This window comes from Leuresthes tenuis, unplaced genomic scaffold (assembly GCF_036924035.1).
Source record: "Leuresthes tenuis unplaced genomic scaffold, fLeuTen1.0.hap1 SCAF_14, whole genome shotgun sequence".
NCBI lineage: Eukaryota > Metazoa > Chordata > Actinopteri > Atheriniformes > Atherinopsidae > Leuresthes > Leuresthes tenuis.
This window is the reverse complement of record NW_027325368.1, coordinates 33,372,457-33,660,814: the sequence shown is the minus strand read 5'-3', so window position 1 is coordinate 33,660,814 and position 288,358 is coordinate 33,372,457. Positions and strand designations below refer to the sequence as shown.

Below are 288,358 nucleotides of genomic sequence, written 5' to 3'. Positions count from 1 at the left end.
AAGTCTTAGTGTCTTAGTGCTTTATCCAATTAGCCTTAACTTTTCAAGAAAACCACACTTCTTGCATCACAGTAGTGGTGATGCTGCATAGCTCAGAGTGCAGTATTTGCATCACATGAGACAATGCCAAGTAAGATGGACCACACTAGTGATTACATCACACAGGGTGCTCAGAGGTTGATCGGTTTGCCAATACATATAGGGACAAGCTATGCAGGTTTTTACTACATGTATAGAACACAAAATCAAAACATATCAATGTAATTTTGTGTGGTTGTCAAAACTGAGTTATTACATTCTGCATTAAAAGATCAGGATGTTAAAAAGCAGCTGTTTTTTTTAAACCAGTAGCAGAAACATCAGGAACATCAGGAGCAGAGGTAACAACGTGTCTTTGTCTCAAAAAGTGATTCAAGACCATTTGGCTTTCAAAACAAACCAAAAAGCACTAACTTGTGCCAAATGATAACATGTGGGTATAAAGACTTCTTACTGACATTTGTCAAAAAAAAGAAATGCATAAAAGACATGGTCTTTTCATTACAAAAGAAAACCATGCTCATCATAATTATTTTTACAGTTAGATCATTCATTTTCACTATTTTTTCTAGACATCATGTTAGTTGTGGCCACAAATGTTCCAGGACTTTTGCTTATGATTCATTTGTACACGAATACTGTATGCTGAAATGCACAGGACACATCAAGATTTCACAAGCAAGTCACACTTGAATAGACGATACATTCAGATTTTATTTCATTTCTATGCATAAAAGTAAATGAGTTGTTGTGTCCCAATTTTTGACTGGTTCTGTACATTTTAGAATAAATGAGTTATAACTGAGACATAACTTAATGTTTTAAATACAACTTTAATAATATTTCCAAAAACATGTGTTTTTAAATTTTGTGAAGTTAATGTTTCCATAATATTGTTGATTATTCCTTTCTGTCAACAAATAGAAAATAATCTGACCTGACTAAATGACTGAAATATATTAGAGACTAGTTCAAATCAGAAGGCAGTGGTTGCAGGCCGCAATACAAACACTGGATTTTGAATATTTAGCAGTGCCATGAGATTTAGCTTTAAATGGTGACATGAAGCATCACTTTATCACTGCTGCACTGTGGCGTTCAGCTCTGCAGCTGCAGAAAACTCATCTGCCATTGGTAAAGCAACTGCTGCTACCACACTGCCCTCTATCAGCTCAGCTCTATTAGTTCAGCTTCACCACCTCCCAGTGGTCCCAAGGTTGTGACAAAGTGGCAGTTAATGTCTGTGTGTGTGTTTTTATTTGTGTGTGTGTAGTATTTGCTGCATGTGTTTTTATTCTTTCACTGGACAGATTAAGCGGGTATAATACCATGCATATGAAAGACCATACAGGGCAGGAAAGTAATTAAGAAAGTTGAGGCAGGAATTGGCTTTGGTTCATAGGCCACTGGCAATAAAATCTGGGGACATTGGAGTCATGGAAGAAAAAGAAGAACAGAAAACTGAGATGCTTGGCCCAAAGCATTTTAAACTAATTTGCAAGACATTAATAAGGAAAGGGGCTGCACGGCGGTGTGGTGGTTAACACCATCACCTCACAGCAAGAGGGTTCCAGATTCAACTCCTGGCTGGAGCCTTTCTGTGTGGAGCTTGCATGTTCTCCCCATGTATGCATGGGTTCTCTCCAGATACCCTGGCTTCCTCCCACTGTCCAAAAATGTGCATGTTAGGTTAATTGGTGACTCTAAAATTGTCCTGGTGTGGTGTGAGTGTGTGTGGTTATTTGTCTCTGTGTGGCCCTGTGATGGACTGGCAACCTGTCCAGGGTGCACCCTGCTTCATGACCACTGGGATAGGCTCCAGCCCCCCAACAACCCAACCAACAGATGAAGTGGGTATAGAAAATCAATGAATGGTGGATAATAAGTTAAGAAAGCTTTTTTTGTGGACTTATCTCTGAATGGTTGACCTCTGCTTTACTGCACTCTGGTAGAGAAGTAATACTGTCACGTATGACGTGATAAAAAGTGGGAAAAACCCTGTTGCAACAATACAATGACAGGGTTCCGAAGAATTTAAAATGGTAGATGTACTGTCCAGTGCCTTCTGAACTACAGTATATTTTTACTCGTCAGATAGGGTGTTGTTTTTATTAGGTACAAATGAGAGTTTTTTAAGCAGATGTAACAGTTTCATTCTATTTTTGTAATTCATTAGCCTACATAGACATAAGGTTTTGTAACTCATTAGGCATAGTATGCTGTGTGTATATATATATGTATATAATAGATATATCTAAGCGGGTTTGATATCATGCTTTATGGAAAAGGGCTCTTAAAATGTGGCTTTTTACAGCTCTTTTTTTTTTTTACTGTAAAACAAAGTTTATATTCCGCATTTCATAGTAACAAGGCTAAAGATAGCAAGGCAGTCAGGCAGCTATGGAGATGAGAGCAGAAAAGAGCACATCAAAAGACCACAAGAAAACTGTTTTAGTAACCCAGTCTCCTCTTTTTCATCCCCTGGGAACAACATCTAATCAAATAATGTTCCTGAAGCTGTGTCTGGCTAGCTTCTTATATAAGATACACATGTAAACAGGTGCAAAACCATGACTTAGAGAAAAGTAGAGATGAAAATATTATATAGAATATGTTTCTTAATTGTGTGTTGCAGGAGAAAAAAAAGACAGGGAGCAATTATCTCTGCGCTTTATACATATGCTCTCTCTAATGCATACCCTTTAATTTCTCAAATCACAAAAAAGCACCAGTGTGACTAATAGAATAAATGATGTCCTCATTTAATCTGATTAGAAAGGTCATTTTCAGCTTTTCTTGTTTGCTCTTTCGTGTGTACACTGAAATGTAATGCAGCCACCATTAATCTTCTTAGTTACATCTGGGCTTGATCTGCTGTTATACATATATATGAAAGAATCATACAAATCAAGAACCATTGAGAAATGTGATTATCTCTAAACTGGCAGTTCTAATGTATCAAAGACATTCTTTTTCTCCAAAATAGTTAACACAGAATTCACTAAGTGAATGTTTCCTCGTGTTTTTTTACTATAGTGTGCAACACACAAAGGTGGTTATTTAAAAAAAAAAAAGAAAGAAGAAAATTCAATAAAGCAACACTGGAGAGTTTGTGAACCTTTTTTGAACCTTTTTGAAATACACTGACCTTTGTTATAGACATGCTCAGACCTGAAACTGCTCAGAGGCTGAGATACCACACTTCAGAACTCTGGTTTCCAGTCCACACTAAACTGTTTTCCTTTAGAGTCGCTTGACCCTTTTGATGGCATCTTTGTGGCTTTTTCAAGATAACAACAAAGTCTTATGTATGGTTTGTGCATGGGTCACACGGAGATTTGACATAGGTGTTTCATCCCACAATTGCAGAGGAAGCCAAAGAGCACAAGAATTTGCCACATTTTCTCCTGTTACTTTAAAGTCCTGAAGCACACTTTTGTCAAAACATAATTGGCATACAGTTCAAAAGCTCTACTAAATAATACCTTTACACCTCTGTTCATAACTGAGATGGAGTAAGCCACTCGACACCACACCACCCTATTCCTCAAATTATATCTCTTTTGACATGGGTTGTACACAAAATTTGGACACAAATTATACTAAATAAACCTTGTAGCTGTAAGGGTCTGGATGTGGCCTCCTTTCCATTTTGTGTCTTATCCCCTTCCCCTATTTGTCTCCTGTTTGTTTTCCCCTTGTTTGTCTCTATTTTGGTCATATGCATAGCCATCCACTGAGCAATGATTGCTCATTACTTCTCAAATGTTTATCAGTCTTGGTCTGTACCTAAATCTCCTCCAGTTCGTCAGTTTGCCTTAACGGTGGTCAGCAGGTATTATCTCTGTCTGATGATCCTGCAATTATACTTATCAGTGAGTTTATGACACATGCTTGTTCAGTGCTTCAGTCTCCACACCTTGAGAGAGCAGAAAAGCCTGTGTGCTCCTCGGCTCTGGTAAGTCACATTCTCCTTTCCCTTCTCAAACATCTGGAATAATTCTGAACACTCAGAATACTTAATACTTACCCATTAAATGAGATGTAAACCAAACGGTCTTCCACGAACACTGTTGCCACAGTGGACTTTTATTCTTGCCTTCTTGATAGTCTAGAAGTTACTTACATGTGTTTGGTTGACAATAAATCCTCTAACTTACCACTCGTGAATTTTCCTATGTTCCTATGTTTCCTAGTTGGTCTTTAGTTCCTTCTCATTTTATTTTGTAGAGTTTTCCATCTGTTTATTATGTTGAATTTTACTTCCTTTCCTGAGTCGCACCTGGTTTTCATTACTGATTAGCATTCACCTGTCTTTGATTCCCTCATCATTCCCTTGGTATGTTTACCCCTTGGTTTCAGTTATTTCTTCTCAGGTCATTGTTTCATGTCACTCCTTTTCATGTTGCATGAGTTATTTTACCTGTAGATTCTTTGTTTGCTCCTTGTTAATTCCCTGTTTGTTTTAATAAATCTACAAAGATCATCTGACCATCAAAGACCACAGGCTCTTTACCATTGTCTGCACTTGGATCTGCTTCCTCCATCAATCCATCACAGAATGATCCGACCATGACAGGACTCAGCAAACAAATTTAGTTACAGTCATCAGGCATTTCCAGAGTTTGAGCTTGAGGCTAAAGGGGGAGCGATTATTTCTCTTTTGAGTTCTTCCACCAGATGGTAGAAAGGACAAAGCAGGACCAGCTCCAAAAATCTCAGCAAGAGTTGACCCCAGCTCAGCAGACAAGGAGACGTCCCAGAGGTTATGAGGCTCCAGGCGGCCTTCTCTCATTTCCCCGCTGCCAGTCTTGCCTGTCTCCTCCCTGCCTATCTCTCTAGTCTCCTTGGCTCTCCTGCCTTATTGTGTTCCAGTGTGGCTGCTACCGTGGAGGTCCAGTTTGATGCCCCTCATTCAGCCTTCAAGGGGGTCAATAGTGACACTCTTCCCAAGTTGCCACCAGGGATAAGATGCTCCAGAAGGCAGCGAGGCGCCCTTGTCTTGCCTCCTCCGTCATGCCTGAGCTAGGTGCTTCTCATGTTCTAGCCCCAGGTCCACCATTGGTTCCCTAGCCTCCATTCCTGTCCCCAATGCTGGCTGATCTGACCAGCATGGACCCTGTGGTTTCGCTCACCCCAAAAGAGTTTCAGGTTGCTCATAAGACTATCAAAAGCTATATGTGACACTGTGACTGGGCCTTCGGGACCATGGGAGAAGCTGAGAGTGTCAGTTGAACTCTTTGGGCTTTTACATGCAAGACCATAGCTCCTCTCATCTCCAGGTTTGGCAGACCTGAATGGTGAGGCTAAGGCAGTGCACAGCACAGCTTTAGTGGAGCTATTTAACTTACAGTCTTGTCCTTCTCCTGAGCCACAGACTTCTCCTGTTTTTGGTCCAGCTCCTGTTTTGCCAGTTTCTGAGTCTTCTCCAGAACCTTTGCCTCCACTGCTGCTTCAGCCTGTTCCCGAGCATTTGCTGCTGGCATTGCCACTCCTGGGCCTTTGCCTGGGTCTTAACCTGAGTCTGCTTCAGAGTTTGGATCTTCGCCTGAGTCTGCATCAGACCCTGTGTCTGCATCTACATCAGACCTTTGGCCTTCAGAGCTCTAGTCTCCAGCGCCCTGGCTATCTGAGCTTCAGTCCCCTGCCCCAGTTCATGCTGCCTGCTAGGATAGAATAGAATAGAATAGAAAAATACTTTATTCATCCCCCAGTGGGGGAAATTCACATTAGTCAAGTAGCTCAAAAAGTATATTTACAATGATTGTATATTAGAACAACATCAATAATAATTGATTATAATAAATGACTAAATAAATAAATGTGAGAAGAACATGTCAGCAGTCACTGTTAAAAAGTCTTATGGCTGTGGGAACAAAGGACCTCCTGAACTTCTCAGTCCTGCAGCAGTGAGAGATGAGCCTCTCTTGCAGCTGCTCCTCTGACCTGCCAGGATGCTGTGGAGAGGATGTTTATTATTCTTCATAACAGAATATAATTTCCTCCTCATCTGTTGCTCCACCACAACACTGAGAGGGTCTAGCCTTCTGCCTACAGAACTGGCCTTTTTCACCAGTTTGTCCAGGCGTCAACAGTTTTTGTCTATAGTGCAACTCCCCCAGCAGACAACAGCATAGAACAGTGCCCTCTCAGTGATAGTGTGATAAAACTTGCATATCATATCACTGCAGACATTGAAGGACTTGAGCCGTCTCAGGAAGAAGAGACGGTTCTGGCCCCTCCTGTACGCTGCTTCTATGTTGGCAGACCACTCCAGTTTATTATCCAGCACCACCCCCAGGTATTTGCAGGTCTGAACAGTCTCAATCTCCCCTCCATCAATGCAGACTAACTGGTATGGAGTTTTAGATCTTCTGAAGTCCAGGAGTCCATCAGCTCTTTGGTTTTGGTAGTGTTCAGGAGCAAAAAGTTATTTTTGGTCCAGCCATAGAAGGACTCCACAAGGTCCCTGTACTCCTTCTCCTGTCCACCGTGCACACATGTCACAACAGCCGTATCATCAGAATACTTCTGTATGTGGCAGGACTCTGAGTTGTACCTGAAGTCTGATGTGTACCTGGTGAAAGAAAAGGAGCCAAAACGGTACCATGCGGAGCCCCAGTACTGCATTCCAGTGTTCCAGAAACACATCACCCCATCCTGACATACTGTGGTCTGGCAGTCAAATAGTCTATAATCCACGATGTCAGGGAGGGGGCCACACTCCAGTTACCTAGCAGCTTGTCTTTCAGTATGGGAGGCCGTATGGTGTTGAAGGCACTGGAGAAGTCAAAGAACATGATTCTCACATATGAACCAGGCACATCCAGATAAGCATATGCCCGATGCAGCTTGTACAAAATCACGTCTTCCACTCCCATGTGTTTCTGGTAGGCACATTGGAGGGGGTCAAGATCCTCAGCAACCTGCAATCTCATGCGACGAATAAGGAGTCTCTCCAAAGTCTTCATGATAGGAGATATCAAAGTCACCGGTCTGTAGTCATTCAGCTCTTCCGGTTGCCCTAATTTGGGCACCAATATGAGACAAGAAGTTTTCCACAGCACAGAGATTGAGTCGGTAGTCACCTCAGACACCTATGCTTTTTTGTGTGATATATTACCCTCTAAGTTTGAAAAGCAAATCAAGGCAGAGACTGTTAATGAGGACTTCCTTGACTCAAAGTCTGACAGTTTATGATAGAAACATGTCTGATACCTTTACAATTGGGGCTAACAAAAATGGACAGGTCAGTCACTGGCCTGACTTCTTTCTGCATGCTTACATGTTTACTAGTTGCAAAGTGTAACTCACACACGACACACTCATTGCTGCAAGAGGAATATGCTTTCATAGAGAAACACAATCATTTACTACAAATTGGTTTCCTGGTCCTGTAAGCCTACACACATGCAATACAATTTGCAAAAAGACACATTAAAACATGAAGCCTTTACACATACTGTATGTACAGCAAATATAGTATCTTTAGTCATAACACTTTTGGAAAAAAGAGCACTGAGAGCTATTTCCAATACATGCAAATTGGCACCCACCAGTCCAAACACACTGCTGGATAAGGTGTGTGAAAAAGAAAGAGAAGGAAGGAGCCAGTGTGTTTTCTGTAAATGTGTCCATATGTGCAAAAGCAGTGCTGACACTCAGCAAAGGCACTAATCTCCCCTGCTGCTGTTCCTACTCATTGAGATTAGAAATAAAGATTGACGGAAAGAGACACAAAGCCTCTGACTCGATTTTACATACAGACTTTGGCACTTTTTTAATTGGCAAAAAAAGCATGCCATCAAAATCAGTGCCCATCAATGAGGCCCTATAATGCTATGCTTTTGTCATCTCATTTTGGCACTGAGGCAGTCAGGACAGGCCTAAGGCTGAGGCCTAGAAATGTCCTCTGATCAGATTTCTTCTCTTGAGACAAGGAGATAAGGAATCATTTGAGGTGATTGAGCTTTTCACAGTAATGAGATGTGAGAGACTGATTGCCTCAGCAGGAGATGATTGTGACTGAGATGTAAACCTAAATGACTGGACTTTACACAATAACTGTGGAATTCAAAAGAAACACTCTTAAGTTGGCATAACTAACCAGTTCTTCCAAGAGGATCAACTGTGATAGGTGAGTTTTAATGGCAGATGGTGGAAAACGGAGTGGTGTATTGTTCAATAACAGATATATGTTGCTCTCTACTGGATAAGATGAGACACTGCATCTTTGCCACGCGATGTAATGCTCTCTCCTGCAAGAATTCTGCAATGTTAATCTGTGTGCACTGGATTTTGGTTGTATTTGGTTATACTGTTTATTTATACTATACACAATTTATATTATTGGGATTTAATTCAATATCATAATTTAAAAAATGCAACTTTTTGTGACTTGTCCAGGGTGTACCCAGTCTCTCGCCAAAAAAACGCTAGGATTGACAATTGATTCCATGACCAGGGAAATTAATAGATTTGGCCAGTTGCTACATTATCAGTGTATTATTCTAAGTATCTGCAGTCAAAAGCCCATCCATCCATTTTCTTTACTCGCTTAATCCGTTGGTCGGGTCTCGGGGGGCTGGAGCCTATCCCAGTGGTCATTGGGCGAGAGGTGGAGTACTGCCTGGACAGGTCACCAGTCCATCACAGGGCCACACAAATACAAACGAGACAAACAACCACACACACTTACTCCTAAGGACAATTTCAGAGACACCAATTGACCTAACATGCATGTTTTTGGATGGTGGGAGGAAGTCGGAGAACCCAGAGAGAACCCATGCATACACAGGGAGAACATGCAAACTCCACACAGAAAGGCCCCAGCTGGGAGTTGAACCTGTAACTCTCTCACTGTTAGGTGATGGTGCTAACCACCACACCTTCCCAGCCTTCCAAACAAAACTATTTCATTTAAATTTTCATCTTTGTGCTTTGTCTGATAACACAGCAAGTAAAATCAATAACACAAAGACTAATTGCATGTACAATACAACCCATCCTTCCCCAATTAAAACAAATTAACCGATCAGTCAATGTAGACTGATTTAATTTGCTATTAGGAGTCCTTTAGTAAGGCTCCGTTACAGTGTGTAAGATAATCAGCACTACATTTAATTATCTGCTGAGAGAATTATCCACTCCTCTGTTTGAGGAGATGCTGGGTTAGAGAGATTATTTCTGTTATCATGAAGCTGAACAGTTTGGCCAATAGACTCAATCTGATTTTGCTCCATCAGAGAGAGCACAGTGTTGTAAATTGCACTCACATTGTCACTTTGCTCATATGTGGGTCATATAGCTTATGTGTGTGAATTAGCTTGAATTAGCTTAAACCCATTCGCAATTTCATGGTGAATTTCTTCATACGCTGAGTTTAAAGTTAACTAACCTGATCAGCAGTCCCATTGTAGATATAACTGATGACAGACTTGCTTTCTGTAGTGTAGAGAAGTTGGATTTGAATATGCAGCATCCTGTGAAAATTAGTTTGTGGTTTAAGTACTTAGATATGCTGCTCAGTTTAACAATAATATGTAACGTAAAGGACATATTTGTCCATGTGTTTTGTTTAGTAGTGTGCACAGTAATAGTGTCACAATGAAGGCACAGAAATTGAGAGATACTAATGTTTTTCATTCTGTTTTCTTTGGATAGGCAACTGTTTAGCTGACATGGTGCCAATCTATAACAATATATTTATAAATAACACCTAACCTTGTGTTTGTTATTTCTAATCCTTGTAATGTTTTATTTGTATGTAAATCTAACCATGTATTTTCTATACTAACCCTAACCAAACATGACTGACAGCAATGTCCAAAAGTAAAAAGACAATATTGGCTCAATGGGACTCTAACTTGATTCTCTGCATAACAACAGTGTTTTCGAACTTTCTGTAGTTGGGCAATATCACATTTGTGAGTTTCACAAAATGCTAAACACAGCATGTTGTAATTTGTAAAGGAAAACATCATGTAATGTTTTTGGTGCCTTGCAAATGTTGCAGTAATTTTATCATTTTTTAGCAAGCCTAAAAGTTTCGCGTCAGACAATATGTGGCGTATTCTCATTTGAAAGGTAAAAGTTGGCACATCAGAATACTTTTGTATAGAAAGTTGAATTTCACAAATTTTTAGCCTATATAGTGAAACTGCGACATTATGCACTACCTGTAGGCACTGTAGCCTACCGGCTACCACTAGGCAAGGGTGTACCATCAAGGGTACCCTAATCCATCACAGGGCCACACAAAGACAAACCAGACGAACAACCATGCACACTAAAGTAAATGTCTAGAGTATACAAATATGGTTAATTAGTTTTATATAAAAACCACAACCACAACTTTGAATTACAACTTTCCCAAAGCCGATGGAAAAATTATAATGATTATATTCTTTTCAGGATTATAAGAGACAAGCAAAGTGAACATGATACAACACAAGTTATCAGTTATTACCTACCAAGCAAAAATGCTTTATCTGCTTCCGTCTTTTTCTTATCTGAACTCTTCAGCAGTAAAATCCAATCTGATGTTTATTCTTGTTCTGTGTCTCACTCATGTTTTCTTTCTCCAATTACATTGTCTTGGGCCTCTTCATTGCATCGGTTTGTTTTGTTTTGTTTTTTTACCATATTTGTGATACCAAAATTATCTCTTTTTAATCTTTTTTATGATGGCAAAAGTCTATTGTTATCAAGTAGCTGGTGCTTTACATGGTAAAGCAAAACTGTGTTGTACCGGGCTGAATGCCGAAGTTGTGAATGCCATGATCTCAGCCCAAAGCAGTTTCAGGTTCGAGAATGTGCATAACAATGGTCAGTGTACTTCAAAATGAGAAAGAAGAACACAGTTTTAGTTTCATTGTTACTTCCTTTGATTCCTGCTTGCCCATTTGATATTGCCTAATGCAAAGAAACTGGGTGAAGAAAATAAAAATTATCCTAAAGAATATGGTTTGTCATATTGTGACCTTGTATTGATCGAATAGCTGAGAAAAAAAACAAATAGATATGACTTTGTAATCATCAAAAGTTTATTACAGTGCACTCTGAGGGTTTCTAATAAGTGGAGCCCTTTTCAACAATCATGCAGATTAATTCATTTTATTAACCTGTAATAAACAATAATTCAGTTCTACTCTCTGACTATACAGCATGCATACATTCACAGTTTGATTTTCTCTTTTGCACTGAAATAGGATGGAGATAACAATTTACTCAACATTATCGAGGATCAATAATTATTTTTGTTCAGTGTCAGATAGATAGCTGGAAATAAGAAAAAATTATCTGACTTGACTTCTCAAAGGTTAAGTAACTGGCAAAGATCCCTCACAACTTCACAAAGATTAAAGTTGTGAAAAAGTTATCTTGTTTCCAGTAGCTATTCAAGTGGAGAGCTACATTTAGCAAAACTGAATCAGTTCTTTCATGCTGCATCCCTTCTCACAGCAAATGTCAGATATTTTTCCAGAAGCTCGTCTGATCCGAAAGGACTGGGGATACCAATGAGGAGCCAAAAAGAAGACATTCTTCGTTTCACCAGACTGTAAAGGGATGCGTATCTCTGAAGCCAATTTTTTCTCAGTCAAGGCATCCTGGTCCCCTGTGCAGAGATAAATCATCATCGATTTAGAAAGAACATTTGAAACATCTTGTTGAATTTGACAGAGAAGACACTGACTATTTTTTTATCACTAACCCTAAAAAATATTTAGTTAAAATCTTTTACACCCACAATTAAGAATCAAGAAACAAATTGAAAGAACTTACATAACGTAGTCTGTACATGCTGACCCTGATCTATATCCGGGATGCTTCTTCTGAGTCGAGAGTTACCACAGGATGAGACAGCCAGACGGATCAGATCTCTCCCACACATCTTAATCCTGTCCTGTGTATGAACCTCATGCACTACAGCCACTAGCACCACCATAAGAGACACTAGCAACTTAGCAGCAGCCATCTGTTTTAAATGTGAATGATCCTCAGCGGTCAATAGAGGCAGAAAACGGGTGGAGGCTGTGACAGGTGAGGTTGGCAGGGTGGTGACTTAAAAGATGAATTTGAGAGGGTTTATATAGTCAGTGTCTGTTACCCATAGCCTCCATTTAAAAAATACTAAGGCCACAGATTATTTGAAAGATGTATTTAGCCTTGGTAAGGGAAAAGGATGTCCTGATCTAGAGATCAGTGTAAAAGTGATTTGATGACTCAAGGCTAAAACTGTCAGATAAAAACCTGCTTTGATGCTCATCTATAGCAACATCAAGGGAATCATTTTGTGTTTTTGGTCCCTGATACTCACAAGAGCATCGTCTACTTGTTGCAAATTACACAGAGCAAAAATGTTGTGATCTTTTTTTTTTAATTCAATGTGTTGTCTATAAATGTTTACTTCCTATCAATGTTTAATTTGCTCACTGCATTTATATTTATCAAACAAAAACAGTATCAAAGCAAATTTTTTTCCTTGAATAAGAGTTGCATTTACACCTTATCTCTACACATCTTGAAGAATGGGAGCTAAATGGAGGAGAGAGTGGCTGGAAGAAATGATGTCAAGGATACTGACACAACTCATCTCGTTTATGATAACCCCAGGGTGAACTTTAACAGCATAATCATGCCAACAATGATTGCTTTATATGACCAACACTGGTGAAAAACATGAACGGTGACGTATCTCATTTCTAAACTGTACAGCACCTCTGGCAATGATTAGCGTTTGAACTTCTGCTAAAACACCAGTCTTACTTGTTTATTGTTTTCACCTTCAGCTTCAAACTATGTATTTCATGTAAGAAGTGTCCAAGTTGAAGCTATTTATCCATATTTAATTTGACTAATTATCCAAGTGATATTTATGCTTCATTTTTGGACCAACATGCATTTTTCTCATAGTGTTATAAATATAAACAGATAGTTTAAAGCCATACTAACTGATATTACATCAACATACAATGAATGAATGATACAATGTGTAACTTGAGCTGGGTTTTCTATACTGATGAACACATTTGACTCTGAGTTAATCTCATAAAAAAACTGTGTCATTGGTCTCCTTTGAGTTAACAGTCCATGACATTCAATTTCAGGTTTAGTCTGCACTGTTCCCATTCAGCTTGTTTGTAGCAACAGCCAGCAGCTGTTTTCAGTTCAAGTCAACAGACAGGCACTGTTCCAAACCTCTGGAATTGTTATTATAAAAATGATCATTATTATTGTTGCTACTGTTATTTACTATAAGAACAGTATTAACAAAGACAGAACACATTTTCTACTAATAAAAGTACCTTTGTTCTTACAGAAAATTCAAAGAGGAGGAAATATGAGTAATGTTAAATTAATGTTTAATTCCTGAACACACTTAACATACAAAACTGTCTCTAATGTTATATATGGGTGAAGTTAAAGTTTGTTGCACATTGTTTTCCATGACCAAGTGGAAAAAATTTCATCAGTACAGTTGGAAATGGCAAGTAAATCAGTGAAATCAGTCATGACGATTTAAAGAACATTTTACAGAACATTTTATTCCCTTAAATGTGTCTCTTTAAAACTATTGCAGCAAACACAGCAGTGGAGAACAGACCTTCTGAAAAAAAAGCAAAAAAATTGAAGAAAAGACAAACCAATTGTGTTTCTAAAGCCCTGTGGTCAGTGGGGCATGTTTGGACAGAGATCATTTGTCTAATTTCTATGGAGGATCTGTGCAGACAACATTTGGTTTACCTATTTAGACATCAGGTTCCCTCTGACAGGCACGGGTCTATGTTATAATTGGCTTGAATGGATGAATGAGTCTAGGCCAGCAGTTAAACACAGCTAGAAGCACAGTACAAGAACAGCTTACTACACAGCTGAGGGTTGGTTGATCCTGACGTCAAGATCAAAAAGGTCAGTTTTATCATTCAAATACTGACCTATTGGATGACCATGGTGCCCATATATAAGTACAACTGAAAATTATTTCTATTTGAGGGATGTAGTTCATCAAAAGCAAACCATTGTCAACTTCAATAGCTAGTAAGTCTCCAAAGAGGACATGATTGAGAGCACTTGATCTGATTTACTGTGCAACCAAAATAGCACAGTACATGACTAACTTTTACCCAAGCAGGAGGAGCAAGCTCAAATCCCGGTAATCCTTGCAGACAAATTTAAGCTGTAGTTCCTGACTGCTACTGACAAACTCCATACTTCCACTTCCCTTACTTTGGTGGACTCATTGTGAATATCTTGACCATAAAAAGAAGTACATTTCACAATGATGGGGTTTTGCTGGCACACAATGCCGAGCAGTTGGAAGGGCATTGCGTCAGTCATTTGGAACAACAGAACATTCATTGCTCTTTACATTTGTATTTTCTTGACAGAAAGATGGAATACAACAACTACAAGCCAACACAATGTGTCACAGGACACATGAAGAATATGAAGAATGAAAAGTAAACAGTAAGATACCGTGTACTGTAGTTGTCCAAAACACTTCTAATGAGAGTAGTTCTTCACAAGAATCACATTCCCTCTAAAGCAATTTAAGAGAAACACTGCTTCACTGATGATGTTGTAACTCAACCTCCTTATGTCAAAGATCTAATTTGATTTAGTCAGCATTAGTTGCAGACGGGTGCTATTCTTGAATGCATATAACAGACTCTCCAGCAAGCGAATCATGACCCTAGCATGCAAACAGCAACTACTGTAAAGCTGATGATTAACGCTTATCTTAACTTTCCCCTGGTTCCCCATCCCGCCTTAGATTATTCATCTCAACTCACATAGGTTCAGAGTTGGAGGCAGATTGAGTTTTAAACTTTCCCAAGGGTGATAAGGCCATTTAAGGTTAGTGAGGTCACTACCAGACAGCTTCTCTCAGTCTTCAGTCTCATGGTTAGTTTGTCTTCCACTGGGTCGATAGTGTATGTCATCATCTGAGTCTTCTGGCTGAGGTTCAAAGCAGTTGTCAAACTTGCGCCTCAGGCGTTTCCTGAGCTGGAAGGTACGCTCAGTATTTGAACATGTGTATTCCTGTTCTTTCAATTTGGCATAGTAATCAGAGAACTTGTTGAACAGAATTGAGATGGGCATTCCATTGAGGATTATGCCAAAAGAGATACAGCCAAATGCAACACAGCGACCAAGATAGGAGATTGGGACAACATCTCCATAACCAACAGTGGAGATGCTAACCTATGGGAAGAAAAAAATAGCATTATGCTTACAAAACTTTTTAACTTTAACTTTCCTAATTTTTTTCCATTTTCAGTTTCATCTTCGTGCCTGCGTCTCTTTTACCGTCCCAAAAGGTCTATGGTCTAAAGAGAGTCCACATTTTTTATTCATTTTTATTTATTAAAAAAAAAAGCCTTTTTGATCAGTCCAGTTGCTGTTTTAGAAGTTTAAAATGAAGAGGACAAAATAAACTTCCAGGAATGTAATGCTACATCTATTGAATGCAATCGCTTTGTCAGGCTACAAATGAGATGCAATTCACTGTATTAGAGGGGATTAAACATATAAGTTAACAGCTGCCACTAGATAAAGAAGACCAATCCCCTTAAATGAGATGCAGGGAAACACAGAACCAGGCTGATGACATGCTAAGGCCTTATGTTAGTACTTCAAAAAACAAGGAGATCTTATTTAAGAAATATATCATTTTTATACATTTTCCTAAATGCAACAAAAACTTACATTTGTAATTTCTTAACTTGTTTGAACATTTAGTTAATATATAAAAGTGATTTTCATGGTCCTCGATGATAAACTATCAACATGTTCCGCCAACACATTAAAAAGAAATTGAAAGAGGCATGTTTACTACTGTATTAAATCAGCCTTCCTTTTAATAATTTGCGAGAGGAATCTGTGTCCATTCTTGCTGAAAACAAGACTTCAGCTGGACTGGATAGTGTAGTGGTATGATTTCCACCTTTCGTGTGGGAGACCAGGGTTCATAATCCCTTGTATGAAATGTACTACCTTAAGCAAGACTCTCTTACCCTATCTGCCTACCTGTAAGTTGCTTTGGATGATAATGGCTGCCAAAAACATAAACATTTGAACAGCATTGACAATGCTTTCACACATATACCAGTCATCCATGCTTGCATTTGTACCATTTATAATAAGTCTGTATGGTCATGTATAACATGTAGCACCCACACTGGTTGTTTCCCAACAGCAGCTAAAACGTGGAATTGTCCACTATCTTTTGGTTTATCTGAAATGAGCTCAAGCCCAAAGAACCCCACTGTATTTTTGCACAAGGTTGAGGTATGGCTTCTACATATGCTCCTTTTATACACAATCCTGACACCCTCACCTGTCACCAATCTGCTGAATGTATAATCTTCAACAATGTTACTTTTAAGTATTCTGTCTTTTCCCCTCTCCCAACTTTTCTGAATGTGTCACTGATATCAAATTCTATATTTGTTCATTTATTTCTAAATGCAATGATAAACTTCATACAAAAAAATATAGAAAAGCAATGACTTCAAGTTGTGTTTTTCCACAGTGCTCCAACTGTTTCTCAGCTAATAATAACAGGGTGCAGTGGGACCATCTGGAACATTCATGGTGCTCCAATAAGTACCAAAATTTATCACAAATGCTATTTATTTGATTAAATGTTTGTTATTGTGCAGAGGATGCATAATTCATACAACTGAGCGTATGGAATGGGACCACAAAAATTCACTGGATCATAGTCATAACAACTTTACTTTTCTTTTAGTCAAAATAAGATTTTCATTATTTTACTCAATAAGCCAGACATCAGTTGTTGCTTAATCATTTGACAGTTAAGTGGTACAGTGGTTCAGCCAGTACTGCATTCATTCACTACTGTGAATTAACTCAATTCTTAACTAATACCATGAAGGGATCACACAAGTAGGTAAGACTGACTGGTTAATACATCTACAGTTGAAAGATCTTTAAAGTCGATATAAGCCAACTATTCTTTCACTGAACAGGACTGCATGTAAACATCTGATCACAGTTCACAGCTTCATGGAGCCACAACCGCACAGCTTTGCACTTGTACACCTTTGTCTTAGTATGACAAGGCAGGCTGCACAAATAATCTGTGATATCCATAAAACACTACACTTAATGCACTGCACTTTCTGAAGACTCACTTTTATCATCTGGCCTTCTCTTAATTTTTGTTTTAATTTGTTGTATGATTACGTTGTTGAAATGGACGTTTTTTAATTGTTTTATCGCTGTTGTTCAGCACTTTGTGACTGTTTTTTGAAAAGTGCTCTATAAATAAAGTTATTATTATTATTATTATTATTTCTATCATTATTTATCATTGTTATAATCATCATTATCATATCGTTTTTTTTATTATCATCATGTCACTAGTGATTATACTATGCATATTTATGGAAAGAACAAGATGTTACTTGGAGTCATAAACATTATTTGACTGGAGGTTGATGTTTGTCTCTTACTCACCGCTGCCCACCACCAGGCATCTGGTATGCTGCTAAATGGTGTCCCAGGCTGATCCACCTCCACAGAATGCATCAGGGCAGAGAAGGTGAAAATGCCCATGGCGATGAACAGAAACAGGCAGCAGACCTACAATGTTACAGAAGAGTTTATGTTTACAGCAGTGCTTGCTGATATATGTATCTTAAATACACATATCAGCATGTATATATTTTTTACATTCAGGTTGCAAATAGATTTAAGAGCTGTGTGTAATTATAACAGACTATGAACTCTTAAAGTTATGATTTTATCTAAACAATTTTCTTCTCTATTCTCTTTACTTCTTCTTCTCTTGCTTCTTTTCACTTTCTTCACACAATACCTGAAAGATGGCCAGAAATCTTTCCTTGCTTTGGGATTTTGCATACAAATTTCTTCAGACTCCTCTTTTGTATCTTAAGGACCTCCAGGTAAATATTTATATGATACAAAGTTTTTTATAGCTTATGTCATGTAGGTCAAAGGTCCAGTGTATCAGATGAACTGACATCTAGTGGCAAGTTTAGTTAATTGCAACGAGCTGTATACACCATGCCTTCAAACTGAGTTGGTCGTTGTAAATGACAAAACTTGAAAGGCCTACTCTGAAGCTAAAGTTTGGTTTGACCCTTCAATGCTACTGTAGTAACATGATAGTGAGAGGTGGAAAGGGAATGAGAGGAACCTGCAACAGCTTTGAATACAAACTGGTGGAGCTACGGTAATAAAAAGAATTTAAAAACTATTTTTGTGATATTCTGCACGTGTAGTGAAAAGTATTCCTTCCAATATACTGTCATAAATGTGACACACTCAAACTCAGCAGATATTGACAAGATGCAGTATTGTGTTCCTTTGATATTCCTCCATACCTGCTCAGAACACTGTCGGATGGTAAAACCAAATGCCCTCATGCCCGTGGAGTGACGGGCAAGCTTCAAGATACGAAAGATGCGCATCAACTTGACCACTTTGAGCACTTTACTGACTTTACTGACTCTTGACATGGCCTTCAGATCTTCCTGTGCACTCATGTCTTCTGAATCTATAACAAACGTCTCAAACATGATCTGGATGAAGTAGGGCATAACAGCCACCAAATCAACAAAATTTAGAGCACTCTTGACAAAATGTTTGATGTTGGATGTGGTGAGTAACCTCATAAAATATTCAAAAGTGAAGAAAAGGATGGAAGCAACCTCTACCCACTCCATATAGGTTTTGCCTGCAAGTTTATACTTCCTAAGTTCTTTGACTGTATTTAGTGTCATGGCGACAATAGAGATAAGAACAAAGAGACTGGAAAACACTGCAAAGGCTTTGGCTACGAGAGATGAGTAAGGATTCTCCATCAAGTCCCAAAGGGATTTACGAAGGTCTCCAAGAAACATGGACTTGTAAATGTTATCATCATGGTGAGGTTTAATCTCTTCAAGCAGCTCCTGGTTAACCTTCAGTTGGTCTTTGATTTCATCCAATTTCTCCTCAAACAGAATGCGGCAGCACCTATGATGGATAAAATCATTTAATAAGAGCTTTTCAGAACCATGTTTGAAACACAGAAAAAGCAACACATGATGGCCCAATACAGACAGTGAGTATTAGGTATCAACAGCTTACCTTGGTGTGTCTTTCAATTTAAGCCCCCAGAATGACATCTCTTCCTCAAAGTTGACAGGGCAGAGACTGTCCATCACCCAGAGGACATTGCTGCAGTAGAAATGAAATATGTAATGGAAAAACAAAGGGTCCCTGTCAAAAAAGAACTCGTTGCTCTTAACATTGTAATCGTCACAGAGCGATAGACGCTTAGTTGGATCTTCACACAGAGCAAGGACTCCAATTCGGGTTTTTGGGTATCGGAGGACCAAATGTTTGGGAATGTGAAACACCTTTCCACCAATATTCAGGTTGACAATGTTCAATTTCATTGGGTTTGGTGCATCTTTGATTTGATCTTTTATCTCTTCAGAACTGTCAAGGTTGTCCATTGAAGTCCAGGGTTTTACTGAGCTGTCCTGTGAAAAAGGGAATTCATAATCTTCTTCCTCAGTGCTTTGTGTAAAGCTCATATCCCGCTTTATGCTTGCAAAAAGACTGGAGCGACGCTTTTTCAGCACTTTCAAACTGGGCTTTATAGTCGTCATTGTGTCAGCCTCTTAGCAGACCTACCAGTATAAAAATGTAGTGCCAGGTTTATATAAAGTCAGTAAAAAACAATAAGAACAAGAATATTCCACAAGAATTCCATTTGCAAAAATATGTTCCTCTGAAAAGATCCTGAAATAAAGATGAAGAAAGTGATACCAAGCTTTTCAGTCAGAGTGCAAGAAGATAAACTGCATGAGTTAGAGATTCAGTCTCTTCTCTGATTCTCTAATCCTATTGCTGTTCTTCTGTCCCAGTGGAAGTTAAAAATACTGTTCACAAGGATTAGTGCTGTGATTTAAGGCTTTGAGTTCTCAGAGAGCAAGTAAAGGCAGAGAGAGTAAAGTGATGACAGTATTACACTGCAATGGAGACTACAGAGAACTTTCAAACAAGATCAGATGTTTTTTTTATGATTGCTGCAGGTGGATTACACAAGATTTTCCCAGCTGTTGTCCATTTCAACTTTTGATTAACTATTAAAAGAAAAGAAATGAAATTTTTTTTTTAAACATACTTTTTGTTTCTTTGTAACAAAGGGCAACATCGTTTCTGTAATGGGCTGAAAGTTTTAAGAAAATGTTGTCCTCTTTTTATGATTAAATCCCTGGACCTCTTTAAAATAACCCCAAAATATGAGTTCAGTTTGAAATTAAGTCAAGCTTGGTCAAAATAAAATTGCAATTGTTACAACTTTGAAGAAGGGTATAAAAGTGAATTTAATAAAATAGGGAAAACTAGGTTAAACATTTGATATTTACACAAGTTTAGTGCAACAATAAACAAGACAATACAATTTTAAATGTATATAGTGATGTGTATGTAGGAAAGTTTGGTGAGCATATAGTAAACTGAACAAATTGGCACGGACTACAAGGATGGGGGAGGGAGTTACTGGATGGCTTATAAAATGAGTAAACACTGTTAGCTCACTTTAGTGCTCCACAGTTCGCGTGTACACACTGAAGGTGATAAACAGAAACTACTAACTCTGCAAACAAAACTTGATGAGATCTATCTCAAAAAAGCAGAAGGGGTTTACATAAGATCTAGAGCTAAACAGACAAGATGGTGAGAGAAGCATTGCTTATTTTGTAGATTAGACATAAGACGGCAAGAGAGAAACTCAATTAAACCCTTTTTGATTTAAAATCAACTACGTACAGATTCAACCTTGATTACTAAGGGAATAACTTCCTTTTATAATAAATTATACTCGTCTACCTTTTCTGTAACTGATATAGATGTTTTCAGGCATATTAAACATCTTATCCCCTGTATATAAGGGTCTCACAAGACCCTCATGACGAAAAAGGGCACAGGCCCGGCCACCAGGTCACAGCCCGAAAACATGACGTGGGCCCCCCCTTGCGATTTGATCCTCGGCTACTGAAGCTGGCTCTTTGGACGTGGAACATCACCTTTCTGTTGTGGAAGGAGCCTGAGCTGGTTTGCGAGGCTGAGCGGTTCTGGCTAGACATAGTCAAACTCACATCGACACACGGCTTGGACTCCAGTCTCCTTGAGAGGGGTTGGACTCTCTTTCACTCTGGAGTTGCCCGTGTTGAGAGGTGCAGAGCAAGTGTAGGCATACTCATTGCCCCCCAACTGTGTTCCTGCACATTGGAGGTTACCCCGATGGACGAGAGGGTAGCCTCCCTCTGCCTTCGGGTGGCACCAAACAGCAGTTCAGAGTACCCACCTTTTTGGAGTCCCTGGAAGAGGCACTGAAGGGTGCTCCTGTGGGAGACTCCCTCGTTCTGCTGGGGGACTTCAATGTTCACGTGGGCAATAACAGTGAGACCTGGAAGGGTGTCATGGACTGTCCATAACAAACACAATGTTCAGGCATAAGGGTGTCCATGTGTGCACTTGGCACCAGAACATCCTCGGCCGCAGTTCGATGATCGACCTTGTAGTTGTATCGTCGGACTTGCAGTCGTATGTCCTGGACACTCGGGTGAAGAGAAGGGCAGAGTTGTCAACTGATCTCCACCTGGTGGTGAGTTGGCTCCGCTGGCGGGGGAGGATACCGATCACACCTGGCAGGCCCAAACCTATTATGAGGGTCTGCTGGGAACGTCTGGCGGAATCCCCTGTCAGAAGGAGCTTTAACTCCCACCCCCAGCAGAGCTTTAACCATGTCACGGGTGAGGTGGGGACATTGAGTCCGAATGGGCCATGTTCCATTCCAGTAAATATTAACTTTAATTTTATTAGACTATTGGATTTTCTCAAAGTGTTCACAGACCTACTCACTGCCTTAATCATACCCTTGACCTTGTGCTGACTTATGGCATTGAGAGTGAACAGTTAACAGTGTTCCCTCAAAATCCTGTCTTGGCTGACCATTTTTTGATAATTTTTTAATTTACATTGCTTGACTATACGGCTTTTGAGAAGAATTTTACATATAGAAGGTGTCTATCAGAGAATGCTGTAACCAGATTTAAAGAGTTGATTTCATCATCATTTTCTTGATGACAGAGGACAGCAACCTAAACTTTACTCCAGTAGAACTTGACTCTCTTGTTGACAGCACTATAGCTTCAATGCGTACAACACTGGACAATGTTGCCCCTCTGAAAAGGAAGGCAATCAGTCAGAAGAGGTTGGCTCCTTGATACAATTCACAGCTGCTTTAAAACAGACTGCAAGAAAGCTGGAGAGACAGTGGCGTTCCTCTAATTTAGAAGAGTTTCAATTAGTCTGGAAAGATAGTTTAATGACATATAAGAAAGCCCTTTGTAAAGCTAGAACTGCTTATTATTTATCATTGATAGAAGAGAATAAGAATAATCCCAGGTTTCTCTTGTCTGTGCTCTTGTCTGTGCTCTGTTCAGCCATGTATTCCTTTAACTCTCAGCAGTGATGATTTCATGAGATTCTTTATCAATAAAATTGTTTCTATCAGAGAGAAGATTGATGGAATCCTTCCCACTATTATCACTGATGAATCCTCAAGTGCAGCAGTTTTAGAAGTATCTTTAGAACCTGATTTGTATTTAGACAGCTTCTGCCAAGTTGATCTTTCTGAGCTAACAACAGCAGTAGTCTCTTCTGAACCATCAACTTGTATTTTAGACCCAATCCCAACCAGACTGTTCAAGGAGGTTTTCCCCTTTACACAGCCAGCCAAACTCCTTTTCATGAGCCAGGAAATTGAGCGTGCTTGCTCCTTTATTCACTTCTCAGACGACAACATTGAATTGGAGTGAAACTAAAAAAGAAAATACAAAAAATAGACTTAATAAACTACTATATCACCAACAGGTAAGTATGAATGACTTTGAGGACAATAATAGAACAAACAACCAGGTGAGTAGCATGTAACTGTATGATGGTATTGCTATCTTATAAGCAGTAACACGTCACACTAATATATTCACACAAACTTAGAAAATGTCCACAATAATCATAAATATCAAACATGTAAAGACTTCATAAAACTCACAGCCATTGCTTTCTGAAGGATACACGTGATGAATTGGCTTGGATTAGATGTGACAACCTTCAGATGAAACCATGCTTGTCTTCTGTTTACAGAGCTTTCTACTTCCTATTTCCTGTTTTTTCTCCACAGTGACAGTGTCAAAATAAAAGCCTAACAATTATTTGTGTATAAAACTCATTTTAACAGTCAACTTGGATTCTCTTTAACATAACATATTCAGGGCAGAACACTCCCCGTCTGGCATTTACTGATGCCACTTAAAACTTAACTGTCCTTACTTAACCTCTGACCTTCTTTTGGCAGGAGCAAGACAACCTCAGAAACAGGCCTTAAGTATGTCTTAACTTTGTCTTGCGACATCGTCTTGACCTCGATTTTCCGGACCTTCCCATCACTGCTTGGAACTGAGGAAGTGACAAGAACCATTGACCACTCATTCCGGGGTGCGTGGCTCTGTTTGAGTAACACAATGTCTCCAACTTGAAGGTTTCGACATGATGTGTGCCATTTGCGTCTTGGTTGAAGTGTGTGGAGGTATTCACTCCTCCATCGGGACCAAAACTCGTTTGCTCGTGCCTGCACTTGCTTCCACTGAGACTTAAAGAGATCCTTCTCGTTGAAACTGCCAGCTGGAGCAAGTACTCCTGGTTTTTTAGTCAAAAGCATAGCAGGTGTCAACAGCAGTGGTGAGGCGGGATCTGAGGAGATGGGGACTAATGGTCTCGCATTGATGATGGCAGACACCTCCGCCATCAAAGTACAGAGCACTTCGTGAGTCAGGTGAGTAAGTTTGGTGTGCAGCAGCATAGAGTCAAGTATCCTTCGGGTTACTCCAATCATGCGCTCCACACCTCCCATGTGAGATGCATGTGGGGGGTTGAATTCCCATGTACAATCATTCTCCTGAAGGTACTTTAGAGTGTTGGTTTGGTCAGGATCTCCTCGTATCATCCCCAGTTCAGAACTGGCTCCAATGAAGTTTGTACCTTGATCTGATCTCAGCTGCTTCGCTGGTCCTCTTAAAGCGAAAAACCTTCTCAGGGCATTGATACATCCAGCTGAGTCCATGGGCTGAGTGACTTCTATATGCACAGCCCTGGTACTCATGCATGTAAAGAGTATAGCCCATCGCTTGCTCTGAGCTGCACCACCTCTAGTACGTCGTGTAACCACATTCCAAGGACCAAAAATGTCTAATCCCACATATGTGAATAGTGGGGACAAGCTTGGACGTTCAGGTGGGAGGTCAGCCATCTTTTGGATTTCAAGCTTTCCTCTCAGCTTACAGCAGATGACACAGTGATGGAGGACTGACCCTATTAGCCTCTTACCCACAACGATCCACAGGCCAGCCGCCCTGACTGCCCCCTCTGTGAAAAGTCGCCCTTGGTGTTCCACTTTTACATGGTAATGACTCACCAGTAGTTTTGTGACATGACTTTGTTTTGGGAGAATAATTGGATTTCTCACTGCACGATCCATAGATGCATGTCTCAGACGTCCACCAGTCCGTAAGAGACCATCACACATGAAAGGATCAAGATTCAGGATTGCACTTGATCTTGAGATCGCTCTGTTCTCTTGTAGTGCAGCATACTCATCTGGATAAGCGTCTCCTTGGACAGACTTCAGTATGGCTAGTTTTGCTGCTGCCAGTTACTCTGGGGTACGCAGCTTGTCACACTGATGCCATCCTTTGCACGTATGCAATAAGTCCGATCTGTATGAACGAGCCTGGTGGATCAAGAAGGAAACTGATCTTCTCAAAGACTGCCAGGTGGAGAACCGCTGAAACCGTTCCGGGGTGAGTTTACCTTCACGTATGTGAGTCGCAAGGGTAATCAGTTCCGGTCTCACTTCTACGTCTGTTTCAGGGTCCACCAGCTCAAAAGACTTATGTGTTTCTGACTGAAGTGGTTTGTGAAGGAACTCAGGACCTGTAAACCACATGGTGTCAGTCAGCCTCGTGGCTAAGTCAGCTGGGTTCTGATCCGTTGGAACATAGTGCCACTGTTGCGGAGAAGCTGTCCGGCGTATACGGTGGACGCGATTGTGCACATATACATGGAATCGCTTAGACTCATTATGTATATAGCCTAGAACGACTTTACTGTCACAGTAAAACTTCACAGTGTCTAGCTTGTGGTCAAGCTCATCTAAGATCAGTTCAGCCATTTCAACGGCCAAGACAGCTCCACAAAGTTCGAGGCGGGGAATAGTGGGCTCTGGTTGACGAGCCAGCTTTGCCTTTCCCAGCACAAAGCCAACTTTACACTGACCATCTGTTCTAATAACCCTCAAGTACGCCACTGCTCCTATGGCCCAGTTGGAAGCATTCAAGAAGACACACAACTCAGAGTATGAGGCGTTGGAGAGGGACTGTTGTATGTATGACCGAGGGAGATGGAGGAGACTCAAATCCTGCAATAATTGTTTCCATGTTTCCCACTTATTTAACCTGTCTGCAGGAAGTTCGGTGTCCCAATCCTGAACATTGTCAGAAAGCTCTCTGAGCAGCGCTCGTCCCCAGATAGTCACTGGAGCAACCAAGCCCAATGGGTCAAAGAGACTATTGACTGTCGATAGCACCCCACGGCGGGTGAATGGCTTGTCGCCAACTGCCACTCTGAATGTAAAGGTGTCGAGGTCTATGTTCCAGCACAGACCCAGGCTTCTTTGCACAGGTAGAGCCTCTTCATTCAGGCCCAAGTCTTTCAGGCCTGTGGCCAGGTCTCCAGGTGTGAAAGCTTTCATCACTTCAATGCTGTTTGAGACAATCTTATGTAGTTTTAGATTTGATTCTGCCAGTGATGCTTGAGTGCGTTTGAGCAGATCGATGGCCTCTGCTTCAGTCGGGAAAGAGATGAGTCCGTCATCCACATAAAAGTGCCTCTGGATGTAGTGGCATGAGTCTGAGCCATACTTCTGTTCACCTTCTTGGGCAGCTCTGCGAAGCCCATATATAGCCACTGCAGGCGAAGGGCTATTTCCAAACACATGTACATGCATTCGGTACTCTGCTACCTCCTTAGTCAGGTCATTACCTTTGTGCCAGAGGAACCGTAAGTAGTTTCTATGGTCTTCTCTCACCATAAAGCCATAGAACATTTGTTGGATGTCGGCTGTTAGTGCAATAGGCTCCTTCCTGAACCGAAGCAGTACTCCAAGGAGGGAGTTATTCAAGTCAGGGCCTGAGAGTAGGATGCTGTTCAGAGAGATGCCACCTTCTTGTGCACTTGAGTCAAACACAACTCTTATTTGATCCGGTTTTCGGGGGTGATATACTCCAAAAATGGGTAAATACCAGCATTCCTCATTTTCGCGGAGAGGGGGTGCTTCCTCTGCATGTCTGTTCTCAAACAGCTTCTCCACGAAGGCAACAAACTGTTCTTTAATTTCTGGATTTTTGTTAAGTGTGCATTGCAAGGAGTGTAGACGGGAGAGACCTTGAGCACGGTTATTTGGAAGACGTGGTCTGGGTGACCTGAATGGCAGGGGAGCCATCCTGCTCATCTTGATGGAATTCTTCCTGCATAGTGTTCAGAAATGTCTCATCCTCAAAAGACAAAGCAGGTTTGTCATCGTTTTCTGTTCTTACGAACACACCTTGTCCGAGTTTATCTTCAACAGACACACTGACCGCAGAATGACTTGCCAAATAAGTGGAGGTGCCATGCTTGTACTCCCCGCCGTAGCTTACCTTTTCTTTAACAAAGATGTGACTCTGACATGGCGTCATAAGAGACGGACGTCCATTTTGCAGGACATTAGTCTTGAAGACAGCTACAGTGGGCTTATGGGCACTGTCAATGCAAACTTCTCCCACTATCACCCACCCTAAATCTAAACGCTGGGCAAATGGTGCATTGTGGGGCCCGTTAATTTGTTTCCTCACCTTGTGAACGCGTATGAGGTCTCTCCCCAGTAGGATGAGGATCTGCGCTTCAGGATCAAGCTTGAATGTAAGGTGCTACAGGTCTCATGTGAACATGGGAAAGAGCAACCTCTGCAGAGGGGATTTCAGATCTATTGCTCATGATCTCGTTACATTCAATAAGTGGAGGTAAGTCCAGACACACTTCACCATCCAATGCCTCTATCTGAAACCCAACTGCCTTCCTTCCGATCATTTCGGTGGCGCCAGCACAAGTCCTCATCAGGTAAAGCGAAAGGCAACCATTGATGCCAAAGAGATGGAAAAACTCTTTTTGCCAGCGAGCGATTGCTCTGGTCGTCAAGGATAGCGTACATCCTGATTGACCGTTCTCGTTGTCCTTGTGGGAAAACTCGCACCAAGCATATCTTTTCACAAGATCGCGCAGGCAAACCCTCTCCGCAGACCTCAGTGCACCTTGAAGTCACCTCTGGAGGAGAGTTGTTTTGTTGCTCTGTGTCTGGTTCTGTCACAGGAGACACTGCTGGTGAGAGGGTGCTGTCTGGGTGCATAGCTGTGCAGTGCCGCTCACTATCACACTCATTGCATTTTAGCTCCACTGAACAATCTCTAGCCAGATGAGAGGCAGAGCAACACCTGAAACAGCGTCTGTGTTCTTTTAACAAGTTCTTGCGTTCTGTGAGTGGCTTCATTTTAAAGGCTCTGCATTTTCCAAGAGGGTGAGATTTATTATGCAGTGGACAGTACTTAGCTGGCTCACTACTACATTTCTTGTCTGTTTCTGCTTGATGTTTCGAGCTTGAATCTGCTGTTGCAAACACATCCGTCTTATTGACAGCGACAGCGGTCCTCACACCATCATGCTTTGCTAAGGGTCTTTCGTTGCGGTAATAAGTGCGACTGCTGTTTGTCAATACAAAGCTAGGGTCGTTTCTGGCTTTTGCTTCACTGTTAACAAAGCTGGCGAAGAAAGCGAATGGTGGGAAGCAAACCCTGTGCTGCTCTTTATATCTTGAACCAGCAGAAATCCATTTCTCTTGTAGGTTTGGTGGCAGCTTTTCGACAATGGAGTTGATGCCCCGAGCTGTGTCAAGGTAACTAAGGCCAGGTAGATACATCCTCTTTAGCTGAGAGTAGCTCCATGAGCAGGTCACTAAGTTCTCTTAGTTTAACGTTTTCCTTTGACATGAGACGGGGAAAGCTGTCCAACCGCTTAAATAGAGCATTCTCTATCACTTCAGGGGTGGCATAGCACTCTTGTATTCTCATCCAAGACAATTGAAGCGCAGCTTGAGGGTTGGTGACATGGACAGCTCGAATTCTTTTGACTTGATCAGATGATTCTTTTCCCAACCACTTCACCAGTCGATCCAACTCTTCAGAGGCTATGAGGACTTCCATGCTCGGAAGCTCTCAGGTTGATCATCAAACTTAGTAAGCCCTGTGGTTACTAACTCCCTGCGGGCCAGATACTTAGCAAAGTCCATCATGTTAGCAGTAGGAGTGATAGGAGAGCCCTGTGTGATGTTCCTAGGAAGATGGTCTGGATAGTTTGCATGACTTAATGAAGAAGAGCCCTGTCCCTGATTGGTCTGGTTGGAGTAGTGAGGCTGTGAGCTGGGGTGGTGAGGCTGATGTGTCTGGTGTTTTGATACTGGGGAGTACTCACTCTGCCATGTGGGCTTTGGTGTTGTGGCGCTATGATGGCACGTAGGGCTTAACTCAGGGGCTTCCTGTTTTGTTACTGGGGGTGACCGTTCGATGTAGCGAGGGAGTGCAATAGGGTCTGTGCTGGCCTGAACCTGATGTTCCACATACGCCTCTGTTCGCAGTCTAATTGCCTGTGGTGAGACTCCACTCCTGGCACTGCACATATCCTCACATTCTAGTTCTGCTGCAGCTTCTAAAACTTCGGCCTCTGCATTGACAGCAGCAGCTTCCCTTTGAAATCCTAATGCTTCTAGATCTGCTTCTAGCGTGGCTTTTTCCAAATCTAATTTGGCTTTCTGTCTTTTCAGTTCTAGCTCCTTTTGTGCGAATGTGACTCTGGTGCGTGCGGCTTCAGCTGTGGCTCTGGCTCTGGCAGCGGCACTGGCTACTGAGCGCTTGGAGGCGGATGTGTGCTTAGAGCTAGACACTGAATGTTTGTAGGAAGATGCGTATTTGGAGCTGGACTCTGATAACAATTTTTCACCTTTTTCTGTTGTCTGGGCTTCCATAATTGCTGCAGATGAATCCTTCTGATATTGCTGGCGTTTCACTGTACTGTTCTCTCTTTATGTTGTACTTCCAAAGCGTTAATATAGATAAACAGCCAGCCAAACTCCTTTTCATGAGCCAGGAAAGTGAGCGTGCTTGCTCCTTTATTCACTTCTCAGACGACAACATTGAATTGGAGTGAAACTAAAAGAAAATACAAAAAATACACTTAATAAACTACTATATCACCAACAGGTAAGTATGAATGACTTTGAGGACAATAATAGAACAAACAACCAGGTGAGTAGCATGTAACTGTATGATGGTATTGCTATCTTATAAGCAGTAACACATCACACTAATATATTCACACAAACTTAGAAAATGTCCACAATAATCATAAATATCAAACATGTAAAGATTGCATAAAACCCACAGCCATTGCTTTCTGAGGGATACACGTGATGAATTGGCTTGGATTAGATGTGACAACCTTCAAATGAAACCATGCTTGTCTTCGGTTTACAGAGCTTTCTACTTCCTATTTCCTGTGTCAAAATAAAAGCCTAACAATTATTTGTGTATAAAACTCATTTTAACAGTCAACTTGGATTATCTTTAACATAACATACTCAGGGCAGAACACCCTTAATTGACACTTCCATATTGGATTTGATCAATCGGTCTTTGTTGACAGGATATGTACCTCAGACTTTTAAGGTTGCTGTAATTAAACCTTTACTTAAAAAACCTACTCTTGATTCAGAAGTGTTGGCTAATTATCGACCAATCTACCTTTTTTGTCTAAAGTTCTTGAAAAAATAGTCGCAGCTCAACTTTGTGATCATTTACATAGAAATAATCTGTTTGAAGAGTTTCAGTCAGGATTCAGAGTGCATCATAGCACAGAAACAGCACTCTTGAAAGTTACCAATGGTCTCCTCTTAGCCTCTGATAGCAGACTTGTGTCTGTGCTTGTCCTGTTGGATCTCAGTGCTGCATTTGATACGATCGATCGCAGCATTCTGTTACAGAGACTTGAACATGTTATTGGGATTAAAGGAAATACATTAGGCTGGTTTAAGTCATATTTATCTGATAAATTCCAGTTTGTTCTTGTGAATGAATTTTCCTCACACACCGGAGTAAGTCGTGGAGTACCTCATGGTTCTGTGCTTGGACCGATTCTTTTTACTTTATACATGCTTCCATTAGGTAACATTATTAGACAGCGTGGCCTAAATTTCCATTGCTATGCTGATGATACTAAGCTGTACTTATCTATGAAACCAGATGAAACCAATAGGTTGGTCAGACTACAAGCGTGTCTTAAAGACATAAAGACCTGGATGACTCAGAACTGTCTGCTGCTAAATTCAGACAAAACTGAAGTTGTTCTCTTTGGACCTGAGCGCTTCAGGGAGAAATTGTCTAGTTATATAGTTACTCTAGATGGTATTTCCTTGGCTTCTAGTTCTACAGTGAGGAACCTTGGAGTTATTTTTGACCAGAATTTATCATTTGATGCTCATATAAAACTGGTTTCTAGGACTGTCTTCTTTCACCTTCGTAATATTGCCAAAATCAGGAACATCCTGTCTCAGGGTGATGCAGAGAAGCTAGTCCATGCATTTGTTACTTCAAGATTGGACTACTGTAATTCCTTATTATTGGGCTGTCCCACATATTCTTTGAAAAGCCTCCAGCTGATCCAAAATGCTGCAGCCAGAGTTCTGATGAGAACTAACAGGAGAGATCATGTTTCTCTAGTTTTAGCTTCTCTTCATTGGCTCCCTGTTAAATTCAGAAAGAATTTAAGATTCTTCTTCTCACATATAAAGCTCTTAATGACCGAGCTCCATCATATCTTAAAGATTTCATTGTAAGATATTTTCCTAACAGAGCACTTCGCTCCCAAACTGCAGGTTTACTTGTTGTTCCCAGAGTTTCTAAAAGTAGAATGGGAGGTAGAACCTTCAGTTATCAGGCCCCTCTCTTATGGAATAAGCTGCCAGTGTCAGAGCTATGGTGCAAGAAGGGAGGACCCAGATGCAGACTTAAAAAATTAACAAAGGTTTATTTACAAAAAAACACAAAAGCATGAACCAAGGGTGTTCATGAACCAAGGATCTCTAAAATACTTGACTGTGAAAAATAAAGCAAGACTGTGAATAATAAATAAACAAGACTATGGAAAACAAGACTATGGCTATGAGTTCACAGGACTAAGGCACTGTGACTATGAGGTAACACCAGACATAGCTTTCGTGGCGTGAGCGTGGAAGTCAAATTTAAGATTCTGCAATGAGTGAGACTGAACCTAGAAACTAAATGCTGTGGGGAAGTGATTGGTGATGATGTGCAGCTGTGGAACAGAAAACAGATGACTTGAGTGAAGCTAAGTGACAGAGGAAAAAACATGACTAGAAACATAACAAAGGATCTGAAAACATGAAGCTCAAACATAAAACGTGACAATTCAATTCAATTCAATTTTATTTATATAGCGCCAGATTACAACAATTGTCATCTCAAGGCACTTAAGTAATATAGTCCAATTCAAGCCAATTGGAATTCAATTCATTGTAATCATAATCCAATTAATTCATATAGAGCTAATTCAAAAAATTAATATCCTAGCTAAGGAAACCAACAGATTGCACCGAAATGTGTCTTCAGTCCAATCTCCCGTCCTGAGCGTGCCTGTGGCAACTGTGGAAAGGAACGACTCCCTTTTAACAGGAAGAAACCTCTGGCAGAACCAGACTCAGGAAGGGTGGCCATCCGCCTCGACCAGCTGGGGTTTGAGAAGACAGAAAAGAGGGAAAAGAGGGGGGAAAAACACCATAACGCCATTCAAAGGATATCTGTTGGAACAGGAAAACATAGGTTAATAACCACAATAATGTCACATGTACATAAAATCAATTTTGAAATTAAACAGGGGGAAAAAGAGAGCAAAGTGAGGAAAGGTGTGACAGATGAGGTCCCCCAGCAGTCTAAGCCTATAGCAGCTTAACTATGGGATGTTTCAGGATTACCTGAGCCATCCCTAACTGTAAGCTTTATCGAAAAGAAAAGTTTTAAGCCTAATCTTAAAAGTGGAAAGGGTGTCTGCTTCCCGGACATTTACTGGCAGCTTATTCCACAAGAGAGGGGCCTGATAACTGAAGGCTCTACCTCCCATTCTACTTTTAGAAACTCTGGGAACAACAAGTAAACCTGCAGTTTGGGAGCGAAGTGCTCTGTTAGGAAAATATCTTACAATTAAATCTTTAAGATATGATGGAGCTCGGTCATTAAGAACTTTATATGTCAGAAGAAGAATCTTAAATTCTATTCTGAATTTAACAGGGAGCCAATGAAGAGAAGCTAAAACTGGAGAAACATGATCTCTCCTGTTAGTTCTCATCAGAACTCTGGCTGCAGCATTTTGGATCAGCTGGAGGCTTTTCAGAGAATATGTGGGACAGCCCAATAATAAGGAATTACAGTAGTCCAATCTTGAAGTAACAAATGCATGAACTAGTTTCTCTGCATCACCCTGAGACAGGATGTTCCTGATTTTAGCAATATTACGAAGGTGAAAGAAGGCAGTCCTAGAAACCAGTTTTATATGTGCGTCAAATGATAAATTCTGGTCAAAAATAACTCCAAGGTTCCTCACTGTAGAACTAGAAGCCAAGGAAATACCATCTAGAGTAACTATATAACTAGACAATTTCTCCCTGAAGCGCTCAGGTCCAAAGAGAACAACTTCAGTTTTGTCTGAATTTAAAAGCAGACAGTTCTGAGTCATCCAGGTCTTTATGTCTTTAAGACAGGCTTGTAGCCTGACCAACCTGTAGGTTTCATCTGGTTTCATAGATAAGTACAGCTGAGTATCATCAGCATAACAATGGAAATTTATGCCATGCTGTCTGATAATGTTACCTAATGGAAGCATGTATAAAGTAAAAAGAATCGGTCCAAGCACAGAACCCTGAGGAACTCCATGACTTACTCCAACGTGTGAGGAAGATTCCTCATTTACAAGAACAAACTGGAATCTATCAGATAAATATGACTTAAACCAGCCTAATGCAGTTCCTTTAATCCCAATAACATGTTCAAGTCTCTGTAACAGAATGCTGTGATCGATCGTATCAAATGCAGCACTGAGATCCAACAGGACAAGCACAGAAACAAGTCCGCTATCAGAGGCTAACAGGAGATCATTGGTAACTTTCACCAGTGCTGTTTCTGTGCTATGATGCACTCTGAATCCTGACTGAAACTCTTCAAACAGATTATTTCTATGTAAATGATCACAAAGTTGAACTGCAACTATTTTTTCAAGAACTTTGGACAAAAAAGGGAGATTGGATATAGGTCGATAATTAGCCAACACTTCTGAATCAAGAGTAGGTTTTTTAAGTAAAGGTTTAATTACAGCAACCTTAAAAGTCTGAGGTACATATCCTGTCAACAAAGACCGATTGATCAAATCCAATATGGAAGTGTCAATTAAGGGGAAAACCTCCTTGAACAGTCTGGTTGGGATTGGGTCTAACATACAAGTTGATGGTTTAGAAGAGACTATTGCTGTTGTTAGCTCAGAAAGATCAACTGGACAGAAGCTGTCTAAATACAATTCAGGTTCGAAAGATACTTCTAAAGCTGCTCTACTTGATGATACATCAGTGATAATAATGGGAAGGATTCCATTAATCTTCTCTCTGATAGAAACAATTTTATTGATGAAGAATCTCATGAAATCATCACTGCTGAGAGTTAAAGGAATACATGGCTCAACAGAGCTCGGACTCTTTGTCAGCCTGGCAACAGTGCTGAAAAGAAACCTGGGATTATTCTTATTCTCTTCTATCAATAATGAATAATACGCAGTTCTAGCTTTACGAAGTGCTTTCTTATACGTTATTAAACTATCTTTCCAGACTAATTGAGACTCTTCTAAATTAGAGGAACGCCACTGTCTCTCCAGCTTTCTTGCAGTCTGCTTTAACGCACGCAGCTGTGAATTATACCAAGGAGCCAACCTCTTCTGACTGATTACCTTCCTTTTCAGAGGGGCAACATTGTCCAGTGTTGTACGCATTGAAGCTGTAGTGCTGTCAACAAGAGAGTCAAGTTCTACTGGAGTAAAATTTAGGTAGCCATCCTGTGTCATATCAGCACATGGCAGTGAAGAAAAGGATGATGAAATCAACTCTTTAAATCTGGTTACAGCATTCTCTGACAGACACCTTCTATATGTAGAATTCTTCTCAGAAACCGTGTAGTCAAGTAATGTAAATTCAAAAGTTATTAAAAAATGGTCAGACAAGACAGGGTTATGAGGGAACACTGTTAACTGTTCACTCTCAATGCCATAAGTCAGCACAAGGTCAAGGGTATGATTAAGGCAGTGAGTAGGTCTGTGAACACTTTGAGAAAATCCAATAGAGTCTAATATAGAATTAAAGTTAATATTTAGGCTGTCATTTTCAACATCTACATGAATATTAAAGTCACCCACTACAATGACTTTATCTGTACTCACCACTAACTGGGATAAAAACTCTGAGAATTCAGACAGAAACTCAGAACCTGAAACATAACAATAATCAAAACATAAACTGTGACAGACAGTAAATGTCCGGGAAGCAAACACAGGCATGCTCAGGACAGGAGATTGGACTGAAGACAAGTTTCGGTGCAATCTGTTGGTTTCCTTAGCTAGGATATTGTTTTTGAATTGGCTCTACATGAATGAATTGGATTATTTTTAAATTAATTAATTGGATTTCATTGGATTATGATTACAATGAATTGAATTCCAATTGGCTTGAACTGGACTATATTAATTAAGTGCCTTGAGATGACAATTGTTGTAATTTGGCGCTATATAAATAAAACTGAATTGAATTGAATTGAGTTCCTTGCCTCCCTTGTTGAGGCGGCTGCCTGGAGCTGTGGCCATAAAGTGGTCGGTGCCCGCTGGTGGTCACCAGTGGTGAGGGAAGCCGTCAAGCTGAAGAAGGAGTCCTCTCGGGCGTTTTTGACCAGTGGGACTCAGCCAGCAACTGATGGGTACTGACAGGCCAAGTGGAACACAGCCTCTGCATTTGCCGAGGCAAAAACTCAGGCTTGGGAGGAGTTTGGTGAGGCCATGGAGAACGACTTCCAGATTGCCTCGAAGAGATTCTGGTCCACCGGTGTGAGTCGTGGGGGGGATAATTTGAGGACCTCCTCAATCCTACCGAAATGCCTTCCGATGAGGTCCGTCCGGAGTTCCTCAAAGCTCTGGATGTTGTAGGGCTGTCTTGGCTGACATGCCTCTGCAACATCGCGTGGACATTGGGGACAGTGCCTCTGGACTGCCAAATCGGGGTGGTGGTCCCCCTCTTTAAAAAGGGGGACCAGAGGGTGTGTTCTAACTACAGGGGATCACTCTCCTCAGCCTCCCCGGTAAGGTCTATTTGGTGGTACTGGAGAGGATCCGCTGGATAGTTGAATCTCGGATTCAGGTGGTGCATGGGAGTTCACCCAACTGGTCTACATGTGTGGAGAGGGCGTTCAACCATGTCCCTCGGGGAGTCCTGTGGGGGGTGCTCTGGGAGTATGGAGTACCGGACCTCTTGATAGGGGCTGTTCGGTATCTGTATGATCGTGTCAGAGTTTAGTCCGCATTGCCAGCAGTAAGTCGGACGTGTTTCTGGTGTGGGTTGGACTCCGTCAGGACTGCCGTTTGTCACTGATTCTGTTTATAATTTTTATGGACAGAATTTCTAGGTGCACCCAGGGTGTTGAGGGGGTATGGTTTGGCGACCTCAGAATTGGGTCTCTGCTTTTTGCGGATGATGTGGATCTGTTAGCGTCGTCATGCCGTGACCTTCAGCTCTCACTGGAATGGTTCGCAACCGAGTGTGAAGCGGCTGAATGAGTGTGAACCTCCAAATCCGAGACCATTGTCCTCAGCTGGAAAATGGTGGAATGCCCTCTCCGGGTTGGGAATGAGATCCTTCCCCAAGTGGAGGAGTTCAAGTATCTCAGGGTCTTGTTCACAAGTGTGGGAGTGTGGTGAAGAAGGAGCTGAGCCAGAAGGCGCAGCTCTCGGTTTACCGGTCAATCTACGTTCCTACCCTCATCTATGGTCATGAGCTGTGGCTAGTGACCGAAAGAACGAGATTGCGGATACAGGCGGCCGAAATGAGCTTCCTCTGCAGGGTGGCTCTCCATTAGGGATAGGGTGAGAAGCTCTGTCATCCGGGGGGAGCTCGGAGTAGAGCAGCTGCTCCTCCGCATCGAGAGGAGTCAGAATAGGTGGCTCAGGCATCTGGTGAGGATGCCTCTTGGACTCCTCCCTGGTGAGGTGTCCTGGGCATATCCCACTGGGTGAAGACCAGGACACATTGGAGAGACTATGTCTATCGGTTGGCCTGGGAATGCCTCGGGGTCCCCCCGGAAGAGATGGAGGAAGTGGCTGGGGACAGGGACGTCTGGGTCTCTCTACTCAAGCTGCTGCCCCCACGACCCGATCCTCAGAGAAGCGACAGATGATAGATGGATGGATGGATGGATCCCCTGTATAAATGAGGAGTTTGCAAGGCTATGCGAAGCTGACATTTCCATTTTTGAACTAGAGAAAGCTGTAGACAGTTTGTCTTTGAATAAATCTCCTGGCTGTGATGGCCTAACATCTAATTTCCACCATCACTTTTGGGAACTATTTAAAAAATCCTTTTCCTCTCACATTGAAGGAAGCAACTGATAATCTATAATTTCCTCCCACTTTGAAACAAGGTATAATTACTTTAATCCCCAAGCCGGGTAAAGACCTATCATGTTATTGAACACTTATTATGAGATTGTAAACCTTGTCTATGCCAATAGATTAAAAAGTAATAGATCGATTCACAACAAGGCTGTCCTATTTCTTCATTTCTCTTTATAATTGCCACAGAAATGCTTTCTACTTTTATTAAATATTCAAACATTGCTCCTTTAAACTTTACTGGGTTACCTGTTGTCATTAGCCAGCTTGCAGACGATATGACCATTTTTATGAAACACCTAACCAAGGTCCCCAAAACAATACAGACGATTAACACATTTTCCAATGCCTCGGGGCTTAAACTTAATTTGAAGTTAATTTGTGAGTTAATGCCATATTCATCATAGTGATTTAACAGAAGCATACAACAGTTCTGTAAAATCAGTTGTTAAATACTTAGGAATACATATACCTAAAAACCTAACTGAAAGAGAAAATATGAATGTGTGGAGTGTAATAACCGAATGTCAAACTAAACTTAACTCTTGGTTATTGAGAGACATCAGACATCCTCCACCACACCTGATTCAAATGAATGGCTGCTTATCAGGTCGCTTGATGACGAGCTGATCATTTTAATCAGGTGTGGTGGAGGAGGGAAACATCGAAAACATGCAGGGCAGTGGGTCATGAGGACCGGAATTGAGAAACACTGCAACACGCCCATAAGGAACAATAGATACATTACAAAGAAAAGGACTGGATGGATAAAGCTATTTGGTCTTTAATTAATTTAGTTGACGGTGAAGGGTGTATGATGACATATGAAATTTTTGCCTCAAATATAATCTGATTATCAATTGTAATTCCTTTGCATCCATGATGAAAGCCATCCCTAAACCTACTTTACATTTAATTCAAGGGATTGTTTCCAACTTGACTCACATCACTCCTAATTTTTCACTTCTTCTTATTGTAAATTGTGATTTTGAAGGTATTACAATTCCTAATAAAACAATTAGAAAAATGTTTGATGACATCACGCACCCTTTATTGTCATTTTGTAACTCCATTAAATACATTTTCTCCAAAGAAGACATATATTCGTTTCGTTCTGAATATTTAAAATTCCCCATTAATCCAAAAGTATTCTGGTGAATAACATATTACTATTTGGTACATTTTTGATACATTAATATAAATATATAAATGTAAAACCCCGATTTTTCCTTTTTTTTTATCATTCCATAAAGACTTTCTTTCCTTTACCATCCATCCATTTTCTATACCCGCTTAATCCGTCGATCGGATCTCAGAGGTCATCGGGCGAGAGAACAGGTTGCCAGTACATCACAGGGCCACCTGGAGAGAAACGAGACAAACAACCACACACACGCTCACACTCAGTCCTAAGGATGGTGGGAGGAACCTGGAACCCTCTCACTGGGAAGCGACGGTGCTAACCACCACAGCACCGTGCAGCCCTCTTTCCTTTACCAACCCCCCTAATATAACAGAAAGTAAAAATGCTGAGAAACGCTTCAGTTTGCTTGAAAAATACGATTCGCGGCAAAAGCCCTAGCAACCTTTATTTTGTTTTATTTGTTTTATGAAGATTTTATTGTCACGTTTTCTTTTCTGCACTCTTCATATGCACTTGCTCCTTTAAATGTATAGAGGATGATGTAAGCCATGTATTTTGCACATGATTTCGTATAATAAATCTTTTTTTTTTTTTAAGTTCGCAGTATGAATTGGTTTGATCGAAGTTTTCACGATGATACGATCTCGCTGAATGGTATTTCCCAAGTCATCGGAAAAGGAAGTTGAATGTAAGATAAATTATCAGTGTTTTTCTAAATATTTGTGCTTTATGTGATTATTTATATTCATTTTTATATTGTTGTGCTCGCATTTTAATTTGATTTTAAGAAACTGGATCAAATTGTGTTAATCATTGACATATATATGTGTCTATAATGTTGCAATATTTCCGGTCGGTGCACCACGTGACTTCCTTTCTGTTCTAACCCGACAACATGGACGCCAGCCGCGTGCAGCCGATCAAGCTTGCAAGAGTAAGAAAACATATAAGCTTGTCAAAATAATCATTATTTTCTTAAAATACTGTTAGGTTATTGAACATGTTTCTTAATGGTAACATTTTTTTAAAGCTAAATTAACGTATTTGTACGTTCATGGAAGACATCTCTTCTGTTCTCGCGCCTCCATCATGGAGGCCCGGCTATGCTACAGTTTTTACTAGCTGCTAAGTGGTAGTTTGTGTATTTTTGCACTGTTTTTAGCTGTGTGTGGAATCAACAGATATTAAGCTGTAATATTCACGTGACCATTGTTTTCTCTTCAGGTCACTAAGGTGCTCGGAAGAACTGGTTCCCAGGGACAATGTACACAGGTATGGTAACATGGTTAATGTCGAAGCTTTTAGTAAGCATGGGTCCATTTATCTGTAATAGTTGATGCAAGCTAACCGATCCAATGTAGCCTCCAGATTCCTTCCGACTATGACATCAGTGTCGGCTGTAAATACCCGAGTAGCAACTAGTTTTGTGGATCGGTGGAACTTCATTCAGGTGCATCGGACTCAAATCAATTCAGTTTTATATAGCGCCAAATAACAAGAACATCTCTTGGCACTTGAGAGTATATGTTCTGTTGTGAAGACAAACCCTGTGATCCTTTGGTTAGTACCTTTCCAAATAAGGTAGATTATCTCTAAATGCTCAATTCCAGAAATAAATGTATTATCCAATGTGTGAATAAAATTTGACGGATTGCTACTTTGGCATCATACAGCATAGTATAAACATTTTACTTGTATTAAACTGAAGAAAATTAATGTTAAATTGTCCTTACTATTATGACTTGTAGACCTATTGTACAGATGCATAACATGAACTATTTGTCCTTGAATAGATCCCTTGTCATGATCTCTTCTCACATGCTTAAAAAAATTGTAGGAAGCTTAATGCTTGTTACAGTTTGACATATCTTAAAGCAACTGGTTATACATTTCTAAGCCCATCTGTTTATTATATTTCTAATGTACGTTAAGTTTTATTCTCAATCTCTGCTAAGCTAACATTTACAGAACTTTCATCTTGTGACCTGACGTTTGGTCGATGCTAATAGTTTACTGTACTCATTCTTTAATTGGGCTCTTGAGTATTTTGGTTTGATATTGACATTTGACGTTTGCATGGTTTTCATTGGAGAACTGCCTCCCATCTGCTTGGTAGTCTGTTTTAAATGGAGTTTTTATATTTGCCACAAAGTTGCAGTTGAGTTGTAGGTGCTTTCCTGCACCAATTTCTTTTTTCTTTTTTTACATTGCTTTTAATAAAAGAGCATTTGTCAGGTAAATTCTAGCTCTTCCTCATATATCATGTCACTAGAGCTGAACCCATCAGTTTTGTCGTAAGTGTTAGTGGACTTTCAGGTCTGCAGAAAATTCAAACGTTGGTTCTCTTGCTTTCCTGACCTCCAGGTCCGTGTTGAGTTCATGGACGACAGCAATCGTTCCATCATCAGGAATGTCAAGGGCCCAGTCAGAGAAGGAGATGTGCTGACACTTCTGGAGTCTGAAAGAGAAGCCAGGAGGCTGCGATAGGTGAGATTTAATAGTCTCGTCGCCATACTATAGCGAATACCTTATTACAGCCAAAAATGTTGAATCTGGTGATCAAAAGAGAAACTTGCGTTGAAAATGATATTAAAACTAAATTTGGATGGTAAGGTAGGACCCTGGCATTGGAATGCAACGTATCAAAAATGGAGTTTCCATAAGTTTCCCTCCAAATAAATGTAAATGGTGAGGGCTATTATAGAATGAATGAATGCCCTTTATTGTCCTTATACAATGTACAACGAGATATAATAGAATATATTAGAGAAAGTTTTAATACATTGCAGTACAAAACAAAAACTAATAAAATCTCTGAAAGACCGAACATTTTCCAGGTCTAATGTATTCTCTATCAGCAAGTTTCACATTAGTCTTTATCGTTTAGTGAATCTTCATCCCAGTCCTAATTAGAGCGCTGGTGGTCAGCAGGTTGAAATGTAAAAGGTGTACATCGCCACAATCTCCGATACTTTTACTTTTTCTGGTCCCTGATTAAACCAGACCATATTTTTACAACTTATGAATAGCAGAACACCTCTGATATTGGAGGATTTCTGACAAATGCTGATTTATTTAATCATTATGTCGCGTTTTTAGTTAGTTTTTTTAAGCATCAGGTGACTGACATTGGGACCGGGCTAATTTATGCTCCCTTTTCATGCGTAAATCGGCACATTCGCTTCAACCTGCAAGCATCACTGCCCCACACACTCCCATGCATGCTTTATGGTGGCATGGTTGTTGGTAATGCATCCACCAGAGGGCAGGTCTGAGTTCCGACATCAGTTTCAGAGAATAGAAAGCGTGGAGGAGATGATGATAATGCAGTCAGCCTCTCTCCAAAAGGTTCCAGCATTTCGTTTTCTGTCTTGTTTTTTTCCTTTCGCTGGTTACACGTGAGGAATAGATCAAGTAGAAAATACTTGATTCATCCCCCGGTAGGGGAATTGAAAAGTATAAATATATCAATAATGATAAATGTATAACAAATTAAATATAAATATACTGTGCAACACTGCGATTTCTGGTGGTCCTTCTCTGTTTGCCGCATCCCAAATGTACCAAAATAATGAATGCAGAGGATGGACAGCCGTCTCTGCTCATATGCGTATTTAACCTTAAGCATGAATTAGCCTTTTGTGGGGTGTAGTCCTTTTTGAGGTGGTGTGTGACTGAGCTCTTGTCTTCACAGTGCCTGTTGAAGCTGAGGTGCCAATCCAGTGCTATGGAGCTGTGGATGGTGTCCATTTAACTCGCAGTGGATTACATCTCTGAAATGTTTTGAAATAAATTTGGGTATCAGCTTGAGCAGCAGTCTTGTGTTTATTATTTCATCTAATGGGCTTGCTTGTTCCCTCAAATCACTATTAAATTAAATGTATGGCACTAGTAAAAGTGAAGTGACTTGTATGATGCAAGTATCCGACTCAGTTTCTCTTGTAGTTGGTACTAGCATTTATGACACTCGGGCAACATACTAGTTTCAATAAAGTTGGGACAATGTGTAAATAAAAACAGAATTCAATGATTTGCAAATAACCTTAGGTTGTATTCAACTGAATACATTACAAAGACATTTCATGTTCAAACTCAAACTTTGTTTTATTTAGCATGCTCTCATTTTTTTAATTTGATGCCTGCAACAATTTCCAAAAAAGTTTGGGCCAGTTAACCTGAATGTTTGGAACATTCCAAGCAAACAGGTGAATGGCATGATTGGGTATAAAAGGAGCTTCCCTGAAAGTCTTTCATTCACAAGAAAGGATGAGGTGAGGTTCACCACTACGTGAGCAAATATTCTAAGAATAATGTCCTTGACGTACAATTGCCAGGAATTTAGGGATGTCATCATCTAGTCCATAATATCAGAAGATGCAGACAATCTGGAGAAATTTCTGCATGAAGCAGAACTTAAAAGTTCTGCTGGGATTATTGTAAAGACTGGCTACGTTTATAAAATGAAATGTGCAATGCAATATGTTCCATGAGCTTCCCTTGCTAAACCCGATATCACTGCTACAGCAAAGCAACTGCTGATGAAATATAAATACCAGTTACTTTATACATAAATAGAAAAAAAGTTGGGCTTTCAACACTTTTTTTTTTCAATTACACACTTAAAACATTGATAAACATTTTTAGGTAGAGAATACTCAAAACCGAAGTCAAATTGTAAAATGTTCTCGTCAAAAAACAACATTGAAAGCATGTGACCTTTGTGACCTTCCTCGGGCGGCGCTGCATTAAAAACCAACATTCTGTAAAAGATATTGCCACGTGAACGGGAAAGTGTGATGTGGTTTGTTTTTGGAAATAATGGACATTGTGTCCTCCATGGTAAAGAGGAAAAGAACCATCCAGATTGTTAGTGTAAACTTCAAAAGTCCGCATCTGTGATGCTATGGGGTTGTATTGGTGCCTGTGGCCTGGGTAACTTGCACATCTGTGAAAGCGCCATTAATGCTGAAAGGTATATCCTGGTTTTGAAGCGACATTTGCTGCCATCCAAGCAACAAAAGTATTTTTTTTAGGGATGTTCCTGCTTATTTCAAGTCACATTCTGCACGCGTTACAATAGTGTGGCTTTATCGTAAGAAACTGGCCAGCTTGCAGTCCAGACCTCCCTCTGAAAATGTGTGACACATGAAGTGCAAAATACAACCATGGAGCCATACAGCCCCACAGCATGATGGAACCGTCACCGATTTTTACTGTAGGCAGTAAGTGGTTTTCATGGAATGCTGTGCTCTTTTGCCGCCAACCATAATGGTGCTGGTTATGCCCTTATACTCAATCTTTGCTCAATCAGTCCACAACACCTTATTCCAAATTGAAGGTGGCTTGTCCAAATGTGCTTTTGCATACTCAGAAACGGCTTCTTCTGCATCACTCTCTCATACAGCTTTTCCTTACGCAAAGCACGCTGGATTGTTGAAGGATGCACAGTGACACCATCTGCTGTAAGATGATCTTGTAGGTCTGTGGGTTGTTTTTGACCATTCTCACCATCTTTCACCTTTGCCTCTCTAGGCCTGCCACTTCTGGCCTTAACAAGAACCGTGCCTGTCGCCTTCCATTTCCTCACTCGGTTCCTCACAGTAGAAACTGACAGCTGAAATCTCTGAGATAGCTTTTTGTAGCCTTCCCCTAAACCATAATGTTGTTTTCAGGTCATTTGAGAGTTGTTTTGAGGTTCTTCAAAGAGAAGAACAACTTGAAATTGGCCACCTTAGATACCGTCTCTCATGATTGGATGCACCTGTCATGAGGTTTAGTGCTTACTGAGCTCACCAAACCAATTTTGTGATCCAGTTAATCAGTGTTAAGTAGTTACAGGTCTTCAACTCAATAACATGAGAGTGGTGCCCAAATTTTTGTATGGCATATTTTTAAAATTTGATTTAATTTCACACAACTTGCTTGTAAGGAGCCACATCTGTTTATTTGTCTGTCTTTCATAGGTTATGTCAGGTCTCCACAAGTGGCTGTATAGTGTTTTCTTTATAAGTACGGGCAGTGCTGCAAAAAGTGGGTATGCACTATATGCTGAGCACTAGAGGGGGCACCCAAAACGATGGGGGAAAAATAATTTAGAGTAGGCATTTTCTTTATTTAACAGCTTTTGTGCATGTGTAAATATTATGATCAATAACAGAGGCACGTTATTGATTAGCTGGCCAACAATGACGTCACAAATTTTCGACTTCCTTTGCGACCCCGCAGAAAGAAGGTAGTTGCGCCCCTGAGCATTGGTGCAGTTAATCCGGGCATCATGGGGTGGAAGGTCATGCTTTTTTTACCGCTCACTCACCAGGCTTCCTTTGTTTTTCCACCGGCATCACAAAGTCACATATCAGTTATTTTTGCATCAATATAATAAGGTTTACACTGTAACTTTTATTTTGGATCATTAAACGGGAACATTGCCCAAATGTGGAAAATACATATGGACATTGGTTTGTAAAGAGCGCATCAAAAACAGTTTCCTGCATCCATGCACGAGTGACTAACAGGAGGACAGGATAGTCGCTATATTGCTATTGCTACACTAAATGTCTTTGTCTGGAAAACACCTCAGTATTATGTATATTATTAGAAAATGAATGACATGCCACTGTAATAATTTTCTGTGAAGACAGAGTCAATAATAATGCAGCTTAAGAAGGGTCCCCAAACTTTTTCATACGACTGTAAAAGCATTGCCTTGTAAAAAGTAAGCAAGAATTGGTCAGTGATTCAACAGTTGTGTTGCACTGCTGTGTGTAAGTTACCAAATACTGGTGATTCATTTTCAACATTTCAACTTCTCTTTCATCAGCTTTAAGCGACAAAACAATACTTCTTGCAGTTAATATTTTTCCACTAGAGGGCAGCATCACTGCATAAGCCCTTTGTCTAATGTGACCTCATGGAGCCCCAGCTTTACACAACAATATCAGACTAACATGCTGTCAGTCCGTTCAAACTTCAGTGTCATCCTGAGCATTTTTCAGATTTCTCTGACCAGTGTGTAGTTAAAAACCCTTTCTATTCATATTTAGTGACATAAACAGTTGATAATATTGAAGGAAATCTATGATTGCAAAAAGTGCTGCATTTCTTAACATCTGAAATGTTCTGCTGTTCTGAACTGCTCTTTTCCACTGCCTTAAGTTATTTCAGGGTCTTAATCATAAACTACTAAAGACTTTATGAAACCGATTCACTATAAGTTTACAATATTTTGTTTTCATTTACAGATTATTCTTCATATTTAATGTATAGTGCGCTGAGTGACATTGCTACAATTTGTTATTTGGTTACCTCAGTCTGCTTTTGGTTCCTGCAGTACATGAAGTTCAGTTTGCTCATAAATGCTTGTGATCTTGGCTTAGCATGGCTTTATTTAAATTCTGAATATCAAAGACTTTTCAGTCCATTTCCTTTTGCACGAATGACCTCAGTGGATATAAGTATTGGAAGAATTATCCAGAGAATTACTTGAGTCTGTAAATCAGGCCAGTTGGGAAATCATAAAGTGATTTCTCCCTTTCTGTAAATTTTCATGTGACAGTTAACAGAAGTCTTACAATCCTTACAGTATCTTGCTTGGTCAGCTAAATGTCTGTAGATGATGATAAACCAAAGTTTACACCATTTTACAGTTCATTGGGTACATAATGTACCACACAAACAGCTTTTGCAGTTAGCAGTCACCAACAAAGTATTGTAGAGATAAATGAAATATGATGAAATGTTCTTCAAAAAAGGGAAAAAAAATCACTTTTATTTTTTTTTATTGTCATAGTTAATACCTCGGAATATCACAGTCCCCATCGGCCTCTCATTTTAATGTCTTATAAAGTGTAGCACTGCACACCGCGTTGCAGCAACAGTTTTACGGGGTGTAAACTTTGAAGGATTCCTGTGGCTTCAACTTACACACAACCAAGAAGAATGTGAAACCAGAGAGGAAAACTGACACCAAGCTACAAATGAATTCCTGGAAGCTATTCAGTGTTTAAGTTCAAGAGGATGAGCAAGCCAGCACTTGCCAGTTGAACTCTAAGAGGGAACAAGAGGCAGATGAAATAGTAGAAGACTTAAGAAAGAATGAAAAAAATAAAAAGTAATCTTTTCGTAATCTTAGAAGCAAATCTCTGTATGCATCTGGATGAACTATTTATCCAACTGTGTTTCAGTTCAGGATAAATTAGCAGTCAGTGGTTATCAGTACTGGAATAATGCTTTGTTCTTTGACTGCACTTTGACCCAAATACAGAAAATATCAAAAGTGTTCTTCAGTTCACTAATGTTTTTCTGCTGACTTCACAGTCAACAGCACCTCTGCACATAAAAGCAAATCAGTGTCACCAAGGTCCCCTCCTGTCTAGACATTCCATTTCTCTCCCATCGCCCTGCATAACCCACCCATCCAGATCCGTGGCTGGCATGTGTTTACGCCCCCCCCCCCCCCCCCCCCCCCCCCCCCCCCCCCCCCCGAATCTCTGAAGCAAAAATACACCAGGTTAGAACAAGATACATCCCAGGCTATGTTTGTCTGCATGCCACCAAGGTGCACCGTGTGCATGCTCACTCACACGGTGCCTGCAACACTGTTCCAGATGTTGCAGAATATACACAACACAGGTTGAACTATGAACTAATGAGGAGTGAGTGGAACGTTTGGATAGACATACTGCATAGACTGACACATAGGAAGGCAACAGGTGACCAGACTGTCCACTATAAGTGTTTGTTTATTAGGTATTCCATTACTGGACTATTAATACATATGTGCAGACAGTATTTCACCTGCAAGCTAGACAAGGCTTTTGTTTGTTGTTTTTATAGATATAGATATATATAGCTATATATGAAATGTTGCACAGTAGAGGTATAACACACACACTGAAAGGTTTCTGTGTATAACACACCCACCAGAGCAGATGGATTTATTTTAATCTACTACATGTCAGAAGGGCAAGCAAGAATTGGCCAGTGATTCAACAGTTATGTTGCACTGCTGTGTGTAAGTTACCAAATGCTGGTGATTAAATTTCAACAATTCAACTTGTCTTTCATCAGCTCAAACAGGATGTGCAGCAGGGTAGGTCAGAAAATCTCTAGGGAGAGTAAGCCTCTGATTTACACACTCTGAGCCTGAAGGCTTGGGTCACAGCCCAAAAATTTTACGGATGGGGCCCATTGGACATGAAAGAAGAGAGTTAACAAGAGGGCATTCCCTGCCCCTCTCTTACTCTCCCTCTGCTGGTTCCTGTCCGCTCTCTCTTGGTCAGTACATTTTTTTTTCCCTTTCTATTCCTTTCTTCAATTTCTTCAAGTTCGATTGAACTTTAGTACACTGTCTTTCAACAGATTATCCTTGTGTCCTTTCACTAACTGCAGAGGGTAACATTACTGTAATTATGCCATAAGATAAAAGCCAAATTTTCACCTGTTGGAAAAATACTGAAACTAAAGATTAAAAACTTTCAAACATGCACAGCACTTTCCTCAGTCAAATATCTGCTTATCAAAGCACTGCAATATTCACCAACAGTTTTGAATGTAGACAAAAACAATATATTGCAGAAAATATACACCAATATAACACAGGGTAACATGGGGATAAAAAGCCAAACACAGTTTGGTCTTACTTGATTCTCTTTAATGTAAGTTAAAGTGCAAAAGGGTTAGGCTACATTGTGTGAAGGTCGGAAAAACAAGCTATTCGTTTATTTTTCAAGGCAATATCTCCTGCAATGCATATGACTTGTAAAATATCTCCTCCCACAATGCACTGCACAACAGCAGGTGCACAGTCTGGCAATGTGACTTGCTAAGGAATCACAGTATGAGACTCTGGGCAGACAGCTGATAATAATAAAGGGTGTTGCGGACAGATGATGAAAAAGCTGGGTGTGAAAATTCTGTTGCACACAAAACGTTAAATAAACACTGAAATGAATGAAAAATTAATATGGGCACTGTGCATTTACTGCACAGCCAGGTATTCTTCCAGAGGTATCAATGTTTATGTGGTGCTGTCTGGTAATCTGATGGGATCAGGAATGTTTTAAGACTTTGATAGATGAGGCTAGGAATTTAAAGGTAGCTTCAGGTTAAACTTAATTTGATATCAAGGTCACCAACTTTGTTGCAGTTTACAGTATAACAGTTAGCTATCACTACTGAGTAAGAAAGGCTGTTTGCAGTGTGATCAGTTTCCTTTTATTGTGCACACTATCTTGGGAAAATCAATTTCTCTCCATATCTTTCCATCAGATATGAAGGAAGCTTAACTGATAACACTTAATTACTAATCAATGTCACAGTCTGCCGATCAGTTTATGTTATGTCACAGTTTGTTTAACCATCTTATGTTCTAGCCATGTTTTTCCCCCGTCACGTTCAGTTCACTCAAGTCACCTGGTTAATTGGTCACAGCTGCACCTCATGTCACTGATCACTCCCTTCACAGTATTTAGCTTCCTGGTTTACTTTCAGTCACTACAGAATCCTCACTATCCCTTCACGCCACGCCACAGAAAGATAAGTTTGGTTCCTGCCTTGTTAATATAGCCATAGTATTTATTCATAGTGTTGTTTTTCCATAGCCTTGTTTTGTTAATGTTAAGTATTTTTGAATCCGGCTCTGCCACTCCCTCTGTTTTGCCTTGCTCCCTATTTTTGAATAAACCTTCTTTTTGAATCGAAAGAAGCTGCATCTGGGTCCTATCTCACCACCAGTCTCTGACAATCAAGGTAATAAAGTATAGATAAGTGACTTTGTGTAGCTGTGGTTTTAATTCATATTTATGAGACTAACATTAATCTTTTCATGTGCTAAAACATTGGAACATTCCCCCCAATACTGAGTTAGACCTTTAATGATTCTCAGTGAATAGTAAAACAAGAGTCAAAATGGCCACTCATGACATTATGTGAAATTACTGCATAAATGCTTTTGTCATTACTGGGGAAAATAATGAACAGAAGATTTTAGCCAATGTGCTTGAATTTAACAACATGTTCCTTTTAAAAAGGATATCCATGTAATAGATTGTTACTGTTCTGTTTTTCTGCTGACTCCTCAGGTTTGCTATCTAGGGACAGAACTGACGGCAGGGTTAAGTTTCCGTGGTCTCCAACTTTGTTTCTTAGTACAGCTTGGAATCAGAAAAAAATGGAATGGTGAAGTTAATACAATCAAAAAAGGGATTCTTACATTTATTTTGTCCATTATTCTATTACAGATAGAATTAACTCAAGTTATTTCATGTTTCATCCACTCACAACTGTAATTTAAATGAAGGGAACACTAAAATAACACTTCCTAGCTCTCAATGAATGAAATATTCCAGTTGAAAATTTTTATTCATTACATAGTGGAATGTGTTGAGAACAAAATAACATAAAAATGATCTATGTAAATCAAAATTATTATCCCATGGAGGTCTGGATTTGGAATCATACTCAAAATAACAGTGGAAAATCACATTACAGGCTGATCCAACTCGAGTGGAAATTCCTCAAGACAAGTCAAAATCAGGCTCATGTAATGGGTAGGAAAATGCTATATTTAATAGATTTAGTTTTTTATGTAATCTGGCACACCTTTTATTTTTTGTAAGTAACTGAATTATTCATACATGTATTTGCAATTGACATTCAATACACTACACATCAACGAAGTAGTATATAGTTACGCCATAGGTGGTGCTCGAGTGCTGCTGTGGATTTCACAAGGGAGAATAGCTACTTGGCTCCACTCATGCGCAGCTCAGAAATAAACGAGCATGAGCAACGCTAACTCTCGTCCTCTCCTTGTTAATTCACAGAGTTAGTACACGTATACCTTGGCTACGCAGTGCTCTCTAGCCTGTGTAACCCTTGCTGCTGGTCCAGATTTCCCCTAGGTCTGGTACCGGTAACAATTGGGGGCTCGCCCGGGATTGTTTAGCGCCACCACCTGGTGAAGTGAGTGCTGAGACGATGTGAATCTGTGCCCAAAGCTTTAGGGAAGGCTGCAACCCAGTGAGTCATCCAGAGAGCAGAAGCCATGAGTGTAACGTCATAATGGCCACTGTCACCCCACGGCGGATGCTGATCTTCAAGATCCAGAAGAGTCTTTCGTATTTGAGTGTCAACCAGCTACAGGAAGTTATGAGCTGGATTGATGATGGATGCACCACTCCAATGTTGATGACGTCAGTGAACCAGAACTATATGACTTGATTGTTGACTACCTCCGAAGCAAGAAATTGAGCACCATGGAGGATGAAGGTATGAGCCAACGCCTCCTCCTAAACGACCTGCTGTCCACAGACATCGGAGGAAGTGGAGATATCCAGACCACGCCTAAAGCAGCAGAGGCAACAGCCCATGAAGAGCGATGCTCCACTCCGCCTCACCCTGACCACAACCATCCAGACATTCCCACACCACCATCGCAGATGAACGGAGAAACTCATTTGCCACCACCACAATCATCGGACAGAGATGCACACATCAACCCACCTTCAGCACCTCTAGGAAGAGACAGTCTGCCACCAAGGAACCTTGCCACTTCGACATCAGCAGGTGGCATCCTCCATGGTAGAGTGAGTACGTCCTCCAGTTCAGGAGATCAGGTACTGAGGGGTTAATGATTTTGCAGCTCTGCTCCCACACAGAGTTTAAGCTACATGGTGGACAAATCTCTGATGTTGGGTCTGACATGTCTTACAGAAACCTTTGTAAACAAATAGATGAAGGGAAAAAGCAATGTTTTACTGACTCAGAGAATTCGCACTGTGATTAAAGTCATAAAACCTGGTACCTTCAGAGAAATGTTAACAAACAAAAGTGACTTAAATGTTGATGAACTCGAGCGATTTCTCCGTGCACACATCAGAGACAAAAGCAGCACTGAGCTTTTTCAAGAGCTAAGTAATGCCAGACAGCAAGATAAAGAGAGCCCACAACAATTTTTGTACAAAACAATGGGTTTAAAGCAGCGTGTTTCGTTTGAGTCACAACAGCCGGGTGCAGTTTAGTTACGACAAAAAACTCGTTCAAGGCACCTTTCTCCACTCACTTTACCAAGGGTTAAATGAGAAAAGCAGTCATGTTCGACGAGATCTTAAACCTCTTCTCACAGACTTACAGGTTACCGATGACCATCTCTTAGCTCAAATAACCAAGTCTACTAGTGAGGAGACAGAAAGACTGAAACGCCTTGGCACAGTAGCTAAGAACCGACCAGTGACTGTAAATGCTGCTCAGCCTGACAGTAGTGACTCCACTAAGCAAACCCAAGTTGACACTGAATTACAGGCTAATCGTGCTGCTATTAGAGAACCGACTGCACAAGTTTCCTCCCTGACCAAACACTTGGCCCAAATGGTGAAGCCTACTCAACTGCAGCCCGTCCTCAGCCACCAACATCTGAAGCCCGAGGCAGATGCAGCAACTGTGTCCAGCAGAGTAAGGTGAGCTGCCCCCACTGCTTTGTATGTGGCCAAGCTGGACAACGGCTGTCTTCAAAGAAGGATGTCGGGAAACGGGCCAAGATCACTGGAGAGGGGCAGCCAGTGATCGTGACAGTTAAGGGGGCCCCAGCATGAGCCAGCTGCTCTAAAACAGCCAGTTCTGTAAAAGCAAACATACAATGTCAATCACTAACGAGAAATCACTTGGCACAGCTCATAGGAAAGCGATGTATGGTTTCATGTGCTATTAATGGAGTCCCTCTTAAAATGCTGCTTGACTCAGGGGCTCAAGTGACGATGGTGGGGAGAACATGGATGGAAGAAGCAGTCCCCAATGTCCAATTCCAACCACTTGGTACTCTCCTCCTCAGTGAATCTCTGGAGATTTCTGCAGCCAATGGCACAGATGTCCCCTTTGATGGATGGGCAGATGTTGAACTGCCGGTTGGTAGCAAGAACTGTGGACATGTCACCATCCAAGTGCCAATGTTAATCAGCAAGAACTGCCTTAGTTCTCCTCTTCTGGGCAGTAAGGTGATAGCTGAGATAATCAAAGAACAGAGAGAGGGTGCTGATATTTCTGTGTTGCTCAAAGAAGCCTTAAGTATCAGTGACAGTGCAGTGGAAGCCCTAGTTTCTGCCCTCCAGGTTTTGACCCCAGATGACGCAGAGGAGTACAGTGTGAGGACAGGGAAGAGAGGTGTAACTATCTGTGCAGGGCAAATCTGCGAGGTGAGGTGTAGTATCAGGGAATGGCCAGAGGGCGGGGCTATGCTTTTTCAACCCAACTTAGTGAGTAATTGTCCTGAGGGTTTGGAATTGTTTTAGCGATCGTAGATGTTCCAAGTGGGTTCACCAAAATTGTCAAAATTCCTGTACAGAACGCCACTAAACATGACATCTATCTCACAAAGAGAACAGTTTTAGGAACACTGGAGGAAGTTATTGAAATAAAACCAGTTAACTGTTTTCCAGGTAGCTCAGAGCCAATGTCCCGTTCCACCGTGAACACATCCTCAGCTCAGGTAGCACCGACAAACAGAAAAATGAATGACAAAAGACACAACAACACAGCAATGGCACCCACCTGTTTATGTATCACACCTGCAGGAGCATGAACAAAAGGTAGTCGGAGACATGTTATATGAGGAGTCGGATGTCTTTGCTAAAAACGATTCTGACATTGGGTGCATCCCAAGCTTGCAGCTAAAAATTCATCTAAAGGATGACACCCCAGTCCAAACATCCTACAACTCAGTTCCCAAGGCCTTATACAAAGAGGTAAAGGAATATGTCCAAAATCTGCTTGATCATGACTGGATCAAAAAGTCCACCTCATCCTACTCGTCCCCAGTGGTTTGTGTCAGAAAAAAAGACAAGAGTCTGTGTGTTGACTTTCGGGGCTTGAACAGAAAAACCATCCCTGACTGCCACCCTCTTCCACGCATCCAAGATCTGTTGGATAGTCTGGGGGGTTACTCCTGGTTCTCAATACTCGACCAAGGCAGTGCATACCACCAAGGTTTTGTAGAGGAGAGTTCCCAACATTTGACTGCCTTTAGCACACCTTGGGGACTTTACGAGTGGATACGCCTCCCATTTGGCCTTACAAATGCCCTTGCCGCGTTCCAGAGGTGCATGGAGGGAGTCCTTGAAGGTCTAAGGGATGAATGCTGTTCTCTATACTTGGATGATGTACTCTGCTTTTCTAAGACCTTTCACGACCATGTTGAGGACTTGAGGAGGGTGCTCTGCCGCCTGCGAGAGCATGGTATTAAGCTACGTCCAAAAAAATGCGAACTGTTCAAAAGTCAGGTATTTAGGGCGCCTAGTGACTCGTGAAGATGGACCCTAAAGATCTTGAGGCAGTTCAGGTTTTGAAAGATAGAGAACCAAAGAATGTAGGTGAGGTCAGGGCTCTCCTAGGTTTTCTAGGTTATTACAGAACATTCATACAGGACTTTTCTAGGATAGCCAGGCCACTGTTTAAGTTAATAGAGAATCCTAGTGAGTCCAGCCAGAGAGCCACCCCAGTGAGACCTAACAAGACTCAGTTAAAGAGCCCAAAGAAAGGTCCGCTTTCATCCAAAACAGCTGTCCAGTGGACACAAGAACACAGTGCCTCGTTGACATGCTAACCAGTCCACCCATTTTGGCCTATCCAGACTATAACTTGCCCTTTGTCCTTCACACTGATGCCTCAAATGAAGGTTTGGGAGCAGTACTCTATCAACAACAGGGAAACAAACTCTGTGTTATTGCTTATGGCTCCAGGACACTTACGCCTGCTGAGAAAAACTACCATCTCCATTCGGGCAAACTGGAGTTCCTGGCGTTGAAGTGGGCAATCTGTGATAAATTTAGAGATTACCTCTATTATGTCCGCACCTTCACTGTATACACGGATAACAATCCCTTTACCTATGTTTTGAGTACGGTTAAATGCAGTTGGACATCGTTGGGTGGGTGAATTAGCTGATTTTCATTTCACCATTAGGTGAAATTTCCCAGTTAGGAAATCAGATTAGAGATTAAAGCTGATCGAGGTCCTCCTTACATACAGTTATTGGAGTTTTAATGGTTTGTCTCAACTTGAAAGGCAATAAATGTGCAAAAACATGCACACATACTCTTTGTCTGCCTGTTCTAGTCTCATGCAGGGCAGTCACAAGTGAACAAATTACAAGATTGTCTATGTGGATCAACATTTAAAGACTAATTTGACATTGAGAGAACCCTTTAACGTTAGAACAGTCTCTGTAATGCAGAGACTTTTTGACACTGTCTTCTTTCGGCTGCCAAATGGTTTCCAGACATACCGAGAGCATTTTATCCTTTTTACAAAAGGAGCAAAAGATGTTAAGGTATTGTTTCTGCAGAAATGTCAGTGAGAGCACAGCTGCTTTGTTACTGTTTTAGGTCAGGACCCCAACTGTTCTGGAGGAACACTTTTACAAAGTGTTCCTCCAGAATTGTTCTGTTTGCTGTTCCCTGTAGGGATTCTGGAACGCCTTTTTTCCTCTTACCTCTCCAAACCACCAGCTGCGCAGCGTTTAGCAGAGATTGTCTGCCAATACCCACATCTTTCCCAGAACAGGCCTCATTCCCAGTTAGATCCCTCTTCCGTTCTCCTCAGTGTCTCCTCCATCTGAACAGCATCCACTTTCACTTGCATTAATTAAAATGAATGGCTCAATGAATTGTGATGGGTAACCCACAACCAGTGACCTGAATTGCTTCTTACATTCTGGTAAACTCAGTATTCGTGCTTGGATGTTTGACATTTGGCCAATTAGTTCATGGGAATCAGGTTTAACAACTGGGAAGCACACCAAGGGGCTCATACTGTAGACAAAAAAAGAACAAAGCTGCATCCTCTGATGCTGTTGGGATACGTGAAGTTCTAGCTTCCCAAGTTGAATAGCTAGATTTAGGTCTCAGAGGTGGGTTCTGGGGAACAAATTTGGCACTCACAGCTGCCTCATTTGCGCTGAATCCCACGATGATATAAGTATATGTTTGATTTATTTACAGCTGCTACACTCAGGGATTCAGTATTGACCTTTACAACATGTTTGGTCTCAAGTGGCCTTGTGTTTGTCTTTGTTCATAGTGTTTCACAACAGGGCTTCTGTGGTCTTCATATATACACTGTTAAAGGAATTTACATTTTTTAAAATATTTTGAAAGAAATACTTCAGTCTTACTCTAATCCACAACTCAACTGAGCTATAGCTCTATTCTACAGCATCATCAGACAGAATAAATTTTTCATTAATATTTCAACTTCTCACACTGTAAAGATAGAATCTAACTAAAGAGATTGTAACAATTCCCAATCACTTGTTTTGGGTAGACTTTGTTTTCATTAAATTCCACCTCAATATATCAGTTAAAACAATAAAAGAAATTGGTTTAATCCTGCCTCATATTTCTCACCCCAGTACGTACCTAATTTCTTTTTTTTAAAAATGGATAAACTTTCACTTCTAATAGCAAGGCCATAGAATCCAGTGAGGTTTGGAACATTTTCCATCAAATGCCCAGTTACAGTTGTACTGTAATTATTGATATTTGGGTGAACATTGCATTACCACTTAAAAGAAATCAGGGAAACTGTTTCTACATAAATATGCACACAATCTCATTGGATACACTTTTCAGGGGATACCCATCAGTTCAGCTGTCTGATGATGTCACAGTTTCAGAGATCTGACATACAGGTAAACAACCTGCAGCAACCCAGTAAAAAAAGAAAAAAGAGATTTTATTATATATAAATATTCTAACCATCATCCATAAACTTTGGCACAAAAAAAACCCCTGGAACTTCAGGACACTGATATGTAGCCACTGCTGTCAGTGATAATTTATTAAAATAACTGATTAGATATTATTCATTCTTGGAAATGAAACCTAAATTAATTGATATTTTTGGGTGACATTTATGAGATTGCAGCTGTTTATGAAAAAAAATTGCATTTAATATTTACATTTTCACTTGCCAACTAATCTATTTAAGCCATAGATTAAGCCATGGTGATTTTTGTTAAAATTCGGTGTAGTGTTATTTTTCCTAATATGTTGTTGCTGAATTTAGTCTGAGGATCTAGTTCAATACCAGTGTGCAGTTTTAAAGGTACACTGTTTGCTGGTTCAGAATAGAAGGACAATGTCTACCTCAAGCATTCTGTAAATCACTTTAAATTCCCTGCAACATAAAGAAGTGATAGCATAGACAGCTGCTGAGGTGACCCACAGTCAATACATATCTCAATTTTCCAATCCGGAAACTGCACGTTCTGTACTTTTGTTTCCTGCCAGCTGCGACCCACATTTAGTCAATGAGCAGTAAAAGAATGTATGTGTCCATGTATAAGACACATCCATCTATCAGTGGGACTTTGTTCTTGACCAGAATTAGAGGTTTAAGTATTGCATAGTAGTCCGCCAAGCAGAGGCAATGATGAGAAAAAAATTTTTTTGTCATGCAGCACATGTCTGTGCAAGTGGAAGCTGAGCAGTTCATGTAAGGTATGTAAAGAGACAACTGTGTTGTCAGAATGCATCTACGTCTCAGAATGCAAGAAAAAGACTGACCTGCAATAATTGATTTTGTGTACATTTACTTTTTTGCAGCTGCACAAACAAGGCACTGGACCACATAGATAGTAATTATGCATTATTTTCTGTTATGTAACTAGTATTATGTCACAAGTTTTTTTTTTTCCTATGTGAACAGATATTCCGAGTTCAGTAGCTCAGAAATTCCTTAAAACCATGCTGATGCTAGCTCAGACAGCTTGGTTTTAACCATGTTGATGCAAAAATATTCAAATAAAATCTAATTTCCCTTCAACCTGCTCTCCCTAACTGGCTGTTTGCAGTGAACTAAGCTGACGATTAAACAAGTCACAGCTCATCTCACAGCCCAACTGGAGGCTAAAAGAAATGCAGACTTTCATTTGGTGTGGTTGCTATGTTGGGTTCAGTATGTAGGTCCTGAGGCAGCGATAGTAAATCAGGTACCTATAGGGCCCCCATGGATAAATGAGCACAGGTCAAGCCTGAACTAATAGAAGTGCTGTGCCCTTGCTGAGAACCGCTGGGAGGCAGTAGTGTGTCTTCCTGGCTGGCTGCTGTCTTGGTATGGAATGGGAATTGGGAATTGGGAAGTTCAGGACAATTGTTCTTTTCATGCAAGGGTGTGTATGAATCAAAGCAAGTGTAACTATCATGAACTGTTTGCTTGATTAAGTTGTAACCGTCTACGTAATATGGTGAGTGTGGTGGAAGTCATTTGGTAGAAACCTGCATGACATTTGGGAAGCAGATGTGTGACTAATGATTTTATCAATTATGTTTAAACCCCAAGGTATTTAGGGCCCCTGGTATTGTGTATTCTGGCATCCATTCATGGTTTACCACACCTTCTAGACTTACCCCTCTTGTCGAACTCTGACTTTATGGCTGTTCTGTTTTGGTTCAAAGTGATTCAATCACAGGTGGATAGTGCTAAGTAAGAGTGCCCACACGTGGCACTACCATGCATCCTTACATGGATACTCAGGGAAGACTTGTGATTGGATCTCAGTTACCTGCTCTGTATGCTAATAAACACTTAGCCCTCTCAGATCTATCAGCTGAGCAACAAACACAACACCAGCAGGTCTGTTTCTGTAAAATCCCAAATACACTTGCACTACATCATAGAATCTTTTCACTTTACTACAGTGTCAAAGACTCATGCATTTCAATCAGTTGCTGTGGAGTCAGTTCAAAAGGCCAGAGATTGTCTGCTCATCATGAATATCTTATACCAGAAATGAGGAAAGCAGGTGGTGTAAATTGGGTGTATAATTTTTACTTTCATTTTCAAAATATATATTCAGAAATCTATTTCTGGCAAACACAAATGGGGAAAATCTTTGACTAAACCCATCCAAAACCTCATGAAACTGTCAAAAAAGAAAAAAATGCAAAAGATCATAGATCACAATCTATCCATGGGAACCAGAGGCTTACTGCTATAGAATCCTCCAGCACCTGTTTTTTCCCCCTCTTTCTTTCCATCCCCTCATACATGACTAAGTCTGTGGGCTGCACTGGGATTTACAGATGTTCTGTGTTTGGAATCTGGGCAAAAGGTCACCATGCTGGCTAGAGATGGGAGCAGCCATGTTAGGAAATCGAAAAAGCAGCTGTGCCGAGGTGTGGATCCGGTGATGATCACTAACATACGTCTGTGTGGCTTGAGAATCTGATTCAGAAGATGCAGAAGAGACAAATTCCCATATGCCTCGGATATTATCACAGATATTAAATAGATTGAAGTGATGTTTATTCAGTCGACTTGTGCAATATGTTCTGAAGTGTGTATAATTTGACTGCTGATAATTCTGTCATTTGTTTTTTGTTTTATAACCCTTCTTTGGATTAAATCCATGTTGAAATGTGACAAAGTCCATTTACATGAAAACTGCTACTAGTACTATTTGACACACTTTTATTTACCTTATTGTTTAACTCCACTACAGTTTGAAAGAAAATACGGCCTCAAACTATTTTGGCAATTCTGTTTACTTTGCAGATTACATGTTAAATACAAGACAATTAAAAAGAATGTGATACAATAGTAGAAACTTAATAAACAACAGCATGTTATTAATGGTAAAGATGAATCATCACATATTGTTTATGCATCTGTTAGAATCACTAAATGAAATAAAGATAAATAACAAAGAGGCTCCTCTGAATGAGTATTTGACAACACTACAAGCACATTGTGCTACTTCAACAAAACACTGCAGTTCTTCAATCAATGATGAAATATGAGAATCTCAAAAATTAATAATTTCTTCTACAATTTCCAGACTTGCCAACTGCAGCACCGCACTACAACATTTTCCCAATATTTTGTACATCGACCTCCTTACCAACTTGTTCTATAATTGACTTGAACTACAGCATTCTACTGCCTTGTTTTCCACATCAGAAGCCTTCCTTCAAAAGAAAAATAATAAATCCTTTTAGAAATGAGTATGTTATTAAAAGTCCACCTTTCTTCACTTACTCTCTTACTGTACATGCTCATATCTGTCAAGTTCTGTTTCTAAAGGAAGGTGCTTATTTTCAGATGTACCATCCTTAATAACCACTTAACAGTCATATAATATTACTACACAGTTTCTGAAGAAGGTACAATGATCCTGCTTCACACATATACCTCTAATTCACTTGGCCTTTCATTTCCCTGTAACTAAAACTTAAAAATGAGAATTAGATATTACTTACAACTGAATAAGCTTTTATAAAATGTTAAGTGTAAACTCCCCTCCAAATAAGGCTTTGGGGAAAGTCATGCATGTTTGTTGCATTCTACACCTGAGTTTCCCATCTCAACGCAGTCATCCATCCCCCAGTTACCTTTCACCTACTTAGCCCTGGCTGCAGACAGGAAAGGGTTAACCCAGCTCTTTCTTTGTGGTCTTGCCCCAGATCACACAGACTATGGACTGCAAGCTGCCAGACAGAGGCTGTTAGAAAACCCTACTGCTGTATTATGGGCATTCTCTGCCATGTGAACTTTCCCCTAATTCTCACAGTTGTCCAGCCTGCCAGTAGCAGATCATTGCAGAAAAGCACCTCAGGCCAAATCAGATGCACAACCCTCTCCTAACATTCATTCCTCACATTATCCAAGGAGAGATGATTAGGAAATCCTCACATACAGGCTGTACAATCACTCTTTCTCTACATTTGAAGGAACCTGTTTAAATTATGATATCTGTACTACAACATCCAGTTGATGTTTCAGCTTTATAAATGTGATGAAATATTGATATTCAGTTTAATATGATTGGAAGATGTATGTCTCTAAGTCAACCTTAAGATTTGTTTGTCAGAAAAAAATACATTTCAAGACTTAAAGAAAATTCTATGTGTTTACTGTTTTCTGAGCGTCACACATCCCATTTTATCTTCAGAATTCAGCTAAGTGAACCCATTTGTTCACAAAAATCCTAGTTTACAGTCACTTTGTTTAATTTTGTATTTGTAAAATTTTTATTTTCCACACAAAGGAAATTAAAATACCATTGTGAGAAACTGTGGTTCCATTTCTTTTATCTTATGTATTTTGGACTTACTGAGAGGATTGAATGACTCACTTTGTGTGTACTGTAGAACAGTACAAGTTTTCATCTGGCTGATATAATTATCTACCAATTTCAGGGTGTTCCTGTACTCATGAATGGATTAAGTTGCCTGTTTACAAATATTACACATATTCCTCTCGGGATTGTTTCAACAGCACCTCTAAATAAAGGATGTAATTTGTTTCAGAGCAAGAAATATCAGCTGGTTAGATTCCATCAGCAGATGATGTGGTGATATGAGATTAAAAAGTATTATTTTTGTTATATCATATTCCTCCACAGCCTCTAACATAAATAGTTAACAGAGAAATGGAGGAGGAACAGAAACCTGAGAGTAACAGCACCCCTCCCTCTACTTGGCTGGCCAATGGCAGGCAGCTTACAGCTTAGACTTGAGGGCTGTGAAACTATATAATGGTAGAGCTGTGCCTGTTCATCCAGTAGCCTGAGCTTTCAGATCCAACTCAGGAAGACTGGACAGGATACTGCATACTTTTGCAACAAGAAAACGCATAAACAAGATTTTAGCAGGTTAGGAAAAACAGCAGCAATGAGAACATCGCTAGCAACTCTGACCCTGTGCTTTATGGTGCTGATGGCCACAGGTTTCCCTTTTGAGAAGAAAGGGGCCTCACCCTCTGCTGGTGCTGCCAAGGAGACGCGTGTCCTGTATGCAGCATGGGATGACGTTAATGTCATTGCCCATGGCCTGCTGCAACTGGGCCAGGGGCTCAAGGAGCATGTGGACAAAACCAAAGTCCAGATGCGGGACATTTTTAGCAAGCTGAAAGTCTTCAACCGTACTGTGACTGAGCTGGGAAGGGAAAGTCAGAGGCTGCGAGTGGAGGGAGAGGCCCTGAAGGCTCAGGCCCAAGGACTGGAGGACAGAGAGGGGCATCTGCTGAATGTCACTGCTGAGCTGAGGGAGAAAACAGAAGAAATGCAGCAGGACAAAGGGACAATGAGTGAGAGAATGAGCAGGCTGGAGGAGAAGGTGGACAGCATGCTACAGGGAGACACTGCGCTGCCTGATATGAATGCAGGTGCCAAGAACAACAGTGATGCAAGCAACATCCAGGTGAGCATGAAACCTTTTTCTGTGGGTTTACAATCAGGAAAGCAAAGGCATGTCAAGTTAACAGAGTGAATTACCACTGTTTTTAGTACATTATATCTATATTTAGTACATTATATCTTTATATCTAATAAAGCTTTGAGAAGGTACGAAGTGTTGCACTTGTCAAAGGTACTCTTAAGTGGAGATACAGTTTGAATGGACACTAGCTTTTTATGTTGATTCTTTTCTGTGGACACTAAATCAACAAGCACAGTGGGTGAGCAGTGGGAGGAGTAGTGGGTGTCAACAGCTTGTATGAAAAGAGGGCGTGCAGTACGTGCAAGGACGCCCTAAAGGCAGCCAGACAAAGGGATCTGCAAGTATCAGTTGCAAGAGTGCGTGAATAATATTTCATAGCTGTGACATTTTACAATGGGAAGGAAAGCCATATGACAGTTGAAAGGGCCTATGAAAGCTGTACCTAAGCAGGTCTCCCTTTATGAAACAGTTTGTGTGCAAGAATTCATAGTGGGATTGAAACTCCTGCGCTGTAAGGGAGATACATAACTATGTCACGGTTGGTTGGAAATGGAAAATGCTTGTCAATGTAGAATGAAAATGTGTTTGCACTCTGTATCTCACTTCTTTAAAAAAAAAAAAAACCTACGGGTAGCGTATTATCAACGTATGTCGTTTTTTGTGTCAATGGTTCATGTTATGTTAAAAAAAGTTAGTCCTAATAATGTGGACAAAAATCCTAACAATGTGCTACCTGTGTGTTCTTTTTCTGTCAGCTCATGCTCGAGGCTCAGAGCAGACGCATTGATGATCTTATGGAGCGCATCAGACTTCAACAGGAGAAGCTTGACAAACAAAATGTGCGCATAAGGACACTCCAGAATCAAGTAAGAGTTGCATTTACATACAGTTTGCAAGCATTCCTTACCAGAGCAATTTTAATGTAATGAATGCTTATATTGTTATATTTTCTGCCATCTCATCGCTGACTTGCATTCTTTTCAGATCCAGCATTCAAGGAAGATGTCCACACCGCAGAGCAGCAGCACAGAGGGCCCCGTGCAGAGCGGCGTCGCCGAGCAACGCGACTCACCAGGCGGTAAGTAAAGCCGAACAGCGTCAAAAAATCCTCTCCTGACACTGACTTAAGTCGACTGGACAAAACCTGACGGCAAATGTAATGAACCATCTGTTAGGTGAGGGCATAAAGAAGCTTAACTCAATAACAATTAAAGTCAAGGAATCTAATCATAAGAAACTCTCTGCGTGGTGCCAGAAATAGCATCAAGTGGAAGATGTGAAGGGCCTTTTAGTTTAATGATTGAATATTCATCATTTAAGAGGCTAAAAGATAGCACGAACAAAGCATGACATGAATAACCTAAATATTCTCCTAAAACATCAAGATTTTCATAACTAGAGGCCAGAAAGCGTTATCTACCATAAATCAGTGTTAAGAACTAATTTCATATTTTGACCACGGTGCAAAAAATGTTCTGGGGATGAGCGAGCAGTTAACATTGTTAAGAGTATGATTCAGCTTAGTCAGCGGTCCCAACAGTCATGGCATGCTGCTGCTGCTGCTGCTGCCATCTGACCAGACTGAACCAGTGTGAACGAGTGCTTTCATCCAGATTACACTGGACTGGATACAAACCAACTGAGGAAGACATAAGACTTTTTTGTAACCTTTCCTATCTCATTTTGGCCTTATTTTGTGTAGTTTAGTCTTGAAAGGTTTTTAATATGACACTAATAACAAAAGTGCATTAAGTCAGTTCTAGAAATAAATAAACAGAATTATATGAATAATGTATTTATTACAGGCAAAAACTGGGTTTAATCAGCCAGTAGAAAGCACAATAATACCACAAGGCTCTGATATTAACATCTTAAGAAATGAGAGGGAAAATAACACATTTTCTCCAGGTTTCAATAGGGAGAAAGTTCATTGTTCTCAGGGAGAATGTTCAGTCAGGGTCATAACAGCTTAACTGGATTACTCATTCTGATAAATTCTGTGTGGAAGGAGGAGAACCTGGGAAAGGCAGGGAGAGGTTTTACACATCTTTTATGCAGTGATTTCACAGACAACCCTTGTGCCTGAGCCAAGAAGAGGGAAACTTGGAAAAGACCATAGAAATTTATCTGTGAACTCTGTACAGATATCGTCCACATTTTAAAAACACTTGCCTCCTCCCCCTTTTTACGACATCTCCCTTTTTTGTGTAAAACAAAGATTTGAACATCACTGATGAATGAGTAACCTTTCCCCTAGATCAGTCAGTCAGACATCCTCCTCCTCTTTATTGAACATCTTCTCCTCCCCCATCCCAAAACACAAACCTCTCCTCTGTCTTTGCCTTTGTAATGATTAAGAAGTGTGCCAAAGTTCAGGAGAACCCCTGACCACAAGGCACACTGCAACCATGACTAGTCATTAAGAGGTCACTCCTCTGGCATAAAGGTCCTTACTCACAAAGAAACCATTGTTGCTCTGTGATCAGCTGGTAAGCTTTCACTGGCACAGTAAGAAGGTGAATATCCAGCTAAAAAGAAAGATAATCATTAACAACCCATTTTTTAAAGGTTTGTCTAGATATTAAATTGCACAACATTATGTCATCCTTCTTACAAGTAATAAAGGAGAGGTGCCATTGGGCTCGTGCTCCATTTCACAAATGACAGCTCCAACTGGCTCCAGAGTCCCCTGGTATGTGTCACTGAGCACCCTTTACAACAGCACAACCCATCCCCCCCACACTACCATGTGATCACAGCCTATGCATGCGGCAGCCATGCACATATACGTCACTAATTTGCTGCTGTGCACGTGAGGGAGGTGTGACAACCTTAATGGGAAGGGGATCAGAGACTTGGAGGAGTTGAGGAATGTAAAGGGTGGTGGAGTGTAACTCAATAGCTCAGTAGGCCAGGCAGCCGTAAAGAGGGAGTTCTGCTTGGGAACTGGGAGAAAGGTCATATTTATAAAAAAAAAAAATTGTTACCCACTCTGTCTTTTCAAAGCTTGGTAAAAGGCTTTATCGTGTGCACATTTATATCTCCTGACTTAATGTGAAAAGCTTTGCTTTGCTCCAACAGAACAATACTCTTACTTGCAAACACTTCGCTCTGGCAAAGCAGAGTGTTCTGTTTCAGAGAGGTTCCTACATTCTGAATGACCTACTTATGAAAGCTTGGTGGAGTAAACAAGATCAGATTCAGAAATACCACTTTAAAACAAGGCATCACAATACAGTATTTGCCATTACCTTAAAACAGGAAACAAACTATTACATTCCTAATTTTTGCAAAACAGGAGCACTTCATCTTTGGCATTGACTCAAGAAACTTCCAGCTTTTCAGATTTTCTGCAACCATAAATGTGTCAAGCCTGAATAGCATTCCAGGGAAAATTCAATGTTCAACCTGCTATCTACTGTACTGTACTAATAGTGTCAGTTTTCTTCCTCTGTTCTTCTTCCAGAGATGGCAGCGGACTGTCATGAACTGTTTCTGCGAGGCGAGACCACCAGTGGGGTCTACATCATTCAGCCAGTTAACTCAGAGCCCTTTAATGTCTTCTGTGAAATTAGTTCTGGTAAGTGGAGAAAACTTCTGATTTCCTTAGCTGCTGTTTTGCCTGATTGCAACACTTTCTGATCAAACTCTCTGTTTCTCTCAATCCAGAAGGAGGATGGACAGTCATCCAAAGGCGCCAAGATGGCTCAGTGGACTTTGACCAGCTGTGGGAGGCTTATGAGAAAGGCTTTGGCAACCTCAGTGGTAAATACTCTTCGTGGTTTTATCTCCTCATTATCTGGTGCTAGCTGGGTCAGATACATTCCGACAGCATTGTCTTTTACTTTCACTGCACCAAAGTCTATTGTAAAAAAAAAAAAGGAAAGAAACATTTATCACTGATAAGCATAAAATGAATCAAAGACAAGCTGAGGTCAAGAGAGCAACAAAAGTCAGAACTCTGAACACTGCATTGTTTTCTTATATTTTTTTTCTCCTTTCTCCTTTTCTTTTTGTCCAGGAGAGTTCTGGTTGGGTCTCGAAAACATCCACACTATTGCTAAAGATGGCGATTACATCCTCAACATCAAGCTCTGTGACTGGGGGGATGACTCGGCTTCTGTCCGTTTTCTCTTCCAACTGGGTGGAAAAGACACTAAGTATTCGCTCTTTATTCAGGAGAGTGGGACTTTCAGTACTTTGGAGAGCTCCTTGGGGACTGACGCCATTCCAGGACTGCCTTTTTCCACCCGTGACCAAGACAATGACCAGAAAGTTGACATCAACTGTGCCAAACACCTCTCTGGTAAATATCGAGAATTAATTATCTCTAGACACAAATTTGTTATAGTGTCCATTTACAGTCTGATAATATTTCAGCAATGAACCTAATTTTGTCATTATCTTTTCAGGTGGTTGGTGGTTCAGTAACTGTGGTCGCTCCAACCTAAATGGTAGATATTACCAGAGCCCTCCACCTAAGCAGCGACACCAGAGGAAGCAAGGCATTTTCTGGAAGACCTGGAGGGGCCGCTATTACCCTCTGAAGTCCAGCATGATGATGATTGCCCCTGCCGCAATCATCCAGTCATAAAGCGTATACAGAGACTAAGAGAGAGAAGAGAAAAAAGAGATGGAAGTAAGAAACAGATTCTGGACTGTTTTCTTTTCTCAATGCTTGTTTTGAGGTAGAATTTAATTTCCTTGATGGCCTCTCTATGAAGAAAAAGTTCATACCAGCGCCTTGGGCCCTCATAAAGAAAAAAAGAAGTCAGATTAACTGAGTAGATTTCTTCCCTGTATCTACAGCCACACATAGAAATTCAGACAAAAACAAAGTGTGCAGTGGAAATGTTGTTTTTTAAAGCAAGAGGCCATTCTCACAAAGCAAGTCTCAGCCTGTGTGCTTTTCTCAGAACCATTAAGCATTTTCCAACAAGCTCAGACTTCTCATCAGGCATGAGGTGTTAATGCATGTGACACTGTCGTGAGTAAACAGCACTGTCAGCTCTAAAAAAGCTGAAAACTTGTTCTTGGAGAAAATGCAGGCAGGCCAATTAATCTTTCTAAACCCAGAGCTGGGGACCAAATGATGACTTAATCAAAGCAAAGATTAATTTTCCTTATGATCGCCATGAGAATAGTGTTTAAGAACTTTAGGTAAAGTTACGCATCGTTTTAAACTATGTTCAGATGCAGACACTGCGTTAACACTGATAGAGACCATTCCAACCTTTATTTTACTGTATTTTATAAAAGTAAATTTGAATCAAACTATAGCTATTCTTCACCGATTTTAATTTATTACTGTGGAGATTTTGAAGATATTAAGTCACATTGACTATTTCTAAGTTGAAAGATATAGTTTTGTACATAGTTTTTGAAAGAATATTGTCTGTATTCAGAGATATAACTGTTACTGATTTGTTGTTCTCTGACTTGAGTTTGTTGTTGTAGGTGTTCACTTATTTAAGTATCAATATATATATTTCTGCTGCTTTCTTTTTGTAATTTATATTGTTTTGTTTTTTTAAGAAGAAAAATGACCATATTTGGCCATAATGAGCCAATAAAACCAATTTAAACTAACATGTGTCTATATTTGTCTGTTTTTTTTTACCATTTAGAAAGTATCCACAAGTTTTCAGCCATAATTAACAAGACATTAAAATGATGTAATCACCCGAAAACAGAGCAAAAGAAAATAAATCACAAAATGAAAATGTATAATAATACTAAAAATATGACTGCCTCCGTCACTTCGACACATTGAATAGAAGCTACAAAAGGGAAAATGTTGTCTGATTGGTTTGCTCTTAGTTACAGGGAATTCAACTGAATACATCACATTTGCAAACCAACCCCAAATCAGCACATGGCAGAACACCATTTTCCAGATACATTTGCATATGCTGTCATATTGTTACTGTTACAAGGGAAAGCATTGCTTATCATTGCAAATTGTGCACATATTACATCTGCATGTCGCCGGTGTAAAAGAGTCCAGGTGCTGAAGTGACCTGCCCTCAGCCCAGACACATCAGCCATTGAAAATATTTGATGCACTATGAAATGAAAACTACAGCAAAAAAAAGGTTCCACTGTTGTTTATTGTATTTCTTTCAACTAAATCATGGCGTTAAAATCATTCTTAGCAAATAGCTTTTATTAACATTGAATTTATTGATACATTACACGGCATAAAATCTTTTTGGGAAACATGCTTGCAAACCATTTAGCCACACAAAGCACATCTCTTGCATGTTGAGTCCTTCAGCTGCTTAGTAATATTACCTGGAAGGAGACCTTAGTGGCTTTAAGGTGACAACTTTAATTTCAGTGCACCACTTTGTAGTTCCTTGTCCAGCTTATGGCTAATGTGCTTCATCCATAGTGATCCTCCAAGTACTAACTACAGGTAGAAGATCAACCTACGTGACAGCAGATCTGGTGAGTACGCACTCAACTAACCCCAGGTAGCCAGAGACAGCATCACACAGCCATTGATTTATAAATAAAATAGCTACTGTACTACCTAAAGAGGAATATGCTGCAGAAACTCTTGCTTTGTGATAGGACAGTCGTCATTAACATCAGTACCCATGTTTCACAATTCAGGAGACTAGTCTGGCATTTAATTTGATAGCCTGCGCTCACTGACTTTTTAAAATTTAGTCATTAGTTACTTGAGAAGACTGGTAGGGATGTGTTAAAAGATAATTAAGTTTGATATATCGTCCTATTATAAGTATTCAAATAACAAATGAACACTTATTTTTCCTTAAATCTCACATAAACAATTATATATGCATTATGAACAACTGGGCAGTTTTAACGTGTTTCAGCAGTTTATCACACAATTGTTGAATTACAAATTTATATGCATTTAGAAATGCATAAAGAAAACATGTAACATAACATTTTACATAGAAATATTATTTCTAAAAACTAGGGTATTAAAAGGGACAACTGCTTGTTTTACAAGGGGTAAAGCTGTGGACTATTTAAGGAATGGATGATAAGTAAAACGGTGTGCCTCTGGGCACAGGCTTGCATAATGCCCTTACACCTTCTTATGTAGAGGCAAGACGACCAGATTTACAGAGATAAGAGCTCACACTTAGAGACATGTGAAGTCTCCGACTGTTCCTGTCCTGTTACCAGGCTTTGTTCTGCTGTGACATTAAAAGTATTTTTATCAATTTTGTCTATTATATTGATTTTGCATTTCTATTTCTTTCTTGGTCTGTGCTCAGACTCTTTTTGTAGTGGCACTAAATGAAATTATAGCCTCCTAGAGTCACAATAAGTCTCTATATGGTTGTTGTAAGTGATTTGTCATCAGGGGTTGCGCCTCTCTGTGGTGGCTGCATGACTAATACAAAATGGTAACTTATTCAAGTCAGAAACTCTGGATCATGAACCATGTTATATCTTTAACCTTGGGACAGTGCCTAGAATGCCCATCCACAGATCCTTCTATGGTTTCAGGTGCATAAGACAAGAACCAGCAGACTCCAGAAAACACCTGCCCTGCTCCCCGTCTATAATCAGTCCAGGGTGCAGGCAGTAAAACCTCAAATTATTGCTGGATTCTTTCATTTTTCCTCATAGAGATGTGCTAATTTCAAGCTCTAGTCTCTAATATAAAAATGTTTCTTCTCTAAGTCAGCAAATAAAGACTACAGTGACAAATGGATCAGCAAGCATCTTATACTTCCCTTTTTTGGAGAGCTTGAAAATACGGAGGGAAATCCACCTAAGTCCATTTGTTTTTGTTAACAAAACAGAGCACATTTTGCAGATACCAAACAGAATCTGTAAAAGGTTAAATAAGAACAGTCTAGGAGAAGGATGTGACTGATTCATACATTTATTCATTATCATGTACAAATTGTATTTCGGTGGTACAAAGCTGTTGTAAGACTCCAGTGCTCACCCTCCTGTTGTCTATATTGCAGTAAAAAAAGGAAATACCAGCATGATCAAGAGTCAAGAGGTACTTTGGCAAATATAAATTATATATTAAGAAGGCAAGCAGACATCTCGAGCAATGTAATGCGAGGGGAGAAAATGGCGCAATAATATCAATGAGCACCTTCCATTAGCACTCATTAAAAAAAAGAATAAAAATCCATAAAAATATTTTTATTCTAAACAACACACACTTAAAATAAGTGGGCACAGGAAGAGCCTTGATTCTCTTCCTTTCTGCATTTTTTCCACAAACTGCATGGTACAGACTCACAATAAGTGTGGATTTTGCAATACTGAGCAAGTATAATTGTATGTGTTCATGTGAAAGGTAAACCGTATATTACATGTGTACATGTAGTGTCAAAACACATGTCTGCAAACGTATGTATAGACTTCATATCAATGAACTGTAATCTTGTTCCTACCATGGACTAAAGTCAATAAAACATGTGGAAGGGGGGAAAACAACATTTGGCAAAAAACATCATGGAGATGAAGATGTGGGTGAGTCATGTCCTCGTCTTTGTTCTGCTTTTTCGGGGTGAGACACCAAATCTCTGTGCTTATAAAGCATACTCCAACTGGTATACAGGGGAGTCCACAGCAGAGACAGGAGGAGTAACAGAACAAGTCAAAGATAGTGAAAAAGGAAAATATAGTGGTATGGTGGATTCATGTTCATGAAAGTATAGCGGCTTCATATTCATTGGAAAGTGTAGCATGTGGCTTTTGGACGTCTGAATGAAGTGTCAAGAACAAACATGGACATAAGGTTGGAAGGGCAAGGGAGGACAGAGGGGAACTAGATTTCACATCTCCTCTATAGTCTCATTTCAAAGGTACTGTTGTAAAAAGTGCAGCAGCATTATCTCATAGTGCTCTCCAGACTCAGGGCAGCGAATACTGTGACGCTCATTGGGATAGACCTGAAACATTTAAACAGAGTAACCAATCAATTTCAATGATTTTCTCCTTTACTATTAGGTACCATTCATTTTATGATAGGTTAATCCAATATAATGAATACATTTTCTCTGTAGAAAACAAAAAATGAAGACATTAACCAGTATAGCCATCAGAACTGAGCAGTTTCTTTTTGGAAATAGATGTAACAAACATGTCTGGGACACTAACCTGAAGCTGGTAGGGCTTTCCAGCACGGATTATCTGTGACACCAGGAAATTGGTGTGGAAAAAGTGCACATTCTCATCTAGAAATCCATGCAGAATGAGCAAACGGTTGGGCCTGCAAAACAATGGTTAACATGGTGAAAATTCTATCCATTAAAGGAAAAACCGATTAGTGTCACAACTAAATAAATTTTTAAAAATAACACAAAAATTATGCTGCCCAGCTCGTCCAAACAATGTATAAAATAGTTGAAATGCTTTACTTTGACCTGAGCATTTGAGGACATTGCATGTCGTTTCTCTTTTAATAACAGAGTAAATTTGAAAATGTGCCAGCAAAAAACTGCAGAAAACTTGGCCAAACACTCAAGTTCAAGAGCAGAAAAGTATAATTAAGAATACATGAAATACAAAAAAGTTTAAATGCTCGAGTCATGACCAAGCATGACGTGAACTCAAAGATTAGATTTCATTACACAGATTCTTTGTAATGGTCATGACAAGAGGACATGTGCATAGTCATGATCCAAGATTGCACAATATCTATGTACTCAGTACATGCAGTATGGAAACAAATCCTTCACAGACAGGCTTAACAGTTCATAAAGACATACATGCGTGTACTTACTCGCTAGGCAGCTTGTCCACATGGAGTGCCACAGATCCTTCCTCATAGCCCTGCTGGTTGTTCTCAGGCACATCCATGTAACGCTCTGTGTAGCCTGTGTCATAGGCCATCCACACAGTCACAGGGGCGCCTGCAATAGCCAACTGGCAATAAAGCATAAAAGAACACAGCATCTCAGAGCTGGGAAGTGTCTTTTTGGTCAGAGAGCAGCTCAAAAACATGCCAAAAGCAGGAGCAAATTGTTTAAATTTGCTGCATGCTTTACTAGAAAATGCTGAATTAGTCTGAATAATTCAGAAAGATGTTCAAAGTATATTTTGATTTATGACTCAGCTAGATTTTGACTAAACTAAAGAAAATCTCTCAAGTCTCATAGATGCCCCTACAATGATACATGCTAAATACAGTCTGATAGCCAATACATCATACAACACAGACACCGGGTGTTTATAAGTGGCAACTGCATGACAAATTCAGTTTGGAGAATGAGCACTTCTGATTTTGGTTTCAGTTCAAAAAATATATTTCATTACACAGATTGTTCATAGTGCCTTGAGATGACATGTGTTGTGAGTTGGTGCTATATAAATAAAAATGTATTCAATTCAATACCAACAACTGACTCTGACTCGCTGACAGTGTATGATTTAATGATACAAGGAAAGCTGTAGGAAGAAAAAGGTCTGCTAACCTTGAATATGTTGGGTCGCTGGATGAGCCCCATGAGCGAGAGGAAACCACCATAGGACCAGCCATGGATGGCAACGCGGCTCAGGTCCACAAAGCTGAACTTCTCAGCCACATACTGCAGCCCCTCCACCTGGTCTTCAATCTCCACCTGACCCTGGAGAGTTAAAGAGGGGTGACGCAGAGTGATGCAACATCAGTTTTTAGATCATCTATAACTCTTTTTATTTTTTCACTTGATTTTTCTAGAATTGGACTCTACCATTTTGTTTTTCAGTGCTCCTTCGAATTCAAGGCCCCTCTGACAGGAACCCCTCCCATCAATGACAACCACAGCATAGCCAAGAGAAGCAAGCGTGTTAAGACGGAGGTACTTCATCCCCTTAAAGGAGTTGTTAACCAGCTGCACCTGAAATTATATTGATGTAAAATGTTTCTCAAAATGCTACATCTCAAAAGTACATCTAAATGAGACAAAGAGAAGACCGGCTCCTGTGACATGAATCACAATAAATACCGAAGCAGCTACAAACCTGAGGGCCTCCATACACAAAGAGAACAGTTGGGTGTTTCCTGCCAGGTTGCAGGTTGTGAGGCTTGTATACCATCCCATACAGCTGGAAGCCTGACTTCCCTGGAAAGTCAAAAATCTCTGGTGGGTTGTAATCTCCAGGGCAACCTGGAAGACATATGGTCGCTGGTTAAGCATATGTTGAAAATGACAGAGGCTGCTGGTAACATTTAGGACAACTGGACCAAGACCTCAAGTCTGAAAATCCTATGGTCACACCACACACAGAGGTGTAAATTATACAGCAAGTACAGTTAAATCCATCCATTTTCTATACACGCTTAATCCAATTTAGGGTCACGGGGGTGGGGCTGGAGCTTATCCCAGCTGTCATTGGGTGAGAGGTACATCCTGGACAAGTTGCCAGCCCATCACAGGGCCACGCAGAGACAAAGAAACCACCCACGCTCACTCCCAGGGTCCATTTAGAGAGACCAATTAACCTGACATGCTTTATTTTTGGGTCGTAGGGGGAAGCTGAATAAAGCATAGAGAGCTCATGCATACATGGGCAGAACATGCAAACTCCACACAGAAAGGCCTCAGCTGGGAGTTGAACCTGGAACCCTCTTGATGTGAGGTGACGGTGTTAACCACCACACTACCATGCAGCCCTGTTCAAGTTCGTTAAAGTTAAAGAGAAGAATAAAAATGCTTTATGAAAAGTTACTGATATTCTGGAGCTAATACTGCCAATATCACAGATACAAGTTTATTTGTCCTTCACTTTTTAATTTGAAAACCTTTCCGCTTTTTCACTCTCTGAGCCCGATTTTCTTTTTTTTTTTTTAACTGTGCCATCCATGCAGTTCCAAAACACAGTGTTTAATCTAACATAACCAGTAGTGTCTACAATTCCAAGGCAGTGATTTTCAAAAGTAGCAAGTAAGAAAGTAAGTAAAATTCATCTATGTAGCATCTCTCTGTGACTGCTGTCTGAGCATCTCTTTTTCAGACAGCAGTCACAAAGTGCTTCATAGGAAGGGACTCAGTGAGTACAAAATAGACATTTAAAAATGCATTACAGCATCATGCAGTCAATCTCAGTCCTAGGAGCCTGTGGGCTAGAATACTTGTTTAAAAAAAGAATGTCTTAACTCATTTTTTAAAAACATCGACAGAGTCAAGTGATCGCAAGATAAGTGGTAATTCATTCCCCATTCTTGGTCCAACAGCTTGGAAAGATCTGTCTCCTCGGGTCCGAAAGCGAGTGCGAGGGACCATCAATAGATGTAGATCAGAGGATCTCAAGCTACGAGCTGAAGTGTAAGGCTGGATCAGATGTAGGGAGGAGCCTGTCCATGCAACGCTCTGAATGTCAAAACCAAAATTTTACAGTTTATGCAGTAAAATACAGGGAGCCAGTGAAGAGATGTTAAGACGGGGGTGATGTGGGCTCTTCTGTCAATGCGCGTCAGGATCCTCGCAGCAGAGTTTTGTACAAGCTGTAAACGAGTCAAATCTTTATTGCTTAGACAGGTCAACAGGCTGTTACAGAAGTCTAGACGTGATTAAATAAAAGCATGTATCAATCATGTATCAAGACGATAGCTCTTAGTTTGGTGATGTTACGCAGCTGGAAAAAAACAAGTCTTTAGTAATGGCTTTGTCAAAAATGACTCCTAAATTTCTCAGGCTAGTTTTGGATGTCTGGCTGAGGCTACTTAAGTGCTGTTTGATGCCAGGAATACCACTGTCTGGGGCAATGATGAGGATCTCAGTTTTGTTTGAGTTTAACTGTAGACCGTTATCACTCAACCAGTTTTATTTTTGATAAACAGTTGGTCAGGGAGATAAATGTATGGGTCTCAGATGTCTTAAAAGAACAAGATTATTGGATGTCGTCCGCAAACTGTTGTATAATCCTCCCTAAGGGGAGCATGTACAGCAGAAATAGAGTTGGTCCCAGGACACAACCTTGGCGTAACCCATATAGGAGACCTGCAGGGTCGGATGTTAAGTTGAGACACTAAAGCTCCTGCCGGTCAAATGGGAGGAGAACCACTTTAATACTAAAGCAGTCATCCCAACCACATCCGTCAGTCTGTTTATCAGGATGAGGTGATCAACTGTATCAAAGGCCGACGAGAGGTCCAATAGGACTACCACAGTACATCTCCCTGCGTCAGCTGACATCAAAATGTTACTGGTCACTTTCCGGAAGCCTGACAGGAAAGTGTCAGAAATATTATGGGCCTCCAAGAATGATGTAAGTTGGTTGGAAACCACCTTTTCTAATATCTTGGCGAGGAATGGAAGCTTGGATATAGGCCTAAAGTTCTGTAAGTCTGATGGATCAAGGGAAGTTTTTCTTTAGTTTTAGTTCTACAATAGCATGTTTAAAAGAGTTGGGGAATACGCCAGATGACAGGTTCAACATTTTGGTAACCCAAGGTCCAACGATTTCAAAGACATTCTGGAAAAGCTTGGTAGGGAGGACATCAGATGTGTTAGAGGATGGTTTCATTTTAGCCTACAAAGTGCTTAATGGAACGGCTCCATCTACTTGAATGCTCTTGCAAAGGCTTCTGTCCCAACTGGGTCCCTCCGTTGGTCCCAGGATTGTCGTCTAGCAGCTCCTACACCACGCCTAAGACAATCCAAACTCTGTTCATGTGTCGTCCCACGATGGTGGAATGACCTACCGAGCGCTACCAGAACAGGGGCGTCCCTGTCTATCTTCAAGAAGCTCCTGAAAACCCAGCTCTTCAGAGAGCATCTCCTATCCCAGCACTTACCTTGTACTTCCCTACCCCCTCTATCTCTGCACTTTATCTTTCTGCACTTCCTTCTATGCCTGCACCCTATCTCTACTCTGTCCCCTCTGACAGAGTCGGACTCCTGGGTTCCTTCTATGTAGCTTATTGTTAGCTTTTTATATAGCTGTTATATCTTCATTTGTAAGTCGCTTTGGATAAAAGTGTCTGATAAATACAGAAACAGAAACATTTTGGACATCAAAGCTGAGATACACTCTAGTGGTACAGGTTTGAATGAAGACCAGGTGTGGGAGGGAGGCTCAACATGGACTAAGTTGCAGCAAGAAGATTGGGGAATTCTGTCCTTTATATCCCTGATCTTTTCAATAAAAAAAAGTGTAAAAAACCATTGCATTCAGCTTTGCAAGTCACAGGGGCAGCCAGGATTTTTCTTATCAGTTGCTATCAACTAGCAAAAATAATCAGACCTGGCAACTTTTATCTTCTCACTAAGAGAAGACATCAACTTCCTCAGATATAGTCTGTGAACCTCGAGGTTGGTAAATTTCCATAGGCGCTCAGTTTTGCAACATGAGCTTCCTGAGATTCAAAATGCTCTCAGCAGCATTCTCAGTAATAACACCTTTGTGGCCTCATGTTCAGGGGAAGGGGCTCAATATGGACGATGAGCTCAAAAAGCACACGTAACGGTCACTCATGTGAACATCCTCAATACGGACATTAGTAACGTGCAGGCCAAGTGAAAATACAAGGTCCAAAGTGTGGCTCTGTTTGTAAGCAGGGCCAGTTACATGCTGCTTAAAGCTGAAAGCTTCAGCAATTGATAAAAAATTCCACTGCTGTGCTAGATAAATTGTCATCAATGTGAAGGTTAAAATCCCCAAGGATTAAGACTTTTTCCAATTTAATTAAGGAAGACAAAAAGTCAGGCCAGGGGGGCAATAGATCAACTTTGATAATTTGTGATTCAAAAGGAGGAGTTCATCACTCTACACGTGTGCCTATCCCAGTCCATGGAGGCGAGGCCTCCACCACGGCGATAGGGGCAGGGCAACCCCACAGCATAGCAGCCAGTAGGGCAGAGTTCATTTAAACTAATAAACTTGCCGTCTCTCTGCCATGTTTCTGTAAGGAACAAAAAGTCTAAATTCTCCCTGGAAAAATTTAAGTTGAAAGACACTAAACTGGTTGTAGTGGGATTTTCCTCAGGCACGGCACACTTGACACAAGGACACTTGACTTCCAGCTATGCCGGCGGTAGGACAGATGTTGGTCTAGTGATGTGGATAACGGCCAAGGCGACATAGGTGGCTCTGGGTCAGCTGCTCGGATGACCCGAGGAGGCAGCGTAGGGGGAAGTGTCTCCACAGGCATCCCGCTGGAGGGGAACCAGCTTCAGCCACCTGTAGCATGTTCTGTCCGAGCGGGAGATCGCAGTGTTCCGAGCTGCTCTTCTGGTCTTGACCTGGACGCCAGCCCTGGAGCCTCTCCTCTTCGCCCTCTTTGGATTACAAAGGTCTCGCTACAGCAGCACGTAAGCAGGTGAAGCAAGCAGACACATAAACGGTGGAGGAAACATTTGTTTGTTGCTATCCCAGTCATTGAAGCGGTGCTCCATTGACTTTTTGATATAAAGAAGAGAAGCGAGATCATAGACTGCTGTGAGGACAGTATGGAGGACATCACTGTAGATCAAACAGACTGTCCTTGACTACACTATCGATTTTTTTCTGAAAATAAAACTGCAGAAGAGTAGACAACCTTTACATATCTTTTGTGTGTCGTTTGAAACATGTAATGAATTGTTTTCAATCCGTTGTTGTTGTTTAACCGATGAGCTCAGTTGTGCACAATAACCAGGAACATTGTGTTGATGTATATTCTCAGTCATTCAGGTCATGGTAATCCTGAGCTTGAATAAGGGCAACTGGACTTCTTCTCAGTTCAGAACTGAAGAAGCCTTTTGGACAAAAGGTGAAACTTATTTCACCTTATTCAAGCTTATTCAAGCTCTTAGGATAAGCAGGAACATTGAATTGATTAAGCAAAGGGGTGTTCACAATAATCATGATGTTTAGAAATGTAAATATTGTCTGAACATTGTATTGATGGCACACAGGTAAGGTCAGTTTATTTTACTGCCTTCACACTATTAATCTAGAGTAATTGTTAAATCTATTGGAACATTGGTTTCTTCCTGCATAAATTTTAATAGATATCATAAAGAACACGTACCCTTTTATCACAAAATGACCAATTTCTCGAGGTCTTCCTGAAATGCCCTACATGTTTTGGACTGTATACAGTAAAACAGCTCCTTGTCCACCATTAATCTATTTTATGGCTTGGAGTGACCCACTTATTCCGCTCTGCCCCTTCTGAGCAATACTCAATAAGACTCCAGGCAAATTATTTCCGTGCGACTGAGCCTGTAGTAGATAGCCTGAGAGCTAACACTAGCATACACAGCAAACACAGCTCAGCTTACATCACAGCAAATTTCATTTTCAAATACTTCCATTTCCTCCAACTATAGTTCAGCTACAGATCAGTTGGCCCTGTTCCCTCTTTTAGTTTAATACTTGTTGCATGCATTGTTAAAACACAAAACAGAATGCAACGTTTATACTTCATTTGAAAGAAATGAAAAAAAAAAAAGAAAAATCACATTTAAGCTCCATAAACCCCAGACTTTCCTATCATTAAGGCTAATATTAAGAACTGATGCTTATATGACAAACTTTACACCAAACTTAACACATTCAATTTAGCAATATTAGAAAGCTAATTATTGTGCATTCAATGACAAATGAGAAATATAATTTTCCCACTCTCCACTGGGAAAAAAACCAACAAACACCAATTAGAAGTGAAACGTCACACTTTTGAGGTATGATGAATGCAGTATGATTTCAACTTGAAGCTGGGGGGATATGTAAAATGAGGAGGTGTTATATAGAAATATCCTAAAAAACTGACCTGCTCACTAAATTCTATTTTATTTATTTATCTTTTTTAAAAAACAAGGGGGCCCCAAACAAAGAGACAGTTTTTGTGTGGACAGTAACTTGAGACACCCAGATATCTGCTCGGAAGCACAGAAAAATGATGGTTTTTTGTTTATGATACATCCCCTTTAATATTTTTTTGTGATACTGTTCTCCTCAATAATTTGGTGGTGGAGATCTGACATTATGAAAGCACTATCACAGAAGTTTATGAAATGAGTTAGAGAATAGCGCCAAAGCTAAAAGCAGAAGCATAAATGTGATGATGTCCACTGGGTACCAATATTCTCACTTCAAACTGCCTTATAAGAACTTGGCAAATTAATTGAGTTAAAGCTGTTCATTTAAGGTGTCAGTTCTAACAATGAGTTTGTAATTCATTATGAACAGCAACAAGATTAAAATCATGTACAAAACGTTGATTAAGATCTACTGGCATTACTTTATGATCTACTGCAATACCTTACGAATTAATTTACAGATTAATCAATCTGTTGTTTCGAGGTTCTTTAATCTGCTGACTGTTGACTGCACAGGTAATACCATATTTGAGTCCTTTCTGTACCTTTACATATTTATCAGGAGTATTTTGGTGAATGTGGTTGTTTGAATTAGATTTTGTTACTTACCTGGTGACTCCATCATGCTGGCCCAGAACTCTGGAACCACGTGTAGTGGGTCATCTTCTGAGTTGGTGAGTTTGTACAAGTGAACACAAGGAGGCGTGCTCACGTTACTGTAGTGGCTGACAAAAAAGTCAAAGTTCTGGAGAGTGAGAGGAAAAAAAGATAAATTACAATAATAAGGATTATGAAGATAATAAACAAGTAAAAACTAAAGGGGAAAAAATTAGCATCCAGGGATTCAGCATGACGTCTCACAGTGAGTGTTCAGATCCACTGTACTTTAATGCTCTACAGGCTCTTGTCCAATGTTCCTGTTTCTTATAAAATTCCAGATTTCCATACATAACATTTAATGGTGCATTGCAAACCTTTTCATGCATTTGTTGTGAGACATGTCAGTGTTTACCTTGCAAGCAAATACCCCACTTTTACCGCTGGATCATGGTCAGGGTATGCAGGGGTGAGACAGCAGATACAGGGCATAGTACCAGCACAGAACCACCACCTTAAGTCTGACGTTGACACAAAGTCTTCCTTTGATTCTTTGTAGGATTGACTTTGGTCAACCACAATACAACTGCAGCCATCAACTTATTACATTTTAATCTATCCAGGGGTCCGTGTACTAACGTAATTACAAGTTAAACATTAAAATTGGGTTGGTTAGGGGTTTCTACCCCTACTTGACACTGGTCATATAGCCAGTCTGCATTCACATTCTTAGCCAGATTAAGAGGCTTCTGTTTATTCAAAACTATTTTCCTTCTTCGATTTGCAGTATTGACACTAAACCAGAATCTGTAAACAGTTGTTGTTTTCCCTGACAGAAACATCCAATTTAATTCATTTCTATTTTCAAGTAAGTGATAAACCCCTGGCCACCCTGCTGGAACACCCTGCAGCCCTAAGTGTAATTTGAGATAAGAATATGGAGCAGATGAGATGCTGGACTGATAACATGTGCACAAAGGTAAGGAGGTACACAAATAAATGCATATACCTGACTAATAGAGCAGCTATGAGAGAATCCTGGCTTTGTTAGTCTGACCACATCTCCTGGTGACTTATAGCTGACCACATACAGGTGTTGCTCCAGGGGAGTGTCCCTTGTGCCCTGGAAATACACCAACTTTGTTGAATCATTCACCCAGATCTAGTAAGGGAAAGAGGAGAGAGAAATTAGAGGACAATAAAAAGACAAGCTAGGAAGAGACTCATAGCATCAGGAACCACAAAAAGGAATAAACTACGCTGTGTGCACAATTATTATGCAAGGGAGTATGACCAGATCATAATTTTATGCATATTTTACAACTTCAACCTGTATAAACTTGAATGCTTAATGGATTCAACCATAGCAGGTGATGTGTATCTATGTAATGAGGGAGGGTGTGGCCTAAGGAGGTCAACACCCTATATCAAGGTGTGCATAATTATTAGGCAGCTTAATTTCCTAAGGCAAAATGGGCCAAACAAAGATTTAACTGAGTCTGAAAAATCAAAAATAACAAAAAGTCTCTCAGAGGGATGCAGAATTCCTGCCACTGCTAAGATATTGGGGCGTGATCACAGAACCATCAAACGTTTTGTTGCAAATAATCGATAGGTTCGCAAGAAACTTATTGCGAAAAAAAAAAAAGAAGATGCAAATGAACTGCCAAGGATTTGAAAGAATCAAGCGTGAAGCTATCAAGAACCTATTACCTTCCAGTGCTGTCATATTCCGTAACTGCAACCTACCTGGAGTACCCAAGAAGTACAAGATGTTCAGTGCTCAGAGACATGGCCAAGGTAAGGACGGCTGAAACCGCCACTGAACAAGACATGAAGCGTCAAGACTGGATCAAGAAATATCTGAAGACGCATTTTTCAAAGGTTTTATGGACTGATGAAATGAGAGGGACTCTTGACAGACCAGATCGATGGGCCTGTGGCTGGATCAGTAACGGACACAGAGCTCTACTTCGAGTCAGGCAAGGTGTAGGTGGGGTACCGGTATGGGCTGGTACTACTAAAGATGAGCTGGTTGGACCTTTTTGGGTTGAAGATGGACTCAAGATCAAATCCCAAACCTACCGCCAGTTTTTAGAAGAGACATTCTTCAAGTAGTGATAAATGAAGCAGTCTGCATATTTAAAAAATAATTATTTTTATGCAGGACAATGCGTCATCACATGCATCCAAGTAATCCACAGGATGGCTATTGAGTAAAGGCCTTAAATGTGAAAAAAGTATGACATGGCCCCCTTCCTCACCTGACCTGAACCCAATTGAGAACTAGTGGGCAGTTCTTAAACAGGAGATTTACAGTGAGGGAAAACCGTACACCTCTCTGAACAGTATCTGGCTGCTGCTGCACAAAAAGTTGATCGTCAACAGATCAAGAAACTGACCGACTCCATGAATGGAAGGCTTATCACCGTTATTAAAACGAAGGGTGGCTTTATTGTTTGGGTTTTTTTGTTGTTTTTAAAATGTCAAATGTTTATTTGAACATTTTGAGTTGTTTGTTTATAATTCTCACTTAAACAGATGAAAATAAGAAAGTGAGACGGGAAAATGTGTGTTTTTAATCTAGTTGTGTAATAATTCTGCACACTAATAGTTGCCCAATAATTGTGCATATATAGATATTCTCCTAAGAAAGCCAAAACCTCACTTTTACTTCCTTGAATATTCATATTTGAGGTTTAATAACATTTTGGAATTTATTCATTAATACAATAATCCTCAAGCAATTGACTTGCCTAATAATTGTGCACACAGTGTACATGCGTCCTCGAGTCTAGAAATGGAAAAAAAAACAGATACTCTTCGAAGTAGTTAATGCTGAAAATATGTAGCAATGCCATTTTAATGACTGGTATAGATACACTGGTTTCCATTTAGTTTACATTGGTAAAAACAACTAAACTTTTGCATCTCTCAGCTTGAAATGCAATTTAAGCGTGTTCATACAAACACTGGTTGAGCTATGTTGGATCTCTAAAGACCTTATTGTAGATAATCCACCAATTTTCTGTACGAATACAGAAAAAGAGTGTTCTAGAGTGAAGACTAAAATGCCCTCAAAGAAAAACCATAAGGTTGGCGGTATTACAAGCAAAAGAGAACATCTCCCAGAAAAATACCAAACATCTGCTGATGTCAATTTGTTGTGGACGGCCAGCATTACAGCACAAGTCTTACTTCCCAATTCTAAGACTGAAGATTCAATGTAAACACAAGAAACTTGTGCTGAAGAAAAAATATACCAGACTCAGTGAATAATTCGCTATAATCCCTATAAAGACCATTGAGCAGCGCTGGCCAGCATGTCATTGGGATCATCAGATGGGAACCTCCTTTCATCAGTGTTTCATCTAGTTGGGCCCACAACACCTCCAGGAGGCTAGACAGTGATCACTGGCGTTCGAGAGTCCCTCCCCTTATCCCAGCCATCACTGCTCCTCACACCACAGCAACCATCTTTTTTCCACAACCACAAGCTACCCCAGCCTCTCACCAACTGCACACCAGTCAAAGCAGGGAGGGGATACAAAGCCTAGTTCGGGTAGGGAGTGATGACAGTATAGATGGTGCCAGAGGTAAAGGCAGTACAAGACACACTAGCAGATTCAGCAGACAAACTCACCTAAACACTCCTACAAATCACTAAAAATGCCAGCAAAAATAAGGCCATACAGGCCAAGAGACCTAAAATGGTCGCCTGGTTTTATGAGGCTCACATGGGCCACACCCTCCATTTAAACACATCTTGGATTTCTTCCTTCCTTCTTCCAAGAGTCTGTTTACCCCAAGTGCTCCCCCTGCTGGGCCCGCAGTTAATATTGCTTCTTCTAATCCAAATCCACTGACTGACTTTACTGCCTCATCTGACACTTCCTTCACTATTTTCCTCACACTCTGTCACTTATATCCAACTCCCACAACAATGAGACAACAGACTTTGCATCAAGTCCTCTATATCCTACTTCCACTGGACAGATCCTAACTTTCCATCCTCGCTGCTCTGCTTCTGCCCCCAACTCCACATACCTAAGCTTTTTCCTTTCATATGCTTCTACTATTAATTCCTCCCAAGCAACAGTCAGCTCTATGAAATAGATTCTCATTCTACTCCTAGACCACAAGACTACATCAGGCCTTAGACTTGTAGAGGCTATTTCCTGGAGAACAACAAGTTTATATCATAAATCTACCTGCATCTTCCAATTACAAGCACCCTCTAAGCTGTCTTGCCTCCTTAAATTTATACTCTTCCAGAATGTTGACGATGTCGACGCGATGTCGTCATTGAGCATTGAAGTTCTGCGTCAAGGGAACACGTTGCTCTGCAATTCACCATGCCGGTAGGGAGGTGTGGCTGTTTGTTTGTGTGGTTTCAGGGGTTATAGCTGAATCCTTGCTTTTTCTTCCGGACACAGTTAACAGTAAACAATGGAAACCGAGGTGGAGCAGCTGTATCTGCAGTTGGAGCTCATCAAGACTGAAGAACAAATGCTTAAATTGTAAATGTTGAAGCGCAGGCAACAGAGAAGACATTTGCGGGGGTGGTCTGCACAACCGGCCGAGGCTGGGAACGGGTGAATTTACAACCTGGATGAACAAATGCACTCTCGATAATTTCGAATGTCAACGAGCTTCTTCGCCGTATACAGTCATTAAGACCGGAAAAGGCAACTGCCGGAAATTACGTTCTGAGCGGACCAATCACAAAAATCTAATCTTTCTAATCAGCTCTTTCCAACTAAGCTTTTTCTTCTCTACACCTTCCCAATTCAACCACTGTCTCTGCTTAGCCTAAGCCACTGCCTTTGTACCCCTTAACATTTCCTCTTGTCTATGAACCTGCTCAACAACTAGCTTTCTCCTCTCCTTGGGACCTTTTCTACTCTTCACCGGTTTGCCTGGGTCAAGACCCAAGCCTCCCCAGCCTATTTGAACATTACCCACAATCTCTGTATGTCTAAGAGTTGCTTCTGCCTCCTGATCTGCTCTTTCTTGGATTCCATTTGCTCCCCTTGGTTGGGTTTGGAACCACCTTACTAACCTCCACATCTTTATTCCCAGCTAACAGGAGCTCTATCCTAACTTTAGTACATTTAAACTCCTCTACCAGACTAGATACTGGGACCTGAAGTATGCCTTTCCCATACAGCGCGACAGTACTTAAACATCTAGGAACACCAGCCACTTCCTAATGTAAAAGCTAACTAATATTTCCATTTTTTCTGCAACAGATAATGGAATCTCATACACAGACAGTGGCAACATCAACCGAGGAAACAATCCAAACTGCAGACACCACAGCTTCAACTTTCCTGGAAGCCCTGATTTATCTTTATGTTTATGCATTTAGCAGAAGCTTTTATCCAAAGCGACTTACAGGTAGGCAGATAGGGGGTCTTGTCTAAGGACCCCTACTGGAGCTAGTACCTTTCATGCAGGGGAGTTGGCAATCATACCACTATTCTATCCAGTCCCTCAGCAACATCTTTCCAAAACTGCACTGCCTACTCTCCATCATTCATGTCTGCCTGGTACCACCTACTTAAACTCTTTAATGCCTTTTCCCTAATTATTGGAATTCTTTCTTCATCTATTACAAACTTTCTATCATTTAATTCCCCTCTACTTATTGAGATACTTCTAGACTTAGTAAGTCTCTCAAGTATTCTCTTCATACATGTCACTGTTGAAGTCAACAACGTCATATCATCCATGTAAGGCGCATGCCATCCTGACTCTCTCCACCTACAACCCACTTGGAAGCTCTAAAAATGATCTTCATCACCATTGTAAATGCTAAATGAGAAATCATACATCCTACCATAATGCCTATTTCTACCCTCTGCCAACCTGTTGTGAAACCTGCTGTACTTAGGCACAGTCTAACATCCTGGAAATATGCTCTTACTAAGTTAACAACTACTACAGGCACTAAAATAATCAAACGCTTTCCAAAAAAGTCTTTTTTCTCAATCTTGGCTGTCAATTTGATGTCAAATCATGCTAGTGTGCTCTAAACACCCTGTGAAACCTGGTATTCCTGCCTTCTGCACAGTAGTATCTATTAAGCTATTCCTTTCTTTGCTTTGGAATAAGAACGCCTCCTGCCCTACGCCTTGCTCTAGGAAAAATTTCTCCCAAACTATTCTTAATTGCCTCCACAAGAACTTTAGGATAACAGGAACACTTTTATAAACCCGGTAGGGGACTCCATTTGGCCCTGGGGCCGGCGAAGCCTTTGCACGCCTGACTACCTCCTCAACCTCTTTCCAGCTAGATGGTCTAACAGCCATCTTATGAGCTATCTCTCCTAATGGAGGCATATCAGGTGGAAGGCCTGCTACTCTACACTGCTCAAGATCTGAATATGTATTTCTTAAAAACTCTTCCGCCTCTGACTTTGTTGCTTTAAGCTGCCCTCCCTTTTCCTGGTTAAACAACCCTTTAACAAACTTGAACAGGTCCCTGTAAAACGCAGTCCTTACATATTCTTGCTTCTTTCTTTTTTCCTAAGATATTCAGCCCTTCTGAATATTGCTAGCCTCCTTCTCAATTCTTTTTGCAAAACAATAATTCCCTCCATCTCTTCCTCTATAGCTCTTTTCCACTGCTTTCTTAAATTTCTTCTTTCCTTAACCAATTTCCCCATCTCTCTTTGCCATCTAGACTTGACTAAATGTACTCCCTCTACTCCCAACCCTCTATCTTGCACCCCAAATCTTTGTACACCATAGGAGTAAATTATATCTCATATCTTCTTTAGCCTATCCCTTGCATTTCCTCCAAGCCTACTTAATATTACAGACAAATCTTTATTGACTGTCTCCCATTCTTTGTTGCTATTTGCTCTTGGCCATTTAACTTTAGCTTGCTGCTCCATATTTCTCTCTCTAACTGGCCTATTCACCTCAGTATCAGCTGCATCCCTTCTTAGAACCTCCACCTCTGTGGTTGTGTTATTGATATCCTTCAGACTGTGGTTTTCTACCTGCCGCTGGACTTCATCCGACTAACTCGACTGACTTAAAAAGTAGGGATCGATGTGGCCACACTGCCCTTCCTTTACCACACATCTCTTTCTTCCCTGGTGCATTTTAAGGCCTCTAACTGACGTTACTTTCTGCCACCCACAAGGACAAACCTGAGGTTTATTTCCCTCTCATCTAACACTTTCATTTTCCCCAGCTACACTCTCTTTGCTCTGAGAACTATTCTGCCCAGTTCTAGCCCTAGAGAATAGGCCCGTGCCCCTGTCCTTCACTGAGTCACATCTGAGAATTAAGACTTCAAACTCATAATCATTGATTCGTTTAAAAACTACAGTGCTAAAGTCAACACTTCGATTGTATCAAAATGCCTCCTCACTGCACTCCAACCATCTGTATTATCTTTTATAGGTGTGTGTTCTTAAGCAGAGACCGTCTCCATTTTACCTTAGAGCCATGTCTTGCCAACACTTCCCATTCTCCACTGGTTAATGTAACTTCCTCTTTGATTGCACATTTGAAGTTTCCTACAAAAAATATATATACATGACAGACAAAAATAGATGGCAGAATCAAGATACTCCTTAAAATACTGATGTAAACCTTAACAGTTGACAGATAAAATTACATTAGATTGAAAAACACACATTTTAAAACCTTTTAGTTTTATCTATCTGATTTCAAATAAATGCAAAGTGATCGCCTTTCTCTTACCCTCCATGTGATGGTAGTCCTCTGTCCAATCATTGCAGCCTGGTTGTAACAGGGATGTGATTTTATACAGGTGGCTGAAACCTGTTTTAGACTCATTTACCCAAATGAAAGTGAACTCATCTTCGTTTGTTGTTTGAATAAAGGGATAAAATATATCATGAACCTGCATAAAGAGAAAAACACACAATTATGGAGTAGTAACAGACGGAAATTAACCCAATTAAATTTAGTTTTTAAGGTAACAAAAAAAGCATGACATGTAAAAGATTTTACATTTATCCAGACATCAGTGGTCTCCTCATAGATTATGTATGGCTGTGTATTACTGGGAACAGCTTCCAGACTCTCCTGCCTCAGAGCTGGATCTTCTGTGACAGGAATGAAGAGGGCTGGAGGCAGCAGAACGAGCTGTAGGTTCCTCTGACTGCGATCCAACAGCACTGCCCAGCCACTGGGAGAACACAAGGCAGACAAGACTAAAAAAAAGAAAAAGAATCGCTTTATGCTGCTAGATTAGCTGATTATAGAAGAAACTGAAAAGAGAAAAATCCCAAGCTAAAAAAAAATAATAAAAAAACGTATCCATCCAAAGTTAGTCCTTCAGACAAGCTTTGCTTTCCTGGTTTATTTTCAGAATGAAAGTTTCATCTTATCAACATAACCAAATTTCTTTTTGTAGCATCACTCACTATTTTCCGTCACTTGTCCATCCTACTCTGGCAATATATTCTGTTCCAGGAAAGAAGGAGGTAAAGGGGACCGCCAATTCTTTATCTTGTGTGCTCACAATCTACAAGTACACAAACAAAACAAGTTAGCTAAATCAAATTATTGGGTTTAAGAATTATCAGTTAGACTGGATAAGGATAAGACTTACTCTTCCTTGATGGTCTGTCTTAATCTCTGCTAGTTTAAGGGTAGCCTGAGGGTTTTTGCTACCTGCACAATAAAAAATAAAATTTAAAAATAGGATTATGGTTAAAGAAAGGAGTCACTACTCAAAAATGGCATTTCACAAGGCTGCACTGACCTGTGCGTGGATATCTGTATGCGTCTGCTTTCCGCTCCTCCAGTGCCGGAGATGGAACATGAATAATTTCTACTTCTGTCTCATCCACTTCTTCATACAGAAGGTACACCGTTTTACCTCCATCAAGGTCTGAAGAGCGAAAAATTATTTGTTTGAAAATACTGAGAGCAGCACACCAAGATAACTTTTAGCAATGGCTTTTTCTTGGGAACAACTTTTGACCTTCTACTGCAGAGGGATTCCACCAGTAACCAGTGAAACGATCAAACTCTTCCTGGATGACGAATGTTGCGACACCTGCAGACTTGGGGTCTTCCTTAACATTGTCTAAACCTGGAAGAAATGTATTTAATACAAGCTTAGAGGGATCCATGTACCACTGCAGTTCTAAGTCTTTAACAAAAACTTTGGTTATACTTAGTAATAACATTTTCAAAGATGCAACAGAACGCGGCACCTCGGCATTTTGTTTTTATGCTGTGAGGTGGAATAAGAGGACTACATAAAAAACAAAAAACAGGGAATCCTGAAATTACTCTCTATCAAACCAATCAATTTTTTTTTTCCAAGTCAAACAAAGAGCCTTCAAACCTTTATGGCAGTATGTGAGTCTCCTCTCCTCGCCTGTCTTAATGTTGGCTATCCACAGGTCATTGTTGTTGATGAAGGCTATAAAATCAGGATGTCCAGGGCAAATCTTTGGGTCCATACGAGTGCCTGAGCACTGGGTCTTGATCTCCACAGGCTTTACAGGAGAAGACTGCTAAAACCAACAAAACACAATCTTAGTCAAAGGCAAAATGAAGAATTTAAGTGAAGTAAATCATTTTAAGACACAAACAAGAATATTCAATGTAAAAATGCCAAACACCTTTTTTTATGTTATTGTTTATTCTATTCTATTTATTTTTATCTTGGAGACCTTTACCTTGCTCCAATCTAATTTGCCCTGAGAATCTAATACTTCCAAAATCATGAAAAAAACAGTAGTGTACTCACAATGAAGCCATTGTTACCCCCGTCTTGACAGTAAAAGAGACTGTTACTGGCTTGAAAGAGGAACAGGCCAGTCTTAGAATGGTAGTCATAGGATGTGATACCAAATGCACCCAAACGTTTACGCTCTCTCAGCAGTTCCTCCTCTCGAGAGTACGCCCCCTGGTGTGGTGTAGCCTTAGAGAAACATATTAAACCTACATTATCACTGATCAAAGGGATGTTGAAAAGTTTGATCTGTGAATATGTTTTAGAGTACAAATGCAAAGACAAAAGAAGTTTCACACTTATATTTTGTTGAACCACCTTTAGCTTTGATTAAAGCACAAATTCACCATGGCATAATTTAGACAAACTTATACAATGTCCCAAAATATTTATCTACATTTTTCACCAAGATCTTGTATTGATGACAGCAGAGTTGGAAGACTGTGCAAAGTCTTCTCCAGTACATCAAAGCTTTTCAAAGGAGAAAAGGTCTGGGATCTGTGCTGGTCAACACATGTATGAAAATTACGTCTCATGCTCCCTGAACCCCTCTTACACAGTAGCCGCATTCGGACAGAGACGTTCTAAGAACACAGTCACAAGAACTGTCCACCTTGAATTTAGTTATAAGAACTGCCCTTCCCAGGGGAACTGTTTCATTTTGCATAAGAATCAAAGACCTTGACAGGGACTGATGTGACGCAACCGTCTGCGACAGACGTGTTACTTTAGCTCCACACACAACAACAAAACAAAACCCGGGAAACGTAAGGAGAGAAGAAAACAACAGCACCAAGAAGCTAACATGGAGAGCGAGGAGGCCACCGTGTTCATGGTCTGCATGACGGTGATATTAATCATGGACGATCACATCAGGCGTCTAAGATGGAGGCTGGAAGAGCGCACAGCGAGAGTCAGGAGACGGAGAATCATGCAGCGGGCGATACTTCTTCGTTTCATGGAGGAAAGAAGGAGAGCAGAGCGCCGCAGACAAAGGAGACGAAGTTTAACTTATTAAACAGGCGCCGGTTGGGTCCGTGTCGTATGAGTAAACGTTTCAGACAAGGGGCGGAGCTACAGACCACCAAACACCTACGTCATGTTCCTGTGGAACCCAGAAAAGATCCTGCCTCGGAGAAGGAGCTAAAATGGTTACAGGAGCTGAGGGCCGTGGTCCCTAGTTCCTGTATGTCCGAATGCACCAAAAAACGGCTCCGCTCCTGAAAAGGTTATAGGAACTGCAAAAGGTTCCTACAGTGGGAATGTGCCTAATATGAGGCTAATAAATTCTGGGACTCTCATCTTGGAATGTGCCTGTGCCATCAGGTAAAGAAAAATTACATTGATGACTCTGGTATTGCAGTATATTGATGTAGTCAGGTGACCTTATTTTTTCTGGCACATACACACGTGGACAAAATTGTTGGTACCCCTCAGTTAAAGAAGGAAAAACCCACAATTCTTACTGAAATCACTTGAAACCTACAAAAGTAACAATAAATAAAAATTCATTGAAAATTAAATAATCAAAATCAGCCATTACTTTTGAATTGTTGATTAACATAATTATTAAAAAAAACAACTAATGAAATAGGGCTGGACAAAAATGATGGTACCCATAACTTAATATTTTGTTGCACAACCTTTTGAGGTAATCACTGCAATTAAACGGTTTCTGTATTTGTCAGTGAGCGTTCTGCAGCTGTCAGCAGGTATTTTGGCCCACTCCTCATGAGCAAACTGCTCCAGTTGTCTCAGGTTTGATGGGTGTCTTCTCCAAATGGCATGTTTCAGCTCCTTCCACAGATGTTCAATGGGATTCAGATCTGGGCTCATGGAAGGCCACTTTAGAATAGTCCAACGCTTTTCTCTCAGCCATTCTTGGGTGTTTTTGGCTGTGTGTTTTGGATCGTTGTCCTATTGGAAGACCCATGACCTGCGACTGAGACCAAGCTTTCTGACACTAGGCAGCACATTTCTCTCCAGAATGCCTTGATAGTCGTCAGATTTCATTTTACCTTGCACACATTCAAGACACCCTGTGCCAGATGCAGCAAAGCAGCCCCAAAACATTGCTGAGCCTCCTCCATGTTTCACCGTACGGACAGTGTTCTTTTCTTCGTATGCTTGGTTTTTCAGTCTATGAACATAAGAGTCGATGTGCCTTACCAAAAAGCTCCAGTTTGGTCTCATCTGTCCAAAGGACATTCTCCCAGAAGCTTTGTGGCTTGTCAACATGCATTTTTGCAAATTCCAGTCTCGCTTTTTTATGATTTTTTTTCAGCAGTGGTGTCCTCCTTGGTCGTCTCCCATGAAGTCCACTTTGGCTCAAACAACGACGAATGGTGTGATCTGACACTGATGTTCCTTGGCCTTGGAGTTCACCTTTCATTTCTTTGGAGGTTGTCCTGGGCTCTTCGGATACTCTTGCGGCCACGTCCAGGGAGGTTGGCTACTGTCCCGTGGGTCTTGAACTTCTGAATAATATGAGCCACTGTTGTCACAGGAACTTCAAGCTGTTTAGAGATGGTCTTATAGCCTGCACCTTTAAGATGTTTGTCTATAATTTTTTTTCGGATGTCCTGGGACAATTCTCTCCTCCGCTTTCTGTTGTCCATGTTCAGTGTGGTACACACCTTTTCACCAAACAGCAGAGTGACTACTTGTCTCCCTTTAAATAGGCAGACTGACTGATTATGAGTTTGGAAACACCTGTGATGTCAATTAAAGGACACACCTGAGTTAATCATGTCACTCTGGTCAAATAGTTTTCAATCTTTTATAGAGGTACCATCATTTTTGTCCAGCCCTATTTCATTAGTTTTTTTTTTTAATAATTATGTCAAAAGTAATGGCTGATTTTGATTATTTCATTTTCAATGAATTTCTATTTATTGTTACTTCTGTAGGTTTCAAGTGCTTTCAGTGAGAATTGTGGGTTTTTCCTTCTTTAACTGAGGGGTACCAACAATTTTGTCCACGTGTGTAACAGTGCTTCACCTTGACATGACCAACTGAAGCAACCCCAATTAATGTGTTAGAATAAATCTAGGTTACTTGGTTCTAAATCTAGTGACTAGGTTCTGCTTAATCTAGGATACCTTACTTAAATAAATTGTGCATGTGACTACCTGGATATGAATTCTGTCAAAGGAACTGAAAAGTCAATCCACAATTCACAGTAACTGTAAGTAGTGAAAATGTCAAAAACTAAAATACTCACAAAGGGAACATGAGATTCACACTTACTTAGGTTTCAGCATTCATAGAGAAACTGACAGTGTTCTGCTAAGCATTCATAAACTGCACATTTTTAATGCGCAGTTCTAATCAACCCCACAAATTACAACCAAGGCAACCGTACCAACAATGACAACATAGTGAAACTTGAACATACTAACCAGAAAAATAGTAAAAAAAACACAGATGACTTACAGTGTCTCTGACACCATGCAATAATTCATTCCAGGGATTAAAGTCAATGCCCACATGATACCGGAAACAGGGCTCACCTAACTAACTTACATAACAAGCTCAAACAGCAACTACCTACATTTACAGTGGACACTAAAGAGGATTTTTTTCAGTGTGTTGGTCTGTCATGCTGTTTATTTTGTTTATACAGTAAGCTACAACACCAAATTGTGCATTGCATCCTGTGAACCTTGTCCTAATTGAGTCTCTCCATTAACATTTTCTTTGTTCATGTGTAGTAACAAAGTCTGGAGATCACTTATGAAAATATGCAAGGATGCAATTGGAGTGATTCCTCTGAAAATGACATCCTATGTAAAACTAAGATCCCTCAACCCTCGAGGGGAATTCACCTGGAAGTGGTCCAGCATCTGTTTCCAGGACAACACTAAGAGGGCCTCTTTTCGAATCTTCTTGGGGATTTCTGAGTAGAGTAATGAGTTCTCTCTGCTTCCATAAGGCATTCCTGTTAAGTACATACAAGAAAAGCCTCAAAAACAGCAAACATAAAGCATGGACTGGGTGGAAAAGATTATCTTTGACACAGTGTTATTATTTTCTTGTCAAGAGGCAATCATGCTCTGCTACCTAAAGTAGAAAAACACCACAGGAATTTCATGGTAGCCAAATTATAGAAAACGCTAATTAAAACTTGATACGTTGTAGTTTGAACATCGCCATCCGGGTTCAGTCAACTTACCGAGGTAGTACAACCGGTGGGAGTGGGGTCCATTCTCATCAGTTTTCTGCACAAACTGGAAGTCATGGGGAGCCTTGTTGGCAATCATACCCGAGTACTTCCTGCTACAGTGGATAATATCACGGAGTCCCTCCCAAGAGTGTTTCCCCACAAAGAACTGAGATGGGACATCTTCCATCTCCACTACCTCTGTGCTGTCCGAAAGGCCGTCCACAGCCATCATGCTCATTGTCACACAACTGGATGTACACATTACAAAGAACTGATGAGTGGCACAGCTGCACAAGAGCATTCCTGTAGTGCAATTTTTTTAAAATTCAAGTTGCCAAACCAATTGAGCATCAAAGCAGCTAAATGTTATGTAACACGAGTACTCTACCTTTTCCAGATACCCTCTTTTTTGTCACAAAGTTTGACCTTCTTGACTCTATGCATTCACCGGTCAGCACACCTGACTCCAATTATGTAACCTACAGACAAAGCACAGCAAAGAGACCAGATCAATTTAATTTAAAAAGTTAGTTGCATACAACACATTTCCACTTTTTCATGTCAGTCCTTGGACTAGAATACAAGAAATCAAATTGTGCTTCAGAGAGAGAGAAGATATTTTATGGTGACCTACACACATTTCGAAGGTACTGACTTAAGTGACAAGAGACCATAATTCTGGTTAAACCTGCAGACAAATGTACAACGAGGCTTTGGGGAGTACCCCATATTCTTTCCAGTCTAATATTATGTGACCAGGAATTAGTGTGACGCAAACAGTTGGAGCCATTCTAGGAGCCATTCTTACGTCACGGTTTAGGTAATTATTGTTGACTGGACTGAATCTGCGGTGAAGCACCGTAAAGATATGCTTCAGAAACACTGGGCTCGCAACAGATACACCAGCCAACACAATCATGAGCTTATGTCACCAGTAGTCTAAAGAGTCGATTAAATATCTGCACCGTACCTGGGGTAAATATTAGCAGAAATTAACGTCATATTCCCGAATAGAGATTAGCCATGTAGATTAACTTTTCATCTGTCTTTGCAAGAGGAAGTGCATCTTCAACGTTACTGCTGGTTGTATTTAGCTATAGATCCGCTCCTAATCATGGACATTTCACTTAACGTGCCTAGCTATATATGATCAGAGGTTATTTGGTTCCATTGCATTCTTAATAGATTCCAGTAAGCTAATGTTGAGGGTTGAGGAAAAGTCGGGTTAAAATGTAATATGCCACTGATGTTAACAGTCACACGTTAGCTAACCTACAATGGATCTTTGTTCTCCGGTTGCAACTCTTCAGTGACACCGGCATATTCATTTAGATAATCGCTTTCAAAGGAACCACTGTTACTTACAGTTGACAATGACTTGCGAAAGCCCATACTGTAAGAAACTGGTAGTTATTATACAATTTACCTTTATATAATCTTGCTTCACTATATTTTGACAGGACAGCCCTCCTCTGTCATTTTCGCTCTATAGCTAAATAGCTAGCTTCCAAAGCTATATAGCCGCTAAGTAGCGGTAGCGGTAGCTGGCTTTCTTAAAAAAACAAACAAAAAAAAAAACTCAGGTTAGGGAGATCAAGGTATAAGCTATAAATCAAATACAGAACTTACCTATCAGGCCACTCTGTTTTTAATCAAATTACAGATGTTATTACCTTGGTGTCAAACGGATTTTGCGATTGCTAAAGGTTGAATCCATGGCCCAGAACGGCCACACAAGATGCAACTGGCGTTCGGATAGGGAAGAGGCGGAACCATTGTCCTGATGGAGTACACACCGGTACGTTTTACCCTAACGCACTGCTAAAATAGTGAAAGGCGGAGTGCCTGCACGCGTGCTGCCAGCTAGTTTTCAGAACTCCCGAATATTTGCATAGAATTTGTAAGCATGTTAGACATGTTATATCTAATACTGTTGAGTGTCAAAAGGACTTCTCGGTGAACATATTTTAAAACTGGTTTAAATAAACTTTTCCTTATTTAGAACCCCCCCCCCAAAAAAAATAGTTTATTCATGGTCATTATGAAATATAACCTATTATTGTCTTCTTCAGTCATTTAGGGGGTATGCACACCATTGTAAAAAAAAAAAAAAAAAGTTAAATAATAAGTTTGCTTTGAAATATTGTACCCAAAAGGTAAACTGAATTTTTCTATTTCTCAAAAAGAAAAAAGCAAGTCAGACAGCTTGTTTGGGAAAAACCCAGTTCATTTTTTATTTTCGTTTATACAAAGAATACAGCCATTCTACTTCAGTGGGATGAAACGGGAAGAGTGTGTGGCTCCAATACCAGGGCGACCGTGCTTGACTGGCTTGTAGGTGATGGAGAACTCTCCCAAGTAGTGACCACACATCTCAGGCTGTGGAGAGCAAATAATTTGGTTAGTAATGAAACTGGACACAGGAGTAGATGTGATGAGGAGAAGAAAATAATAATAATAAAAATAATTTAAAAAAAAAAAAAAAAAAAAAAAAAATCGCCAACGAGTGTCTATCCAATATAAAAACTCTAAACTCCAAGTCCAGAAAACAATTCATTTTACACCTATGAGTAACAACACCATGATGCAATCTGCTACCCACAACAAACGTCAAGCCTTTAATAGACAGTTGTAAAGTTAAGGGACGCTGAAAACTATGTGCTACAAGGTTTCATTAACTTGGAAGGCTTTAATAGTTTAACTTTCATAGTGGGCACAAAAACTGAAATTAGGTATTTTACAAGATTTGCAATTGCAATATTTAGATAATACAAAAATGATGAGCATCTCAAGCTAAAAGTAAGAGGGAGTTTAGACCAAGTGTGTTACAGAAGCTGCCATAACAAGCTTTATTTCAGCATAGGCTTCTGTAGATGACATTTATGATTAGACATTTTGCTGCATCATTAATTTACAGTAATACTAGTGTCACTGGTCTATTTTTTTAGCTTCTTAGGCTGCACATCATGCAATTCCTGAATTTGCTACACTTTAAAGGGTTTAATTGCTGTGTGAACTAATATTTGTGTATACACACAGCCATATCTTTATGATAGAACTATTGTAATAATAAACTGTCTCAGATCATGTAAAAAGTTCAAAAGAGTCATAAAAACACTTAGTAGTTACAGTATCTATTGTAGCTTTTTGCTACTGTCAAATGAGGCAACAGTCAGACCCATCTGAGCACAAGTTTACCAAAATGATTTTAAAAAATCATTTATTTGTAGTAAAATAAGTGGAAGTTCATTTCATATCCACCTTTATTACATTTTTCCATCATGATACAATTCCAGAAATCTAAACAGCAGCCCACAAAACCTCGAGTTTCAAAACAAATAATCCTCCTTCCCAACAGCTCCTCACCTTGATTTCAACCTGGTTGAAAGTCTTGCCATTGTACACTCCAACCATTGAGCCAACCATCTCAGGCAGGATGACCATGTCCCTCAGGTGGGTCTTCACCACCTCTGGTTTCTCCATGGGAGGAGCCTCCTTCTTTGCCTTGCGCAGGCGCTTCAGGAGGGTCTGCTGCTTGCGGCGAAGGCCACGATTGAGCCTCCTCCTCTGGCGGGCGCAGTACAGCTGCATCAGCTGCTCACTGCAGAGGGGAGATGAGAGGAAAGTGATGCGACAGAAACTCCTGATCATTGGTCAGATAAAGAAAGTAATGCAATAAAAATGCTGTAACTGCAAATATCTTGTCAACACTGACCACAACAGCAATAAGACAAAATTGACAAAGCAATTCCTACACGTTTGCAAGAGCTGCAGCCCGACATCAGTGGCCAGCAACTCAATGACAGAGGGCAGTTACACGAAGTAACAGTACAGCAGTGGTTAGAGTAGGTCGTCCAATAACCGTACGGTTGGCAGTTCAATTCTTGCCACTCTAAAAGATTGGTGAAACTGACAGCTGGAGGGGTGTTAGTCCACCTCCTTGTCACGGCTGAGGTGCCCTCGAGCAACGCACCGTACCCCATGCTCCCCGGGTGCTGTGAATGGTTGCCACTGCTCCAGTGTCCATGAGTGTGTGACCCTGTGCATGTCAACAGGTGCCAACCTGGATGGCTTAAAGGTGGAGGACACATTTTGTGTGTATGCATGACAATAAATCTGATCTTAACAGAAAAAGATCTGGTCACAAACTGTTAAACCACACTTACCAATGCATGAGTGCACCTGTAGTGCCAGATTTCAATTTACAGAAATATGGCAAGCCCCAACTCTTAAGGCATTAGTATGCTTGACAAAAATAGATATGTAGTGAATGTAAAACTACCCATTTTGTAATATTTTAAAGATTTTTGTTAATCAACAGCTAAAATGTCAATTCCAGACGACAAATCCGTTTTACTGCGGCTCCCAGGGCAAACAACGGTGAGAGTCACTCACTAAGACATGTCCAGAAGCTGGTCCAGGTCCACACCTCTGTAGGTGAACTTCCTGAAGGTACGCTTCTTCTTGATCTCGGTATCTGCCTGGATGAAACAAGCAGCACTCCCGGTCAGCATACAATTACGGTGGTTAATATTCACTTTGAGCTGCTATAGTTCAACCAACACCAAATAGGCGGTCACCTTTAAAGTTAACCTCTACATATCTTTTAATTCAGGCGTGAGATTTATTGTACAGCAACGGCTACACTTTGCTGATGACCGCTTTAGCTTAGCCACAGATGGCCTTTACTCTGGCTAATACAGAGCAAATAAACAACATAATTTGTTACTCTGAGCAACGATTTCCTACTAAACGGTCAGCGAACAGTTTTAGCTGCCGGATGATAAAATTAGGTGTCTCAGGCAGAAAAATATAGCCTCAGATGCCTGAGGATTATAGTTTGAAAAGCATTGAGCTCGGAAAAACACCTACCATCTTCGCTGATGATCCGGCGGAAAAGAACGGTCAGAAGTCTCGTGAGATCTGATATCGCGAGACAAGCAATTACGGAGCCTTCCGGTATTAGTCCATTCTATGAACAGCAGGTGGCGCAGCTGAACCATAAAATCAACAAGTCCCTCTCCAGGGTACACCCCCCATTGATTCCATATTCTCATTTATTTTTCATTACCTTGATTGTGGCCACTCAAGCAGTGAAGAAAACCTAGTGCCGGAGAGCGATTATGCAGTCACCATCAATATATAATTTCCCTTTGGAATAAATAAAGTATTCTTTAATTCAATTACATTAATTTAATTTCTTCTGATGTGTGACAAGGGTTTGACCTATATTACAAACAAATGCCTTTGTCTTACTAGCACTGATCATGAGGAAGTTCTTGGGGCCTAAAGTTTTTTTTTTTTTTTACCAGAGTGACCTGTTTTCTTATATATTAAAGAGGACAAGTACAGTGAAAAACTCTGAAGATACACACAGTAATGGCAGGCACTGCAAAAATAGTTGAAAGCAGCGATCAAAGTATGATCTTAAGTTGACTTTTTCTATTCTTACAATGCTTATATACTAATTCACTTGATTTTCATTGCAGACCATTTGAACCCAAGATATCTAATGTTTTACCTAATGAACTTAATCATTGAGTTAATGTACATTCATTTTTGCATCTCTGGCCTGCAATCATTTCCAATCAAACCTTGGTAAGCATGTACGGGCTATGTAGGAAGTATAAAAAAATTTAATTTCAAACAGGATGTCAGCAATTTATTGTGGTCATGATTTGGCAGAATCAAGGCAGAATCTGAGAGTAAAGATGAGAAGAGGATCTCCAGTTTGTCAACAAATGAGTGAGACATTCATGGTACTGTTTTAGAATAATGTTTCTCGCCTGGCAGAAGAATTGGAAGGGATTTGAATAATATCATCAAATCATTCAAGCAATCTGTAAGAATTTCAGCAAATGAAGAACAAACTAAGTTGATCACATGTTTTCTTTTATTCCTCAGACGACACTGCATCAAGATCCTTCCTTCGTCAAATAACTGATATAACCACATGCGCAAGTCATTACAGTGGGAAACTTTTGTCAAGTACTTTGATATGGACTTACATTCACTTCTATCGCTTGAAACTTTAGCAATGTGCCAAAAATGAAACTTAAGTTAACCTTACAGTTACTCCTCTGGGTTCAGAGACATCTGGGATAAACTTTCTTTAGAAGAGATCAACAGTATGAGCTCCAGCCAGGCTGTTTTTAACAAATCCAAAAGCTTTGCTATTGTGGAACATAAGCACGATTCATTTTTCCAAGCAGACAGGGGGAAAGTTGTAGCTTTGGCACATTTCATACAATACTAAAAAGGATAGGACCTAAAGAAAGAAGAAAGAAAAGAAGGTGCCACATCCTGTGTATATAGAAATAAAGCACCTACAAGCCGTGAGGTTTCCTTATGAAACATGCCACCTTTACACAAACTCCCTTTCCTTTACACCGTTCCCTATAGCCTCTTAGTAATCTGCCACTACTTGGATTTTATTGATCAATCTGCACACAGCTTTGCTACAGAGGAAATGTGCCATAAACGGAGGGAGATCCTCTGATTTGTTATCTGCGCTTAGTTCAAAGGTCTGCATCTCTGATGGTATGGGGGTGCATTGGTGCCTATGGAACTGGCAACTTGCACATCTTGAAAGGTATATACAGGTTTTAGAGTGACATATGAGCCTATCCATACATCTTGGATATTTTAGCAAGACAGCATCCATCACAACAGCATGACTTCAGAATACAAGTGTCCAGGTGCTTTACTGGCCTGTCTGCAGTCCAGACCTTTCACCATTTGAAAACATCCAGTGCATCATTAAACACAAAATGTAGAGAGAAATGTGTACAACTATCCACGACTGTTGGGCAGCTGGAATCTGAAATCAGACAAGAACATTCCTCTCCCAAAGGTCCAGCAGCTGATCTCCCCAGACATTAACAGATAGTTGCTAAAAGAAGCAATGCTACACAGTAGAGAACATGACCCCATCTCATGGATTATGAGATTTGTTGCTATTATCAAATTCAAGGGAACCTTGTTATTTGTAAAATGTTATATAGTTCTATGGTAAAATGTCTCTATGTTCTGTTATAAACAAAATAGGGGTTTATGAGATTTGCAAATCATTCTATTTTGGGGAATTGGGATAATACAATAAAATATCTAGTCAACTAATTTACAATATCATTTATCAATATGGCTTTATGTACATCAATAACATTCATTACTGCCATGCAGATTACTGGATATAATAGACTACTTTATGCTCATAATTGGGCCTGGCCAAAATAGAATGAAAGGGCCCTTTTAATTTTCTGCTTTGGCATGCTCATCTAGTAACATCCAGTCGTCTTCAACTCAGCCTCCAATAACCAATAACCCAGTACAAACAAACAAAGACGATAATGCTTACATCTTTATTACATTGTTGTCACGTTTAATTCAATAATAACTGAAAAAAAAAGAAGAAGAAAGGCAAAGTCCAATATCAAATGCTTCTCAGAGTCTCGGTACAAAACCCTCTTCAGATCACAAATATGTATAAATAACATCAAAATGATCAAATATAACAGTAGAATTGGTTCACATATCAACCAATATTTAAGATTGATTACTTAAACACTATTCACTGACCAAGGGAAAAAAATCCAGTATTCTTGCTTGGAATGTTGAAAACGTATTTGATTATTATTTGATCCACTTCTCTCCTATACTCAGTCCAAAGAAAACAAGCCTCTCCCGTTGAACTGATTATGCAAACAAAGAAACTATTTCCTCCATTAGAAAGAGGAAAGAAAATTAAATGAAAAATGAATTTTTTTTAAAGAATAAAAATATTTTGTTCGATCCACACTGTTCCCTCATCTGTCTGAAAATTGTTACAATAAATCATTGATCGATACTCAAGGAATGAAGAAGATACTGACATAGTAACTAAGAAATGTACATTTTCATTCACAGGAACCAGTTTAAAATACAGCTATTGTGGAACATAAGCATGATTCATTTTTCCAAGGAAAATGTATTACAGAATCCATGTGTGTGTGTGTGTGTGTGTGGGGGGGGGGGTTCACTTTTAGTTTCATGTTATCTTCAGAAAAGCTTCTAGGCATCTCCCTTTGTGCAATTAATGAGTCACCAAAAACCACCACGGAAGTACAGGGGGAAAGTTGTAGCTTTGGCACATTTCATACAATACTAAAAAGGATAGGACCTAAAGAAAGAAGAAAGAAAAGAAGGTGCCACATCCTGTGTATATAAAAATAAAGCACCTACAAGGCGAGAGGTTTCCTTATGAAACATGCCACCTTTACACAAACTCCCTTTCCTTTACACCGTTCCCTATGGCCTCTTAGTAATCTGTCCCGTCATCTTGGTACACGTGTTCCTCCTCCTGGTAACCTTGGTAACCCTCATCTTGGTAGTCGGGGATGTAGTCACGACCACTGCCTGCCCCATTTTGATCACCTGCAACCTCTCCAGCTTGAGGACAGTATTTGGCATCATAGATCTGCCTTCCCAGCCCAAAGTTCTGCCCACTCTGGTTGGCTCCCTGGCTATAACCCATCTGTAGAGACATGGTGCTGTTGTCACACTTGTCTGTGCCCAGTTTCTGGTCATAAATAGCCCTCCTTGTCCCGGGAGCAGTCATTCCAGCCTGTAACAAAGAGACCACCAGATTTGCGTAATGTTTCTCCTTTAAGTTATAAAACCATTAAACCTCATCAAAACTCATTTTACCAAACCCAGAGGATTTATTGTCAGCTTTGTGTTGTAGACAAGTCACAAGTTTCAATCTTTGTACAAGACTAAACATGATGCCAGTTTACAGCTGCAGTAGAGCTGGATACGAGTGATGCCAAGCGGCCTGGGGCTTCTTTCCACTGTAGTAAAACTGATTTTATGAGCCCTGTTCAAATACCTGACTTGCTCCCTTGTTGGTTCCCATTTGCAGACTGATAGTTGTGTTGTCCATGGGGGGCTGGATTTGAACTTTGGGGTCATATAAATGCCTCCTGGTGCCATACGCATTCATCCCTGCCTGACTGGCACATTTGTTGGTCCCCATCTACAGACAGAAACATCCAAAGACAATTCATATGCAAAAATTAATTGTTATTCAAGACTTACAGAACAGGATAGTGCATTAGATCTACGTTGTTGCATGGCATTAGTGCATTCAACAAGAACAAGGTTAATGTCCATATCAACAACGGCACAAGGCAAACAGATGATGCTGTCTGCCATGGCTGCACTAGACTTAGATTACACTGCAAACATCAAGCTATATTGTTAGATTTGCCCAGTGTTCAAGTAGCCCTAGCATCACCTTATCAGCTTTCTTTCTTGGCAACAGGACAACGAAACCAACAAAACAGAGGCTAAGAGGCAGTAAGAACCGTGAGCAGCATTTGTGGCTTCCCAATAGTTTTACCACACAAAGAATATAAATCAGTTAAAACCCAGTCAAGATTATCTTGCTGCGCAATAACCAATATTTTTGGAACATTAAAAAAAAAAAAATATTCCCCTTTTCTTGACAAGCTCAAGAAATTATTTCTGCTCGTTTAATCTTTTTGTCCACCAAAGCCTCAGCAACATCTACACCTACATAAAAAAAAAAATCTGTCACATACTTCCAACTGAGGCCGACTCATGGCGGTGGAATAAAAAAAAAAAAAAAAAACCGACCTGTAGGCCAATGACACACTGTCCAGCCTTCATCTTCTCCTCATTAAACATCCTCTCCTGCTTGTCAGCATATTTCACTCCGATGTCAACTCGCGACTGGCAGCCCTTGGTCTTCGCCTGGCAGAAAATACAGGGTTGAAGTTTTCTCCCCCCCTCCTTTTTAAGAAAGGTGACATACTAAAATCCAAATCCAACCACACATATAACCAATAAACCTCACTCACAGAACAAATTCAAGATGGTTCAAGACTCACCATGCTAGCGAGGGCGAGAAGCGTGGTCTGGACCTGCGTCATGTTGCCATTCTCAAACAGGTCATTGGCTTCGAAGATATCATGAGGCTTCAAACCATATGCTGTGATGGCTTTGATGAAGTTCGTCAGGTTCTCCAACTTAAAACGCCAATTCAATAGACATGGTTCATGCAAGAATTTTCTTGACAAGTGCAATCATTTTTCTATTAGCAAATACAAAACAAAAAAAGAATGAGAGCACAACTTCAATCCAGTTTGTGAGGAGTTAAGCCTCAGTTACAGAAGACAAAAAGGAAGGAGATGTTTCAACACTGCCAACAGCAAAGTATAGCCATGACTTAGCATGGTTCCGTGCAATATGAAGCAGTCTTTGTTTTAAAGTATGTGCAAACTACACGTAACAGTGGCCCTCCTCAATCTCAATGAGCCGCACCCTCAGTTGGTTGAAAAGGAGTTGCAGTAAGCTCACCTGATGCCAGTTCAGCGCAGACTTGTTGATCTTTTTCACAGAGCCTGGCTGGAGTTTATTAATAAGTCTGTGGAAACAAACAAAAAAAGGTGTTGAGGCTTCCAAATCAATGTGTACACTAAAAACAGATGATCAAGGGCCTTGCAATTCAGTGTGGAGGCCATTTGATGCGTCCTCTGCTTACTCGCACAAAGTAACTCCATTTTTCAGGCCTTTCTGGAAGTCAGGGCCGATGGAAGAGCCAGTGATGTCCTCGATCCAGATCCTGAGCTCCTCCTCCTTCTGAGGGTCATACTTTTGTGCAATCTGGTTGGGGAAAAAAATAAATAATAAAAGGGTTAGAGGTCACGTGTGTTCTATAAAGAGCCATTACGTAGCTTTTAATTCACAGTAATTCAAGCTTTTGTTTTTGTTAGCAGTTGTAAGGAAATCTGTCTGCAGTTAACTGACTTAAACACTGTTGCATTAGAGATTTAGTAAAGATGTCGATACCTAAGCAACAAAATTACTGATAATCATACATAGCACTACTTGTGTTGATTAGATGTTAATGTTGTGCTTTAAAGTTCATTATGTGTTTCATGTGTTTCGTGGTCATGAGTGAGTTTCACTTTGCCTCAGAGTCGCAGGCTTCATCTACAAAGGGTTTTTTTGTCTTATATAATCCTTGTAAATAAAAAGAAAAGGTGACATTGACATGATCACGCACACACACACGGATTTCCTGTTTGGAAACTGCTAAATTCTCTCCAGAGGCACAGGAAGCAAGTTGGTGAAAAGAGGAGGGAGGGTGAGTTTTAAGGGCTTCGACGTGACACAAAGACGGACTGTCTAATGAAGCCGTCTCTGTTGGAGTTGCTCTGATTTTAAGATGTTCTTCTAATTAAAGAGGCGAGCATGAGAAGCATGCTTTATTGATTCTGAAAGAGGCCATGTAAGAGCATCGTGGTCACGTTAAGAGCAGTTAAATCTGAAAGGAGAAAAAGACGTGATCAAAGTAAGACATTTCTTCTCCTCCAGTGAAGGATAAAGTGTGGAATGAACTCTTATGGGCCTGTCCCAAGAGCAATGATAAACTAAACCACAGAGTAACCGACTGTATACTTAGAAGCTGGCTCCACACAGCTCACAGCGGGTTAACTCTTTAGGAATCTCAACCTTCTAATTAAATTTCCTTTTGTCGTCCACTACTAAGAGCAGCACTGGCAATTCCAATTGCCCACAAAGAATCAAACAGAAGTAATTCACAACGACAAGCTGAACGCCAGGAATTTACCCCACAGTGCTCGGATAAAAGAGCCAAATTAAACAAAGGAGCAGGATTGTGTGTGATCCACGGAAATGTTCCTGCAGCTGGTCAACACTGAGCTCAGGGTCAGCCAGCAGAGTTTTTCCTAAATTCTGATCAGTTTACAGCTAATAGAAAAAAAGGAGAATATGTGGAGTGTCCTTGCCTTCACATTTCAGAGTGGGCTATGTCACATATGGCAGGAAATGCCACTCAACTGAGCATCTCTTTTGCCCCCACATCCTAGCGCACACGAGTCTTGACCTTTTCTCTCCCATTCAAGGGAGATCCAAAGAAGGCAGATAAAAGCAAAACATCCAAAGTGGACTTAAATGGGCTCCGGACCACATTAAACTACAACTAAAGGTCTTATTAGACAGATCAGCTAAACCTTTTCACACTTCAGTGCCGATAGAGAGAAAAAAACGTTTTCTTAAAAAAGGAAAAGAAACTCTGGTATTTTAAGTGGACCGAGAGGTGCCGAAGGCTCTGAAGACAGGCCCAGATAAATAAGGCAGCCAGAGGCACACATCGACAAAGAGTGGGCTCTCTTTGGGAAGCCACTCAGAGATTTTAACAGAGAGTGCTGGGCAAATTAGTTCTTGCACCGATGGCCATTAAATGCTAACACTTAGCACAACACATCGCTGAGGGGAAGTGGGGAATTATTTTAGCTATGCGGAGACAGACGCAAGTTCAGGGCAAAAGCCACAATGGCTGGCATTCGATCCAGGAACTACTAAACGAATTATATTAACTGCTAATGCGGGTCACAATGTTGGGCACCAAGATCCACGACGAACAGACATAGTTGGGAAGGGGAATAACGGTTTTGCCACAATGACAGACTTCTTTGCCAAGAGGGGCAACGCCCATAGGTTTTAAAGTTAAAGCTAGTCTCGTGCACGAGAAATACTGAAAGAAACGTAGCTTCATCACGGAGAACTCGACAACGTTAGAATCGATAAGTTTCATTACTTGAAAACAAAGAAAATATCACTTTTACATCTCGCTTCTATAAGATCCACCTCAACTTTTTTTTTTTTTTAACTTGGGCACACTTTATCAAAATGGAGGCCAGGTGACTCTGACACTCGCGATCCGAAAATAAGAAGCGTGTGTGTGCGTGTGCGTGTGCGTGTTGGGGGGGGGTGCACATGAGTAAGTGATGGGAGCTAAAGTTAATCACTTTAAATTATATATATACATATATGATGCATTCCTACCTTGTTTTTTACTTCCGCTGATAAGCCATAAGCTGGACCTTTGTTGAATGAAGACATTGTCAAAGTCTCTTCCTTTTTTCTGCTCTTTGGGTAAAAACGACACTCCAACTTCAGAAAAGAGAACTGCGCTTAATTGTCTTCGACTTTCTCTTCCAATGAAACCTCGAAAAGAACTACATACTTCCTTTCTGTTTTACGGGCGCCAATTAGAGCGCTCCCACGGTTTCTACCAAAGAGCGTCGATTCCAATGTCAAGATAGTTCCCTGCCGCCGACCTCTTCTAGTTCATGGAGGCGACACATGCGTGAAAGTACAGATCCATCTGATTGGAAGGAAAAATGGAGGGAAGGGGGGTGGGGGAGGGTTTCAGAATCCTTTATGAATATTCAAAACATTAACACGTCATATGGACTTGATTACACAGTTCAACAAGATTGTTCAAAATGTACTTCAAATTCCAAGTATGTAACCAAAGATTATATCACAGCATTCCAGGTGTCATCTCATATGGGAGTCGGAAAAACGTACATACCGAAACTAAATCAATCAGTCAGAATGGTGTACAGCATGAATTCAGTTGTTACACATCATGAAGAAAGAAAACGTTCTGACGTCTGATGTTACAGCAGCTGATACATGCCAGACAACATCAGGGTTAACAGGCCTGTGTGTGTGTGTGTGTGTGTGTGTCCTTTGGGCTCTGTGCTGGTACACTTGATCCTCAGAGAACCACTTTATGATGTTTCATATGAAGTTTTAACCCATTTCTCTGAGGGAAGCCATTCTGAAGTTGTGGTATTTCAGTTTTCAACCATGTGACTCACAGAAGATTTCTTTCATTGAATTGATTTGTTTTTTGGTGTTATTTTGCTTATTCGGTGTGACCTTAAAACACATGTAGGGTGGCCTTCTGCAGTTTGACGAATTACAGGGTATTTTAGACATGAAAACTGAGCTAAACTGAAAAATACTTCCATTATAATTTCATCAATGGCTCACAGATGAGTTTGGAGCTGTTTAAAGATTCATGTTGTGACAGAAAGTCAGAAGAGATTCTTATAGCAAAACATGAAATAGGCATGTAACAGAAAACTGTATTCATGATGATTAAGATGAAATTGGGAACTTTTTTTTTTCTTAATGCCATCAAGCATTTTAATAAGACATCTGGACCTTGTGTCAAGCACAGTTTGTGAGCTTGGCAGAAGCAGTGGGAAGTGGCAGTCAGGAACCAGCTATACACATTTTAATAGGATATTTCATAATAGGGTATGTTTTAATGCAAGGTAACTTGACCATCTCATTTCAAAATACCAAACCTTAACCATTCAATCTCTAATACCAGACCCTAAACCAAACAGTTTGTACTGTGTGAAACAGCAATGAAACAGCGAGAGAATGAACATTTTGATGCAACAGTCAAAAGTGCGACTACTTAACAAAGAGCTTGTATGACTATTTTGAGTTATTTTAGGAGAATATCATGTAAAACAAAACAAAACTGCAAAAATGGTTTCTTACAAATATTCCTCTAAAGTTCCAAGATCATTTTTTGCCAGTCTGTGCCTCTGGGAGTAGGTAAGATAAAAAAAAAACCTTTGTTTTTTCAAGACTGGGCCAGATGCTGATTGGTCCCACATAGATCAAATCCATACTCAAGAACATCTCATTCAAATACAATACTGATCTAAATAGCATCCTTTTGATGAACATGTTTGTATATCAAGGCACTGCAGAACAAGTGTGCTTGTTTATGTTGTGCGCTTTTCGAATTATTTCTGCCAGTGTAACGAAATTCAAGCTTTCTGAATCTGTTGGTTCCATGGCCAATTTGCTATAAATAGATACCAGAACTGTCTCTTCAAGCTGAACTGGGATTTTACAGCATGTAAGTATGGGTACCTTGAAAATGGATTCATAAATAAGTTAGAATCAGCACAAGTTTATTGTAAGTTTAATTTGTGTAGTCTTTTCAGGTTGATCATTAAATGATGGTGGATCTGAAAACAAAGAATCAGTGAATAAAGCCAGTGACAGAAAATGACACTGCTTGTTGGGCAAAATACTGTGAGTATATCATGTGTGGGCCTAAGGCCAGGCAGCCAAAAAGGAAGGCATGACAAATCCAATCAAATGTTTGGTAAAACCATCAGAAACACAGACTGGACTCCTCTTACTTTCCTTACTCTTTGTTTGACACCATGTTGATGATCCCAGGCTCCACCTCCGCCTGCTCTTCCTCTTGGTCGCGATTTATATAGAAAAACTCCTTATATGGAAGGAAACTTCCCAAATTCCTGAATTGTGGGAGTAATCCACCGGGCCCATCCTTCATACCAGAGGTGCAGCGGACGGGACAAATTGTCGCACTTCTCTGACTCAACCGAAAAAGTGTTGAAGAACTGAAGCACAGCGAGCTACTGGGGTGATGTCATGTCTGTGGTAAAGACATTCCATTCCATTCAAAGGGATCTGGCATGCCTCAATTTGTAAGAGTTACGAATGCTCGTCCGGGGAATTTCTTCTCGGGTCAGAGGGTCACGTTCTGCCTTTTCAGTTTTTATTTGATCAACTACATAAAGCAATCCACCCTACCTTCGTTTATCTGGGAGCAAAAAGCAGTAACACAAAGCGACATTTGATGAGCGCAACTAGGTAACACATAACTGATACTTCTTCCTGACATGAAGACTTATAAAAAATAGGAAGCTCGTTACTCTTAGACTCAGCTTTACGTAAATGTATTGCTAAGTGTTCGCTTGGCCTTGGATTTTCAACCCTTATTTTATCATCTGTGTTTTTGAATGAACTGAACCATTAAAGCAGTCCATTTCAATTAATTTAACACCTTCAACTTTGAAAGTTCTTGGGTTAATTTTAAACCCTTCAACAATAAAACGCTGTTGAAGCCAACCCATAGGTTCTTACCGGGACCCTTTTTATGATGTCTGGGTCGTAATCTGACAAGCTGAGGAATAACGATCCTGGAGAGAGCAGGTAATCAGTGACCGAGCCACAGGTGCCGCCGCCTCAGCGGCTGATTACATGTCTGCTCATGAATACAGCCGTTCCCGAGGGGCTGGGGCAAAACATACGTCATCCAGGTGCAAACACACCCAAGGGGAGGAGGGTTACTCATCCTGACGTGTGGTAAACAAGCGTCCAGGAGTGACGTAGCTCGGACGTCACTGAGCATATACCACATATCATCACCCATATGCGTCAGTAAATGCAAACAAAAATGGCACCTTTGTACAAAAAAGGCCATTTAACTGGCTGTGTTTAAACTTTTAGGCTAATAGATGTTCCATGGTCAACCTGATTTAAATCAATTCAATTTGTTTATCTTAAGTGGCTTGAGATGACGTTTGTAGTGATTTGGCACACAATTAAGAGGTCTTTTACATCACCTAAAGCACACAGCTGCACAATGTGCACCCCCCGATGGATAAACTGTGTGAGTACAACACATTACAGCAGAACCATAACAGTGAATTTATTAGTAGAAAGAGAGAAAAATAAAGAGCTCAGGCTGACCACTCAGTTCACCGTGACCCCACCCACTTAGATGGTGAAAATCATTTGATCAAAGGACACCGCAAAGGACCCTCAAGTCAGTTGACCAAACTGAAGATTGACATTTTAGGTTTCAAAAATCGAGGGAAGTTAAATGATGAACAAATAAAGATGCCCCAGTCAAAACTATAAAAAAAAAAACAGGGTAAGCAGTTGTAGCATTTATCCTTTATTGCCAGCTGTGTCGTTGTGCAGTTTCTTTATCTGCAGCCTCACCTTCCCTAGATCAAAATGTACAAAATTGTAACAGAAAACGGTGTATATACCAGCATCATAATGATCATGGGATTTGTATTTCTCGCACATAAACCGAGCTCCAGGCGGGCATATTTAATGCGGAAGCAAATCCAGATTTACCATTTACCAAGGCACATTGGTAGGGATGAATAAAATAATGAATGAACAGAGAAGCTACAAAGTGGCCGAGCTCGATTTAAATCGTATGTCCGTTGCATATAAATGAAAATCAGATTTTAACATCAATAGCTCATGACATGGAACATTACAAGAAAATGGGATTCTCACAGCTTCTCTCTCCCTTTTATGTTTACTAAATTTAAGAATAAAAGCAAAAGAAAAGCTACTTCCAAAATGGTAAATATGTCTGAAACTCTGAATAAACTGGGCACACAACTTGGCTAACTTGCGGGAGCATCAGTTGCTGTTAAAGCTTGAATTGTGTCAGTGATGAAATGACAGACAGGTTGTCAACTAATTTACAAGTGCATAAAAGAGGTCATAATGCTGCACATTGACTAAGGCTGTAAAACTCAGAAAATACTGTCAATGAACTTCAGAAGGCAAACAATATGAAAGGGACCAGAAAAAGGGACTTCCAGCATTCAGAAATATCCTTGCTTCAGTTTCTCAAACGCAATAAATGATCAAAATCACCTGATTTTCCACTAATATTTGGGAGAGAATTAGTAGACAGTTTCTATTTAAAAAAAAAAGTAAATCACACCATTTTAATGGGACTATTTGAAACCCAAGTCATTTTAAGAATTATTTTTAGCTTTTGATAGCATGGAGCTCTCTGATGAGACAAAGAGTGAAACAGGTGAGGGGTGGACTTTGGAATGTTCAGAACCAAAATATTAGGCAACTACCAAAGAAGGACCATGCTAACATTCGTATGACCCCTCTAGTGTTGAAGATGAAGCCGACAACATTATAATCCAAGCAGAAAAAACAAAAACATAGTCTAGAATTTTTTGAATAGTTGTTTTGATGAAAATCTGTAAATTAACTGTTCAAAAATAAATATATGTATACATGACAAGAAATTTATAATTTACTTTTAATGTAATTTACTCTTACATAAAGCCTCTTGTAAATGCTAAACATGTTCCAGCATTTCATATTCTGGACACGTTCAGCTCTAACTGTACTAATGACCTCTTTAACATCTTTCTGGACACCAACATGGTAGCCTGGACAAGGACAGCTAAACCCCAGCCTCCCCTCAAAACGTAACCCTAGGTTGCAACTCCCCAATCGAAACAAGAAGGTAAATGAAAACAGTATCACCTCAGTGTGCCTGAAATAATGGTACAATTAAAAAAATTTCACATTCCAACGATGTTTCAGAAATAAGTTGTTGTTTTTTTGCCTACACTGTTAGCAGCAGATGTCTGCAACATGGGCATCATCATTCCTGTGGCTTTCAGTTTGAAAAATAGAACAGAAACAGCCCTTGGTATTACAAACTCAACTATTCTTTTAATCGTTATACTTTTAATACCAAAATCTTAACAGATTACCACAGAAAGAGGCGGAGGGGAGTTTGGCAGATCTGGTTCTTGCCAAACTCACAGTGAACAAACAAAAATCACAAAGTATCTCGTCTCTGTGAGGAGACAAAAAAAAGGAGTGGAAAAGAAACTGCAACCTTCCCAAACCCTTCAGTCAAGGCAAACATATGGCAGGATATTCAATTTGCTTTCATCCCCATGAGGGTCCAGTGATATGCACTCTGTCCAATCATACCAGGTACCCATGGTATCGTAACAACCATTCACTCCCGGCCAGTGCTGGGTGTGTATCCTGTCCAAATCCTCATCTGTCACCTCTCGGCGCAAACCCGGTAAATCCCCTATAGAGCTGTCTGTCTGCAAAACATGCGTTTTCCTTGATTCCTTGATCTCCTGTTCTTCCCTTTTCAAATATTCTGACATGAAAAAGTGTGCAGTAGGGGCTTGGACCCCTGAGGAGTTGAGCACATTGCTCTGAAGGTTCAAGTAGGACTGGATTATTTCATTTCTAGACAGCTCCTTCCAATTTGTCTGGAGGAAAGGGTTGGGACTGGGACCTGGGGTTGGGGTTGGGGCTGGGGTTGGGGTTGGGGCTGGGATTGTGACAGCAGGTTGTTGTACAGTGCTTTCAGTTCTCTGCCTTAACTCTGCAGGATGAGGACTGGGCGACTCCTCTGTTTGAGAAGATTCTTTATGCACTAGAGGTTTAATCTGACCAGTGACTGGATCAAATGTTAGTCTGCGTTCTTTTAACCGTACAGGCTTAGTTGTGTCCTCTATTCTCTGGCCATCTAAGTTGACAGAGTAGTCTCTCGATCTATACTTCCTCCTTTTATGGTCGGCGTTAGGTACCATTGTCCCATCTGTGTCATCAGACATAGTCATTACTCCCTCAAATTTCGATCTTTGTAATTCTGAGTTCTGTTGAGAGGTGGGGGGGGGAGGGGGAGACTGATGGGGATTCCAGTGTTGCAAATATGTCTTGGGGTGGGCAATGAGAGGAGACTTCTGACGAACTGGCCGAGTGCATCGAGGTCCTCTGAGAAGACTGTGCCAGCTTCTCAATACAAGATGCCTGGCTTGGGGAGGACAAAGACACAGGAGAGTCTCTGGAAGAGGGGCTTGGGACTGTCGTTCCTTTTGCTGCATATGCGGAAGAGCGCTTGGTTACCGTGTCTTGCTTCAGGCTTCTTGGACTAGAAGAGACGCTACGGGGACTTCTGGCTTGATAACCCCCTCCTCCTTCATCCAATCTAGCCTGTTGCTGCATCACAGCAACTTTGATCAAAGAGGAAGTGCTAGGTAGTTTGGCCACCCCAGGAGAACTGGGGCGAGGTTTGACAGCATTAACTGGAATTCTGTTAACTTTGTCATTATCAATGTGGTCTATACGAGATCTATCAGGAGAAGGAACGACCTCCTGGTCGGCAACAGCATCTGGACTGCCGGCAATCCCGTTGGTAGGTGGTTGTGAAACAGAATTATCGTATGAAGCCATCTTAGAAATTTTCTCTGGTAAGTGGACTCCACTGTCTCTATTCTCAGCCCGGCGCTTGCGGCTGCTTGATTTTTCAGCTTTAGGTGAATATGTGTTGTGAACGTCATTTCTGATTTTGACTTCAGGGACTCCTTTCCCTGATACAGAAATGTCAGGAGGAGATGAATCTGCTCTGCAGGGATGAGAACTGCCATTGGTAGACCCAGGAACACTAGCAGACACAGCTGGCCCAGGTTCGATAAGTTTTTGCCAGTTTCTCAACAGTTTCTTTGCACGCTTTGCAAGGTCTTCATCCTTGGTCTTCTTCCTAACATCATTGATCAATTTTCCAAGTCGAGTTTCCTGCAATAATATTGCATGCAAAGTAGAAATGCAAATGGTTAAAGCATCTTAATTTTTATATGAAGTACTTGTACATTAATCATGAATTCTCTTACCTCAAGTGCTTCTTTGGTGATAGGATACTTCTCCAGACAGCCAATTACTTCCATTACAACCACCATATTGCATATCTGCAATGAGGACAAACAGTTTGTATAATCTAACCTCGAAAGAAAGGAAAACCTTGAAGATAACCTGAAGTCACTATTAACATGGGAAATAAAAGGTGTTGTCACTGAAGGATCATTTTAATAAAACGTTTGTTATATTAGAGAAAACAGTGTCTATAACGAATATACCCATTATTAAACGAGGCTCCCTTACTAGCAATGATGATCTAAAAGATGTTTAGGCAAATTCAAAGCTCAGTGAATCTTGTTTGCAACGTGTGTAAGATGACGATTTAGCCTGGAACCATTAGCTTGTCTGTGTGCTTTATAGACAGAATGTCGTTGCAAAGTAAAGATGGCAAAGTGACAACTCAAATTACCTCCGTCTTTTTAAACACCTTAAAGATGCAACATGAAAAATAATTGGGGGAAAAATGTATAAACTGAAACTAATTTCGTTTCTTGTTGATAAAGTCAGTCAACGCTTGAATGTCGGTGGAGCTACCTGTAATTGCTAATTTAGCTACAGCTAGCATTTAACTCAGAAGGATCCGACTATTTCCTAAAATCTTTAGCTCTTTAAGCTAGGAGTAAGTTTCGATCTCTTATACTTTGGAATATGAATGTAAAACAATCTACAACAAAACCCTAATCACATAGTAAGACTTACAAAACACTTAGAGATAAAAAGCATTTATTGGGACAATGAGTAGATTATGTTCTTTCATACCGTTGTATTTACTGAACCTGCTTTGGTGTTAAGGCTAAATTAGCAGTTAGCATGCTAAGTAACGGCAGATTTCGGTCTAATGAAAGCAACGCTGATGCCGAATTAGCATGCAAGCTAGCTGTCAACTCAAGAGCCCTGCACATTTGTGTCTCCGAGACATTCGACACACTGGTGGCAACTAAATAGTTGCGTATTCTCCATTAATAAACAGCAAAACATTTAACTGACAGCGGGCGAACAAACTGCCATGTCAAGTTTGTAAGTAAATAAGCTAAGGATAGCTAGGTAGCCTGTTAGCTTTAACATAACTCACATTGCTCTGACTGTCAATGGCCTGCAGCAGCCGGTCCCTCATCTGCCGCGGGGTTGCTGAGACCGTTGTCATTGCCTGTTCGATGCGATCCGGAGGATTGAGGGATGAATCCTCCAAAGTGAAAACCGAGTGACAATGATGACTCAAAAGCCGCTTCGGGAACACGTCGGGCGCCCGAACAGCATATTTTCTGTAGCATGTAAGGTAGATGGGTCAGTTTATCTCACATGGAGAAAGAAATGTGTGGGCTATGTTGACCGTTGGCTGCTGCCTACTCGGCGCTCTTGCAACTCACTACCAGCTGCTGGATCTCTCAACGGCCTCCTGCTGCATGCTGGGATACAATGTCTGCGCCATCACGTCTCGACGTAGCCGAGTAAACATTCCTGCGTGTACCCATGTACGCTACATATATTATATACTTATTGTATGTGCAAGTGAAGCTAAAACAGCCCCTGAAATTAGATGAGAGGGGAATCTAAGTAAATCACTGATTGTTGATTGACAAGCAATTTATCAGTCTAAATTGAAAAAAAAAAAAAAAAGAAAAAAGAAGAGGATTGGCTTGTACACCCTGGACAGGTCGCCTGTCCATCACAGGGGTAAAAGTATGTCAAATGAAAAAACATCAACCAGTTTACAACTCGCTCCAGCCAGAAGGACTAAAATCCCTGTCAGTTGATGGAATAGTCCTACTTGTTGGTCTTCTAAATAATGTTTTTGTATAATTTTATTCAACTGCTTCACCTGTACCAAGCATTCGTTGCAGCAGAAAATCAAATAAATGTTACGAAATGTAATATTAGTAAATGTTAAATGTTACAACAGAGTAAGTTATTAACAATGATTACTTTTAATGATAGCAATTCACCAGTAGATGGAGTCCTACAGTTTCTAAAGTAAAGTCTTTGTTAAAACCATTGGATTTCAGATATGCCTGATCCTTTTGAAGATGATTAATTCTTAGTTGAAGTGTTTAGTTTAAGTTGTGTATTTGAAATAATTGTCCAGCACAGGGGCTGCACAGTGGTGTGGTGGTTAGCACCGTCGCCTCACAGCAAGAGGGTTCCTTTCCACATTGCATATCTGCAATGTGTGGAGTTTCTTCCCTTGTATGCATGGGTTTTCTCCGGGTACTCCGGGTTCCTCACTGTCCAAAAACAGAATATTAGGTTAATTGGTGTCTCTAAAATTGTCCTTAGGAGTGAGCATGTGTGTGGTTGTTTGTCTCATTTGTCTCTGTGTGGCCCTGTGATGGACTGACAACCTGTCCAGGGTGTACCCCGCCTCTCACCCGATGACCGCTGGAATAGGCTCAGGCCTCCTGCGACCCAACCAACGGATTATGCGGGTATAGAAAATGGATGGATGGATGTGCAGCACAGTAATTTGATCATCTTACTGAAAATACGAATTTAAATGTACATTGATTTTTTTTAATTGCAAACTGCATGAACTCAAGATTTCACGTTTTGTCACATCTTAATTTGATGCACTTATATACATCCACTTCTGCATTTCTGGTCTGCAACAAATTCCAAAATAAAGTTTGGACAGCAAAGCTTTTATCACTTAAAAGGCATTCTGGCATTAAAAGGGAACTTCTGTATTTTTAAACCTAGACCTTTACGATGCAGCCTCTAAGTAAGGCATTATTTGACATTATTTTGACATGCCTTATTTAGAAGCTGCATCGTTTTTGCCCCTTTCACTCCGTTATATGGATGGCGAGTTATCTAAATAGCTTCTGAAGTACGCCGACTTTCGCCAAACTGTTTTCAGTGAGTAGATAAACATATTTCATACCAGAAATAAGGTCTAGGTTTAAAAATACCGGAGTTCCCCTTTAAGGATACCAATTAGTGAGTCGTTCAGGTGTTATTTTTATTCAGTTTGTCCTGCTAACATGTCTAATGGTCAAGTCAAATCACCTTTATTTATACAGTGCATTTAAAAACACCTGAGGTGCTTCACAGAATAAGAATACAACCATAAAAAACAGCAATGATTAATACATAAAAATTACAGTAAAAAAAAAATCCATCTGGATGCTAAATTTCAAAAGGAAAGAGCTATATAGATAAGCTATATAGAAAGTTAAACTGTTCCACAATTTAGGGGCAGTGACTGAAAAGCTTAATGTTTTTAGCCTGGTAGTGCATCAAAAAGCAGTTGGTTGCCTGACCACTGGTCTCTAGCCAGAGACTCCCGTTCCCATGCGAAATATTCCTAGGATACTTTTGACCAAATACCTGTTGATGGCCACCCAGGGACTGGCCTCAAGGGCAGAAGTCTTGCTGAGCTAAATGACCAGTAATATCTTGAGAATTGTGTACATGTAACAGATCAAGTAATTAAGTTGGAGCCTGTCCATTAAAGCATTTAAAAGTGAACAAAATCTTAAAATCAATCTTCTGGCGAATAGGGAGCCAGTGGAGGGAATGCAATAAAGGTGTAATATAGTCTTAGTAATATACTTTTTTTATTTCCTGTCAGTAGACGAGCAGCAGCATTCTCAACTGTTGCATTCAATTTTCAATTCAATTCAGGTTTTTTTATATTGTGCCAAATTTCAACAGATGTCATCTCAAAGCACTTCAGAGAAACAATCCAATTCAAGAAATTAGAATCCAGTTTTTCATAATACAATCATAATACAATCAAATAAATTACAAATTAGTCCAATTCATGCAGAGCCAATGAAAAATAAATAAAAAAATTGCCAAAGAAACCAACAGAATGCTTTCAAACTTCTCTTTGATTCTATCTGCCATCCTGAGCATGCATTAGGTGACGATGTAACAAAAAAACTGCCTTTTTAACAGGAAGATACCTCTGACAGAACCAGAGCCGTCTGTCTTGACTGGACGGGGGTTTAAGAGGACAGGAAAGAGGGGACAACATGCACGATTACACTAGGCCAGGGATGCCTGCTGAGAAAGAGAAACACAAGTTTATGACAACAATAATGTCATATGTACATGGAGAGTAAAGACAGCAGAATGAGGAAAGGTATCATGGGAGATCCCCCAGCAGACTAAAGCGTAGTTTATACTTCTACGTCCTTTCGAAGACGAAGCTACGACGTCGACCCCTACGCCGTAGCCTTACGTGCACCTCCAAAAAAATTCTAACTGAGCTCCAACTACAAATACAGCTGCTCCACCTCGGTTTCCATTGTTTACTGTTGTTAACTGTGACTGGAAGAAAAAGCAAGGATTCAGCTATAACCCCTGAAACCACACAAACACACAGCGACACACCCCTCGCGGCATGGTGAATTGCTGAGCAACGTGTTCCCTTGACGCAGAACTTCTAAAGGTCAATGATGACGTCACGTCAACATTATAGAGAAGTATACACTAAGCATAAGCCTATAGCAGCATGACTATGTAATGTTTCAGGGTCACCTGAGCCATCCCTAACTTTAACCTTTATCAAAAAGAAAGGTTTTAAGCCTAATCTTAAAGGTAGAGAGGGTGTCTGCTTCCTGAACCCAAACTGGCAGCTGGTTCCACAGAGAGGGGCCTGATAACTGAAGGCTCTGCCTCCCATTCTACTTTTAGAAACTCTGGGAACCACAAATAAATCTGCAGTCTGAGAGTGAAGTGCTCTGTTAGGAAAATATCTAATGCCATCTAGAGTAACTATATAGCTCGACAGTGTCCTCCTGAAGTGCTCAAGTCCAAAGACAATCATTTCAGTTTTGTCTGAATTAATAAGCAGAAAATTCAGAGTCATCCAGGTCTTCATGTCACAGACACAAAGAAGTCTCAACGACTTAAAGACTTGAATGTCTATGTTTATCTTGGATGTTTATCTGTTGTAACTAACTGAAAAAGGAAGTTGGTTCTGTGCTGGGAACTGCTCTGGGGCCCGTGGAGTTCATTATGCTAAAAAGAATGTTGCAAAATCTGCTCAATATATTTTGCCTGGTGCATAATTTGTTTGACAATTCTCAATATATTCTATAATGTGGACAACTCAGGACTGTATTCTGACCACCATTACCCAGACTCTCTTCTTCCATAGCCATGCATCTGTTGTGTGCGCAAAATGTGGTTTTGCATCAACTTGTTAAAAGTGCATGGATGTTCCTGGGAAATAAATCATGTTGAAGGCATCATATGTTGTTTTAAATCTCAATGTACTTTTCTGCCTTATTGCTGCTATCACATAAGTGTAAATGAGCTTTGCCAAGGGCACAGATACAACCCCATACCATCACAGAGCCTGGCTTTTGCACCTTGATGATAACAGTCAGATGATCTTTTAAATTAAATCTTATAGCATCCATTTATTCCAAAAACAAACAAAATAAAGGAATAATAGAGAGAAGAAATGGAGTAATGATAATAAATTTTATTTGGAGGCACCTTTCAAGTCACCCAAGGTCACCTTACAATAAATACAGGATAAAATCATTAAAGAGAAACAACATTAAAACAAGTGAAGTGCACAGGGTCCAGTTATAGAGTGTATACCAGTTTGAACAGGTGAGTTTTGAGTTGAGACTTGAATGATGTGATGGAGTCTGATTGTCTTATGTGTGGGGGGAGGAAGTTCCAGAGTCTGGGTGCTGAGCAGCTGAAGGTTCGGGCTCCCATGGTACTGAGGCGTGACGTGGGGATGGTTAGCAGTCCAGAAGAGGATGAGCGGAGGGTGCGGGAGGGCTTGTGTTCATGAAGGAGGTCGCAGAGGTAAGTGGGGGCAAGATTGTGGAGAGCTTTACAGGTGAGGAGAAGGTTTTTGTAGTCGATGTGGTATTGTACAGGGAGCCAGTGAAGTTGGATGAGTACAGGGGTGATGTGTTCCGATTATTTGGTACAGGTGATGATCCAGACAGCCGAGTTCTGAATGATTTGCAGTCTGTTGAGTTTGGTGGGTAGGACAGTGCAGTAGTTGATGCGGGATGTGACAAATGAATGGACCAGGATTTAAGTGCTGGGCGGAGTCTGGAGATGTTGCGGAGGTGGAAGAATGTAGTCTGGGTGATCTTTTGAATATGGGGAGGAAATGAAAGGGGGTTGTCCAGAATGACGCTGAGGCTCTTGACTTGGGGGAGAAGGGTACAGGGAATCTGTCAATGATGATGGGTGGATCTGGGATGTGTTGGTATCTGGTGATGAAGGATTTGCGGCCGATGAGCAGGGCCTCGGTTTCATTGTCGTTTAGCTTTAGGAAGTTCCTGCTCATCTAGCCCTGGATGTCATCAAGGCAGGTGATGAGGGAGGTAGGACGGATGGCAGCGGTCGGTTTAGAGGAGCTGTAGACCTGTGTGTCGTCAGCGTAGCAATGAAAATGAAACCCATGGTGACGAAGGAGGTAAATGGTGAAAAGGAGGAGACCCAAAACTGACCCCTTGGGGCACACCCAGACTTGTGGTTCCTTAGTTGCAAGAATTGTTGGCGGTCAGCGAGGTATGATGTGAACCAGAAGAGTGCAGCACCTGCGATTCCAATGCCAGAGTACTGACAAGTCTGACCAAAATACAGATTTTTTTTTTTTTTGTGAATCCAACTCTGTATTATGTTTGACAAGGGTCTCCCACAGTGATCCCTTGATTACGTGGCCATACCGGCTATTGTAGAATGACAGTTCTTAATGCAATGCTGTCTGTGGGATTGGCGATCATGAGTGTCAACCTTTGACTTGACCCTTTTCTTTGACGCACTGAAATTCTTAAATGATCCTTGAACTATTTAATGAGCTTCACTGCAGAGAGAGAAATATACACACCCCTTCCAGCATTTCTACGAGTAACATTATTTTCCAAATAGTTGTGGTTTTCTCATGTATTTGACAAATTGGAGGTCCTCTATCCATATTCGCACCTAAAAGAATAAGCCTTTTGTGGATACTGCAGTAGTAAATTATTAATACTTTTATTATTTTGCATAATATGCATAAATATATAATAGCCCCATCCCAACACTTTAAAATGTTCTAGTCCTTTAATACATAAATGGATGGAAGTAAAAAACAAAAAACCTGCAGTTTACCACCCCAACTTTTTCAAACTTGAGGTTTTGAACTGTTAGATTTGTCAGGGCCTCGAGTACACAGGACACAAATGCAGGGTCTTTTCAAGGCAAAAGTGTTTATTGTAAAGAAACAGCAGGTTGAGGATCTCCAGACAGAGCAAATAAAGAGGCTGTGAAACTCCTAACGCACTCCCCTCAGTAACTAAAGTAACTGAGTTTAGTGTTAACAGTAACACTAAACTCGCTCCACGCCAGGAGGTAAACAAAACAGGCTATGAACGAATGCAAAATAAACTCACGCTCTCCTAATGAGGTGGACTTAAAAGATGCTCTCTTGAAAACAGAGGCACTATGAAACTTTATAAGAAAACAAAATTCTCCTTCTAATGGAGGCTTCTATGAAACATTAACAATAATTTTATTAAAAAGCCTGTTTTGTTCACTCACAGAAGAACAAGACAGGCTATGAAACTTACCGTGGGAATAAACTATGGCAAAACTTACAACAAAGATGGCTCTGAAGGAGGATCGCTCAACTTCAGGCTCATGGACTCTATGGCTGTGGATTTCTGTGGACAAGGACGTGAGAGTGAGGCACGAGACATGTGGCAACACACTGGCAGACTATTTGCAGACTATTTGAGCACAAGAAGAACCAAGGGGAACAGGTGGAAACACTTTGGGAATCAGGGAAGACAATCAGACACTTGACACAGGAGGAAGAGCAAGGTACCTGAAACGAGAGGGAAGTTAGTATTTCAAAATAAAACAGGAAATGGCAAGACATGAATCAAAGCATAAATCGTATGTCAGAATAAAATTAAAGACTGAGAGTTAAACTTCTTAAGATAATCATAGCATATTTTGAGTCTAAAATATTAGTTATTGGGGCATAAGTTATAATCCCACTATTTCAATACTTCCTTCTTCTCTCATGCAGATGGTTAAATCTTACATCTGATGTGATTTTTATGACAAAAAGTATGTGTTTGTTTATTCAGATATATTTTTATTCATATTAAATTTACAAATAATGAAGCAAAGATGCAAAGACAGAAGCCATAACACAAGAAAAACATCAGGTACAGCTCAAACAGAAGTGTACTTCATTTTCAGTACAGCACAAATTTACAGTCAATCTTAATTATTTTGGTCCAATTTAACAGTTAGAATAGAAAACCCGCAATTTGAGAAGCAAAGTTTGTTATTTTTAAAAGGGTTTGCTAAAACAAACAAACAAACAAACAAAAAACATGCCAAGCTGTGCTGCAGAATGCAAAATTTTGCATATTGGATGAGCATAATGTTTCCTGTTGCTGTAAATACACCATCAGAGCACAGTGCACCTCTTCACGGCAATACCGTGAATTTTTAGTGTTTGGAAAAGTATCACTGTGCTCAGAAAGAAAATACATATGTAATAATTTAGCTGCCATTGTATGAGGCTTGATCCAGCACTGGGCTGCCCCATGAATGCACATAAAGGATTCCTAACTGTGGGTAATCCACTGATTGACCATACTGAACCAACTTTATCTTTCTGATTTTGCTTGTCTTTTTATATGCCCCGTCACAAGGTCAATTCGCATGTATTAAAATATATCCTGACAGCAAAGTATTTTTTCCTGATAGTGCCACTTGTAGTGATTCCAACTGTCATTTTTATTTATTTATTAATTTTTTTATAAGACATATAAATATTACATTTAAGTTAATTTCACAACAAGGTAGTGTTTCATGGAAAATTCTCAAAACATAGGGAAACAAAATGCTTAATTCAAACTAAAATACAATATGTGTCTATATTTTAAAATCATTATCATGCATAAAGGACAGTTCCCATGTCCTGCACGAAATGACTATTTCAGTCATCTCTTTAAGTTATTCTGAAAAAATGTATGCTCCCCGTAAGCAATGTATCACAAAGTTTATAGCAAACATGAAATAATTTGTCATGTCGTATTTGTATTTTACGACATAAGAGGAAAAACAAGTTTTCCAAAAATTTGAAGGATGAAATTCTCAGCATTATCTGGTTTATGGCTATTCTGAACTTTGATTTAACTGTTAATTTACCACCAAATAAAGAAGAAAAAGATAGATTTATTGTGAAGCAAAATCCTATAAAAATCCTAAAAAGTTATTCTTATCTTGATAGATAACTTTCTGGTGTTTTTAAATTAAAACCTCTTGAAACAAAATGTTTTCTTTAAAGTGAACTTGTCCTCCCTTTGAAATTATGTTACTGATACACAATTATATCTAAACAGCAAAATTATTTTGCTTATCTACTGTGCAGCTGTCTGAGATTCCAGTTAGTGTAAAACTTAGCTGAAACATTTGAAGTAGAGAAAAAAAGAGAACATTGCTCTGTTGTAAACTCTTGTCTCTGTAAACACTGGTATTATACCAATGGATACCTGAACACTCATCCATAAAAAGGAGACAGTAACAAGGTGACTTATCAGTCAAAGGTTTCTACACGTGTAGAAAAAAAAAAAACAGGAAAATAAACACATACAAATGTCAGACTCTGGAGTCTGGAGATCCAGAGAATATAGAGCCTCAAAGACGTATTGCAGCAGCCTGCAGCCAGTGCATTATCTCACTTTGACATCATATCACATTAAGCACGAAAAACATTGTTCCTACCATACAGAAATATACAAAGCTAGTCTATAGAGTTACCTTGACATAATTAAACTCTGTGGGTGTTGCAGAGAAAATAAGCACAAAAGCGTATATTGCAGTGTAAACATAGTACCAAGCAACAGCTTCAACATGTGCATAAAAAGCTGATCACCATATGTTTTTAGGCTTTACTCATTTACAAACACATCACGCAAGTTTAAACAAGACAAATAACAATTTTAGTGAACAAGAAAAACTTAAACAAACAAAACTTATCCCATGTTTCAAGTTAAATAGACACAACCGTAAAGGGAAAATCAATTCATGCAGTCACAAAATCAGTATAACAAGAATCCCCGCCACACACATATTTTTGTTTTACACTCTGTGAGAATAAAGGTGAAATATGCTGGTTCAGGAGGTCTTTAACAACATATGAAATCATTTTGCAGCTACAGAAGAGACATTTTCATTGCCAGAAATTGTGATGCAAAGTAATGTCCTTGAAAAGTACTTATTTTATTCAATGATAAACATTTCACCAGTGCTGAATGTCAATTTGAATAGAGTAAAGTTTTACAGGGATTCACTGATCTCATGTGCAACAAAATCATAACAATATTTCCTACAAAAGTCAAATGCACTTATCTAAAAACTCATTTTAATATTATTGACCATTTTAAAGTAACAGTAGAGAATTTCACAAATGTTTTGCTCTTTGGCTCCCCCTACAGTTGTGGAATGTAATACCACTGTTATAAAAACAAATCTTTGTGAGTCCTGCAAATGCACACACATGAAATTTGGGTAATGTTGAAGAGGCAAAAAGGCTTCATTAAAAGACCTGAAAAATGTCTAGCAACCATAAAACAAAATGGTGTGGTGCAGGGCTGGAAACCAAAATAGTATCACAGCTCCATAGGTGTTCTAGGGCAGTTTCAGGCCTGGGAATGTGCACAATAAAAGTCAGTGTACTTAAAAATGAATAAGAAACACAGAGTAGGTTTAAACTTCCTGTCTGTTAGTTCTGTTACTCAAACCCACTGTCTATAGCATGTAGAGCTGCTGTAACATGATGTGATTGTGGACAAAATGTCATCAGAAAGATAAAACACTCACTGGTTAGTTAAAATTCAGTTCTTATAAAAAAAACAATCTGAATAAATTTTATTTTTCAAAAATAACCATGATTTAGCTTTTTCGTGTGTTTTTTCTTCTTTTCTTTTCAAGACATGTTTTACCAAAGACAGGGCAAACAGGTCCAGATAATCTTAACAGTCAAGATGGTGGCGGTGGTAGTAGTGTGTGTGTGTGTGTTTGTGTGTGTGTGTGTGTGTGTGGAGGGGGGGTAGTACTTTAAATTTTCCTAAATTAGTGTTTTGAATAAAAGCATAAAGTGCAATGATGAGAAATTTTACCTATTCACTGTAACACTCAGCGTACAAATGCAAAGTCAAGACACAGAAAAATCAATAAAGAACACATGATGAGGAAAAGGGGATATTCAGTGTCCCTGTAATCCTCAGGAAACAAAGTTATATATAAAACGTAAAAGAGAATCTGCTTTGCAGGGATAGAATTAGCAAGCGAAAGATTTTTGGTCCCACTGGGCATAAAGGCCAGAAATGAGTGACAGTGAGAATGACAAGATGGCAACAACACAACTGTACAGATGTGACCTAAATACATTCTCATTGCATCGACAATGCTTTTCTAGAACAGAGGCATTTCAGTTGTCTGGAAAAATATATATATTTCAACTACTCTGACATCACATCTTTGGGGCGAATCCAGGGAAAAGTTTCTACACTATGCCACATGCAATTTTGAGTCTATTTCTATCTAGTACAACTTAGCATGAAAGAAAAATATATATACATATGTATATATATATATACATATATATATATATACACAAGATAACATGGCACCATCACTGCTCATTCTATAAGAATCTCCTGCACGTTGCCTTTATAAATAAAATTAAAATGTATATATATATACATATATATATATATATATATATATATATATATGTATATATATGTATATATATAGATATATAAAACGTGTCTCACATTTTACAGTCTTTTTAATCACTGTAGTTTTGCATAGATATCATTACGCAAAATCTGACCACATTCTGTACATGTAATATTCTTTACAAAACAAGCCTGTAAACATCTACATCATCACAAAAAATTTGATGAATGAATATGAAAACAGATGTGGTAATGAAAATACAACACTGAATCATATAGGCCAAACAACCTGCAGGTATGTAAAAATTTGTTGTTAAGTCCTGTTTATTTTTCCTCATTTACATTTTCATCTTTGCATGAAAACCTAAATGTTAAGCTATTAAGGCAAAACAAGTATCCACAGTGATTTATGATTTCATGCATAAATGATGATATCTCATGAAATTCAGCATTTCCTAAAAATAAATTAGGTTGCAAAATAATGACCCACTGCCTCACTGGGGCAAACTTTACAAGCCATCCAGATATTGCCACAAAATTACGATCTAATTTTGTGGTATTAACAGCACACAGGGAGGTTAAATTTGACCAGTGTTTGCTCTAAGTGATCAAACTACTCTTAAGTTAAAAGGTGTGCACGTTGTAATCACTTAAGTTTTTTTTTCTCCAAATTATAGTTATTTATTGACAATAAAACACTGGATTGTCTTTGCCCTCATCAAGCTAAATCACATGACAACTAAGCATCTAAGTGAGACAATATTAAATGCATAATTTTCAAATTAGTGTCAGAACCATTAACATGATTAATTCCATACCGTTTGATGGCATGTAAAAGGGAAGTTGGCGACAGAGTTCAAAAACATGTCAATGCCTTTTCCTCCTATGGCATCTTTTAAAATTCTCTATGGGGTATCATTCATATAAAACTGATGCTCTGCCCACTCCAGATATCTTCTCCTCTTTAGTAACCAAAGGCAGCAACATTTACACACCTGTGCATGAGCATGTAGAGTGCTGTTTACAGCCGGTCAAGGCGAAATGCTTCCTCTGTGGCTGGGTCTGTGAGGACCATGTCCGGGTCATTCAGCATGTGCAAACCATCGAGTGTCAGTGGGTCAATTTTCAAATCGTCCAGCGGGAACTGCGAGTCGACATCGAAGCTGACGTCTGTGGACAGTGAGCTAGTCAGTTCCTTCGGCAGGCTGGGTGGAGATTCGCCACTCACTGAAACAAGGCAGCATATTTTAAGAGAGAAAAATTCATATTAATTCTTATTAGGTTTCTATAGCAGAGAGGAAATGTTCCTTGCTTAAATTAGAGAACTGTATACCAAGAAGGGGATACCGAATACAGGTGAATCTCATTTGATCAAAACGACTTGGAATCTTGATTGCAAATTTCAGTAAAAAGTCATTAAACAGACTCTTAATCTTCAGAAATATGTAAATGGGAAAACTAAGGGAGCATTAAAGATTGTGGTAAACATCATGTACATGTGTAATCAGCCTTTACCCCTTTCACTCAAGTGGAAAGTACCTCCCTAGTGCTTTTTAGAAACATTTTTAAATGGCAGTCTCACAAGGTCAGACCTAGCAACAATATCCATCACTTTCAACATGGCCCAAGCGTGAATTACTGCAGTCAAGTTAATGAACGGACACACACACCAGCAGTGAGTCCATTCAGCTTCTGATCAATAGTCAGAAGCTCAACAGGTCACAATATTAAATACTTATAACAGCACTGTTCAAACTTTCCTCATCCACAGTTTTACCTTATAATAATTAGCTGCAGAGTCATTTTTTTTCAAAGCATCTGAGCCTAATGAATGAGAAATGAAAGAAAAGTACTGAAAAGTACTCTGACAAAACTTTTGTATTTTCAACAGCTCCTTTCCACCACCGGTTTATTTTAACCCAGCAAGACATGTTGTCTTGTTAGAGTCTGGAGACTACTATATCATATTGCAGTTTTAGTCTCACACGAATGGGAATTATCTTGTTCACTGTGGCTCTTTCCATCTCTGTCAAAGTCACGTCTGAATGAAGAAACATTGCCAAAAGTGACCAGTTTCTGAATGACTGAATAACATGGCTTTAATAGATTGACAACACAATTAATGTTCCATATCTAATGTTTTACAGTCTCTCAAGCAGCATTTTTAGCAATGACAGGGGCAATTACTTGAGCGATCAGCTGTTCCTGCCTCCAGACAACAAATCTGGCCAATATTAACAATCCAACAACAATCCCAGTTTAAAAGATATACCCCCTATGTAACCCTCCTCATTTTTCCCTTGCATTTGGCCAAGATGATGATTTTGTTTGTGTCGTCTTCCTCCAAGTTTTATCTCTGGTTAGCAACTGCTTCTCTATTTATTACAGATGTGTAACTTAACTAACTTATATCACATCTGCTGACAGTATATGTAGCCTCATTTTTTTAAATCTCGAAATCAGGAAGTAGAATAGTAGAATCGAACCTTATGCATATTCTCTATGAAGGGATTTTTCAAAGGTTTGCTTCAAATTTGTTGTGCCACTGAAACAGAAAGATTGTCTGCCTGTCTGTCAGTCAGCCTTCGGTCAAGACTGGAGTGGTATAATTCTATTATAATTTTTTACCTGACATTACTGGTGCTTAGTAGATCAATTGTACTAGATTGAATTAAACTGGTACTGTGATGGACTGGCGACCTGTCCAGGGTGTACCCCGCCTCTCGCCCGATGACCACTGGCATAGGCTCCAGCCCCCCCACGACACGACTGATGGATTAGGCGGGTATTGAAAATGGATGGATGGATGGATGGATGAATTAAATTGACCTTTCCGTGACTAGTGTACCAGCAGCTTTAATCTATTTTATGAAATGTTGCCAAAAGTCATACAAACAGGTACGAAGTACAAGCTTTATTCAGGCCTGGCATCCGACAGTTCTGCACAGTCTAGGTGCCTACCTCAACAAGCCACTTGCAGTCTAACCAAGAAGCCATGACATGTTGAAACAGCACCTGTAAGAATGATGTTGGGAATGTTGCCATGGCTACTGTAGTTCAGCTGTTGTGAGTCCTGTATGTTGTAATGGTCAGTCAAACCCATCATAAGTGCCTGGGAGTAGTTGAGGGTGGAGGTCTGGTTATACAGGCTGTCTGAACTGATGGGGCTCTCAATCATGTTGAATTGTTCCAACTGGTAATCACAGGAGAAAGAAATGTTGCAACACTCATTCTTTATTCCAACTGTTCCTGTCATCTCCATGAAACAGGAGCAAGGTAAAGCAAGAATTAAATAAAAACATTTATGTTTTTTATGACACACACCTGTTGTGAGAGAGCACTGGCCTGAATGGACGGCAGCTGCTGGTCATAGAAGTCTGCAAACACACTGCCCAGTATGGAGTTATGCTGCAAAAACAAACAAGCCAGACTAGGTTAATTAAGTAAACTCTAATTGAGGACCACAAATATAAATGGTGCAGAAGTTCCACATTCAACATAAAATATGGCATATGAACACGGGACAGCATCAAAGCAGCAATAACACTGATGAAACAACAGCAATAGTCTCTTCTAAACCATCAACTTGTATGTTAGACCCAATCCCAACCAGACTGTTCAAGGAGGTTTTCTTTCTTAATCAATACTTCCATATTGGATTTGATCAATCTGTCTTTGTTGACAGGATATGTAACTCAGACTTTTAAGGTTGCTGTAATTACACCTTTACTTAAAAAACCTACTCTTGATTCAGAAGTGTTGGCTAATTATCGACCTATATCCAATCTCCCTTTTTTGTCTAAAGTTCTTGAAAAAATAGTTGCAGTTCAACTTTGTGATCATTTACATAGAAATAATCTGTTTGAAGAGTTTCAGTCAGGATTCAGAGTGCATCATAGCACAGAAACAGCACTCCTGAAAGTTACCAATGGTCTCCTCTTAGCCTCTGATAGCGGACTTGTTTCTGTGCTTGTCCTGTTGGATCTCAGTGCTGCATTTGATACGATCGATCACAGCATTCTGTTACAGAGACTTGAACATGTTATTGGGATTATAGGAACTGCATTAGGCTGGTTTAAGTCATATTTATCTGATAGATTCCAGTTTGTTCTTGTAAATGAAGAATCTTCCTTACACACCAGAGTAAGTCATGGAGTTCCTCAGGGTTATGTGCTTGGACCGATTCTTTTTACTTTATACATGCTTCCATTAGGTAACATTATTAGACAGCATGGCATAAATTTCCATTGCTATGCTGATGATACTCAGCTGTACTTATCTATGAAACCAGATGAAACCTACAGGTTGGTCAGGCTACAAGCCTGTCTTAAAGACATAAAGACCTGGATGACTCAGAACTGTCTGCTTTTAAATTCAGACAAAACTGAAGTTGTTCTCTTTTGATCTGAGCGCTTCAGGGAGAAATTGTCTAGTTATATAGTTACTCTAGATGGTATTTCCTTGGCTTCTAGTTCTACAGTGAGGAACCTTGGAGTTATTTTTGACCAGAATTTATCATTTGACGCACATATAAAACTGGTTTCCAGGACTACCTTTTTTCACCTTCGTAATATTACTAAAATCAGGAACATCCTTTCTCAGGGTGATGCAGAGAAACTAGTCCATGCATTTGTTACTTCAAGACTGGACTATTGTAATACTTCATTATTGGGCTGTCCCACATATTCTCTGAAAAGCCTCCAGCTGATCCAAAATGCTGCAGCCAGAGTTCTGATGAGAACTAACAGGAGAGATCATGTTTCTCCAGTTTTAGCTTCTCTTCATTGGTTCCCTGTTAAATTCAGAATAGAATTTAAGATTCTTCTTCTCACATATAAAGTTCTTAATGACCGAGCTCCATCATATCATAAAGATCTAATTCTAAGGTATTTTCCTAACAGAGCACTTCACTCCCAAACTGCAGGTTTAGTTGTTGTTCCCAGAGTTTCTAAAAGTAGAATGGGAGGCAGAGCCTTCAGTTATCAGGCCCCTCTCTTGTGGAATAAGCTGCCAGTAAATGTCCGGGAAGCAGACACCCTTTCCACTTTCATGATTAGGCTTAAAACTTTCCTTTTTGATAAAGCTTATAGTTAGGGATGGCTCAGGTGATCCTGAAACATCCCATAGTTAAGCTGCTATAGGCTTAGACTGCTGGGGGGCCTCTTCTGTCACATCTGCCACCCTTCCTGAGTCTGGTTCTGGCAGAGGTTTCTTCCTGTTAAAAGGGAGTCGTTCCTTTCCACAGTCCCTCAGGCTCAGGACAGGAGATTGGACTGAAGACAAGTTTCGGTGCAATCTGTTGGTTTCCTTAGCTAGGATATTGTTTTTGAATTGGCTCTACATTAATGAATTTGATTATTTTGAAATCAATTAATTGGATTTCATTAGATTATGATTACAATGAATTGAATTCCAATTGGCTTGAATTGAACTGTATTATTTAAGTGCCTTGAGATGACAATTGTTGTAATTTGGCGCTATATAAATACAACTGAATTTAATTTAATTGAATTGAACTGAAACTAAGTGCATCATAGTGATGCATAGTATCACCTCATGACAGCTGTAAATTTTTCAGGAACAGTTTTTTCCAGGTGTATCATACAATATAAATACAATTTTTGTGATACACAAACATGCATACATTTTGGCACCCAATGTCAAAATTTCGGTTAGTGTGAATAGTTCTGTGAGAAGAAAATTAAGAGAAAATTGGTAGTAAGATTAAAATATCAATAGCCTTGGTAGAGTTATGGTTGCACACAGTCATCATTTTAAAAAGCTTGATTATGCAGATTTCCAAGTTTATTAAATACTCTTGACACTTTCAACCGTGTTTCAAGGTTTGAGAGATCTACCTGCAAAAATCTGTCCTTAAAATGAAGACTCATCATTATCAAACACTTTTTCGTGTCCTCATCACAAAAATTCAGCATCAGAGATTTGCAAGTCAACTTCTAAACAACTATGACACGTTTTCTAAACAAGTCTGCTGAGTAATAATGATGAAACAGGAAATTTTTGCATTCATAACAAATGGTATATTGTTGTGGGAAATGGCAACAGAACACTTGTAAAACTGTTGCTCCAGCTTAGGGCAATCATACTTTGGGCTTGTGTTGCAGCTAGTGGAACAGGGAACATTTCATTGGTAGAGTGAAGCTCGGATTCACTTAAAAAGCAGAAAATTCTGGAAGTAAGCATTTCATGGTCAGAGAAATAAACTGGGGATGAAAAGACGACAGCTTCTAAAACAACATTAGGATTTTATACACACAGGCGGCTGTAGCACAGGAGGAACAGCAGTAGTAAACCAAATGGAAGGTCAGTGGATCGATTTCCGATTTCCCAGACCACAGTTCACACATTCGGACAGAGACGTTCTAAGAACGCAGTTCTAAGAACTGTCCAACTCGAGTTTAGTTATAAGAACTGCCCTTCCCCAGGGGAACTGTTTCATTTTGCATAAGAATCAAAGACCTTGACAGGGACTGATGTGACGCAACCGTCTGCGACAGACGTGTTACTTTAGCTCCACACACAACAACAAAACAAAACCCGGGAAACGTAAGGAGAGAAGAAAACAACAGCACCAAGAAGCTAACATGGAGAGCGAGGAGGCCACCGTGTTCATGGTCTGCATGGCGGTGATATTAATCATGGACGATCACATCAGGCGTCTAAGATGGAGGCTGGAAGAGCGCACAGCGAGAGTCAGGAGACGGAGAATCATGCAGCGGGCGATACTTCTTCCTTTCATGGAGGAAAGAAGGAGAGCAGAGCGCCGCAGACAAAGGAGACGAAGTTTATCTTATTAAACATGCGGCGGTTGTGTCCGTGTCGTATGAGTAAACGTTTCAGACAAGGGGCGGAGCTACCAGCCACCAAACACCTACGTCATGTTCCTGTGGAACCCAGAAAAGATCCTGCCTCGGAGAAGGAGCTAAAATGGTTACAGGAGCTGAGGGCCGTGGTCCCTAGTTCCTGTATGTCCGAATGCACCAAAAAACGGCTCCGCTCCTGAAAAGGATACAGGAACTGCAAAAGGTTCCTACAGTGGGAATGTGCCTAGTGAAATAATGAAAAGAACACTGTGTAGCCTAAAAAAGTTGCTATATAAATACAGTCCATTTACACCTCAAAACTCAAGAACAGAGCAGAAGCTTTTGCCAAGACCTTCACAATCCTCCAACCTAAACATTATCAAACAGAAGACCAGTGTATGCAAGACAATTCAAGAATCTCACAGAACTGGAAGCCTTTTGGAACAAAAAGAACAAAATCTCATTAAGCAGGACCTGAAATACTCTTATCTGGCTATAAAAAAGAGTGATGTTACTAAATACTGACCATCACAAATATCAGTTAGGTTATTTTAGTTATATTGTAACTGAAAAAGATGAAAACAAAAAAAAGTAGCCTGTTATACCTGAAATGTGTTACCTTTAGCTATTTGTCTTTGGGAAATCAGATCACACTTTACTCACTTAACTATATGCAACAACAAGGGTGTCCAAATTTTTTGAAGGATACTGTTGACTATGTATGAAGAATTCTGTTAGAATATTAACAAAGCTTGACTGTACAGTAAGAGTATGAGGGACCCACAAAAGATTCAGAAACAAAATGTTCTTTCTCAGTGGATGTTAAAGTAAAGCACAACATGCTTGTCAACTGAGATTACAGAAGCTTCTTTAGTAGCAGATTCCATGATGACAATATTTCAAAACTGCACTGTAACTATAAAAAATCGACAGGAATTATTTTTTGCTATGTGTCATTTTCCTTAATAAATTAATGACTATATAAATAAATGAACAGAAGATAAAAAACATGCTTAAATCAATGACATAGATAAAAATCATTCAATACGAGGAGTCATATTATCTTTGTGTACATGTAATTTTGTTTTATGGAAACCAGCCTTATGCCAAAAATCAGTTAGCCAAAAGACATGGAAAAGGAAGCTTTATTTCAAAAGCGACCTTTTTTCTACAATCTGTTCCTCTGCTGCCGTTTGGCCTTGATGTTTTAATTAACAAAAAACAATGGAATGTAATACACATGAAATAAGGGGAATGATTGAAAAAATAATCCCCTTTGCGACTTTATTCTCCCTCCAATGAGTCATCGAGTACAAGCTAATTCTCTTGAAGTTTCTCATTTGAATGTCCTCATTGAATTAGCAACAGAAATTCTCCAGTTTCATTGTGGCCTTATAACGCATAAGTAATTGGATCATATTCTCAGCCTGTGCTTCTCCTGTTTCAAACCAAATGGTCAGAGTGTGCTGTAGATGTTCCCACAGGACAAAGCAGGATAACAGAGCACACGGCTTATCAATTGTGGCTAACCTTTGAAAAACCTCAAGACTATGCGTTAGCTGCAGCAGCATGAGACAAAACAGAGCTGGACAAGCAAATAGCAGGACAAACCTGTAGAAACTCACTCACAGCATGAAACCTCATTGTCTTTCACAACATGTCTCTTTCTTTGCATCTAAAACACAAAGGCCAACTTCCAATGCAGCAAATAAAATAAATGTTTTTTAAATACTTTTGTCTGATTCTTTGGGTTAGTGAAGACATCATGTTTTCAGCTAAATCTGATAGAGTACATTTTAATGTCTAATTTTAAAAAACAATGACCATCACTTTAAAATACCAGTTTGACAAATGAACAATCCCAAACCATATTTACCTTTGGTGTGTTTAGTTTATCTTAAAACAACATCCAATGTTCTGTTTGCTGAGATTTAACCATGGGACTTATCAGCCTCTTCTTCTCAAAATTCCTTTGAAGGGGCTTAATATCTCCCTTAATGCTCACTCAATCCCCATGCTGGTGCAAAAGAACAATAAACACAAAGATCTGACAAACATGAGAAAAGGTCCAGTTCATAGGAAACAGCAGAGATGCAATGGAAATATCACAAAAGCAGAAAAGAAGCAAGGTCAGTAACACAGCTACATCACAACACATCAAAGACACCGAGTACTTAAAGAGACTGGGGGCCAGATCTGGGCAAAATCGTTTTTTTTTTTTTTAATTACTATTATATTTTTTATGTGATTTAACATCAAAGAAGACTAAGACTCTTTCCATCCTTTTGTTCTGTTAGTGCACAAAAACATGGCGTTGCTAAATAAAATAAATTGTTATATTGTACACGTTGGGACTGTTGACTGTAATAGGTAAATTTATTTTGTGCTACTATACATTTAAGAGAAAACTGAATTTGTCCAGTGGTATATATGGATTACATTATCTTCTAACTCATTTTATCATGCTTTGTGGTAGATATGTAAATAAATACATATCTAACTTTAAATTAGGTTCTTTTACTCGTCTGTGATTAAAAAAATTAAAATTGCCCAGATCTGCTAATATTCACAAAAGGAAGACGCTATGGGGGGGTGGGTGGGCTGCAGCCACAGAGCCCTGATCGCCAACAGTAATCAAAGAATTATTATGCAAGGGACGGTGATGTTTATGCAAAAGGAGCCAGAACCTCACTAGTTCACACGCCCTTACTTGAGGCGAGCCTCCAGGTGAGAAGCCTTGATTGGAGACGGGAGAGGTTGGAGACTGATTGGCAGAAGATCCAACCCTACTGCGATATTGTTGCAGAGAGGAGGCCTTATAAGAAAGGATACATCTGAATTATTTACACTGGAGTTATCTTCTGGAGCCTCTGTGTTTCATATATGTCTTTTCTTTCATATTTTCTCCAATGTTTGTAACTCAGCAAATGTACAAACTGAATAATTACTGTATGTGAAGGAGAGTAAGCACGCATGTCACATCAGTGCATAAACAATGCTAAAAAAAGATGCGAGAGACAGTGAAAACTAAAGAGAATTAATTAGAAGAGGAAAATTGTTGCTGCCAGTTAAACCAAGGCAAGTGAATATTGTGAAACTCAAGTCTAGAAAGAACTGACTGCTGACTTTAGCTCAGTTGCATCATATCAGCTCTTTCTTTTTTCTTGTCCAATCAATCCATTCCAAACAAGTCAATATACCACTTCTATTGTAGGGAGCACTCAATACCAAAGGTGCTATCAAACTATCAAAGCAAATAACTGATACATTCTCAAGTCCTTCAAATTTAGAGATTTTAGAGAGTATAAAATCAGACTTATAATGTCTTATCAAGAAAGACAAAAGGAGTTCAAACGTAGCAAACCTTAATATATATTGATGGATTTGTTGTTACAATATAGCACTAGTAGTATGAGATAGGATGTGCTAAAGCAGTTAAAGGTCTGTGGACACAAGTGCAATCTTGTGACATGCCTATTTCTGTCGAAAAAACCTACTTGAGCTCTGATAAAACTGAGACAAGGCTGTTTTCCATTTTCTCTCTGTAGCTGGATTTGTTGCACTGTTAGAATTTACATGATAGAAATTAAGGAAAACATCTGAAGAAAAGCAACACATAAAATAAAATAGATGAGAGTTTCTTATTTGTGAGTTATGAACTTAAGCTCTGGGCACACTGAACACATGAAATGTTTCTGCTTGACCCCCCACTGCACAAGTCATAAACTCAGATGAACAGAATGTAGGCCACTTCATTACTGCAGTAATCCAAACACATTCCCACTGCAACAGAAGTACTGCAGCGCGAGCAAAGATCTGAAGGACGAGCAGTGCCTCACATGACATTAAGATTTTGATGTTTTGAACATTGTCTTGTACTTCTGCTTCGTGTATTGATTACTTTCAGTGCAAAACACAGAAATCCAAATAATAAAACTTATAACTGGTTAATTAATACTTAAATTCTTAGACTGCAAATAACATTTTATGCTTTAAACACAGAGTACATTTCCACTGTTATATACCTAAAACGCGGTAAGTTTGTTTTCTTTTCTTGAGCAAGACTCAAGACATGAGCACAGCGGCTTGGAAACAACGAAATGTACTCAAATATGTCATGTGGATACAACTTTTCAGGGAAAACAGGAGCAGTTATTACTGTGTTGCAATCACAACACAACATAGAATGTGTGGATTTTGCAGTGCTCACCGTGTTCATATCTATGGTCATGTTGGATTGTGAGGATGTCTGGTTGTCTGATGTGGAGCAGGAGTTCACAGAGGATGGCAGCTGGACCAGACCTGTCTGGAGGAAAATGAGCAGTGTTTATAACTTGATACAACCATCTGTTAATCTCTTAATGAGGCATCTCATCACTGAGGACATTTTTAAAAAGATGACTGAGTAAGTAAGACGTCAACAATGATAAAATTGTTGACTAAGGTGAAATGAGAACTAAACAGGATGCCTCATCTGTAAATCTTATGCCCCAAAGATATAAATAAAGAGATTAAATGCCTTATGGCACTTTATAAACAGATTCAGGATAAAAAAAGATTTTACTTCATGGATACACAATCTCTGTAAATAACTCTTAAAATAGACATATTTAAATGTTGAAATGGGGGATTTCGCTGCACTACACCCCAGCAGAGTCGAGGGAGGGAGGACGTGTGGATGTATGGGACGTGAAAGTGTGTGTGGTAATGATTGGGCCTGGATCTGGGACTTGCTGTCGCCTGGCCTGCCTGTGCTTCTCCCGATGGGGGGGGCGGCGGCGTTGCCTCTCCCCGCTGCTCGCGACTTCACCCACCTGTGGGCACGTCTTGACTCCCAGGGCACTTGGCCAGGGGCGCTGGGGCAGGCGCTGACCCACTGTGTGGCTGTCTGGGGCGCTTGGCCCTCCTGGGTATTGGGTGGGGCCTCTGCGGGGGGGTTTGGGGGCGCTCGGGCTCCTGGGGCCCGGGTCCAGTGCACGGCCCATGTCTGGGCGGCTGGGGCCTGGCGGGGTCGGTGGGCTGTTGCCCCTGGCTCCCGGGGGGCCTCTGCCCTATGCTTATGGGGGCTCTGTCCGGGGGCTTCCTCTGCAGTCTTCTGGGTGGATGCGTGGTTGTCCCTGTGGTGGGCTTCCTGGGTTCTGTGCTCCGTGGGGGCTGCTGGTGGCCTGGGTCTTGTGGTCCTCTCTGCCTGCTTCTGATTGCTTGGGGGGGGGGGCTGTGGATTGTGGCCCTGTACACTTATACACTCATAACTAAGCACGGTTATCATGTAGGTCCTGTGCCATGGGTGTTGCATGTTCTCACACACACACACACACACACAGACACACACACACATTAGCCCAGTAGCATGGTCGCTAAGCAGTTGATGTATTATCATGTCGTCTCAGGTCATCTATCCACAGCTGTGTTGTATGCGATTGCCGCTTCTTGTGCTTGTTTTTGTTTGTTTGTGTGTTTGTTTTTTCTCTGCTTGTCTGCTTTCAGGTGCTCCTGGTGGCGCTAAGGCTGGATTCCCCTCAGAGGCCATGGATTGTTGTCTGTTTTGTTTTTTACAGGTGTAGCAGCTGGTTGTCTGGTTTTTGTTTCTATTTTTGTTCTGTTTCCTCTTCTTTCCTCTTCTTCTTTCCTTGTCCCCCGGTCCGGTTCAGTTCTATTACATGTCATATATTGTAAACAAAAATAAATAAATGGGCATCAAGGGGAGCTTTACATTTATAAAACTTCCCTTGGCAAAGCAAATCTGTTTGGCATCAAAGGTATTCAGACTACAATTCTGCTGCCATAAAGCTGAACAGGACAAGGGGAAAAGGAAAAAAAAAAAAAAAAAAAAAAAAAGAAATGGGGGATTTCTGTCCTTTTCTTGTACATATATTTAGGCATTAAGGTGCACACTTCAGGCTCAACAGTCCCCACAATTTTCCCAGGTGTTTGTCCCACAAAGACTTGTCTATTAAAGAACATTGCAAGGCGTGAACCCTCATAGACTTATATGTTACAGTGACAAATAGATTGTGATCATGTGTGCCTAACCCTAACCCTTTTATAAGTAGTAAAAACTATCAAAGGGGGGACATGAGATCTTAATTAACATCTGTACGACCATATCTTTATGCCATAATTTCAGTGGGAAAGACACTTTGACTGCAAAATGTAAGAATCTAATGAAATAAAAAGTAAACTAAAAAAATTCACAACAGTAATTATTTATTTTCTAATTCCAGCTTAATCCAACTCAGGGTTATGAGGGAGCCAGAGCCTATCCCAGCTGCCATTGGGTGAGAGGTGTGGTACCCACTGGATGGGTCCATCAAAGGACCACAAGGAGACAAATGAGACAAACAACCAAGGGTCCATTTAGAGTCAGCAATTAACCTCACATGTATGTTTTTGGGTGGTAGGAGGAAGAACCCATGCATACACAGGCAGAACGTGCAAACTCCACATTTGGGATTTGAACCAGGAACCCTCTTGCTGTGAGGCAATGGTGCTAACCACCACACCACCGTGCAGACCCCCAAAAGTAATCATTTATACTAATTATTTTTAGCAGATAAAACTCAATTTGCCATCATACCCATTAAAAAATTGAAGAGACACCTCTGATGTTGGTGCGTTTTGGTTGTTCAACATTCATGCAGCAGTAGCAAACTGTAGTTAGCAACAGCTCAACTTCCGCTAGAAAGCCTGGACACAGTTATTTGTTTATCAACAAATGGCAAGCTTCTCAGTGAGAACCACGTGCTTGGAATAGGAAAGAGGAGTCAGACAGAAGAATCTGTTGGACACAGTGAAGCTGATGGAGTCTGAGGAACAGCTGCATTGGAAAGAAGAGCGTGATGAAGATGAAGAAAAAACAAAACTGAACAAGATGAGGCGGAAGTGTGTGTACTATGGCTTCCTCCAAGCATCCAAAAACATGCATGATAGGTTGATTGGTATCACTAAATTGTCCTTAGGAGTGAGTGTGAGTGTGTGTGGTTGTTTGTCTCGTCTGTCTCTGTGTGGCCCTCAGATGGACTGGCGACCTGTCCAGGGTGTACCCCACCTATCGGGTATAGGCTGGAGCCTATCGCCCAATGACAGTTGGGATAGGCTCCAGCCCACCCACGACCCTAAATTGGATTAAGAAAATATAGAAAATGGATGGATGGAAGTGTGTGTGAGAGTGTGTGTGAGAGAGAGAGTAAGCCAGAGAGACGGCTAGTCTGTCATAGGATTGAATGAGAGACAGGCAGCCTGTGTAAATGAGTGAGACAGTGCTATGTCATGAGGGCTCAAGGTCTGCTCAAGACTAAGTTTTAATAACATTATGTATATGTTCTAAGTCTAAGGAAATTGTATTTGTTTAAAGAGGAAAGTGGGATCATAGTTTAATATGTTAATACCCACTTAAACATTGGTATGTGAATTTTTTTTTTACTAACTGTAAATAACTGTCTGTAATTCCACATTTCATTGTGATCTATTCTCACCTAGCTAAAATCAGTCCACAACATAATAAATACACAAGGGCTGGTAAGCATTTGTATAACAGTTGGCTTTGCACAGAAACTCACTTGCTGGTTCTGGTGTGTCTGGGATGACTGCTGCTGGCTGAAAAAGGCATACTGGGACAGCTGTTGCTCAAGGTTCATGGCATCAATGGCCTGAGGAGAGGAAAGCAACTGATAAGACACAGAACTCCAACAATTAATTGGAACTTAGGTTATTCTAATAGTTTCGACTTTATTTCAATATTTTAAAGTCTGACTTGATATGGCTCATAAATCAATGATTAAAAACCTATTATATTGATATCGATTGAACACTTTCCCCCTTATTTCAACCAGGAAAATGTTCAGATTTAAAAGGTCTTCTGAAAGAGTGTCCTGGCAATGACAGGTAGCAGCTCAAAAAGCAAAGGTTACATACCAACAAAGAAGTCATACAGTATACCCAAGAATAAACGCAAATTAAATATAAACATGCACATAAAATAAAGAACTACGGAAACACTAGAACAAAACATCGAAGCTAAAGCAGCATAAATCATAAAAAAGTTTTGTCATCACAGTCAAAACAAGTAAATCAGGCACAGTGATGGTCAATTATAATGAAAATGAATGTCCAAACTAAATTTTTTTTAAAAATACAATGTGCTAACATACTTTGAGGGGGAAACTGAGTTCAGGGCAGAGAGGCCAGCAGTACCTGAGAGAGAGGGTCTGGTGGAGGCGTTGGGGATAGTTGCAGGTTCTGTTGCTGGTGTGAGTCTCCTGCATTCAGGATCAGAGGAACAATGCTATCCTGTCCAGGCTGTATTTCCATTTTTATTGTGGGTTGAGAGTTGCTCACTCCTACCCAGTACACAACAACACAATGGGGAAAGAGTTCTCTTTAAAGAACCCTCAAAAAAGGCACCAAATAGGTTCAAAATGATTAAATCAAAATCTGCACATATCCTGCACAAAGGAGTAAGAACAGCTTGAATTATCTATGTAAAATCAATCCAGACCTGCTTCTGAAGAATACCTTGCGTATTAGCTGGACCCTGTACGCTGCTGGAGGAGCCGAACGAGGCGGCAGCTGCATCATCTGAGTCGAGCGGGGTAGGCAGTGGAGGAGGGAACTGGATGTTGGTCAGATCAGGAAGAGAACCACCACTATTGTGGGCTGCTGGTTTCAGCGAAGTGCTAAACTGCTGGTCAGGAGTTGAGAATATGCTGTAGAAAACAGATGGGTGCTGTGAACTCTCCAGAAGTTAGCTGAATATTCTAAATGATGAACAGAACAAAATCCCAAACACTGAAAAGCTTATGCAAATTACCTGGCATTGTTCCAATACAACAGCAAGACATTTGGACTTTGATTCATTTAGATTTACGTAATTTTGACAAATGTTTTGGCTTCAGAATTTCATTACCTTAACAGGTGAGTGATTCCATGGATGTGTGTAAATAGATATGTAATAGAGGCCATTTTATAACAGTGAATCCTGAGCCAAAACATACCAAGGGAATATACTTTTTTGTGTTAATCAGACTACAGAGGAAGAATCCTAACACATGCTATAAGATAAGAACCATTAAATACTTACTGGATCCCAGGAACTTCACAGCGCTTGGATTGAGACATGTTCTACAAGGGAAAAATTTGCAGCTAAAGCATCATGCAGGCATAAGAAAAATCAGAAGGAAAAACACCAATCTTTAGGCTCTACCTTTTTGCCGTCCCAGCCCTGTTTTTGCCTATCTTCAGTGATCTCTTGTTTAATTGCTTCAGACCCCGGTACAGACAGTAAGAGAACTGGAGAGATGGAGAAGACAAAATCTCCTCAGGCTCTGTTTTGTGAATATCTAGCATGCTTGAGCTTATAATAATTGGAGCCTCTATATATTCATATAAGGTGGTCAAGAGATATTCAAATTAAAAGAAAGAACAATGTGGATGTGTGACATTATGAAAGTAAAAAAAACTAAAATAAAATAAATTCAACCAAAGTACTTCTGAATTCACAATGATCTACCTCACGTGGTCATTAGAAGGAAAATTAATTTGATGCTTGAAAGCATCCCATCTTCTCAGCAATCAGTTTTCCTCTTCTGCCTTCAAAGCCACATTCATAACCTTTCATCATATACTGTACTGGAGGGCACTTGACTGAACCATCAAGAGAAGGCAACAAAATATCACAAAGATAAACAGGACGACTCTAAAATACCCCCACCACCTACTGTGGATTACACAAAACACCTAATTAAAACGCTTACTGACCCATGTCCTCTGTACCTCGTTTTGTCTGGAGCTCCTGTGATCCTCCAGCGAAGGAGGACTGAGCAGGGCTTAGTGTTAGTGTGCTCTGATGCAGTGCCGAGTCTGAATTTGTCCTGTAATACACAGAAAAAAACACACTCCAATTTATAGAAAGATGAAAAAAAAGAAGTTATTTTGTTGAAAAGCACGGAATATAGTTAGAACTTAATCATAACGTTGCGCAGCACTTACTACCCAAATCAGAAGTAGGTGGTCCTGTAAGAAAAATGCATTAAAATATGCAGTACTTACATTTATTTTAATTCTTATTTAATTGCAGAGTATATATCTAATGTTGTGTGTCATCAACTTAATTGAACTTGTTACTAAATATACAATTTTGTTGTTGCATAACACTTTCTAAATCTTGACATTCCTTCTCACTAAACTTAAAAAGCAATGAAGAATTTCCTGTGCTAACTTGTCCCATTATTCCTGCAAACAACTCTTCAGGTGTGCAACAGTATGGGGTTGTCACTGTTATTTTTGTTAGTATTCGTTTATTTATTTTTATGCAGATATAAAATCAGGATTTTATTCAAGCAGAGCGACAGTTTAAAAATGCTTTAAGACTGCGCATTCACACATAGTCCCACTGAGATCACAAAGGAAACAAATTAAACATGTAAACGTGAGCAGCTTTTTTGGGGATCCTGCATTTCCTGTATACACTTGTGCTTTACTATTTTTACAAAAGATGCAAAAAGATGGAACTTTGGAACACGCCCATAAATCATTGTGAAGACAGTTCCCCGTGCCATCCACAAATGGAAGTTCTATGATGCATGCTCTATGATGAAAAGCCATCTGTTAAGATAAAGAGACTTTAATTGTCGCGTAGATACATGTAAATACACGAAATAACTCCTCCGCATTTAACCCTTCCAGGTTGGCACCTGTTGAACACACACATGCACAGGGTCTCACACTCATGGAGACAGATGCCATATACACTGGAGCGGTGGGCAGCCATTCACAGCACCTGGCGAGGAGGTGGACTGCCACCCCTCCAGCTGTCAGTGAACCAATTTTTTTTGAGCGGTGAGAGTGGGAATCAAACTGCTCCGGTTACTGGACGACCCACTCTAACCACTGAGCCACGGCTGCCCTGTGAAGACAATCCAGAAACACTTCCATCTTCTCTGAGCTAAAGCTAATTTAAAATGGAATGAGGTAAAGTGGAAAACTGTTCTGTGGTCAGATTAATTGAAATTCTAATTTTTTTTTTTAAATCACAGACATAGTGCCCCCTGGACTAAAGAGGAGAGGGAGAATCCAGCTTGTTCTAAGAGCTCTGTGCAAAAGCCTGAATCAGGCAACTTGCATATCTGGAAATGCACCATTAATGCTGGCAAAAGTATAAATAGGTTTTAGAGCAATTATGTTCCCATACAGATAGCTTGTTTTTCAACTCATTTTGCATATTTCAGCAAGACAGCGTGAACTGCATACATTATCTATTACACATTGGCTTTGAAGTGGAAGAATCTGGGTGCTAAACCAGCTGGTCTCCTCAGTTCCCAAATATTTATGGTCTGTTGTTAAAAGAAGAAGTGATGCTACACAGTGGTAAACATGGTCCGGTTCCAACTTTATTTTAGATATGTTGCTGCCATCAAATTCAAGATGAGCTAATGAAACAGTAAAATGTCTCACTTTCAACATTTGGCAAGTTTTCTATGTTCTAATAAAACATTGGTTTATGGGATTTGCAAATAACTGCATCCTGTTTTAAATAACAGTTTACACAACATTCAAATATGTTTGGAACTGGTATGTATTTGCCTTTTCCAGATCAGCCTATTTTTTTCTAATATGGGGTTATAAAACAGTTATATTCTCTACTAATTTGGTTAGAAATTGACCACAATTATCAACCTATTTTCTCCTTGATTTTTGAGACCAATGAGTTGGCAATACTCTAAAAAAACTCTTCTCCTTTATTACTTTCATATATTATTTAGTGTACAATGTCTTATTGTCAAAGGAAGCTAAACACGTCTTGCAGTAGTGGCAAAAATTCTTACTTTTAACTCAAACATATCAATTTGGCGTATCAAGTTGTCCCATTTTTGTGGTTGCTTAGATATACATCTTGCAGTTCTAGAGCATTTCTTTAATTCAACCTTTTTGGGGTAAATCACAAGTCATTATAAATAGAGTACACATGAACTGTCATACTGAGACAGTGTTTATGATTACAAACTGTCTTACCTTCTCCAGCTGGTATCAGGTGGTGGTGACAGATATACTGAGCCATATGGACAGCTGTCAATGTGAGATATCACGTTAAGAAAATGCATCAGCAGTGAAGTATTTAGCGGATTCATTGCAGTCTCTCAACTGAATTCTTTAAACAGAAAAAGATGTCATTAAAAAAGCAAAGAGCTGTTTGTGTATCAACCAAACTGGCATGTTATTTAAGTGATGATTGGAGCATATCCCAGCTTTCGTGACTTGAGAGGAAAACTACACCTTGGATAAGTCAGCAGTCCCTCACAGGACTAACAGAGAGACAAATATATGTCATAAGCATCAAATCATTTCAAAGGATATCTGGCGTCCATGTTTGTCAATAATCATGGATTTTCGATTGGGCGACACGATGCGGTTTCGGTCACGGTAGACTCTGTCCACCAAACCATGGTGACGTGTTGATCTGTTGGAGTCAAGCCCTGAATTCTGGCAAAGGAAGACAAGAAAAATTTGCACTGAAGTGCTCACAATGTGTAAGTTACCATCCCCTCCCAAATTATTATGTTTGTGAGTGACGGTCTCTAATCACTGCTCTCCAAGCAGTAATAGATAGTACTGAAAATCCAAAGAAGATAAGGCTTTCTTAAACATTTAAGTAATTGATTTACAAAAAACATTGCCTCAGTCTAGGCAGGCTGTACTTGGACCCAGCTGTACAGACCTTGGCCAGCAAACAATGAACAGAATCCTCTGAGCAGCACTGGATACAGAACACAGATGAAAGTTAATTTGACTCAGAGCAAAATGAGAACATAAGATTGAAACGTAAGGGTGAAATATGAAATTAAATCTATCACAATCAAACTCTTAAAGCATAAAATAAAGCAACATTCTCACAAAGCTAATTATGTCACTAAAATGCAAAATGCATCTATTAAATTTCCCTTTTCATTTTTTCATGGTTGTATATCATGGTCTGATATTTTACACATGCCTAATGTTTTCAATGGCAATGCAAGAAAGTACCCAAAGTAGAGATCTAACAGACAAAAGCTTTTTATCCAACATGTATGAGACATTCTATTTTGAAGTAAAAGCTTCAACACTTTTGGGTGCCGAATGAAAGAAAGAAACACAGAGCAGCAGTTCCCTCTCACATAAACAGACCGTTACATTCAGCAAGATTGTGTTTACAACCTACCCCGACCCCATCTGCCATAAACTCAACAGCTTTTCTTTATTTAACTCATTACAACCATCAATTCAGAAAAGCTGTCTAAAAACTCTATAAACTGGCCACTGAAACCTTTTATTTGTGATCCTGTGAATAAAGTGGAAAAAATGTAATAATTTAAAAGGTTAAACCTTCATCTGTGAAGCATTAAATTTGCATTTACTGACATTTGTAGGTGTGTCTTGAAAACACTCATGTCACATCAGACTTGAAAGGGAAAAGCAAATGCAAAAACTAAAACTAATTTCAGGCAGAAATGTTGTGGTTTTGTTGACTTCCCTGGCGTGTGCGTTCATTTGCGTTCGAAGTACCCCAAAGCTATGGCTTCTTCATTAGAAAACTACTTCTGATGTATAACGGCATACCATCACACACTTGGTTAATATGCTGTGTCAGCAATACATGAAATTCATGATGAAATCTATTTTCCAAGATGGTGGACAGTTGTTTCTGTACTGGCTAAGAGTTTGACACTGATGAACAGCCCCATGTAGGTTATTACAGAGCACAACACTATAGCAAACAGAGTTGACTGTGGCTTGGTATAGTTACTTTGCCTTTGTTTTATTCTAAACAAAACACTCTCTTTTCTTGAATGCTGATTACATAAGTGGCATATACACAGGAAGTCACTTCCAGTGCATCTGAATATCAAGTCCAGGAAATACAAACTTTGAGGTGTACAAAAAGAGGTCATAGATCAACGTTGTAAAATATTGTCATAAGCAGATGAAAAAGCTGCAAATGACTGCAAATGACTTCCATAAAAATAATGCAACTAAAAATTGGTGCAACTCTTTTAGTCCAGCTATAAAATATTTCAATAGTTATTTGAAAGTGAAGACCATATCAGAAATGCCTCACCTGAAAAGGCACATCGACAGTGCTGTTTCCAACCTGATTGACGTTTGGCAGAGAACCTCCATAGTACTGCCCACGGTTCTGTCCCAGCTGCAAATACTTAGTTTTCTGCAACTGTAACTACAAGCAGGATAACATCCGGTAAGTCAAGGGGAAATTGTGGACTTTACTAGAGACATAAACACACAAGTGTCTCAGTCATAAAAAAAATAATATGTGATGGTAATACAACAAGACTGGAAAACATCAAGATCAACAATAATGTTAGCACACTGATTCTTGAGAGTCGGGACAAAACATGTCCCACATAGAGAAATCTTATTTATATAAAAAAATAAATAAATCAATAATGATTGACATACTCACAAAGTTAGATCTAAAGGAATGGTGAATACTGATGTTAAGTTTTAGCATAGAGAATTACGTTTTGGGGGATATTTGTTTAAATGTATCAGGTCACAATAGTCACCAGCCCCAAAAAACTTTAAAACAACTATCATTGTGAAAACATGTATATCATATCAAAGATAAGGGTTATAAATGAATAAAATAAAACCACACATGCCATGAACATCTAAAAATATTTTCCATAGAAATGTGCCTATCAAAGTTGTGTCGTCTGTTTCCGTCAACTCCGTCAGATTTTTTCATTTACCTCATTCAAATCAGACAATAGCATGGTCTGCTATATCCCTGAAGACATCCTCTTATTCTCCTGGCTGTGGTGAATGCATCGATACCACACATAGGCTGGCATGTTTGACATTTTTTGATATTTTAGATGAACAATATCAATTTTCCTATGGTCACAGCTGGAGCATGTCAACACCATCTCTCCATTATGATACTTTTTATTAAACCATTGTGGATTCAATTAAAGTATTTTATTAAGATTATGGAGACAGCTATCAATAGCCAAAAAACGAGCTAGGTAGCTGCAGTGTTTTTTTCTGCAGAGGGCAAAAACATGCCATTTCGTCAACTCTGTCAGGTTTGGACTCCGACAGTTGACATGTAAACTGATGGAGTTGACAAATCCACCAATAACAGCTTAACGTGCTAATATTATACTATTTTTGAACATAGTACAGGTAATGGTTGTGTCTTATCTCCCACTACTTCCACTGGACATTGATTTTGTCTGCACAAGCCAGTGTGTAGAGGTTTTCAACATGTGTTGGAACACACACTGCACCTTTAAGATTTTACATCAATCAATCAATCATGTTAAGTAAATGGACATCTGATTCCATAGTAATATTCAAATACATTTTTCATGACTATGTATTAAAGGAAAGCCTAGCAGCTGACTTAGAACTGGAGAAGACCAGGGGAATCCGACTGTTTATCTATCGGCCGGATCCGGAGATGCTCGGGCGTATAGCACATTGGACCTTTTCTGGGGTGCAACCCTGGCCTATCAATGGTCTTGGTTCTTTCCTTGGGTCCAAATCAAAGTTGGTACCCAGGGCCCCCGTCTTGCTCTCCTTCGGGACTTCCGTTCGGGGTCTCCTGAGGCGTCACACCTTAGTCCAGGGTGTTTAAGAGAGTGGATGGGGCCGTGCTGTGCTGATCTTGCTGTGATCAGCTGGGGTGGTGCGGTTCATGGGACCCCAACTCTGGAAGCTACCGAAGGCGTAATATGATAATAATATCGCCAAGGTACGAAGGAGGGGAGCGATTGTAGTTGTCTGTAGTGGCCTCTGCCCGCTCTCCCTCTTACTAAATCAAATATCACTGCGGCCTATGTGCCTTGCACTTGCTCTTCTTTTGCGTCTGAGCTGTCAGTTCTGGTCCCCTCCTGCGGCTTGGTGGGGGGCCTTGGCCCTTGGGATCTTGGGCTGTTCGCCATTCGTTAAGCATATCAATATTTACTGGATGATGAAGTGGGTAAAAAGATGGTGGCCCACAGACAACAAGAGTCTTTAAAAACCTCGGAACCAGAGCCAGCCGGATACCCACTTGGGTGTCTCTGTCCTCTGAGGGGGCCGTATCGGCAGGTTGGTCTTCCAGTCAGGGGTCATCCAGGGTGGGGTTCGTGGTCCGCCTCTGCCTCGGCCCAGCTGATTGTGTCCTTGGAGCACAGGTTGCTAAAGGATATATTTCGCCCAGGCTCTGAATGTCAAAGCTAAGATATTCACTGAAACGCCGGTAAATGGCGGGAGTAACATGGCTCGCTTAAAATAGCAATAGTTAATGTTGGAAACGGTGAAATTTGTTATAGTTTGAAAATGGTGTATTTACAGTTTGTTCATTACAGTTAAATTAAAAATATGTTCAGTATAAAACAAGGAGTTTTAAGTCTTTTAATATATTGTCACTTCCATCTAAAAAAGCATTTGTTCATTAATCAGAAATGCAAATACAATTTTGTCAACTCAGACAGTCAGATCTTCATCAGCACCGTCAGATGTATGTTTTTGTCATTTTTTGGGGGAAAAAACTCATTCTTTCTTTTATCTAAATCCTCTTGTGTCTTATTCACTTAAGGATTTGTTTTATTTAGTGGCAAAATAAAAGATTTTTTTAGAAATTCATAACAGGGTGAAATTAAGCCTTCGGTTTATATATTATATCTTATTGCATATCAGAGTAACTAAACACTATTACAACATACATCAGAACTTAAGATTCTTGTTGGGCTATTATAATTATATGATTATATACTTTTAGTGTGTCTGACAGAGTTGACACAAATCAAGTTTTTAAGATAACATGTGAATTTGTTAAAAATGTTTTTAACCTCCAGCCTGCACCTTTACATGGTTAAATAGTAAAGATCTTTAGCTACATGAATATGTAGCTAAAGATCTCAAGAATCGGAGTTCAGTGACAAAAACAGTTGCTGAATATCTTGTGAAAAATATTGAATGAGGACATTTCTACGTCTCTCTTATAATTGTATGGATTATAAATGCAAAACCTAAAAAAATCAATATTTGCTGACTGTTGCATATGTGACTGTCCGATAGCAAAATTCCAGCTAAGTATATGGCAAATGTGACCTTATTAAGGAATTATCGTGTTTCAAGTCAAATTAGTATTATTATCCTTCTCGTCCTTAAGAGCGTCTTATGTTAGTTTTTTCGTATCCTTTTGTTGTTTTGTTTTTGGAAAACAAATATTTTTATTAGATTATCTCGTCTATTGAGTTGTGCTATTGAATCCATCTGGACTGTCTAAGGTCGTGACACGTTTACAAACATACAATAATTCACAACTTTTTAATCTAAGCTGTTATTAGTAAAAATGTTCAGTTGTAATTTCCCTACTATTCTTGAGAAAAAGATTTAAAAAAAAAAGATTTAATGGAACATGAGCAAGAATTGCTACAATGAACAAGTGGAGGCGGCATATCAAAGGGGGCATAGTGAATAGATTATCCTATGTCTTGACAATTACAATGTCGTACATGGTGAATAATTAAGATCAGTGTATATTTCGAAGACCCTGCCTCCACTCAGCAATAGTGAAAGCTCTGCTGAAGTCCTGCCTCCCCGTTTAGGATTTGTTTTGGAGGCTTGTGCTGTATAGCTTAATTCCACGTAATCTGATGTCTTTCATTTTTGGCGTAAATGTCTCTTATATACAGAAAGGCCTGAAGACCTGTCAAGTTCTCAAAGCCGCGGTGCACAGAAACACACGCCTCTCCATATCTCACTACCATCTATCACGAATGACTCAATACAAAAATATATTTACTTGTATTTCATTGGATTTAATAATTATGTCAAATCGCCTTTGAATTGATTACGATATTAAAATAAAACCTTGCACGTTGGGCGCGCTGTCAAACAGGTATGCACGCCCCTTTGCTTCCCATTGGCGTGGGGCAAAAATGTAATTATAATAACTTTTTGAGGACGAGGGTGCCTGCAATCCACATGAACACTGAAGGACTGGTGTCCCCTGCCAGCGTCGCGCACTGTCACTGGTCATAAAGGAGGGCTCCAGCTGGCACGGAGCGCTTGTTATTGTTTACCAGCTATGCCCTGATGCGTGCTGCCGCCGCGCCGCCGCGCCGCCGCCGCGCTGCCGCCGCGCCGCCGCGCTGCAAACACATATTTGACAGCTCGCTCATAACAAACGCTGAAAAGGAAGCAGAAACAGCAAGAAGAGGTGTCGTTACCCTCGCTGCCCGAGTAATACTGAGGTCTTTCATCACTTCTTCAAATGCCGCTGTCTCCTCTGCTTGCTTCTGATTATGTAAAGCGATTTTCTCGCTGAATTTCCGCGGATTGTTCGAAGTCGCCATGTTTCGCTCTTCTGCTCCCTTTTCCTTCAACGGTCTGAGTCAAGTTCTACTGTATACGGATATGCAACTTCCGGTTAGAGATTCCCAGCGTAACCAAGAGTAAACTAATTTTATCCGTCGGTGGACTAAAAGATCCATATAATCACTGCTCTGGTATACCAGCAGGTTACATGATTGGATAGCATGCTCGCAAACATCTACCTACTTACACCATGGAATAAATCTAGTGTTGTACTGTACAAACATCTCTGAAGTGCAACACGTTCAGATGTGTGTTGCAAGCCAGTTGTTACTTTTCTTAGAGGGCAAATACATACCATTTCTCTATATCTGACTTCCTAGTTGTAGCTTTACTGAGTTTCAGGGTTGAGGCACTAATTCCATACTGATTACTCCCTGACGTGGATCAGCAAGAGTTATGGGACAATTAGCAAATAGCATTGGGCCATGTTTACGTTATTGATTTTTAAAACAAGGTGTTAATCCTTTGAGAGGAAGGCTGTTTAAAAAGACCAAAAATAGGGTCCAAATGAAGAGTATATCGACTGCTCAGTGCACCATACACCACAGAATACAGCCATTGTGTTAGTGGAGGGCCACGAGAATGCCCTCCTTTAGCTCCAGCACACCTCCTCATGATGTCACAATAATGTTTACGTGCTTCTGAGGAATTGCTGTCTATTCCTCGGTCAACTCTCCAGACATGGTGTCACATTTTATGCCTTTGCCACACTCACCTGTTCAGTAATTCGAGCCATTATACAGACATACAGTTGTGAAAAGATTAATCAGGTTTGTCAATTCACTCAAGGAGCGAGCACAGTCGAGTTTGGGGCACAATATTTTTTTCTGTCTCTCGGTTGAGCGAGGAGGGGAGTGCCTTTATTTCAACGCTTATAGTCACAAGTTTCCGGTACTTTTTGGGTTGTCTCTGGCTGACTTGACAAATCTCCTTTGGTGAGGCGTGCTCACGTTGCTGCGCGGGCGTGTTGTGGAGGCGCAATGCACATCTGGACTGCGGAACTACTTGAGACCTGGATTTGTATGTGAAATAGCCTACACACACGCGCGCAAATAAATATATACATATATATACATACATACATATATATACATATAACTGACTAGCGTCCAATGATAGCTGGGATAGGCTCCAGCCCCCCGCGACCCTGAGTTAGATTAATGCGGGTTTAGAAAATGCGGGTTTAGAAAATGTGCCTATATATTTATAAATATATATTATATATTTAAGCGTGCATGGTTGTTGGTCTCGTTTGTCTCTATGTGGCCCTGTGATGGACTGGCGACCTGTCCAGGGTGTACCCCGCCTTTTGCCCAATGACCGCTGGGATAGGCTCCAGCCCACCCGCTACCCGATTAACGGACTGTCGGTATAGAAAATGGATGGATGGATGGATTATATATTTACTCATAAAGCACAACCCACTCCTTTCTGTAAACATGTGAATGGAAGCGGCGGTATTTCAGTCATATGTTTATGTACAACTCTAGTCAATTCAAGCCTTACGCATTAAAGCACACAACAAAATAACGCCCCCCATGTTAAAGAGCATTTTACTGTTTTAGTTGCTGCAGCAACAACAAACTGCCAGCAACAAAACAGTTAAGTTCAGCTGTAAAAAAGATTTAAAAGAAAAAGAAAACTTAGTTGCCAATTTGGATTTATAGCAAAGATTAAAAGGTCGCTTTACGTCCTGGCCACATACCACAGAATAATTGTATATTCAGACACTGAAAGCTCAGTGGAGCTGTTTCACCTACCAATAAGGAGGGTGTTATTGAGTTGTAAAGTTACCATGGCAACAGCGTAAAGGAAGCGACTCCAGGGCAGGTGGAAAGACGGACTGTGTGCACAGGATTATTGCGTTATTACTGAACAAGCTTCCAGGGGCAAAACGCTTGAAGTTAAGGCTGTTTGCAAAGGCCTTTTAAAATTGAGAAGAACCATCTTTTGAGGGACATCTGTGGATCCAGCTGTCAGTCGGATAATGTTTATATTTATCTAAAGCAAACCTGCGTCTGTAACAAGAAAAGAATAGCCAGCAGCAATCTCTCACTCAGTACAATAAAAATGGAAAGTTTTACTTCCTTTTATCAGTTAAACCTGAAAGTTGATGTGCAGAAGTTGATAAAACTGTAAAGCATTCAAGTATTGAGTGACTGCTCATTGTTGTAATTTCCTTCTTTAAGTCTGTGACATTTGGCTTTTTTCAAATATTAGTAAGAGAATAGAACACTTCCATTGTAAATCATTTGACAAAAGCTTTTTGTGCTTTTACATGCTTCTATCCTTTGTGTGATAGTTTTGTGCTGACAACACCAGCTCTGACCTGAAGCATAATGTTTATCTACTTGAGTTTAGTCATATGTTCACTGATGAGATCCTCTAAAGAAATAAAATTTGCACAATTTTAATGAACCGTGTTGTTTCTGTTTCTGTTTCTGTATTTATCAGACGCTTTTATCCAAAGCGACTTCCAAATGAAGATATAACAGCTTTATAAAAAGCTAACAATAAGCTCCATAGAAGGAACCCAGGAGTCCGACTCTGTCAGAGGGGACAGAGTAGAGATAGGGTGCAGGCATAGAAGGAAGTGCAGAAAGATAAAGTGCAGAGATAGAGGGGGGAGGGAAGTACAAGGTAAGTGCTGGGATAGGAGATGCTCTCTGAAGAGCTGGGTTTTCAGGAGCTTCTTGAAGATAGACAGGGACGCCCCTGTTCTGGTAGCGCTCGGTAGGTCATTCCACCATCGTGGGACGACACATGAACAGAGTTTGGATTGTCTTAGGCGTGGTGTAGGAGCTGCTAGACGACAATCCTGGGACCAACGGAGGGACCCAGTTGGGACAGAAGCCTTTGCAAGAGCATTCAAGTAGATGGAGCCGTTCCATTAAGCACTTTGTAGCTAACATCAGGGACTTGAATCTGATGCGGGTAGCCAGTGGAGTTCAAGGTATTTAACTTTGCCACAAACATTTGTCTTGACAATTCTACTAAAAATTAAAATGCATAAAAAAATTTGATATGAAATGTGCCTGAACTGGAATGTTAATTATACCATGTTATCATGTGTTCGGCCTGTGGATACAAAGCCTGACTGCAGGGGGAGGCAAAGGTCATCATAAACTAACTGGCAAGTTTAGTTCTGCCCTTGCTGGGTTAGACCTCCTGTGTCTGTAACTGTGTATGAAGGTAGTGACAGTAAAACTTCTTGTTTGTCCTTATATTGGGAATTTGGGATTTTCAGGTTTGGTCATCAACTATGAAACATAACACTGAATATGACTCAATGACTCAATGTCTGTTGCCCTAACATCCCACATTATGGAGGTGTTGGGCTGTTATTGACTTACCTCCACAAGAAAGTAAGCATATTTCAAGACCCATTGCAGTTAGTTTATCATCCTGTAATTGTAGCAGAAGACAACAATTCAGCAGGCCCACTTTCATCTCGAAAAAGCAGGCATCACTGAACATGCTCTTTGATTTCTCCAGTGCATTTAGCAATTTAGCACTGCCATGTGAGAAACTCCAGAGAACAGGTGGACATTACTTCCTGGATTGTTGATTACTTGACAGATAGGTCACAATTTGTTTTACTGAAGGGTTGTGTGCCTGAGAAAGTGGTTAGAAGCGCAAGAGCACTGTAACAGACTGTACTTTTTTACATTACATACACTATTTCAGTCCTAAGTGAGACGGTGGAGGACAACAAATACAAATTCACCTGGACAACAGACTGAACTGAAAAGGCATTACTGAGGCTCTTTACGAGAAGGGATAGAGCAGACTCTACCTAGGTCAGTATCTTCTTGCAGTAGCTTCAGAGCCAAAGACAGAGACTGACCAAAAAAAAAAAAAAACTGATATGCAAATACCAGTGAAATATTAACAGAAGCAGTAAGAACAGCAAAAGTCAAATATAAGGAAAAATATATAATGGACAGAAATATCAACTAATTTAGTGAAAGCTCCTCCAAAGGGAAATGTTTTAGTCTTCTAAGCCAAAATGGTATCTCAATACTATATTGAAACTGGGAAGTGTTTCCACAGGATAGGAGCCTAAAAATAAAAGCTCTTCCTTCCATTCTGGTCTTGGAAATTCTGGAAATAGAAGACAGGTTCTCTAAGAGCAAAGAATTCTTGTGGGGTGACATGAAATGACAAGACCTTTAAGGGCATATAGAGCTTGGCCAAGCACCGTCGCCTCACAGCAAGAGGGTTCCAGGTTTGATCCCCACCCGGAGCCTTTCTGTGTGGAGTCTGCATGTTCTCCCCCTGTATGCGTGGGTTCTCTTCGGGTTCTCCGGCATCCTCCCACCATCCAAAAACATGCATGTCAGGTTAATTGGTGACTCTAAAATTGTCCTTAGGAGTGAGTGTGAGTGTGTGTGTGGTTGTTTGTCTCTGTGTGGCCCTGCAATGGACTGGCGACCTGTCCATGGTGTACCCCGCCTCTTGCCCGATGGCTGCTGGGATAGGCTCCAGGAGCCATCGGGCTAATCTCTCCTTGCGACCAGGCCGACGGATTAGGCGGGTATAGAAAATGGATGCATGGATAGAGCTTGGCCATTGAGGGCTTTGTAAGAAGAATCTTAAATTGTTCTATTTTTAATTAAATCTATCTATTTCAAATTTAACAGTGAGCCAATATAGAGGCTAAGACAGCAGAAATGAGATCTGTCTTGGTGGGAAAATATGTGAAAACATTTTACTTCTTTTGGGCACCAAATGGAAACTCAGATATCAACAAATCTTTCAAATGCATCATCTGGGTACCATGAGTACGTTTTGGTTAGAGTTGTTTTTCTTGCAAACGCAGTGGTGCAGCCCAATAAACTGGACAGGATCTCTTAAAACGTAAGAGAGTCAAAGAAACTGAAAGTATTGGTGTGAAGTACTCTCTCTCACATACACTGACACTTTTATTTATGTGAATGTGGTGACAAATCTTTGGGTGTTTCAAATCAGCTTAAGCATAATTCTAAGAACAAACAGTTTAGAGTTTTTAAGTAATTCTCCTGACATACCTAAGATGTAGGATTGGAATGGAGCAGAGGAATGCAGCATACAGCACAAGTATATTCTGTATGTCGGGACTTGCCAAAGAGAGTGACAAAGGTATTTTTAAACTAATCAAACAAGCGCTCCTGCTAGTGTTTGTGTGAGTTATTTTGGGCGAACTAAAGGTGGTCTTATCCGTCAATATTTGTGTGGTGTGAAAGCTGGAAGACCATGAAATTTGTGGGGTCCAATGGGGACCAAATATGTACACAGCTAAAAACCTTGAGATGTGAGTATAGATAGCATTGCATGGATTAAAAAAGTGTGATGTGATTCAAAAGAAATGAATCAAAGCCAACATAATCAAAATTTCCTACTGCTCAGAATAATTTCAGTCAAGCTAAAGTTGTTTCACAGTTCATGTTGGGTTTTGTTGTTTGTGTCACAGAGTTTGCTTCTACACAAATTCACAACTTGTCAGCAACTATCTATTTTCATCTTGAGCTTTTTACAGGAAATATTCTGGTTTCAGCTCTATTGCCCAGTTCCATTATTTCAGTAAAAGGGAACTTCTCTGTTGCAAGTATGAGGTTTAACAGAAAAAGCTACATGTCCTCACTTTCTACACAGACTTTGACCAATAACGCTCGAAGCCTTGCCTGGTAAGATCAAAGTTCTTGTTGACCTAAACTCTGCCAGAAATGTGTTTGACTTAGCTTAGATACTATCTTCATTATCTGAATTTCTTAGAAAAAAGTGTTTACTCTTTTTAGATTTTTGATGGATTAAATCAACTGATAAAGTGTATGCTATTTTCTGTTTGTGTGGAGGTCTTATAAATAAGTATAACCACATGACTGAAACCACTTTATACATTTTGCACATCTAAGCTTACAACAAATGTCAGTACAACATTGTTGTTTGACTTAAAATTTTGTGTGCAGGGTCATCCCACAATTCCTTCGAATAATTCTGTATCTTTCATAATTACAGATCATGGCTGTAGATAGCACTTGTGTCCAGGGAAATGGTACCGACTCTTGTTTGCCGTCCAGCTCCCCGGCTGGTCTTGCTGTGGGGCTTACACTCTTCTTTGTGTTCCTTGTGGTCATAACTGGTGTGGTTATTTACAAATTCTGGAGTAAAATCAGGATTTTGGTGCACTTTAGACAAAGTCAAAGCCAAGATAAGGAGGACTGTACTGGGACTCCTCAGCCTGACAGGCAGAGTACCATTATAAGAGAGCAGTCAATGGTACAGACTCCCATCTACGAAAACCTGACAGTTCAAACTGCTGCTTACAAAAGGCCAGCTGAAAACCAGAGCAGGTAAGATGGACCAATTATTTAATTCTTCTTGTGGCCACAGTCTAAATGCAGGTCAAAATGGAGGTAAATGAGGAAACATTTTGTCAGTGACTGTGCGTGTGCTTGAGAGAGAGCGAGAGAAACCTACAACGTGGTGTTTAAGTTTCCCCATTTTGCACAATCCTGCTGTCATATATATACCCCTAACTTTTTGATATCTAAAAATGATCTGCTCTTCTGTTTTTTTTTAAACAATTCAAATTTTACTGATCAAATGTGGCAGCTCATGACTCAGTGCTGGAATTTTTCTCTGAGCAAGAATAGAAACAAGTTGAAGCAAATTTGCCCAGTTTGCACAATGTTTGTCTTGTGATATAATGTTGTTTGAGCAGCGTGGAGCTGTCTCATGGAAACGTCATCTGCTACCTTTACTGTTTCTCCAAAGGTTACCTGCTCAGCCTGAAGAGGATTTGTACTTGCAGTGCGACCCAATAGATGATGCAATATACAGCAATGATGCAGCATTTAATTCCAATATGCAAGATTTCCAAGAAGAAGATGTGTATGTTGTGCCAGATTCATCGTAGGACACATCTTTGTTGATGTTTTAATATTTTACTCAATTTACTGGAAACCTTATGACCATTATTGACTGTTTTGAGGTATAGATGTATTTAATGACATAACAGAGTAATGCTGCTGCTCTCTGATTGCATACCAACTATAAACAGAAAATGTTAAAACAAGTAAGGAGTATTGGCTGTTGCTCATGTTCTGCTACAGATAATAATGGAGCTTTTTTTCTTCAAGCATTTCTGCTGTAAATATTACAGATACATCTAGGAATTAATGTAGTCCAAGGGAATCAGTTTGCTAATTAGATTGGATTGTTTTATGATACTCTCTTGATTATGCATGAATAATGTTTGTTTTGACCTTAAGAGAACTGTAGCCAGTGTATGAAGTCACACTTGTACTGTATTTTTCTGTCCTTTTCCTAATATTGGCAAGTTTTCATTTTGTCCTTAATTTGGCATACCATTCAGTAGCACAGACAGTTGTTTGAATATTGTTGTCTTTGCATAGTGTTTAAAACAAATATGCAACTAAAATGACTTTTTAATACACTGAAAAGTCACAAAGAGGTATATGAATATGAAGATCACATTTATAAACAAACTCAATTTGGGGAATGCACACCCTTACAGTATATGAATGGATAAGTGCAAGATTAATTCTATTGTGTGGAACATTAGTCTTCTTAAAGTGACTATCTATAGATCAATGTGATCAGTCAATCATCCATAAAATGCAGTCTGTATTGAGAATCTTTTACTGATGTAACAGTAGGTTGAAATTATTTCATCACTTTAGCTTGAATGCTAAAAATGTTTAATCACAACTCAAATTAGGAACCACTTAAGAGTTTTGTATTACTCTGGTTCAGGGTTAGGGGTTAGGGTTTTATGTAAATGAGACATAACAACACACATTCGAGCAAGAAAAAGACAAGAACTGAACTCACATTCTTCTAAAATCATCAAATAACTGAGAAAAAAAGTGAAGGAGAAAAATGTGATTTTAAAAATCACACTTTTTCAGGAGAATCACCCAGGATGGATGTTAAATACTTCTTATATTTGGAATGACTAAACCAAGATTAACTGCCTTCAACTGAGCAGATCTAAACAAATAACAGAACAATAAAAGCTACTGAAAGATGAGTGAGCTCTGTGCTTCTATCAGAGGGTTATGACTGAAGACGGACTTGGATCATATGAGACAATGAGGCGCTGGTTTTTCTTGCTTTTGTTTTCATTTACTTTTACTTTTGCCTTGGAGTAAATGTCAGTGGTAGGTTTCCTTCTAAGCTGTGTTAGGATCATAACTGGACAAGTACCTAAGGTACATTAGTGCTTTGTATCTTAGACTAAAAACAGAAGTCTTAACAGAAACCTCACATATACTGGCCAGACCCTTGAATTGACCATATTTCCACATGGTAAATTCATATTATCATATTAATAATATTAAGCATATTAATAACAGTTAGTATATGTGTCTTTAGTTCTGAATAAACAGCTATTCATGTATCTGTTTATTTGTTATTTTGTATGAGAACCCAAAGTATACCCCACCCTTTAATGCAGAATATTAATTGCACAACATTATGTTCCTGTTTCAGTGACCTTTACCCATTCAAAGGGTCTAATCTGTGTCCGTACTTTATAGAGCTTTGTAAATTCTTAGTAACCTTGAGCTGTGTCTTCTTTGAGTCGCTTTGGAATATGAACTTTTTTCTCATCAGTCACACTTAATAATTTCTCACATTCCAATAAGTTATTTCAGAACCACTGACAAGCAAATATACAGGTAAGCTTGGATAATCTGTCACTGATAACACAAACTAGAGTTCATAAAGACGTTTTTATAAGTTTATAAACAGTTAACAGGTGTTTACTTCATTACTACTCATTTCCCCTTTTACTAAATGACTCTTAAATTGCTGGTCAAGGTAAAAGTGATCTCAACTTCAAGGCCATCACATTGAACAAGACTTTATCATATCATTACATACCGGTATCTTTGCCACACCTTGACTTTACTAACCTAAAAAGGATTATTGTTTTCCTGCCAATGAATGTCAAAGATTAGATAATCACACTTTATTATGGGTCTTTATTATAAAACATACATGTTGATACATTAAAAAAAGTTTTATTGAATTATTTTGGCTTTCAATTTAAGAAATTCGTTAGACAACATGCAAAATATCAAATATCTTAGAAAACAATACAATCCACTGCAGTTAAAGTAAAATGATGCACATTAATTTAGCACAACAACAAAGTAACACAAGTAGGAAAATAAATAGTTAAAGATAAATTGAATAAATAACTATTTTTATGTTATTTTTCTTTTTTAGTCTAAACAGTAGAAGTAACATTTTTGTCACTATCAAAGTTAACTGAGCAACAACTAAATACTTGCCATTTTAATTTAGTCAAGAAACTAAATTCTCCCTTAAGGTTTGTTTTGGTTTTGTTTTTTTCCCACCATGTAACATACAGTACTGTGATTGAGGTTAGATTTTACCCTGCTACCCTGAACATAGAAAAGGTGGGTCACAGCATGGCTGGATCAGGTTTTAGCAAACACGTTCTCTTCTCAGGCACAGTGACATTTACTGACAATGAAGTCACTGAACGTTGTCAGTCTTAACTTACCCCTGCTGTCATAGTGCATCAGCACCATGGGTTCGTAGGCTGCTGGCACACAGCAGGGGCGCGGTGTCCCTCCTTTGGTAATCAGATGCAGCCGAGACTTGACCTGTGTATGCATGCTTGCTGGTTTGTAGTTGTGGGGGCAGGTGCCGTCACAAAAATGCATTGTGTATTCGGCTGGAGCCACCACCCAGTCAGTCCAACCAATATCTTTGAAAGACACAGCAACTGACTTTCGACAGCACCATCCTCGTTCGTCGCAATTGTCTTCCTTGCTGGAGCGACGCAGCCTCGTTTTCTCGGCTGGGTAGAACTGCATTAGGCCCAATTCTAGAGTTATGATTGCATTTAGCTTGAGTACATCTTCTTTTCCCTGAACTACCCCAACATCTACAACCAGTGACTGACCATCAGTCCTTATCCATCCTTTCACCTCAAAGCTGATGTCCATTATTACATCTTGAGTGCCTGAAATATTGGTTTTGGTGAATGTCCATGGAACAGAAATCATGGGTTTCCTCCCATTGATCTTAACTTTAATATCTTGTCTCACCTTAATCTTAAATGAATATGACATATGCCAGGAAATCTTTAGTTCTGCTCGTGCTAGGATCATTTCAGTCTGGATGTTTGGATTCTTCTGGAAAACAGCTCTGTACCACTGCATGCGCTGACCTGACTTTTGGTGACTCCCCCTCCGCAGCACTTCCAGTGGCTTCACTAAAAAACAGAACACAAGCTCATCAATATGTTATTTCTTGTCTTTATTATTATTTTTCTTTACAAATCAGCGTGTCATTGGTTAGCTCATAGTCAGTGACATAGATGAACACATTAAGGTGTAACATAGTGTCTGTTCTAGGTGTGCCTTTCATGCTCATGATTTCTTCAAGCTTGTAGGAATGTGTTTTTTTTCTTGATTGTTTGGTGGCTACAGATTATTTTTTCTAGTAATTTACAGAACTGCACAGATTAGTAATTTTTTTTACCTGCAACAGGTTTTTTATGACAGGACTATTCCTTAGAATTAATTACTATAACTATAACAGCAGATTATCCAAATAAGATCGTCTAAATTTATTCAAATTGCAATGTTTTATGGGCATCCAGTGGTCTTTCTTACACAACTTAAGTTGCTCACTTTCTATTCGAGTCTTTTAAGTGGGAAGATGACTATATTTCATAGTATTTCCCTGTTTAACAAGTGTCTCACACATACCTGGAAAGAGCACAGTGGACATAGTAGACTCCCAGTTCTCTCTCACAGGCTGGCTTGAATTTCTTCTCATCTCACTCAGTTTTTCCTTGTAGAGCTGATGCATCTTCATGCGCTCCCTGTGTGAGGCCTTTTGAGCTGGCCTGGGCTCTCCGTCCATACCCAAAGAACTGAGGATACCCTTCTTCACTGCATCAAAAAGCAGAACCCGCTGCTCGTCCATTCTGTCCATGTCAGGTGTGCCTTTGTGTGCCATGTGAGGCTGGCTTTCCCCGGATGTGGAGATAAGGAGCAGCAGTGTGCAGGTGATTAGTCGAAGAAGTGTATGTGATGAGAACATGATGAGCCTGCCAGGTAGGTTTTCTCTGTGATTCCTGCAGCTCAGTGGCCAACGTTTGTCTATGCTGTGAGCAGAATTCTTGACATGGTTTTATTTATAGAGTTTCTGTGTTGCCACACCCCTGATGGGCTCAGCTTGGACCATATGTAAGTATGAGGCAATATTTTGTAGTATTGTGTCATGTTTTAAAAGTGGAAATTTGCTAAAATAATTTAAATCATCTAAAATATTTTTCAGTTTTATCAGAACACAGTGGGAGACTGTAGAGATGAGGGAGAGACAATATAATTACAGTAAAATGATAGACGTTTTAGATTTGGTGGTGTCATCTGTCTATGATCACAGTGACAATAATGATGCAATATTGCATAGATTCCTTCGTAAAACTGCATTATCTCCTTGCTTTACATTTGATAGTATGATAGAATTTGTGTAATTCTGCTTGCCTGCAAATCTGCCCAGTATGATTAAAGAACAGATTTACAAAGGCACCTAAGAGTTAATCAGCTGACATAGTTCTCAAACCTGATAGGTCAACTTCATGTCGAAGAACAGGTGACGTGGGTACATTTTAAATTGACAGCATACAATAAACAAAGACAGAAGAAGGTGGGGAGAGTGTATTATCTGTATGTCAACCCTCTTCCCTTGAAACAGTCTGAGGAGGAAATCCATTAAGTTAAAAAAAACACAGACATAAACAAGAAGATAAGACAAAGACAGCATGAATCTTGCCTATTATATTAATCATTTCTATAAATTAAAAATCAATCAAACTGAATCTGAAATCTGAAATTGAATTCTATCTTTATGATGATTAAAATCGACCAAAAAAAAACCTGACCTCAGCCTCTCCTGTTCTGGAGCCAAGAACAGCATTCCTGTGTTATCAGTGATAGATGGGAAACACTATGAGCGAAACACAATTTTATACCAAGACTTCAGCTATACAGTTGAGTGCTGCCAAGTAGTTATCAGTGTATAATGTGAAACTCTTCACTCCTGACAGTAAATGGGCTCTACGTGCTACTTAATTACTAGTAGCCTCACCACTCTTTTATATGGCTGTCTGTGTCATTAACCCTATTCTTACCTGTTGACAGATAAGGAACTTCTTTTCATCTATGTTTGAAAATTGTCAATAAAAATGCTTTAACTTTCTGCCTTTCGTCAACCAGATAACAAAACTCTTAAGCCATTAGAAAGTTCTATAAAAAGTACATCAATCAAATGCAAAAAAAACTTAGCCTTAACTTATTTTATAGCTTGTCTGAACATTTCACTTGACTGAGCAGTGATTAATGTCTTTAATGACCAGTTTAACAGTATTTAAAAAATTTAAACACATCTAGAATGTGATGCTAGCAACATGTTCAAAAGATTGGGAAGAGAGGCCTGTCTACCATTATCTTAAACCACTCTGCTTTTCAGTTAAATTCTTATATTGTTTGGGAACTGGGGATATTAATTATTGCTGTTTTTCAAGAGGAATCTCTCATCATTTTTGCAGAGTGCAATATTTCAGCTGCTCAACATCCCCTTGTCGTCATCACCTGAGCCTCCTTGTCATGATAAATAATGCATTTTCAACAAGAGACAGATCTGGACAGAAAGCAGGCCGGTCAAGCAAACACACTCAACACAGTTGTTAGCCATGCAGACTGAAGTCTGAATTTGTCCTGCTGAGATAACCACAGGCCTCCCATAAAAAAAATCTTACCTTGATGGTTGCATGTCTCTCCATCAAGTGGTATCTGTACAAATGTTCAAGCCATCCACTGTCTCTGTCTAAGCTATAAACACATTGTAGACACAAGTGTACAATGGTCAAGTCATAGGTGAAAATGTATTTCAAGGTGTAAAGAAGATTCTGATATGCATCTGCTTCAAACCACTGTATGTAACAATTGTGGCCTTTGAGTCACTGAGGTGATGAAACAATCTTGTACTTTGACAGATTAGCTTGTCAGGTTTGGTGTGTTAAAGGTGTAACATGACTCATGTAAACTGGATACTGCTGCCTAAGGTGTCATGTACGACTCCCACCTTCCTCTCTGTTTGTTCTTTTCTCTTCATCTCTTGTTGTGAAAAAAGTCTGGATTTGCTTTGATGTCGTAAGAGACAGACATTTCTGAGTACTAGGTATGAATTTCATCCTTGGGTTTGGTTTGAATAAGTCTTAAAGAATATCCTAATCAAATAGTCTATTACGGTGATGTTTCACTTAATAGCCCCTGGACTGTTTTACTATTATTTTCTCCATCTCCCAGTGTCTGTAAAATCTCACTCCAACCCCCTTACCCTTTAGTGCATTTATCATAGTGTCTTAAAGGGGAACTCCGGTATTTTTAAACCTAGACCTTACTTCTGGCATGAAATACGTTCATCTGCTCACCGAGAACAGTTTGGCAAAAGTCAGCGTCCATCGGAAGATATTTAGATAACTCGCGATCGGCGTATATCCATATAATTCATTAATTTGCCTTAAAGTATTGGTGAAATAAAGACAGATAATGCCTTATTTAGAGGCTGCATCGTCTAAGCCCCGTTCACTCCGTTATATGGATCGCGAGTTATCTAAATATCTTCCGAAGGACGCCGACTTTCACCAAACTGTTCTCTGTGAGTAGATGAACGTATTTCATGCCAGAAGTAAGGTCTGGGTTTAAAAATACCGGAGTTCCCCTTTAAGAGATACAGCACTGGGGAGTCTTGCATAAGATTCTTTTCTCTTAAGAAAACAGAAATGGAGCACATGCAGAGACAGGTTGTTGTAATTTGGCATTTAACTCAATGGCGCCCCCTTGTGACCCTAAAACTACTTTCATTCTGGACTCTGAATATTTTGGTGCTGCTATGTAAATGTTCCTGTAAAACTCTCTCATTGATTTAATTGATTCAAAACAAACGACCTGGTCTGAAATTTGACCCTTCAACTTAGAAACTTTGCCACATAGAATCACTTTTAAGATAAGCTTTTGTGTCTTTGTGATATTTTTCACCTAACTCTGCTTTATCAATGTTTTCCTCTTTGACATATGATATATATTTTATTATATTATGAGTAAATGGGGAGGGGGGGGGGGGGGGGCACTCTTGAGTAATGTGACAAAACATAGACCTCTTTCCTTTTCCCTTGCAGTGTTTAAAAACTGGTGGGTAAGGTCATACAGAGCGAAAGAAAACAGAAATTACTTTAAAAAGGGTCCAGCTCTTGGCTGGAAACCAACCACATGCAAACATTAACAGTGTTCTTCAGTAGCAAAACGGATCAACATGTATTTGTTTGAGTAAAAAATAAAACAGGAAACACGCATAAAAACACTTGGACCTCACACCAAACTGTCTGATCGACACAGAAAGAGAATAAGATGTCTGTGCTACGTTTAAAGCCTTTTTGTAACTTTTTTTTCTGCGAATACCATCAGTCTGAATTGATTTGAGACACTCAGAGTTTTCACTTTTAGCTCTTTCAAAATAAACATTGAACATCACAAGAGAACAAGGAAGGGCTCACATCCCCTTGGCTTATATGAATGGACATGTGACATCACAGGACAAGAGAGGAGCCATTGTTGCATATGGTAAAACGTCGTGGTACTTCTGGGTGGCAGGCACAGATCACTCACAACTACTCAGCTCGACTTCAAAGCTCAATTGTTCCGCATCTTGTCTCTGATGTTCCTACAGACACGCAGTTACTTGACATGACGGGTCAATTTGACCGGTTAACATGCATTGAAACAACACTGCGAGACAAGCAGCCTCCACATTCCACATCATGAGGAAATAAGGGTGACGCGTTCTACGGTGAATAGAGCAATATCATGGTGACCACCATACAACTCAAGTAATGACACTGCGAGGTTATCAGTATGGTTAAAAAATCCCTGAGCGTTTGGGGGGACATGTGAGGGAAGTCACATCATTTACTATTTAAGTATCAGATTAACTCTAAAAAAGCCCATTAGACTTAACACAGCAAACTCAACGATGCGCGTCTGACGATTATTCATAAAACATCAATAAGAAGAAGCCTTCTCACTTCCTTCATTGGACTAGGTTAACTGCACTCCTGGCCCCAGGTCAGGTGATCACCTCGAAGTGACCGTGTTTCCGTCCCTTGTGTCGCGCAGTTCGCCCCGGGGAGGAGGAGGAAGCTTGGTGGTGGAGCTGTTGGTGGCGGTGCAGCGGAACTGTGACTGTATTCATCCTCGCAGCGAAAGGAAGGGCGACGTTATGGGCTGACTGACTGGGGATCAGCTTTGCGCTTATCCTAATCTTCAACAATGGATGAGCCGAACATCCTGAGACGCCGCGGTCTACAGGTAAAACGGAAGATGTCGTGGGAGCCCTCGCTTGTGGCTGTTTCCAGGCAGATGGGATGATATAGTCATGATGAGCTATTGGCCACGATACGAGGCGTTCCACGGGGCTTTGGTCTAGGTGCACGGTTAATATGTTTACGATGGTCCATTAAATAGAGCCATAGCGCATGTATTGTTTATTAATTGCTTGCTTGTTTATTAGGCCTGTGTCTTCGGTCTGAAATACTATGTGGCTTGGTCATCATCAACGTGACGGATAGTATTCATCAGAGTCCATGAATGAGATCATAGCAATGCAAAAAAACAAAAATGACGAATGTATGGTCTGTGAATCAGATCTGATTAAAATTCTGTGTTGTTTATTTATTTTGGAGCTCTTGCTTGATGCTTTGGTCAGCCTGGTTGCCTTGGTGATGGGAGTACAAAAGCCCAAGCATCCTGGAAGACTGGCAGAAAAATCTCTTTTATATTCTTCTGGGTGCCATGTTTATTAGTCAGGATTTGTATCTAAAAGGGAATATATATTTTTTAATTCATTCATGTGTGTATTTGTGTAAATTATAAGCCAAAAGCTGCAGCTATCAGTGTTCTGTTATGAGGAGGAGATACTGAATTTGAAATGAAATGCTCACTGGTCCATACTGGGTGTTCCTTTCTCAGCTTAGATTAGGTGCAGCTCTGCCATCATGCCAATTTTTTTGTCACTTTTGAGATGGATTTGGAGGTAAGAACAGGATGAGATAAGAGTAAGTGTTAGTCTAAAACTGATTTTGTGCTCAGCATATTTCAAAATGCCACCTTAAATCTGTACTGGCAAGTATAGTTTTACAGTTGTCTGAGCTTAACTGCAGTAGCCAATGAGGTATTAGGAATTCACACTCCTGCTATTATATGGCTACAAGGTCCACTTGTTCTTCAAGAAACTAGGCCATGCTGTAGAAAATTATATTTACACTGCACTGAAAGGAAAACAAGTGGGAGTGACAAAAAGCAGCTGTCTGAAAAACTGCTGTAATCTTTGCTTTTAACAGTTTACGTATTTAAGACAATGTGAGAGCAATGAACTACACGTTCCTACACATAAACTATTTTCACAACCATAGAGACAAAAATATTAAAAAGGAGAAGTGCCATCTCATGAGAAACATGTTTTGCTGTGCGAAGTGACCTTTTACCGAAGCATTAAACATCCCCCTGTGCTAAAACATAGAAAGTAGCTGATAACTTCATTTCAAAGCTTCAAGCATGGAAGATGATTTTTGACATATAACATTAATACATCATTTCTCATTTCTTTTATTCTAGAAAGAATTGAGTCTTCCTCGCAGGGGTAATGTGTAAGTATTATTGTTTGTTTTGTGCACTGCCCGTCAGCATCTGTCCCCTTTTGCCCTCTTTCTCCTCCTCAAACCAGATCGGTCAGATCTCTGGTACTTGTCAGGTTTCATGTGCATGCTGACAAAAGCGTTCATTTATCCGATGCTCTCCTACCAGACAGGAATTTCTGAATTTGCCTGACAGAGCAGTCTCACTGCTCAGACAGGTTTTCATGTTAGATGATAGATAAAAAGACAAAGTTTGTACTACCTGTGATCGCAGAACATTGAAATAAATGGTTTCTTCTTTATTGCTAAAAGAATCCATAGTTTCTGACTGAGTCAGTTCTCATCATTTTGCTACAGCAGAATTATTTGAACTGAGCAAGCAAAGGTGAGAAATCCTCTTCAGGTAATGTGTGTTTTCAAGTCTTTACCTGTTCAAAATTAAGAGGTCGCTTGCTTATCATTTCAGCTTACACAAATTTTAATATCAGAGCAGAGACAAACGTGAACTGCACAAAAGAAGTTGCTTGTGAATTTGATGCTCAGTTAGGAACCAAAGCCAAGATAACATCAATCTCTGTGCAGAATACCTGGTACGGGACTTTTCCTGTCTTCTGAGAGAAGATTAAGGCAAGGCTGCTGCAAAATATCTGTGATAAAGAGAAAATATTTGAATCACAAAAGATAGTAGCAGTTTATACCAGCTGATTTCTGAATGTAAAAAAGTTCTATACGTTTGGGCAGCAGTATGGTCGTGAGCTAAAGCTGTTTGTGGCTCTTGGCCTGGAGTGTGTCTCTAAAAGTTCAAAGGTTTTAGGGCTTGATTAAGATCTTGTATTTCTGAGTTTATGATTACTTATAGGCTTGGTTAACTTACTATGAGAGCAAAAGAGCAAGTGGGCCTCTGCTCTCTGTTGGTTAGGTAAACAAAATCATGACATACTTTGTAAATCTTGACATGGACAAAAAATAAATAAAAAATCCAAAGAAATTTTCAAGTAAGCCTAAGTAAGTCTAATTAACTGGTTATTGGTCTGTCACATTTCGACTTTTCTGTTATTGTAACTAGTGATCCTTGAATTATTCTGTTATTTAGATATAGCATTTGTGTAAATGTTTTTTTGAAAATGTAAATTGCAAGATTATAAATAATATAGTGTTGTTTTTTAGATTGTTTGTTTCAGTTTTAATATAACTGATGCTGAAGTTTACCATCCAAGGACACAATTTGAATTTATGGGACTATGATCTGTCCGGTTCCATAAAACACATCAACGTAGTAAATGAGTAAATGCAAACAAATGACAACGTTCAAGACCTTTTGTCATTCCAAGAAAACACAGCCTTAACCTGGATATTATTGCTATACATGTCATATCTTTTTTTGTTTTGTTTTCTATCGGTCCTGATGTGTGCGTATGAAACCATTATTTGTGGCTTCCAAGGGCTACATACAATATTTACACAGCGCTGGGTCTGTCGTTTGTGTAATATTCCATCCACTATTTCCAACAGCTCCTGAAAGCATCATTAGTCCCTCCTCCCTGTGGCGCGCGGCTGCGCGGTGGAATGACCAGTGCTGTTGCTGGAAAGTTTGTATCACTCTATAATTTTAACGAATGCACTGTTCGGTGATACTGCTTCTCGCGGAAGGCAAGCTGTTTCGGTAATTCTTCTGATAATAGGAATACTGAGCAGCATGGATATAGCCGTGACAGCCGAACGTTACCACAGAGCTACCCTAACGGGAGTTCAGGGTCAGTTTGTCCTGCAGCTGAATGGAGTTTCCGCTGTTGGATTCGGTTTATTGGCCTAACCACCGCAAATAACAAGACGATCACAAGGACACCAATAAACACGATGCTCCCGCTTTAATAAGGAGATACTGAATCTCACATATCGTTTGGCTTTATCGGTCATCACCAACATGTCTGACCCAAATTACTACTGGACGGTGCTACCGAGCTACAAAACGAGTTTTGTGACTGGGGCCATGATGAAAAGATCGAAAGGGTAAAGAATTCAAACCTGTTTCTGGTAAAAAAAAAAAAAAGAAGAAAAAAAGCAAACATTGTAAATATACAGACAAATGTGACCTAATCTTTACTAAACTAGCAATAAACTCCTGGCCCTACTGCAGTCATTAGCTGTACCTCTACAAGCAGTTTGTTGAAAGGTTTATGCTGAGCGATTTGATTCACAGCACCTAAACGCAGCATCTACAGTGTTTGTTCATATCAGCATACTGTTCAAAGGGTATTGTCGTGTTTAAGAGCCTACAGTGCGTTACTGTATGTGTCAGTTACATCCGCCCTAGTTTTCGTTTCCGACGCAGAAACGTGGCCATTATAGCCTTGTGTGCGTGTGCGTGTGTAGAGGCGTGTTTGTAGCATAGACAGGCTGCATTGTTGGTTGCCAGCTGTCGCATAAAGCGACAGAAAGACCCTGTGCTGATCGATGCACTGATACGGTTAGGAGCACTGTAGTGTTGTAGATGTGCTATTAACTGTGATATAAATGTATTCAACCCTTACGATGTAACCTTCAATGTCCTAGGACGTAGCTCGTCTTTGTCACTGAGCTCACTCATTGCAGTCTTATCATAGATTATGGCATCTTTGTCTCCCTCAGTCCCAATATGGCTACGGCAACTTGCTTTTTTGTTCTTGTTCTTGTTCTTGTTTATTATAATCGACGTATTCACCATGAATGTGTTACCATTGCCCCCAATTGCTGAAAACTACTAGATTTGATGTTAAGGAGGGAAGTTGTGGAAGAAAAACTGTGCATTCTCTTTTGAATTTGCATCTAGTGTTGTTTTCCTAATTACATTTGCTAATGACTATTTGTGAGATATCAGTCAACAGATTCGGCATGGTATGATTTCTTTTTTCTTCACATCCTACTTCAGCTACCTAGTGCAGCCATTCATTATCAGCAGGCATGAGACACAAGCCTGTATGACCTGTGGTCATCATGTAAAAGGACTGCCTGGAAGGTTTTTCTAATAGAAGTCTTATCACTCCTAACTGCTGCTGGCTGTTGTGATACAGTGTTCCTTTCATTGAATTTTTTTGTCCAGACTTCATTGTTAGTGTTTGTTTATAAGAAGACAATGGCATACTCTCACAGCAGTTCTGTGATTGGACCTAAAGTGAAGTACCTATTAGTTCTCCCATTCATCTGTTGCTGTGCATCTCTGCCTAATTAAAGCCTTTTTTGGTTGGTTGGGGCCACATAGTCTGGGTCTGCCTCATCATAGACCCAGAAACGTCAGGCTCTGTTGTCGTCTCATCCCCCCAGGTATTTTAGGTCACTCCCAGAGAGAAAGCGACATGACTTTGGCATGACCAGGTTGAAAGTAGAATGGGATTACATCCGGCTTTTTGGTTAAGTCACAGACACAAACGACTGAAACAGAGGCAGATTGTAGTTTATATGACGACCTCTGTAAAAATTGAGTCCTTACTCAATGTTTTCCAGAAATGCTCAAATGCCTACATGCTGGTATGCAGAAATAGATTAAATATTATTGGGCCTTATGCTAATTTATATTTAACAAGGGTTTATTATGAGAAATAATTTATGTAAAGAGAAATGTCACTTGTATTTGCCAGTTTTTCATTACCATACTGCATTGTCCATAACTCAAATATTTATTGGATGCTAATCGTTAACATAAGTTGACAAAAAAGGGTTTATTTAGGGCTTGCGCATCAGCAAAACGTAATACATGAGAGAGATCAAGTCCATGTTATGTAAGTATATGTATGTAAATATTTTACTACCAGTAAAAGTTGCCTTATCACATGAACCCATTCAAGTTCATAGAGTGACTGTTTTATTTACTGCAGCTCTTCACTGCATTGCTAACAGACTGGAAAATGCTTCCTTGTGATCATCTTTGTAACCCCATCACATGACCAAATGTTTTTCTCCTCTGTCTGTTCCCCTTCTCTCACAGTTCTCGTAACAACAAGAAAAGGGTTGGAATCCCATCGCCCACGCTGTCACGGCCGCTTTCACCTCTTCCACTCGCCACAGGTAGTTGTTTTCAGGGCTGTGTCTACTGGGCCCTGTGTGTGTTATTGTTTGCAGTTTGAATCGAAGTGCGCAAGGAACGCTGTACCGTCATGGAAAAAAGAAAGTACAATCTATTTCTGTTCTCAGTTTTCATGTATCAATACATAAAAAAACTGAATCTGGTCCATACCAGGTTTTAAGATTGAATAAAATGAACCTAAAGAGATGAATAACAACTCTTGACTTATTACAATGCTATCATTATTATTGATTTTAATAGCGCTAAGCCAAATGCAGAAATAGTTTGAATTCCTGTACACCCTCACTGCTTGCATAGGAATTAAGAGTGTAAGTAGCTGTCAGGTGCTGCTAATCAAATGCACTTGATTAATTGATCATCATCAAGTGTAAGCACCTCCAAAAATTTGGCAGGTCGCTGCTGTGGAGCATTCAGATGTGTTAACACAAACCTAAGGGATGACATCAGCAATAATCTTAGAAAAGCAGTTGTTTTTGCCCATCAGTTTTGTTGATAGGGCCATTTCTAACTACTTGGAGTCCATCGTTCTGTAGTAAGAAAGATTATTCACAAATGGAAAACATTCAAGACAGTCTCCACTCTTACCAGAGTTGGACATCCCAGCAAGTTTACATTGGGTTAGTATGTGCAAGATAGACTGATAGAGAGATAGAGGGATGCATCTATACATAGATAGACAGATAAAGCCAAGAGCTACATTCAGGCTTTTGAGGCTTCAGTTATTTAGTTATTTTTTTATGTTTGTTACAGTGCAAAAGACTGAACAAGTGTGTCTTGTTTTAGATGATTCCAGAGAGAAAGCCTCTTCTCTCTAAAAAGAACATCTTAGGTTTGCAAAGATGCATCTGAACAAACCACAAGACTTCTGGAACAATGCCCTTTGTCCAGATTAGAGCAAAATGTAGATTTCTGAACATAATGCACAGGGCCACATTCGGTAAAAACCCAGTACAACCTATCAGCACAAACACTTCACATGGTGTTTTTCAAGTTTTTTTAGTTTCAAGAACTATTAGATGAGTGTACACAGAATAAAATAGAAAAAGTTAATGCTCAAACTTCCCCATTTGTAACTGTGAAAAAGTGGTTTCTAGTGCAGTGTCTAGTGCAAAAAAAATGCTGCTCCAAAACAATCACAAATAGCAAAATGGCATGCATCTAAAACAAATGAGTAAAAACCCACTTTTGTTTTGGTATCTGTTGAGCTGTCTGCTGTTGAGTGTTTCTGCGTAGTTCTACAAATGTCTATACACATACTTTTAGTTGTCTTTATGCAGTTTTATTTGTGGTTTATATGGTGTTTATGCCTGTGACTGGAACAGAAATTAATGTTAGGTCTGTAGCTTCCACCATAAAGCGAGGTATGTGCAGGCACTATTTAGCATGACAAGTTCACTGCTGATGAAAACATCATTTAATGCTGCCAGAGAGAGCTTTCCATACTTCGTGTTTGTCTATTTAAAAACAGCCTCTTTCTGTTCAGAATTCACAGAAAATATCAATTCTGTTCATTTCAATGTGGTCATGCACAACTCCGGTCATGCCAAATGTCCAGCACTGTGATGGACCACCTTTGCGACAGCTAAAGCTTGGCCAGAATTGTGTCTTGTAACAGGACAATGATCCCAAGGACAAGAGCAAATCAGGTGTTGCAATGGCTCCGTAAAAATGTTCAGTTCATTCGTTAACGAAGTAACACGTATGCAATCTGCAATGAGCGGCCGGGAGGGACTGTGTAAGGCTTACTTTTTAAAAAAAAATCAAATTTATTGCCAATTTCTCGCACCGTACTTGGTTGAGGGATCTCACATACCATCTATGCTATCACTGCTGTCGCTTTTATTGCCATGATCTTAAGATCAACAAAATGCTAACCTCTTCTATTGATGCCATGTTCACTGTTTATCAGAGTGCTCCTGTTTACATCCTATAATTCTGGCAGCAGCTTCTGGTCTAGTATGGTTGTTACCTGAAGGATTCTGCAAGGAGGCACACTCAGATCGGAAGCTGCTGCCAGATTTACAGAATGTAAGCCGAAACTCTCTGATATTCGGTAAACATGAGGTTAAACGTGAAAAGAAGAGGTTCAAGTTTGTTGATCTTGAGATCACAGCAGAAAAAATGACAGCGGTGGTATCGTAGATAGTATGTGTTGCCCCTAAACCAAGCACACCATGAGAAATAAAAAGTAAGCTTACAGCTCCCCTATCAGTCACTTACCTATTGCAGCACCCGTATGCGCAGGGATCATTTCTGAGGACAGGCACAATCAATGCACCAAACAGAGGCAGGGTATGCAAGGATAAACATGCGTACACGTAGTTAACAGCAACTGTATAGAAGTTTTAGCTGAGAACGTAGATTTCTGTACAACAACATGAGAAACTGATAATGTCATAAATAGAATAAGTAGAATTACCTCAAGTTATTATTGTTAAAGCTGGTTCCACAAGCTGTTAAATCATATCATGTTCTTAGTTTTTCAAGCCCTTTTTCTGCAATTTGGCTGAGTTTTGTTGAACAGATAATAAAACAGTGTAATATATCATGTGCTGTTTATCTGAGGTGTGGTTACCTAATTCTAAGACTTTGTAAGGACCAGAAGATTTTTATTGTTATTGTATTGTTATCGTTGTTATTTATTATGGTGTAATAAGCAAAGATTTCGATTGAATTGATGGACTACTTTTTTTCTTTTTGAAATGACTGGTTATGAATGGTTAGTATTTTTCTTATGCTCGTGATCATGGTTTTTGTGTCGCTTCCTAAACTGTGGTTGACTACACTTCATGAAAAATGATAATTAATGATAGTATTTCAATTATATTTTTGTAAAAAAAAATGTTAACAACTGTATCAGACTTAACAGAATTGTTCTACTTAAAAACGTATTTATCATAACTAATTTAGACATTTATTGAATCATATAGATAGTAAATACACACTGCTAACACACACCCACATGCTAGTCTTTATCCATTCTGAGTTTCTAACAGATTTCTTTCTCTTCATTTTTTTCCTTCGGTGCATCTTCAGCTGGCAGCAGTCCTTCAGAAAGCCCCAGAAATGTCTCTGCCAGCACTTCTGCCAACTTCCAGTTTGCCCGCAGGTAAATCCAATGCTTTTAATATTGATTTGGGCCAAGGTGGCCAAGCTCAGCTGCATTACTATGCAAATATGTTTTCACGATTCTCAAAGTGGGTTTTTAGAAAGACAGATGATGCAGTAAATATTAGCCCTGCATTAGCACTGCAATAAATACGCTTGATAAAATGAGAGAAGTTTGTTTCTTCTTCATACAAAGAAGAAAAATAAGCAGGTCGTACTCTAAACCAACTTGCATTAGTTTTAACACGACATCAGACGTAGCCCTCAGAAAAATCACCTATTTAAAACTTTTGTAGGAAACATGGATGAATAATGAGCATGCCCTGCTTTTTTTCCTTTGACTCTGGAAATGCAGCAATAGAGATCTAACTGAAATAACTGAGAGGCCCCCGGGCCACTTGTTGGTCTTGAGTCTTGGCTTTTGTCTGGTGCTCCAACTCTTTGCTGAGGGCTGCTGTGTTTATGGGTAATAGTGCACCATAAGCTTGGAGAAGGAAAGGGGAAGTCTCATAGGATTGCCATGTACGACTCATCTAAATTTTAGTCTTCCTAAGCTGCTGGTGTGGACAGTTGCTATGACAGTACTTTTTGCAGCTCCTTTGAGTTTATTTGTCATTCGCACAAGTTATTCAACCCTGTTATTTATGTTTTAATCGTGTCATGCTAACATAGAATGGCCAGCCACACAATGGCTGGCATTTAAGGAAGGTATAAAGGAATCTTTTTCTTTTTATTCATTTATATGCAAAGGAAGGGATAACACGATGAGGAGCCTTATCAAGGACAGCAGTAAAGATGTGTTGTTTTAAATGAAGTATGTGAGCACTGCCAACATTTTCTAACATTTATTTTAAGTCTTGGCTTTAATTCTTTGCCTCCACCCCTTCCCTCAAGCCTCAAAGAACCATAACAATACGTCTGTGTATGCAGTAAGGAGTTTATAAAGACATAGCAAGTGGCATACATATGAGATCCAAACTAAAAGAGAAAACACAAATGTCTAATGCACCTATTCAGCTCCGAGTAGTACCATCCATTTTCCTTGTGTCACCTCTAATGTAGACATATTTCTCATAGAGTAGTTTCAGCCAGAAAACATTTGACCATCTCTGTCACCTCACATTAAATCAGTGAAGGAATCTGGGCCATTTGTCGAAGCGCTGTACTGGATGAAAAAATAGGGAGCCAGGGGAGTCCATCCAGTTTGAACATTTCTGTTTGTGGCAGTGTGTTGTGTGTGAGTTTCTAGTGAGGGCACATTGTTCACGTGAGCTTAGACATGAGCGGAGTGTCTGCGGGTCTCAGTGCTGCAGTATGATAACTTCTTGGCAGGTGTTCAGAAGCAGCAAACGCAGAAAGCCACTGGCTGCAAGCTGTGACAGACTAACAGCACTGTGACTCTGACAGCCAGACTTACTCTCTCACCATCATTAGGTAGTGTTTAATTTCTTTCTCACTTTGTGTCTCCTCTTGCCCTTCTTCCTCTCTTTATCTCTGTACTTCATTTGCATCTTCCTCTTTTTGCATCTGTGTAGCCAACTGGCTCGCACTGAAAGGTAAGAAAAATATTACCCATATTCAAGCACCAAATGTTGTCTGCTAGCAGGAAAAAATGCATGGCAAGAGCTTTGGTTGAAATAAGATTGTAACATCAGAATGTGAAGCTTTGAAGTTTGGAGTGTGTCAACAGGATGTATAGGTTTCACACGAGCTGCTACTAAGTGTTCTGTTTCTGTTCTCTTTCAGCAGAGCGGATGGGCGAAGGTGGTCTATTCCCTCATCTGGATACTGCACCAATGCACCCAGTTCATCTGTATCTGTAAGCTGAGCCTTAATCATCAGAGAAGTCTCTGTTTTTCTGTCATTTTCAACTTCTTGACAAAGCACTGCCCGAGGAATATTTATTTTACGTTACTCACGCTCATTGTATCAATCATTTTGCAGGGCTGTGGTGTCCTGTAAGCCTCTGGGGAGATTTACAGTTCAGCCAATCAGTGCTAGATTACACACTATCGAAAATAAATCTGCTGGTGTCTGTTAGATTTAGGAAAAAAAGTTCCTTTATTTTAACTTTATTTTAAAAATGCTCTGCACATCAAGCATAAAAGCTCTCAGAGAGTGACTGCTGTCATACTTACAATCAAGGCGGACAGAAAAGTTTTTCATCTTCACCTGTGTAACTGATTTTTCTGTGAATATAGTCTGGCATGCACAGTAGAGCCTGTAGCCTAAAGACTAAAGCCTAGAGATCTGATGCGTTAATAATTGGCTTCGTCACTTAATCAGTTGCATTTAGAATGAAAACTGACCATTTAATGTTTAAGAATTATTTGTTTTACTACTACAGGAAAGACTGCATGCCTTTCTGTCTTAATACCTCAGTCCTCCACAACACTGTTGCAAGGCAGTTTGTTCACCGATTCAAGTTGGTTGTAGACTGTTGTGGGTGTCCTTTGATGACAGCCATAACAGGATATAATGCATTCAGTGATGATCCCACTCTTGTCAGCCATGTGTGACAATCTCAAATATCTGAAATGAAGTGGCACTAAATCCTCAAATGCCTTTTTTCTGACTTTTGCTGTTATGTAAACTGTTTACTGTCGACGTGTTAAAAGGTAAAAATGTTAGTACTGGCATGACAAATAAAATACACAGAAGTCAATCTACATATTCATAGTTAAAGAATGGCTTAAGAATTACTATGGAAACAAAGACACACGTGGTTGAGTTAGTAATATACTGTGTTACTGTTCATACAAAAACCATTTTAGCTGAACTCTGCTTTTCATATTTTGACCAAAGGAAGGTACAGTGTTGATCACTCAAACAGCACAGGTCTTGTTGATATTCCCAGTTTCTCCTTCCTGCATAACATCACCAATGAGCAGAGACTGTACAACATTTCCCATTTCCCCACTCAGTTTTTCCTTTCAGGAAGAGTCCCAATGGAAGCAGCACAATGTGCTGCTCAGCTATATCCATTAGCTGTTGGATGGTTTCTTGAAGGTTATCTTGAGATTTTGCCTTGGAAGCCACTCCAGAAACTGTAGTTTATTATAAGAAAACAATACCTGGCTCTTATGTCACAGCTTTAATCTTGAATGGCCTACCTTGTAGCTCAGAGACGGTGAGGTCAGTCTTCCCCACACAATGCTCCTTTCAGGCTTGCTGTCAGAGAGGTCTTTATGCAGCTCTTGCTTGGTTTTGACATGTCTCTGGTTTCCTGGGGTGGGGTGTCCTGCCTCTCTCCTCTTTCTACCACATATTTTCTTTGCTTTATTGCTCTCTCATTTTCTAACTGTATTTTTCTTAAACCTTTTCTTTCTGTTTGGCTGCTGTCTTTATGTTATGTTCTGTTTCTGTATTTATCAGACGCTTTTATCCAAAGCGACTTACAAATGAAGATATAACAGCTGTATAAAAAGCTAACAATAAGCTACATAGAAGGAACCCAGGAGTCTGACTCTGTCAGAGGGGACAGAGTAGAGATAGGGTGCAGGCATAGAAGGAAGTGCAGAAAGATAAAGTGCAGAGATAGAGGGGGGAGGGAAGTACAAGGTAAGTGCTGGGATAGGAGATGCTCTCTGAAGAGCTGGGTTTTCAGGAGCTTCTTGAAGATAGACAGGGACGCCCCTGTTCTGGTAGCGCTCGGTAGGTCATTCCACCATCGTGGGACGACACATGAACAGAGTTTGGATTGTCTTAGGCGTGGTGTAGGAGCTGCTAGACGACAATCCTGGGACCAACGGAGGGACCCAGTTGGGACAGAAGCCTTTGCAAGAGCATTCAAGTAGATGGGAGCCGTTCCATTAAGCTCTTTGTAGCTAACATCAGGGACTTGAATTTGATGTGGGCGGCTAAGGGCAGCCAGAGGAGTTCAATGAACAGTGGGGGGACGTGTTCTTTTAGGCTGATCGAAGACCAGACGCACCGCCGCGTTCTGGACCATCTGCAGAGGTTTCACAGCACAGGCTGGAGACCAGTTAGGAGACCAGTTAGGAGAGCGTTGCAGTAGTCAAGGTGGGAGATGACCATGGCCTGCACCAGGAGCTGGGTGGTGTGTTGGGTTAGGTATGGTCTGATCTTTCTTATTTTTAGCAATGCGAAGCGGCACGAACGAGCAACCGAGGTAACGTGATCTTTGAAGGTTAGTTTGTCATCAATCATGACACCCAAGTTTCTAGCAACCTTTGATGGAGCAAGAGATAGGGATTCAGTTTGGATGCAGATGCTGTGGTGTATGGTTGGTTTGGCTGGGAAGACCAGCAGTTCAGTTTTTGGAGGTTAAGTTGTAGGTGATGGGCTTTCATCCATGTTGATATGTCAGAGAGAGTCTGAGATTTGTGCTGTGTGGTCGAGAGCTGGGTATCATCAGCATAACATTGGTATGAGAAGCCATGTGATCGGATGATCTGTCCCAGTAAGTTGGTGTATATGGCAAAGAGAAGAGGTCCCAGTACTGAACCTTGGGGGACCCCTGTGGCGAGGTGGTGCATTGCAGAAGTGTGACCAAGCCAGGATACTTTGAAAGACCGACCAGTGAGGTACGATTCAAACCAGGAGTGTGCTCTCCCTGTGATGCCCATGCTAGAGAGTATGGACAAAAGGATGCTGTGGCTGACAGTGTCAAATGCAGCTGATACGTCGAGCAGGATAAGTACAAAGGACTTAGCTGTCGCTTTGGCTTCTTTTAAGGCTTCTGTCACAGCCAACAGAGCCGTTTCGGTCAGCCCTTCTTTTTACACAATCGAAACATAAGATCCCAGGCAGATGGAAGTTCTTATAGATTCAAGGCTTTGTGTCCCACATTTTGCCTTTTTTCTCACTGTTTTTTTCTGCACAGCCCACTCTGTTTTTACCCTCTGCTCCCCCAGTCTTCTTCATCCCACGAGTTGTTGCACCAGTTGCCCTCTCAGCCCACTCAAGATGATCTTCATTTCCTCTTCAAACATTTCCGGAGCACAGAAAGTGTGGCGGATGAAGAAGGAGCCCACCACACTCCCCCTGTTAGGCTCCGTTCACGCAGTCTCAGGTACAGAGGATTTCAAAAATATAAAAATATGAAAATATGTAGAATTATAGACTTGTATTGTTACACAAACATTTAAGTAACAAAAATGTCATCAGTTTGATCAGAATGGGTGAAACCCAGCTGGAGAATGTGTATGATTGTATGTTGGAACAGGCGTGCTCTCTTGTGAGGAATACTTGCTTGTTATCTGCACTTAGCACCAATTTTTCCTAGCTGGCTTTGGCTTAGTTTGGTTGAAAATACTGTTAAAATGACCAATTGTGGTGTCAAAAGGAAGCAATAGAAATGCGAAATTGAAGAGAAAACTATACTGAGAGAAACTGGATGCCACTGAACCAGAGATACGACACCGACCCATGCTCAGTACTAGATTACTAAACCTGATGGAATTTCCTGCACATTTCAAGCTACATTTTTGGGCAAATTCAAGGAAGCTCATGAACAAATCTTTTTGAGTTCAATAGCTTCTAAATAGAAAAACCTATGTTCTGCTAAAGTCTGATTCCTTGCAGAAAATGGCTGTTTTCGTTTTTGATTTATTTGTTCTTTTTTTTAATTTTGTTTTATTTTTTCACATGTTTACCAAAATCTAAAAAATCTGAAAACATTCAGCAATGTATTCATTTAATTTAGGGTGTCCCCTTCTGCCTGTTGTATTTAACATGTGCAATGGCACATTTCTAATCTGATATTGTTTTATTTTATTTATTTATTTTTTGTTGAGTAAAATGTAAACGGAATGCAATCATTTGCAAAGTATTTCAAACTACTTTTTTTTTTATTAAAGTTTTTAAATCCACCTTTAATTGGCAGTGGTAGCTTCTCTTGAATGACACTCAATCCTGTGAATGCATTCATGGGTTTGAGTTTAGTTAAGCTTGTCCTGAAGCTCTAAGTTTATTTTACTAATCTACCTTCCTGTATTCATTGTTGGAATTATACGGCACTACCACAAACAAATATGTTGGGAAAGTGTATTATTTTAAGAATATATTGGACATACACCATGCATTAGAGACGGATACTCTTTCTGCCATGTGACACAAAACATAAATCTAGAATTGTTGGAATCAAAACTTAGTAGCTCCACAGCCAAAGAAAAAGCTATAGTTAATGCCAACTGGGTTACAAAAAGCAGAGTTTTGAACAAAAATATGAAAAGCAGCATCACATTTGTCACTCAGCCTCTAACTTTCACATATGATTAGTGAGAATGAAACACTGACTTGGAAGTTGAGTCTGGTAGGATGTTTTTTTTGTGTGGTTCTGGAAAAAGCTGCTGTGCTTTTTCTTGATTATAATAAAACATTACCGTGTCATTGAGCAATGCTGAGACAACCCCTCTAAATAGATCTGGTGGTTGGAAGCTTGGAAGTTGCTTCAGCCTTTTATGATGGGCTGTGGAGGGTGTTGGCAGCATCTTGGGTTCTTTTTCTGTTGGATGTACTTGCCTGTGCCACACATTCTCACATACTGCACATACACAAACTTATCCTTACATGTCTCATCCAATCCTTACAAGCACATTAGAGAAAAATACTCCTGTGGGGTTTTGATTATCCAAATTCAGAAATTAAAAGTGTTTCTCACAGCTGCAAATGACTGATTGACAAATGTCAATACTGTTCTAAAATGATCTGGTGTAGAGCATTCCTGCCTCCAAACAGTTCCCCCTTAAGGGGCTAACAGTTGATATTGCCATCAAGTAAAATGGGCAACATGTGCAACTGTTGTGGTTATCCAGAAATAGTAAAGTGCATGCCACATATTGATGCTGTAATTTAAAGTATGCACTTTACTCAGGAGGAGAACCCAGGCTCACTATATTTAACTTTTGTGCTGACAATGCATTGATAATTGATTTGTAATGTGTGTGGACGCTTGTAACCGCAGTGTTGTGCATGCAGCTGATGTGTCTGATGATGGTGATTCCATTTACTTTCCAACATGTTGTCCAAATTCTTTTTTAATCTGAATATATAACCACTTGTCCATTCTCCCTTTGTTCAGTAGACCGTTCTAGGCAGTTTAAACCTTGAATTCATCTTTGATTGACTTTGTTTGTGAAATAATATGAATATGTTTTATGATATTTGTCTGTTTTTTCTCCTTTGCATGATTCTCATTCAGCCCTGGACGGACATGTGGAACATTTGACAATGAGATTGTCATGATGAATCATGTCTACAAAGAACGCTTTCCGAAGGTAACATGAAATTTTCTTAAACCTCAAGCGCAGCATGACTTGACCAGCATGGGTGAAAACAATGTAGACGGACAGTATGTGTATAAATTAGCCTTTTCTGGACAGGAGACTTGTAACCACTGGTAAAGTCTTTTTTTTTCACTAAGCCACCACTGGGATTTATATAAATTATTAGTAAAATGCAGCCATTGCTGTTTTAAATTAAGTCTTCTATTTCCATTTTGGTTTCACAGGCGACAGCCCAGATGGAGGGTCGGCTGCTTGACATAATTTCGGAGTATTCTCCAGACACTACTCTGCCCCTGGCTGATGGTGTGCTGGGATTTATTCAGCACCAGCTGGTGGAGCTCGCCAGAGACTGTCTGGACAAGTCCCAGAATGGCCTGGTCACCTCCAGGTACTTTGTGGAGCTACAGGAAAAGCTAGAGAAGCTGCTGCATGAGGTGGGTATTTCTCATCCTCCAGAAATTCAAATTCTTGGTACATGTAATATTTTTCAGCTTTAAAAAAAAAAAGAAATAGTTACTATGCCTACTGGTGGGGCTGAATTATAGCTGCCAACTAACATGAACTCTTGGCTGATAACAGCCTTTCGCCACCTGCTCTTTGAACCTGCTGTTTAACTATGACAATTTAATGTTGGACTAACATATGGAGGCAGCGAGTATTCATAAACTTTTGTTTTGAATTTGTATGAACTCTGGCAAAGTGAGGAAGCGAAACAAGTTTTGATTCAAGATGTTAAACTACCAGCTCATCAATTGATCATCATCGATCTCATCAATCATAAACGTATCATGTGAAAAGATGCAAAAGATGCTAAAAATAAGAGTCAGGCAGTAGTGCAGGCTGCCCCAATGTATGTGCTGTGCCACCTCATAGCTTGTGCCAGTCGGATTATGTCGCAATAATAATCCATCATCCTCTGTCCTTTCTTGATCAGGCTTATGAGCGTTCTGAGAGCGATGAGGTGACCATCATCACCAAACTGGTCAAGAAGATTCTTATTATCATCTCCAGGCCTGCCAGGTTGTTGGAATGTTTGGTAAGACCCACTGGTAGACTGACAGTAATAATAATGATAACACAACTCAATGTTTTGTTCCCTATCTTAAGAGTCTTGAACAAATGCCTCAAATTCATACCCAATAGGTGACTCATTCACACTGATGATATGCCATATAATGATAAGTTTCTACTGTAATAACAACTCAGTTTCCGTGGTTGGTTACAGCCAACTGTAAGTTTTCCCCACTGCATAGGATGTTGTAATCATTCGTGGTCTTATAATATTGGTAGTTGATGTATTGCTGATGCTCTACTTGCAAAGTTCCCTATAATTAACCCAGATATCAATCACATAGGCCAAGGAGAGCTTTCTTTTTGTTGTATATATCCATATAAGTGTGGTATCAGGTTTTGGGTCTCCACCATGTATAAACACACACACAGATCTTTCTCTTAGAGACAAAAGCTCATGATGAAAATGCCTGTTGGCATTATAAATATTTTTTCATGTGAGGGCTGATACACGGGCACTTTGCTGAAGCGTCTGGCATAGGTTGAGTACGAGAAATGCCCTGTTTACACCTGCGTGACTCCTATTGCGTCATCCCCTTTCTTTTATGCGTCCCAGAAGCCTGTACATGGGTTTTACTCAATTATACCAACATGAATTAATGATTAAAAATATCTTTTAGCCTGCTGATTCTTTGTCACGTGGTGCCCTCTTAAATTCTATCAGAGTAGTATCAGAGCATCATCTTAACTGCTGTTCAGAAATTCACTGTCTTAGTCCTGGAGTTTAGGATGATGCAGGCAAACTGCCTTGCTTTGTTTGAACCCTTTCTGTAATTGCATGCTGGTGTAGGCAGGAGTACATATTCATTTATTTTTCATAAGTAAAGAAGTACACACAATGAGAAAAAAAGTAAATCGAAATAATGCAGTGTAAATTCCATCATTAATTTGTTTTATTTTAAAAGTAACAACAAAGAACAGGACGGCTGAGCACCATTGGTTCATTAGCAGCACTATTGAAATCTTAACAGTTACCCTCCTCACTGTCAGACCTTTGTCTGTTTAAACTGCTTTGACATTGCTTCTACATAACACTTTCTTTGTTTTTCTTTATTTCCTTTTAGTCTAAATGGCTGATTAATGGCTGCTACCCCCCAAAAAACTAACTGGATATCAAGAATGCATTGACTCCTCAACATGTCTGTCCATGTCTTTTATCCAGGAATTTGACCCAGAAGAGTTTTACCAGCGTTTGGAGGCAGCAGAGGGTCAAGCCAGGGTGGGCCAAGTCATTAAGACTGATATTCCCAGATATATTATCAGCCAGCTTGGCCTCACCAGGGATCCACTTGAAGGTAAAGAGTTTAAAATAGTTAAATTTTTGTCACTTTTATGGTTTGCTGCTGTGTTTGCAGTTGGTGTGCACAATATTAACAACTTAACTGTTACTATTAAGTTTAACATTAGCTCTCTCAGAATGTTTTGAGTAATTTGCATATTTGCCGTTTCACTTATGTATAAACATCTGTTTTCTCAATAAAAAAAATGGCTTAAGTAGAAGAAATGAATCTATTAACACAGTTTCAACACAGTAACCCTAACTAACCCTAACCCACAGTTTTAACTCTTTTGATCATCTTTTTATTGTTTAAATGGAAAGAAAATGATATCACTATGTGTGATATAACTTTCAGTTTAACTCTTCTTTGATCAGGTTAATAGTGCTTAAATGTCTTGTGTTATTGCATGTGACACTGAACAAATGCAATAACATTTCATTGTATTAAACATTAGAGCATAATTCAACTGAACTGGAAGACCTTGTTCACTTCTCTTTACCAATACAAAAAAAAGAACCAAGCGTTACCTACAATTATGCAATAGGTACAGTGAAAAGTATCTGGTTTTATTTTATCAAGCATCATTTTTCAGTATTATTGCAGCCTAGGAAGTTCTTGTTGTCCTCGATTCTATTAATTTAACTGTTAATCCTCACTTTTTTGCTTCTACAGAGGTGGCCCATCTGGAGCAGACAAGTCCAAGTCAGAGAGCAGCGAGCAGAGAATCTGATGACTCTGGAGAGGCAACACCCATACAGGTATACACTCACATTACACTCACAGTTGCTGATTATGCAATGCTATGCAGTCATTATGCAAAACCAGAAACAGAAAAGGTTTAAATGGTCACACTGAACTTATGTAGTTCACTGATTCATGTCTTCATGTTGCAGTGATGCAGCAGATGCATTCCTTTTATTTATTTCATTTCTTTTTTCATCTGCGTAATCCAGAGCCGAGCAGCTTGCACCCCCCCTCGCAGGAAACCACTGGAGAGTGACTTTGAGACTATAAAGCTCATTAGCAACGGTGCTTATGGGTGAGTGAGGCAGATCTCTGAGTTTGGGTTTGCCTGATTCAGTAACTTTGTGGACCTCAAAGTGGTCCATATTAAAAGGACGTGAAAAAAAAAGTAGGATATGTTGTGGTAATATTTCTAGCTACACTAGCCTGAACAATTTCATTAGAAACAGCTGATTAGAGTTTATTAGTGAGTGACGGTCACGCTCCCTCATTTTCTCTGTGGGATCTCTTGATTATTTTTCTCTTCCACTGTCTTATCTGTATCCTCTCTCCTCTGCCCCTTTGTCCTGTAATCTTTGTTGTTTCTTTTTCTACAATGCAGAGCTGTGCATCTGGTGCGCCACAAGGAAACGCATCAACGTTTTGCCATGAAGAAGATCAACCGGCAAAACCTGATTCTGAGGAACCAAATCCAGCAGGTTTTTGTAGAGCGAGACATCCTCACCTTCGCTGAGAACCCGTTTGTGGTTTCTATGTTCTGCTCGTTTGAGACGCGGAGGCACCTTTGCATGGTCATGGAGTATGTAGAAGGTAAATTTGGTTTGGATTCTAGGTGCATACATAACAAGTGGCTGTGTCTCTCAAAATGCATTCAAGACTCATAAAGCATGCATTGATTAAACAATTTCACGTAGATTGATTACAAAGACAAATAGATAAACAAAGAACTGACATCTTCTGTCATGACTAACCTGTGTTTTTAGGTGGGGATTGTGCTAATCTACTGAAGAACATTGGTTCTCTCCCTGTGGACATGGCCAGGATGTATTTTGCAGAGACTGTCTTGGCTTTAGAGTACCTTCACAACTACGGCATTGTACACAGAGACCTCAAACCTGACAAGTGAGCTCCCAGACAGCTATACAAAGAGAATATTCCCAGACTAATTGCTGCTTTTGTGAATTACTTAATAGATTTGATGGTTTTTAGATGTGCAATCCTTTTTAAGTTAAAGCAGAATGTTCCAAAATCTTTCACATTGGATTTTAAGTATTCTAGTTTTTTTTTTTTAATCATAGTTCAAATTTCTTTGAGTTAGCATTTGATGTAACTTGAAATACTTCTGTTTCTTTCTTGTGTAGTTTGTTGATCACCTCCATGGGACACATTAAGTTGACAGACTTTGGACTGTCAAAGATTGGTCTAATGAACATGACAACCAATTTGTATGAAGGACACATTGAAAAAGACACCAGAGAATTCATTGACAAACAGGTTTGTATTTTATCTTGTATTGTCATCTTGAGTTTACAACTTGAATTAACACCTGCTTTTTCTCTGTTCGTTTGTTGTTTTTGTATGCAGGTCTATGGCACACCAGACTATATTGCTCCTGAGGTGATCTTGAGGCAGGGTTATGGGAAACCTGTGGATTGGTGGGCCATGGGTATAATCCTGTTTGAGTTCCTAGTGGGATGTGTGCCTTTCTCTGGAGACACACCAGAGGAGCTCTTTAGTCAAATTGTCAATGGTAATGAGTTATTCCGATTATTGATATGTCATTACTGTTAATTTACATCAGTCTTCTTAAAGTAACATTGTGTAACAATTCTGGACATCTGACAGTCAAGTTGGAAATGGCAACCCCTTTCTGTGTGTATACATCCCCTATCTTTTCACTACCAAGCAACAAACTGCATTTATATTGGCAAGATAAATTACTTGTTGAGGTGAAAACAAGCACTTTCAGCATCATTTTTGTTCTTCAAAAGCAATTTCCATCTGGAAAACGCTCCCTTTGCCTGTTATTAATTTGCTTTGCCTCTTCATTTTTTCACTTCTTTGAAGAAGTTTATTCAAAAGCTTGTTCTTGTAAGTGTGATCCCTCATTCCTAAAATATGCCTACACAGTCTCCAGTTCCTCCACTTCATTCCTTCTTGTTCTCTGAACAGTCCTTCACCTTAATCTACACTTTATGGTGGTAGTGTGGCTTACCTCCTGTTTAGAAGGACCTGCTGCAAAAATGAATATAAATTATTCTATCATTTTGGGTAGAAATGGTTATGTATGGTTCATTCTAAGTTATTTATACAAACATAGTTTTTAGAAATATAGCCATTTTCTTCTTTTTCTTTTCTTTTAATGTTACACAGTAACTTTAATTAAGTTTTTTTTTTGTGTTATTTGTCATTGCTTAAAAATTGAGCCCCTAATTTGGTCACTCATTTATATTTTCAGATGAGATCATCTGGCCGGATGGGGAGGATGCTCTGCCACCTGATGCTGAGGATCTTATCTCCAGACTGCTGAAGCAGAACCCTCTGGAGCGTCTAGGAACAGGTTGGTTGCAGTTTGATTGATGAGCAAAGTCATAGCTTTGTGTACTCCAGCTTAATCAATGCTGTGCAATTATAATGGCCAACAATAGGTAAAAAAAAGATTTTCTTCTCACCTTTACATGACGTTTCTTAGTAGGAAGTAACAGCCAGGACAACTCAGATGTGTTCTTCCAACCAGAATAATAAAAACCGTGTCTTTGTCCAGGGACCTTAACTTTAAGCCTTTTTTGGCTTTATTTGGTGTTGTCCAACATATGCAGTTATGTATTGACATCAAGCTGAGACATATCTGTTAAGGGAATGTTTTTATTGTAGTTAACAAGCAGGCATGGTAAATTGTTTTTCTAGACAAACAGCAGTAATTGTACACCAAGCCTAAAAGGAACGGAAATATGAACCAAACTTAACTTTGACTCATTTCTTCTCTAGGTGGAGCCACAGACGTTAAGATGCACATGTTTTTTGTGGGCCTAGACTGGAACGGCCTACTGAGACAGAAAGCTGAGTTCATACCTCAACTAGAGTCTGAAGAGGACACCAGTTACTTTGACAGTAAGTAGATTACTTGACAGATAAACACAAAAGGTCTTTCATGAGGTGATATGAATGTATCACAAATTATGACACAAATTAGCTTAAGCTGGTGGAGTTTCATATTCCTTTTTATAATGTTTATTTGATAGGGGTATTATATGACAATTATGTAATGCAATGTACCTGCTGCTAATTTCTGCCCATCCCTAAAGAGGCTTTTAGAATAAAATCTAAAACATAAAAAAATCTGATTGGAAATAATCAAAGCATTAGTATGAGAGTAGATTTTCAAAATGTTGACGTTTGTCGTGATGATGAAGACCTCATTTCAGAATAATCCAATTTTAATTTGAAGAGAGAGAGCGATAGATACTCTATTGATCCCGAAGGAAATTCAAGCATCCAGTAGCAGTAACTTAACATACATTGAACATACATTAGAATCAAAACAAAAAAAACATGCTAATCGTCTATACAAAAACTATTTTAAAACTAGAAAGTAACTGTAGAAATAAAAATGTTTTATACAAACATTAGAGAATTACAGATTGGGATAAATGGGGATAAACAGACTGTTCAATTAAATTAGGCTGTAACACAGATGAATCAATCAATGAAAGTCCCAGCTTAATAACAGTTGTCATTGTTCTGTGCTTCTGCAGCACGATCAGAGCGCTACAGTCATCTTGCTTCAGATGAAGATGACGAAACGAATGATGATGAATCATCTCTTGAGCTCCGACAGTTCTCCTCTGTAGCCCATCGCTTCAGCAAGGTAATTCTTGCTGTACTGTCACATATTATATATTTGTAATGTTGGCAACTTTGACTTTTTAAAAAAAAAACCATTCATGTATGATGGAACGCATAAACATGCCCATTACTTTTTTACTCTCAATCTCTAGGTGTACAGTAGTTCAGAGCACCTGTCCACCTCCACACCGTCCAACCAGAGCTTGTCATCAATAGAGCGAAGCCACAGCGAGGAAAAGGAAGAGCGATGGGAGGGCAGGGGATTCCCCTCCTCTGCTGATGGACACAAACACCTGGCTAGTGGAGATAAGAGGGCAGAAGGACACAAGGGGAGGTGAGACCCTGAAACAAGTAACAAGATACTAGTACTTAGATAGTTCTGTTTTTATCCCACATTTATTTAACTGTTAAATCAGTAATTCCAAGTTTTATTAATTCAGTTTGGAGTTTGCAAGTGTGTTATTTGAGATTTATTAGTGTGTTCTAACTTCCTGAATGTCATACATGTCAGGCGGGGGCTGACATGTATGACATGGCAGTGTGTGTTCTATTCACTGTGTGTCTTGATAAGCTCCAGGTCCCCCTGTATGACCCTAGTTAAAGTTCATTACTAAACCATTGAAAAGGGACTTAACCGCCATCAATTTTCTTTATTATTTTATCTGATTAACTTTAAAATAAATGAATAATATGCATGTATGATAACATTATAATGCAAGCTCATTTTTCTTCTTCAGTCTTCGGCCTCGTGCTTCATCCAGTTCTTCGCAGTCAGAGCGCAGTACAAGCCCACTGGTGATGAACAGCACTCAGAGCCTCGACATAATGCCACGGTTTGCAATCTCAACTGAGGAGGAAGGTAAAGCTTATAATGCAGGAACTACTTTCTGTACTTATTTTGCATTGGTGAAACACTAGTGCTCACACTTTGCCCTGCTGATTACAGATGGAATGGTTTCCAACCTGCGTCGCATCCGACTCCGGAGCAACAGCACAGGCACAAGGCCGTCCTTCCGGAGAGGGGCATCCCGACGGATTGCGCACCAGCTTGAGACCCCAGAAAAACCCAGATCCGTAGCCGGAAAAGTCCCCAAGTCTGCTTCAGTTTCTGGTCTTTCACTTATCATTACCCCAGGTAAAAAGAAGGATGATAATCTGTACAAAGTGTGAACGGAACAATTATATCATAAATTGAGTAGGTATCTCCAGAGTTGAATTAGGAGAATGACAAAAAAGAACGATTAAATAAAACAGGTAAGCAAGTAAAAATCGTAGGTTTTGTTCCACTACTCTGATTCCCATTGCTCATTTTTCATTTATGATCATGGTTTTTAACATTGTTTAACATTCTTTTAGAGGCATGACTGCAAACTGCCTGCATTCTTGTGTTTACAGTGCCCTCTGCAGGCTGGAATTGTGTCATCTAACCAACAAACTATGAATACTGACATTGAAGTTGAAATGAGATCAGTGTGTCCTATGAATTTTTTTTTTTTTTTTTTAGCCAGGAATTTTGTATAAGTATCTTAATTAGTGCTTCAGTGCATGAGAAAAAAAGTAGCAGTTAGGAGTAAATTCTATACTTTGACAAAAAGTAATTTTCTTTTTGATCTTTGTGTTTTCCGAAACTAGATGATTCAGCCGCTCCTCCTTCAAGCCCCAAATCGTCTTTGTCTCTGTCGTCTAACCCCTCATCCAGAGACTCATCCCCCAGCCGGGATCTGTCCATCAATGTCAGCTGCCTCAGGCCTCCGGTGGTCATCCATAGCTCTGGGAGGAGGTTTGGTTTTGCACTGCGAGCTATCAGAGTTTACATGGGCAACAGCGACATCTATACTGTTCATCACATGGTCTGGGTATGTGGGTCTGGATAGCTGTTATTCATGAATAAAACCAATCTGTATGTTGACCAATTGTACATTAAATTTACATTAGGAGTCTTGGAGATTTAGTTCTAAGAATGACATAACATAACACTTAAGGTTTAATATTTTTTAAGGTCCGAAAAGAAAACACAGTGGTGCATGAAAGTATGCACAATATCAGCAGACTCAGAAGTGACTAAGACTACAAACTCTATGCCAAGGCAGCACTGTATTTCCTAACTTGTAGGTTTCCATCTAATGCTGTCCATAAGCACATCAGTGTTCACATGTGACTTTTGTTCCTCAGCTCAAAGAAACCAAAAAAATTTGTTGAAGTAGTTAATTTTCATCTTAGTAACAGTTTAGAGGTTGCCGGCTTGACTGTTAACTTTGAATATGTTTTTCTTCTGGTTCAGTGTGTTGAGGACGGCAGTCCAGCTCACGAGTCAGGACTAAGGGCAGGTGACCTAATCACTCATGTTAATGGAGAGTCTGTTCAGGGACTCCTACACACTGAGGTGGTGGAGCTCCTGCTTAAGGTATGTACAGAAGTTGAACTTTAAATGTAATTTTTCACATATTGCATAATTTGTTGATAGACATGATTATTCAAGAATGTAAAAAGTATGAATGTACAGATGAGATGTTGTTAAAAAAAGATATGAGCATTTCATTTTATGGCTATTTTCATAATAAGAGAGACCCTTATACTGTAGTTATGACATTATGTTTTTAATCTGCTTGTCCACAGAGTGGCAGTAAGGTGACTCTTCAAACTACTGCACTTGAGAACACTTCTATCAAGGTGGGCCCTGCCAGAAAGGCGAGCTATAAGGCCAAGATGGCCCGGCGCAGCAAAAAGAGCAAGAGGAAGGATGGTCAAGACAGGTACATGAAAGGAGAATAAACTCATGCCTAAAGCATTATTGTTTGACATTTCTCACTCGTGAGGTTTTGTCAGCGTTACGATAACTTGAATTACGTCCTCTAATTTAAAGATTTGCCTTTGTTGGACTATGTTTTACATCCGGGGTTTTATTTTTACTTCCTAAGAAGTTTTTCTTCTGATGAAAAGTTAACTTATGCCACATTTTTTCCCTCTCCTTTTGCAGCAGGCGACGCTTCCTGAAGAAGTTGTCCAAGCACACAACTCCACCACCCATGCAGAGCAGTCGCAGCTTCTCTTCAGGATTTCACCAGTCATCGAGTGACAGCCTATCTGGTTCCCCCACACAAAGTCTCTCTCCTGGACCTTCTACACCTTGTCGCTCCCCTGCCCCTGACCACTCTGGAGGTGAGTGAGAATGCTTTGCACCTTATATGGGGTCCTAGTAAAGCTGTGGTTGTATTTTTTGGGGGGAGGAAACACATTTCTGTTTAATCTGAAGTTATTTATCTTTGTCCTTTTCTATCAGATTCCAGTTCCTCTCCTTGCTCTAGCTCCCCCAACTCACCTGTGCCACAGGCTCGTCCCAGCTCCCTTCATGTCCTTGGCCGCTACACGAAAGCTGGTCGTTGCAAGTCCACCAGTAGTATTCCTCCTTCACCTCTGGCCTGTATCCCACCACCTCAACCTCTCTCTCCCCAGTGCCCTCCGTCCTGCCTTCCAAGTCACCCCAAATCCCTACAGGGATTCCACGGCAAGACATTATCCCCTCCCACTATTGCCCGTCATTCTGTGCGTCCCCGCAGTGTAGAACCACCACGCTCACCGCTACTCAAGAGAGTTCAGTCAGCAGAGAAGCTCACAGGTGACAAGACAGGGACAGGCAGTTACCATGGAGATAGGAAGGCTTACAGCACCCGCCGCCATACATTAGAGATGCCTCTGTCTGAAGGCGAGGGACTGGAGGATGAAGAAGGGGACACCACCACAGGTTTTGTCTGTGTTGGCGAGCACGGTCGCCAGGGGCTGTACATTGGAGGGCAGAAAGACCAGCAGGACACAGTTAGCGGAGGCAGCGATCACCACCGCGCTACCACCTCCCCACAACACCGGGGAGGAAACCATTCAAAGGACACGGTGGTAATGAGAAAGCTGGCTCTGTCAGAGCGCAGGGACTCCTTCAAGAAACAGGAGGCTGTCCAGGAAGTAAACTTGGATTACTTGGAAGGGAGAGAGGCAATACTAAGCCCAAAGCTTCCTGTCACCCAGCCCAAGGCATTTAAGGTGTCCTGGACCAACTCATCCCAGACAGAATCCAGTGTGAAGCAAGGGGAAAAAGGATTCCAATGTACCGCACAGCAGAAAGCAAAGTCAAAGGACAAAGAAGGGTTTTAGAATTTCTCTTTACCAGGGATAACAGGTCACCAAAGTGGGTCTTGCATGAGTTCAGAAAACTGTGACCAAGCCCAAAATCATCACATGGAACTGCTTTTAGACAGAAGAACAAATTAGAGTCAGTGTTTCTCAGTAATACATGCATCCTGCAGCACTGGTAACAGAATAATAACTGTCAGACTATGTTTACTTGTGAACATGTTTTTTCACTTGATTCTCAAATCACTGTGGCACCTGTATCTCATGTATTTTGTAAACATTTTTGTTTCAGTGTAAGCAACTTATTTATGACTTTTTAGGCTCATCTGTTTTTGAGTTGGTTTTTTTTCCATTGTCACTGCTGAAACTACCTGAGATGCATCTGTTGTTTCAGACGAGAAAGAGGCCGGGCAACAGCTTTCCAGAGTGGTCTTTTAGTAAGTGCAGAAAATGAGTTTCAATACTGGTTATTATTTTATTTTTTCCTTTTCCTTTATATCACAGTGTGTGTAGAACTGTGGGCTATTCTTGTGGGGTCTTTGGGGACCTTGCATTTTCTCTTTGCACCATATGCACTATAGAATCTCAAAACATTTATGCTGCCTGTTCGAGGAAATCTGTCATACAGATTGTGGTAGTTAACATTGGACACATCATCCCATTATCGCACCTAGTATTTTGTATTTAGTAGATATGTAACAATCTTTTAGATGACAAAATTATCACCATCACAGTAGTTGGAAGCCTAGCTGTGTTGCCAAAGCATAGCTAAGCCATAGCACCCATGTGAAAAGAGGTACTGTACTTGTACATAATTACAGCATCATGCATGCATGGGCTCTTCCACCACTTAATGTCTGTCCAGTAAAAGTGTATCAGTGCTGAAACCCCGAGCAGTTATTCAGATCATATGCAGATAAACAAACGGTGGTGGAAAGCTGTGTGGCTGACTTTGTTGTCTGTCCTCCGATATCTTGCTGATTCCAGTTTTTGTCCAGCTCCTTACAGACAGTCACAGTAAATGTGTAACAAAGTGCATTTGTATTAGAAGATCTCTTTGTCCATTCGATTCAGAATTGTATAGTGGATGCAACAAACAAACATGGCTCACTTGGCTGTTTTTTCTACATGTACTATGAATGAATGTTTACATTTTAGTGCATATCTGTATGTGGACTTCATAGTTTTCGTTAAATTATTAAGAAAAAATGAGTGACCAGGAGTGTCAGAATTCATCCCGAAACCCTGTGGATGAAGGAATGACCATAAAGGACAACTTGTTTTGTACATTTGATATGGAAACTGTCCTGTTGCAGTACTGCTAAACTAGTCCGTTGACAGATACTGTATAAACAATGGTTGACCCTATAACAGCTGTGTTACAGTGGCGTTTTTTGTGGCCTTGTAAGGGTAGATGGATTCAGATAAAATGTATTTTAAGTGGCATCTTAATCTCTTGTTGCAGTTAACTTCATGTTTCACATCTCCGTATAATGTTTCATTACATGTTTTTTTCCTATGTTTTTTATCTTATTTGATAGCTATTGCTTTCATAAGTCTGATACATTAATTTGAGCTTTAAAATGTATTTTTTAATGACATATGAATACTTGGGATTGTTTAGTTTTTTTCTTTTGGTCCAAAAACTTTTTATTGCTTTACTCTAGAACTGTTTCGGTTTGTGAAAAGAAGACATTCTTCTTGCAGATCTTCAGGAAAAGATTTTATCCTCCTGTCTTCACAGTTTTTATTATTTCTATTTCTAATGTTTGTGTTTTTCAGCATTAAGGGAGATTTAACTAAGGGATTTACAAAAGAACTCATAGCGGAACCTTTATTAAAGGTTTGAGATTGTGCAGATTCAGAAAAAAATGTCTCAGTTTTTCTCCATCTGGTGGAGAAGATGTGTTTGTGGAATTTAACATTAATATATCATTTTAATGCAATATGCATTCAAACAGGTTGATACTGAAGGATTTTATGTTTATTTTACCCCTGTAACTAATAGCCATAGTATCTTATGTTGTTTCAGCATGTTGTACTTTTTTCAAATGTGGAGATATTGGCAGTGGTTTGTCTCCCAACAAATATATCATGTAGGTGTTTTGCTGCCGTCCTCCATATTTTCCAAATATGTGTTTGTGAACTTAATGTGTTGCTCCCAAATTGACTCCCTTGTCCCAAAATGACCCAACTGGCCTTTGTGAAATGCCTACTCAGTGGGTATCTATTGCAGACAGGTGGGATGTTATCAATTATTTCCTTGTCTTAAAAGTGCTTGAAATAAATTAATTACAAAGGACTGTGTCCACAACTAAAAGTCATTTGTACCCGTCATTTGTCCCTCATGCAGCATTATTTGCCTTTAATAATCAGGGCTGTGTTTAAATAGCCCATGACTCTTTATACTAATGAGCACATGGCAGTGCCAGGTAATGATTACTTTGTGTAGCAATAGCACAGGCCATAATGCAAAGTAGGCTCTAGTAAACCAGAATATACTGAGAAATTATACACTTTATCCACAACATTGCTTCTGTCTTTCCACAGTGAATATGGAATAATCTCAAAGGTTGAAATAATATAATGAGTAAGCAAATGAGTTGAAAAAGAACTCAAGTTTTGAATAAAGTTAAATGTGTGCAATGAACATGATTGGAACACAATTCCCCCAATGCTCACTAAGGAATTTGACGCAGATTTAGCTTGTGGTTCCACAGCTGTGCTTTTGGTAAAATGCAGCTAATAGTACAGAGTTGATTAAAAAAGCAGGCATGTACAGTTAAAGAAGTAGGTTTCAAATCTCCACTATAAGAGCAGGCCAGTAGTTGCCCACGCAATCATCATTCGGATTTTTCCGTTCGCTTTCGTCCCTTTCCGTGCACTTCACATGAGTTCCCACGCACTATCCTTCCCTGCGCCGTGCTGAGCTGGAAAATGGCTGTGTAGGAGCAGGGAGTTATGAACGGGAAAAGAAGACGGAGCGAGAGAAAGACGGCGGAGTTAAAAGTACATCAAAGGTTGGCCAGAAGATTAATGCACACCAAGAAAGCCATCGTGTCCAGATTGGGCTCTACACGGGCTTTATCAACTACTCTTTAGTGTTAAATCCCCGGAGCCAAAAGTGAGAAGAGTCAGGAATTATCCTCGGGTGAGTTTTTCCAAGTTATTGCACATTTCCAGTACAGCAGGGCAGCAGCAGCAGCCACTGTACTGGAAAATGGTGGAAGCGCTGCAAGTGTGCTTTGCGCACACGGAGCCACGCTGTGGACTCATATGAGACTTTAAAATGTATTCTGGAATTGTTTAAATCTCTTTTTTTCCCCGATCAAAATACATTTAGATTTATTCTCGGGGAATATGAGCTCGGGCTCGTCGACGTGTAACAAATGCTTCTTGATTTGATTTTTCTTGATTTACTGTTTTAAAGCTGCTTTAGAGCTGGAAAAATGTGCTTTTCTGCTTCTTCTGTATTTTTGACATGCCTACAGAATAGGGTAAGAATGACTTTAAATTAAGCAGCCTGTAGTTTCTCATATTGTCCGCGTTCAGGGTTTGTTTTTATCATAATGCTACAATTGAAAGTTTGTTGCTGGGACAGAGCAAGCTGCTTTGAACTAATACCACTAATAAGAACCATACTCTCTATGTATCACATTTGTGGTGAGTGGAACACTATGGTGCCTGTAGATTATAGAAGGCCATGCAGAGTGGAGGCCTATCATAGCTGAGGGCCTGACAAGATGTGTGTGCCTTGCATCGCAGGTTTCAGGATTTGGTCTAGGTCCAGGAGTAATTGGAAACTGAGCCACTTGTTTGAGACAAAGTCTTAAACTGTGTGGACACCTTATCTCTGGCTTGTAATTACTGAATCCTGCCTAATGCAATTAAATGTCAGCCCTTCATCATATTTCTTTATCAGTGTGGAGCAAAATTTGTTGCAAGCACCCCTAATGTCTCAAATTGCACTTTAGAGTAAGCAAGGGGTTGTTTGGTTTTAATGCCCCAAATGAAGAGCCTCTCAGAATAACAAAGTCACGTCTGAGACTTGAAGACATGAGTTAACTGCAGTTATTTTGCAAAATCTTTGTTGCCTAGTTTTCATAAAATGGTGATATTTGGTCAAAACTCACAACATCTGAGTCCCAGCTCTGCTAGAAAAGTTTTTCTTTAGATTGGATTTTCCTCACTGGGGTGAGATAAATGAGCCAGTTTACTGTAAAGTCCTCAACTACACCCTTCCACTGTAGGTACAAAAGTTGGCAAATTACAAGGTCTTTGGCTGCGACGTGAATAACTAGTTGGTAATATGTCAGATGTACTGGCTGTTTTTGCAATCAACCAGGATCACTAACAGACTTGGCTAAAGCAGAGTAAGTTATGAAAAGGTTTGAATGAAGTTAAGGAATTGGCATCTGTAAGGGGTAAATAGGGATGCTGGAGAGATTCAATCATCTGGGTGAAATAATTCAACTTTTGGCTCAGCAAACATCAAGAATATGTTAACTTGTCTGCAAAAAATTCTCACGAAGTTTGAAGTATAAATGACTTAGTAGGCTTAGAATAGAATAGAAAAAACTGCTTTGGTGTAGCAGCACAGAAATAGACAGAGTACAAGATAAAAAACAAGATAAAAAGTAAATAAAAGGCAAAAATGTGAAATGGGTATGCAAGAATGACTTTAAGTATTGTATTGTGCATAGAATTTGTATCTGAATGTACACGAATAAGGTATAAGTATACAACTAACAAAACTGAGAGAAAAAAACTGTAGAATTGTGCATAAAAAAAACTCAAAATGAGACATGAGAGAAATAGAGTTAGTACACAGTCAATGGTAAATTGCACATTGATATATAAAGATGATGTGAAATAGTTTAATACAGTTTTTGTGTATGTGGTCTGTGGGGAGCAGTACTGGTTGTATAATCGTACAGATTTTCCTTTTATGTTGCTATGATAGGGTTTAGATGAAGCGTTTGGTCATATAGATCAAATGCATAATAACCTGTAAATCAGTGAAATAAACTGCATGGTATGTGTTGTTGCCAGTAGACGTTTTGCAACAGTGTAGTCTCTAAATGCTAAATGTTGGAGCAGATGTTTATGTTTACCAAATTTAGCTTTTCAGTTTCATTAAGGAGCAAAAAAATTCATGTGAACTTAAATCATAAAATGCATAAGCCAACTTTTCAGGCTACAAAATAAGTCCTCACAAGTTCTGATGTTGTTGGCTTCGTCCTCCAAGTCTGTGGCGCAGCAAGATCCATGCGGACATATGGCCTGAGGCCAGAATGCATGCATGGCAGCTCTGTAATCAGTCCTCTCCCCAGCAGTAGTGTAAAGGGCCAACTCACACATAAACTTAGAAATGACTTTGTCCACGCAGCTGTCCATAATGCATTGTTAAATATTGTCTGAACCACCTCTTCATAGTGAGCTGTCAGCTGTACGACAGACTGAAAAGGGATGCTGATTACTATATACTGTAAATGGAGGTGCATTTTATGTTAATGTTCAAACACATATGTGGAGCAATGCAGATACATTTTCAAGCGTGATAAGTGCAGTATTTCTTTTGCTAATGTGCAGTTCTAGGTTAAGCCCGTCTTGGTTAATCTCTGCGCTGTTTGAGACCCAAGAAAAACGACTGACTTGTGTAACTTCAGCTCAGTGTCTCTACAGCATTTAGTTGTCATTTACAGCTGTGTTCGCTCCACTCATTTGTTTGTACTGTTTGTGAAGGACTGCAACAGGGACAGACAAGTAAATATGTCAAATGTTTTTAAAGTTGAGGAAAAACTATCATGTTACTGCAAGTGGAATAAAGCTTTCCAACAAGCTTTGAGAAATAATAAAGGTGTACAGATGTCAGTCCCAAACAGTGACGGGGATAGAAAGCTATAAGCGTCATAAATCAGTGTGAAATGGGAAAAAAAAAGTTTTTATTTTTTCTCACAACAGTGCACACATATAACGTGGGCTGCATCATAGGTTCTATTCTGTAACTTCATCAATGCTTACAGTTTTCATTAAAAACATCTGAATAAAGTAAAAACTGTTTGAACAAACCAGTTCATATACAATCACAGTGCTGATTGGAAGTTTTGTCACATTAATTTAGCTGACAAATCCTTCTTTTAAGTACAACCAGACATCCAAACTTTGATGTGCTTTTAGGCTCTGCCTTGTGAAATGAGATGATAATCAGTGTCACTAAACCCGACATCTGACCAGATGTTAATGTTGGTGGTCCATCGATTCCTTGGTAAGTTGCAGCAATTCCTGTTCAGACCAAGTCTTTGATTTAGGGTGATATTCTCTTCTTGTGCTACCAATTGCACGACTAGCAGCTCCCTTAATGTTTGTGTTTTCTGTGCTTTGCCCTTAGGGGCTCCCGTACATAGCAGCTCATATATGGTATGATAATTAGTAAAACGGAGAAAAGCTGTAAGTTAAGAACGACGATCATCAAATATTTTTTCTTTTTTGCTAAAAAAATAAATCTTAATCTCAATCAGTTTACATACTCGTCTCTATTAACAAAAGAGTTAAAGGAAATGAATGAAACAGAATTTGATCTGATTAGTAATTAGAGAACTTTAAATAAATGAATATTATGAACTGATTGATTTAGCTCTAAGTAGTTAATTTAGGTAGTTGTTATAGGTAACTACCATGATTAGCATTGGAAGATCTTCAAGAACATTTTTGAAAATAATTTAATATCATATCTTGAAAAGTAAGTTAGTTACAGAAATTGATTTAAAGTGTAATATAACAGCATAAAAGCTATGGTATTCTTATGCTAAAGCAATTTTAGTTTGTTCAGTAAGTTTGTTTTCAATCCTCTGGATGCTTATTTTGCACGGCGTATCGTGAGCAGGTCAGGGCTACACTTTCTAAAATTCGGTCTTGCTTTCCTATGAATATAATAGAAAAATAAGAAATAGTCATTTTAGATGTTATAACAGATATTTTTTTTTATAAAATTCTATCTTTTACATGAGCAATAATTTATTTTTCTCTCTTCTGCTTATTTTCTTTGCATTTATCACCCTTTTTTTGCAAACATCTCTTTTGACTCATTGCACGACTACAGCATGATTCATGGAGCTCTCTCCAATCACACGCAGTCTTGAGTTTTTCTTTGTAATGTTTTACATCTTTACCCTAAGATAGTACGATTTATTTTAATTGATCAAATATTATAAGCAATCATCAGGATTGGAAAGAGTAGAGAAAACAGGAGTGTGAGAAAATGTGGAGTTGTTATGTCAGATGTTTGATCACTGCCTAGAAACATTTTCTAATATTAGAACATTTCCTTGATTTGCCTGGCTTCTGTGGTGACTGTGGAGCACATGGCCTGAGCATCGGCCAATCAGAGTGCAGGATTAGCTTTCCCTCTCTCTAGCAACAGTGAGTTACTTGCTGCCGATTCATTAATTATTTCCCTGTGGTCTCTCTCTGCCGTTTGGACTGTGCTGATAGCAAAGTGCTCACTCTTACTCTGTTTTTCACAGCTTTATGTTGCTTTCTGTGCAGACTGAATGCAAAGATTAACGAGAAGTGGATTAATTGTCTTTGAGGTTGCCAGCTGCTCTTGCAGCTGCTGTACAGACTGACAAACTACTAGAATTCCACAAGACTCGGACTGTAACAGAGATGACTCCTCTTTCACCTTGTTGGACTTTTTCTACTTTGGAACTAAAGAGTAAAAATGGAATTGTGAACAGGAGCTGACTGCTTTTTCATCTTATTTTTGCCACCTTGCTGCTGCAGCTCTGTGACTAAACAAATAAAACATGGCAACTGGAAAAACAACTGGACTTTTTTTCCAGCTGAAGATGGGGGTGGGGGGCAGTTGGAGGCTGGACTCTGTGTGTTTGAGGGGCTGGGATGGGGGGGTGAAGAGCAGGTGGAGAGAGGAGGGAGAGGAGTTTAGGGTTGGGTGGGGGGGTTATGGTGGTGTGAGGATTGCGGGCTGTGGTTGGGTATGTCAGTGCCACGTGTCTAGCCTGGCACTTCTTCCCTCTCGACTGGAAGGATGGGGGATTGAGAGTCTTGCTGAGCCTGCCCGGTTTCTCTCTAAACCGAAAGTGGGGTGAGTTTTCCGCTTTGCTGCATCCTGTTATCATGATAACTCTTTTTTTTTAAGATAACACCTCTATTCACAAATGTTTTTAGTAAGTGGATGTTCGCTGTCGGAACGTCAATGGGGAGAGAGTATGATATAGACCAAGGTTCAGAAGGTTTGTGCACTTTGGCATTGAAACGTGCAAAGTAGAGGTTTAGCTAATATTTTATGTTTTGCTCTAACTGTATCCAAGTGTCTGCAATCCATCACTCAAAACCTCGTCCATTCACAAACATTTATAAAACGCTGGCACAGCACCAGGCCTTGCAAACCAGGCCCATGGTTATTTCCATTTTTCCATTTTTGGAAACGACCCCACATAGCTTCCAAGATGCATACAAAAATAAAACTCATTCACATTTCTGTCTTCTTCATCTTCTTTTTCTGCCTGCTTCTTTCCTTGATTAACACCCTTTCATCCAGTTTAAGAACCTTTGTCCTTGGTTGGTCCACAGAGCACAGATGTCGTATTTAATCTGGTAAACATAATCTCTCTTTTCCCTCACTCCCTGTCGGGCAGCATTGTTGTGATTTTAAAAATTTCTACTTAACAGTTGTTTTTTTTTTTGTTATTGTCCAATTTTCAGTTGGCCACGTTTTGTTGTGGATCTTTAAATCAAGTGTCTGTAATTTTTCTTTTTAAAGCAATTCTATGCTTCTATCAAACTACTAAAATGAACCGTTTAAACCGTTTTGTTACAGGGTGCAAACTGCACACTTCCCATAAGTATTTTATTGGTCTTCGAAATGATCTTTTATAGAAAATATCAATTTACATGTCTGGTAAATGTTTAGCTGTATACATGTATGTATGTTTAGATGTATATAGATAATTGACTGGAAGGGGTGCTATTTTATTTGTTTTTAAGTAGAGGTTTATGATATTGTGCAAGCCTCTGGTTGCTTGGTTTACCCTCCATTCTTATTCTCATTTGGATTAGATTTGGTACAGTATGATTGAACTATTTTGACAGAAAAAAGTCAAAAAATGATCCCATGAAACAGAAAGCTGCCTCTTTTCTTCCTTACACTGGTGGAACTATTGCAAAGGGTCCTGCATTCAGAAAATTGTGGTTGCCCTGCAGCTGAGGTGCAGTTCTTAGCTTCTTTTGCATGCACATACTGCAAAAAGCCTGTCTTTGAGTTCTGTTAATCGGACATGCTGCTTTGTAAGTTGAAGGGACATTTATTTCACAATGAAACTTCTTGTTTCTGTGGAAAGTGTGATGCGTCAGTTAAGGCTGCGAGTGTGTGAATGTAGAGGAGGGAATGAAGGCTCCTGTCCAGGGACCCAGTCTGCTTTTGGTTATGACGCAGCAGCATCATCTGATCGCTCTATCCTAGCCGTAGTCTGCACAAATGCATGGAGCTGTCGCAGTTCGCCATTTTCATGCGTTGCTTAAGCTTCGTTTTACATAGATCTGAGCCACCTTTCAAATGGCTGTCGTATAGAATAGACCTTTACTGCCAAATCTTTTTTTTAACTGTTCTTATTTTTATTATTGTTATTTTTAGACTAATTGTCAATCTTTGTTCCTCTCATTTCTTATATTGTTCAGGTCAGTCATGAATCCAGAACATGTGAAGATTTGAGAGACTCGGAGAGGATTAAAAACATTCCTACTCGTCCTCCAATTAGACCACTTGATTTGACCGTGGAGAGTCAACGACACAAGGTCCTCGACTGGCTAAATCTTTTTCAAGGCTACTCAGGTAGTACCCAGCCTTTAGATTTTTGCTGCTAGAAAGAGTATGTTGCCAACACTCTCCCTCTGCTCCATCATCTGGCTCAACCGGGGTATCAAGCTGAGAAAAGTGCATCAGTCCAACAACACTGGTCAGGTCTGAGTCCACCACCACCACCGAAGACACAACAGCTGCAAAACGCTATCAAATCAAGTTTTAAAAATGCTTTTAAGCTTCGGGTGACTTTCCCTCATCGCCTCACCTCCCTCCCACCCTATAAACCACTGCACCAACAGCAGCCTTTTGTGACTCAACAGCTATATTTTTCTGAGGGGGATTTTAGTATAGACGTACCCTGTTTTTACAGTCATACTGTTGCTGTACCATCTAATCCTCTATTTGGTGGCCATTTTGTTTTATGCTTCCATTACAAAATGGCAGCAGAGGGTTACCAGTATCGGGCACTCTACACATTTACTAAGGACCAGGAAGAGGATTTGGACCTGGAGCCTGGAGACCTTCTGACAGTCAGCAAGACCTCTCTCACCTCAATGGAGGACTATGAGGAGGGCTGTGTGGAGCATCCTGAGCGTCTGGGCTGGCTACTTGGGTACAATGAACGCACCAAGCAGAGAGGGGACTTTCCAGGGACATTTATTGAGTATGTTGGTGCCGTCAAAATGACCCTCCCATCAAGTCAGCCAAGGTCCCAACGACCCCTCCCTGCTGCTCCCACATCAGACTCATCTCAAGGTAGGTTCTCTCTCTTTTTTTGTCCCAGGTATGCAGTAATACTGTTTGTCCGTTATACAAACTACCATCACAATAAGTGGTATTTTTGCTTTTCGCAAATTTCACAAATAATACATTAGTTTTACTGTTACCTGTGTTTATGTATTCTTCCACTGTTCATACTTAGATTTTTTAAAATGAATTTGTAAATTTCAAAATGGATATTACACAATAAAATCTGGTAGCACAGCCCATCCAGAACATAGACATAGCACACAATACAAAGGTTAAATACAAACTGAACAAAAACATAAAGCTACACATATTAAAGCAAGAGACTCTCCATCAGTCTTTATTTGAGTCCATACAAAGAGCCCATGGTATAGTTCCATCATCCGTGTTGCCTTTTAGTCGGCCAAGCATGGGCTTACAATTTATTCTCAAGCTTCTCATTTAGCCAGTCTTTTAAGTCTGTAGATTCTGCCACTTTCCAAAATTTCAGTCTAATCCTGGCAGCTGTGATTAACCCAACGATAATAACAGGAAATGGACCTTTTGTATTACCTTCTTTGCCAAATCTTTATGTACAGGACTAATCCATCTAAACACAAACATACATGAATTTTGTTTTGTTTTGACATTTTTGGTGGTTAGTGGTAGAAATTGATGTTTTACTCTCAACCACCTTGAGAGTTTGAGTTGTTTTAGAGGGTTCTCACATTTGGCAGTCACCCCAGGTCAACCCTTTAATCTATTCTTCCAACACGTCATAAGCCTTACCTCTTTGGAATCACAGCCAACCAAACTCTACTGAATGATAAAGGGCTAATCCATCTACTTACTGGACTTTCCGGGACTCAGGTCTGGCATTGATTCTGTCTGTCTGTACGAGCCCCCTCACATTAAACATAAACACGTGTCTTTGACATCCAAACAATTTGCATTTATCTGCACAAAAATGCCTCTTTGCTGTGATGTGCTGTTGACCACCTATTCTTTTATGGGATAAGGGTCCTCCAGGCTGGAGGGCCCAGGAGCACAATTTTCAACTGGGAGTGTCCAGCTCAGATATATCAGGAAGAGTTTTGCACAAAATTATGATTTCTTTTTTGAAAAAGACTTTTGTTTTGTGCAAATGAAGACTCATTCAACTAATCAAGGAGTGGTCTGTTCACATTCCCATGACTTTTATTGCAATGCTGATATTTATTCATCATGTTTACAGCAGTCCCAACATTCACATGGCATGAATTAGTCCACGTTTGCAAGTTCAGCTTCAAACATATAGAGCCAAAACAGACGAGTCTGTATGTCATTTACCACATGAGCCATTGCATTCCTTTCCTTTAAAAAGCTTGATTCTCTGTTCCTTTTGGTTTTTTTATGACAGATGGGCTAAGTGCCACTCTGAGCATGCAGACTGTGAACTTTGAATTACCTTTGGTTTAGCCACTTCATCATGTTGAAGCTAAGACTGTCTTACACAAGAATGAACTTCCTGACAGTATTTGCTTCAGTTTTATTTGACCTTACTTAAGATTTGTGGTGCATTGCTTTCAGAATTTGCAGGCTGTTATTTAATTGCAGAACAACAATCCCTCTTCTTGCTTCCATGACATAAAGGCAATTTTCCATTATTCATCGATAAACCAAAGACATGACCAACAAATTTTTGGAGTCACAGCAGTCAAAACCCTGTCCCCTGAAAACTGATAAACATTCGCCCGTATACCTTAGCCTGAGATAGAAGTAACATCCGTGATTAGGGGTAGAGGAACCAAATGAAAGCATAATAGATGAGAAAGGGAGCTTTTTGTGAGAGGGAGGCATGATAGTGGCTTAAGGAAGGATACCTTGGGTACCTTGACTTTGCACCAAAATTGCATCATGGATTTGAAATGGTCATGTCAACACATTACAAATGTCATGTTGTCTTCCCTGTAAGATCAGATGCCCTGCTTTTTTGTCATAGCTGGTTACATGCTAACTTTCTCACTGGTGTCCCACGATGCAGATGAGAACCAGCTTGCTGCTTTTGCACCCTTGATTATATTAAATGAAGAAAAAGTTGTGTAATTTATTGAATATCCACATTAAAATGATTTAGGACCTAAAAAACAAACTTAAAAATGTTTGTATTAGATTGTTCTTTTTCTCGAGGTCTTGCTGTTCTCATTGTTGAAGGAACTAGGTTTTCATCATTTCTAAGTCGAAAACAAATCCAACACTAACATGTTGGAGGTACTGTAGAAATGTGAAGGTGTGTAGTCGTCCAAAGATTCAAAAGCTGTGGGATAATATTTTGAGAGAGTCACAGCAAATTATTAGAGTGGAAATTCGATTGAGACGTGTAAATTTGTATAATTTAATTCAGGAGATCCACCAAAGGAAAGATCCTGCTGTAAGAGATGATTGTTTGTCAAAGTTGACTCATCATGATAGTTTCTGTTTTGTGGCTCTGTGCAGTGTTATGCATATACCTTCAATGCCAGTTTGGGGGATAGACGTCAGGACGTGCTTTGAGACAAATTTGACTAAACATCAGTTTGAGTGTTGATTGTGCAAGCAGAACATTTCACACCTTGCAGCAGAAATAAGTCCTAAAACCCAGGAAGAGCTTTTTTTCTTTTTCCCTCTTTTCTCCCTCCTTTCCTTGGCCTCACTTTAAATGCCTGCTGAAGTGAACCATGTCTTGGCATTTTTGCAAGCTCCTCCCCTCGTCCTTCTCTCACCCTCAAGCCCCCGCTCGTTCTATCCCTGATTCTGATACTGTCTATGAGCAGTTATAAACCATGTTAGCAAAGCCAGTTCTCAGAAAAGAGAGGCCTCCACTCATTATCCTTACTCTCCCTCCTCTCCCAAGAAAACACTTACAAAGAATCCATGGAGGATGGTGGGAGGGGGGCTGAGATAGTGGAGAAAGAGAATGGGAAGGGTATAGAGAGGCTGGAAAGCAGAATTGGGCTACAGTGTAAGACAAGGCCGCCTTACCACAGACGTAGGAACCCACTGTTTCTAGTTTCTCAGTAGATTGATGTATTATTCTCCTGTCACAGTTTGCAGAACTGTAGGAAATTGTAGTTGTTAATTGAATGTTAATTGACGTGCTTGTTACCTGGTTTAGATTGTGTAAATGATAGTCCAGCCGCTGTCCATTGCAGCTAAGATAGCTGATTTATTTTCCACTAATTTCTTTCCAATGAAGTACAACCAACAAACAGCATGCTGTGCGCACTCAGGGTGTTCCCAGCAAAGCAGTCAAAAATGATTTCCCTTTCCCGTCCTAACGCAACCTACACCCACATCATTTCCTGTTTTTATGGTAGTGCACACTGATTGGCTCCTACAGTACCCATGGATGATAACTCATGGAGGCTGGTCTGATTACATGACTTTGTAAGATGTTCCTTTTGTATAGGAACAATGTTGTCTTACTGATCGATAAATGGCCTTAGAAAACCTAGCATAGACTTGCTAACTGTAAGCAGGAGTGAAACAAGACACCAACTGGTCTTGTCACCATCATTCATGGAGTAACTGGCACTGTTCGGCAATTTTTATCCATGCTTGTTGAAGCAAATGTAATTTCAGATTAGCATTTGAATATACAGTAGTAGTACAGGAGCATTTTATCAAGATGAATCTTTTCACATTACTAATGTTGGCAAAGCAACAGTATTTTCAACAATATTTCTTTATCAAACAGAAACCAATTATTCTGCCCTGAGGGATGCTTTATTACACTGAAGCAGAAAAATATCAGCTACTGTTAAAATAAATGATTCACTTAGTTGTTGAATGTGAGTTTTTTGTTTTTTTTACTTTAACTATACTTCATTTATTATTTTACCTTCAAATAAGATGTGAGAGATGGAGTGTAACATCCTTTAGAAAGCTAAGTTGGCCTCTAAATAAATGTTCTTTTAAAAAAAAAATCGAAGTTGCACCCAGACTTCAGTGCTCTAAGACTTTTAGTGCCTCATTTAAAGTGAAGAAATTCCAATGGTTTAATTTGGCCAGTGAAATCCTGGGAATGCATTCATGTTGTATCTCTGCACTTGGAGAGGATTTAGTTTCTATTACAGAGCTGTAAGAGGGAGGATGCAGCAGAGCCAGCTACTAATTACCTCAGCACACTGATGGAGAAGATGCTGAGCCAATATTTTGCTATGCATAACTTTGCTTCTGTCAGGATCGTGGGAAGGTAGGACCCAGGTGCAGTTCTCTTTAGTTCCAAAAAACAAGGTTTATTTCTCAAATCAAGACAGGGAGCATGAACAAAAGGTGCAGCAGAGCCGGATCAAAAAACACTTAACTGTGGAAAGAGGCTACGACAAAACACGACTATGAGGCAGGAAACCAAACTTAGCATGGAGGGATCGTGAGGATTCTGCCATGAATGAAAGTAAACCAGGAAGCTAAATACTGTGAGGGGAGTGATCAGTGACATGCGGTGCAGCTGTGAACAATTAGACAGGTGACGTGAGTGAACTGAACGTGACGGGGGAAAAACATGACCAGAACATAACATGGTTAAACAAACTGTGACATGACAATACAAACTAATAGTGCAGACTGTGACAGCTTCATCTAGCCTACTTTTGTCTGTCACTGCTGGAATGTCTGCTGAATATACATTGAGCACATTACGCATGACACTCTCATTTTTACCAAACACAGCTAATAATATATCCCATGATCTAATTACAACAGTCACCAGTGAAAGCTTCTTTAAAGATCATCTAAAACATGGTCATGAGATCTTGTCTGTAAAAATCACTTGACATGAGAGCATGCACAAACAAGGCCTAAAAGACCTGAAATAAACCTTTGCTGTCATGTAAAGTCATGTGCTTGTCCAGCAATAAAGACTCTGCAGAAGGAGTATATTTTTTCAACTAATGAAAGGCTTTGTCATGATCTCAGTTTCTGTTTTTTCAAACCTTTTCAAAACCCTGAAAAGACCTGAAAAGACCCTGTGTCTGTTTTTGGAAGAGGAAAAAAACCCCTTCTTCTTTGTGAAAAAAGTGAAAGTTTGCCATTTTATCCGCTCCACTCCCAATCTCGAGGAATATGTTCACGTGATGTTTTGATATTATGCATTTGCATTTTTTTTCCCTCTTTTCATTTTGCCCTTTTATTGCTTGGAACTCACAAGATCTCAGCCTTGTATGAGTTTCATTAAGGCTTGCTCTTGTTCCCTTGTACTGAACTATGAATACATTATCTTTTTAGATTAAAAACATCTGTGCACAATATTGGTCACAATATTATCTTGTCAGGTTTTACTTTTACTGAAAAAATATTTATAACTTTATCTATAACATCTATATATTTAATAAAGGTAGAGAAGTACAGTAGTACAAAACACTAATTGGTCTTTTGTTTGTAATTTTGGCATCTTATGATTCATAAAAAGACAATGCAAACAAAAAGTGATCTTTGTATTTCCATAAAACAGATCATATGGCAGACTCGTCTGTCACAACAAAGGCAGATGCAATGTTTCATTTCACATGTCGATCCTACCACAGAGGACAATAGAAAAAAGGAGCAGGACTGCTAACTTTCTTACGCTGTATTTCATTCAAGAAAGTCAAGAAAATAGTGAACTTTTAAAATGTTGATTAATAGAAAATGTTCATTAGCAAATTTTCACTGCCTGCTTTTGAGCTAATAAATGTTATGTTCTCACAGTGTGGTGGTGTTAGGCATGGACCGCAAAACTGTGAAGAAAAATTTTAGAATGAAGACCCCAACAAAAGTAGGGGTTTATTTTGCACAGAATTTACATAAAAATGTTGATGGCAACATGACTTGTGTCACCATCTTGAGTTTCCACTGTTCTTTTGTCCTGTATTGTGTGTACTGATTTTTATTTCTTTAACACCTGCCCTGTCCGGGGGTTCAGTCAGTGAGCTCGTCAGTAGCTTCAATACTAAAATCTTAAATGTTATGGATACTATTGCTCCCATTAAGGTGAAGGTTATCTCTGGAAGGAAGAAGTCTCCATGGCGAAATTCCACACTGGTGAAAAATGGGAAAAGAGAGTGTCGGAAAGCTGAGCGCAGATGGAGAAAAACAAATCTCCAGGTTCATTATGACATCTATAAAGAGAAACTTCACTCTTATAATTTACAACTGAGGAATGCAAGGAAGTCCTACTTCTCTGACATCATCACCAAAAACAGTCATAATGCTCGGGCCTTATTTGCTACAGTTGACAGGCTAACAAACCCTCCTGTGTCAGTGGGAACTGAACTCCATTCCACCATGGCCTGCAATGACTTTGCCAAATTCTTCATAGACAAAGTCCAAAATATTAGACAAGCAGTTGGTACATCAGCAGCAGGTTCAGCATATGTACCGTGTCCACTGAAAACCGGTTTAAACACCATGACACTATTTCAACCCGTTAACAGTAAAGACCTGGAGGACATCTTACGTCACCTGAAGTCCTCCTCTTGCTGTTTAGACATCCTGCCAACAGGTTTTTTCAAAGGGGTCTCAAAGACTTTGGAGTCAGACCTGCTACTGATCGTGAAGTTGTACTTAACGTCAGGTGTGTTTCCAGAGCCTCTAAAAACAGCTGTAATTAAACCTCTGCTGAAAAAGAACAATCTTGACAAGACGCAAATGAACAACTACAGGCCCATATCAAATCTCCCATTTTTAAGTAAGATCATTGAAAAAGCGGTTTTTCAACAGCTTAATTACTTTTAAACACAAAATAACTGCTATGATACCTTCCAGTCAGGCTTTAGACAGCACCACAGCACTGAGACTGCTCTGACCAAAGTGTTTAATGACATATGTCTGAATACAGACAGTGGAAAAATGTCAGTCTTAGTTTTACTGGATCTCAGTGCTGCCTTTGATACAGTTATATTACCACAATATATTACTCAAACAACTGGAGAACTGGGCTGGTCTTTCCGGAACTGTACTAAACTGGTTTAAAACATACTTAGAGAACAGGAAGTACTTTGTGTCAATAGGTAACTTTACATCTGAGCAGACAAGAATCACATGTGGAGTTCCCCAAGGTTCCATCCTGGGACCTCTTCTGTTTAACATCTACATGCTCCCACTGGCACAGATTATAAAAAACAACCAAATAAACTATCATAGCTATGCAGATGACACACAGATATATATTATAATGTCACCAGGAGACCGAGGGCCTGTACAGGCCCTTGGAAAATGCATTGAGGAGATTAATGACTGGATGTTCCACAACTTCCTCCAGCTAAACAAAAACAAAACTGAGGTAATTGTCTTTGGAGCCAAAGATAAACGATTGAAAGTCACCACAGAGCTTCAATCTATAAATCTAAAAACTACCAACCAGGCCAGAAATCTGGGTGTAGTGATGGACTCAGACCTAAATTTGGACAAACACATTAAGGCAATAACAAAGTCAGCCTACTACCACCTTAAGAATATATCAAGGCTAAAAGATCTGATGTCTCAGCAGGACCTGGAAAAACTAGTCCATGCATTCATCTTCAGTAGGCTTGATTATTGTAATAGCATCTTTACAGGTCTGCCTAAAAAGTCAGTTAGACACCTGCAGCTCATCCAGAACTCAGCTGCTCGAGTCCTCACTAAGACCAAAGAAGTGGAGCACATCAGTCCAGCTCTGAAGTCTTTACACTGGCTGCCTGTCCATCAGAGGATAGACTTTAAAGTTCTGATGCTGGTCTATAAAGCTCTGAATGGTCAAGGACCAAAATACATCAGTGACCTCCTGACCCACTATGAACCTTCCAGACCCCTCAGGTCATCTGGATCCGGTTCTTTATCAGTTCCCAGAGTCAGAACCAGACCTGGAGAAGCTGCATTCAGCTTCTATGCTCCACATGTCTGGAACAAACTCCCAGAAAGCCTCAGATCAGCTGAAACACTCAGTATTTAAGTCCAGGTTGAAGAAACATCTATTTTCAGCTGCTTTTGAATAAGCTTGAGTTTCAAAACGGAATCATATTTTAACTATTGATTTAATCTTTCATATATATCATTTTTTCTGATTTTATCTATTGTTCCTATTTCTTTCTTTTGCTTAAATTTTAAATCATGCTTTTTATTTTTTATTTCTTCGGTTTTAATGTCTCTGTAAAGCACTTTGAGTCACCTTCTCGTTGAATTGTACAAATAAACTTGCCTCGCCTTGCCTTGATGGATCCAAACATGGCTACTTAGTTGTGCTATTGCCACTGTGGCCTGTTGCATTGTTACAGGCCCAAACACCTGGTCAAGGTGGAAACACAAGAATGTTCCCATTTTATTTCCTGTTAACAATCAGGCAACTACCAGCACTTGTTTGATTTAATCTAGAGAACAGTCAGCCCCACAAATGACTCTTTTTAAGTGAGACTAGAAAACAGGAATACAGCTACAAACAAAAACACAGTATGTTGCTCTGCTAATATAAGATCAAGATTAGAAAATTGTTTTTGAAAGCAATGAGAAATAGAAATATAACAGTCACTGTGTAGTTTGGCTTTAGATATTGTGCTAATATAATATGTAGAATGTATTGCACAACTGAAGAAGCACATTATGGGATGAGAGATGGAGGGGGCCTGCCAGCCAAAATGGCCTGCTTGGATAAGGATGAGAGGTCTGTGTGCATGCCTGCTAGATTCAGTGTTTAACCGTCAGACATGGAGAGGAAAAGAGGCAGAGGATGAAGCACAAAGGTGGGGAAAAAGGAAAGGAGTGAAATCAAATAAAAACGTAAATGAAAGAGGCCTAAAGAGGAGTTCAAGAAAAAAAGACAAGGAGTGGGAGAGAAAATCCACAAAGAACCAGTGTGCAAGAGAGCAAAGGCAAAAGGGGGAGAGAGAGGGCAAGGCTAAGAGACATTCAGGGAAGCTGAGAGCCAGAGAGAGAGAGAGAACGTGGACGGAATGTGCTGACATGGCGTTTCTTGTCTGAACTCCCCAAATTAATAATCAGCAGCGGTTTAGCCAAGCTGGGCCAAAAACAGGAGCCTACTGCCAAGCCCCAGTTAGGCCAGGCCCTCCCCACACACAGGGTAACAACCCCCCCCCCCACACCCCTGCCGAATAGGAGGCGCTGCCTCTCCTGGCCGGGCCAGCCTTGGCACAGGGCTTTTGCTTGTTCAGTAGTTTTGATTAAATCTTTTATTGTGCTCCACTCACGCAAAGAGCTAAGGCGAAACAGTGAGCAGGACGGAGTGGAGGGGAGGAGAGAAAGAGAGGGAGGGAAATTAGATCTCTATTTTCTCTCTTGCTTTCCCCTTTTTTCCCAAATGAAAAGATATTTAATTTAGTCTGTGGGGAGTTGTAAAGCAGATAAAGTTTTTTTTCTCGCCATCTGCAGTCTGTTTTTTTTCTTGTGTGCCCCTTTTGTTTTCACTCCTGAATTAAGCCTTGTTTCTTTCTTTTGTTTGTGTCCTAAATGGTTCTGGTTTTGTTATCATTTCAATCTTATCTTCCAGACTACAAGCTACTACAGTGACTTGCATCTCAATATTCAACTTTCTTTCTTTCTTACTTCATTTTATGAGATGAGTTTTATTGCTGTTTTATTGAATTCCCCAGTGCCTTTGGAAAAAGGGTGCGCTTGTGAAATGGACCTCAAAATTAACACTAGACTCGCTCTAAACTCTTATCATGTTTTATTGTGCTCCCCTGAGTTTCTGATATACTCTCAAAGTGATAGACACTCTACATCTACAACTGTTTCTAGTTAACAGTGGACCTGTCCGTGCAGCAGTGTAACTGAGATTTGTATTGTTGTTTTAGCTGCTTCTCTGCCAGACCTTAGCGAGCAGTTCACACCACCAGAGACGGCTCCCCAAGGCCTCGTCAGCCTGATCCAAGCCATAGAGAAGAGAGGTATATCCATGTCAACCTTCCAATGCATTCATGTGTTGTCTGACTGTCGGCACATCTTATCTCTGTTTGTGTTCTTCTCATCATCTGTCTTTTCCCTTTATCCCAGCTTCTGCTCAGCTATACTTATGAAAAGAAATGCTCACATGTTTAAAGCACCTCCTCACTTTTGTGAATTTATATGGATTTTGTTCATAGTTTAGTTTTATGAGGTTCGAGTATAACCGAAAGTCCTGAGTGGTGGGACTCCATTCAGAGTTTGTTGGCTTTTTTTCGTGTTTTTTGTTTCTCTCATTCACATTCGTTAACACATTGTGGAAATTGCCATCACAGTTTCTCACAGTGCATGATAACTTTATATTACTTAAAGGTTTTAACAAAATCCTAACATAAAACAGAGAAAAATATCAACTTAAATATTTGGCGTCCTTACTTGATAATTATCAGAATAGTTGCCAATAGATTTTTGTTCTCCAGACTGACATTTACAGTGGGAAATGCAGTTTTTTCTGGGGCTTTTGTGATGTGCTTTGTTTTTGTCCTTTTGTGCTTTACATCAACAGCTCAAAATTCTGAAAATGCATTGTTGTATTGAAGGAATTTTCTCCAAAGTTAGTGTCATTTCAACAAACCTATGATTGGTATGCTCAGCCTCTCTTACATACCCTTACCATTCCTGCTCTGTTGCAGACACACTGGCTTCTAATATTAAAGTGATCCATTAAAAAATTGAAATCTTTAAATTTTCCGGTGTTGATATTCACTTAAAGGGGGACAGAAGGTCTGTTTGTGAGTGTAAATAATGATAATGATGTTGCATGACCACTTGGTTTTGGATTTATGCACACTCTGACTGCATGGTTTGGTTTTCCCACCTATCTGACAGACTGGCTTGTCTCTTGGAATTGTCTCTTAGATGCAAACTGTCTCGACCCAGATTTTCTGAGAGGATTTTCTTTTCAAGTCGTTGAACATGTTAAATGTGTTTGTCAGGGGCATTTTCATAAGGCTTTCTCTTTCTGATCATCACAACATTAGAAACAACTTTTTGCTACATTGTCTCAACAACTGCTAAACAGAATTTCACACTACAGGTTTACAGCTTAGATAATTGATTTTCTGCATTTTGTTCTGCAAGAGTCTCTAAGTGAATCACATATTTCAAACCAAGTAAAGAATGAACAAAATGCAACAGATTAACATTTCTTAGCTCTGCTTTCATGAATATTGCTTTAGAACTTTGAAGGACCAGCTGTCTCCCTGTTGGTTTATTACCTCATTCTTGTTGGATGTGACAGTGGAATGAAAACAACAGAAAATTTAAATTTTGTGCTATTTAGACCAAAAATGGGGATTTAAGAAAACAGCATCTTATACTTCATTAGAGTGACACTATTGTGCATTTCATCTCATGAAATATGTTGACGGGGGCTTAAACATGCCTTTGTCTTTTCTTTTTTTCCGTGTTTTCTAACGCGAACCATTACTGAAGTGTTCCCTCTGTTTCCCTAAGGTCTGGACTGCAAGACCTTGTATAGGACAGCTAGCTCCTCACGCTCAGACAGTCCAGTGTATACCCTGAGCTCTGGTGAGTGAATTTTAATTGTGTCAGTCTATACTTGCGTCCCATAGAGTCTGTTTGTCAGCCTGTATGATATGGTTGAGTCTTCCCTGACTTCATAATTCTATCCTATTTTCCCATCAAGAGAATACCAAACCAAGCAATAATCCTATTCAGTACATGTTGTGCATGTAGCATTCTGACTCTTTATATCTCCAAAGTAAATTTCCTCTAAATTAAGTTGTCTTTGGGTTATGTCTTTGTTGTCCAGAGAGTGACACTGTTCAGAGGGACATAAGTTACCTCTCTGAGAGTGTCCTGCAATACCTGAGAGACCTCCCATCGCCAATTATCCCTACATGCATCTACCCTCATCTACAGACTGCTGTCATGCAGCAGCAGCTCCAACAGTCTGCAGGTAGGTCAAATATCACATGGAGATGCATAATGTTGTTAGTATTACCAACTCTATACCAGATTCCTTACTTAGAATCTTAATGTACAGTTTTATCATAATTACTTGCGATTGGCAGGTTTTATCTGATACCAATCCCAGATTAGCCAAGGTGGGCCAGATACAGGAGCCTATTGCCGTCAGTCATTTGCAAGAATATCTTTGATTTTTATATTAATTTGCTGCCTTTGAGCTTATGCTGAAGCTGTATGAAAAACAAAACTTTAAAACTTTATCAATTTGCGTTGATACTAATGCATTTTTTGCAAGAAGTTTGGAACCTTGAGCTCAAATTATCCATGAGCTTTAGCATATAGAATGTAAGATTAGATGTGACAAAACCATAATTATAATATATTAAGAGACCTTGGTTTGCTAAATATAAAAAAATTAGAAATTTTAGTCCTGTCAGGGCTAGTCGCACAACTACTTTTGTTTGGATGATATATTGTCCTAAAGAAGATTTTAAGAAACTTTTTATACACGTTTATAAAGAATGTTGCATATGACATTGAATGGAAAACTAAAGTATACTCTTTCAAAGCTCAGTGAACTTTTAATATAGTGTCTTAGATGTAAGACATTAGAATTAGGCAAAAACAATTCTCGAAAATTATAATAAAAATGTAGTGAAACTACTATAGTTAATAAAATGAGCTCATGTATTGCTCAGAAGCATAGATATTATTAAATGTTTTTCACGGTTTATGTGAATGGGCCCTCCTCTCTTTTTGGCCTAAACTGAATATCAGTTAGCCACTGAAAACATGTTCTTTTCACCTGGTTCTTTGTCACTGTGTGTGTGTTTGTGGCAGAGCTGTCTGCCTCGCCCACAGTTCAAATTCTGACAGGGAGCAGACATAAGGACAAAAGCAGTGGGACCGGAAATGGCTGCAGAATATCTCTGCTGTCCCTTCTGTTCACTTGGCTTCAGCACGCCTCCTTTGCTCTGCCCTTCTTTAAAATAAAGGCCTCTAGTGTCCACATTAGAATAACACAGTTGTTCTAATTAATACCGAAGACTTCATTAAAACCCATTGACAATGATCGATATTCATATTTTTCATGATGATTATACAATCATACAATAAATCAATCATTACTGTGAGAAGCCTACCTGAAACAAAATACAGCATGTTCTTGAAATCAATACATTTTTACCATTTTTACCTTCTATTATGCTTTTCATTCTTTTTACATTCTCTCTTCTTTGCCATATTTGCCTTTTTTATTTACTCAGTCACCAGAAAACAGATTTCCCCTTCAACAAGTACGAATAACAGTTGATAATGAATACATTTTTGTCAAAGTTTAAAAAATAGCTGCACTAAAAAGAGCTGCTTGCTGCTGTTTTTAGTTGATAGACATGCACCTTTCAAAGCTTCTATGGCTGCGATATAAGTTAAAGACTAAATTCAGCTCAACTTTGCTGCTGATTCTGTCAAGTTGTTAGTGCCAACAGAACTGAGGAGCTTGTCCTCACAAAGGACACAAAATTCAGTTCACAGAAATACGTATTTTAGTCAGCTGAAAAATACTTTTAGTAGCAGACTTCAAGGAAATCAAAGATGCTGTCCAGATCATCCTCATTCAATTGAGCTCGTGGTACACATATAAAGACTCCATTTTTCCCATAGGTTTTATTAATAGGTTCGCTTTACGGTTGTTTGAAACACTCTTCCAGATGGAGCTGTAGCTGGTAGCCATGAGAGAGAGGTAAGCCTGGTCCTTGAGAATTCCACCGCAGTCCCTCTCCACCATTGTCTCACCCTGCAGTACCTCCTTACACACCTGGCTAAGGTCGCCCAGGCTCAGGCCACCAATGGCTTGGACACACACACTCTGGGAAAGATCTTTGGCCCACTGCTGTTTCAGTCAGGTCCCTCTACCTCTTCGTAAGTTTTTTCTTCTTTTCAGAGCAAAACACATGCATGGTGTTTAAATTGAAAACACGAGGAGGGACTGGCATCTTGGATTTAATTTGTCATTGTGGCATGTGGCATAGTGAAATGAAAAATATCTAATTGAATGCGTTAAAATGTCAGCCATTGTAATGTTAAACTGTCAAATATTGCTGACAGCTTGTCATCAGATGAGGATTTCCCTGCCCTGGTGGTGGAGAGATTGCTGATAGAGAGAACTACTCAGCAAGACCTCCCTCCTCCAGGTAAGTATGTTTATTTTTAAGATCATCAAGGTGCATCACTTTTGTGTGAAATGCTGTCAATTATGATTTTTGGATATGTTTATGTCTGTTTCCAGTTCTTCCCGCAAAGCCAGTCAAATCCAAAATTGCACCATCAGCCATGACAGACACAAGCAGCCTGCTAAATGAAGCTGAGTGGTACTGGGGAGACATTTCCAGGTGAATTACTGAAAGACTTTCTCATAGTTATGGAGGGTTTTGTTTTTCATTGCAATCAGTTTAGTTTATATTTGTTATAAAATGTGTTTGTCTCTCTTGATGTAGCCTTTAAGTTATCATTTAGTATGTGTAATCGTCTAAGATAGAAATCCTTCGTAGATGATCACAGTTAGTGTTGAAACCGTAAATATGCTGTGATCTTTCCAGAGAGGAAGTGAATGAGAAACTACGAGACACTCCAGACGGCACCTTTCTGGTCCGAGATGCCTCGAGTAAAGTGGAGGGCGAGTACACACTCACCCTGAGGTAAAATCCCAGTGGAAAAAAAACAGACCTCTGCAAACAAACATGTCTCCTGAAGTTCTGTTAAGTCATGAAGTCATGTTAACTGGACTTCTGTCTCCCCCTGCAGGAAAGGGGGGAACAACAAGCTCATCAAGATATATCACAGAGAAGGCCGGTACGGTTTTTCAGAGCCCCTGACCTTCCTGTCTGTAGTGGAACTCATCAATCACTACCGCCATGAGTCCCTTGCTCAGTACAACTCTAAGCTGGACACCAAGCTTCTGTACCCTATTTCCAAATACCAACAGGTCAGTGATGCTACACATTATATTGCATCTTCTTGATCGACTTTTTCCTCTGCAAGCCTACTCCCATTTCAAAATCATTTAAATGTACAATGTTCAATGTCAGCCTGCTTAAATAGTTCTTTGTTTTTTCACTTTTAAATGTGTTGAGTTTGCTGTCATCTGGTTTTTGCATGACTCAGCTAGTAAAGGAGAACAGTATAGAGGAGGTGGGAGAGCAGCTGAAGGTCTATCATGAGCAGTACCAGGAGAAGAGCCGCGAGTACGACTCTCTGTACGAGGAGTACACCCGTACATCACAGGTATGGCTTCTATGGGCTGCTCATCACAGCATTATGACTCTCTCTGTTGTACATATGATGTGCTGGGCAAGACACTGAACCCCACATTGCCCCCCCAATGTATCATTGGAAAAGCGACTAGAAAAGCGCTATGCAGTCTATATAAGACCGTTTACAAGAGAAGAAGTAGAACAAAATACAATTTCAATTAAAACCTAAACATAGGCCGAAAGAAATGTTGTCCGTCAGATTCAGCAGTGTCAAGCAAAAAAAAATCGATCAAATGTTTCTCTCTTTTCCACAGGAGCTACAGATGAAGCGCACAGCCATTGAAGCCTTTAATGAGACCATCAAAATATTTGAAGAGCAATTTGAGACTCAAGAGAGATACAGCAGAGAGTCTTTGGAGCGATTCCAACGTGAGGGCAATGAAAAGGAAATTCAAAAGTAGGTTTATGCGCAGAAGATTTGAAATGATTTTCCTTTCATTCATTTGTGAAAGTATAACAACATAAACTAAAAGTATGTTGATGCTGTGAATGAACTAGGTTGCAAAACTTTATCAGCAAGTTATTCAGCATTGGTTTTGTAATTCTTGATCAGGATCCAGAGCAACTCGGAACGCTTGAAGTCTCGCGTGAAGGAGATCCATGACAGCAAGCGTAAATTGGAGCAGGACCTGAGACAGCAGGTGTCTGACAACAGAGAAATTGACAAGAAGATGAACAGTCTCAAGCCAGATCTCATGCAGCTTCGCAAGATCAGAGATCAGTATTTGATGTAAGGACAGTGTATTAAAGATTAAAGAGTTTTACTGTTGCTAACACTCTGTGTATGACTTACAGTACACATGTACACTCCTGACATTTTCAGCTGGACATCTGTTGTGTTCTTGCTTGTCAGATGGTTGACACAGAAGGGGACAAGGCAGAAGAAGATCAACGAATGGCTTGGCATAAAGAACGATGCTGATGAGTAAGTGTTGGAATTGAAACAACAGCTCAGCAAGCCACTGTGATGACTGGATGCTGCTGTATCTTTTTGACAGTTGTCGAAACAGAGGTTAAGCTCAGCGTTTGACATGTGCGTGTGGGTGTTGATGTAATATTCCCATCCTCAGCTCCTACTCACTGGAGGAAGATGAGAGCTCACCTCACCATGACGAGTGTACCTGGTATGTGGGTGATATCAAACGCACCCAGGCTGAGGAAATGCTGAGAGGCAAATGTGACGGAACCTTTCTTATACGTGAGAGCCAATCACAGAAGGGGTCCTACGCCTGTTCTGTAGTGTAAGTTTGTGTTGCTACACTTAAGCTTAGAGAAATCCAGCTAAAAAGCTCATATTAGTAACATGTAAATATAGATATATCTTCCATTTTGACAAGTGGCAATTTTTTTGGTTATCTTACAAACAAGTAGTTTTTTGTTTGATATCTCATATGAATAGTTCAATATTTTGGTTCTTATATTTTTGGAGACAAGCACTATAGATAAATGATACACTTGGCAGCACCTTTTAAGACGATTTATTCATACATTTTAAGTTCAGTGTTTTCTTTAATGTGGAGAGGCCTGTTTTTGCACTGACTGCAGTCTCATTCAGCTAGAGCTCAAAGACTAGAAATGTGGACATTTCTCAATTCTAAGATGCATCTCAGTGCGGATATAAACAAATCTGCATTGATGCAGTGATGGAGCATAAAAAATGGAGCCTTACACAATAGTATATGATCAATAATTAGTTAATTTGTGGACTTAGTGGAACTGTAAATATGTGCTTGTTATGTTAGCTGCAGCTGTTGTAAAACACCCAAAGGAAAAAGCAGCAGCAGCTGAAGAAAAACCCATAGCTTCACTGTAATGCTAAGATTACTGTGAAGTTTTGGGCGAGACCATCACAGTAAAAGAAAAAAACTTTTGAAATCTGGACATACTCTGGATTTTGATAATGGTTGCCCAGCTGTCTTTAGAGTTGCCAGTCAACCTGACATGTATGTTTTTGGAGGGTGGGAGGTAGTCAGGACACCCAGAGAGAACCAGGAACCTTTCTGCCGTGAGGCGACAGTGCTAAGCACCACACCACCGTGCAGCACCTCAAATACAAATCTGCCCTGTAAAAAACTGTTATGAGGGGCCGCTGCTTTTGCTCTGACCAAACGTCCACAACTTTAAGAAACACAGCTAGCCCAACTATTCAGTCAAGAAATAGGATTCAACTTTGTGCTTCAACTCCAAGAGAAAGTGGAGAACCGCCAATCTGTGGCATTTTTCAGAGATAAGGACATATGGACATATTCAGTTGTAGAGAACTCGCAGGCAGTTGAAGTTCTGTGTGTCACGGTGTGAGTAGACTATTCCCTACAAATTATTGACTAAAGCTAGTTGAATACCTGTTATATGAGATTAAAAGGCAGCACACGGTATGTACATTACTGAAGTGGGTCACTCAGCATTTCCGAACGGGATGAAATGGATGAAAATGTAGCTATGTGCAGACAGTCATTTAAAGATGCAAGTCACTGAGATTTAAGTGAGTACTTTATTTACCTTAAAGGGGAATCGTATTGTTGCATAGCTCATTAAAAGTTTTGTATCACATTGTGAAAAGATGAATTGTAATCCAATTGAATCATTGGGCGAGGGAAGATTCCCAGTTGTACTAGAGATTGTATTATGCGTTACATTTAAAGCGGAGATACACTCGAGGCCCTTTTCCATTACATAATGCAGCATGGTTTGCCTCCACTCTTCTCATTTTTAGTACCTCTTCAGTCACAGTCCCATAAAACTGAGCTGATACCAAACTTTGACATGAAAACAATGTAGACCACAGACAGGTCAGAGAAAATCATCACTTTTGGATGTAACAACAACATCTGTGGTCAAGCTAGCTTCAGCACTGCCCCATTAGTTTTAAACCCACTGAGTACCCATTTACAGTCACTGCGAAGGGAACTACTTTGTGGCATGTTTCCATTCTTCCTTCTGTGGCAGTAAGTGATGTATAACTTGCACCAATACTTAAGGTTGACTGAAAATGTTATTCTATAATGGTGGCTTGTCAACAAGTTAAAGGAGCTAGGAGGCTTGGAGTTTACAGCATATGACAAAGATATTCCATCTTTGCGCTTGGGTCACATGTGCATGACTTACAAATCTAAGTATCTAAAAATTGTTAAGAGTTTTTCTCTTCACCATAGTTATACTCAGTTACATACATGTTTATAATAGATGATGACCACACAGAGCATATGTTAAATCTATCTAACATGATCTCTGTTCTTTTCAGTGTGGAAGGCGATACAAAGCACTGCGTCATCTACAAGACAGCTACAGGTTATGGATTTGCTGAACCCTATAATCTGTACTCGTCCCTTAAAGACCTGGTGCTCCACTACAAAAACATCTCCTTGGTCCAACACAATGACCAGCTGAATGTAAATCTAGCTTACCCAGTCCTGGCCCGCTCTCAGAACCAACAACCAAGATGAATTTTCCAGCTGCTGTGTGTAACGACAACCAGGGTGGGAAACTCTCCATCATATGTGTTTCATTAAAGGAAGAAAGAATTTTTTTTAATCAACCACGCCAGTTCATGTAAAACTGACTGACAGTTAGGATTTCAAAAGAAAAAATCATGTATTTTTGGCTGGAATCTGGTGCTGACTCCCCACACTGGCCCCAGTCCAGTTAAGAGCACTCCTTGCTACAGCATGGCCTCTTAATAAGCACACTACTACTGATAACGAGGCACTGTAAAGTTTTTTTTTACATTAGCCGGCTACAACTGTACAGTGCCACTTAGGAAAAAAATGTGAGTCACTCACAAGAAAATACAATTGAAGCATAGATGAAAAGATAAAATTTGTTAAAGGAAGGCAAAATAGGCACAAAAAATATTTTTTCTGAGATTCGTGGAGAAGAAGCGGAGAGACCAGACGGTGGATGATAGGAAAATTTACAGGAGGTGCTTTCTGTTTATTTTTGCTTTGAACACAAGATAAATGTCTTTAGACTTAGGTCCAATCTATCATCCCCAGACTGCCTGCAAACTCTCCATGCACAAAAGCCTGAGCTGTTATCTGCTGAAAGGACTGGCTTGGCCAAACCAAGCTGCTCGCTTCTCACCTAAACATGGCTGAGAAAACTCTGGGAGGTGGTAATCACCAGAGACAGAGGAGGAAATGGGTGGGAGTTCAAAGGGGTTTTAAAAAGAGTGAAAAAATGTAAAGCTTGCAGAAGTGCCATAGTCAATAGCTTTGAATGACCACAAGCCTGTGTCACTACGATATAGTTGAGGCAGTTGAGAGTAGAATGAGAGTGGAGGAAAGAACAGAGAACGTGGACAAAGCTACAGCTTTAAGAAATACATACAGTTCTATTTTTGATTAAACAAACTTTATTTCCAACTGCTTTGGCAGGCTTCTCTCTCATTGGGTCTCTTTTTTAACTGATGAGGTACAACATTTAGTAAATTCTGTGTAAGAGGCAATACATGGTACATATCTGGTATATTCAGAATAACTTACGGATGTACTAGACAGAGAGGTACAAATTCCAAACGCAGTTCCATACGACTCAGGTTTCCTGCGTCACATATCTGTCCTTCTTTTTTCTTCATTTTTAACACTGTAGCACCTGTAGCTATTGACTTGAGGCACTATTAGTGCTCCTCTTATGTGTCTTGTCTCCGTATGCTAATGGCACTTGCAGAGCATCAACTTATGTAATTATTGTATCTTGGGTACTAAAATTGATTTGTCTTGTGAGAGTAGATTGTTTTCATGGTACAATGCTCTTGCATATGTTTATCCTAACATCTTTCTTGCAGATTTACACAAGGTACTTCTCCTTTGCGCTTGACTGTTCATTTTATCACAGGCTTGACTTACAGAGCTGTAGAACAATGATGTACAAAAAAAGAAAGCAGTAATATAACTCATGTACAGTATATTTCAGACACACATGCAGTCATTGTATGTGATTTTATACAGTTTCATAGCTGTTACTTTATGTATTTAGGATATTTGCTATATTCTTAGACTCTGTTTAAGGATGCAAATTTTCCAACTAATATAAGCCCAGTCAAAGGTGTATTTTCATGTAGTAAGACCAAACCAGTCCTTTTACCGTTTGGTATGGCCACTCCTGTCTGAGAGATTATCCAGTGAAGTATGCATGGAGTCTTTTGTTTGGGTTGTTGCTGATAGTTTTATTACTTGGACTAGTGGCTGGAAATTCTACTTTTCGTAGTGACATGTCAGTGATTTCCTCCTGTTTTTTCCTTGTTTATTTGGCCTGGGGTGAAGATTGTACCACCTCTATTCAATGTCACTTTCAAAGCACAGTTGTGTAGATGCAGGGTTATGCAGTCTTTATTGTGTGGTCAGTGAAACTGCTGCAATGAAAAGAGGCATCACAAAGCTGTTTTTAAACTTGATTCACACCGTTGATTTCTTAAGATGAACAAATATAGATAATCTTTTGTTACACATTTCTCACACAGTTGAATGACAAAAAGAAAGTAATATTTTTGTAGAAGGGTGTGTGTTTAAAAAAAAAAGAAAAAAAAAAGATGTGTATGGTAATCTTTTGATTTATTTCATTTTGGTCACTTTGTGTTGAGGGATAGAAATTAACGTTCCAAAATTAGATTTAATTTGCAGATCATAAAAGTAAAGTTATGAGTTGAAAATAATTTAAAGGCTCAAGCTGACAAACACTGCTGTTCAAATGGCATCATTTCTATTTCTGAATGGAGTCACAGATTTCAGGTAGCAACATTTTTCAATCCCACCTGCCTCTGACATTAAATTTGTTCTTAAAAGTTAAGATCAAGGCATAATTTTGATTTCTGTCAGGACAAATCAATTGTACTGTACTTTGCACAGTTCTTGGCAAGCAAAGAGGCAACAGTGGTGCTTCTGATTAGAGGGCTATAAAAACTTGTGTGAGATATGTTAGAAGTGCCTTCAGTCATTTTAATGAGCTCATTGTATCCTCATTGTCATTGGAGCGCTCCATTAGATGGTGCCACCAACACCATATATTGTGCCACATAGTTCACACATTTGCCATTTATCAAAAACTAAAGACGATCTGGCAAATGAACATAGTTGTTGTGTGCGATACTGTTTGTCTGTCTGTGCGTTAGAGCAAATACGAGCATGTTGTAGATAAGAGAGTGACTGACTTTAGCTGTACCTATTTGTTACATTTATAGTTGTTACATATTCTGTTTTTCTGTAGTGATGGTTGCACAGTCTCTTGGTTTTCTTTCTCACTGTGCACCTCAGTTTGCTTTGTTTGGTTTTTTTTGTCTGATATATTTGAATAAAACCCAGATAAGATTCAAATGTGAACAGCCCAGCTGTTTAAAGCTCATTTGACAAGGCCCCAAGTTAATGCATGCAGCATTTCTCAATGTTTTTTATTAAGCTAGTTCCTTTGTGAACAGGCAGTGTGGTTGAGTCATCGACCCCTGCTGACAGATCATTATCATTGTTTGTTGGACCAACACTTTTGTGACTGCACTTTTTTCTATTTCACACGCTCAAACTAGTGTGTAACTCAACAACCATACACTAACAGACAGTGGATATGCTTTATTGTCAGTGGGTTTTTTTTAAGTTGATAATGTTTCATAAGGTAATGAGCACTAATCAACATTTCTTTTTGATATTGCAGTATACAGTTTACATGTGCTTTTGCTATTTTGCAGTCAGTAACTGTCACGTAAACCTTATGTGCTTATGGATGATAGCAATGTTTTATTATTAGTTTTAATACGTAGACCGTATCAAATCTGTTGTATTTTTCAAGTGAACTGTAAACAAATCTGCAGGCTAATTACGTAGTTTTTGTTCAGCTTAACATATTGAGAGTCATCCGTTGTCCTTACAGAAAAGTCATTTTCATTCAGTCTGAGTGATATCCAAACACACATTTTAGTTTTATTTATAATGACTCTCTAGTAAAGAATTTATCCCAGAGAAAAAAAAATCCACAGTGAGGGTGTATATTATGAATAAGAAGAGTAAAGCCCAAAAAGACACAAGTTTAAAATGATATCTCAAAACCTCAGCATTAAAAAATTAAACTATGTGTGGCTTGATACCATATGGGCTGAATGAATTCTACTGAGGGAATGGAAAAACATATCAAGACCATTGTTGCGCCAGTGGAGCAAGGTACTTCCAGGTTATACCAGAACAGGTCAACTAGTTTGCTTGAAATTCAAGAAGCAGATGGATCAGTTTCCTTACAAAAAATCTGCTGAATATTTTGTAAATTAAAGAAAAAAGCAATATTAAGCTGAAATGTTTCTTATATCACCTGTTAAAATAAGCATTTTTGCTGTGTAGTTAAACAGTTTCATCTGCTATGTAGTATGTTATATACAAATGTTAAGCTGGGGGCAGTGCTGGTAGAAAAGAAACCCGGTCAAAGAGTGAGACGGCCATGAAAAGGGCAGAAGAAGAGAACTTTATTGGGCTTTTATGCCAGAGTCGAAACTCTGAAGGTGAAAGCTTTTGTCCTGCTCATTTGTTAAGATATGCATCTCAGAGCTTCTTAAAAAACATTTTTCTATATGACAAATGATTATTCAAGGAAATATTTTTTCATCACTCTTTGGTACACTGTAAATGATATTTGTCGAAACAGCCTCATATACAAAGCACATCTTTTCACTGATTATAAAGAAACCCATTTACAGTAGTTGGTGTCCATTAAAGTTTGAAGAATGAGAGACATGCTAGAGAGTAATATTTTCAGTTATATACCTAGATATCTATATTTTTCTGGAGGATTTATTTCTGATTTGGGCTGTGCTTGAGACAAATCAGAAAAAGGCATTGATGTGAACATAATCTTTAGATTTGCTGCAAGGCTGCTTTGTTTTCAGGCAGTTACTGAAACACAAGTATTTTTCCTTATCCGCTGCAGTGAGCTTTGTCATAATCACCAACAAACTTAGTGCTTACAACTGATTGACATATGTGTTAAGTATTAAGCATGATTACCAGGTGCTTTCAGAGAATGAAGCAAGCTCATGTACATGTGTTGATATTTACAGAGCTGAGTTTATATGTTCAGTGCAGTCCTGGCTGCTTAGCATTTATGAAATATTAGAAAATAGTTTTTTGTTTATGTTTCTTGATATTAGAATCTGTTTTGTTATTTGGAAAATTCATTTTGTTGTGAGTAGAGGCAGTGTTAAATTTGCACCACAAAAGATACACTTGCTGCCACAGAGGTCTGCCAAAGACTGGACACTGTTGCTGTAACATGTAAGTTAATCATCTTACCACTGTATCTTGCTTTGAAAGATCTTTTCAAATATCTTTTTTATAGTTAATTTGCCCTGGACTTACACTCACAGGCAAGACACATTTTATAATAAACCAAGGAAAAGTCCAACTTAGCTGAAAAGCTAAAAATACCCACTTAAACGGTTGATGATAGTTATGCAGGTCTTTGTACTTGGAACAATGATGGCATTAGAAAGTGATCTTTTATGGTGCCTGAGTATATTTTGTTTTATTGTTTGGCTTTTTTAAAAAGCTGATAGATTTGTCTGTCCAAGTGTTGGTTATTATTATTTTGTTTACATCTGTTAATGATAAACTTACAGAGCCTATAAAGAAAAAATAAGCTAGCTTGAATTTTTTTCCTCCATACAGAGAAAACAAATACAAATGTTTACAATATGTAATTAACCAAATAGTAAATATGAGCTTGAGAATCTGTCTGTCTGTCCCTCAAAGTGGCCATGATGGATTGATTTGCATTTCTTTATTTCCTCTGTCACTTCAAACTTGAAAATGTTATGACTGCTTGTTCCTTATTTCCTGACTCAGTTTGTTCCTCTTTTTTTCTTAGTTACACTTGTTAGAACAGTGCTCCCTCAATATCAAAATAATAATTCAACAGTATAGTTCACCAGAGTGGATTTGTTCTCTATACATTCTTATATACTCTTCTATAAGATATATCCTTGTCATCCTTAACGTGTTGACTACTGCACCTCACACTGAACCTTGTTTGTGTTTGAACTTAACTTGGGACTCTGGTAAATCTTTTGCTGTTTATGCTATTCACAGTGTAGCAGATTCCACTACAACTCTGCCTGATGTATTCCTGGTAAAGATTCACTTCTATCAAATGAAGGTGGACGTTACAAACGTTTGAATAACAATAAAAACACATCACTTGGTGAACATACTTGAGTACAGTTTTAGTACATTAACACACATGGAAATACAGGAATAACGATCAAAAGGCATCTTATTCTTGCGCTATACTGCAAATGTTATTCAAATGAAAAGCTGAATCAGTTTCTCTGTTGGTTGGTTAATGAATTTATAAGACCAAATTTAGCTAGTATAGTGTCAGTTTGTGTGTATAAAATATGATGACAACTGCACTTTCATTTCCTTTTTTCTGTCTGTATCCAGTCATGTCATCACTCCTTAGTCTGGACTGGTTGCCAGTTTGTTTGATTGATCTGATGTGAATGCTGTAAGATTTTTCACTGGTGTATTCAAGACCCAAATTTCACGTTGGTGACTAGCAGAGGTCTGCTTTGCAACCTTCTGAGAAACATTACAGAAGAGCAACGATTTTAAATTCCACATTTCTACGCCAGTCACAAGGCAACACCAACTGCTCCACAAAGTTGCCAAAAAGGTTTGTGGAACACCAGCTACATATACTGTTAATAGTTGTTGTTAATAATGCTATCCACTCATTATTTTAAAGAGGATTAATGGAAATGGTTTGGGCAGTCAGAAAAAGCTACTTTACACCAAAGTGCAATTGAACTCAGAGGGAGCACTGTTTCAGCCAGTAGAGGCCTGCTGGTTATGGTGAGCCCAACCACCAAGCACAAAAAGATGGTTGTATTCTTATGTTGTGTTATCCTCCCTCTGTTGGTCTGTCTTCAGTCAGATGCAACATTTCTTTCTCATGTACAGCTTGCAGCAGAGTTGTTTGTTCTCAGACAGGTACTCTTTGATCTGTATGGTTCTTTCTGTAGGCTAATGCAATGGTTTTAAAAGACAATAAATTACCTAAAATTAAATGTGGTGTCCTGATTTTTTTCTTTCTTTTTACAAATACGAGATAATCATTATCTTGTCACATATATCACAGTCATATACTGTACAAACTTGTCCTAATTACTGTCTGGGTGTATGACTTGTACTCACAGGTGTGACAGGTGACACATGTTTTTATCATTACAGAAAAATCTTTATCAGTGTGTTTAAGGTCATTTATAATCTGCTTCTCATTGGTTTTGGGGATTTGAAATTAAAGTCACACTTTAAAGTTTTTGATCTCTTTCAGACTGTTAATATAATGTGTGCACATAAATTACACTAATGACAGAGAGAACTGTTAGTTAACTTAAACATGTGCAACAAGTCAAACACTACCATATGCAAATGAGGCTCAGGGCTAGACAAACTAAAGGTATATAATGAGGTCATAACTGCAAAATGCCCAGGTCCCATGGCTTCAAAACAAGTCCAAATCATCACCTCTCCACCAAATGCTTGATGGTTCAGATGTTCATGCCACAAACACTATACAATATTCTGTGTTTGGCAAACCTGACCTGTGCTTCCATGTTCTTTGTCTGTGATGTCTTTGCTATTAAGATGGATGTTAGACCATCTAGCTGGAAAGAGGTTGAGGAGGTAGTCAGGCGTGCAAAGGCTTCGCCGGCCCCAGGGCCAAATGGAGTCCCCTACCGGGTTTATAAAAGTGCTCCTGTTATCCTAAAGTTCTTGTGGAGGCAATTAAGAATAGTTTGGGAGAAACAGTTTATTCCTAGAGCAAGGCGTAGGGCAGGAGGCGTTCTTATTCCAAAGCAAAGAAAGGAATAGCTTAATAGATACTACTGTGCAGAAGGCAGGAATACCAGGTTTCACAGGGTGTTTAGAGCACACTAGCATGATTTGACATCAAATTGACAGCCAAGATTGAGAAAAAAGACTTACAAGTTATATTTGTGGATCGAGCAAATGCATTTGGTTCAGTGCCACACAGCCTTTTTTGGAAAGCGTTTGATTATTTTAGTGCCTGTAGTAGTTGTTAACTTAGTAAGAGCATATTTCCAGGATGTTAGACTGTGCCTAAGTACAGCAGGTTTCACAACAGGTTGGCAGAGGGTAGAAATAGGCATTATGGTAGGATGTACGATTTCTCATTTAGCATTTACAATGGTGATGAAGATCATTTTTAGAGCTTCCAAGTGGGTTGTAGGTGGAGAGAGACATCAGGATGGCATGCGCCTTACACCAATTAGGGCCTACATGGATGATATGACGTTGTTGACTTCAACAGTGACATGTATGAAGAGAATACTTGAGAGACTTACTAAGTCTAGAAGTATCTCAATAAGTAGAGGGGAATTAAATGATAGAAAGTTTGTAATAGATGAAGAAAGAATTCCAATAATTAGGGAAAAGGCATTAAAGAGTTTAAGTAGGTGGTACCAGGCAGACATGAATGATGGAAAGTAGGCAGTGCAGTTTTGGAAAGATGTTGCTGAGGGACTGGATAGAATAGTGGTATGATTGCCAACTCCCCTGCATGAAAGGTACTAGCTCCAGTAGGGGTCCTTAGACAAGACCCCCTTACCCTATCTGCCTACCTGTAAGTCGCTTTGGATAAAAGCTTCTGCTAAATGCATAAACATAAAGATAAATCAGGGCTTCCAGGAAAGTTGAAGCTGTGGTGTCTGCAGTTTGGATTGTTTCCTCGGTTGATGTTGCCACTGTCTGTGTATGAGATTCCATCATCTGTTGCAGAAAAAATGGAAATATTAGTTAGCTTTTACATTAGGAAGTGGCTGGTGTTCCTAGATGTTTAAGTACTGTCGCGCTGTATGGGAAAGGCATACTTCAGGTCCCAGTATCTAGTCTGGTAGAGGAGTTTAAATGTACTAAAGTTAGGATAGAGCTCCTGTTAGCTGGGAATAAAGATGTGGAGGTTAGTAAGGTGGTTCAAAACCCAACCAAGGGGAGCAAATGGAATCCAAGAAAGAGCAGATTAGGAGGCAGAAGCAACTCTTAGACATACAGAGATTGTGGGTAATGTTCAAATAGGCCGGGGAGGCTTGGGTCTTGACCCAGGCAAACCGGTGAAGAGTAGAAAAGGTCCCAAGGAGAGGAGAAAGCTAGTTGACCCATTATATTCAGGTACTTCAACTTTAAGGCATATTTTGTCAGGTTGTAAAGTTAGTCTGTCACAAGGCTGGTATACGTGGCAACATAAGTTGTAAGTATTAAGTAGTATCAAGTATTAAGAAGCTGAACTGCAGGTATTGAAGATAAACAAAGGCAGGTAAATTTAAGAGGGTCTAAGGTGAAGAGAGTGGCAATTCAGTTTGTCCAAGAGGGGGAGAAAGTTAATAAGAAAATAAGGAGGCAAAGCAGCTCAGAGGATGCTTGTGATTGGGAGATGCAGGTAGATTTATGATATAAACTTGTTGTTCTCCAGGAAATAGCCTCTACAAGTCTAAGGCCTGATGTAGTCTTGTGGTCTAGGAGTAGAATGAGAATCTATTTCATAGAGCTGACTGTTGCTTGGGAGGAATTAATAGTAGAAGCATATGAAAGGAAAAAGCTTAGGTATGTGGAGTTGGGGCAGAAGCAGAGCAGCGAGGATGGAAAGTTAGGATCTGTCCAGTGGAAGTAGGATGTAGAGGATTTGATGCAAAGTCTGTTGTCTCATTGTTGTGGGAGTTGGATATAAGTGACAGAGTGTGAGGAAAATAGTGAAGGAAGTGTCAGATGATGCAGTAAAGTCAGTCAGTGGATTTGGATTAGAAGAAGTAATAATAGCTGGGACAGACTCTTGAGAGAAGCAAGGAAGAAATCCAGGATATATTTAAGTGGAGAGTGTGACAGGCTGGGGCAGCTTGTGGTTGTGGAAAAAAAGATGGTTGCTGTGGTGTGAGGAGCAGTGATGGCTGGCATTAGGGGAGTGACTCTGGGGAACAACAAGTGACCTCCTGGAGGTGTTGTGGGCCCAACTAGACGAAACACTGATGGTTCCCACCTGATGACCCCAATGACATGTTGGTCAGCACTGCTCAATGGTCTATATAGGGATTATAGGGAATTATTCACTGAGTCTGGTCCATTTTTTTCTTTAGCACAAGTTTCTTGTGTTTACCTTGAATGTCAGTGCAAAAATCATAAGCCACAACTCAGTCCTAATTATTTGCTTCCTAAGAGGCAAACTTTCTTGTAATTGTTTGAAGTGGTCTTTGGCAATAGTTCTCCACGCTTTCAGAAAGTCTTTGAATTTTTTTCTTTCGACGCTGGCTGCCTTTTCCCTCCATTCCAGTCCTTGTGCCTGACCATTTTCAGATGTGTGTAATTTCTTTTGTTGTTGTTGCTTGATATGCAACTTTAAATTGACTGATGACTCATTCAAGCATAAAAAAGACACCTAGCTAAAGGAATTAACCTGTATTGTTTCTGCACAAAATACGCAACTTAGCAAAAAACAAATTTTAATTTGTATCTATACGCACTTTGTAACTACCGCCTGTGCCAAAGATGCATCATTTGTTTCTGTGTATTTGTTGCATCTATGAAAATTTTCAAAGCTAAAACAATTTGACAGGCATAAAATAGTATTTTTTCACCAACAAAATTATTTACAAAGAGCTTTTAGCTGAAAACTTGAGAACAATAAAGAAACCAGAGAAGTGGAGACAAAAGAAGTGGCAGACCTTAAAAAAAAAAATCTGACACAACACCTTAACTATACATCTAACCCTTCTGTTGATCGAACTGTTTGTCAAAGCCTCATCAGAAATGGTGTCCATGGAAGGGTGGCTGTCAAGAAGCCGTTCTTAAGGAAGGGAAACAGGGAGAAAAGGCTGAGCTGTGCCAAATGACACAAGAAGTGGACTGAAAATCAGTGGCAACAGGTCTTATGGAGGGATGAATCCTCCCCAGAGCCCGGACCTCAACATTATTGAAGCAGTGTGGGATCATCTGACAGAGAACGGAACAAAAGGCAGCCCACATCCAAAGAAGAGCTTTGGGATGTCCTTCAAGAAGCCTGGAGAACTATTCCTGAAGACTACTTAAAAAAATGACCAAAAAAAAGCTTGTCTGAGAGGGTTCAGGCAGTGCTAAAGAAAATAAAGATACTCAAACCAAATACTGACTTTCAACCTTGGAACTCAATTTCTGCCATATATATATAATGCCATTTAGGTCTACACATTTTTCAGTAAATTCCTACACTAAACATGACTGCTGAATTTGCGGTATTTTTCAAATTTTGCTAAAAATTATCTTTGCAAACTTTTTGAACAGGAAATATAGTAAACATGTTTGCAAATCGACTGCTGGGATAGGCTCCAGCCCACCCGCTACCCGATTGACGGTATAGAAAATGGATGGATGTTTGCAAATCTTCAATGAAACATGTTCAGGTGAAAAACACTAAATGTGCACGTAGGATTGGTTTGCTTACATGAGACCTCCCTTGACCTTATTAAAAAAAAAAAAACATTTCCTTGTTACCTCTGACTGAAAGCTTTTTGTAGTAAACTAACCAGCATGACCATGATATTTCTTAAAATACAAGACTAAAGATAATGTTTTGTCTGCTTTGAGAATAAAGCCTTGGAGGTACTTTCAACATTTTGGAATTGAAAACCAAAACTACTGAAATAACCAAATAGCACCAGGGAGGCAAGAACATAGGTTTTGGGATTCAGTAACCTTCCACTATCTTAGTGTTTCACAGCAAAGCAATACTGATTTAAATGAATAATCCATACTCCCTGCACATGAAAAGAAAAGAAGACAGTATTAGCTAAATGCCTTTGTTTTAGCTAATACTGTCTAAATCAAACCACTGGTAACCAGACAGGTAACTGAGTGAATCATACAGTGACATTTTTTTATTTTCCTGTCTATTTGTATTAAGGTTTCAAAGCTGCAAAATAACAAATAACTACAAGTTTAGAATTAACTGAGTGTGAAGTAGAATATCAAATATCGAGTTTTGTAAAACAACATAACAAAATAATAATGCACAGCACAAATACATTAAAAAATGGCCTGTGATACTCGAGTGAACATATTCTTACAAATAGCCCTGGATCATGTGAGAATCACCAGGTAAGCCTTTAGTAATGTTCAAGGGTTTTTCTGCATGTGTTTTGTATGGCTCTTCTTGAGAAAGACCATGGACTGAGGAACTAAGCTGAGAGATAAAACTGTTTTACAATGACTAACATGCTGTATTCAAGTCATGTTAATAAGCACTTACAACGGGAAGAGTAGCACACAATGGGAACTGATCATGACACAGTACATGGAAGGAGAAAAACTTACCTTTGAACTCTCCAAATGTGATATTCTGTAGAGTACACTTTCTCCAGTGCACATAGCAAGTAGTGTAGTGAGAAACCATTAAGCTGACAACATTGTGATTTTTATTTTAAAAAAGGAATTTGATACTATTCGCAATGAAGCAGATTCCACTACAACTCCACCTGGTGTATTCCTGGTAAAGATTCACTTCTAATGAATTAAAGTTATAATTGCTTCAAAAGATTGGTGGAACACTTTGTTTTACATAAGAAAATTATATACTAAATGGACTTCAGGTTGTGTAAACTTGTGTGACAGTAAACCTACACTAAAATCTCATGACATTTGACTCATGCCTTTGACTCAGGCGTTTTCGAAACACGATCAACGTGAATTTCTCTCTGGTGCCCTGCTAGTTACAAATGACGCTATCATGACTGCATGCTCGACAGCCAATCAGAAAATCGTTAGTCTCCAAAATGAGGCGTCATTGTTGTATTTAAAGTGACACTGTGTGGTGGTTCCGAGGTCTGCGTTGTTGTAAAGTTTGTAAGTCTTGCCAAACTGAAAAACTTTTACCGCAGCTGAAGATGAAGACTCTTGTGCTGCTAATTTTGACAGTCTGGTTGAGCACTCCATATGGTAGCTGTTTTCTCTCCTCTTCATGCACCTATCCACCAGCTAAGTGGTGTTCATCCTTAGACTCATCTATACAATGTGGGGTAAGCTGGTTTGCAAGGCTTTAAACGTTATTCCTGCGAGGGTTAACTGCAAACGTCACTGTTCTGACAATTGTTCCATTGAACACCGCAAATACGGGGTAATGCTTGTGTTAAGTTTAATTTCCCGAAAATCAAACGATGTGTTGTTCGGGCATGTTTTTTATCGTAATGATAATTGTTGTTGTTGTTTTTAGCACGGAACCATTTTAAACGGGTTCTGACTAACTTAAGGGGAATTTAGCGACGGAACGAGGAAGTAAAAGTCTTAAAAATATACTCCCTGTTCTGTTTTTGCAAGTAGTCATTTGGAGTTACAGGAACCTGCGGAAAAATTGAGACAATATTGAAATAATTGTAAACATCGTGTCTATTTTTATAATGTATGTGAAGTGTTCCATAATATACACTACTAGACTTGTTCGAATTTTCCTCTGCATAAACTGTGGTTTATATAGTTTTAAGCAGGACTGGTCACGTGATTCTCAATCTAACAGGAAATATTCCAGTTTAGCCCTAGGTAGAAGGTAGAAGGTTGAGAGCAGAAGCTAAACCCCGCGTTGCTCCCTTGTGTAGGTTTTGAAGCAGTGCCTTGAGTCTGACTTCATCAGGTCCCGTCAGACAACAAGTCCAGTCCAGGTAGCGCTTTACTTTGAGAGCCTGTGTCCTGGCTGCAGACTGTTCCTGACTGAGGTGCTTTTCCCAACCTGGCTCTTGTTAAATGACATCATGTCTGTTTCTCTGGTGCCCTATGGCAATGCACAGGTAAGCATGAACAGGGATTCTCAGGCATACACCAGAGTTCTAACTCCCATACATTGTGGAATCTATCATAGTGTTGCTGTGTTATAAATGCTTGTAATAGTTTGTTTGTAATGTAATTGGACAAAAAAAAAAAAGGAAATTCATTAAAACAGTCAAAGGGGCCCTATTTAAGAGCAGTTCCATATTTTTACTTATGAATCTGTTGCCTTTACAAAATTCTAGGAGAAGCCTGTTGGACAGAAGTATACGTTTGAGTGTCAGCATGGGGAACAGGAATGTCTGGGCAACATGATTGAGGTAATTTTACGAGTGCTGAATCTGGCAAATACATTTTTACTGCAATTTGAAGCAATGTAATTGCCCTAGTTTGATTCATTTTTTTTTTTTTTTTAGTTATGACATACTTTCCAGCACATTAATATTGACACTCTTAACTGTTCTTCCCAGACTTGTATTCTGAACATGACTAGCATGGCTTTCCAGATCATCTTCTGCATGGAGTCCTCCACTGATGTCATCAGCGCAGCCGACAGTGTAAGGAAGTGTATGTGTGCGTGTCCCAGTCACTTGGCTGGTGCATGCTTCCTACTATTAACGTATTCTTATCTCCAAACATATGTGTTTTGTAGTGTGTGAAACTGTACGCCCCTGAGTTGAGCATGGAGAAAGTGAAGAGTTGTGTTAGTGGGGCTCTGGGAAACCAGCTGATGCATCAGAATGCCTTGCAGACGAGAGCTCTGAATCCTCCACACCAGTATGTGCCCTGGGTGACCATTAATGGGGTAAGATGTCAGTGCAATTCGTAGCACGTCTTGTGAATACTCATGGCATTCTGTAGAAAAATGTAAAAAAGAGACAACCGAAACCATTAAACATCAGGAAACATCTGAAAAGAAAAATGAACCTTTCTTTGAAACAAGTGATTTTACATTTACAGTGATTTAAGTTGAAGGCCATTTTGACACTTTTACACATTGACCCAAACCATAAAAACGGCGTAGACTGGTGTGTGTGTGTGTGTGTGTGTGTGTAGTGTTATGGAAGTTTTCAATCGCTTCCTTCCTAATACCTCTGATGAGCAATGAAATAGAGAAACTTACTTTTTCTGCCGGCCGGCTAAGTTTTTATTCTTCGTTGCAAGGAAAAAGATCAGTCCACACCATTCAGCGGCAATGGTATGAAAAGATACAAACAAAAGGAACACAGAGCATTTATACCTGAGGTGGTGGGTTTTGTTCTTTAGATGTGTAACAACATCTCCAGGGGGGGCAGGATGCAGTCTTGATGATAATTAAGAAACAGGAGGTTAAAACAATTATCTTGTCTGAGTGTTAATTAAGAGGTAAAACAATTAGCGTGTCTGGGTGATACAAATGGTTAATGTGGATTGGAGAGTCTGTCAGTCCTGAGACATAAAATTTACCATCACAGTAGCTACAGATTGATGCAAGTCCACAAGTCCAAGCAGTCTCCTCTTCACCCAGACAGCTTTATACAAGTAGCATGATTAAAAAGTAGAATTTTCTCCAAAGGAATTCTTTAAGAGAGAAGAAAAACACACAATTTTCTATCTAATGTTCTGTATAATTTTCTTTGTAATCATAGCTTATTTTTTTTTAAGAAACTAACAATGAAGCATCATATAGCCACATGTACTGAGCATGTGACGTACGTTTAATCTCTCTTTCATTCACGAAACAATGGCTATATTTGGTTATAAGATCGTTTTGGTGTCAATGTTTCACTGTATTAAATACCAGAAGAGTCCACTTCCTTCATAAGGTGTGAAGGTTAGACCTAATTGTTGCCAGGGGGCTGTTTTGTTGCATTCATCAGGGCATCTGAAGTTTTTAATTGTAATCCCCCTCCCCACGTAATGTCCTCCTGACAGTGATGGTGATATACCAACTGCCTTTCTTTCCTCTGTAATACCTATTTTTGTTATTTTGAAGGAGCACACTGATCCCCTGCAGGAAAAAGCCCAGTCCTCTTTATTCACTCTGGTGTGCGACCTGTATAAGGTATAACTCAAACCTCTGCGTATGGCGTACACTTCAGATGTCTGTCTTTACACTGTATCCCTGACCTAAAAAAAGCCATGCTCTTTTAAGGGCCCCAAACCGCCTGCCTGTGGAGGGAGCCAGAGACGACACTACAAAAGTTTCTGCCAGAACAAGTGAAGGAGCAGCACAGAACAAGCCAGCTCTGTTCCAGGTGTGGCGCATAAACAAAGAACACTGACGAAAGTCTTCAAGATTTGTTTTGTTTTTCTTTTTAGATTGTCTCTGTTTTCATTTTGTCTATAAAACACGATTTTGATCACCCCATTTTATAATTCAGATACAGTTTGAATTGAACACAATGTTTGTTCATTGAAATAAACTGATTTTGTAGCATATAACTACGTGTTATCATTTTGTTTTTTACACCAATTGACATGTCCTTTACAGTTTTTACTGTCCATTAGGTGGCACCATATCTCATAAATCATATTCAGCCGATTCATATCAGAGATATTATGGGCGAAAGAAGCGTTGAGTTTCATTTCAGAAGTTAGGAATGATCATGTTTTCTTACTAGATTTGTTCACTTTGAAACAACAATTTCCTAGATCCTTTGCAAGTCAATTTGATTTTCATAATGTTCAAAATAAAATTGCAAAGTATGTTGAATACATTGAATCAAAGTTAATAACCAAACTACAGATAAATACTGTAAAAAGAGTGTGCCCCAGAGTCACAACTGACATTATGCTTTGTTTTGTATTTGGCTTTTAAACCTCAATTCATGTGGGCATACGTCAGAAGGAGGCAGGGTCATTAAAGTGGACTCCATTTCCAGACGGCTGTGCTTAATGTTTAACGCAAACACAAAAGTAGGTGAAAAGCCCAAGCTTGACTGCTGGAGGACAAAAAAAATTCAACACAGAGATTGTAGTTATTAGCTCAATCAAAACCAGAGTCTGACTGGCCCGACTGGAAGGTCTGGATGTACGATCCAGAGATTCAACAGTCGGATAGACGCAAATGAATAATGACCTGTCACCAAGCTGCTCCCCTCTTTCAATCTCATTACCAGCTATGGTAACATCTGCAGGTTTTGTATACTTTCTTGCTGCTTTTTGACGGAGTGAAAAATCAACATTCTATTGCATTCATCTTTCATGGGTCTGATTGAGTTACAGTCTGAGAAGTGCCAGTATGGAGTTAAAGACCAACCAAAAACAGTGCTATGAATGTTAAGTGTTTATCAGTGAACAAACAGACAGCTGAGGGTTCTGAAGAGGCGGAGAAATAGTTCCATAGTGAGTGACAACCGAAGGAAGCATTGGTGCGACAGACTGCCTCGTATCTGATCTTAAATGTGGTTCCTGTATCCTCCTCTTTGGTATTTCCTTCCCAGTTGTCTTGTTTCCCAGATACAGTAGCTGAAAGTATGAGGAGAAATAATTCAAAAATTTTCAACTTCACAGAGGTAAGGGTAATGAATTAACCTTCAAAAATACTAAGAAATGTTAACGCCTCTTGTGGCAAAGGACCTGTGTTTTTTATTTAAAAGTTTTTAAAAGTATTAAAAGTTCACTGACTTTATGCTAGCTATCAAACAAAAAACCAAAATGGGCAAGTTGCTTATGTAGTTTATTTGAATTATGAAGCAGTACTCTTGGCAGTGTATTCTACGATTTTACAATTACCAAGCAGTAGCAGAGAAGATTAACTGTGCATTGTTTGTTACAATAATGATAAAGATCCAACACTGTCAGGAAGACACAGTCATTTTTTATCGTAAATGTCCACTCATGGATTAAATTTGTGATAAAGGTAATTAACACAGTTCTATGTCATGGTCATCCTGGTCAGAAATGGTTAAAAAAGTAACTTGACAAGAGTGCTGACAGTTGAACATGGAAAGATGCAATTTCCAGGCAAGTGGAGCAATAGTCATGGGATACAGGAGAAAACAAAAAGACTCTTATCTGTATCCCTTAAACACAGATGCCCCGAGAGCTCAATCCCAAAAAGCATCTCCCTGTAAGAACTGTCTTTTGTGTCCAAGGTGATAGTGTGTGGGTCTCAGGACCTGAAATCAGATCAAATTTACAGAAATGATGCCTAAGTAGGCTCTTGCGAGGCTTGTCACATTTTTGGCAACATCACAAAAACAGCCCTGTTTGCAGCTTACCTTTAATTTTTTCTTTACATTTTTCTGATTTTGTAACTTACTGATTCATAAATATTTATACTTTAAGCTGCTACAGATTTGGAAATACACATATGGAGCAGAAGTCTTCCTACATATTGTGTCAGTCATTTTAAAATGTTTACAGTTCTAACTAATTACTGATTGAACAGTCAGATAGTTATGTATTTACAGTTTTAATTAATGTGCAACAAATGAGTTTTAACTATGTAGAGCCCTTTTACTCATGTGAGGAGAAGTTTGTCCTGGTTGATGCTGAAATGCTTTCCAAAGTGATTTCCATCCAGCTACCTGCCTTTTTTAAAACATTTTATAACTTTTTTAATGATGTTAAATGCTGAGCATTGTTAATTATTCTCTTCAAGTGGGAGTTTTTCTAACAGCACAGAAACAGCTTTAGTCAATTTGAATGTATTTATCTATTCAATGTTTTTATCTCATCTCGAGCTTCCTCACTGATAGCGCTGCCTCAATTCAGTCTTTAAATTCAGTCCAGTTGTATATTATGATGATGATGATGTGTGTGTGTGTGTGTGTGTCAGAGAGAGAGAGAGAGAGAGAGACTGATACAAAAGGACTTTTATTTCCGGAGAGCACTTTGAATATAAATCAGGTTTGATTGATTGATTGAGAAAAAAATAATATGCAGTGTACTAAAATGAAGATGTTTGCAATTTGCTAAACTATTTTTCTCTCAAAATAGATTTTCTTTCTAAGAAGCAAATACATTTCAGTGGCCTTTATTTAATAGCCTTGATTCTTTCTTTTCAGGATAACACATATGATCTTGTAAATATAAACACACTGATCACATGAAAAGCTCACCTCAGTTCTATCATATTCTCTTCCCCATATCATATCACATCTAGAGACAGTGGGATTCTTCTGAGCTAGCCTCATGCAGTGAGCCTCTCCAGGATTCTGAAATAAGATGTGCTGTGAAGAGGCTCTTCACAGGCAATCTGCTGTTGCCAAGGCTTTCCTGCAGACCCTCCACACAGGAAAGACCAAAGGATGGGACCCAGTCTCTCCCTACAGCCCCCACCATCAAACACTCCAGGAGTCTTGGGACCCTGACTAGCTGCATATCAAGAGCCTAGTAAGTCATGATAATGGAATCTTTTAAGTGATATGCTTTTTGTGTTTTCTTATATTCACCAAATGTTTGAATTAGCTAAATACATGTTATATTTGTTTTGAGTTTTACATTTTAAACAGCATAACAGGAGTTCCCTTTTTCTCTCCTTAAAAAACTAATCTTTTTTAAGATTAATGGATATTGTCTGCTCAATCAGTGTTGCTCTCTCTTGTAAGTCACCACATTTGAATTAAGATTGTAGTGCCTTTACTGTTGTTTTATATTTAACAGAACAATTTTAATCACTCAATTGAGGTAGGAAAAACTTAATTTTCACCCTAAGGTTTTGATTTAACGAAGATGGTACTTAAGGAATTGCTCTTCAAGCTAACAAATGAGTGCTATAAAAGACATAGGACAAACAAGGCCATTATTACTGTTGCCAAAACAACTTTTAAGCTGCTGCTGCAAATATATCTGTGGGTTTTTTGCCCCTCTTCTTTACACTCAATGTGTACATGCGTGTGTGAATGTGCGTACACTACCACCATTGTCTTTACCTCATGTGTTTAGGGAATCCAGCCTGACTTGTTTTATTACGTTAGTAGATGTAGCGCCTGTCAGGCATGATCAGATATGGCTGTGCTCTGCAATGAAGATAGTGTTGTCTTTGTTATGTTTTCAGGTTGTCCATCCAGTTCTCATAAACATGATATTTTGGAACAGCTCAATGTTTTTTTTTTCAAGTTTGGCATGAACAATAACTTGGACTCAATGTGATCACAAGCCAGTGTGAACTCACTAAACAGGCTTTTGACCACGACTCAATCGTGTAACTCAAAGATACATGATGTAAACACTAGCAAGCAGATTAAGTGTGTCAAGTTCAAAATGTAGTTTTTTTTTATTCAGTTTACCTGCAAATCTATAAAAATGAATGCTGTTACTTTGAAGACAAAAAAGCTTTTAATTTTCAAAGGGCCAAGTTGATAGGAACATGTTCTATCAAAACCGCCCCGGCCAGTTTTTACAAACTGCCAGGGCGGTTTTGATGGAGTACTAGAGAAACTGTTTATGGAGAAGCATTTAAAGCCACAAAATATTTAAACCTGATTATGCCACGCATGATAGGAACATTTTCTGATCAATTCAATTATTTTATTGTACATGTCATATATCAAAGGTAACATTAAACTAGTTCTGCCAATTTCTAAAACATTCACATGATGAAGGCTGCTATTAGTTGATACTGTAGGTGGAAGCTCTGAAAGATTAACACTGATAGTTGTGTAGCCAGTTTATAATTATTATAATATTATTATAATTATTATAATATTATTATAGTTATTATAATTATAGTGATTATAAGATTAGTGACAGTGTTGAAAATTAGTCTAACTATGTTAGTTTTGCATTGCAAACCTGCAACATATTCCAAAAGTGTTGGGACAAAAAGGCTTTTATTATTTTGTAATGTTGCTATTCCTTTTCACAAGACTTAAGAGACCCATGAACTGTTTCTATCGTTATTTTGTTCCATTCCATTCTTCATTATTGTTGGCGCTTTTTTCGCCTCAATATTTCCCAAGTATTCTCCATTGAACTTCAAACCAGCCACTCCAGTCTCATACCCTCTTCTACCTCAGCCATACTTTTGTAATGTATGCAGGATGTGTTTTTGCTTTGTAGAAAATACAGTATATATATAGATTTTCCATATCATCTCACATCTGACACACACTTCATGTTGTTACAAATTTCCAGATTTTTGATCCGAGCATGACCTCTGGTTTTGTAAACTTTGAATTATGCTTTTTTTGAGCAACAGCTGTGAGCGTACTGCTCTTACGCAAGATGAAGCCACAATATGAATTAGTTGGAGGTAGTGAGCTTGTATGAGACATCTGGCTAAAAAGATAAGATGATAAACAGTCATTATCAATCAATAGACACAGTCCCTTGTCTTACATAAAAAGTTGACTGCAGTAGTATGTGAGGGAGTAACTTGATTACTAAGTTTTCAGAAAGGAATACAATGAGTCTTAACGTCTTGTGCAATATAATATGAATTAGAAATTATTGCTCTCTTACATGCAACCCATCAGAGGTAAGTCTTAATGAAATTGAGCGACCTCATTTAGAACCTGCTGAAATATTATCACAGGAATATACACTCTGTTCTCCCTTCAATTGGAACTTTGAAGCCCTCACCTCTGCCTATGTCGCTCACATGACTGGAATGATGATGCATTTCAGGGACAGGATTGGTTTGAGTTGCAAGATTATCTTCAGATGCATAGAGCCTGTAAAAAAGAGCATCTTTACTGTTGAGCATTAGAGGAAAGATAAATAACTTTTCTGAAATTTTCCACTGAATTCTCACTCACTCAACAAAAGGCAAGGCAAGGCAAGTTTATTTGTATAGCAGAATTCAACAACAAGGTGATTCAAAGTGCTTTACAGAAAACAGAAGAAATAAAAAGCATAATTTAAAATTTAAACAAAAGAAAGAAATAAGAACAATAGATAAAATCAGAAAAAATTATATATATGAAAGATAAAATCAATAGTTAAAATATGATTCCGTTTTGAAACTCAAGCTTATTCAAATGCATCTAAAAATAGATGTTTCTTCAACCTGGACTTAAATACTGAGTGTTTCAGCTGATCTGAGGCTTTCTGGGAGTTTGTTCCAGACATGTGGAGCATAGAAGCTGAATGCAGCTTCTCCAGGTCTGGTTCTGACTCTGGGAACTGATAAAGAACCAGATCCAGATGACCTGAGGGGTCTGGAAGGTTCATAGTGGGTCAGGAGGTCACTGATGTATTTTGGTCCTTGACCATTCAGAGCTTTATAGACCAGCATCAGAACTTTAAAGTCTATCCTCTGATGGATAGGCAGCCAGTGTAAAGACTTCAGAGCTGGACTGATGTGCTCCACTTTTTTGGTCTTAGTGAGGACTCGAGCAGCTGAGTTCTGGATGAGCTGCAGTTGTCTGACTTTTTAGGCAGACCTGTAAAGATGCTGTTACAATAATCAAGCCTACTAAAGATGAATGCATGGACTAGTTTTTCCAGGTCCTGCTGAGACATCAGATCTTTTAGCCTTGATATATTCTTAAGGTGGTAGTAGGCTGACTTTGTTATTGCCTTAATGTGTTTGTCCAAATTTAGGTCTGAGTCCATCACTACACCCAGATTTCTGGCCTGGTTGGCAGTTTTTAGATTTATAGATTGAAGCTCTGTGGTGACTTTCAATCGTTTATCTTTGGCTCCAAAGACAATTACCTCAGTTTTGTTTTTGTTTAGCTGGAGGAAGTTGTGGCACATCCAGTCATTAATCTCCTCAATGCATTTTCCAAGAGCCTGTACAGGCCCTCTGTCTCCTGGTGACATTATAATATATATCTGTGTGTCATCTGCATAGCTATGGTAGTCTATCTGATTGTTTTTTATAATCTGTGCCAGTGGGAGCATGTTGATGTTAAACAGAAGAGGTCCCAGGATGGAACCTTGGGGAACTCCACATGTGATTCTTGTCTGCTCAGATGTAAAGTTACCTATTGACACAAAGTACTTCCTGTTCTCTAAGTATGTTTTAAACCAGTTTAGTACGGTTCCGGAAAGACCAGCCCAGTTCTCCAGTCGTTTGAGTAATATATTGTGGTCAACTGTATCAAAGGCAGCACTGAGATCCAGTAAAACTAAGACTGACATTTTTCCACCGTCTGTATTCAGACATATGTCATTAAACACTTTGGTCAGAGCAGTCTCAGTGCTGTGGTGCTGTCTAAAGCCTGACTGGAAGGTATCATAGCAGTTATCTTGTGTTAAAAAGTAATTAAGCTGTTGAAAAACCGCTTTTTCAATGATCTTACTTAAAAATGGGAGATTTGATATGGGCCTGTAGTTGTTCATTTGCGTCTTGTCAAGATTGTTCTTTTTCAGCAGAGGTTTAATTACAGCTGTTTTTAGTGGCTCTGGAAACACACCTGACGTTAAGGACAAGTTCACAATCAGTAACAGGTCTGACTCCAAAGTCTTTGAGACCCCTTTGAAAAAACCTGTTGGCAGGATGTCTAAACAGCAAGAGGAGGAGTTCAGCTGACGTAAGATGTGCTCCAGGTCTTTACTGTTAACGGGTTGAAATAGTGTCATGGTGTTTAAACCGGTTTTCAGTGGACACGGTACATATGCTGAACCTGCTGCTGATGTACCAACTGCTTGTCTAATATTTTGGACTTTGTCTATGAAGAATTTGGCAAAGTCATTGCAGGCCATGGTGGAATGGAGTTCAGTTCCCACTGACACAGGAGGGTTTGTTAGCCTGTCAACTGTAGCAATTAAGGCCCGAGCATTATGACTGTTTTTGGTGATGATGTCAGAGAAGTAGGACTTCCTTGCATTCCTCAGTTGTAAATTATAAGAGTGAAGTTTCTCTTTATAGATGTCATAATGAACCTGGAGATTTGTTTTTCTCCATCTGCGCTCAGCTTTCCGACACTCTCTTTTCCCATTTTTCACCAGTGTGGAATTTCGCCATGGAGACTTCTTCCTTCTAGAGATAACCTTCACCTTAATGGGAGCAATAGTATCCATAACATTTAACATTTTAGTATTGAAGCTACTGACGAGCTCACTGACTGAACCCCCGGACAGGGCAGGTGTTAAAGAGAAGACCTGGTTAAAGGTCTCACTACTGTTTTCAGTTATACACCGTTTTGAGATCACTGCTGTTGAGACATTTGTGTGCACTGAACTCGTACTCTCAAAGAAAACACAGGAATGGTCAGACAGGCCCACATCAGACAGTAATCTTTGAAATGCTTAGACCCTTGGAGATCAGTAAGTCTAGAGTGTGCCCCCTATTGTGCGGGGCTCTGTTATATGCTGAGTCAGCCCAAAGTTGTCCAGAGTGTTACTCAGGTCTTTAGTCCCTCTGTCCTGAGGGTTGTCCATATGGATGTTAAAATCACCAACAATAATTATACAGTCAAAATCAACACAGATCATAGACAGAAGTTCACTGAGGTCTTCAGAAAAATCTGCACAGTATTTAGGGGGCCTGTAAATATTCAGAAACAGGACTCTGGGTGGGGCCTTCAGCTGTATAGCCATATATTCAAAGGACTGAAAACTTCCAGGAGATAACTGCTTACATTGAAATGATTCATTGAATAAGACTGCGAAAAGTTAAAAGTTGACATGACATTGCTAGTGGAGTGCTTTGTGTAGCAGCCTGTTTACATGTTTCCTGTAATAACAGAATTTAAAGAGCATGCCTTATCACAAAAAAACCCAGCCAGCTCTGACTGGTGAGTTCCTGTGGCCTGATCAGGAATTGCCCACATCTTGGCATCAGCTCAATTGGTCATAAAAGGAAAATACTATTGTTTTTTTTTCTTTGGTCACCGTTGGTCTGATTGTTGGTGTGAAAGTTATGTATAGTAGAAGGTATGTCATATAGAAAAACCTAAACAATAAATTTGATTTCACTTTCACTTTTCTATTAGCTGGGACTTGGTTTCCACCAACTCTTGAGAAATCTATTTCTTTCCTAGATGAAAATCATTCTACTCTGTTTACCAACTGGATGGACAGATATAGCACAGAAAAGCTCTGCCAGTGTGCTCTGTAGTGTTGGACAGGTAGTATAAAGAACTGAAAAAGTTCCTGGAAACAAAGGAAACAAAGGATATTTCTCATCACCTCACACATATACGCTTTCACATTATATACAGAAATATCAGTCAGCATCAGACAGCACAGATGCCTTTTTCCCAAGACAACCTCTAGTTTCTTGAATTAATTTCTCTACATTGATTATTTAATTCAAATATTTGACAGCAACCTCTAATTGCAGATTCTCAGTGAAGACAGCAGATCTGTGACCGTTTATAACCCTCCAGAGAAAATATGATTCAAATTTGATGGCGAGCACTGAACTTCTTGTCTACTGTGTGATGAAAGAGGTCAATTGGAGTACATATATTTAGGCACTGACTGTTTTGATACTGCCTTCTTAAATCTTTAGAGACATGCTTTCATGATGACTGGTGCTCTAATCTTTCTCGTCATGTGTTTTGTTCAAGTAAAAGTTGCCCTGTTTTGCAATCTTGTGTCAAATATTCCAGCTTCCTAGGTTATTTCAGTTTGTCGTGACAGTACCGTTGTTAGCTATAAATCCATAATCACCAGAGCACCTTTTCTCACTCTCCAGGGATAAAGAAAGATACTAGAGGGAGAAGGGGTGAGGGGTGGGTCAGGGTGCAGGTTGTGAAAATGATGTTGCCTCTGGTCACAGATAGAGAACGCCATCGTGACAGCACCCATGCGCTCCATAGCTTTTATCTACCTCTTCTTTTTATAGTCAAAGGCTGTTCATGTGACTCCTGGTGAACTAAGAGCATGTGAAAGGCATGAGGAAATGTGCAACTCAACAACAAGTAGCACCTCTGGAAGCAGAGAAAAAACTTGAGTGTGCCAAGATCAAGTGAAAATAAAGAAGGTGGAAGTTATAGTTGGAATGAGAGTAAGGAAGGCTGGAGGGCTGAGCCAGGCGACGGCTCAATGTTTATACACTAGAGGAACTTAGGGAGGAAGTAATTATGGAGCACAGTTTGAAGTTGATGAACAATATGTTCCTTAAGATTATGATGGAGGGAAGAGAAAGGCAGAGGGTTGGAGTGAGGAAATGAGAAACACAAGGAGGTGATCTGTCTTGGTTCCCTTCACTGTAAATCAGACATCCATATTTAGTTTGAGAGAGGGAAGGCCTATCAGAAATGTAAACAAAGCCTGGGGGAGGGAAGCAGGGACAGTACATCAACACTAATGTTTTAGTCCATTTCTCAGCACAGCAGTTATCAGGACTTATCACTAGGAATGAGACAAGAAAGACAACGGATCTTGGAGGTTTACTATGAAAGTAGAAAATCTGATAGGGCAGTTTCTGTGCTTACTTTTTAAAAAAAAATTTGATTTTTAAAGCAAGTTGCTGTAACTTTGAGAATAGTTATAAACAAAACCGTGATAGTTTTAACTGTGAAGAAGGGCTGGAATTGTGGCACTAACTTCTTTTGGATTTGGAAAATTTAGAGAGACTGCCATTGGAAATAAAGCACCTCTGTCATATGCCATGCCACAAAAGATTCTCTAAGAGAGAATCCTTGGTTACCAGTGCAGAGCGAGCAAAGGGAGTTACTTCTCGACAACTGACAATCCATTGCTCACTATGAGTGACCTGTGCTCTGAGAACTCAGAGGAAGAGCAGTGTGAAGTTAATGAAACGTCATGGAAACGAGATGGATCCCTACCCATCATTCAGCTCCTTTCCAGGTCCAAAGCAGGCTCAGCAGCAGGATCTCCAAAGATCTCTCCAAAGGATTCACCACGTGGGTCACCTCGAAACTCCCCACTTCTCTTCAGAAAACTGCTGATGAACCGCAGTATCAACCTACAGAGGCGCCGCTTCACACTGGCTCATACGCCCAGGTATCTTTCACTCTCAGGCCAAGATGGCGAGCCTCACAGTGCTTTGTGCTCCATTGAATGAATAACTATTCAAATTCAAATCTGACCGTGCAGACAGTTATCTCTTGCTTCTGGTAAATAATTCTTTTTAGTCAACAAAAGTGTTGAGCGACCCCTGGTCACCCACTTTTTACATTGAGTGAAATTCTTATCCCATTTTTCTGTAACAAACTAATTATTGGTGTGATCACATTTAGGATACATCAGTGTTTAGGTAGGAACAGTCAAGTGCGATACTTTTCAATTGCGGTACAGTTCCTAGACAGGGATGAGAGGTTTCTTTAGCACTTGGTTTTTCCTCAGTCACTGTGGTTCATTTCATGAAGCAATCTAAACATTCTTTGAAACGTAAGTCGATTTTCAATGGGATGTTTCATGGGATATCACAACTCCATTTAATGACAGCAAAAGGTAGTTGCTGACCCAAAACGTTACATTTATGCTTTGCTTTGTTATTTTGTGAGCAGTGTTACTGCTAAGGTTTTCACCTTACAATAACACACAATGACAAAGTGAAACATGTTTGTTTGAAACTTGTGCAATTTATTAGAAATAAAAAATTAAATTCTTTGCAGAACCTCTCAAGCTCCATCAGGTTGGATGTGGAGCATCTGTGTACAGCCATTTTCAGATCTCTCCAGAGATGTTCAATCAGGTTCAAATCTGGGCTCTGGCTGGGCTACTCAAGGACATTCAGAGTTGTCCTGAAGCCACTGCTTTGTTATCTTGGCTGTGTGCTTAGGGTCTCTGAAGCAGATTATCATCAAGGATGTGTACATTGCTGCATTCATCTTTCCCTCGACCCTGACTAGTCTCCCAGTTCCTGCTGCTGAAAAACATCCCTACAGCATGATGCTGCCATCACAATGCTTCACTGTAGGGATGGTATTAGCCAGGTGACACTAGTGCCTGGTTTCCTCCAGATATGATGCTTGGCATTCAGGCTAAAGAGTTCAATCTTTGTTTCATCAGACCAGATCATTCTCATGGTCTGAGAGTCTTTCAGGTGTCTTTTGTCAAACTCCAGGCGGGCTATCATGTGCCTTTTACTGAGGAGTGTCTCCCATCTGGCCACTCTACCATACAGGCCTGATGGTGGAGTGCTACAGAAATGGTTGTCCTTCTGGAAGGTTCTCCTCTCTGCACAGAGCAATGCTGGAGCTCTGTCAGAGTGACCATCGGGTTCTTGGTCACCTCCCTGACTAAGGCCCCTCTACCCTGATCGCTCAGAGTGGATGGGCGGCCAGCTCAAGGAAGAGTGCTGGTGGTTCCACACTTTTTATATTTACGGATGATTGAATCAATTGAATTTACCACAGGTGGACTGCACTCAGGTTGTAGAAACTTCTGAAGTATGATCAGTGAAAACAGGATGCACGTGAGCTCACTTTTGAGAGTCATGGTAATCGCTGTGAATACTTATATAAATATATATATCTATATCTATATATATATATTTTTTTCAATACATTTGGAAAAGTTTCAAACAAACTTCTTTCACTTTGTCATTATGGGGTATTGTGTGTAGATTTTTGAGGTCCATCCATCCATTTTCTATACCCACTTAATCCGTCGTCGGGTCGCGGGGGGGCTGGAGCCTATCCCAGCTGTCATTGGGCGAGCGGCGGGGTACACCCTGGACAGGTCGCCAGTCCATCACAGGGCTAGATTGAGGTAAAAGATTAATTTAATCTATTTGGGAATAAGGGTGTAACATAAGATATATTGGATAGGATATATTGCGAAAACATTTGACTTCTGCTCCTGGTGTTCAGGATTAATAAATCTTTTATAATTGTTAATTAAGCCATCCATCAAAATGCCAATAAGAATCAACTGGAACAAATTTGGCTTAACTTTAAAAAAGTAAAGTCACTCTCTTTCTATATAAAGTTGATAATGAAATGAAAACATTCATCCACAAAGCAAATGGTTTTTCATTGCAAATTCATGTTTCTGGGCCTGCCTCTTTTGCAATTCTTTTGACTCTCTTCACATCACTTTTTAGAAGTTTGTAAAAAGAAAAACCCCAATTCATGCTGAATCTTTTGATACAGTTAATTGCACAACAGCTCTTCAACAATTTAGGTTTCTGTTATCTTGGTGGTCAAACAGCTTGAAGGTCAAGTGTCTTTTTGCTGGTCGTTGCTGGTGTCATTGGCTAGTCTCAGTCATTGTGATCAGTGTTTTGGTGTTTATTATTAAAAAGTTCTACAACTGATTAGATGTTATTCTTTAGGAGAAATTAATTTTTTCCAATTGCAAATTTATGGTCACTTCAGCTTACAAAAAGCCCAAGTTGATGATAAAGATGACCAATTAATAAACCAATTAATATTTCACAGTGACAACATCTATCTTTCATATACAGTCTATAGTTATTAAATCAGTTTTCAGTATTTTAAGTTTAATCTTTTTAACCAGAATGTATCTCTAGGCTTTCAGAAAAGGTTTGCACAGATAGTTTAGTTTCCCATGCCTGCCTTATCAATTTTTTGATTGTCCCTCAACATTACAATTTTGACATACCTCTTTATAATGGGTATTTTGTCAAAGCTAACAGTAATGCTTACTTCTTTAACTGCTGAATCTAAAAGCTTTCCCATTGTTATGGGGCTAGTACCTTAAGAAACTAAATAAAGAGAAGTCCTCTGAGTTCTCGGCTCAGTAGATACAGGGAGTACATGAAGACTTATGTGCTTGCTCTTAGAGGCAACAGTAGCTCATTTGGTGTGGTTTATTGATAGCTGAGAAATTCTAGCAAATAAAAGCATTTGTGGACTTTTCTACACCACCTTTATGCAATCAGTCGGTATTCTCCCATCAGCCTCTGATTCCCAGATTGTGCGCCACATACTCCTGTAGTCTGACCTTCCTGCTTTTCCCTAGTATTTCATGTGTACCTTTGTATGATTTATGTCCGTTGCCAGTATTTGCTTTTTGCCTGCCCTTAACTAATTCCCGCTGTGCTTCTTGGGTGACTGTGGCTCAGTTGATGAAGGTTGGTGGTTCAGTTCCAGTGAATCAAAGTACCTCTGTTGCAAGACACTTACCTCCTTCTTGCCCCTTTGTTCATTGATGTGGGACAGTAGCAGTGTATAAAGTGCATTAATTATTAGTTAAACATATGTGTATATATACAGATATTTATATGTACACAAAGCATGAACATTTTAAATTTACTCATCCATTACTCATCTATTTGCATAGATCGCAGTAGTCTTGCTATCAGACAGTTTTGCTCTGAAACCTGTGAATAGCTTTAGTTTTATGATCCAATATTTCTTCAAGCCCATGATTTCAATGCAAATTAAACACTTAATTGGTGAATAACGTTAAAGCAAGCGTTGTTTGATCAGTTAAGCCATATTTGACTTTAACTTCTTCAAAAGGGAAGAAGAAACAACACCTAAAACACACCTTTTTATTGTTTTTTTTTTTTAAATGTAAAGACTTTCATGGATTGTAAAGCCCTGTAAATGCCACTCACATGCCACCATTGTCAGTGTTTATGCTCAGATTTAGCCATCATTGAAAATGTTTGCAGATACAAGCTGTCTAAAGCTTGATGTAGTGGTATTAGATTACATCCACCTCTGTGAAATAAGATTTAAAGCATGAGAGAAACTTTGGCTGGTGCTGTAAAATCTTTCCTTACTTTTACTGTCAAGAAATTAGAATTAAACATTTCAGAACAAGCCTAATAACTGCAAAAGGTCATTCACCTTTATAAACACATACTGTTTAATGGTCTTTGAGAATGATAGACACTTTTCTTTTCCAGGGTTTACTGAACTGTTTCTGAAGTGTTTCATTAGTTTCCGAGTGTCTGTTGAAAATGTAAATACTGGAGTGCAGGATTCCAGCAGAGGGGATTTCAAGGCTCACTCTGAAAACTATGTTTGCAGGATAGCATTGATACTCAGTGTGACAGCTTTTATAAAACACAGACTGAAGTCAGACCATTTAGGAAGTCTCCCTCGGTAGGGTATGTGCAGTGTCCCACTGTTTCAAAGCTGAAATGAATGAGGAGATGAGTTATTGCAGGATGACTGGCAAGGAGGAGGATTTAAACAAACTGGGAAACCAGCGGAAAATAAATGTCGCAGGCAGCTTAAATTTAGAACATACTCGCAAAGTTATTTTCACTGAGTGTCTAAGTTGATGAAGCCTCTTTTTCCACCTGAGAGACACCCTGTCAAATAGATTTTTTGTTGAAATAACGTTTATAACTGTTTTTGCAAGCCAGCTTTTGGGTGACACTTTTTTTTTAGTTCTCTTATATCTTTTAACTTTTTTATCGACTATACTATCTTATTCAAAATCTGTTGAAGCAAACCAGCATCACCCATTTCTAGCATTCTATTTTAGTATATAATACTAATAGCGAGTTTATGTTATGCAATTAATTTTTCAAAATTGTTTACTTTTGTGTAATTTTACTATAAAGTGGCATCTAAACCATTTGATAATATGGTTCATGTGGCTAGATTGATCACTGTGGCAGGCAGTTTGTCCTGCAATGCCGCCTGAGGCCTCGCCCAGTAGTGGTTAATTATTTTGAGCTTCTTAAACTCTCTCTATCATCAAGTAATCTGCTGATTCTACAAATCCCCAGAACAGTGTTACTTATAAATTCTATAAATATATTGCATTTTATTCAAATGTGTTGCTGGCATGACATTTGCTGTGTGCTGAGAATATGTTCTCAGTACAAGGAAGTATGTTATTGAAACACTGAGAATAATTTTCTTTGTACCTACGTTTGTTAAATAGAGACAAACAAATTATAGATTTTGATTTTTGATGCATTTTGGAAAAAGTTTTTCTGTAAATGGAATTTGCACCGTTCTTGCAACCGTATTGTAGGATATTATGCATGAATAGGTGTTGCCACATTATCATAATATTTCATAATATTTTTCAATACATATCATGACATATGATAGAGCAGGAGCTATATTATCATCTGCTGTAGTTTTCTGTAACAGTGATATGTTGCTTAAGTCCAAATCAGTGGCACAGCCAAGGTGACAATCTGATCTTGATTAGTCCTTAATTCCCCTCAGAGTGAGTCAGTCAAAAAACTTAGGTTAGCCCTTCCACTCTCTCACAAAAGGTACATTAAAGTTGTTGTAGTTGAAAAACATCATTCGTATGAAGATGAGTGCATGAACATGCATTCATGTTATTCTTCCCACTAGAGGGTGCTACATTGTGAAATGTCGAAAGTAAACCTCTCATGATTCTTGAATAAATTAGAATAGGAAATGGATCGATTTTATTTTTGCGCAAGTTAAAGTCTATACAGACCTAATTATTATAAAAGTACAAATATTTGTTTCAAAAATGACTTTTGGCTTCATCTTAATGAGAGATATTGTCAGATCAGCTGTTTTTTGGAGCGCTTTCTCTCGGCTTTGCACAGAGACAACAGAATACATACTATACATTTTCAAACACCACTTGTAGGTATTAATTTGTTAGTTAGATGAATTACAGCATGACAGCAGTACTAAGGATTAGGAAAAATTGAATCACCGTAAAAACAGTGTGCGCACACATAATGCTGTATTGATTCACCAATACATGACGACTGCTGCTGGCATGGATTTAGGTTGGTTACATATGAAGAGAAATTGAACTTAACATACTCCGGTTTGGTACAGTGTAACATTTTTGCCCTCTTCCAACCTCACCTCTGTGACTAAGTTCTGTTAGCATTAGTCTACTTTCTCAGGCAGTGTACTCTCTCTTTGTGTTGTTTGTGCGCAGTCTCTCTCTCTCTCTCTCTCTCTCTCTCTCTGTCTCTCTCTCTCCTAACCACCCAGTACCCCATCCCTTATCTCTCCATTCACAATCCCTCTCTCTGTCTCTCACTCTCAGGGGAGGTAGCGTTGCTTGTTGTTTTAAGCCTGAGTTTGGTCCCACCACTCTCAGGAGAGAAGAGAAGTGAGAGCAGAAGTCTGTAATGACCCGCTGACAGGGACTAGATGGGACAGCCCACTCCAGGGAGCATCTGATGGGATTGTACCACTTTTTCCAGATAATCTTTTCCCACTAAGAATAACTCTGCTCAGTCTGTTGGTGTGGACCGGACTTCTGAAAGACAGAAAATACCTGTGGACCTTTGTTGAGGAATGTGTTTTATTTGGGGGGGAGGGGGGGAGGGGTTAAGTTTGCAGCTCATTTGGAAGAATTCAAACTTGTTGTCAATTTTGTGTATGGACAAAAAAAAATAAACAAGGAAAGTATTTGTATTGGCATGTCTCAGGTGAGCAGGAAGGAGAATGAAAAAGGAATTAGCCCAAGATGAGCACTGACTGCTGACACCATCTTCAGTTTGATTCAGGCCCCTTACTTTCCCTGTGAGTGAGATGATATGCTCACTATCTTTAGGTCTTTAACATCCAACACTCTTTCTCTCATCCAAGACGCATTTTTTAGGCTGCTGACACCCCACACTCCGAGCGGGTCCTTTGTGATTTCCTCCTTTTCCACAAAAGCAAGTGGACATATCCTTACAGCTGGGACTTAAAACTTTGATGCACTTTGATTCACTTTGGTTTGTTGATTGTGAATTGAGCTTCATGTGAACACGTTTTTTTCTAACAGATACAGGAGTAGGTTTGTCTTGGGTTTCCAGTCACTTTTTTTTTTTTTGCTTTTACCAGGTGTGGCTGAGGCCCTTGCATTTTGCTGTTTTACATCTTGAGGTTGTTACTCTTTTTTGGATCTTGTCGTTTTTGCACCATTGTTTCAAAGGAACCTATCTCCTGGTGCCAAAAGTTGTGACCAAGACAACATAAAATAATTTGGACATCTTCTCCTTCTGATTAATGACACCATGGAAGTTTTTGCTCATGCCACAGAAGTTAAATTGGATCCTTTTCCACCCAAAGATGTCATTTTGACGATTCTCTGAACTTAACCCTTTTTGAGCACGTCAGTAAAATGATGAACAAAGATTCTCGCTTTTCAAGGAAGATGCACGGCAACTTCTCCACACGCAGACATTCATGTATTGGGTATGTATCCAGTTGTTTATCAAAAGTTTTGTGATTCGGATTACTGATGCTTATGGACAGGGGAGACAAAATTAAAAAAAATCTTTAGGAAGTATTTTAAATGTATGTTAAATGTAATGATAATTATTAGGCATTTCAGGGGTCCTGTTTTGTCATCAATATGTTTAAAATTCCTCTTAAAGGACCCTTTAGATCACAAAAAGAATATTTAAATGTATGTTAAATGTATTCAAGATGCAGCTCAGTGCAAATAAAAGCTTTATTTAGTGTTGAATAATCACTGTTGGGTGGGTAGAACAAATTTTCTGTCCACTAATGTCCATCCTTAGGGTCCATGGACCACAGGCAAGCTTTGCAGGCAGAATATGTGCATCCTGTGGTCACTGAAGAAGTATTGCCATACACTCATAAACTTGCCTATGAAAGAGCGAGTGTGGCAGATTTTATCTCTGATGAAAACAGAACGAGAGGGATAAAATTGTGTGTCAAGTTGTCTTAATTCCAAGAGGTAAATTACTTCATGCTGACTAGATTGATTAATTGTAGTTGTATAATGATACAACTGTGTGTTCATCAGGCCACAGTCAGACAAAGTTTAACATCTAATATAGCTATGAGATCCCTGAGGGGCTCATTATTATGGAGGACAAAAATAGACTCAATAGACTAAAAGGCTGCATAGATACACATATTAATACACAGTATGTGAATAAACACAGGTACCTGGAGGCCTGCATGGCTCCAATACATACATGATAACACATACAATGTAAATGGTAACTCACAATCAGGCCATCTTTAAAACAAGATTTAAATGCTGCATGAACTCATAAAGGGTCATGCTTCTCTTACTTACTCTAAATGTGGGGGAAAAAACATGCTTTTGGAATTTTTCAGTGCATTGTGTGGTGCAGCAAACATTTCTGAACTCTGGGCATAAGGCATGTGCCTAGCGAGTGTCATCCCAACTCCTCCAGCCATGAATCTTTTTGGATCATATGAGGAGATAAAAGCAGGTGATTTTAGACCACAGCCAGAAATACATAAGTGCAGAGGGGAATAGAACAAGTCTCTATTCTATTTTTCTCATATTACCTGACTGGTACATTTTACTTCCTGTTTTTTGTGTGTGTGTGTGGGGGGGGGGGGTCGCATTTGGGGTTTTCACATCAAAGCAATGTTTCTATTTCAAGTAAAGACAATCTTTTAATTATTGTAATGATGGAGGATTTGAAATTGATGATCCACTGTCACAGCAGTACTATATTAGTTTCAGTAGTTAGATTTATTTGGAAAAATACTGTACTCATTCAACATGAACTAATGTGCACGCTCACACACAAACACAAATACATACACTCATGTGCACACACACAAACAAAGCACTGTCTGTCATCCAACTGTGACAGTTCCTATCCTCACTTGTACCAACAGTACCAAGACACCATTCATTCCCTCCTATCTCTTCCACTCATTGCAGCCTTCTCAACAATACACACCACATTTTATGGTTTCATGCACAGTGTAAACAACACCATTAAGCTGAACATGTATGAAGCAATTAGCTCACAGACTATATGAAATGAAGATAGTTGATGCTTACTGACTTTTTTTTGTTTATGTTAAGTAGAATGATGGAAGAAGACTGTAAAAAAGAGATCATTTAGACAAATGGAGACGCACACAGGCAAGAGGGTGGTGAAGAAATGATAGTGGGGGTTTGAGTTGAGATAGTGCTTTTAGCGCAGCGATAATGACCAAAAGTAAAGAGTTTGGCAGAGAGATAGGGGGGTGTTACTGTGTGAACTGAAAGTAAATACATATCCTATGCACCAAAGCAAAAGAGAGACAGACAGGGATTGTGACTGAAAGAATTAAAAACAAAAGTGTCAAGTGAGGCCATTCAACTAAAGGGCAACAGTGTCAATGTCAGAGGTCTCAATATAGCTGCCTGTCCTCCCTCCCCAAACACACACATAGATTAGTCAATAGGGCCTGTGTGAGACTGTGGCCGGCTGGCTGCTGTGTGCGTCACTGCTATACTCCCTATTTTCAGCATGACTGATTTCCCAAATCGCCTCCAGAGCCTCATCGATTCCTGAACAATAGCCTGCGACAAGCAGTAACGCTGCTGAAATTCAAAATGAACAGCTCTGGTGTATTATCTTTTCAACTATGAGACAACAAAGGCCCTTTTTGTTTGTCCAAAGTTTAGTAATTCTGAAGAACCACGTAAAACCTGAGAAAGATTAAGTGTAACAAAGAATATAATTTAAAGGTACTGTTTTCTGACTATTCGCTATTCTGAGTAGTTTGGATGAGTGCTACTTTGGTCATTGGTCTTAGTAGAAGTTTGGATATGGTCTCCAAAATATATTTTGTTTTAAAAAAGAGTTGTTCAGTGATTCATGAACATCTATGTTGGGGGGAAGAGGGCTGTTGTTTCTGATATAAGTTCTGGTTCTCAGCTTTCTGTGAGGATTGTGGCCTCACGGGGAATTTCATTTCACTCCCACCACTAGAGGGAGGAACCCACTAAGTTATGCTCAGTTAGTATTTGAGTGGCCTTAGATGGACTGGGGACCCATCCAGGGTATACCCTGCCTCTAACCCAACGGTAGATGGGATTGTGACCCTGACTTGGAATAATTGGGTATAGAAAATGAAAGGATGGATGGATAGTATTTGAGTGCAGACCAAGCAGTAGCTGCAAACAAAAAAGGAAAGGAAAAATATATAATAGTTTAACACTTTACTAATTTATTTATTATACCTGTGATATTTTTGATGTAATGTTTTTATTTGGCACTATGTCATACTTCCACTTATACTGCTGTGTTTATGATGCGTAAAACTCATCTGTTCACTCTGTCTTTCCTGATGCAATCCCCCTTTCCTCTATATTTGATCAACAAGGTGTTGTGTGGAAGTACATAACGACATAGCAGCTCAGTATGTATATAGTGACCAGAGGTTGTCTGTACTCATCTCTTGAAATTGAGGGAATTTCTTCAAAGTTGCCACAAACGTCCACTCAGATGAAAGGATTGGAATTTGGTGGTGAAACATTGCTGGAGCTCACAGAACAGATTTTTGGCCATAATTCAAGAATTCACTTGTTTTTATTTATTTATTTTATTTTGCAATCTGCATTGCCCACCAAGAAATTGTGGTTGCATTCATTGTTAAAGATTTTAGTGCAGTATATTTGAGCTTCCTTGCATTGATATCCACGTTTGAAGCATTGTCTCCTGTTATGGATGTAGCTTTATGTTCTACTAGAATCAGTTTTATAAATATACTTGATATTCTTACTGAATCTTATATATATGAGCTTTTACAGACATGGATTTATAAACTTTAACTTTACAGGCTGACATACGCACACCTATACCAAGCAGTAACTTGAGTTTCAGAGATGATATTGTGATGTGACTGCAACTTTTTTTCCAGTAAACACATCCCTACTAAATAATTTACAAGACAACAAAGTTTGGGACCCATCTATACATTGTCCAAGAACTTCTCACTTTAACCAAAACATGGTTTTGGCTAGATTTTTATAAACAAATGGTAAGGGTTAGATGTTAATAAATACATGTTTGGGTTAAGAATAAAACAAATAGTTGGGCTTGAATAGTAAATGTTGCAGTTTTGCATATCATTATGCAAATACTGTCCAGTATAAAACAACTGGCAAAGTAAAGTGTTACCCTAAATCATTTTGTCGTGTCACTGCTATATTTGAGACATGCAGAAAAAATCCTATTTTACTTTTCTTGTAAGGCTAGGCTGACGCAGAGCCTTGTTTTCTAACTGTGTCTTTAACATGCGTTAGTTGGCTTACATTCCTGTGAGTCCTGGCCTTTGTGTGTTCCACATGTGTATGTATATGATTATAAGTGTAAATGTGTGCATAAAAATGTGTGTTTGAAAAGTCATTAATTCAGTCAGTCTCAAAATCAGAAAACCCTAAACCTCACAGTGATGATAGCAGATGGCAGCTTATTGTATCATGGTTATAGATTATTATTGATTATTGTATCATCTAGTCTTTACTACAATACATTGTGTAAAATTATGTGAAAATACAGAGACAATGAGAGTTAAATATAGGCAATATAGAAACAGCTACAAGCTTACACCTGGAGCTGATTCTTCACCATATAGACAGTGTTTTAGGTTACATTTCATATAATGTAGAAATGTTTATTCAGCTTTTTTATTTCATAAAAGAAAATAAATGAAAACACGGATATGATAAATATATTAGTAGCTGAACTAATCAGTGGCAGCCTTACAAACAAACCACAAACTGCTAACAAATCTGACACAAAGCCCTCTTTGATGACTTCAAAAAAGCATGTCATATAGAGAAATACTAACCAATCCCTCTCTGTAGTCAACACATGACATAATGACCCCCTTTACAAATAATGGATTAATAAACCCACAACTGCAGGATCAGACAGAATTTATTATGCCTTTCCAAGACTGCCTTAAGACGTGATGTGAAGATACAACACAGAGTCAAACATTCAGTGTCTGTCTTTCTTCAAATATCCCCCCACTTCCACCATGCTGACGTACGTGGAGCGCTGTGAAATCTTACAAAGTGTGCATGTGAGTGTGTGAGTTTTACTAAGTACGTGTGCACTTCTCCACTGAATTTTACAAGAATAATGTTCTTGAACCATGTTGTTAAACACCGACAATTTTTCTAGCTGGACATGAAAACAATTGTCTGTCATGAAAAAGAATCTGTGAATCTGAATTAACTCTGTTTCATTCAGGACACTTTTTTTTCTGAATGTGGATACACTCATATGTTTACAAGTCTAAACTCCAGTCACATGTTCATAAGTGCACAAAGGTCATTGTAAATATTGAGCAAGCAAACTACATATAAACACACTAAATTATAGTATGTTATCTACGCATTTAGTGTTTCACTTGTTTTAATGACAGGCCAGATTGCAATTATGTTCCTTTTATGGTTATTCCTGCAAAACCCAAATAGTTTTCTTTGTTATAGATGTATGCATTACATAGTACTTCAAATCAGGACCAAAAGGTAGTACAGGACACACTGCAGACAGATAAAGTTCAAAAACTTTAACAAGCTGCTCAGTCAAAATCTGTGAAGATGCAAAACTCAAGAAAAGATACAACAGTTCTGTCAGATCCAAAACAAATAGTGGTGGTAGGACCACAAAAAGTAGTGTGAAGTTAAAATTATAACAAACACGAAACAAATGCGGCAAGTAACAAGACAGGGATAGGAAAATTATACTATGGACCTCTCGTGTGTAGAACAGGATAAAAACAAAGATAACTAACCAAAGTAAAAGCCTACAACTAAAGACGTGAGGCAATAACCTAAACAAATAACATGGCAATGTGATAAGATTTATAAACTATTACTATTCCCAATTCAGTCTCGAGAAAGCCATTAAATCATGGCACTGTACATCTGTTTAGTTTGTCGCTATGACTGACTCCTGGGCACCTCCTCAGATTTCCTTAAAAGGACATTTTTTCTTGACTACTGCAGATACAGAAGCTTGGCATTATGGTAAAAGATTCTATCAAGTGCTTTGAATGTTTAAACATTACAAGTTGTTTGTGTTGTATACCTTAGCCAGTGTAAATGTTAATTGTGATATGTAATACCAAGCCACACAGAAAAAGTGAAATAACTTTTTTTCATGTGCTGTAATACAATTTTTGCATGTGTGTGGTTAAGTAGCAGCCCTGTTACGCATTTTGAACACTCCAGAGAGGGACCTAGTTTATAATAAAGAAACGTATTAAGTATCTACTGTGTAAGTGAACAATTAGGTTTGACTTTGCTTTTGTATTCTCACTTGTTGTCTGTCTGACTGACATTTGTAAACTACATGGGTGATTAGGTAATTCTATTAAGTGACAGAGAATTAGGCAGAGAATAAAACTTCAAGGTACTCATAGAGGAAAAAGCTATTACTTTTCTGTCATTTAAGCATTGCCTTTTTTTAGCTCTAATATTTTAGAGCATATACACATTATTCAGTGTATATGGTTGTTGCATACAGAACTTTTTCACTTAATTTGATGCACCTCAATCTAATGAAGATAGATAATATTGTGCACAAGTATCATAGTTAACACTGCTTTGACCCATAGACAGCATGATAATTGGCCTTAGCCAAAATAACCTAGCCATAATAATTGGCTAAGGTAGTATATTGGCTCTTTTTGTTCACTGTAAGCACAATGAAGATGTATTATAAGTGTCAATGTGCTGCAATGTGTATAAGTTTTAAGATGTGGATATCTTGTGAGCGATAGGTCTTTGAGTTGTCAGGTAGACCCACATCATATCCGTTCTCAAATACTCGAGTAGCCGATGGGCTTCGTTAACAGCAGTCTACACCAATGGGGGATGCTCCACCCTCAACTCAAAGAGGGATTTTCTCACATTTCCTTTTAATGTCATCTGAACAAAACTTCTTTGGTCAAAAAAAGCCCTAGACAGGGTTAAATTGACTTTGGGAAAATAGTCGGTGTATTTATGGCTCTTTTTGCTGCCCTTTTTACAGATTTGAGTTTCCTTATAAAACACTTGCGAGGTCAACCAGCTAAGGTTTCATATTTACTTTTCACATTTATGGTCTTCAAAAATACACTGCCTCTGGCCATGGGTGACCTTGCAGGCTCATGTCTAAGCCTGTCTGTTCGTACATAATGTGTGTGTGTGTGTGTGTGTTGTCAGCAAGCTGCATCCCCAGAGCTACTTACTGTAATACCCTATCAAACTCATTCTGTCTTCAATCTCTTTACTTACCTACTACATATACCACACTAACACTCAGACAAGTACATATTCCATCTGGATGCTATCCTGCAATTGTATCAAGATCTTGTGTCTGTGTGAGAGAGAGAAAGACAGAGAGAGAGATTATATTAAAGGTTCAAATGACTATAACATTTGAGGAAGGCAGGAACCCAGCTGGACCTAATCCCGCCCCCTTTCTCAGCCCTGACCTCACTCTGAAACTTGTTCCCCTTTGTGTGTGATGCACACTTGCTCAGTCACATGCCTACACACACACACGCACACACACACAGACACACACCCGCGTGCTCACTGACGCACACGTTCATTTACACACAAAAGACAGCACGCAGATATCTGTGCACAGTCAATGGAGTGCATGGACAAAAAAAAGCACATATGGTGACAAACTGGAGTAGGAGAGCAAGTTTGCCCAGGGAAAGGATAAGTCTCTGTTTGCTCTATGAATAAAGGTGTCGCAACCAGAAGGGATCAGAGGAAGCACAGAGAGAAACATAAGAAGAGAGGGAGCAGACAGTCAGAAAAGGAGAGGGGAAGAGGGCAACTGCGTTGCACTACATTTAGACCCAGAGCAAAGACAAGACATACATAGGGGACCGATTAATGGAGCTCTGTTGACTGATGGAAAGCTTTCTCTTCAATCAGTTGGACTGACAGACTGTTGGAAGTGTGCAACTCTAAGGACTTCAGGTGCTCGGGGCAGAGTACACTTCAAATTTGCTCTTAGAGAAATTAGATTTTCATCAACATACAGCAGCGAATTGTATCAAGCCACTGGTCTTAAAGCTGGTTTCTACTCCTGCTAGAGGTAATGAGAACTCCTGGGAAGCTGTGGAGAACCGGACAGCCAGACAGATCAAGACAGACGAGGAAGCGGGCTGGATTTTACAGGGATGAGAGTGGCCACAAGCTGAGGAGAAACAAGAGAGGGAGAACAGCGGAGCCACCAAGAAGAGGAGGGTGAGGACGTGTTAAAGAGAGTAGGCTAAAGAAAGATGAGTGTGCCAACGAACTGTGGGTTCTTTTACTCTGTGGAGCGGAGTATCACAGTGCGGAGTGGGAACTTAAGGGGCTCACCGTGCGCTGTCAACAGGCCCATTGACATCACACAGAAACGCAGGCGGTAATTAAGAGCAATCTCATTTACTCTCAATCAGTCTTTTTTCTTACTTTTTGCTTCATGTCTCCTTTTATGTCTCTCATACGCATATATACACATCATGTGTTTCCTTGCATAGATCAGAGGGAGGGCTATAAGAAGTTGAACATGGTTCTGCTGATAAAAGGGCTTCTTTAGAGGTCAAAGGTCATTTTCTGTTTAGAAAATAGTTTTAACTACAAGTGCTTAAGATATAGATAGGTACAGGTATTGGTATTACACCTAAGTCTTAAAGAATGCAAGCACCGATTTAAGAGTGAATATCTGACATCTTTAAACACTAAATAGTCTATGCCAGCGGCAAAACTTACAAAACATCCTTTAATCCTTATCAGATGTTTTGGTCCTCATCAGCATTTGCCTAAATATTTGCCATTGTATTTCCTCTTTACCATTTTAGCAGTCTTTTTTGGCAGAATAAGCATTGCTCAAGGGGGTGATTATTTTTGTTGTATTATCATTATGTTGTTATTATCACACACAACATAAATCTTTTTAATATTTTCGATGTGAAGACTCACAGCAGGTACTAGGTGAGTTGTGCGAAATAAGTAGTTTTTCTCACATTTTGTGTTGTATATGTATGTGAATAAAAGATCAGTAACCGTAAATGCACTTAGAGTGTTGTGGCTAAACAAGCTTTTCATATTACATTATGTAGGTGACTATATTATACTATCTGTACCATCATCTTAAATGAGTTTGTATATAGAAATACAGTATTCCTACAGTTTCATCTGTCTCTAACCTAATGTTAACTAGTATAAATGACTTTTTCTTCTAAACAAGCCAAATCTGCCCCATAGTGAAAATTTTACTTAATATTGCTAAAGTATGTAAACTTGGATATTTACTCACACTACTGCTTATATCATTGCTACCTGTGAATCTAAAAAGCAGTGCTGTGGACTTTGTTGAAGACAATCAGTTAATGTGCCTGAAGAGGGGAATGTGCAGGGATCTTTATCTGGCTTTAGATATTGATCTTTGAGGCTAAAACACTGACAGGAATTATAGTATGTTATCTACGCATTTAGTGTTTCACTTGTTTTAATGACAGGCCAGATTGCAATTATGTTCCTTTTATAGTTATTCCTGCAAAACCCAAATAGTTTTCTTTGTTATAGATGTATGCATTACATAGTACTTCAAATCAGGACCTAAAGGTAGCACAGGACACACTGCAGACAGATAAAGTTCAACAAGCCTGGAAGGAATCAAATGGTTCATTTTGGTCAGTGGTTATTTTGAGAAGCTATTAATAGTACATATCAAAAAAGGAAATAGTCCTCTGAAGGTTATTGATCTTTTGGATATGAAGCCAATATTTTCTTTACATTTTCTTTCTTTTTCTTATTGTTCTACACCCCAGCCATCACAGTTTGGTGACAAAGTAATTTCCATAGAGCCGTTGAAAGCACTCAGACATATGAAAGGGAGTATATTTTGTCCAAAAATGATTATGTGTACAAAATATATTTGACCATAAGTGTTACCTTACATAGACATCAGATAAGCCGGCAAGATGAACATGCATAGGGAGAAAAGATATACATTTTCGTGTCAAACACCAAAGATAGGCTCTCACATGTCTTCTGTTTGGTTTGAAGTTAAATTATCTCTGTGAGCTCCAGAAGACAACAGTCTTTTATGTATATTAATATTTGCCAAGGTTTTTCATGTCTTTACATGTCTGTGAGTGAGCTACATGTGCTGTAGTATTGAATGTATCTTTTCTTTATGCCTACAGATAACAGTTATTTAAGATTTTTGAAATGACAATGATAGCTTATTTTGCCTAGTGGTGATTACTGGTTTCTCCTTCTTTCTATGAAAATAGCACTTTCTTTTTTTGTAGTAGGCGACAGATAAATTCCCTTCAAATATCTGTTGCATTTTTTTTTGGCTTTCATGTATAAGTACTTTAAGCTGTATTTATCTATGGACCTATTTTTTGTGAACTGGAACTAGCTCTGATCTGTTGAGATCTGTTGAGCAAATTGGGGGGGGGGGGGCAGTTCTAAAGCTGTTATTGTATTTGCATGATATGGTGTTGTAGAAATAGAACTTCAAGTGCTGAAATTGGTATTAGTGAGTTCCCAATTTGGTTGGTAATTCATCTTAAGCAAATATAGTTTGACCTCTCAGCACTTTGCTGATCTGACTTAATTACCTCAACTACTGATATTTAGCTTTTTTTAGTTTGACAGTCACTGATGATGAATCTTACTGACTTGAGACCTGACTATATCCTCTAAAGCCAGGAAGATTTTTGTTGAGTTTATAATGTTATGTTAATGCATCTGGCATTCATCTTTTACCCAAAGCGACTTATACTGGTAGGCAGGTAGGTGGGGTCTTGCCTAAGGACCCCTACTGGAGGTAGTGCCTTTAATGCAGAGGATTTGAACCTTGGTCATCCACATTAAAGGTGACAATCTTACCACAACACATCCAGTTTTTTAGTCCCACCATTTGACCAAATTTCACACTGTTCACCACAAATACAAACAAAATCAATCATATTCCCATAATCCTCAGCTTTGCTGGTCCAGTGGGTCACCATAATGAGAGTGTTTGTCAGTTGAGTCCAAGGAGAATGCGTAATGTCATATAGACAGAGAGGTTTATTGATTTCCAGGAGGGGTTCAGCATAGGAGGGGTACCAGGAGTTGTAGATGGCTGTGAAGCTGTTCCAAGGCGTAGGCAGGGCAAGCAGGTATATGAAGGCAGCAGGACCGGTCTTTGAATAGTGAATCAGCAATGGTGTAATAATCCAACAGGGTTCCAGGAACGAGGATCTCAACGGGGAATAAACTGAAATGGAAGGCATAAGATAAGACACAATGAATACTTTAGATGCAAGGATTTAACATTGACCTGCTTTACCATGAAAGGTAGAGAGACAATCATCTGTAGCTTCATCTGTAGCTCCAGCCAGTCCTTGTAAAGCCAGTGATTGATGATGGTAGATGAACAACAGGTGTGCTGCAGGAGCTCCACAAACGACGCCTGATACTTCCTATTACCTGCTCCGCCCCACCTGAAGCACATAGTCTACAACTCTGACAAGTCATAGGCCTAACCACATATCAGTAACACAGACATGTCAGCAATAGCATCATGATTTATAAGCATGTTGATATCAGAAATCATTTAAGTATTTGAATCTTTATTAAGATCACAGAAGCTTCTTTCATATGTCAGAATTAAAAAATGCTGGTAAAGTTCTTCAGTTCGTTTGGCTAATGTATTTTACTTCTTACCAAACATTAACAGCCTGCTGTGTCTCCACAGGCTTTTAATCTAATAAATGTCCACTGTCTGCAGTGGCTTCAGTGCAATATGAAGAAGCAGTTACACAGAGCATTTTGCAGTTATGACAGTGAGGGAAGGAATGGAAAAATCCCAAAGACATTCTCTTAATAAACCAGTGACAGCCAATATAAATGTAGGCTTTGTTCGATGTTTGCAGATAAGAGTGTAAGTAAATCGATATGAATTAAGTCTACAAAGCTGACACGTCTGGCTGGCTGCATGTGAGTGAAGTAAAGTTGAGTTTTAGAAGTGAATTTTTTGGAAACTTAGTCCTCCCTGCTGTTAGTTCAGCCAAGGAGAAGACAAGAGAAATCTTCACCGTCTTAATTTATCAAACTCTTCAAGAGAAAATTTCGGGCTTACTCTGATGCTTTACACCCTCTTAGAATGCCCTTTATATTTACAGACACACATAGAAATGTTTGTCTTTGAGATAAAAACCTAGTGCTGTCCCTCTAATGGATTTTAATTTTGTCTGGGTTTCACTCTTGATATCGAATTTACATTCGACATGAGAAACATGGTAGTTCTTTATATTTGGTCATTTCAGAACAGTTTTGTGTATGTTTTATGATAAGCTCAGGTGCTTTAACCTTTACCAGCGGACATTGTTCAGAAAGTAGAATAAGATTTTTACATGTACTCCAGGGTGAAATCAGGGTTTTTCAAAATCAGGATAAGACATGTTCCAAGTTTTTGACAGCAGGATTCTGGTGTACATATATGCAAGAACAGTGTCTTCATGGTAAATTAATCCACGCTTTCTATCACTGTTCTCATTTGCAAAATTGATTACATCACTGTGTGTCCTTTATAACTCCCACTTGTCCTGATAAAACTGAGGATGAACTTCAGCCAAAGGCATTTTGGTTTTTTGAATTTGTTTGAAATGAGTTCCTCAGTTACTCAGTGGTTTCTAATGGTGCTATAACCTACAGTGAGTGTGATTTACTACACTTATTTTCCTCATAAAGGCAACTGAACCACTTCTGTTGTTTTGCAGGCCTCAAACCTTTTTGTTGTTTTCAAACCGACTGTTTTCTGTGATCAAACTAAAAGTTTTACAGTACTAACAAATACAATATCGATCAAGTAAATTTGATTGACACACGAGCTACTGGTTTTGAAAAAGGTCAGTCCACTGGCCTCCAGGAAAATCAAATATAGACTAATATAAATAGTGCTATGATTTGAAAAAGATACACTTGAACTCTTATTTTCTTTAATAAAAATCGAACTGTTCATAATCTTTCTTAAGATAACATAAGTTTCCTCCTGTCTAGCCAAACATTTCCTGTCTGTGATCATCAGAGGGAACAAGTGAAGTCTATATACTATAAATAATTTTACAAAGTACATTTTGTCTCAGCATTTATGATTTTTTTTTTTAATAAAAAAGTCAGTGAATTGCTCTGTGACTAAACATGTTGCGGTGGCATCATGTACTTATCATACTTATCTGTCATTAGGATACTGAGACTGACAAATTTGGTCTTCTTTTTTTGCTGTAAAGGGACAAAATAACTGGAAGTGTATTCTTTCTGTTACTATTCATAAGCATATTCTTTTAACACCCAAATTTTAATGGGACAGATTAGTCATTAAAGGCCGCAGACATATGAAGAGGAGCTTGGAGATAAATCCGCTTCTTTTTTTTTTGTTATGCTCTTGCTGTATTACTGAGACCTAAATTAACACAAAAACAAAGCGAATGAGCATTTTCAGTTAAAAATTGATGAAATATATAATTCGAGGTTATATTCTTCTCTTAAAAAAGTAAGAAAGTGTTGCTTCCTTCACTGACCATAACATCTTGTAGACATTGTTGTTTTGCATAGCTCTCCACCAGTCTTAGACATAATCCTCCTGACATTTCTGACTATTCCTCCATGCACTACTTCTTTAGTTGAGAGAGGTTTGAGTTTTTACTTGCATGTACTGTTTTTTTTTCAAATTGCTGCACAACATATCAGTATGAATAAGCTATGACTTGACCTTCTTTTTCTTTCTGTTTTCTTATCCACGGCTTGATTGATTGTTAGTGTGTTGAGGATCATGATCCTTCTGAAAACTCCACTTGCTGCCAGTTATTTTAAAATCTATGTCACTTGATTTATTTTAAATAACTTGGAGACCCTTACCAGTCTCATGTGGTATCCACTACATGTTTTTGAAGGGTAAGAGAGCTTTTAGATCTTGGCATGATGATACGACATGCTTTAAGAGCAGAGAGCACCACACTCTTGATGTCAGAGCTTTAAATAAGACAGGTCACACCCTTGGGACCTTGGGTCTAATTGCACCTAATCTGGAACACCATTACCTTAATTGTATAGATGTGAAGATGTAACATATCTCTTAAATCTTTTAAGCATTTATTTGCCTGAAACGAAAGATATTAATGAGTAATTTGCTTTTTATTAACTTGGGTTTTGTTTTAAAGAGGATCAATGTTGAAAAAGTTTACAATTTCCATGACATGTATGGATTGTGTTTTTATTTAATGTGACTCTATGTCATATGCAGTGTTTGCCAATCATTGTAAACAACTTTTTTTTTTACCTCAGGAAACACATCAGTGGAGAATCCTCTTTGATATGTGTATTTTTGTTAGTACTTCAAATAGTACATAGAATAAATACAGAAATGTCTGAAATCAAATAGCAACAAAAGTACTACATTAATAAAAAACAAAAATGGACAGTGCTCAAAGTATGAAAAAGTACCATAAAAGTCAGAGTTCATATTTCATGTTAAAGTTTTCTTGTATGAAGCATAAGTGGACATCCTATCACAGCCTTGTGGAATATAGTTGGCTAGTCAGTCAGTTATTGATTAAATTATGTATAATTATACACATAGAGATCTATCACCTCTACCAGATAGCTGCATGAAAAGATATAGCAATATTATATTACAAAAGACAAAAAGAAGACCACATACATATTGAGGTCCGGTGGATCAGCCACAGCATATGCAAAGCAAAAATACTTTTTCTACTGAATTTCTTGTGCAGCCACATTTGTTAAACTTGGTTTACATTGCTTTGTGTATTGAGCTACATGGTGTGGACTCTGCTGTGTGAACCTTCACTTTCACTCACTTACATTACATTAAACTTTATTTGGGAGCAAAAAAACCTTGTTCTCTTGAATACCATATATGCAGGTGAACTGCAGTTCAATCCATCCTTTATTATAATCCTGAATCACAACAGAAAAACAAAATTTTTAACCTTTTGCTGACTTTGATTGACTATGAAATTGGTTCAGACAAGCAAAGGATATAAAAACTCTCCAGTGTCACAAATATGAGATCTGTTTTACATGTAATAAATTATTATTACCTTCATTTAGATCTTTTTTCAATAAACGGCTGACCCGGTTAGGCAAGTCGGTTTGGGTGTAACTAATTCTGCCTCTGGCTGTGTCACAGCAAAAGCCTGAGAATGATGAATGAAGGTTCAGATGACAGCTTGCCCTGGTTTACAGGCCAGTCTCGTTCTTGCTCTCTCCCTCTGCCCAGTAGCTCCTGTATTTTAATGCTCCCCAGATGGGGTTGACGTTGCCATGACAGATGGTGACGCAGAAAGGGTGTCAAGTATCAGGGCCACTGACAGGCTATCATCAATCACACCTCTTACCAGCCAGACACTTAAATAACAAACACAGCAACACCCCTCCCCTTTTTTTCTTTTGTCTCAGTAAATATGTGGGCATGTGCATGTGAGTGAGTGTTTCTGGGTTTGTGAATATGTACATGTGCTAGTGGGACTTCCTTTGAGACAGATTTAAAGAAATTGATTATATCACTTCCCAATGAATCAATATTGTTCCAATAACTGTTGGAATGTTGACATTTGTATAGTTTTAGAAAATTCAATTGGCAAATATGTCATATCCGTAAGTAGGATTCCATTACTGTACAATATCATGGAATTTAGCTTTTTTTAAATATAATCAAGATTTTTGTTACATCCAAGAGGCCATTGGTTGCCCTCTGGCAACTGTTGTAGCACCATGTTGCAAGAGTAGCCCAGAATATCAAACACTGATTTTCAATGTGGCTGGAGGTAGTGAATTTGTGGTCATGACCAAATTGATCTCAAATCTATTTTACCTTATTTCCACCATGAACTTATCATCTTCACCATAGTAATTATATTGGTGTAATTATATCCCAGTTGTGTGGCTACTGTGGCCTCACCAAAGCCCAGTAGTGGGACCCTTTCCTCACAGTGTCTGAGTAGATTTTTTCAGTTCTCCTGGCTGCACACTGTAACCATCCCTTAAGAACAAGTTCATCTGGTGTGTTGCTGAACAACATCCTTCGATACAAACAGTTTATTTAAAGAAATAACTCATTTTGTTCCTCATGTTTTTGTCACTTGTACTTGTGGAGAGAGGAGGTGGGTGTGTGTGACTAGCTTGTTGGCGTGTGAAAATCCCAAAGACAATGGAGCCTTTTTTGATGAACAACCAACCAAGCAGTCACTGTGTTGTATGGACTTCCTCTCTACATGATGTGCACACAAAGCCTCAACACTGACCTTTCCTTTCTGAAAACAAAGCAAAATGCCTCTATATACATTATTAAATTCAAGGATTAAGTTAAGGATTATTCAATGATTAAAATGAAGGATTCTGCACAGTGGGAGTGTTCAAAAATAATGAAAGATTGCACATTCAATCTCGGACTGGATTCTCCTTCTACATTATTTGGCAGTGAACACCTTAACCACTTATATGTTTTATGAAGGAATATAATTTCTATCATTTCTTTCTCTAGAAAAGCTAAAATATTTTTAAAACAATTTTGAATAAGGAATAACTTTTTTGCAATTAACTATTTTGTATTAAATTGCTGGGCTTGGTATCCTCCCTGAAACTATACTTTCAGCTGCATTGGTGCCTATCTCAGCCTGCTCTCCATGAAGGGGAACTAAATTTAGCTGTACAGAGACAGAGGCATTGCACAGAAATTGAAATATGTATTAGAGTCAGAGCACTAAGTAACAGCCTTGGGTCCAACATCACTGGGGAGGGCAGATTTGTTGATGGAGTAAACTGAAAAATAAAGTACAAGAAAAGGGTTAAGCTTCAATCTAAATACGTTCATGGAGCTCCTGGGCAGTGATAATGTACTTCCTTACAGATTGGAATACACACACTATAGATGTGGTGTATTGTTAGCATTATTTACGCATAAATTCCATAATTTGACACACAGTCAAATCAGATTTTGCTCTACCAAAAACCACACTGTTGGTCATACTGTGGTAGCGCTGTTCTGTTTCGTTATTTTACCTTGGTCTTATTTCTTCTTCCCCCTCCTATCTCCCTGCAGTGTGCGCACAATGAATCAATTGGTTGACTTCCTTCAACATGAGACTGAGATTTGAAGTTTTGATTTTAAATATCTAAAAAAAAAAACACTATTTGATGAACTTCAAAAGCAAGGACATACCCAGTATCTCAAGTAGTACTTTTAATATGTTGATGTTACTCTATGTCGTAATCTGAACTTAATTTGCTTGTGTTGTGTTATTCAGTGTTCTGATCTGGAATTTGTAATAGACCAGTAACTATAATAACTGGTGTTGTCCTTTATTATTAGCTACATTTTTAATCAGTGGACATCTCAACACTTTGTCAACCATATTTCCAGATTATGTCTTTGCTGTCAATAATCGTTTTGAATAATAGTTCCCCTCCAATATTTATTTTTTCAAAAATGTCTCAGTATCTGTCAGCCCAAAATCATCTACGCTTTGCTAATGGTTGTTTTGCTGTAGCCTAGACTTCTACTTTGGAGTTCCTCATGCTGTTTAGTTAAATTGTTGCCAAACTGCAAGCTGACAGAATCACTCTCTGATTTCACATGTCAGCTGAGGGACTTTGGGAAAGAAGGGATATGGATCAAGGTAGAGACGTGCTCAGACTGTCAAGAAGGTTCTTGCAGTGCTGTTGTTTGGTGTTTTTCTCTGCAGTCTGACAGTGTTTAATCCGGAGACTCTCCTCCTCACCTGAATTTTCACATGACCTCATGTCAATGCTTTGATGCTAATTTTAAACCAACTATGCACTCATGGCCTTCCATACACACAAGTACACACACGCATAGACACGCGCCCACACACACACAAACACAGACATACTTAAACACACATTTACCTTGCCTGCATAATATTTTTAATACATATTTAATGCATTTATTAAGAGCATATTCGTCAATAAAAAAGTGATGAATGATGATTAACTTTTTGCTATTTTAGCTGTTTTGCGAAAAACATTAAGTTACAGTAACATGATAAATACAGGATTAAAGTACATAGGTTTTATGACTAGAATTCTGCATCCTATTCTGCCAGGCCTGTAGTGCAACTGTCTTCTGTTTTACAGCTGATCTGCCATTAATATTATCTTCCGTAAGTGAAAACTAGTTCACATGATTAAATTGTAAAATATTCCACCAAGCTTGCTTTTGCAGTTTGCTTTGAGCCGTTGTACAAGTCGTCAAATCAACTCAGCTGTATTTGACTGAATCTGAGCAGACAGTATTTCCTTGTACATTTCATAGTGTTTCTGTTTCTGTTACATAATCATTAAAGAGCAGGACTCAGTGCCATTGGAAGCCATGCTTGTCCATACCATCACATCCTCTCCTTGTTTGACAATTGATGATGTATGCTTAGGAACATGAGCTGTTGCAACCCTTTCCATGCTTTTTTCACTAATAATTCTCAGGTTGATCTCAGTTTCGTCTGTAAAAAGAATGTTTTTGCATAGCTGCTCTATACTTGTAGGATTTTTCTTAGTTAAAGAGAAACTCCAGGATTAAGTGAACTCCGGTCTAAAGTGGTCCCAGTAGAGTGCCTGTGTAGAAATCCCTCCGTTAGCTCTCCTATAGCTGCAAGTAGCCACATAACAGCACCTATGAGCTAACAGAGCTATAGCACACGTTCATTCATTCATTCTTCTTAAAGTATTGGTGAAATAAAGACAGATAATTCCTTATTTAGAGGCTGCATCCTCTAAGCCCCGTTCACTCCGTTATATGGATCTCCAGTTATCTAAATATCTTCTGAAGGACGCCGACTTTCGCCAAACTGTTCTCCGTGAGTAGATAAACATATGTCATGCCAGAAATAAGGTCTAGGTTTTAAAATATCGGAGTTCCCCTTTAAGTCGCAGTTAACCTTTCTATTTTGGTTTATGCATGAAAAGTTGGTATCTTGCGATAACCGCTCTGTATTTGCACCTTGACTCAAATAATTATATATCTATCTGTTGCAGAGTGTTCCTCACTTGATTTGATGTTTTTTTGGTGTTCCTCCTTGAATGGCTCTTACAATCATCAATCAATTGATCACCATCAACAACTTCAGCCTGCTGTGGATATCCACCAAACAGTTATTTTTTTTCCCTCCAGAATCTACCAAATTGATTTGGCCTCTCCAAATATTCTGTCTATCTTTCAAATGGATTTGTTTTATTTAGCAAATTTAGAATAACCTGTTCTTCTTTCTTGTATGGGTGGTTACTTTATGTTTTCTGTTCACAGCAACAGCTTTCAAAGTCAATTTCAACCACTGTAGCCAACTCCAGATCTAATTGACGAAAAAATAATGAAAGAATAGCTCATATCTGAATTTACAAGTCCCTGTAGTGGGTTTTATATATTATCCATCCATCCATCCATCCATTTTTGTCCGCTTATCTGAAGTCGGGTATCGGAGGCAACAGGTCCAGGAGGGAAACCCAGACATCCCTCTCCCCAGCGACACTCTCCAGCTCCTCCAGAGGGATCCCGAGGCGTTCCCAGGCCAAAAGTTACATATAATCCCTCCAACGTGCCCTGAGTCTCCTCCCAGTAGGACATGCCCAGAAAATCTTCAAAGGGAAGCGACCAGGAGGCATCCTAACCAGATGCCCGAACCACCTCAGCTGACTCCTTTCAAAGCAGAGTTTTATATATTAAAGAACTGTAATTCCATACCACATTTAAGCAGAATATTAGTACTTAAAGTTCATGTTCATTATCTAAAAACTTGGATTTAAACTGAATTTAGTCAGTATCCAAATATTTTATATTATACTGTCACCTGCTCTTAGCTTTTCATCACTCTAATAAAACAGTTATTGGCTATGTGGTTCAGTTTTCTCAGTGAAATGTTGGACACAGAATGAATATCGCTAACGTGCAGTCATCAGAATTGGAAACCATCCTTTGTATGAGGCTCTCAACACCTCCTCATATTTGCTTCAGTCTAATTTTGCAGGGTTATTCTTATCAGCCATTGTTTGTCAAGATTAACAGTGGAGCTAATTTTAGCCCACTTCCTGGGATATATTTATCTGATAACTATATTCCCACATATTTCACAAAGTAATCTCATTTTTAAATTTTAGCTCTTATCATGCTCTTTCCTGAATTATAATGGTCACGCTTACTTCAGTATTATAATATTTCCTGTTGGAGACTCGAGATAGCAGAATGTTTTACCAAGTGATGAAACTTTGTGATATATTTAGATGTACATGTATATGTCATTAATTTTGTCCTTAGCTGATGGAGCACCAGTCTCTGCTCAGCTAAACTATAATAGAAACGGAAGCCTCCCTTTTTTTTGTGCCCCCTTTCATAGCAAGTTGACACTTTTATTGGTCAGTCTGTTGCCACAAGAGATATGGATGGATCAATTCTCACTGCTCCTTTCATGCATATCACCATCACATTCATAATGCCTGCCTGCAGCACTCACTGAATTTAATTTACTCAAGAAGCCATAACAGTGCCTGCTGACTGACTCACACCAGTCAGTATACCTCTAATTACATTGTTGACAGCAGATTTCCAGTTGTTCCTGTCGGATGCTATAAACAGGCACATTGTGATTAATTTGATTTTTTTTTTTTATAAACCCTTGAATAAATTCACACAGCATTATAGGATTGTTGTGCAAACTTGCATGTATGATAGTGGGACAGAATTGACAGATTTATTTCCTTCCATCTTAAATCCGCTTAAATCCAACTTGAATTTCCTTGCTTTTCAGCTCATGAAATGTGCCTACAATCATCTAACCCTAATAAATTGTCTCTCTTATTCTGTCTAAACAGTTTTGATGTTGAGAATGGATTATCAGTGGGCCGTAACCCCCTGGATGCCCAGACCAGCCCTGGTTCAGGTCTGGTCCTACAGGCCAATTTCCCACACAGTCAGCGGCGAGAATCCTTCCTTTATCGCTCTGACTCCGACTTTGACATTTCACCCAAAGGTCCCTCCAGGAACGCCGCCACTGCCAGTGACCTGTAAGTTCTCTTTCACTATTGTTCCATGACATGAAATGACATTTGATATTGTACATTCTCTCCCTTCAGATAAGTCTGCCATCACTCAGAAGTAGTTTATACAAGGCAATCTGTTTGTAAGAAACTACACAACTTAATCTCCAAGCCCAGAATTTTCACAGTTTACTGAAATGGACATAATGCTCTAATGCTGGTATATCATTGTTGGATCACATGCCTGCTTGCTGTCTGAATACATTTCTGCTTCTCATTTTTAGAACTGTATTTTTTACACTTCTTATACTGGGAGGTTGATTGGAGGATTAGCGTGGTGCATTGGTTTCAACTGTTGTTTCCCTTAGAAACTGCAGGATACTCTTGATCGTCACTTTATTTGCAAATTTGAAACTACCAAAGAGGACCTTCTGAACGGACCGTGTATATGACGGTCAATCAATTGCTCAGTATCGATAGCTCAAGCAATCAAAATACAGCAAGCTTTGAACCTTTTAAATACAAAGTTGCGAATGAGAAGAAACAAAAAATAAAGGCGAAATGTGGGTTCAGGGTCCGTCCATATGACGGCCAACCGATTTTCCTTTTGATATTGAAAAAACAAAATCGGGAAACAAGCCTTTTCCCAATGACCAATAATAAAAAGAGAAACTAGAAACAGACTTGTTTTTTATTTTCAAAATGAAAAATGGAAAACAAAAAAAACAAGCTGTTATTTGTTTTCCAACAGGATGTTTCAAGATGAAAATTTGGTATTGGAAAAAGATGGGAAAATTTAGATTTTTGATTCAAGTGTTAAATGTAAGCGCTTACAGGTCTCCTCATGGACTCTTGCCTATCTGTTTTTAAAGGGAAGAAAGCTTGAAGCACTGGGAGGTCAACTGGTTGTCATCTCGGTGAGAAGAACAAAAGCAAAAATTTGAAAAAACACTTATTCTGTTCCCTGAAGCTCTTTGCTGCATTCCCTCCAGACGATTTCATGGTCATTTTCCTCTTCTCTCCTGACAAACATGACTAAATCACAAACACCTCACATGTGACCCCTGTTTGACACCCAGTCCTGTTCTACTTGTTTTTGCTCGTGATGCAAATATAACTATGCGCTGTCTTTATTTACTTGTGAGTAGACTGTGTCACGCACCCTTAACCCACCCCAGTATGTTTTCTTACTAATCATACTTTATAAGATGTGTGATAACACAACGCTTATTTTTTGATAAACTAGAAGAAATACTTCAGACTATGGTGCATTATTGTTTCTATGATTTATTACTGTTTATTTTATTTGTACTTTATTTAGCAAAGATTAAATAATAAGGGCACAAGATTGTCAATAATTCAAACTTCTTCTCTTGTTTATCCTCTTCCTGTTTGCAGACATTCAGAAGACATGATAGTCACACCTTTTGCACAGGTTAGTCCTCTGAAATCCTTCTGGCTACTGTTGGCAAGCAAATTTACCTGCTCTTGTTATTTACAATTTTATAAGTGGTCAAATTAAAAAAATAATAATCAATGTTCGCTAATTTGCTAAAGAAAGCTGAAATAATCATTTTTAAAAAAGAAAACATAACTGAAAAAACTCCAGATGGTCTGAGACAGTCTCACTGCTCCACTGAAGCACTGCCCCAGCACTGGGTTGGCTCCACGACAGGATCAGGCATTCCGATGGTGTTGTAACGCTTGCGTGGGACGTGCGTCAGACTTGTGCTCTATTTACAGACTGAAAGAGAAGGTTACTCCAATACTGCTGGATCATGCTTTTTAAAATGTGCATGTTGGCTTATAGGGATTCTACACAGGTCAGCTCTGGACATCTGATATTCTGTAGGTCTTCTCTGCATGCAGAGTCAGTGTTTGGCAACAAATGAAGTGACAGACATGACATAGAGGAGTGTCTGTCATGCTATCAAAACATCATAAAGTGAGAGGGGAATGCCTCATCAGCTAAGAGGATGAAAGCCACAGTATCATATGTTAGAGAAGCCCTTGATTGTGTTTATTATGAATTAAGTGAAGGTACAAGTAAGAATTAAAAGATATGAATTAAGGGAAATCTGTGCTTTCACTACATCATAAGTGTCAAATCACATTTGATTAACTTTTACATTCAATCTTTTGTTCCCATCCTTAGGTCCTTGCCAGTCTGAGGACAGTTCGAAGTAACTTTGCCATCATAACTGGCCAGCAAGACCGCACAGCCAGCAAGTGAGCATTTAACTTGTATTAATATTTTAGTAATCTCACCATGACAGATGCTAAATGCAATCATATTGTATTTATAATATATCATGAACCTGCTGACTTTGGGTGGTCTCTCTACAGGATGCGATCTTCAGGCAGCAACCCCCCATCAATGTGCAAGACCAGCCTTGCAGGTCTGTACTGGTGTTAGAATGGGCTATTTACTCTTCAATATCCCATAATTAATATTGGTCTTAATAACACAGTGATGGCAAGGTCATTATTGTGATTAAATCTGTGAACTGTAAAATTTGTGTTACTGATAACACATCACTGTTTAATTCGTAAATTAATGTCATTCGAAAATAAGAGCCAATCTGGAGAAATACTATTAATTCTGATATACTCAAAAACATTTACTTTCAGAATAGTGCTATAAGAATGCTCAGACTAATTTACAACAATATTGCTTTGAAAATGTCATTGAATGCAGAATTAATATAAGAATGAGAACAACATAACATTTACCGAAAATATCAAACGTGAAAATGCAATTTCATTAATACCGGTGAGATTATTTTTATGCAGAGATAAAACAATTCAACATACTGAGCTACACTTTCATACTTTGTGTTGTGAAATAAGTATGATATGCGAACTCAGAAAATACAGCAGTTTTCTATAAAACATTATGGACTGGAAGAAAATAGACATACTTAGGTAAAGCGTCTCAAATGTGTCCTCAGCTACATGAGTATTTACATTTTATCAGTGGTCAAATCCAACCTTAATTAGTATCCAATTTTACTGAAACAGAAAAAAAAAAGCATGTTTACAGTCTTTAGACATCCAATTTAACAAACTTTAAAGACTTGACAGTACGTGATTGCCCACTAAAGGTTGAATCCATTCCATAATGCCTTCTTGTGTTTATGTGGGACAGAGGAGCCTCACCAGCAACTGGCCATAGAGACTCTAGATGAGCTGGACTGGTGTTTGGAGCAACTAGAGACACTGAAAACTCGACACTCTGTCAGCGAGATGGCTTCCAACAAGGTATTTTGACAGAATACACAACACTAGCAGACAATTAACAGTCTGCTGAGTTGAACAGTTGGTCACTGCGGTAGGCCAGAGAGTGATACAGATACATGTCACATGATGAACAATAGCTACTGAATGACAAGCTATTCAGGTTCACTTTTGCAACTAGATTTTGTGCAGAGTTACAATGCTGTAAAGTGCACACACTGTTTTTAGAACTCATGTGCAGCTTGTTGCTGTTTTTAAGGTAATCAGACTCGAGCTCTGTGAAGACAATATAGTATATGAACCCAGGAACTATACTGTACCACAGGATGTTCAATAATAACAATCACTTGATGCTCATTACACTAAAACACTAGCCTTAGGAACCACAGAACTCATGGTTAATTTTCTCTGTTAGAATGCACCAGAACTCTGTGCCAGTCCCAATGATTGTTTAACATATTAGGGAGGTTTGATCAAATTGGAATGTAAGAGGTGTGTTGTTAGGGCATGTCGCTCAACACATTATCACATTTTTCTTCTCTGACTGGTTATCAGTTTGTTCAGTTGTCCAGTGGCATTTTGGTATATACCCACTGATAATGTCCAACAGAAATTAAGAATGGTCAATAGTCTTTTCTTGCACTTTAAGTCTTACACTACAACTCACACTCACCAAAACATCTAAACAATATTTTATTTAAGATGTATAGTGTCGTTCTATCACACCCACACAACTGACACATTTAAAACAATGTTGGGGTCTTTAATCTGGAGGCACTACAAATTACAAAAAGACAGGCTTTCTGACAAATAGATGACCCACTATAACTCCTGAGGTGTTTTATCCCAGCAACTCATTATGAGCTGCGGGATTCCAGACTTTATTGCATTTTTCTCTTAATACCCAGCTATTAAGATACACATTTTAAACTGGATTCTAGAGGAACTATTTCAGAAAAGTTAAAAGTTGAAAGATATCCATCCATGCTGATGAATGATCTTGCCTGGATGCAGAGCTCTGAATCCGTCCACTCCAAGGAAGTTAGTCGTAAATACATGTTACGTGTAAGCAGATAGAGACGATACACACAGACACTTTTTCCCCTCTCGTAAGTTGTAGGAGCTGAGGATGAAAATGTCCTCCCTTGATGCATCCCTCCTCTATGTATTCCTCTCCTCCCCCACCAAAGCATGGTTGTCTTGTGATTCCATGATTAGGCAGTCCATACATCATACAAACAGACTTATTCCCTCACATGCATACATTGCCTCCCTCCTACCACATACATGTCCTGCTTTGATACATGGACACACTTTATTTCCTTTGCAGTGGTGGCTGGAGTTTTATTGAACATTATTTTCCTACAACATCTCTAGGCCCCCGTAGATATGCCTCAGTCATTGAGCAGCTTCAGTCTTGCTGGCACTTTAAGGCAAAGGGAGCCACGGGAGAGGCTGCAGCTAACAGTTTCTGCACAACTGACAATATAGTTTTAACAGATCTAAAAAGACCCTTGAAAGTGTCTTTGATGAGGGAGGGCAACTCTTTGCCATAATGAATTCATATCTCATTTCTATTGGTTGAGGTAACACTAAATACACACAGACAGAATGTCTATCACAGTTTAGTGATTTAAAACAAAAACAAATAAATTTGTCACAGAAAAGGCAGAAAAAATGGTAAAACTGTAATTGAACAAATGAAAAGAAAGAACATTTGACCAGTCAAATTAAGGAAGATAAATACATTTTTGTCACCATAATATACACTGTGATAAGGCCTTCTTTTAGTATTTTTACTTGTCATCACATTCTAAGTAATGTCTTCATGACATACTAAAACTTCCTTCTTTGAGCTTGTTTGTCTCCCTCATCTATTCAAACATTTTAAGTCATATCTTCTTTACAATTGGTGCACATGGTGTGTCTCACAACTGCTGCCTCTGACACTCGAGCCTGCCTCCTGTGTGCATCTCTTGGCCAATGACATCCCTCTGATTCTCTAACTGTGGCTGTAGCTGCCACCCCGATTGGTTGCTATTCTTAGGCATTTTTTAAGGAGGAGGAGACAACAGTATGTTTCCTCCCTCTGTTTACACACACATAGTGAGCATGCAGTAACAGAGTGAATGAGGGGGGGGGGGGGGGGGGGGGGGGGGGGCTTCTTTGCCTGGCATCTTGCATCCCATAGCATTCTTACAGCAAGGCTTCCATTTTCATGTTCTTTCATGGAGCTATAGATATTTTTCTCCAACTGATCAGCAGCACTGACCTGTTACAGTGGATTTGGGCCAGACATGTATGCACACAAGTACACGTCTTGTGTCCCTGCTATTTGTTGCTCTCTGGAACAGGCATCATTAGTGTATAACAAGGAAACGCATCTTTCACATTCCGTTTTATTTTTGCTCTCATGCTAATCTCTGTGCTGAAATGCCAGAAATGAATCTGATTTTTCCATCACTGACCTTCATTCAGGTAAGAAGCGGCTTGGGACCAACTTGTTGGGAAGGAATGATAATGCTCAAGCTTTGATGCTGCTGTTTTTGTGCCTCTGAAAAGAGACTCTTTTTTGTTTACATCAGTGTATTTCTGTATAGTTCATCATTAAGTAAGCACAAAATTCCATTAAACTTATAACTCTGTTGAAAGAATTCATTCTGTTTTCACCTCACAATTTTCAAATGAATGTTTCAATTCAGTTTGAAAGCTATGCAGAAACCATCTATGCTGAATGAATAATATCAGTGGCAATCTGCTGCAGTAGCCTTGGACATATAATGTCTGTCTTTTTATTTTATTGATATTTCTGACACAGATTTTTTTCTGTGAAACAGATACTTTGGAAGCATTTTCCTACTCTGGTTTGGCTGTTGTGCTGTCGGAATGGTTTCTACTGGTAATTCTTGACACTTTTTTACATGAAAGTTACAAGAAAGTTGTTTACATGTGGGAACAACTGACTTAGCTTTCCAAAGCCTTGGTAACACCTGAAATGTGTGGAATCCCGAATCCAGATAAATTGAGGACGAGATGTCTAAGATGCAGAGCTGGAACAAAACGGAAAGAACGGAGCGGGAAGCATTTCTTCTCTTGATCATCATAGAAAATATGAGCTCAATTGCAGATCAAATGAAAGAGCTTGGAACCCCAACAAGATGCACCAGTAATATAAGGGAGGTAATATCATTTGTTACACTGAGACATGTCTGCAGGAACGCCTAACACCTCTCTGCCAAGCTGTCAGACTACATGGGCAGACAGAGACTGAAGACAGAAAGGTAACAGTAAAGGAGGAGGGATCGCAGTGCTGATAACACCAGATGGTGTAATCCTGGACAAGTCACTGTGAATGAGCCTCTCTGCACCCCAGGTGTTGTACTGTTTCTGGGAGTTTCTGTTCATGTTGTCTGCTGAGAGTTCACCTCTGTAGCCTACCAATACTGTGTGATACACTCCACTAAGTTGTTGCCAAGCTTCCCAACAACCCAGTCCATTCATGATGATCTCTTCATTTTGAATTTAATTGAATTATTTCCCTCAATGTCTTTGATCTATTACTTTGGATATACCAGTTGCTGCTAAAGTGGCTTAGTTTCCTTTATTTTCCACAGTAGAGCAAATATTCCTGGTTTATTTGTCCTCAGTTCAAGAGGATGCTGAACCGGGAGCTCACGCAGCTGTCAGAAACAAGTCGTTCTGGGAACCAGGTGTCTGAGTTCATCTCTAGCACCTTTCTTGGTAAATAGCTCCTTTTTGTACTTTACAATGCTGTAAATAGGCATACATTTAAATCATATCCATTATATCCTCTAATCAAAGTTTTGATTATTTTTTTTTATGTAAGTACTAAGACACTGGTAATAGTTTGTCTGACCTCATCTGACAGAGAAGCCACATGACATGGACATCATGTCTCCACCAACCAAGGAAAAAGACAAAAAGGAACAACCCATGTCCCAGATCAGCGGTGTGAAAAAGGCCACCCACAGTCTCGCCCCATCCACAATCCCTCGTTTTGGGGTTGATGCTAGTCAGGAAGGACTACTAGCCAAGGTAAACAGACAAGTTCAGCACTTGCTAATTTCTAATTTCCATGCACCTTACAGTAGATGTTCTTTTTTGTATGCTCTGTTTTACATATTCATAATTATTCGTGATTATTCTCTTGCAGGAGCTTGAAGACATAAACAGATGGGGTATTGACATCTTTAAGGTCTCAGAGTATTCTGGGAATCGCCCTCTGACTGTCACAATGTACACCATCTTTCAGGTAACACATCAGAACAAAGATTTTGGTATAAACTCAACTATTTTCTACTATAAATTAACTGAGAAAATACTTTATTTATCCCAAAGAGAAACTATATAATATTGAATGAATATAATATATATCAATAATGAATTATTACTGTATACATTTAGATAAATATGGTATAGAAAATATAGATAAGCACATCAGGGAGTGAGCAAATGAATGAGACATCAATGAGACATTAAACAAGTAATTGATCTTTAGCTTGTCTGCTGTCTTTGGTCTCTCTGCCGCTGTAGGAACGTGAGTTGCTCAAGTCCTTCAAGATTCCAGTTGACGTTTTTATTAACTTCATAATGACATTGGAAGATCATTACCGTGCTGACGTGGCTTACCACAACAACATCCATGCGGCAGACGTGGTTCAGTCCACACATGTGTTGCTGTCCACACCTGCGCTGGAGGTAGTCAATAATAGGGAAAGCATTGACAAAACTTAATTATGTTTGAGTCAAAACAGCAGGATCTGTTCGTCTTGTAACATTGAGCATTAATGTAAGCACACATATGATGATTGTCTGCTTGTTTGTGTTTCAAAGGCGGTTTTTACTGATCTGGAGATCCTTGCTGCTCTATTTGCCAGCGCCATCCATGATGTAGATCACCCTGGAGTTTCCAACCAGTTTCTTATCAACACCAGTGAGTTTGCATAGTTCCACAATGATGATGTGAATTTGCGCTGGCACTGTATTTTACTGTGTATGGATGAGGTACATATAAACACGTGGTAAGTTTTACAGTGGTGTGTTTAAACTTTGTCCCTCAGACTCAGAGCTCGCCTTGATGTACAATGACATGTCAGTGTTAGAGAATCATCACCTGGCTGTAGGCTTTAAGCTTCTGCAGGAAGATGAGTGTGACATATTTCAGAACCTGAGCAAAAAACAAAGACAGTCACTACGGAAAATGGTCATCGACATGGTAAGATCGTTTTGGGAGAATGCTTAAAAGATTGCACACAGTCTATATCTACGTCAGTTTAAACATTGCCTTTTCCTTGAGTTTCATCTGCCAATTCAGTTTTAATTTCGCTGTTATACTTGCAGGTGCTGGCCACGGATATGTCTAAACACATGAACCTATTAGCAGACTTAAAAACCATGGTGGAGACAAAGAAAGTCACAAGTCTAGGTGTCCTGCTCCTGGATAATTATTCAGATCGCATACAGGTAAGAATTGTTTTCAAACAAAGAGAGAACTTTAAAAAATAAATAAAGTAATAATGAAGAGGAATCTGGTGTAAATTTATTTGGTTGTTTTTAATTGTTTTTAACTACAGGTCCTACAGAACATGGTCCACTGTGCAGACTTGAGTAATCCTACCAAACCCCTTGAATTGTATCGTAACTGGACAGATCGCATCATGGTGGAGTTTTTCACTCAGGGGGACAGGGAGAGAGAGAAAGGAATGGAGATCAGTCCCATGTGTGACCAACACAATGCCTCCATAGAGAAGAACCAGGTACAGAATATTATGACATGAAATCTACAGTAAATGGTCTTACACTGAGATGTACAGGTAGCAAAAAAAATGCTTCTTTCATTCAGGTGGGTTTCATTGACTACATTGTTCATCCTCTGTGGGAGACATGGGCCGACCTGGTGCACCCTGATGCTCAAGAAATCTTGGATACACTGGAGGATAACAGAGAGTGGTACCAGAGCATGATCCCACACAGCCCCTCACCCAACCCACAGGATCAGGAAGAGGAAACCCTTCTGGAGGAGGCCTCAGCTACTGGCGGGTGCAGTGGTTCTACTTCAGCTGAAAAGTTTCAGTTTGTGCTGACTTTGGATGAAAAAGGCGAATCTGACACAGAGAGTTCACCTGAGGAAGAGAAGAGCAACAGCAGAAGTAAGGGGCATGAACTTCACAGAACTGGATTTGATTCAGTACCTGCTATGACACGACGGCATAACAAAATCCTCCCTAGTGACTCAAGCAGGACGTTTTCTTTTGACTCTGAAAATGATATGGCAGAAGACAGAGAAACAGACCAAGAAGGCATCTCTGAGGTACCACGCTTCAGACTTGGGACTTAGCACCTGTCAAAGTTCTTTTCCTGTTGGCCTTCTCTTTTTTTTTAATGTTCACTGTTTTCGGTGCCTCGTCTTCTGTCACTACCCCTCTCTCACTTCTAGTAGATACCGTCACTGCTGGTTTTCCCTGGACAAGGTGAGAAAAAGACTTGAGATGGTGTGAACGACAGTGCGGTTGGGTGTGGTGGTTATTAGAGGGTCTGCAGTTTTACACAGCAGTCACTTGCGCTGGAGAAAGATAGACAGACTGAGTCACTGTTCCACTGAGGACAAACGACAAGTTTCTGACAAGTCTGTTGTATTTGTCTTAATTCTCTCAAACTTTGGTTCAAGTTAGAACAGTATTAAAAAACTTCCCTTTCTAGCAACCAGCCCAAGATCTACCACAGCTAAAGACAGAAGTGTATCCCTCTGATGGAGTATTAAGGAAGAAACTGAGGAGGTGATTAATTACCGTAAAAACTCAACAGACATCTTGCCATACTTGCAGATAACAAGGACAATACTGTTATGTCTGCCTTTTTATTTGTATTTTATTTATTTTTTTATTCTGTCTTTTATTTCGATTTATATACACACAAAGTGAAGATGAGTTGATCGGAAAGACCTGAAAGAAGTTTAAGCAAAGTTATGGCAGAAAGGAATATAATCTTATGCAGAAAACTTCAAACGTAGCAGTTATTTTGAGTGAATCGATCACTGTTATTGTATACACACAGTTGCACTCCTTTCTGCTGGCGATATGCAGCTCATTTGATTGTGATAAAACAGGCAGTTTCTTTAAAGAATGATAATGATTGTGATGAGCTGGCATTATATATTATTTAGATGTTTTCAGATGTTTTAGATGTATTATTACTAAGATATTGCAAGCAACAAAACTGAGCCAGAATTAGTGTTGTGTTTAACAGTCCAAGAGCTACAACCAAAGCAGTGCAGGTTGTGCATGTGGTGCCTCCCAGTGTCTACAATTGGAACCGAAGTTCTGGTACTGAAGTAAAGAATTGGCAGTGTTAGCTTAAATGAAAACTACAACATTTTCCAGTGGCAAGGCTACTCAAAATGACACTTATGTGTCAGTTTAGTTGCTTTATGTTTTTTTGAAGACTCCTTTTGCATTCTTGATGTTTAGCCCCATTTTATCAGATTGTCTTTAATCTAAGCACTTTTCAGTTTGCTCAAAGTAAGCCCTAATAATGTTTTTGTTTTTTTTTAGGCTTGAGCCAAAACATGAACGCATTGACAGCAGAAAGAGAAACAGCAGCCAGTGCAGACATCATCCAAAAACTAGGCTAAATTATAAAGTACAACTTCAGATACATTTGCACCCAAATCCATTTTTATGGTGACTCAGGCTCTAACCTCTGAAAATGTGTTTTTTGTGACATCCACTTACATAAATTATTTATCTGATAATGACAGTGTGGTAAGAGCAAAAGAGTTGAAAAGTAGCTTGTTGGTATCATTGTAAGTGTAAAAACACAGAACGTTACCAAGAGACAGTTGCCTGAGCCAGAATTTTTCCTGTTTTTTCTCTCATAGATCAATATTATGCTCTTCACAGGGGTATAGTCAATGAAAAAGCAAGTGCCAAACAAGCATGACACAACCAGTACTGTAATTTCCATTTTGCCACTGGCTACTTTCCATCAGCGACTGATAAAGTTGGTTGATTGTAGCACCCTGTGTGCCAATCTGACCTCAGTGTCTCTTGTTCCTTTTTCTTCTGTTCAAATAGTAACTGAAACTGATATTGTCTTAAAACAGTGATTTCTTGTTCTTTTTTTGTGTGTGAATGGCTGGGTGGGCTTTTTAAAGTATTTACTAAGAAAAAAATCAAAGCACTTTGAATGGTATTTTTACAGTTCAGCACTTCCAGTGCTGTTGTAACTGTGTAACCTGACTGGTACTGTTTTTCTGTTGACGAATGGATGAATTGAATTGAATTGAATTGAAATGAACGAGCTGGGTCACTACAGCTGTTAAATTATGGATGGTGTGGGGACTGAAGTCTTCTTTTTTCTTTTTCTTTATTTTTTTTTACTGTTTTTCTTTTTATAATTGACTGTACAAAAAGGTGTTCCAATGAAATGCATGACACTGGCTGCAGGATTTAAACAAGAAGAAGTCTTTATAGGTTACTTACAAACAGGGGTGAAAGTAGTTTTAAATTCTTGCCGGTACTACTACATTAAATCAGACGTACCTATCCCCATAGCAACCGCTGTGTTTTGTTAGTAGAAGCGCATGCGCACTCATGTACTGCTGAGCGAAATCTCCGGTCGTTTGCTCATAAGCAGTTTCTTGTCCAAGCTGTTATGTATCGTTAAAATAACACGAAACACAACTGCTTACTCTTCTACTGGTTTTAATTGGGATATTTTGCAACGAACGGAAAGACATCAAACGTGTGGTACACGTTTCAAAGGCTCGGCGCAGAGGAGACCGAGGGGAGGAAGAAAGAAGCGGGGCAAGAGCCTCGAGAAGGAGAGCGAGATGCGCGGCCAAGGCTCCGTCCAGCATGGACACAGTGCGGACAGTTCAGAAACAAGTCGGAATGAGTTAAAAGGAATTTTTATACAGACAAAGTCGTTTTCAAGAATGCACTGCTAGCGGAACCGTGACTGGTTCTGAATTAGGGCTTTATAGCAGGCAGCTGCTCTCCCATCTTCCTGGTACTGTGCACCACTAAAAGATTCAGTGGCGGTACGCAGTACCGGACCGTACCGACTTACTTTCACCCCTGCTTACAAAACTTCTATGGAAACGTTTGGGGGTTTTTAGTACCATAAAAAAAGCATATTACGTTTTAATTATGTTTTACTGTCTGAATGAGCTGCGGTTTTTTAAGCCTTATTTTCACACTTGGTTTTTCTTTGTTTGTTTTTTTCTGGTTAAAGATTAGTTACATGTGCAATTGTCTTTGTAGCCATAAAAAGCACCAAACCAACCAACACTCAATGGTGCCTTCAACACAAAGGACTATTTAACAACACTTTAACCAGCACGACATGCAATGTGCAAAGATTCTGCCTATCTTTCTCTACTTGTCACTAATGTTTTGATTTCATAAATTTTCTTCACAGTACTTCATGTACAATGTATTTATTATTTCTATCCTATCAGTCAGAACGATGAGACAAACATGTAGTACTTTTGTGTAGGTTTATTTGTGATCAAGTCAAATGGGGCAGACTTCAACTATTGGGTTTTCTAAAGTATTCATTCCTGCCTTCCTCTGTTTCTCCTTATGTCACTACATTGCTCATAAAGGTGTGTTGATCTGAGATTTCTTCAGTCCATAATGAAAATATAATCATACAGCCTCAACAGTCAACCCAGACCCATTTTTTCTGCTCTTATTTATTTTATGAACGTTAATATGAGATGCTGCAGCTCTGACAATCCAAACTCTGCTGTTTAACTATGGGTGTGTTCACCCTCTTTCCAACTACAACTGTATGCCTTGCAAAATAAAGGAGAAGCTCTTCTCTCTTTGATGTTCTCTGCTTTTTTGAGAAAATGTTTTTATGAAACATTACTTTTTTTTTGCAGAATCTTCCACCTGAATCTTAATATAGTCAACTTGATGCACCTAAAAAAGGGGTCACCACATATTTTTGGTTATATGGTAATTTTGAAATGTTTTAATGTTTTTAAATTTGTTGTGTGGAGTATATTACTAACTACGAACTACAATTCTGGGCTGAGAGGACCAGGGCTTACCATTACTAAAAAGGCTTGAATGCATCATAGATGGGACCATGGAGAGTCGTGGCCACAGTCAAGTGTCCTTAGAAGAGGAAGCAAGTACAAGTGAGCAGTCTGTTCATCTTATCCAGCCACAGGAAGACACTAGTGGTACAGAGATGCAGGCATTACTGGCCCGTTATGACAGTATCCAAGCCCAGTTAAACCAAACCAAACCCTGTCCACTGCAGCCCCCCCTGACCCAGGGGGACAGAACCCAGCACC

At 39.4% G+C, this 288,358-nt stretch overlaps 13 protein-coding genes, 1 long non-coding RNA gene and 1 pseudogene across 31 annotated transcripts; 7 read left to right on the top strand and 8 right to left on the bottom strand.

Annotated features, from left to right (window-relative positions):
- Nucleotides 1-14,641: 14,641 nt before the first annotated feature.
- Nucleotides 14,642-19,691, bottom strand: LOC140269074 (potassium voltage-gated channel subfamily V member 2). Its single transcript, XM_072364096.1, has 4 exons — nucleotides 19,165-19,691; nucleotides 18,417-19,050; nucleotides 17,527-17,652; nucleotides 14,642-15,246 (listed from the first exon to the last, which is right to left on the bottom strand). Exons 1-4 carry the CDS (start codon nucleotides 19,689-19,691, stop codon nucleotides 14,929-14,931), a joined length of 1,605 nt encoding a protein of 534 aa, XP_072220197.1. The 3' UTR covers nucleotides 14,642-14,928.
- A 19,302-nt stretch (nucleotides 19,692-38,993) lies between these two features.
- rps28 (ribosomal protein S28) lies at nucleotides 38,994-41,950 on the top strand. The gene is made up of 4 exons (XM_072364265.1): nucleotides 38,994-39,074; nucleotides 39,365-39,412; nucleotides 40,505-40,627; nucleotides 41,835-41,950. Exons 1-3 carry the CDS (start codon nucleotides 39,036-39,038, stop codon nucleotides 40,625-40,627), a joined length of 210 nt encoding a protein of 69 aa, XP_072220366.1. The 5' UTR covers nucleotides 38,994-39,035; the 3' UTR covers nucleotides 41,835-41,950.
- Nucleotides 41,951-60,685: 18,735 nt separating this feature from the next.
- Nucleotides 60,686-67,107, top strand: angptl4 (angiopoietin-like 4). Its single transcript, XM_072363959.1, has 7 exons — nucleotides 60,686-61,332; nucleotides 62,106-62,216; nucleotides 62,335-62,428; nucleotides 64,817-64,930; nucleotides 65,020-65,115; nucleotides 65,372-65,656; nucleotides 65,763-67,107. The coding sequence occupies exons 1-7, from the start codon at nucleotides 60,805-60,807 to the stop codon at nucleotides 65,942-65,944; spliced, it is 1,410 nt and encodes a 469-aa protein (XP_072220060.1). The 5' UTR covers nucleotides 60,686-60,804; the 3' UTR covers nucleotides 65,945-67,107.
- A 2,098-nt stretch (nucleotides 67,108-69,205) lies between these two features.
- LOC140268414 (dipeptidyl peptidase 9-like) lies at nucleotides 69,206-94,372 on the bottom strand. Of its 2 annotated transcripts, none has more exons than XM_072363255.1 (21): nucleotides 94,219-94,372; nucleotides 92,978-93,068; nucleotides 92,599-92,837; nucleotides 92,252-92,364; nucleotides 88,440-88,613; nucleotides 88,032-88,203; nucleotides 87,663-87,773; nucleotides 87,441-87,569; nucleotides 87,288-87,349; nucleotides 87,100-87,200; nucleotides 86,684-86,861; nucleotides 86,411-86,573; nucleotides 86,144-86,223; nucleotides 79,699-79,851; nucleotides 78,702-78,837; nucleotides 72,307-72,452; nucleotides 72,036-72,182; nucleotides 71,778-71,930; nucleotides 71,087-71,229; nucleotides 70,462-70,573; nucleotides 69,206-70,253 (listed from the first exon to the last, which is right to left on the bottom strand). In XM_072363255.1, exons 2-21 carry the CDS (start codon nucleotides 93,031-93,033, stop codon nucleotides 70,161-70,163), a joined length of 2,661 nt encoding a protein of 886 aa, XP_072219356.1. In that variant the 5' UTR covers nucleotides 93,034-93,068; nucleotides 94,219-94,372; the 3' UTR covers nucleotides 69,206-70,160. The 2 variants fall into 2 exon arrangements, with proteins under 2 accessions (XP_072219356.1, XP_072219357.1); XM_072363256.1 differs by having other exon boundaries at nucleotides 88,032-88,200.
- Nucleotides 94,373-94,795: 423 nt separating this feature from the next.
- On the bottom strand, nucleotides 94,796-97,523 carry rps15 (ribosomal protein S15). Its single transcript, XM_072364520.1, has 4 exons — nucleotides 97,462-97,523; nucleotides 96,985-97,070; nucleotides 95,956-96,190; nucleotides 94,796-94,968 (listed from the first exon to the last, which is right to left on the bottom strand). The coding sequence occupies exons 1-4, from the start codon at nucleotides 97,462-97,464 to the stop codon at nucleotides 94,855-94,857; spliced, it is 438 nt and encodes a 145-aa protein (XP_072220621.1). The 5' UTR covers nucleotides 97,465-97,523; the 3' UTR covers nucleotides 94,796-94,854.
- A 2,679-nt stretch (nucleotides 97,524-100,202) lies between these two features.
- On the bottom strand, nucleotides 100,203-105,648 carry cnn2 (calponin 2). Its single transcript, XM_072363746.1, has 7 exons — nucleotides 105,463-105,648; nucleotides 103,133-103,254; nucleotides 102,949-103,015; nucleotides 102,480-102,617; nucleotides 102,226-102,342; nucleotides 101,456-101,602; nucleotides 100,203-101,191 (listed from the first exon to the last, which is right to left on the bottom strand). The coding sequence occupies exons 1-7, from the start codon at nucleotides 105,517-105,519 to the stop codon at nucleotides 100,886-100,888; spliced, it is 954 nt and encodes a 317-aa protein (XP_072219847.1). The 5' UTR covers nucleotides 105,520-105,648; the 3' UTR covers nucleotides 100,203-100,885.
- Nucleotides 105,649-109,184: 3,536 nt separating this feature from the next.
- crsp7 (cofactor required for Sp1 transcriptional activation, subunit 7) lies at nucleotides 109,185-114,145 on the bottom strand. Its single transcript, XM_072363829.1, is given in 4 exon segments — nucleotides 109,185-111,722; nucleotides 111,724-112,632; nucleotides 112,728-112,802; nucleotides 113,825-114,145. Coding segments are annotated over 4 exon segments (1,836 nt in total). The 5' UTR covers nucleotides 113,897-114,145; the 3' UTR covers nucleotides 109,185-110,942.
- Nucleotides 114,146-120,796: 6,651 nt separating this feature from the next.
- On the bottom strand, nucleotides 120,797-149,621 carry crtc1a (CREB regulated transcription coactivator 1a). Of its 3 annotated transcripts, none has more exons than XM_072363474.1 (15): nucleotides 149,461-149,621; nucleotides 145,335-145,451; nucleotides 143,597-143,722; nucleotides 143,255-143,316; nucleotides 141,017-141,114; nucleotides 140,448-140,533; nucleotides 140,325-140,365; nucleotides 139,760-139,950; nucleotides 139,439-139,584; nucleotides 138,805-138,894; nucleotides 135,456-135,551; nucleotides 133,956-134,060; nucleotides 127,746-127,829; nucleotides 127,437-127,614; nucleotides 120,797-125,648 (listed from the first exon to the last, which is right to left on the bottom strand). In XM_072363474.1, the coding sequence occupies exons 1-15, from the start codon at nucleotides 149,584-149,586 to the stop codon at nucleotides 125,443-125,445; spliced, it is 1,752 nt and encodes a 583-aa protein (XP_072219575.1). In that variant the 5' UTR covers nucleotides 149,587-149,621; the 3' UTR covers nucleotides 120,797-125,442. The 3 variants fall into 3 exon arrangements, with proteins under 3 accessions (XP_072219575.1, XP_072219576.1, XP_072219577.1); XM_072363475.1 differs by having other exon boundaries at nucleotides 139,439-139,503; XM_072363476.1 differs by lacking the exon at nucleotides 133,956-134,060.
- A 5,452-nt stretch (nucleotides 149,622-155,073) lies between these two features.
- LOC140269438 (uncharacterized) lies at nucleotides 155,074-157,641 on the top strand. The gene is made up of 3 exons (XR_011907621.1): nucleotides 155,074-155,274; nucleotides 155,606-155,940; nucleotides 156,365-157,641. It is a non-coding gene; the product is annotated as an uncharacterized lncRNA (long non-coding RNA).
- Nucleotides 157,642-158,642: 1,001 nt separating this feature from the next.
- gdf15 (Growth differentiation factor-15) lies at nucleotides 158,643-161,424 on the bottom strand. The gene is made up of 2 exons (XM_072364518.1): nucleotides 160,363-161,424; nucleotides 158,643-159,863 (listed from the first exon to the last, which is right to left on the bottom strand). The coding sequence occupies exons 1-2, from the start codon at nucleotides 160,697-160,699 to the stop codon at nucleotides 159,088-159,090; spliced, it is 1,113 nt and encodes a 370-aa protein (XP_072220619.1). The 5' UTR covers nucleotides 160,700-161,424; the 3' UTR covers nucleotides 158,643-159,087.
- Nucleotides 161,425-164,736: 3,312 nt separating this feature from the next.
- mast3a (microtubule associated serine/threonine kinase 3a) lies at nucleotides 164,737-194,156 on the top strand. 9 transcript variants are annotated; one of them, XM_072364505.1, is made up of 28 exons: nucleotides 164,737-165,027; nucleotides 166,333-166,364; nucleotides 170,314-170,396; nucleotides 173,449-173,521; nucleotides 175,056-175,076; nucleotides 175,267-175,339; nucleotides 178,398-178,555; nucleotides 180,686-180,761; nucleotides 180,995-181,204; nucleotides 181,705-181,806; nucleotides 183,004-183,136; nucleotides 183,794-183,879; nucleotides 184,075-184,160; nucleotides 184,467-184,675; nucleotides 184,849-184,987; nucleotides 185,227-185,359; nucleotides 185,450-185,615; nucleotides 186,324-186,425; nucleotides 186,854-186,976; nucleotides 187,621-187,733; nucleotides 187,864-188,045; nucleotides 188,449-188,570; nucleotides 188,658-188,846; nucleotides 189,344-189,567; nucleotides 189,993-190,115; nucleotides 190,328-190,464; nucleotides 190,689-190,870; nucleotides 190,992-194,156. In XM_072364505.1, exons 1-28 carry the CDS (start codon nucleotides 164,989-164,991, stop codon nucleotides 191,855-191,857), a joined length of 4,182 nt encoding a protein of 1,393 aa, XP_072220606.1. In that variant the 5' UTR covers nucleotides 164,737-164,988; the 3' UTR covers nucleotides 191,858-194,156. The 9 variants fall into 9 exon arrangements, with proteins under 9 accessions (XP_072220606.1, XP_072220604.1, XP_072220602.1 ...); XM_072364503.1 differs by lacking the exons at nucleotides 164,737-165,027; nucleotides 166,333-166,364 and adding an exon at nucleotides 167,869-168,362 and having other exon boundaries at nucleotides 175,270-175,339; XM_072364501.1 differs by lacking the exons at nucleotides 164,737-165,027; nucleotides 166,333-166,364 and adding an exon at nucleotides 167,869-168,362.
- Nucleotides 194,157-194,753: 597 nt separating this feature from the next.
- Nucleotides 194,754-227,594, top strand: pik3r2 (phosphoinositide-3-kinase, regulatory subunit 2 (beta)). 3 transcript variants are annotated; one of them, XM_072364515.1, is made up of 16 exons: nucleotides 194,754-194,987; nucleotides 201,536-202,415; nucleotides 212,168-212,260; nucleotides 213,771-213,845; nucleotides 214,090-214,236; nucleotides 215,957-216,167; nucleotides 216,354-216,439; nucleotides 216,535-216,637; nucleotides 216,845-216,943; nucleotides 217,050-217,230; nucleotides 217,410-217,529; nucleotides 217,813-217,955; nucleotides 218,112-218,288; nucleotides 218,412-218,483; nucleotides 218,629-218,799; nucleotides 220,800-227,594. In XM_072364515.1, exons 2-16 carry the CDS (start codon nucleotides 202,097-202,099, stop codon nucleotides 220,999-221,001), a joined length of 2,199 nt encoding a protein of 732 aa, XP_072220616.1. In that variant the 5' UTR covers nucleotides 194,754-194,987; nucleotides 201,536-202,096; the 3' UTR covers nucleotides 221,002-227,594. The 3 variants fall into 3 exon arrangements, with proteins under 3 accessions (XP_072220616.1, XP_072220618.1, XP_072220617.1); XM_072364516.1 differs by lacking the exon at nucleotides 194,754-194,987 and adding an exon at nucleotides 199,822-199,943; XM_072364517.1 differs by lacking the exon at nucleotides 212,168-212,260.
- Nucleotides 227,595-233,390: 5,796 nt separating this feature from the next.
- Nucleotides 233,391-236,646, top strand: ifi30a (IFI30 lysosomal thiol reductase a). Its single transcript, XM_072364519.1, has 7 exons — nucleotides 233,391-233,588; nucleotides 234,162-234,350; nucleotides 234,573-234,647; nucleotides 234,798-234,884; nucleotides 234,980-235,132; nucleotides 236,303-236,371; nucleotides 236,462-236,646. The coding sequence occupies exons 1-7, from the start codon at nucleotides 233,457-233,459 to the stop codon at nucleotides 236,528-236,530; spliced, it is 774 nt and encodes a 257-aa protein (XP_072220620.1). The 5' UTR covers nucleotides 233,391-233,456; the 3' UTR covers nucleotides 236,531-236,646.
- A 274-nt stretch (nucleotides 236,647-236,920) lies between these two features.
- pde4ca (phosphodiesterase 4C, cAMP-specific a) lies at nucleotides 236,921-287,878 on the top strand. 5 transcript variants are annotated; one of them, XM_072364510.1, is made up of 17 exons: nucleotides 236,921-237,824; nucleotides 239,420-239,649; nucleotides 274,627-274,818; nucleotides 275,664-275,708; nucleotides 276,190-276,226; nucleotides 276,947-277,020; nucleotides 277,138-277,190; nucleotides 277,940-278,052; nucleotides 281,676-281,769; nucleotides 281,918-282,084; nucleotides 282,203-282,301; nucleotides 282,583-282,747; nucleotides 282,883-282,982; nucleotides 283,110-283,264; nucleotides 283,390-283,512; nucleotides 283,623-283,805; nucleotides 283,892-287,878. In XM_072364510.1, the coding sequence occupies exons 1-17, from the start codon at nucleotides 237,786-237,788 to the stop codon at nucleotides 284,384-284,386; spliced, it is 2,364 nt and encodes a 787-aa protein (XP_072220611.1). In that variant the 5' UTR covers nucleotides 236,921-237,785; the 3' UTR covers nucleotides 284,387-287,878. The 5 variants fall into 5 exon arrangements, with proteins under 5 accessions (XP_072220611.1, XP_072220612.1, XP_072220613.1 ...); XM_072364512.1 differs by lacking the exon at nucleotides 236,921-237,824 and adding an exon at nucleotides 261,834-261,987 and having other exon boundaries at nucleotides 239,571-239,649; XM_072364511.1 differs by lacking the exon at nucleotides 275,664-275,708.
- LOC140269073 (uncharacterized) lies at nucleotides 247,900-248,562 on the bottom strand (annotated as a pseudogene).
- Nucleotides 287,879-288,358: the final 480 nt, after the last annotated feature.

Excerpts from the sequence above, each read along its gene's own strand:
- LOC140269074 (XM_072364096.1), bottom strand. The coding sequence starts at position 19,691 with ATGACGACTATAAAGCCCAGTTTGAAAGTGCTGAAAAAGCGTCGCTCC. Across the intron at positions 17,653-18,416 it reads TCCGACAGTGTTCTGAGCAG|GTCTGCTGCCTGTTTCTGTT; the intron begins GTATGGAGGAAT and ends GTAACATTGTAG. Across the intron at positions 15,247-17,526 it reads ATGCCTGGTGGTGGGCAGCG|GTTAGCATCTCCACTGTTGG; the intron begins GTGAGTAAGAGA and ends TTCTTCCCATAG.
- rps28 (XM_072364265.1), top strand. The coding sequence starts at position 39,036 with ATGGACGCCAGCCGCGTGCAGCCGATCAAGCTTGCAAGA. Across the intron at positions 39,075-39,364 it reads AGCCGATCAAGCTTGCAAGA|GTCACTAAGGTGCTCGGAAG; the intron begins GTAAGAAAACAT and ends TTTTCTCTTCAG. Across the intron at positions 39,413-40,504 it reads CCCAGGGACAATGTACACAG|GTCCGTGTTGAGTTCATGGA; the intron begins GTATGGTAACAT and ends CCTGACCTCCAG.
- angptl4 (XM_072363959.1), top strand. The coding sequence starts at position 60,805 with ATGAGAACATCGCTAGCAACTCTGACCCTGTGCTTTATGGTGCTGATG. Across the intron at positions 62,217-62,334 it reads TAAGGACACTCCAGAATCAA|ATCCAGCATTCAAGGAAGAT; the intron begins GTAAGAGTTGCA and ends CATTCTTTTCAG. Across the intron at positions 65,657-65,762 it reads CTGTGCCAAACACCTCTCTG|GTGGTTGGTGGTTCAGTAAC; the intron begins GTAAATATCGAG and ends TTATCTTTTCAG.
- LOC140268414 (XM_072363255.1), bottom strand. The coding sequence starts at position 93,033 with ATGCATAGAGTCAAGAAGGTCAAACTTTGTGACAAAAAAGAGGGTATC. Across the intron at positions 87,774-88,031 it reads ACTCACATACTGCCATAAAG|GTTTAGACAATGTTAAGGAA; the intron begins GTTTGAAGGCTC and ends CATTTCTTCCAG. Across the intron at positions 86,224-86,410 it reads GGACTACCATCACATGGAGG|GAAACTTCAAATGTGCAATC; the intron begins GTAAGAGAAAGG and ends TATTTTTTGTAG.
- rps15 (XM_072364520.1), bottom strand. Across the intron at positions 96,191-96,984 it reads CAGCTTCTGGACATGTCTTA|TGAGCAGCTGATGCAGCTGT; the intron begins GTGAGTGACTCT and ends TCCCCTCTGCAG. Across the intron at positions 94,969-95,955 it reads TCAACCAGGTTGAAATCAAG|CCTGAGATGTGTGGTCACTA; the intron begins GTGAGGAGCTGT and ends TGCTCTCCACAG.
- cnn2 (XM_072363746.1), bottom strand. The coding sequence starts at position 105,519 with ATGTCTTCATTCAACAAAGGTCCAGCTTATGGCTTATCAGCGGAAGTA. Across the intron at positions 102,343-102,479 it reads TTCTCGCCCTCGCTAGCATG|GCGAAGACCAAGGGCTGCCA; the intron begins GTGAGTCTTGAA and ends ATTTTCTGCCAG. Across the intron at positions 101,603-102,225 it reads AGTGTGTCATTGGCCTACAG|ATGGGGACCAACAAATGTGC; the intron begins GTCGGTTTTTTT and ends TTCTGTCTGTAG.
- crtc1a (XM_072363474.1), bottom strand. The coding sequence starts at position 149,586 with ATGGCGACTTCGAACAATCCGCGGAAATTCAGCGAGAAAATCGCTTTA. Across the intron at positions 141,115-143,254 it reads CCTGATACCAGCTGGAGAAG|GACAAATTCAGACTCGGCAC; the intron begins GTAAGACAGTTT and ends TGTGTATTACAG. Across the intron at positions 127,615-127,745 it reads CCAGTGCTCTCTCACAACAG|TTGGAACAATTCAACATGAT; the intron begins GTGTGTGTCATA and ends TGTGATTACCAG.
- gdf15 (XM_072364518.1), bottom strand. The coding sequence starts at position 160,699 with ATGTTCTCATCACATACACTTCTTCGACTAATCACCTGCACACTGCTG. Across the intron at positions 159,864-160,362 it reads GTCCACTGTGCTCTTTCCAG|TGAAGCCACTGGAAGTGCTG; the intron begins GTATGTGTGAGA and ends TCTGTTTTTTAG.
- mast3a (XM_072364501.1), top strand. The coding sequence starts at position 168,277 with ATGTCTGACCCAAATTACTACTGGACGGTGCTACCGAGCTACAAAACG. Across the intron at positions 181,205-181,704 it reads TAGAGAAGCTGCTGCATGAG|GCTTATGAGCGTTCTGAGAG; the intron begins GTGGGTATTTCT and ends TTTCTTGATCAG. Across the intron at positions 189,568-189,992 it reads CTGTTCATCACATGGTCTGG|TGTGTTGAGGACGGCAGTCC; the intron begins GTATGTGGGTCT and ends CTTCTGGTTCAG.
- pik3r2 (XM_072364515.1), top strand. The coding sequence starts at position 202,097 with ATGGCAGCAGAGGGTTACCAGTATCGGGCACTCTACACATTTACTAAG. Across the intron at positions 217,530-217,812 it reads AGTACACCCGTACATCACAG|GAGCTACAGATGAAGCGCAC; the intron begins GTATGGCTTCTA and ends TCTTTTCCACAG. Across the intron at positions 218,484-218,628 it reads ATAAAGAACGATGCTGATGA|CTCCTACTCACTGGAGGAAG; the intron begins GTAAGTGTTGGA and ends TCCCATCCTCAG.
- ifi30a (XM_072364519.1), top strand. The coding sequence starts at position 233,457 with ATGAAGACTCTTGTGCTGCTAATTTTGACAGTCTGGTTGAGCACTCCA. Across the intron at positions 234,648-234,797 it reads GTCTGGGCAACATGATTGAG|ACTTGTATTCTGAACATGAC; the intron begins GTAATTTTACGA and ends TGTTCTTCCCAG. Across the intron at positions 235,133-236,302 it reads CCTGGGTGACCATTAATGGG|GAGCACACTGATCCCCTGCA; the intron begins GTAAGATGTCAG and ends GTTATTTTGAAG.
- pde4ca (XM_072364510.1), top strand. The coding sequence starts at position 237,786 with ATGAGGAGAAATAATTCAAAAATTTTCAACTTCACAGAG. Across the intron at positions 276,227-276,946 it reads TAGTCACACCTTTTGCACAG|GTCCTTGCCAGTCTGAGGAC; the intron begins GTTAGTCCTCTG and ends TCCCATCCTTAG. Across the intron at positions 282,085-282,202 it reads AGGAAGGACTACTAGCCAAG|GAGCTTGAAGACATAAACAG; the intron begins GTAAACAGACAA and ends ATTCTCTTGCAG.